This window comes from Camelus bactrianus, chromosome 9 (assembly GCF_048773025.1).
Source record: "Camelus bactrianus isolate YW-2024 breed Bactrian camel chromosome 9, ASM4877302v1, whole genome shotgun sequence".
Lineage (NCBI taxonomy): Eukaryota > Metazoa > Chordata > Mammalia > Artiodactyla > Camelidae > Camelus > Camelus bactrianus.
The window spans coordinates 4,650,889-4,895,576 of record NC_133547.1 but is presented as its reverse complement, the minus strand read 5'-3'; the positions used below and the strand labels follow the sequence as shown (position 1 = coordinate 4,895,576).

The following is a 244,688-nucleotide window of genomic DNA, read 5'->3' as shown; positions in this document are numbered from 1 at the left end:
CTGATGTGGATGGATACCTGGTCCTGGAAAGAACAGTAACCTTGTCCCAAGGAATTAATAAGCTTGTTTGTTTTGACCTGTCTATGGATTCCCTGAAAGACCGATGAGAGGCCAGTATATAAAAGACACACCGAGAAGCACTCTCTGGTGGATCAGCAGGAGCAGGAAGAGAAGCCTAAGGCAGTGTCATAAATGGCCTGGCTAAGTTTGAAGGAGTGACCCCCAGTCAATAAGCAAAAAACTTAAAAAATTACTTTTTTTTTTTTTAAAACTCAAAGACTTCTACACGAAGACACGAAGTTCAAACTGATGGAGACAGAATCTTTAAAGCAGTAAAAGAGAACCATCTGTCAGATGCAATGAATGTAAGAGGGAAAATTATTAAACTCCTTAGATGAAAACATAGGCATAAATCCACCTGACCTCAGACTTGGCAACAGAGCCTTAGATATGACACCAAAAAATACAGAGATCAAAGAAAATAAGATTTCATCAAAATTAAAAACTACTCTGCATCAATAGGACATTACCTGAGAGTGAAAAGGAAACCCACAGAATGGGAGAAAATATTTGCAAATCATGTAACTGATAAAGGTCTAGTGACAGAATATATAAAGAACTCTTACAATTAAATAACAAAAAGACAACAATGGGCAAAAAGACTTGAACAGACATTTCTCCAAAGAACAAATAAGGATGGCATATAAGAAGATGCTCAGTGCCATTTGTCATTAGAGAAATATAAATCAAAACCACAATGAGATACCACTTTACCACTTCACACCCATCAGCATGGCTATAAAAATAAATAAATAAAATCATAAGTGTTGGTGAGGATGTGGAGAAACTAGAATCCTCATATACTGCTGGTAGCAACATAAAATGGTGCAGCTGCTATGGAGAATGGCTTGGCAGTTACCCAAAAAGTTAGACACAGAATTACTTTATGACTTACCAGTTCTACATCTAGGTATATACCCAGCAGAATTGGAAACAGGGATTCAAACACAACTTGTAATCAAATATTCAGAGCTGCTTTGTTCATGATAGCCAAAAGGTGGGAACACCCAAATGTCTATCAACAGATGAATGAATAAACAAAATGGGAGGGTATCCATAAAATGAAATATTGCTCAGCCGTAAAAAGGAATAAAGTACCGATAGATGATTGAGCCTTGAAAACAGCAGGCTAACTGAAAGAAGTCAGGAATAGGCCACATGTTGTATGATTCCATTAATATGAAATGTCCAGAATAGGCAAATCCATAGAGACAAAAAGGCAGTTAGTGGTTGCCAGGGACTGGGGGGAGACAGGAATGGGAAGTGAGTACTTAATGGAGGCACAGTTTCCATCTGGGATGATTAAAACAGCTCTACAACTAGACAGTGGTGATGTTTGTACAATGCTGTGAGTGTACTCAATGTCACTGAATTATACACTTTAAAATGGTTAAAATGATAAATCTTACGTTAAGTGTATTTTACCACAGTAAAGAAATGGATAGAATTGTGTAAAAGAAAACTGATGTCTGTGACATGGCAGACCATTTTAGTGGAATATTTTAACACTGTGTACTAATAAAGTTCAACATAGGCATTACTGGTAACCAAAAATTTTACTTCTAGAAGCTTCTGCAAAGGAAATAATGGCACAAACATGCAAAGATATATATACACACATACATATATGTATTTATATAGCTACAGATGTATGTATATGCACATATATACATAAATGTATACATACACATAAAGATACAGATCTAGTAATAGAGGATTAATTGATTAGTATAAACTTTCAATGGAATACTATGCAGCTATTTAAAAACATTTTATATTTAGTGAAAAAAACATGTAGCTCTAAGTTATATATAGCATAATTGTTTTCTGCTGTAATATAAAATGTGGCGAGTTATGTTTTGTTTGGGGACCTCACTGAGAACTACAGCCTGGGAGACAGCTTCTCAGCTAGCTCTGAGGAACTGCTCTCAAAAGGTAAGGGGCGGGGGAGGTAAGGGAGGAGCCAGGATATATATGAGTTTTTGCTGAAAAAGAAACATGTAGTTGAACATCAAAAGATTACTGCTCATCACAAAAAAAAGACATTTCAAATTAATGATTTTAGCGCTTTTCTAAGTATGGGAAGACACAAGAGTCTGGGCTCACTGAAATTATTCCTTAGATGCACATCTTAACTATCTAGGACCAGTATCCTGAATTCCCCTCGGTGCACTGTGGGGCAGGGCGGTGGTGGGTGTGTGTGTGCACTGGCTGGTGGCTTGACGGCAGGCCACATTCGCTGTTTACTGAAATGACAGGCAACAGTTTTGGTCCACATATGTTTATACACAGACAAACGAAAAAATATCAATACCAAAAAGTTAATGTGATTATACTTAGATATTAGGTCATTTTATTTTCTTAATTACATTTTCATAAGTATGTAAAATACTTGTAATAGAAAATAAAATTATAGTTGCCTAATTATTACTCTAAGTTTATGGGTCTTTTAAGTGTTCATTACCCCCACCAAATGACTAAATGAACCTAAGTGATAAATTTCACAAAGTATAAAAGTACAAGTACAGGTAATAGCAGGTATTATTTATTTATACCATGTATGTGCCACTAACCACAATTTTATAGACTTCATTCCCTTAATTCACAGCAAGCTTGAGAGGGACTTCACTTTTATTTGCAAAAAGGAAGAAATAAGACTCTGGTTTAGTAACTAAATGAATGCTCTGGACCCATTTCCAACTTATGCCGGGATAGGGACTCCCCCTACACCACCAAACAATTCTCCAGACACCTGCTGGGTGTCCTACAATTCAACATAATCTTCACACTATCCACCCAGACACAGTGATAGGATCCCACAAGTTAAGGGTTCAGTCCTACAAGCCTGCCTCCTCCTCCCCACCACTTCAGATGCCAGTCCCAAGTCCAGGACTTCTGTACTTCTGACCAACTGGTTATAAATCATGGTTCCCATGACCACCTCCTCAGGTTCAATTTATTTACTAGTGCGGCTCAAGAACTCAGAGAAACTTTTTGCTCACTAAAGCACTGGCTTATTATAAAAGAATATAAATCAGGAACAACCTGATGGAAGAGATGCATTAGCAAGGTATGGGGAAAGGGCACAGAGCTGCGCCATCCCCAAGAGAGCCACACTCCCAGCACCTGCTGTTCACCAAACCCAAAGCTCTAGGAATCCCATTCTATTGGGGTTTTGCAGAGGCTTCATTACATAGGTATGACTGATTAACTCACTGGCCATTGGTGATTGATTCAACCTCCAGCCCCACTCCTCCCAGAATGCCAGGGGTTAGGACTGAAAGTTCCCACCCTCTAATCAGGAGGTTGGCTGCACTGGTAACCACTCCCCACCCTTAGGTGCATTCCAAAAGTGACCTCATTAACATAAAAAGTAATACCTTAAGGGCTCTCCATACTTAGAACAGCCCCAGGGTTTTAGCTCAGTGCCAGAAACAGAGATGAAGACCAAATATTTATCTTATTTTAAACCACAATATCACAGTAACTCACCCAAGTCATCAGTAAGAGCAAGAACCCAGATTTAAAAGCCAGATCATTTCATCCCCAAACCCACACACTTGTCACTGGGCCAATATTATTTTATTATTCACCGGAAAGTATACTGATGGCTGGAGTTTACTTTGAAATACACTGTTTTAAAAAGTGAATTTAAAAAATGGAGGGATGGATGGATACCTTATAGTGCAAATACAGTAAAGTGTTAATGGTACAATCTAAGTGGTCAGTAAATGTTCACTGTAAAATTCATTCAACTTTGCTGTGCTTGGGATTTTTTCATAATAAAATGGTAAGAGGGGAAAAGCTATTAGTAAAAGTTTAGTGAAGTAACCAAAACAAAATAAATATTTAATAATTTAAAAAATTGCTTTACTGTGTTAAAGAAAATTAGAAGAAAATGAGATTAAAAGGTAGGGGGCAGGGGAAAGACCCAATTAACAATTGTAACAAAGGCAGAAAGAACAAAAACAAAAACAGGAAGGAGATGAGGGTTAAGGAAACACCCTCTGGCAAATGCCAAGTCCTAATATAATCCTAACAGTAATAACTAATGTTTTAAATATTCCAATGCAATCCAAATAGATGCGTGTATTTAATCCGATTCTAATCAATGTTGTTCTCTGTCCTCTTTATGTATTAGTGTAGCCATTTTGAAAAATCTTAATAAGAGAACTTGTATTATTTAAATGTTTAGAATATGAAACAAAAGAAAGAAAATTACACCAATGTTTCCACAGTTTATCTGAAATATGAAAATTGAACGGAGAAAGTAAAAGAAGTTGAAATATGCTAACATGGAAGAGTTGAGGGACAGAACTGGAGGGGTTAGAAGTGTTATTTTACTGGTGTCAAAAAGAATCTGAAAGGAAATACCCAAGTAAACTTGCAGTAAGAAAGAAAGAAACAACTCTAATAGGAAGTTTACCACTTTAGATTCGCTGTATCTTTGATGTTCCTAAACTTCATGTGGGGAGGAAAGCGGAGGGTGATGTAGAGCCCCAAGGGGACTACCAAAATGGTCCTTGGACGTGTACTTCAAGGACTGAAGAGAACTGTAGTGCCTCACGCCCAGCTCCTCCATCGCCCAGCTCCTCCATCGCCCAGCCCCAAATTAAACCCAGACACCGCTTTCACTGACACACACCAGCCCCCTCCCACCTCTCAATCACTGAGCCCTACTACAGCCGCAATGGCCCCAAACACAGTCCTTGCTCTCGACAGACCATTACTCCACGCCCGCGAGAGCGCCTCCACGCCCGCCAGCAAAGGCATCCCAACCGCAGCCCCACCATCCCGGACCACCAGCTCTCCCCGCCGACTCTGCGGCTCCTCCCGGCACGGACGCCCCCAGAGCCGCTCACCCCTTAACGCGTCCCGCGGAGAGACCCACACACTGACCTGAATTCCCCCCGATCCCACTGCGACCTCCTAGCGGCTGCACTTACCTCGCGCCTTCTTTCATTTCAGGCTCCCTGAGCCCCGCCCCGGAACCGGCCTACGGCGGCCCGCCGGGCTGGGCCTTTTCCCCGCAGCGCGGGCAGCCGGACTTCCGGCGTCGCCTTAGACGCTAACAGGCCCGCGCCGGCGCCGCGGCTCCCTGGGGGCAGCCATCTTTGAATAGCTGCGCGGAGCAGGGACGGCTGGAGAGAGGGGCTCGAGGCCAGGTAAAAAGCCCCTCAGCTGTTCCCTCACCTGATGCCTTGGCCTTTTTGCGGGGAGGCTGAAACGGTTGCAAACAGCGCTACACAAACTGCATAGATTTCAGAGGCTCGGGTGTACACAAGGCAAACATGGCGCCGGCGACGTTCGCCTCAACGGTCGGGAAAGAAACGGCCAGTGAGCGCTGCCATGTTGGAGGAATATCAGGTGTCCGTACGGCGGAGAGCTTTCCCCCAGGGAAGGCGAAAAGCTTAGACCACTAAAGCTTGGGTAATGAGAGGGCCCGTGACAAGTCCCTTCGTCTCAGCCGGTGACGTTAGATTTAGAAGGTGTGAATGACCGTCGAAGTATGAATTCATAGTCAAGGTTGCCTTTTGTTTCAGGCCTGTTTGGAAAACACCAAGTGTTGAAATTTGAAATGGTGGTCTGTGAAATAAGTGGACATAAAAGCCACGATGGTGCTGCCCTACCAGCAGCAATGCGGTGCCGACGTTTTGCAAATAAATCATTGTTGAAGGCAAGTTCATGTGCGTGACCCTGGGGGAGGCCAAGCAAACTGAAGTGGAGCAGAGAAAGGTTCAGGGCCAAGCGGGGAGAACTGGTGACGCGTAAGACCCAACTTGCAGATGGTCTTCGGGGAAGGATTTTTAAGGGCAAAATTTGGGGTGAGGGCTGCAAGGATTTGACTTTCTTCTGATTGGTTGGTGGTGAGGTTAACAATCAGTGCTCCAGGAATCTTGGGCTCAGCCTGAAGTTGCCATCCTCTGCTTGGATGGAGGCCTTAGTTCCTGCAGGAGAACTCAAAAGATAATGGTGTGTGTATTCCTTGAGGAACCAGGATCTAGCTTCATCTCTTTATCATGTTTCTTGACTGCTTTTCCTTTGTTTCTGCATTCCCTTCCCTGATTAGAAACCGTTTGAATCTGCCCTTTGGAACTCAAGAAAGGTCTAGGAGGCTTTCTCCTTTGAACAAGAAAAGGGGCACATGGAAAGGCTTTTGTACCTGTGAAACAGAGCAGGACCCTATGGGGTGGTCCTTGGTATAACAATCCTTTCTGTGCCCCCCATTTCTTGTTTGTAGGAAATAGACTTCATTCAGCCTCCTTGACCCTCCCTGAGTTCCAAAGTGCAGATTCAAACAGTTGCTAATCAGGGAAGGGACTGAAAGAAGAGGAACAGACTAGAAACAATAGTGTGGCCTTGGGGCAGGGTCCTGGTTCCTCCCCAAGGAATATATGTAACAGTATCTTTGAGTTCTGCTGGAACTAGGTGGATGGCAGCTTCAGGTCCAGCAAAAGATTCCTGGAACACTGCCCTGTTAACATCACCACCAGCCAATCAGAAGAAAGTCACACTTTCTGCAGCCCTCACCCCAAATTTTGTCTATAAAATCTTTTCCCCAGAAACTGTCAGGGAGTTGAGGTTTTTTGAGTTTGAGCCCCCCATCCTTCCTTGGCCCTGCAATAAACCTTCCTTTGCTCCAAACTCAGAAGCCTCTGTTTGGCCTCAGGGTGCACAAGGCATAAGAACTTTTGTTAGGTAACACCTGAGAAGGCCCACAGGGCCCTGCTTTGTTTCCAAATCACACATAACCATTCTTTCCAGGATAGTGTCATAAAGGTCTTAGAACTTCTGCTTGACACTAAGATTGTTGGGAGATGCTTCTGGAGCATCTATGAGCTGTTCTGTCACTTTCTTATGTCCAACCTTCTCTCTCTGATCACTGCTTGCCCTGTCTCTGCACCTTAATCCAAGCTCCTTCCAGCTGTAGCAGCAGTGAGCTATGGCAGAGACAAGTCAAATATTCCTTACAAACTTTTAAGACCACATAAATCTGTCAACTATAACTTTTTAGATTGGTCCCCAAAAGGTATTAAAAGTGTCTCATCCAATAAGAGCCTGGAGGGAGCAGGCTTTACTAATTCTTGGTTGTTATCTGACAGCAGTTACTTTCCTGCAAACAGGGTTTGAGGGTGAATGTCAGACACAGAGTGCGTAAGGATGAGGAAAGATGAATCAGGTATTTTGCATCTTTCTAGAGGAAAGGTTCTTCCTCTACTGGAACGCCTTTTAGTATTTTGAACATGTCAAGAAAAAGTTAGGAAGTCCTTCTCCCACATTTAAGTACAGCGATTCTCTTGTTGGAGAGTAATTTGCCAGTGGGAGCTGGTGAGGAGCAAGGTGTATGAAGACTCCTGATTCACTATAACCATTTTGCTGCTCACAGGTTAGAATCTTTGTCTTCAAAAGGACAGAGCCCTGTCAACTTCCAGGGCTTTACAATCAGGACAGTTGAGAGCTCCTAGTCTTTCGTGAACAAATCCTTTGGAAATGCAGACAATAGAATAGTGGTATTTGTTTTGTTAGCCAACATCTATTGTACTTGAGATTTCATCATCACCCCTCACACCCCCGAAATTCTCAAAGCTTCCTCTTGTGCAAGACTGTTGGTTCCCGGGTTTGGAACAGAAAGGCTGTCAGTGTCCCTGGGATTAGTGTCAGCCCTTCTTCTTCCTCTCTCTCTGTCATGCTGTACTGTGATGCTTAAGGTACATATGCCGGCCTGTCTACATTGCTTATGAAAATATGGAGCCGGGTGAGTCACACAGCCCTAGGAAAGGCTAGTTTTCAGTATGTGACCAGTGCCATTAAAAGGCCTCGCAGCCAGCTTGTGCCTTGGATCCCCTGAAGCTGATATTCTTCACATCTATTTTGGCAGCTTGTGATTTGGATATGAATAGTGTTCTTTGTGACTGAAAAAGGCTCCTGGATTCTGTGCCTGAATGTTGCAGAATACCTGTGTTTTATTTTACGGGTTTTTTCCTCATGCTGTACTGTAGTTTTGTCTTTGTTGGAATCTTACGAAGTGTAACTTGTGACGTCTCGAGTCCGTTCAACACCTTAAATTGTTCTAGTTGCACTTTCTCCATTTTAATGTAAAATGCGGTGCTTGAAAAGGAAACCAATTTTTGTAAAATTAAAGTCAGGTTCACTGTATGTTAGCACTTAATCCCCACCTAAGAAAATAATGTATGAGACTTTGCAGTTACATTCTAGAAAATATCTCTAAAGTTTGGATTCTGCTCTTTGAAGGGAAGTATATCTTGCGCCATATGGGGGAAACAGAAGCATATTTTTTTTGACCACAGGAACAAGTCATATTATCCAGTCAAGCAATTCCAGGACTAACACTCATATTTAATTTCCATCTTCTGATACCAGGGACTATCTCTCAAACTGTTTAGAATTCAAAGGGGTATAAAGCCTGTGAGTCATAATAATCTTCAAACCCTAAATATTTGTCTGGCTTAGAAGAAAGGAAATTATAAAGATGATGACTTCCACTGTGTTTCATCCAATCTTAAGATACCTTTTGTTGTATAAGGTACCATTATTTTATGTACCAAGTTCTCCGTTTAAATATGCCAAGCCATCAACTCTATGCTGCCTTTTAACTTCAGCACTGTTAATATGTGGGAAGTTTTTTCCATCTTATAATTGATGAAAAAAAAGCTTTACTCAAGAGAGACTCAAAAATTTCCAGGCCCACTTACTAATACTAGCAAATAGTGGGGCACGGTGGAGGGGGGAGATATTTAGTATTATTAAAATTTCTTATTAAAATAACAAACCATGTAGTTCAGTTATGATTTATGTAGCACTGTAATGATACAAAGACTCAGTGGGATAGTCTATGGTAAAGTTTTATGTACATTTAAGGACATGGACTAGAGTCACAATCTTTATGCTAACACATGCAATTCCTAAATATGAACAATTATTTTTATAATAAAAATAGGTACAAAACACTTACATATTCTTACATAGTTATAACATAATTTTGCTTTGCTTCCTTACTGTATTTATTTAGATATTTAATACTTTCTATAATGCTATTATGTCACAGTTACCGAAAATGACTTCCCTTATAAAACAATACCCATGAAAGCATGATTCTCCAGATTCTTTAAAGTATAGAATTTTTCCCTCCGTGTCAATTCTCTGATACCAGTGTAGTTGAATTTCACACCAACAACATCCCCACAGTTAATACTTAACACAGATATTCCTTCCTATCTCTTCTTTCTGGGCCACATTCAATTGAATTCATTGGGAAAGGTGTTTCCTCCTGTCTGGCATTCTATGCAGTTTCATTCTCAGCTAAGTAATAAGGTGGTGACTCTGGAAAGAAAGTGTGTCCCCATCTGCTGTAGTCTTAAGGTTTTACTCCCATGTACACTCTGGCGTGTAATGAACTATTCCTTCACAATGACGACTTTTGGATATTTACTTCGTTCATGATTTCTCTCCTCTATGAGTTTTCTGATGTAAAAGGAGGCTGAATTTGTGGGAGAAGGTTTTCCAACACTCACCGCATCCGTAAGGTTTCTCACCTGAGTGAGTCCTTTGATGTATAATAAGATGTGACTTCTGGGCAAAAGACTTGTGGCATTCGCTGCATTCGTGGGGTTTCTCTCCTGTATGTGTTTTCTGATGTAAAACAAGGCTAAATTTGATAGGAAAAGTTTTCCCACATTCAGGGCATCCGTAGGGTTTCTCTCCACTATGGATTCTCTGATGAATGAGGAGACTAAACTTGTGAGAGAAGGTTTTCCCACATTCGTGGCATTCATAAGGTTTCTCTCCTGAGTGAATTCTCTGATGAATAAGGAGATACGACTTCCGGCTGAAGGCTTTGTGGCATTCACTGCACTCGTAAGGCTTCTCTCCGGTGTGAGACCTCAGATGAATAGTGAGGTGTGACCTCTGGGTGAAAGCTTTCTGACACTGACCGCACTCATAGGGTTTCTCACCGGTATGAGTTCTTTGGTGCAGAATGAGACTAAACTTGATGGAGAACGTTTTACCACATTCCTTGCATCCATAGGGTCTCTCTCCTGTGTGAGTTCTCCAGTGTGTATTGAGGAGCGACTTGACACTAAAGCCTTTCCCACACTCGCTGCAATTATAAGGCTTCTCGCCCGTGTGAGTTCTCTGATGTCTAATGAGCTCCGACCTCTGGATGAAGGCTTTCCCACATTCATTGCATCCATAAGGTTTTTCCCCTGTATGCGTTTTTTGGTGTAAAATGAGGCTAAACTTAAGGGGAAATGTTTTCCCACATTCACTGCAGCCATAAGGCTTCTCTCCTGTGTGAGACCGCTGATGAATACGGAGCTGTGACTTACTGCTGAAGCTTTTGTGACATTCACCACACCTGTAGGGTTTCTCTCCCGTATGAGTTCTTTGATGTAAAGTAAGCTGTGACTTATCACTGAAGCCTTTCTGACACATCCGACACTCAAACCGTTTCCCTCCTGTGTGAGTTCTTTGATGTTTATTAAGGCATGACTTATCGGTAAAAGCTTTTCCGCATTTATGACACTCATATGGTTTCTCTCCTGTATGGGTTCTCTGGTGTAAAATGAGATGGGACTTCCGGCCGAAGGCTTTCTGACATCTACTGCATCCAAAGGGTTTCTCTCCTGTGTGCGTTCTCTGATGCTTAATAAGGTCTGACCTCTGGGAAAAGGCTTTCCCATAGTCACTGCAGTTACAGTGTTTCTCTGCTGTTTGAGTTTCCCAGTGTTTGATAAGCTGTGACTTATGGCTGAAAGCTTTTACACGTTCATTATAGTCATTGTATTTTTGCCCAGCATGAGTTTTCTCATGCTTAGTATAAAGAAATAATTTGTCATACTGATCAAATTCAACCTCATTTCTTGCATAGCTTTTGTTCTGAATAATATACTCTAGGTTAGGTTTCAAATATTTTCCAAGTATGTCAAGTGTATGAGATCTTTGTACTAAAGAAACATCAAGGTTTAAGCTCAGAGAAGGTATTTTTCCAAATGTATTATCTTCATGGTGACTCCCCATAGTTTCCAGGTTGCCTTGGTTTTCTTCGTGCCAGTCTCTATGACTGTCAGCTTGCCAGGTGTCTTCTAGAAACAGAACAACAAATCCACAATGACCATGTAATAGAAGCAGCAGAATCTCAGCAAAGGCCAAGGAGAGAAGAGGAAATGAGACTGGGGGGCGGTGGGGGGGTACACAACCGAAGTCTGAGACATTTATAAATGGAAAGAGAAAAATGTGAAGAAAAGAAAAGGAATAGACTACAGAGGTATGGGAGACACAAAATGAAGAGGGGAGAATTTATGAATGCTTGATTATATAAGAAAAGAGAGCTATAACCATGGATGAGGGAGAGGGAGACAAGATTAAGGCAGGTGAGCTGAGGATGCCAGGGAGAAAGAGTAGTTAGGAGGGCAAGTTCCAAGATGAACTTGAGAGGGATCAGATCAGAATATGTAAAACAAGGAAATGTATTTTTTTTTAAACCAAGCAAAAGAGACCTAATATGGAGAGATTAAGTGCAGTCGATGTTAGTGTATGTGGGAGCACACAACATTTGTTCCGAGTCACATTCAGGCTTAGAAACGTCAAGAAGATTTCTCCAAGCAACGTTTCAGAAGAGCCGCCCTCTTCCAGACCAGCTGGGATTTCACCTTCCTTTCATCCCCTGCGACTGGTTTCCACTCACCTGGATGAATCTGACTGTGGGTCTCTTCCTCTGCTATCCACGGTTTTCCTTGCTCCAACTGGCAGAATGCATCTGCTCTGGTATCTTGATACCCTACTCAAGGAAAATTACAGAGGACCTGTGGACCCAGATACCTGGACTACGAGGCCTCTGAAAAATGGGGAAAGATGACATTAAAGGGGCTGAACAATTTGCATCTTGGCCAAGTAAAGGCCTTTTTCTTTGGAAGTGAGAGAAAAACACTGTGTGAGAGGTCAGGAAGTACTAAAATCTGTGATGTATGAAACTCAACTCTAAAACCGTAAGGCACTTGTAAGGCTCCATGCCTTTCACCCCTGAGAAAGGAAAGGCAGTGGACTGCTTCCACTACCCAGGGACAGCTCTGCTTACCCACTGATACCAAGTTGCTGTAATTTTCCAACATCACATCTTGGTACAGGTTCTTCTGAACAAGGTCCAGTAGCTGCCACTCCTCCCAGGTGAAAACCACAGCCACGTCCCTGAATGATAGTGAGCCCTGTAACGGAACATTCATATTCTTTCTAAAAGGATTATCGCTGGTTAATACTATGAAGATAAATGGGACTTTCTTAATAATAACTTTTCCCATGCGAAGCTGTTTCACTGCTTTCTGTACAATTATTTTGCATTATACTTTCTAGGAGAAGCCAATTTTTTATTTAAAATATCCTGTTTTTGTGCTTCCCTCCAGTCATTCACTGACCCACATGTTCATCTATGCAGAAAAGAGGATTAGAATTGAGAGCATCCTAGATCCTTTCATCTAGAAACCACCTACAACCTCTGTGCATGCACCTATGTGTCAGACACTCCTTTATTAATAAGCCTTGCTCCTTCCCTGGAGGAGCACACTGGCTTGCAAGGAGAAATGGAAATGTATGGGAGTACAATACATTTATATATGGCAAGTAAGAAATATATGCCATGTGGGCACCATTAGGTAGGAGAAAAATTAGAAAGGTTAAACCTCATATAGCTGAATCTGGAACTAATTCTTATGAGATCAATTCTGTTTTACAGCAAGTTCCAGAGGGAAGAGGGGGCATGGCCTTCCAGAAAGAAGTAACATGAATGACAGCAAAACACTGAGACTACATTTCCTAAGCTGTGAAATTAAAGGACTGAATTTAGAGCAGGTGGAGCACTCAAGACATTTTTCACTTACTATTATTTGCTACTTATATGCTGATATGGAGAGACTTCCAAGTAAGTGGTTAAGTGCATATAATATATTAAAGGAAGGTACGTAAACCATAACTGTCATTATGACCATGTGTATATTTAGGTGCTGTGCAGGAAAGGGTTAACTTAGCAGGCCTGGGTTGCCCAACCCTAAACATTACAAAGGAAGGCCTATCCTTGACTTGCTCCTGGGAGATGACCTCTGGACCCCTGAAATATCCAGCCTGGTGAATGTTTTCACATTCCCAAGGCCTTCAGCTTCGCTGTATCATTTTGACTTCTGGGGGCTGGAGACAGAGCAGCTAAGGCCAGTTGTGTACGCCGGATGTCTACGCTGACTGACTCTCAGTAAAAGCCCCGGACATCAAGGTGCACATGGGCATCCCTGGCTGGCAGCACATCACACCTGTTGTCGTAGGTCATTGCGGGGAGACTTAAGCGCTGTTCATGCTGCTCCACTGGGCAAGGACAACTGGGACCTCGGGCCTGGTCTTTCCTGGACTCTGTGTGTATTTTGCCTTTGCTGGTTTTAATCTGTATTTTTTCACTGTAGTAATCCATAGCTGTGAGTGTAACAGCTTTCTTGAGTCCTGTGAGTTCTAGAGAATCATCAAACTTGAGGGTGAGCTAGAGACCCTCAACTCAAATTCATACAAATTCGCATTTATGTATGTAAATGCTGACATGGGAGGTCAGAAGAATACACAAAAGTTTTCAGATTATTTGAGAGTGGAGAAAAAGGACTGATGGGAGACTTAAGGGTTTAGCTCTGTAAACTTCTGGACTATTTGAAACTTTGACATTAAGAACATTTTAAGCTTCACTAATATTATTAGAAATGTTCTAAAATAAAAGATGTAAGTAGTAACTACAAGCTGAGAGTTGATGCTGCATTTTTGGATGTGAAGAGATTATGAAGGGAATATTCTAAGACTTTGCTAGTTAGTACATGTACTTTAGGACTGTTAGTCTATAAACTGGGGTTTCTTTTTTTTAATTTAAAATTTTTTTAATGAAATGTAATTGATTTACAATGTTGTGTTAGTTTCTGGTATGCAGTATAGTGACTCAGTTATACACATATATATTCTTTTTCATAATAGGTTATTACAAGATACTGAATATAATTCCCTGTGCTATATAGTAGGACTTTGTTATTTATCTATTTTATATATAGTAGTTTGTATCTGCTAATCCCAAACTCCTAATTTATCCCTCCCTCCCCCTTTTCCCCTTTGGTAACCATAAGTTTGTTTTCTATGTCTGTGAGTCTGTTTGTTTTATAAATAAGTTCATTTGTATCATTTTTTAGATTCCATATATAATAAGTGATATCATATGATATTTGTTTTCCTCTATCTGACTTACTTCACTTAGTATGATAAGCTCTAGGTCCCTCCATGTTGTTGCAAATGGCATTACTTCATTCTTTTTGATGGCTGAGTAGTATTCCATTATATATATATACATATATATATATATATATACATACACACACACACACACACACTACATTTTCTTTATCCAGTCATCTGTCAATGGATATTTAGGTTGCTTCCATGTCTTGGCTATTGTAAATAGTGCTGCTATAAACATTGGGGTGCATATGTCTTTTCGAATTAGAGTTTTCTCCAGATATATGCCCAGGGGTGGGATTGTTGAATCATTTGGTAACTCTATTTTTAGTTTTTTAAGGAACCTCCATACTGTTTTCCATAGTGGCTGCACCAAGTTACATTCCCACCAACATTAACTGGGGTTTCTTAACCTTGGCACTGTTGACATTTTGGGCTGGATAATTCTTTCTTGTGGAGGCCTTTACTATGTATTGTAGGATGTTCAGCAGCATCCCTGGCCTCTATGCACTATTTATAAAAATAAATGTGTATCATTAGGTTTTGAGGTGGCTTGTTATGCAGAAATAGATAACTGGGAGATAGTAGAGACAAGTTGGCACTCCATTTTATTACACATTTAGAGCCTCACAGGCTATTATCTATGCTCCAACTTTAAATAATTTGTATAAATGTATGACTTACATATTCTGATTGCAACCTGACTGTGAATTTGATTTTCAGTCTCAGTATTTTTTACTGAATTCTGATATTTATCTTTTCATGCTGTATCTGGTAGAGAGTAGTCTTCATAAATATTGAATAAACATATTTTTTAATATATGTATTATTTAATCTCCTAAAAACTACTGGAAATCCAAATGGAAAATAAATATACAAAAAAAAAAACAACTCACTTGAGACTTGGACATTTTCTGGAGCCCTGGGTCACAGATAGCAACTTTAATATCTGCTTTACTGTTGGTTCTGGGCTCTTCTCTGAAGCTCTAATACAAGGTCTCTGGTCAAGGATGTAGTGCTGATCTTGGTACCTTCAGTTCCTTCCCTCATGGGAACTGTTTTATCCCAGGAAGCCAGAACCTGGAGGATTACCGAAATTCCCTGCTGTAATAAACTATAATTGGGAGTATGACATTTTTCTGAGTTGTGTGAGTCCTTATTTGTATGTGTGTATGTATTTTAGATATACACACACATATCAATATCTAAAATTTAACTTGTTTTCTTCAGGTGGTAGGCTAACATGATAATCTAAAGAAAAAAGTAACATATTACCCGATGGTTTATTTTACAATAAACATGTAACTATTTTATAATAAACACAAACAACAAAGATATCTTTATTAAATTATGTAATGTTGCCAAAATTGTATTCAAAACTATATCTATATTTAGAGGACTATTATAAATAAATTTTTTTTAAAGAGAGAAAAATTTTAAAGCCTAAAAAATCCAGAGAAACAAGTATGTGTGTGTGTGTGTGTGTGTGTGTGTGTGTACTGCTTGCTAACCTGTCAGGTACTTAATATATGCAAGGTACTCTAACTATATTAGTAGTTAGTAGTGATTTTTTTTAACAGTGGGAAAAGAATCTCAGGTTTAAAAATCTGTCCAAGTTCACACAGTAAGTGGCAGGATATGGATAAAAGCCTAGATCTGCCCAAATCCAAAATCCATATTCTTTTCTCTGAGTTAAACTTACCCGTAGGTGCTCTGACTGCTTACCTGGGAAACCTACAAGAATCAATTTAAGCACATGAGTAATAATTTCAGTAAAGAAATGAAAGAGAAAATGTTTATTTTTAATAATCTGCTTTTATACCTATAAAATACAATAAAATAAAAAATAATTTAAAAATTTAAGAGAAAGAGAAGCTATTTGCAATGGCAGCAAGCATAGACAAGATGTAGGAATAAACTTAACAAGCAATGTCCAGATCTATATGAGTATTTTAATGTCATGTCTATACAAAGTATTGCAAAGATTTAATATAACTTCAGTCAACATTGCAAGGAGAGCCACATTATACAGTACTATGCAGCTATCAATAAGACTTTGTACCAAAAATCAGTAATCTGAAACAATTTTATCATTAGGTTAAGTTTCTTTTAGAAAGTAAACTATAAACTACTTATGCAGTCTTATCACATCTTTGTAATAAAATGCATGATGAAAAAGTTTGGGGAAGGAAATATATAAAGAATTTTAACCATGTGTATCTCTGACTACCAAGATTTTGGATGTAGGAATGTTCTCTCATGTATCAGAAGTACCAAACAGGAAGGCTCCCCGAGAAACACACAGTAAATTTGAAAGCTAGAGGGCCAGGTACTACATCTTTCATAATAAGCATTTAACCTTAGGTTTATTTAGATCTTGATCATTTCAAAGGAGTTTTCATTGTTTTGGAGACATTGTTTTGGAGAAGAGGTAATTTAGAGGACAGAGGGAGTTGGAAAGCAGGTTTTGAAGAAGGCACTGATGTATGAGAAGTCAATGGGCTTTAAAACCCCACAGCCTTTCAAAACGCAGAGACCTCTAGCTCCAACTCTCATAAATCTTTCTGGTATCAGTCCCCAACAACATCATACCCAAAATATGGGCTACATGGCTAGGTCAGTTCATAGTTCGAGACTTCTAACAGGTTACCATTGGCCTATCCAGACTCAAACGCCCAGATCTTCATGATTCTCAATGACCACTGGAGACCCTCAAAGACAAAAAAAAAAAAAAAAAAAAAGCTGCCTCAAGCACTAAGCTCCCCACAAGACCACCCCATTCACTGACCACCCAGAAGGATGCCCTAGTCACTGACACCCCCCCCCGCCCCCAAGTACGTTCCAGACACGGAAGCTAAGAACAGGAAAAACACTGAACTACCTACTAAGAATATCTCAATCACTGACCTCCCCTCATGGCCACTCCCATTAGTAAACCTTCCAAAAGACGTCCCAGTCACTGACTTATGCCCCAAGGATTCCCCAGACATTGACCTTCCTCCAAAGATGCGCCAATCGCTGACATCTTCCCGAGGCTATCCAAAGAACTGATCTTCCTCCAGAAGACTTTTCAGGTTCTGAGGCACCCCAATTCCTGATTCCCTTCAAGAACAACCGGATCACTGACCTGTCATTCATCCCCAATCACTAACCTTCCCTGAAAGATGCCCCAATTCCTGACCTATCCCCCAAGTGCATCCCAATCACTGACCCACCCCCTAGGTCACGGATTTACCTCAAGACCGTCCAGTCCCCCCGAAAGGCTAGCCCCAAGCCACTTAAATCTTTCTCCATGCTTCTCCGATACCCTAACCATCCCCAAGCCTGCCCCATTTTTGACCATCCCGCTCCCTCAATCACGGAATGCACCCCTTGCCCCACAACAGCTTGCTCCTCATACAGACTCCCCATAGCCCTCCCCTACCTCAAAGCTCGTATCTCCATAAAGCTCACCTCGTTCTGCTCCTGGAACGCGAAACTGGGACCCCTTACTAGATCGTTCGCGCACCAGCTGGGTGGGTAAAAACAGGCACAGTCCATCACTTTCTTCAGATTCACAAATCCAGCTGTTCCACCTCGCAGCTCTAGTTTAGCGTCTGTGGCACGCGAGTCTGCAGGATACCAACCATCACTCCGGGGCTTCCTTCCACCGACGAAGATTCCGTTACACTTCGGCGTCTTTTAGACAAAGACACTATGACAGGGTATGGCGGCGCCCGTTAGCTGATTTATGTGGGGCCCGCCATCTTGGAAGACCGGCAGTACAACCACTTTTCCTGCCCCCCCCACCCCCCAACTTGTCTGCGTTACGCCGGTCGCTAGTCTCGCAAAGGGCAATGCGCATGTCCTCCTCCGCAGACCGGAGTCTCATCCCAGTAAGACGCACGGAGCCCAAAGGTGTCCGCCTCCGCTTTGCCGCTGGTAGGTACGAAGCGGCCCAGCGTCGCCGCGGGCGCGGCCATCTTGGAAAGGGTGTGCGTGTCCGTACAGAACAGGAGTCGCCCTTTAGGGAGCCGGGGGCAGGTGGAGCGACTTCCGGGAAGGCTTCTGGAGAACCGCGTGTGGTTTGGAGAAGCCCAGGTGATAAAGGAAGGTAGCATGCATCCCTGTGGGCACAGAGTAAACAAATTTAGCTGAAGGAGAAGATCTCTTTCAGCCAGAACTGGTGGTGGAAGTTTGGTGACATCTCCAGGGTGAAAGGTGAGAGCTCTACTGGGAGGGTAGAGCTAACAGTGAGGGAGGGGTTATCTTTCTGACCAAAGTGGAAGGTAGTGAAATGGAGAGGAAGAGAAGACTAGAAATTGTTGGTAGAAATTTCTGTGGTGGCTTTATCTTAATTCAGATATTTTCACAAAATTTTTCTAGTGAAGAAATTATTAGAGTTGGACTTGTTGCATCGAAGAGAATGAAAAATTTTAATTGGATAGATTATTCTCGATTGTTGTCAAAAAATGATCTATTAATGAATATACCTTACTGGCTGCTATCCGTCCTCCCCCAAGAACTCCAACTGAAAAGGAATAGTTAATTTTTATTAAGTGTATACATTTTTTGAGTAGGAGGCTATTTCAAGCATAATTTTATTATCTTAATTTTCTAAAAGCAATCAACGGTGGATATAAATATTATTTATTTTAGTTATAGGAAAGAAAGGGCTAATTCTATCAAAGTGCCTATTTCCTAACTGCTTTATCAATCTTTTAGTTTTTGTCCATCCTAAGGGTTGTGGACTGAAATAAATGCACAACCTAAAAGTTGAGAGGTACGTTTTATTTGGTGGACAATACTGAGGACTCAGCCCAGGATGACAGCCTCTCAGATTGCTCTGAGGGACTGCCCAGAAGAGATAGGGTAGGAGCCAGGATATATAGTTTTACAACAAAGACCAGGTAGTTGAACGTTAAAAGATTATTTGTTAACTAAAGATAACCAGGACATCTCAAGTTAAAGAATTTAGTGCTTTTCTTTGTATGGGAGTGAACAAACATTTGGGTTCATTGAATTCATTCCTATGACTAGCACCTAGCTCTCTAGGGCCAGTATCCTGTCCTTTCTTTTTGAAGTCACCTCAGAGTGCACCATTGTGAGTGGCTGCAGAGGCTGGGCTGCAGGCTTGTCTTCACTGGGGGTGTTGGCAGTGGCTGATGACTTGATTGCTTCAGTATTCTTTGTTTACTGATAAGGTTTGCAGTATTTTTTGTTCACAGGTGAAAAAAAATACTGTTAATTTTTTTTTTTTTTTGTAAATTGTTTACTTATGTTTTTCCTGTTTTAGGTTGGTTATCTTTTTCTTAATCATGTTGTGGATATTTATAACTATCATTTCTACCTCCATTCTCCCCACATCTAAGCAACCACTTACTTTCTGTCTATAGATTTGCCTATTCAGGACATTTTATAAGTCCAATCAAATAATATGTAGTCCTTGTAACTTGCTTCTTTCGCTTAGCGTAATGCTTTCAAGGTTCATCATGTTGTGGCATGTTTCTGTACTTCATTCCTTATTATACCTGAATAATATTCCATTGTGTGGCTATAGCACATTTTATTTTTCCCTTCATCAGTTGATGGATATTTGAGTTGTTTTCACTTACGGCTGTTATAAATAATGCTGCTGTAAACATTTGTGTATAAGTTTTTGTGTGGATATATGCTTTCATTTCTCTTGGTATAAACCTAGGAGTGAAATTGCTGGGTCATACAGTAAATAAGTTTACTGTTTGGGGAAATATGAGACTGTTTTCCAAAGTAGCTGCATAAAATGAATATCAACTGAATGAAAACTGTTTCTTCTACCCTAGAATACTTCTGACATCAAATGTGTGGATTTTCCCCCCACACCAAGCAAGTCTCCAGTTATCTGTGGACACCAACTGGGTGTACTACAATTCAGTTCTGAGACTATCCACCTGGTGTTAGTGCTGACCCCATAGGTTAAGGCTCCAGTCCCACAATACTGCTTCTGACTTCAGATAACAATTTCAAGAAGGTGCTTTCTGTATTTCTGACTGATTGGCTCTAAATCAGGGATTTCCATGACCTTCTCAGATTTGATAATTTGCTAGACTGTCTCACACAACTTGGGAAAACAGTTTACTTCCTGCGTTACCAGTTTATTATAAAAGGATAAATTCAGGAACAGCTAAATGGAAAACATGCATAGGGCAAGTTATGGGAGAAGGGGAATGGAACTTCCATGCTCTCTCTCAGTGCCATCCCAACACCTCAGCGTTTTCAGCAGTCAGGAAGCTCTCCCAATCTCTTTGATTATGTTTTTTTATAGAGACTTCATTATGTAGGCATGATTGATTATATAATTTGCTATTAGTAATTAACTCAACCTCCAGCTCCTTTCCCCTCCCAGCAGGGTGAATTCCCTGGCAATCAGCCCCTATCCTGAGGGGTTTCCAAAGTCACCTCATTAATATGAACTCAGACGTGGTTGAAGCAGGCTTGTTACGAATAACAAAAGACACTTTCACCTTTATTAATCCTGAGTTGTTTCAGAAGGTGGGAACTAAATCCAAATATTTTAACAAAATATATTCCTATTACTTTAATCCCTTAAGACATTACAAGGGTTTTAGGCGCTCTGGCTAGGAGCCAGGATGAAGACCAAAATATGTATTTCTCGTTTCACAATATCACACTGCACCCTTTTACATTCCACGAGCAGTTTATGAGGTTTCCATTTCTTCCACATTCTCACCAACACCTGGATTATTTATCGTTTGCAGCTATTATGAATAAAGGTGCTATTAACATTCTTGTATAAGTCTTTGGACATATTTCAGAGTATTCTTGAATAAATATCTAGGAATGGAACTGCTGCCTCCGAGGATTCTCAGTTTTATTTTGTAATTCTTTTAAATTTAGGAGTTAGTTTCGTAAGGCTTTTTACCCTTTTAAAGATTTTGACATTTTAACATGTACATATTTATTGTTGACCTAAAACAATATAACAGCTTGGAGGTTGGATTCCCTCTTCCCATCGGCTCGTGACTACTCTCCACCCATTTACTGGGAGGTAACTATGTCCCACCCCCAAAGGTATGCCAGGTTTCTTGCAGTTGCGGGTTTTTTGTTTGTTTTTTTGACATCCTGTGACGGCATTATGGTGTCCGCTTTGCCGTGAGTACTTCTCCAAGACTCCTCTCTGTCCTCAAAATCATCCTTTCATGTTCCACATTCAATCAGAAGCGTTCTCGGGATATCTCCTTTTTGGCTTACCCGTTTGCTCTTTTTTCCTCCCCTGGAAAGGCGTTTTTTGTTTCGTATTGTGTTTGTATGGACACCTTACTTCGAAGATGGCTGCGCCCACTGTGTCATTTCCCAAAGTGGACTACTTTTCTCCCCAGCCCGCTGAGGCGGATAGATGCTACCCGATGTTTGTCTTGCGTCAGCTCGAGTTTCTGAAAACCAGTTTGTGGCGCATGGTTTACGGTGCCGAGAAATGGGACGGTATTTCCGTGGCTTTTCACCGTTCGGAGCTTTCCCTGGCTGCTCGGGCCTTAACGGCCACTTCGCTTTCTGTACGTTAAGTCCTGAAAGATGGCGGCCCCGGAATCTGTGGCGAGTTGGACGCCGACATGTTACTTCCGTGAAAAGCCGGAAATAGGGGTGTCAGTGCTCCGTTCAAACGCCGCAGACCCTCAACGGCCGCCGTAGCCCAGCGCGGAGGCTGGGCGAGGGCGCTGCTAGAAGAGAGTTCACGGAAGTGCAGGTTCTGGGAGGTCGCCGTGGGGTCAGGAGAAAATCAAGTCCGCGTGTGGATCTCTGCGTGGAGCAGGATGAGAGGACCGAGGTGTCTGTGCGTGTCCGGGTAGGGTGGAGCCGTGGGGTGCCCAGGGGAGAGGAACCATGTGGGAGTCTGTGACTGTGGTATCTGTGGTTGGGGTGCCGTTGGAGTCAGTCGCGAAGGATACTGGTTGTCAGTGATAAAGGCCAGGCGAGGTACGCGATCGAAAGAACGTGGTCAGAGGTTGGTGTTTGTCTGCAGGGCTTAGTGATTGAGGCCTGCGGAAAGAAGTGATTTGTGTCAGCATAAGCGGCGTCTGCTGTGGATTCGGGATTTAACGGGCGGCTCACTGACAGAAGCTGGGGACTCCTGGCCAGCGAGCCCGGGTTTCTCGTCCAGGTTTTGGGATTATTCCTAATGGGTGTGACCAGTGTTTCGGGGGGTGATCCAGGTATCTGTCGTTCAGAGGTTTGGGACGGCTGAATCTGGCTGGTGGGTGGGCTGACGTTCAAACGTTCCTTTCCCCGGCAGTTCCTCAAGTCCAAGCTCCTCTCCTACGCCTTGTTTGCAAATCTACTTTGGATTTCGACATCTCTTTTCGATCCTGTAGAAATGAAAGCTTTGGAGATCTAAAATGAAACACATCTAAATAGGTAAGGTTTCTACTGAAAAGGACGATTTTGCCCTTCCTGCAGGTTTACTCTGTGTGGGTGTGTGCGTGTGTGGATGTGTGCGGGCGCGCACACACTTGTAAATATTTTCTTTCAGTTGTTCTAACCCAAGTAAAATAACGTCTCTTTTACCCCAATTTTGTTCTTCAGTGATAACGTTCATCTGTTTCCTTTATCGTCTTCATTTTTCTATGCTTGATTTTCACAATTCCAGTATACTGACGAAATATTGATATAATTTGCCTCATCGTTTAATTTTATATTATAAATATTCATAACACACATATAAAATTCTTTCTTTGTGAATTGTCTTGTAAATATTTCTGTTAACAGTATACCAAGAGGCAAACCTATGCCCTTAATGATCGGAATCACTCAATATGTACATTCATTTCTATAGAATTTAAAAGCTTAAATATTCAGTTATCCCTTTTGAGAACAGTTTATGAATCTGCATTTACCAAAGGGAGAGGTTCCCTGTACCTCATCTTCACTTTGATTTTTAATTTTTTTACCATTATGAATGGTGTCTTTTTACTTTTGACCTTTTTATTCACTCTTAATTTACTATTACATAGAAGACCAATTACATTGAGAATATTTGTTTTGCTCACTCCACCAGTTTCATTATTACAAGCTTCTCCACCCCCCCCCCATGATTTTATCATGAACAGTTTCAAACATAGCAAGGTTTAAAGAATTATACATTTGAAGTCCTGTATTTTATCATCATGATTTTATTATGTTTCCTTTATCATTTATCTATCCATAGATCACTCCTCTACTCATCATTAATCCACTTTTTCACATTTTTCTAGTGTATTTCAGTGTAAGTTGCAGACATTTACAAATTTCACCGTAAGTATTTTAGTGAGCATGTGATTAGAGTTCTACTCGTAGCGTTTTTCTAATAACAGCTTTTTTATTCACGTACCGTACAGTTCATCCACTTAAAGCATGTAATTCAGTGGTTTTTAGTATATCACAATTATGTGCAACCATCAGTGCAGTCAATTTTAGAACATTTTCATCACCTCTAAATGAAACCCCGTATCCTTAGCTACCACCCCTTATCCATCCATTCCCCCCTCTAAGCGACCACTAATCTACTATCTCTGTCTGTAGATTTGCCCGTCCTGGACGTTTCATATAAATACCGTCATATAACATGCAGCCTTTTATTATTTTATTTTAGGGGGGTGGTAATTTGGTTTATTAATTATTATTATTGTTGTTGTTATTTTTAACGAAGGTACTGGGGATTGAACCCAGGACTTCATGCACGCTAAGCACCTGCTCTGCCACTGATAATATGCAGTCTTTTGTGACTTGACTTCTTTCACTTGGCATAACGTTTTCAAGGTTTAGCCAGGTAGTAGCAGGCACGAGTCCTTCATTCCTTTTTATACCTGAATAATATTCCGTTGTGTAGATACAGCACATGTTGTTTATCCTTTCACAGCTGATAGATATTTGGGTTGTTTCCACATTTTCACTATTATGAATACTGCTGCCGTAAGCATTTGAACAAGCTTTTGTGTGGACATGCTTTTACTTCTCTTGGATATAAATCTAGAGTGGACTTGCAGGATCATATGGTAAATACGTTTAACCGTTTGAGGAATTAGCACACTGTTTTCCCAAGTGGCTGCACCATTTTGCATTCTGACCAGCAGCGTCTGAGGGTTCTGGTTCTTCCACGTACTCACCAACACTTGTTATTTCTTATTTTTCTTATAGCCATCCCAGTGGGTGTGAAGTGGTATCTCGGTTGTTTTTATTTTATTTTCTCTGAAGACTAATAATGTTGAGCATCTTTTCATGTGCTTGTACTGTACATAACTTTGAAGTATGTGTCTTTTCACTGAATATAGATTGTTAGTATTTTTAATTGCTGCATAGTATTTCACTGGATATGTGTATTTTTACTTATTCAATTAATCCTCTGTTAGTAGACCTCAATAATACTTTTACATCAACTTTGCGTGTGTGTGCCATTATTTTGCAAAAATGCCTAGAAGTAGATTTTTTGATTCTGGTAATCTCTATTGAAAGTATTCAATACGTGTTAAGCTATTCCCCCAAAATACTCAGTCATGTAACACTGCTATAAGAGGTGTTTTGGACTGCTGTCAATTATATAAATTCTGTAATCAGCCATCTGACTAAAAACTTCTCATTATTATTACTTTTTAGGGTTTTTTTAGGGGGGGGATTAGGTATATATGTATGTATGTATGTATGTATGTATTTATTTAAACAGAATTACTGGAGATCGAACCCAGGGCCTTGTGCATGCTAAGCACCTGCTCTACCACTGAATTATCTCCTCCCCACTAAAAGCTTATTTTTTTATATGTATGTTCTCTGGAATCTCTGAAACTCTGACTCTTGCATAATCATATTGGGGAACTTCTTATAAATTGTTTCCTTTTCTCTGATATGGATTATCCTTACTTGACTCTTTATCAAACTAACCAAGTAGCATTTCCAGAATACTTATAAATAATGGTGGTAATATCATTCATCGTTGTCTTGTTCTTTCCTTTAGAGAAACTACTTATGTTGTTGCACTGAGCATATAGAGGATGTATTTGATTTTTTTTCTTCTTTGAGATGAAATTCACAAAAGAAAATCAACCGTTTTAAAGCCAACAATTCAACGGCTTTTAGTATATTCATAAAGTTGTGCAACCAGCACGTCTATCTAGTTCCAGAACATTTTTATCACCCCGAAAGGAAATCCTGTGAAAACAGTCATTCCTCATGTTCTCATTCCCCTGATCCTGGCAGCCATCAATCTCCATGGATTTACCTATTCTGGGTATTTCATATAAATGGAGTCATACAGAATATGACTTTTATGTCTGCCTTCTTTCACTTAATATAATATTCTTGTGGTTGTGTGTTGTGTCTTCTCTGTAGCCTTCACTTCCTGCTTGCACTAAAAGTAGAGATCAGCCAGAGGGAAAGCTTCAGGTCTTACCTGGTCTTTCTGAGCAGGTGTTCTGCCCTGTGTATGTACGTGGCTTTATAAACTCCCTAGTATCCACTTTTTTTTTTTTCAAGTTCTTTTTAAAACCTTTTTTCTTAATTTTTTTTTATTTTGTTGGGGGAGGTAATTAGATTTATGTATTTAATTAATTAATTAATTTTAAATTGAAGTATAGTCAGTTACAATGTGTCCCTTTCTGGTGTACAGCATAATGTCCCAGTCATGCATCTATATGCATATATTCATTTTCATATTCTCTTTAATTAAAAGTTATTACAAGATATTGAATTTAGTTCTCTGTGCTATACAGAAGAAATTTGTCTTTTTATCTATTTTTATATATAGGGGTTAACATTTGCAGGTCTTAAACTCCCAAATTTAACCCCGCCCACCCCCCTCCCCTGGTAAGCATAATGTTTTATATTTTAATGGAGGTTCTCGGGTATGAACCCAGGACCTCGTGCATGCTAGGCATGTGCTCTACCCTCCCCATCACTGTTGCTTTTGAATGGCTTAATTTCATAAAGAAACTCTCTTTCCAGCTTTTTAAAAAATATTTTTCTAAATTTTATTTATTTTTAAAATACGTTTTATTGTTTTGTTTATTTTTAAAGAAAGCTTTGGGGGGTAATTATGTTTGTTTATTGTTTACCAGAGGTACCAGGGATTGAACCCAGGACATTGCACATGCTAAGCGTGCACTCTACCACTGAGCCATACCCTCCTCTCTGCTTCCCAGCTTTTCCTCCCAATGTTTCAGCTGTGCCTCCACAGTATCTTTCACTCCAGGCAGCTGCACAATGTTTTTGAGAAATGCCCTCTGCTTCTCCACCCTAAGAGAGTTGCAAATGAGATGAAATAGGGTCGGGCACGTTGCATCAGCCCTTCATGTAGACCCCAGACAGAACAGAACAAAATAGAACAGACACACGCAATTCTTTGGCTAGTAAAGTCTACTCTGCTCCCGCCAGGACCAGGAACCGGGGTCCCACCCTGGGGATGCTGCCTGCCCCCTTCAAGACCACCACCATACTGGGGAGGTGGAGAAGCAAGAGCAAAGAAAACTGACACAGAGCTTGCCTACGATTTTTCAGTTGCCTTTATCTTGATTCAGTGTTAACTCTGTTGCGGTAAAGCTTTGACGGTTTCTCAGAGTTCTGACAGTTCTTGTCTTGTTTTTTATCCTGTTTTTACTTGGTTTTTTGATGTTTCTTTGGCAGGACAGGCCCTTGGTGCTGTCTATGCTGCCATTTCCACTCACTGGGATTTTCTTCCAATGATGTACATGATTTTTGGGGGGGGGTCACTGATGCTTTTTTAAAGAAATAAACTGATGCAGAGGCAACTTAAGTCATATCTTCTAGTCCATCCTGCTTTCCTGCCCCAGAAATTATGGGTTTGTTTGTCTGTTTGTTTATCTTTGGGGGGGGAGGGGGAGGTAACTAGGCTTGTTTATTTCTTAGCTTTCTGGAACTCATTTCTATCATGTGTGTTTTTGTGCTTTCACTAAATGTGTATATATCCACAAATAATAACCTTGTTTTCTATGCTTTACTTTTTTTCTCTTGGTTTGCCTTTGTTTGCTTCTTTCACATAATGATGATTAGTGAAGATGGTTCAAAGGCTTTTGAGCAGGTACATGGGCACTCATGGTTTTCAAGCAGTAGATTTCAAGGTCCTCACTTTTTAGATATTCTCTTTCCCAAAACTGGTCTGTGATCATTCCCCTGCTGCGGGGACATCGGGTTGTGCTGGTTCTCGCTTCCCATCCCCCCTTTCATAGTCACCCCACTTCCACGTCACAGAAGGAAGAAATACAACCCCCAAGTTCACAATCTTATGTTTTATTGCTCCAGAGTATAATGGCCCCTGGGGCATCAGAGAAAGGGACAGATGGCCATGAAATCAGGTGAGTGACAGTGGCGGTGACATCTGGGTCCAGAGGAGATGTACACTCAAAGTGAAATTACTTTTCAGCCTGCAGGTCCTGGCTCCCTGAGCAAGATACATCAGATGACGTGAGAAAGTTCCAGGACTCGGATATCATCATTAGTGGGAGCACCATTGACCAGAGACTAAGATTTCTAACCAGAAGTTTAGGGCAGTTTAAGAAGAGACCCAAGAGACATCTTCATCTTTGGCCATTGCCCAAAAACAGAAGAAGATGATCAAGGACCAGGTGACTTTTGCTTTGTTCTAGTCCTTCATTCTGTGATTGATTTCTGTAAGACTTTCAAAGACCATTGAATTAAGTAGAAATTAAGAAACTGGTAAATTAAGATTTGCGCAGAAATAAATTTAGATCTAACTTCAACATCACTGCAAAGTAGCACAGGGAATAGATTGTTCATGGGATCTACACTAAATGACTCATGGTGGGACATCATGTGGTGGGGGAGGGTAAAGCTCAGTGGTAGAGTGCGTGCTTAGCATGCACGAGGTCCTGGGTTCAATCCCCAGTACCTCCATTAAATGAATAAATAAACCCAATTACTTCCCCTGAAAGAAAGAAACAAACAAACAAGAAAGGGGCATCATGTGTGACTGGAGCATCCTGTGGGTTATGTCTGCCGTCATCTTCTGTCTAGTATCTGACAGCCCTCATGGCCAGGGCATCCTGGTGATCACAGAAGGCAGACCTGTTCCTCAGGGGAGGTCACTGTTGCCTGGCACTACACTCAGGCCTGAGGACTTTTTTTCTTTTTTTAATATATACATTTGTGGGGGGGTTGTTTTTTGTTTTTTCTCCTTGGGTGGGAGTAATTAGGTTTATATATGTACATATTTATTTATTTATTTTGTACTGGAGATTGAACCCAGGATCTTGTGCATGCTAAGCACATGCTTCACTGCTGAACTGTCCCCTTTCCCCACATCCTTTTTTTTTTTTTAATTTTTAAATTGATTTAATTAAATTTTTTTTTTTTTTACAAGGGAAGGTAGTTAGGTTTATTTATTTACTTTAATGGCGGTTCTGGGGACTGAACGCAGGCCCTCGTAATGCTGAGCATGTGCTCTACCACTGAGCTCTACCCTCCCCTTCTCAAGACTTTTTAAAACGGTTCTTCCTAGAGATAGTATGATAAACAGTGACCTTAACTCTAGCCCTCTCACAAATGCAAAAGCTGGTTCCTCAGAGACCCCTTTGGGACTAGATGAGGAAAACTCAGCAGGCACAGTTCTTTACGCCCCGTGGACCCAGCTTTGCAGCGTGCTGTCTGGGTCATCTAGGGATAAAATGCAGGTGATGTAAGAAAATGGAAAGATTGCATGACTTTCAGAGGTCCTTTATGAACAGGGGACTGAACTGGTGTTTGAGTACAGATTTGGAAGGAGAGAGCTGCAGGTACCATCTGATAACGTTGTTGGGATCCCGAGGGCTTGCTTTAGAATTTCCCGCTGTCCAAGGTAGTCCACTCTCCTTCCCTGTGTTCAAAGCCAAGTCCTACTGCCTCATCTTGTATGACCTTTCAAAGATGTAATAATACAAATGGGCATGAGTCCATTTTAAAAACGCCATTGATTACAAAACACATAGAGTGAAAAAGTAAGCTTCCTCATCTCCTGGTGTTGCTTAACAAGCAGGCAGGAGCGTGTACTTCCTGTCCCTGTGCCGTGTGTGTACCTGTGTCTATACAGATGTTCGCAGGTGGATCTAGCTCAGGTCTTAGGTCTTTGGATATTGCCTTCCCTTTACCGTAATTATGCGTTGGGAATCGGAATTGGGGAAGGTTAGATCTCACTGTAGCCTCTTTATTTGTATTATTACTTTATATATTCCATCGTTTTGTCCTTTGCTGCATTTTGAGTAATACCTTCAGATCTACCTTCCAGTTTATTATCTCTGCAGTGTATCTGATACGCTGTGAACCTGACTAGTAACATAAGTATAAGTAATGTACATACATGTGTATGTATTTGTGTGTTTTGTGAAGGATGCTGTTTATTTTCTTAGTTTGCATAATGTTCTTTAATAATCTCTGGTTCTTTGGACATGCTTTATTTTTAATTTTTATATTTAAAGCTTTTTTTGGTGGGGTGTGGGGAGGGGAGTAATTGGGTTTATTTATTTATTTTCAGTGGAGGCACTGGGGATTGAACCCAGGACCTCATGCATGCTAAGCATGTGTTCTCCCACTGAGCTGTTTCCCTCCCCCCAGACATGTTTTAGAAAGATGTTTTTATTTTTCCTAACCTATAAAACATACTTATTTAATATGTAGTACCTTGTAATTATAGCCTGGGGTTTCTTCATGGTTGACTCTGATAATGGTTATGAATTTCATGCTCCATGTAGGAATGTGTTTTATTTCTTCTGATGTCACTAGAATATATTTAATACCTGGCAAATAGGTAGTTGCTTCAAAAAAATAAATATACAGCAAATGCTTCAAATATTTATTACAGATGCTTCTAGTTTAGCAAGAGGATTTAATGACTACTTATTACAGAAACTTCTGATTGGTTGAATGATGGTCGACTGCACAGTTACAAAATATTTTCTTGACATAGATTTGAAGATGGGTAGATTTTGCTTCTAGACAACATAGTTTAAAAAAACTGTTGAACCACCTGTGTATATAGATGTAGCCTAAATGGTGAAAAGGTGCAGAGCAACTTCCTACACATTCCTTCCTCTTCGATAGCTAGAGAAACACTCAATTAAACAGACTGTGTTGTTACAGGGATCGCTGACCCTAGAGGATGTGGCCGTGGACTTCACGTGGGAGGAATGGCAGCTCCTGGCACCTGCCCAGAAGGCCCTGTACCGGGACGTGATGCTGGAGAACTACAGCCATCTGGTGTCCGTGGGTGAGGACCGCTCCCGGTTACTCAGAGGGTCCCCAGTCAGTGGCCTTTCCTTTCTCAGCTTCTGAGAGCTCTTTAGCATCTGTGATGCTCTGAAGTGACCTGTGAGTCTCAGTTCCCTCTCTGGTCCCAGACTACAGAGTGTGATGTGCCCTCTCCTGGGAGAAAAGCCTTTCCTTTGCTGACTTGCAAATTGCATCGTTCCTAGAATATAACCTTCTCCCACGCTGGCCAGTTCACGGTCCTGTCTCTTCTGTCGTTTCCTATAAACAGGATATCAGGCCAGCAAGACAGATGTGCTCTCCATGTTGGGACGAGGAGAACTCTGGACGGTAGAAGATGAAATCTGTGGTCAGATTTGTCCAGGTGGGTGAGAGAGAGCTGGCGAGGGGGCAGCCGGGGGAACCACTTTGTAGTCTTTCAGAGATGTCACAGTGTGAGGGTCTGAGGACAGACAGACACTCCATGAATCTCACAGAAGACCTCTTTTTTCTTTTAGGTTTGTAGAGGAATATTTCTTGGTAGTTGACCTCTTTATTTCACCCAGGTCTTGATTTTTTATTTTTCCCTCTAGGTTTCTTAGAATTCTCAAATCTTACCATCTTTCTTCCCCTACCATTGTATTACTACCTGTTTTTGTTTGTTTGTTTGTTTCTTTTTCCAGTGGAGGGACTGGGGAGTGAACCCAGGACCTCATGCATGCTAAGCACGCGCTCTACCACTGAGCTGTACCCTCCCCTCCCCCTTTACTACCTGTTCCTTCTCCTTTTCTTGCTATGAAGTTCACCTTCCATGCCCCTCTCTCGAGAGATGTTTGATTTTAACACTGTCTTCTGGCTCCTGAACCTTTTTGTTCCTTTGGGTAGCGTGGATTTCACTTCCTAACTTCCATCCCACCTTTGATGGGGGGTTAGGAGTTTTGTTTTTGTTTTCAATTTTTTAACGAAGTGTAGTTGATTCACAATGTTAGTTCCAGGCATACAGCAAAGCAATTCAGTTATACATATACATGTATATATTTTTTCTTTTCAGGTTCTTTTTCATTATAGGTTATTACAAGAAATTAAATATAATTTCCTGTGCTCTACAGTAGGTCCTTGTTGTTTATCTATTTTATATATAGTAATGTATGTCTGTTAATCCCCAACCCCCAATTTATCCCTCCCTGCCCTTTCCTCTTTGGTAACCATAGTTTGTTTTCTATGTCCATGAGTCTGTTTTCGGTTTGAAATTAGAATTTGTATCTTTTTTTTTTTAGATTCCACATATAAGTGATATCATACAATATTTGTCTTTGTCTTTGTCTAACTTCACTCAATATGATCATCTCTAAGTCCATCCATGTTACTGCAATTCTTACTACTTCTTAAAATTTCTCATTCTCTGTTCCCAGCCCAAACCACATTAAACCATATGCTTGCTTTGGTTTAACTTCTTTGTATGATCATTCCTTCTGATCATTATAATACTGTTAAATCCCCAAGGGGATTAGGATTTCAGTGTATGAATTCTGGGGGGAGGATAGACATTCAGTCTACGGCACCTTCTGTTATTCACATCGTATATCCTGGCTCTGCTGGAAGAGCCTCGGTCCTCCTCTTGGGTCTGTCCTTGGCCCTCACACCACTACCACACTCACAACTGACTCCAGATGTGTGGGAGTTTTCCCCCACAACAAGCAATTCTCTGCCACACCAGCTGGCTGTCCTACAGTTTAACTCAATTCTGACACTGTCTGCCTGGAGAAACATCAGACCCCCCAGGTTAAGGGCTCAGTCCCACAGGGCTGCCCCCACCTCCACTTCAGATGCCAAACACGAGTCCAGGTTGTTGCCTGTGCTTCTGACCAACTGGGCATAGATCGGAGGTTTTCAAGGCTCCCTGCTCAGGTTCCATTAATTTGCTAGAGTGGCCGCCAGAACTCAGAGAAACATTTTGCTTATTAGATCACCAGCTTATTATAAAAGGGTGTCACTCAGGAACAGCCTGATGGAAGAGACGCCCAGGGCGAGGTGTGCAGACAGGGGCTCGGAGCTTCCGTGCCTCTCCTGGTGCCCCCACCCCCACACCTCCGTGTGTTCAGCCACCCGGAAGCTCTCTGAACCCCCTACTTTTGTCATTTTTATGGCGGCTTCATCACCATAGGCACCACTGATCATGAACTTCATTTCCAGCCCTTCCCTCTTCCTGGAGAGCGGGGGCTGGGGCTGAAAGTTCCAAGCTGCTCTTTTTTTTTTAAATTTTTATTTCTGAAGTTACTATCTCCAGTTCTCTTTATTCAAAGTCTTTTGTTTGAGTTTTTTTTTTGGTGGTGGGGTAATTAGGTTTTTAAAATTTATTTAATGGAGGTACTGGGGACTGAACCCAGGACCTTGTGCATGCTGGGCACGTGCTCTACCACTGAGCTACACCCTCCCTGCCTTATATTTATATACAGATGATTCCCACATTGTTATCTCCAGTTCTGACCTTTCTAAAGATCTTTCTATCCAGTTGAAATCTTCACATACCTGAAACCCACCTGAAGGTTGATGTGCTTGGAAATGCACCCTGATTTTCCCGCATGGTGACCCTCAGTAATAGTCCCCCATCACATCCGAAACCCCTCCTCACCCATCCAGCAGCCGAGCTCAGAGAATTAGGAATAATTCCTGGTTCCTCACTTATCGTAGAAACCACGACAGAGCCTTGTCTTTTCTGTGTCTAGACTATATCCCGATTTCCCCCACTTTGCTCGCCATTGCTCCCTCAAACCGCTTGTCACAATTTGTGTCTGCCTTCTTTATCATTGCTTTCATGTTCAGTTTTTCCCTGACTGGACTTTAAACACATATTTATATGTTTCTCTATCCTCATCACCAGTACATTGCTTGGTACATAGCCATAATTTAATTTAATAAGGATTTGTGGCTGTGTGAATGTGTCCTACATCATTTTGAAACAGATACCCCTCTCTCTTCTGTGGTCTAGTGCTAATTATAATTGATTTTTTTTAATTGAAGTGTGATCAGTTTACAATGTTATGTTAATTTCTGATGTACAGCGTAATATTTTAGTCTTCCGTATACACATATATTCCTTTTCATATTCTTTTTCATTATAGGTTATTACAAGATACTGAATATAGTTCCCTGTGCTCTTCAGTAGAAACTTGTTCTTTATGTGTTTTATAGAGAGTAGTTAGTATCTGCAAACCTCAAACCGCCAGTTTATCCCTTCCCACCCCTTTCCCCTCTGGTGACCGTAAGTTTGGTAACTTGGTTTTATTTTACTATCTCAGCATAATCTGTAAGGCCACAATGACAAAGCATTGCTCATTTTGAATGCTCTAACCCTGTGTATGCCCTGACTATTTTTACCTTGTATTTCCTTTGTTTATGTTATTGTGTTTTACCTTGTCCAAGTGAAAACAAGGATATATTTATGTGGAACTTTTTAAAACTGAGGTCATGGTGTTGTCCATGAAGAGCCAGCTTACACAAAGGCATTTGTTAAATAGTTTCACTCTGTATCAAGCTCATGGGAAGATTCATTCTTCTCTTCTTTCCTAGAAATGAGGAAAGGTGACTGTCATCTCCAGGAGCACCTGCAAAATCAAAGATGTCCAAGGGGAATGGAACGATGTCACAAACAAAATGCACTTGGCAACATCGTTCACTGGAGCAAAAATAACTTTCCTTTAAGGCAAAATCATGATGTATTTGACTTACATGGGAAAACACTGAAATCAGATTTAAGTGTGGTCAACCAGAACAGAAGCTGTGAAGTCAGGAACCCTGTGGAGGTTAATGGAGATATGAAGTCCTTCCTCCATGCAAAGCATGAACAATTCCATCCTGAAATTAAATCTCCTGAAGGTGGACGTTCTGTGAAGACAAATTCACAATGTATTAGGCACCTAGGAACTCCAAAAATCAGTAAAGCCCACGTATGCACTGAATGTGGGAAAGCCTTCGTCAAGAAGTCCCGCCTCACCTATCATCAGAGAGTTCACACAGGAGAGAAACCTCACGGGTGCAGTGTATGTGGGAAAGCCTTCTCCAGGAAGTCCAGGCTCACTGAACATCAGAAGACTCATATCAGAGAGAAACAGTATGCATGCAGCGAGTGTGACAGAGCTTTCCCCAAGGTATCACGGCTACTTATCCATCAGAAGACTCATACAGGAGAGAAACCCTACGTATGCGATGAATGTGGGAAAGGCTTCATCAAGAAGTCTCGGCTTGTTAACCATCAGAGAGTTCATACAGGGGAGAAACCTCACGGGTGCAGCCTGTGCGACAAGGCCTTCTCCAGGAAGTCCAGGCTCGTCGAGCATCAGAGAACTCACACAGGAGAGAAACCCTACGAATGTACCGAATGTGATAAAGCCTTCCGCTGGAAATCACAGCTCAACTCGCACCAGAAAACTCATACAGGAGAGAAGTCTTATATATGCAGTGACTGTGGCAAAGGCTTCATCCAGAAGGGCAATTTCATCGTACATCAGCGAACTCACACAGGAGAGAGACCCTACGTATGCAGTGAATGTGGCAAAGGCTTCATCCAGAAGGGCAATCTCCTTATACATCAGCGAACTCACACTGGAGAGAAACCTTACGTATGCACTGAATGTGGGAAAGGCTTCAGCCAGAAAACGTGCCTTATCTCACATCAGAGATTTCACACTGGAAAGACTCCCTTTGTATGCACTGAATGTGGAAAATCCTGTTCACACAGGTCTGGTCTCATTCACCATCGGAGAATTCACACAGGCGAGAAGCCCTACATGTGCAGCGACTGTGGGAAAGCCTTCAGGGACAAGTCATGCCTCAACAGACACCGAAGAACTCACACAGGAGAGAGACCCTATCGCTGCGCTGACTGTAGGAAAGCCTTCTCCCACTTGTCCTGCCTTGTTTATCACAAGAGGATGCTGCATGCGAGAGAGAAACGGGGAGCTTCAGTCAAGTTGGAGAATCCTTTCTCAAAGAGTCCCGGCTCATCACATTCGAGGGATATTGTACAGGGGGAAGCCGCTGTTACCGTGGTGACCCTGCAGGCGCCTTCCGTGGCAGCTCAGACTCCATCCCACATCAGTGGGTTCCTGGCAGATAGGCGCGTAGCCCTGGGGGGACAGCCAGGTGCCAGTTACACAGCATCCGCGGGTCATGTTTGCACAGAATAGAAACCTAATGAATGCGGTGAATGTGGCAGCACCTTCAGTGACCAGTTACATGATGTTTTATGTCACAAAAAACACACAGGGATAAACTGAAACAATCCAGCTGGAAACCCTTGAATAAAACCTCGCTCACTGTGTGCGGGTGAGTATATACCGAGACAAATATGAGCAGGGACTGGGAAAGCCTCTTGTGGAAAGACAGACCCTCTCAGAGCTTCATGGGTCACGTACCATCAATGAGGTCATAGTTGGTAGAAATATAATGACTGGAAAAGCCCTTCCCCAGAAAAAAGACTTCAGTAGGTATCAGAGTTCACACAGGAGAGAAACTGTCGGACACTTGAAGGCAGTACGTGTAGCAGGGTTGTCAGTGGCACGTTCTGCCTCGTCAGTTGGCAGAGGGAATAGTGGAGAAATGAAATTCTGGACTTACCAGCTGTGGAACATCTTCAGCAAAATATCAGAATGTGCACAAAGCGAATAAACCCTGTGAAAATGAAGAAAATTTTAGAGATGTCTCTAACCATTCTAACAACAGTACGTCAGGTAAAATACATAGTGTACATTTTAGGACAACAGACCTTGAAGCAACTCCTGGTTGGTATGTCAGCGGCTCCTTACTTGAAAGGAGGTTGGCTCTGGTGTACGTCGTTGGTTAAAGTTCTAATGCAGTGCACCCCCCTCTTTTGGGAGGAGGGGTGCATGAAATTCCTTTTCCCACCCAGGATCATTACGTGGCTAGCTCTGAGATTCCTTCAGTTCTAAATTTATTCAATTTATTATTTCAGACTCCCCAAATCCTTCAGAAGGAAATGGAATACATTCCATTCAGTAATGTAATAGAGCATGTTTGACAGAGCATGTTTGCATGCTTAACTTTATAAATCACACCTGGAGGCACACAGCTCAAAATTTGCAGACAACCTATCAGCCGAGCTCTTGCCCTAGGAGACAGTTTCCAGCCTGTGCACACACCACTCAGAACAACTTCAACAACTATTTCCTTTACCTGGTGCTGTTCTAGGACCTATAGATGATGACAGTGATGAACTTAACAGAAATTCCTTGCCACCTTTGAGCTGGCAATTTTTTAAAAGCTAGGTTTCAAGCCTGTAGCAGTTTTACCCTCCAGCAAAGATAATCAAAGGCTGTGTACACCTACATTCGTTGAAAAGGATGTATAATATAAAGAACAAAATACCCTGATAACTTCCTGTTCAAGGGACATATTGGATGGGAAACAGGAAAGAATTCACTTAATTTTACATAAAATAGGGTATGGATACTTATTTTTTAAATGTCCACATCTCATCACTTCACCTCGATGATAAATTCCTTGACTGTTTATAGATAATTGAATATTCCCCAGCACATGGAAAAATTGAGAATTCATTATATGTAGATTCGAAAATAAATGAAGGTGAGTGAGTGATGTAAGGGACTAATCAATCAAAATTATTTTTGTCAAAGAAGGAAAGAAGCTTCTGGAAAGAAATTCCAAGGATCACAATTACTCCAAGAAACATTTATTTTAAAAATAAGCCTGAACAGAGGCTCCTGCTGGAATGTGAAAGAGCAGAGCAGAGGAGGAGGAGGGTCCGTAGAATAAAACCAATCAATGGACGAAAATAACTTTCAAAATAGAGGATGGTACGCGAGGATGTGGGGAGGTGAGATCCCTTTGGATGTCTTGGAGGAAAAACGCTTAGATTTGTCCGCAGGCCCGTCACCTTGTAGAGCTGCCAGCATCTCAAAGATCTAAGCTCTGTAACCTGAGAAATTGAGACATGTGGTTTAGCCTCATCATTTTCATTGTCCTGGGAAGGGGGCCCTTGTCCTCTCTTCTATACTCAGGGTTTTTCTCTTGATCCAATAAAGATCTATCCAGTTTAAAAACAGTGAGTCCTGCTTATAAGGGAAAAAAATGTAGAAACTGACCATGGAGTGGCTGTCTCATAATTGAATTCCAAACTATGAGTTTGAGTCATTCACTACAGCAATATTCTTTTGAGCATCTGCACTGTGCTGGGCACTGTCCTAAACACAGGATACACCGGTGAACAAAACGTGCAAAGTATTGGCCTCTCACAGGATGGATTCAGGACAGATGCTCTTCAGCAAAGGATCAGAAGTGAATTCTTCAACTCAGACTGCAGATCCCCTCCACCTCTTGTCTTGTGAATCTGCACATCCTGTCGGGGCAGTCATGGCATCTTGAAATCATCACTCAGGCTTCCAGAATTGGCTGCCTGGAGCCCTGAGGACCAGGTGCTGAAGTCAGGTGTTGGCATCCCGGCTAAATAAAAACGTCAGTGGGTAACCTAATTAGGTAACTGACTCCTTCAAAACCAAGAGTTTTCAGATTAAAAAATTACCACCTCCAGATTCAGATCCCAGAGTCCCAGCAAAGTCTCGTTTTCCTCTGTCTGCTAGTACTCAGCATACCGCCTGACTCATAGAAATATTCTGCCGGCGCAGCTGGTCTAACATTGTTTTGTACGCCCATGCAGTTCAACAGGTCTAAATAAAATAAAATATATTTTAAATACAAAAAACAAATTAATGGGATAGATGGTTCCAGTTTGCCCTCTCAAAGAAGGCTGAACCAACGTATATATTCTACTGTTCCACCCCCTCGTATTCATAAAAACTATAGCTAACCGGGCTGGGGGAGGTATAGCTCAGTGGCAGAGTGCGTGCTTAGCACGCCCGAGGTCCTGGGATCAATCCCCAGTACCTCCATTTTTAAAAAACACACAACAACAGCTAGCAGTTATGAAGTGTGCTGGTTTCCAAACAGTAACTAGTATTTAGTTGTTTAGTGAGTACTCTGATGCTCTGCTTCCATCTTCATGCATTTTAGGGAAACATTTGTATACATTTGAATGCTCATTCCTTTCTCCTGAGTACAGGTGACCGCTGGCTGCAGTTGTACGTGTCCAGCCACAGAGCAGCGAGATCAGGGTTCGGGGAGGTGGTGGGTCACTCCCGTGTGGCTCACTGATGGAGAACTGGAGTTGGAGGTGTGCAGATTAGTTTGCTGGGGCTGCCATAACAAAGTGCCACAGACCTTTTTTTCCCCTCAATTCTGGAGGCTGGAAGTCTGAGACCAAGCCGTCAGCAGGGTTGGTTCCTTCTGTGGTCTCCGTGGCCTGTAGGTGGCTGCCTTCTCCCTGTGTCCTCACAGGGTCTTCCCTCTCTGTGTCCACGTTTCCTCTTCTGCTGAGGACAGCCCAGTTCTATTGGATTAAGGCCTACCCTAATGACTTCATTTTAACTCAGTTACCTCTTGGAAGACCCTATCTCCAAATCCAGTCCCTTTTTGAGACACTGGATGTTACGACTTTAACATGTGGATTTGGGGAGCACACAGTTAAGCAGGTAACAGTGGTATTTGCCAGTGAGCATCATGCAAGTTTGGAAGTGTATACTGCGCTAACGACGGAGCTGTCAGGTGAGTACAGGGCAGTGTCTTTCCCAGGTCTGATGACTAAGACAGGGTCATGTGGTCAGCACCTGGGGAGGCCCATGTGTATCTGTGGCTGAGGGGCTGGAGCTTTGGAAGCCCAGGATTCCAGGGCTGCTGGGCAGACAGCGAGCGTCACTTTCCCCTCAGTCCTTCAAGTAAGTCTGAGTCCCGCTTCAAGGGTCAGTGCACATACACACACGTGTCTTCTGCTAAAGCACTGGTCCCTTGGGGACAGTGATGAGACAACGGCCACTGTAGGTAAGAGGAGAGATTCCATTGTATGGAAAGTGCTTTAGGCTGAAGGAGGGTTTATAAAATAAATTGTAAAAGATGGAGCCATTAACATCTGGAGTTGCTGATCAAGCAAAATAACTAAGGGACAGATTTGTGATTTAATATTTTCTTCCCATTCATATCATACACTGTGTCTATATATGTGTGTGTATATATATATATATATATATATGTATATTTTTTTTTAAATTCTATTTTCATGAAATAGTTTTTGACCACTCCAGAATACCCTAGTATCTCCCTTCTCTGAATTCTCGTTCTGCTCTGTGTCCAGGTCATTGAGACCCAGCCTTGCAAACACTGTGTCCGTCTATTTATGAAACATATTTTCAATGCAAGGTTTTTGTTGGAGAGTGTGTGCGTAATACATGAAGCAAGGCCTCCCACAGAGAGTCTGGTTGGATTCAGTTTTGTGCACCAGTCTGGGCTTATTGATATTTAAAGTTCTCTCGAGGATGCTGTGCTGGTAGCACACTTGGTGACTCACAGCTCCAACACTGAATTTCATGAGAAGCAAAGGAATATCCAGTAGCAAAGATTTCTGTGGTGAATATATGACAAATCTGTGCACACAGGTTTTGAACTCAAGGGTTTTTTTGAGGGGGATGGGGCTGGTAATTAGGTTTATTCATTTATTTAATTTTTAAAGTAAAAAAAATTTCTCCCCCAACGGAGGTACTGGCAGTTGAACCCAGGACCTCGTGCCTGCTAAGCACGTGCTCTACCACTGAGCTGCACCCTCCGCCAGAGAACACAAGGTGGTGTTGCTAGACCTGCAGCTTGTGTACAGCCACATGGCAAAGTGATTAGCAAGGTGGGATACTGTGAACATTTAGAAGAAACTTACTTAGCCACTTGGTTTTTGTGCACTGTATTTTTAACCAGTGTATCAGAAATAAGGAGCCTTATTAAAGATTCTCTCATACTGAGATCATCCAGTCAGCACTAAAGAGCCAGTCCACCCCTAAGCATTCCCTGTTCCCCTCTTCCCTGGACATCAGGAAGTTGATGATCATCTGCCAGGACCGTTGCATAAACCAAGATGGTTAAAGAGAATGGAAAAATGCAGTGAACATTTTGTTCATCCTGACCAACATTGTTTTCCTTTAAGATACAATCCTGGACAAACACTGCAATCCAATTTAAGTTTAGTCGATCAGAATAGAAGCTATGAAATAAAGAACCCTGTTGAATGTAATGGAGACGGGAAATCCTTTCTCCTGACAAAGCACGAGCAGACGCCACTAAAACTGCCTGAAATCAGAAACTCATCAGCACTAAGGCTCAAGTTGTTAAGCATCAGAGAGCTCACAAAGTTGAGAAATCCCATATATGCCGTCAACATAGGGAATCCGTCATCAGCAAGCCTCAGCTCACTAAACGTCAGAGAATTCACCTGGGAGAGAAACCCCATGGATGCAGTATGTGTGGGAAAGCACATAGCACCAAGTCAAGGCTCACTGAACACCAGAAAATTCAACAGCAGAGCAACCTTATGTAATACATGCTGAAGGTGGCAAAGCCTTTCTCATTGAATCAGTCTCATTTTACATCAGAAAACTCATCCTGGAGAGAACCCGTCTATATGTAATGACTGTGGAAATGGCTTCACCCAGCAGGTCAGTTTCACTGTATGTTGGTGAACTCATACTGAAGAGAAACCTCATGTCTGCAGAGAATGTGGACAGGGCCTCACCCAGAAGACAGGCCACACGTCACATCAGGGAGTTCATACAGGCAAGACTCCTTTTGGATTCTTTTTTTAAAGGGGGTGCTAATTAGGTTTATTTATTTATATTTATTTTTTAATGGAGGTACCAGGGACTGAACCCAGAGCCTCGTGCATGCTAAGCACGCACTCTACCACTGAGCTCTATGCTCCCCCAAGACTCCTTTTCTATGTAGTGACTGGAAAATCCTGTTCTCAGAATAAATATCACAGAATTCACTGAGGAGAGAAACCTCATGACAGTAGTGAACATGGGAAAGGCTTCATCACAAAGCAAAGTCTTGCCTCATTAAGATAAACACAAGAGAGAAATGTGTAGATACAGCAAGGTGGAAAATCCTTCCACAGAGTCCTGGCTCTTAACATTCAAGCGAAACCCTGTAAACACCCAAAAAAATGATCTTGTTGATTTGGTGATCGTGCAAATGCCTTCTGTAACCCCTCAGACATCATGAAGTATCAGTAGGCTCCTAGCAGATAGGAACGGAGTCCTTTTGGAACAGCCCTTTGCAGGGGGTAAGGGGTATAGCTCAGTGGTAGAATCATGCTTGGTATGCATGAGGTCCTGGGTTCAACTCCCAGTGCCTCCTTTAAGGGAAAAGAATTTTAAAAAATTAAAATTAAAGAAAAACAGCCTTTTGCTAGATGTGCACCCTCAAGAGATAGCAGAGAATTCACACATGGGGGAAAAACCTTATAAACACAGCAAATGTGGTAGTGCTTTTTGATCAACTGTGTCACATTTTATATCTCAACCCATAGGAAAGAAACGCAATTACAGTCAATGTGGGAAAAGACTGAGCAAAAAAAATTCTGGCTTATTACATAGCTAATAAGTGTATTAAGAAATCATATGGATGCAGACACAGGGAAAGCCTGGTAAATTCATCCTACATTAAATATGTGTGTTAATACAGAGACATAATCAGATGTTAACCCCAGGACCCATACACACCGGTTGCCTAATTTTGCCAGCTAAATCTGGAATGTTTGATATCATTTAAGTGAAGCAAAATACTGTGACTATTAAAAAAAGACGATTGGTATCTGGATGTTGCTAGAAATGAAAACTTTGATCAGAATTGTTTGGTGGGAAAAAGCAGTATTTGATTAGTGAGTTTGGGACATCTATATCTACGTCTATATACTATTGGTTCACTTCCCCAAGGACAGTGTGAAGGATTAATCGAGATCCGGTACTTTTAGTGTTAATTTTCAGGACTTTGTATTATGCATAGGCACCTGAGAAACAATAGCCTTATATTGAACCTGTTTGTTTGTTCAGTGAATACTTATCAAGCACCTCCTCTATACCTGGTACTGTTCTACCAGCTGAGTGAAGACGTGGTGAAAGGAACAGAAACGTCATTGCCCTCCTGAAATGAGCACTGAGTCAGCCCAGTTACTAGGTGGTACTTTCATGCTCCATCTGATGTACTCAGAGTATGTAAATTCTGCATTAGGAGAAATGGACACGGAGTAAGTGGATCAAGGTGTTTGTATTTAGAATGAGGTAGAGTTAGAAAAAAAATCCTAAAATAAAATTTTCCTCAAGGAGAGTATCATTTATCTGAAGGGGGGGGGAGAGAGGAGGACTATTAACAGTGTGTAAGTAACGCAGGATACAAATGCTTTTTTCAAAAGATGTCCCTGTTTTATCTGCCTACCTCAGTCACTACTCTGACGTGCCTGTGTTCTCAAGATCCTGTGTTTCCCCAGGGTGAGTGAACATTCTAGCTCAGAGCTAGGGTGAAGGGTGTAAGAGATTATAACCTGTAGCAGGGCTAGAAACGGGTAGTAGGCCTATACACGGCTAGCAAAGACTTCTTGCTGACGTGATGAAGAGGCATAGAACCAGGAAAACCAGTTCTTTGAGGTCACTGTAGTTTTTGCACACTAATGTTCACTGAAGTTCCATTTGCAGTATTGAAAAAACTGGAAACAACCCAAAGCTCCACCAACTGGTGAATGATTGAATACATTTTCGAACATCCATGGAATATGAAGGAACGAAAAGGAATGAACTGTTGATGCTTTACAATGATGAATTTCAAAACAATTATACTACGTTAAAGAAGCCAGCACATACACAACTTAATTTTATGACAAGAATGCGGACTAATTATCAATTTAAACCCATTTTAGTCAGTTTTTCCCCGAAAAATACTGCCAGAGGCTGATGCTCGGTGTAATTTGTCTGTTCAGTTACAGAAAGTGGTGCCCAGTCGTAGAATGTATACCTTTCACCGCCTGATGTTTACATCCCGTGTAACAGAAAAGGCAACAATAAAACAGCAGTCCTACAGAAAGAATATGGCAGAAAAAGAAAAAAGAACTCAGACTAATTTATGGTGACGGAAGGCAGTTCAGTGCTGCCTAGGATGTAGCATGTTTTGCATTGGGGCGGGGTTAAGGAGGACAGTTGGGAAGCGGCTCACAACGTCCACTAGCTTCTGCTCACTTTGCGATCGCGGCATCCCCTGGTACTACCCGCGTTTCTCAACCTTTGTCTTCCTCAAACGCGTCCACCTGCCGGTTCCACGCGGAGCTCCCGGGAAAGCATCCTTTGGGCCAAACGGACACCGAACTGCCTCCAAGACGGCCGCGCCCACGGTGCTCCTGCCCTAAGGCGCCAACCCTAAAAGGACCGCGCGCCGCCTGTCTTGCTGCCAAGCATTCTGAAGTTTCCGTGGGACCGCTAAACCTTTGCACCATCAGTCCAGTGACTGAGGTGTCCAGAAGCAATTTTAATCTCCCACGGAGCTGAGACCTCACAGCCACTCAGGATGTACGCGCGCCCTTTCGTTCGTGATGGGCTCCAGCCTTACAAAAACGTGCGCGCTTCACCGCTACAACTAGCGGACCCTGTTCGTTCAAATGAATTTACACCCGCATCAAGTTTGCCTTGTGTGAGCTCGAGCCTCCCCGTTTTCCTTCAAGGGCTGAGGTGCCAGGAAGTAAGCGATTCAAAAGCGGTCTCTCAGCGCCGAGTCCAGCGGTCACCGACGCCTAAGCGGCCGCCACGCCTCCTTTACGTCAGCTGTGCCAAGATGGCGGCCCCCAGGGCGCCGAGGCGGCGGCGACGGCGGCGGCGCGGATGTATTACCTCATAAGGGAAAGCCGGAAGCCCCCAATCCATTCACCATAGAAACGCGGTTAGAAACGCAGCCGATCGTTGTCTGTTGGTCTCGGGAGAGGGGGCGGGGGGGGGTGCTGGGCGAGGGGGACCAGAAGTGGAAGAAGTTTAGCGAAGTACGTTAGGCCCTGAAGAGGTCGCTGCGGGCTCAGGAGAAAATCAGGTCAGTGTGTGGGCCTGTCTGTAGAAAAGGTGGGGGCGGTCTGTCGGCCTCCAGGTTGGTTGTGGCTCCTCTGAGTCGGTGAAGGTAGAGCTGGGGCGGTTGGCTTTTCTTCTTCTTTTCTTTCTTTTTTTTTGAGGGAACGAACATGGAGGAGTCTGTACCGGATGTCTGATCGAGGTGTTTTTAGGGTCATTCATGGAGGCTCTTGTGGTCAGTGATTAAATGTTTGAACAGATCAACCACCGAGAGTCCTGAAATCAGGGTTTAAGAGTGTTTGCGGGTCACCCTGCCTGTAGGTGTTTGACAACTGGTGGGGTGGTGCTTGTCAGTGAATGCGACGTCTTCGGGTTCTGAGATAATTTGAAGCTCAAAGGTTGAGGAACCGATAAGGCAGGTAAGTGTACGAGTGTATTTGATCTGATTTGGTATCAATCCGGTGGGGTGGTGTCAGTGGCTTTTGTGCAGAGATGTGTGACAACAGAAGGCTTGGAGGCTCAGAAGCCCTGGTAGGTGCGTATATTGAGCTCAGACTTTGGCTGCTGGGACAGACTTGAACGTTAGTTCACATTCCCCAAAAGCTTCAAGTCCACGTCCCTGCCCCACCACTAATTTTCTAATCCCTTTGGCTCCCTTCATCACTCCAACCTTTTGAACGGAAGAAATGAAAGTTTGGGGGAAGATGAACGATTCAACATATTTAAAATTAATAAGCTTTTATTTGAATTCTGTTTTTATGTAAAGGCTTCTTTTCCCCCAGTGTTTATATTTTTGAATTGTGTGTTAAGTTTGTATTTATAGCTCATATTCCTTTTCTATCTCTCCTTTTTTTGAGGGGAATATTGTTCATTGTTCCTCATGTTGAAGTGTGTATATAAGCAGGGTATATGAAGCCTTTTATTTATTTTCATTCAGCTAGTCATTGAATATTTATTAATCATATTTTTTCAAATTTATTTTTATTGAGGTATAGTTGATTTACAGTGTTGTGTTAGTTTCAGGTGTACAGCAAGATGATTTAGTTATACGTATACATATATAAATATATATTCTTTTCCATTATAGGTTATTACAAGATACTGAATATAGTTCCCTGTGCTATACAGTAGGTCCTTGTTGTTTATCTATTTTATATCTAGTAGTGTGTATATGTTAATCTCAAACTCCTAATTTATCCCTCCCCACCTATATGAAGACTTTTAAAGAGGTGTGAGGGCAACAAAGTTGAAAGGAAAATTTTGCACTTCCTCCCTGTACATATGGCCTCATTTCTATAATTGTTCTGAAAATGACCTGCCACTGCACTATATTTCATATAGTATTGGGCTGATTCTCCTTTGCCAGTTTCTCTTTCAAATTCATGCTACTTACACATATCCAGAGATTTATGTTTCGTTGGCCCTGCATGTGAAATCCTCTGTGGAACCAAATAAAGAGACAGAAATATCGGGGACCATGTGTTAAGGTGAGTCCACAGCAACAAGTAAGGTAAGCCTAAACGTAGTTTTGTTCTTCAGCCCACAGGTCCTAGCAAGAGACAAGACATGAAGGAAGGAAGAGGAGGTTCCAGGACCTAGATATTGTTATTTCTGGGGTCACCTTGACTGGTGACCGTGACATCTAACTGGAAATTTAGGATATATCTGGAAGAGACAAAGAGAAGAGAGGAGAATGCTTCAAGCCCAGGTGACTCTTGTCTTGTTTTGCTGTCTCCCTTATTCCCTAATGGATTTGCAGAGGCCTGTAAAAAATCAGTTCAATATCTAGAGAGAAACAATCTCTGAATCTAACCTAGCATCATGGCAAAGTAGGATCAAGAATACAGAGTTCATGGGGAGGGTATAACTTAGTGGTAGAATGCGTGCTTAGCATGCACGAGGTCCGGGGTCTCCACCACCTCTGTTTTTAAAAGAAAAGAATATAGAGTTCAGCTTGGCAAATCATAGAGGCTTAATAAATAATAGTTGCTGTTATTCTTACTGTAAAGTTCATTTCAATTATGGCTTAGTTTCTTTCTCAGATTATTAAAAAAGGTAGAAGATTTAGAGAATTTTTATGATTATAGGAAAATAAATAACCATTGACTATAAATTAAAACCATTGAAATTCAATATATATTAAAAAAAAGAATATAGCATTCATAGGATTTCTGGTAAATGACCAATGTTGGAACATAGTGTGTCACTGTCACTGAACCTGTGTGTGCACCTGTATATCTGTGTCTATTTATAAATGGATGGCGGTTCCTGTACATATCTGTGGACATAAACACATCTGTTGTGACGTTTTGAGTGTCTATGGAATTATACCATAAAGAATGACCTGTTGGTCTAAGATGGTATAATTTAAATATTTAAAAGAATAACGACTGCAACTGTTTGATGACTGTTAGCTATATACGATTCCATTTGTCTACAATCATACTCAAAAAAATGAGTCAGGGGGTGGGTATAGCTCAATGGTAGAGTGTGTGCTTAGCATGTATGAGGTCCTGTGTTTAATCCCCAGTATTTCCATTAAATAATAAACCTAATTACCTCCGACCCCTCAAAAAACCAGAACAAAAATGAGTCAAACCTATGTAAAGCATTTAGTTGAGTGCCTGCTACAAGGTGATGGCTGAAACCATCCATGCCTTAAATCTCTGCCAGTACTTAGTAATAGACATTATCAAATTGTATAATTTCTGTCAATCTGAATGATCCAGTGTTTATTCTTTTGCCTTGTTTTGCATTTACCTCATCACAGGTGAGCTTGAAATCCTCCTTGTATGTTTATTGACCAGTTGGACTTTTTTCTCTTGTGAAATGCCTGTCCTTATCATTTTTACATTAACAAAATGATTTTTTCCTTTCTGATTAATAGTTGTTCACATCCACTATATATTGACTTTTTTTTGCTTATAAGAAATATTTTTCCAGCTTTTCACTTTTCTTTTAGCTTTGTCCTTGATATCTCTTTCAATGCAGACATTTTAATTTTTCCCCTTAGAAAATTTATGGGGGACGGGTTATAGCTGTGGTAGACCATGTGCTTAGCACACATGAGGTCCTCAGTTCAATCCCCAGTACCTCCATTAGAAAAAAAATTTTTTAATTATTTATTTATTTACCTTTTTTTTTTAATGGAGGTACTGGGGATTGAACCCAGGGCCTTATGCATACTAGGCATGCACTCTACCACTGAGCTATTCCCCACCCCAGAAAAAAAAGGTTTTAAAGAAAATTTATTACTTATTTTCTTTTATGGTTTTGGTTTGTGACATGGACATACTTCCTATTTATCTCAGTTGCTTTCATAGACTCTTTTGTTTTTCGGCTAGGACTCTAGACAGGAAAAAAAAAAAACAACCCTGTTTTTGAGTGTGAAATTAGGTAGGAACCCAAGTTTTCGTTTCTCTAGGTGGATCTACATCTCATGTGAAAAATTTCAGAACGTGGTAAGATCAGCGGTGTTAAGAATTTGCTGCCTCTACCAGGTCTGCTCCCTCGTCTAGGAAGTAATCGCTGCATAACGCGGGGATACGTTATCCCATCAGATGTTCCCTCATCTGGTGCTTTAGTTGACAAGCAGGTCTCATTTCATTCCACGGTGGCGTTCGGGCCAAGGCTGCGTGCCCGCAGGATCAGGACATTAAGATATTCCGCACTTCTGAACTGATTTATTCACAGCACTTCTGATGCCAAATGGTGGGTGGGTGTTTCCCTCACACCTACCAATTCTAGGACTCTCCAGGCACCAACTGGGTGACCTATAATTCAACTCAGTTGTGCCAATAATACGTGGAGTGAGCGGCAGATCCCACGAGGTGAGCGCTCAGTCCCACGAGACAGCCCCCACTTTAGGTGCCAGTCAGAAGTCCCAGGTTGTTACTGACGCTTCTGATGACCAGCTCTAAACCTGGGGGTTCCCACAACCCCCGTCTCAGGTTTGACAGTTTACTAGAATGACTCACGGAACTTAGGAGTGCGCTTACATGTGCTGGTTTATTCTGTGGCTGTGAACTTCCCTCTTAGGACTGCTTTTGCTGAATTCCATAGATTTCATGTGGTGGTATTTTCATTATCATTTGTCTCAGGGTATTTTTTTAATTTCCTCTTTGATTTCATCGTTGACCCATTGGTGTTTTAGTAGCATTTTGTTTAGTCTCCGTGCAATTGTTTTTTTCTTATTTCTCTGCTGGTTTATTCCAAAGGCGACAACTCGGGAATAGCCAAATGGAAGAGATGCATAGGGCGAGGTTTGGGGGAAGGGGCGCCGAGGTCCTCCCCAGTAGCACCACCCTGCCAGCACCTCAGTGTTGTTCTCCAACCCGGAAGCTCTCTGCACCTGTTGTTTAGGGAGTTTTATTGTGGTTTCATGATGCAGGCATGATTGATTAACTCACTGGCTATTGGCGACTGAACTCAACCTTCAGTCCCAATTCCCTCCCTGGAGGTTGGGGGTCTTTCTGGCGACCAGACCCCATCCTGAATCTCTACAGACCCCCAGCCACCAGTCATCTCAGTAGCACACTGAACACACTCTTATCACTCAGGACATTCCAAGGGGTTTAGGATCTGTGTACCAGCAACCAGAGGCAATGATCAAATGTCATCACAATGTTTTTCTGGTTTCTATTGTTTTTATTTCGGTAAATGTTGTCTTTCTGTTGATAGCAATGAGTCTGTTCGTTCTTCTCATGATCTGACTCTGGCTAGTGATGCTCTGCAGTTCCAGCCTGGCACGTCTAGGTACAGATTTCCTGCGTGGCTTTGCTGGCTGGCTAAGTCTGAGTTCCAGGATGTTTAATCAGTTCTGGAATTTTCTTATTCCTGAGATCCTCACATTGCTTTTCTCTTTCTCTATAATCTCTTATCTCTTTACAAAACTATGTAGAGGCATATATTAGACTTCACTCTTTCCTTTATTTTTTTGAGATTCTTTTTTTTTGTTCACCTTTTTTTTCCTTTGGTGAGGGAGGTAATTAGGTTTATATATATTTTAAGGGAAGTGCTGGTGGTTGAATTCAGGAGGACCTCATGCATGCTAAGCACACACTCTACCACTGAGCTATGCACCCCCTCCATCGTCTGTATTAAACCCTCCTTTGTATTTTCTCTTTTTGTGTCTGCTTCATTTTTCAGTTATTTTTTAAAATGCATATTCCAGTTCACTCATTATCTCTTCAGTATATCTAATATGATGTTAGCCTTTTGTGAAATAATAAGAAATATATACACTGGTCTCTGCCCCTAGTTCCTGACATAGGGCTCTTAAAACCCTAATAAATAGGAGTGCTATGAGAATCTTCTGGTCTTTGACCTCAGATCCTGGCACAGAGCTCCTAAAATCCTTATAATTCCTAAGTGATAAGAGCACCAGGAGCATCTTTTGTTCTAATATCTGGTCTTTGACCCCGATTCCTGACACAGACTTCCTAAATTCCTTGGAATTTCCTGGGTGGTCGGACTGTCTTTTGTTCTCATGAGGCAATGCTTGGTGGGCTCTGGGTGGGGAACTGGTCACCAGCAAGACCAAGCCTTGATCAGAAGCTTGGAGCCTTCCACACCCCATTCTCCGGGGTGGGGAGGGGCTGGAAATAGAGTTGATGATCAATCATGCCTGTGAGATGAAGCCTCCATAAAAGTTCCAAAGGGGTGGGGTTTAGAGAGCTTCCGGGTGGGTGAGCACCAGGAGAGGGCACGGGAGCTCCGAGCCTCTGTCCGTGTACCTTGCCCTGGGCACCCCTTGCGTCTGGATGAAATCTGTATCCTTTCTCATATCCTTTTATAATAAACTGGTAAACAGTACGTGAACTGTCTTCCTGAGCTCTCTGGGCTGCTCTGGCAAATTAATCGAACCCAAGGCGGGGGTCATTGGAACCTCCAGTCAATAGCTGGTTAGTCAGGAGCACAGCTGACAATCTGGGTTTGCAGTTGGTGTCTGAAGTGGCATGGGGACAAGTCTTATAGGACTGAGCCCTTAACCTGTGGATCTGATGCTGTCAGAACTGAGCTTCAGGACACACAGCTGGTGTCAGAGAATTGCTTGGTGGTGTGTTTAAAAAAACTGACACATCAGAATTGGTGTCAAAATCATACTTGATGTGAGCAGGACACCTTCATTTATATTCCTTATGAATCAGTAAAAGAGAAACATTCAAATTAAACAGGACTCCGTTATTACAGGAAACCCTGTCATTCAAGGATGTGGCCGTGGACTTCACGTGGGAGGAGTGGCAGCTCCTGGCGCCTGCCCAGAAGGCCCTGTACCGGGACGTGATGCTGGAGAACTACAGCCACCTGCTGTCCGTGGGTGAGGACTTCTCCCCTGGGTCACTCAGAGGGGCCCCAGTCAGTGGCCTTTCCTTTCTCAGCTGTTTACACTCGAAGTCACACCAGTGACCTGAGTGGCAGATTGTTTAGTGCCTCCTCTGGCTCTGATCAAAGGGTATATAATGGGCTGTGAACTGTTTTTACCACCAGGTGTGTGGGGTTTTCCTGTACCAATGACCAGTTCTGCTCCCCAGGTACCGACAGGGTCTCCACTTCAATCCTGTCCTGACACTAGCCCTGCAAAGTCCGCGTCAGACCCCACAGGCTTACGGGCTCAGTGCCCCGGGACTGCTCTCCCTTCAGATGCCAGACAAAAGTGTGGGGCGCCCCGATCCCTGCACTTCTGTCCGACCTGACTATAAATCGGGCTTGATAATTTGCTAGAATGGCCCCCAGAACTCAGGGCAGCGCCTTACTCACCATTGCCAGTTTATTCTAAAGGATAAAAGTCAGGCACAGCCACAGGGCAGAGGTGCACGGGGCAAGGTTTGGGGGAAGGAGCGTGGGCCTCCCATGCCCGCCCCAAGTGTGTCACCACGACGTGTTCACCACCCTGGAAGCTCTCCCGACCTGGTTGTCTGGGGGTCTTTACGTTGATATCACGGTGTAGGCGTGACTGCTTAAATCATTGGCCATTGGTGATTAGCTCAGGCTCAAGCCCTGTCCCTCCCCGTGGAGGGGGGCGGGGGTGAGAGCTGAAGTTTCCACCCTTCTACTCCTGCCTTGGTCTTTCTGGCCCCCAGCCTCTACCCCGGAGCCACCTAGGCCCCCCAGCCACCAGGCATCTCCTTACCACTCCGGAGAGCCCAGGGTGTTAGAAGTTCTGGCATCTGGAAGCAGAGCTTAACCAAATACTGGAGCAAAAGGTGTTCCTGGTGTGCCTGTGGCACGGGAAATTCCAAGGGCTTTCGAATCTCTGCCAGGAACGGGGGGCAGACACCAAATATACATGATTATATTGCAACCTCTCATGTGTGCCCTGAGTGAAGAGCCTCCACTTTGCAGACGTGAAATCCGTCTGGTCCCTCAAAGGACCATCCTACCGTCGTGACAGACCCCAGCCCCGTTCAGCGGGCCTGAGTCTTATATCGTTTCCCATGAACAGGGTATCAAGTCCGCAGACCGGACGCGCTGGCTGAGTTGGAACGAGGGGAAGACCCGTGGGCCAGAGAAGAGGAAACCGGCAGTGGTCCGTGTCCCGGTGAGGGAGGACCGCAGGCGGGTAACCGCGGAGTCCGGGCCTGGTGGGCGGCGGGAGGCGGGCAGGGCGCCCGAGGATGCGGAGACCGTGTCTTTAGAGGGAAACATATCCCTTTTTTGTCTTCTGAGGTCCGATCCTCGCTGACCTTATTCTACACCCTGATTTTTGTTTGCCTAGGCCGCTTCTTCCTTGTTCTGTAACCCATTGCTTCTTGGTGCCTGTCACAAATCCCTTCCGCCTCCCTCGCTGTGAAATCCCACCTCCCAGGCCTCGCTCCAGAAGCAGATCTGTGAATTCCTGGCTGTTTTCTGACGGTCGCACTTCGCTGCCCTGTTGAGAAATACTGCTTTCCCTCCCCACGGCCAGCCCCGCCTGCGCGGCGCCCTCCCAGGAGCCCAGTCCCTTGCTGTGCTTCAGCCCCTCTCCTTGGTTTCCTACCCCTCCCGCCCGTCCCGAGGTTCCCCAGTGGTTTTGTTCTCCATTTTCTCTGCTGTACTCCCAGTCCTTAAAATTCTCCTTCAGTCTCATGAATTAAGCTCTTTCTGTTCGCTGGATGAGACTCCAAAGGTCCCTGCTGTTCCTTTTCACTGTCTCGTCAGAAAAGACTGTTTTACGTCTCCATCGCTTCCAGCCTAAATCACAGCTTATGTGAGCTTCACTTTACTTCCTTCCTACACTTGGTGTTTCTCATTGTCCTTTGGTTCATCTTAGGTGTCAGCATTGTGTTCATTTCCCTAAATCATTTGGTTTTCCTATTATATTCTTGTGGGGTTTTTAAAAACAGCTTTGAGATAATTTCACATGTTACAATTTGCCAGCTTAAAGCATACACTTCAGTGTTTTGTAGTATGTTAACAGTTATATAACCACCAGCAGCAGCAATTTTGGAAGATTTTCATCACCTTAAAAAAGTTTCCTCCCAAGCCCCCAGCCTTAGGCAAGCACCAGTCTGCTTTCTATCTGTACTGATTTGCCTGTTCTGGATATTTCCTATAAATAGAATCACAAAATGTGGTCTATTATGTTTGGCTTCTTTTATTTATCATGTTTTTGAAATCCTTCCATAAAAGATTTTTATCAGTACTTCCTTCTTTTTATTGCCAATTAATATTACATCGTATGGATAGACCACATTTAATTTTTTTACAAAACAGTGATTTATTAAATCATTTTTTGACTCATAAAGGGAACTCAGTACATATTCCTGTTTTATCCAGTTCACCCATGGTTATCATTTGTGTATGCTGGTTTCCAAGAAAATGTTACAGGCAAGTTTGAAAACTGCTGACATATTTATGACACAAACTTTGATTTTACATTTCCTTCTAACTATGTATTATATATATATATTTTCTTTTTTTACTGAAGTATAGTTGGTTTACAATGTGTTAGTTTCTGGTGTACAGCATAGTGTTTCAGTTACACATATATGTATTCCTTTTCATATTATTTCTCATTATAGGCTATTACAAGTTATTAAATATAGTTCCCGTGCTATACAGTGGGATCTTGTTGTTTATCTATTTTATATATAGTAGTTAGTATCTGCAAATCCCAAACTTCGTATTTATTCCTCCACCCCCGGACTTTCCTTCCTGGTAACCACAAGTTTGTTTTCTGTGTCTGTGAGTCTGTTTCTCTTTTGTAAATAAGTTCATGTGTCTCATTTCTTAAGATTCCACGTATAAGTGATGTTATATGGTATTTGTCTTTTTCTTTCTGGCTTACCTCACTTAGTATGACAACCTCCAGTTCCATCCATGTTGCTGCAAATGTCATTATTTTATTATCTTTTATGGATGAGTAGTATTCCAGGGTATATTTTATATTATTATTTAAAAAAACATATTGAGAAAGTTTTATTAATTAATTCACAAGTGGTGGATCACAAGTTTTCTCAAATTCTAGTTTTCACTTGGAAGTTTAAATTTTATCATCTGCAACAAATATCATCAGTTGTTTTCCTTGAAAAGAAAGCTTCCTTTCTTTAATTAAAAATTTTTTTATTATTATTATTTTGGGGGGAGGAGGTAATTAGGTTTATTTTTAGAGGAGGTACTGGGGATTGAACCCAGGACCTTGTGCATGCTAAGCATGCACTCTACCCCTTGAGCTATACACTCCCCCTATTTTTTATATTACTTTTATTTTAAAAAATATTAAGGAGAGGATCATAGCCTTTGCATCTAAAGCAATAGCCAGTATCATATTTATTTTAATGCTGCAGGCCCATGGTGTTGTGGTCCTTTATAATACATTGCTTTATTTAATATACCACATTTTATTTACTCATTTATCTACTGATGGACATTTGGGTTGTATCCACTTTTCCGCTCTTAGGAATTATGCTGCTATGAACATTCATGTACAACTTTTTGGTAAACATATGTTTCCATTTTTCTTGGCTGTGTATTCCACCTAGGAGTGGAATTCTTAGGTCATGTGGAGTCCAGGAAGGGCCCTAATATGGTGCTTCCTCCCAGACGTGATGTGTGATAGTACCCAAAGTATTGCCAGCCAAGGAGGCTCATTTGAGCTTTGGTGTCCAGAGTTGTCATGGGCTCAATCACATATTTCCCACATTTCCCACTTCTGGAATGGGAAGTCAGGCTAACGCCTGCACTTTCCATTTCCTCCAAAGTTCATCACTTATATGGTATGGCCCAAAGCCCATATCATAAATCACATTGTTAGACTGATGGCCAAAGCCACCAGGCAAGCAAAGACACTCCTATCAGACAAGACAGTCCAGGGCAGATCTACTGGGAAGATCACCTCCCAGTAGCCAAGGGCAAGGGCCAGACCTCTCTCTGGGTGAGGTTCAATCTTCACTGAAGGTGAAAGTGAACAAGAAAGGGATTCATTTAGAAAGATAGAGGAAGCAGAGTGTATGGTAATACAGTCAGAGTGGGAATGACAGCATGATAAGTACAAGGTATGTCTACATTTTGAATTGGGAAGAGGACGCCATGAGTTAGGGTGAAGTTATGAAGGAGGAAATGTACAAGGCCAAGGGGTTGACCACAAAGAGAGTGCCTGACGTCGGGCAAATGAAAGCCAGCGTCAGAAGGTCTCTGTAGGAGAAGTAATGGCGTGGAAACAGGGGTCCATGCAATATTCCTGCACTATTCTTGCCAAGACAGCTGTTTGGGTTTGCTGTGTGAGTGACTGAGGCAGCATGGTGGCGAGTTGGTTGGTTTTTATGCTTTTGTGGCTGTTTTCCCTTTCAACTGGGTGGCAGTATTACAGCAATAATAGGGAACAGCCGGATGTTCTAAGAAAAACTGAATGTAACGCCGACACAACCTTGGTCTTCAAGGAGGAACTTGGTCCTTTAGTTACAACTTAACTGTTGCCAATCTAGACGCAAACGTAGAGTTGCTGAAGTAGACGCTGCTGGTGGCAAGGGAGGGGAGAGTATATTAGGAGCGCTGAAGTGGGGAGAATTGGGATATGACTTCGCTCCTGAATGCAGAATGCGATTGGAAAAGGGGACAGTTTTCCATATCCCACGCAGTAGCACATGAGCTTCTGAAGGAGACTGCGTGGCACACTGGCCAGATGTAGGATTTCCTGCCAATCACTGTTGTCCTGTTTCACCACGAATGGAACATAGGATAACATGACACAGCTAGACTAAAGGTTGGAATGTTGATTTATGAGTTGTTCACGGATATGATTGATGTTTTGGGAACATTAGTTTGATGGGGGTCTGCAGAAGCAAATTTAGGAACAGAATTACAATGCAAGAGTCTCAGTTTACATTTCTGAGGACCATACATTCTTACTGGCCAGGTAACAAACATATTTATTTTATATACTCCAGTGTGCATATTTCCTTGATCTATCTAGTCAGAATTTGGATCCTCTTAAGTGGGCTTAAAGAATCCGAAAATGCTAAGTGTTGGAATATCTAAAACCTTGGTCCTGTACCTTCAGCATCTCTCATTCTACATGTCCTCCCAACATATCCCGTCCTTTCTGAATAATATGCACATATTGATTATTTCCACGTTGTTATCTCCACTTATACCTCCAACCTGATTCTTGATTTCTGTACTATGCCTTTAATATCAAGTCAGTTTAGGTTCCACAATGCATATGTTTTTTTCCCCTGCATATGGATTTCAGTCATCTTCTTCATCTCAGTTGGAGATGCTTTACCAACCCATTGGCTAAGGCCATACAGTTAGCAGAGTACTTCTGGCTTCCTCACCTTCAGTGACCACCCTCCTCTCTGAACCCATCAGTGAACCTTGCCTCTTCTTTATGCAAGTGTATCCTAATTTCCTCCACCTTCCACCATGTCCATTGCTCCTTCAAACCACATTTAACAATCCTGAACTCCCTACTTTTTTTCTTTCCTCGTTCTTTATTTGGGTTTCCCTAACAGGAATTTATGAGGAGTGAAAATGAGGCATATTTATACATCCCAACAACAACACAGTGCCTTGTACACAGGAGCCACTCAGTACATCATGTTGGAGTGAACAGATGTGACCTTCCTCATTTTGGATCAGTTGTCTCCTCCACTCTGTGGTCTTGTCTCTTTCCAGGTTCTGGGTAATGACACTCCTCCACACCCTGTCGTTTGCTGCTGCTGGTGACTTGCTTGTATTTTACTGTCTCTGCATGTTTTGCAATTTTCAGTTTTGAAAGCAGCCAAATCTACATAGATTGTCAACTGCCTAACCTTATGGTACCCTAACTGCTTTTTTCCTTTTTGGTTTGTTTTTACCAATATGTAAGAAATAATGTGTCACTTATCCATGACATTTTATACTGTTATCATAGGGTTGTCACTAACATGTCATTTTTTTTAACACCAAGGAATTTTTTAAAACAATTTTGTTCCAAACAAGATCATGAAAGGATTCATTGTTCTCTTCCTTCCTAGAAATTGGCAATGTTCATAATCACCTGCAGGGTCACTGGGAAAATCAAAGAATGCTGAAAGATATAGAACAATACCAGGAATATAATGCTTTTGGAAATCCTGTTCCTCGAAGCAAAAGTCATTTCCCTTTCAGGCAAAATCAGGATATGTTTGTGTTTGATACAAAAACTTTGAAGCCAAATTTAAGTTCAGTCAACCAGAGCAAAAGCTATGAAATTAAGAACTCTACCAAATGTAATGGAGATGGGAAATCATTTCTGAATGGCAAGCACGAAGAATTTCATTGTGCAGTTAAATTCCCTGTGACTGCAAAAGCCGTCAGCAGTAAGCCTCAAGTCATTAAGCACCCAGGAACTCCCAGTGCAGAGAAAGCCCATGTATGCAGTGAATGTGGGAAAGCCTTCATTAAGAAGTCTCAGCTCACTGATCATCAGAGAGTTCACACAGGAGAGAAACCTTATGGATGCAGTCTGTGTGCAAAAGTATTCTCCAGAAAGTCCAGGCTCAATGAACATCAGAGAATTCACAAGAGGGAGAAATCGTTTATATGCAGTGGGTGTGGAAAAGTCTTCACCATGAAGAGCCGTCTGATTGAACACCAGAGAACTCACACTGGAGAGAAGCCCTTCGTATGCAGTGAATGTGGAAAAGGCTTCCCAGGGAAGCGTAATCTCATAGTACATCAGCGAAACCACACTGGAGAGAAATGCTACGTGTGTAGTGAATGCGGAAAAGGTTTCACTGGGAAGAGCATGCTTACCATACACCAGCGAACTCACACGGGAGAGAAACCCTTCACCTGCAGTGAGTGTGGGAAAGGCTTCACCACAAAGCACTATGTCATCATACACCAGCGGAATCACACAGGAGAGAAGCCGTACACGTGCAATGAATGTGGGAAAGGTTTCACCATGAAGAGTCGTCTGACTGAACATCAGCGAACTCACACGGGAGAGAAACCCTATGTGTGCGGTGAGTGTGGAAAAGGCTTTCCCAGGAAGAGCAATCTCATTGTACATCAGAGAAATCACACAGTAGAGAAATCCTACGTGTGTAGTGAATGTGGAAAAGGCTTCACCGTGAAGAGCATGCTTATCATACATCAGCGAACTCACACGGGAGAGAAACCCTACATCTGCAGTGAGTGTGGGAAGGGCTTCCCCTTGAAGAGTCGCCTGGTCGTGCACCAGCGAACGCATACTGGGGAGAAGCCTTACAGATGTGGCGAATGTGGGAAAGGTTTCATCGTGAACAGCGGACTGATGCTACATCAGCGAACTCACACGGGGGAGAAACCCTACATATGCAATAAATGTGGCAAAGGTTTTGCCTTTAAGAGCAATCTTGTGGTACATCAGCGAACTCACACTGGAGAGAAGCCCTTTATGTGCAGTGAATGCGGAAAAGGTTTCACCATGAAACGCTATCTCGTTGTACATCAGCAGATTCATACAGGAGAGAAGTCCTTTATATGCAGTGAATGTGGGAAAGGTTTTGTCTTGGAAATGGAGCTCCTTTTACACCAGCAAGTTCATACTGGAGAGAAACCTTATGCATGTGATGAATGTGGGAAAGGCTTCACTGTGAAAAGCCGTCTTGTTGTTCATCAGCGAACCCATACGGGAGAGAAACCTTTTGTATGCAGTGAATGTGGAAAAGGTTTCTCCTCAAAGAGGAATCTCATTGTACATCAGAGAACTCATAGTGGAAACAAACCTTAACAAAGCAATGAATGTGGCCACACCTATGGGAAGGAAATATGCCTTGTCTAACATCAGAGATTTCACACGGGGTAGACTTCCTTTATATGTACTGAGTGTGGAAGATCCTATTCATAAAATCTTGGTTTCATCACCCACCAGAAAATATACACAGGAGACAAACCGTTTGTATGCAATTAATGTGAGAAGGCCTTCAGCACGAATTCAGCCCCCACTGTACATTGAATAACTCATAAAAGAGAGACTCTGTGGATTCAGCAATTGGGTGTAACCTTTCTCTCATTTGTCGAGCCTTGTTCATACACACCAGGAACATAAAGGTCAAGGTACATAATCCTTTGCAGAGAATCTGCACTCATTAGAGACAAGCGAACTCATTCAGGGTACAGACCATGATAGTTCACTGAACTCATTAAACATCAGTGTGTTCCTAGAGTCCTGGAATACAGTCAGTGTAGATTCGTCTGTTGCTAGATTTCACACTTGGGAGACTGTGGAATTTGCATAGGAGTGAAATCTAATGAATGCAGAGAATGTGCTAGTGCCTTCAGTGATATTACCTCACATTGTACGTCAGAGTTAACATGCAGGAAAAAGCTCTGATGCAGTTAATGCAGAAAAGGCTTGAGAAAACATTTCTAGGTAATTATTTGTCTGAAAGGTCTATGCTAAGATAAATCTTACGAATGGAGAGACTAGGAAAGCCTTCTGTGGGAATGAAGACCCTGTCTCATCAGTGATCATAATAGATCATCAGTGAGGGGCTGGTGGGTAGAGCTCAGTGGCAGAGCACGTGCTTGGCATGCACAAGGTCCTGGGTTCAATCTCCAGTGCCTCCATCAAGGAAAAAAAAACCAAATCACCAGTGAGCTCATATATAGTAGCAATACGATGATCGTGGGAAAGCCTTTGCCTGGAAATAAAACCTCAGTAGTTGTCCAGTATTCATGCTGGAGATGAATTTTCAGTTGGCAATGAATATGGCAGGATTTCAGTGATATATTCCATCTCATCACTTCTCATGAAGTCAGAGAAATAAAACTTAAGAACATACTAAATATGGAGTAACTTTAGCAAATTTTCAGAGAATTCTGAAGGAAAGAAGCCTCATGAAAATGACATGTACTTAAGTTTTCTATCACAAGCCTAACCTTATACACCCGATGTTCATTTTGGGACAAGATATCTTGAATCATATGATCCACGATTCCATAATTTTAAAGTACGCTGTTCTCAACGCTGGTTAAATTTTAATGTTACACACAATGCAGTCGTGTTCTGTGGCCATCTCATACCATTATATGATCCACTCTCGCATTTCTTAGGCTCTAAATCCATCTCTTTCAGTCTACTGTGTACTTCAAAAGAAAAAGGAGTATATTCGTAAGTGTAATTCAACATATTTGGATCTATTTATCCAAGTTTATAAGTAGCATTAAGTAGTTTACAAAAACACCTTAAATATGACTTTCCTAAAATTTGTTTTCAAGTAGTTTTAGACTTGGCAGAAATTACAAAATATACCAAGTTCCTAAATAACCTTTACTTGGCTTCTTCAGTGGTATTATCTCACATAACCATAATACATCATCAAAACCAATAAAATGACGTTGCTACAAAGCTGTTAAGTAAGCTATAGGCCTTATTTGGATTTCACAGTTTTTGCATGCACTAATTTGTGTGAGGTTTGTTTTGTTTTGTTTTTTTGGTATACATTTCTAAGGAGTTTTATCTCATAGGCAGATTTCTGTAAATCCCACCACAATCAAGATGCAGAATTGTGCCAACACAAAGAAACATCCACCTGCTACCCCTTTCTAGTTACACTGTCCCTGACCCATGGTGACCACGGATCAGTACTCCATCTGTCTAATTTTGTTATTTCAAGAATGCTATGAAAATGGAATCATACAGTGTGTAACCTTTGAGATCAGCTTTATTTCACTTAGCACATTGCTCTGAAGATCCATCCAATTTGTTGGGTGTATAAATAGTTTTACTTTTTGTTACTAAGTAGTTCTGTTGTATGGATGTACCATGGTTTATCTCTTCACTGTTGATGGATGTCTGGGTTGTTTCTGGTGTTTCACTCTTATGAATAAAAACCTTCAAACATTTGTGTACCCAGTTTTATGTGAACATAGGTCTTTGTTTCTTTTGGATAAATACCCAGGAGTCATATGTTATGTTTGTGTTTAACTTTTTAAGAAACTGGCAAACTTTTCTAGAGTGGCTGTACTAATTTACATTCCCACCAGCAGTGTATGAATGCTCCAGCTGTTCCGTGTCCTTTCTGGGACTTGGCAGTGTCATATTTGATTCCAGCTGTCCTATCAGGTGTGTGGTGGTATATAATGATGGCCTTAACTTACAGTTCCCTGGTAGCGAATGATGTCCAACACCTCTATGTTACACTGAGAACTGTTGCAGGTAAGGTTGTCACGTTTGCTTTCAACCATCCAAAGGAGACTGATCTTTATAATTGAAGATATATTTACCCTTTCCATTCCATTTTCTTCATTCCTGATGTTTCCTTCTGTTAAATTTCCTTCTTGTTAGAACTCCTAATTTACCCCTCTCCCCTTCCCATTTGGTAACTATAAGTTTGTTTTCTATGTCTGTTTTGTAAATAACTTCATTTGTATCATTCTTTTAGATTCCACATATAAATGATATCATATGGTATTTTTCTTTCTCTTTCTGGCTTACTTCACTTAGTATGATAATCTCTAGGTCCATCCATGTTGCTGCCAATGGCATTATTTCACCTTTTTATGGCTGAGTAGTATTCCATTGTGTATGTATACCACATCTTCTTTATCCAGTCATCTGTGAATGGACTAAAATGTAAAATGAGCTTTCTGATCTACATTTAAATTTGAACATCTTTGCCCTAAATCTTGGATTAGTGCTTCTACCCCTACACTAACAGGATGGATTCTGGGCATTCTACAGCAAAGAATCAGATACAAGTGCCCCACTAACCAGGCCCTCAGACCCTTTCTACCTGTCCTTCTGCGAGCCTACGCGTGTAGCCATGTCAAAGTTGGAGCAGCTCATTCCTGAAACTGACTGCTCAGGGTCCCCATATGGGCTGCCCAGGCTGCCCTGAGCTCTCTGGACCGTATATTTAACTCACCTTTCAGAGCTTGACATCCCAGGTGAATAGGGCTGAAATTTAATCCCTGAAGGGAATGTAATATTAAGAAATTATGTCTCCTTTAAAATGGCACCCAAAGTAATAAAATATATGGGAATAAATCTAACCAAGGAGGTGAAAGAATTATACACAGAAAACTATAAACCATTGATGAAGGAAATTAAAGAAGACTTTAAAAAATGGAAAGATATTCCATGCTCTTGGATTGGAAGAATCAATATTGTTAAAATGGTCACACTGCCCAAGGCAATCTACAGATTTAATGCAATCCCTATCCAATTACCCAGGACATATTTCACAGAACTAGAAAAAATCATAATAAAATTCATATGGAACCATCAAAGACCTAGAATTGCCAAAGCATTACTGAAGAGAAAGAAAGAGGCTGGAGGAATAACTCTCCCAGACTTCAGACAATACTATAGAGCTACAGTCATCAAGACAGCATGGTATTGGTACCAAAACAGACATATAGACCAATGGAACAGAATAGAGAGCCCAGAAATGAACCCACAAACTTTTGGTCAACTCATCTTTGACAAAGGAGGCAAGAATATACATTGGAATAAAGACAGTCTCTTCAGCAAATGGTGCTGGGAAAACTGGACAGCAGCATGTAAAACAATGAAGCTAGAACACTCCCTTACACCATATACAAAAATCAACTCAAAATGGATTAAAGACTTAAACATAAGACAAGATACAATAAACCTCCTAGAGGAAAACATAGGCAAAACATTATCTGACATACATTTAAAAAATTTTCTCCTAGAAGAAATAAAAGCAAGAATAAACAAATGGGACCTAATGAAACTTACAAGCTTCTGCACAGCAAAGGAAACCAGAAATAAAACAAGAAGAAAACCTACGGAATGGGAGAAAATTTTTGCAAGTGAAACCGACAAAGGCTTGATCTCCAGAATATATAAGCAGCTCATACAACTCAATAAGAAAAAAATAAACAACCCAATCCAAAAATGGGCAGAAGACCTGAACAAGCAATTCTCCAAAGAAGACATACAAATGATCAAAAAGCACATGAAAAAATGCTCAATATCACTAATTATCAGAGAAATGCAAATCAAAACTACAATGAGGTATCACCTCACACCAGTCAGAATGGCCAGCATTCAAAAATCCACAAATGACAAATACTGGAGAGGCTGTGGAGAAAAGGGAACCCTCCTACACTGCTGGTGGGAATGCAGTTTGGTGCAGCCACTATGGAAAACAGTGTGGAGATTCCTCAAAAGACTAGGAATAGACTTACCATATGACCCAGGAATCCCACTCCTGGGCTTGTATCCAGAAGGAAATCTACTTCAGGATGACACCTGCACCCCAATGTTCATAGCAGCACTATTTACAATAGCCAAAACATGGAAACAGCCTAAATGTCCATCAACAGGTGACTGGATAAAGAAGAAGTGGTATATTTATACAATGGAATACTACTCAGCCATAAAAACCGACAACATAATGCCATTTGCAGCAACATGGATGCTCCTGGAGAATGTCATTCTAAGTGAAGCCAGAAAGAGAAAGAAAAATACCATATGAGATCGCTCATATGTGGAATCTAAAAAACAAAAACAAAAACAAACAAACAAACAAAAACAAAGCGTAAATAAAGGACAGAAATAGACTCACAGACAGAGAATACAGACTTGTGGTTACCAGGGGGGTGGAGGGTGGGAAGGGATAGACTGGGATTTCAAAATTGTAGAATAGACTACACTGTATAGCACAGGGAAATATACACAAAATGTTATGATAACTCACAGAGAAAAAAATGTGACAATGAGTGTGTATATGTCCATGAATAACTGAAAAATTGTGCTGAACACTGGAATTTGACACAACATTGTAAAATGATTATAAATCAATAAAAAATGTTAAAAAAAGAAATTATGAAGACAATAAATTCTTAATATATAGAAATTAGAAAACATATATACAAATGAAGAAATTTTTAATCACCCACATTGTACCTAAGAGTCAAACACTGTTAACAATATATTCTCTAAATTTTAAATACAGGTTAAGTATTTTTTTATGAAAGAAAAATGAGACTGTCTCTTTATAGTTACTATAGCGTGAACGTTACATCATTCAGTATTCTAAAACTTTTCTAAAACCGACATGATTTTGTAATACTAAAGTAATACATAATTATTATACAAAGGTATATTAACAGCGGAGAATTGCAAAACTTGGGAATGCAAAAACTTCCGACCTTCTCTACCCATAAGCCAAATTGTAAAATAGTCTGAGCTAAATATTTTATTCAACCAGTCACAATTTTCAAAAAGACAAACGTTTATGGATTTTTCCCATAAAAAGGATCATAATATCAATACTGCAGGTATTTTCATCCTCTGAAGAATACTCATCTTTCCTCATTTATGTGGACAATTGTAGTATATTCTTTTTAATCGTATATATACTATTACATTGAATGGATATTCCATAAATTTACCAATGTATTCATTTATCATTGTACATTTAGGTTTTTCCTTTTTTTTGTTTTTAAATTACAAAAGCCACTGTGGTTAATATTAAGAAAACCTTTTTACCAAATAAACTATTGGAATTAGAATTGCTGGGTTGGTGCAGCCATTATGGAAAACAGTATGGAGATTCCTTAGAAAACTGAACATAGACTTACCCTATGATCTAGCAATCCCATTCATGAGCATGTATCTGGAGGAAACTCTAATTCGAAAAGATGCATGCATTGAAACTGATTATACTTCAGTAAAAGATAGATGCACTCCAATGTTCACAGCGGCAGTATTTACAATAGCCAAGACATGGATGGAAATTAAACATCCGACAGATGGAGAAAGAAGTTGTGATACATACACACACACACACACACACACACACACACACACACACACACACACACACACACACACAAATACTACTCAGCCATGAAAAAAATAAATGCCATTTGCAGCAACATGGGTGGACCTGTAGATTATCATACCAAGTAAAGTAAGCCAGACAGAGAAAGAAAAATACCATATAACACTTCTATGTGGAATCTAAAAAAAAAGGACAAAAATGAACATTTACAAAATAGAAACAGATGCACAGACATAGAAAACAAACTTATGGTTGGGGGAGGGATAAATTAGGAGCTTGTGCATACCACTATATTTAAAGGAGATAAATAGGTCCTATTGTATAGCACAGGGAACTACATTCAATACATTGTAATAGTCTATAATGAAAAAGAATACGAAAAGGAATATAAAACTGAATCACTATGCTGTACACTAGAAATTAACAGAACATTGTAAATCAACTACAGTTCAACTAAAAATTTTAACTAAAATACATTAAAATAACAAAAAAAGAATTGCATGGTCAAAGAGAATGAAAAATTTAAATTGTATCCAGGTTACCTTCTAAAAAGCGAGTATCCTCTTAAATTCTCTACAATTAAACCTCCCTTGCCTGCATAAAAATAACATTTTAAGGTGTAGTCTTTTTAAAATTTGTGAACTAGGCCAAATGATAACTGCGTTATCTCATAATTTCATATTCTCAAATGCCCACTGTCCTATATTTTTGGAGGGAACATGCAGTAAATATATTTGTACCTTTACTTCATCCTCTTACCCACGTGGGTATTAGTTGTTTTTTTTTTTTTACCGAGCTCCCCCTTTTTAGCTGCGCCTCTTCATCGGCTGTCTTCCTTCTAAGTTGCAAAGGCCTTACCCACTCCACACACAAGCGCACTCTCCCCAAACCTAAGACTTTAAGTGGCCACTGCTTTTGTCAGCTCTGTGGCTGCCGCCTCTGACGCGACGTCTGGGTTTCTATCCGTTTTAATCCTCCCAAGACGCCCGTGGTGAGCCCCTCTCTGCCGTACGGACGCCTGCCTTCTTCCAAGATGGCCGCGCCCATCGTCCTCTTCAGTAACGCCTCGCTCTAAATCGCACGAAGGGTGCCGCCATCTTTCTTTGCTGCCCAGCCGGCTGAACGCATCATGTTGGCCCTAGAGAGTCACCGGCCTCTGAAATCTTAGGCGGTTAGCGCAGCACTGCTAACGGTCCCTCGCAACCAGGAGGTAAAAGCATGGGGGTGGCCGGGAACGATTTCGATTTCTTCCCGCAGCCGTTATGGCCCCGCCCGTCAGAAACGCCGAGGTGGGCGGGGCCACGCTGCGTCACAGAGCGGAGCCCGCAGTCGGAACCCGGAAGTCCGGCAACGCTCCGAGGTCTTGTACGGATTCCCTGGTCCTAGCCGGTCTGCGTCCCTAGGGACCGCGGAGGAACGCTTCCGAATAGAAAGCGGTTTTGGTCGTGGGCTCAGTCTTTTGTCACTGCCAGTGGTGCCCGGAGAGTTTTGGGATCAGGTGAGTCGGGTTCCGGGCTTGGATTCACGGCCTGTGGGGTCCGTGAAACGTCAGCGCGTGTGAAGGACCGTAGTCGGATCTCTTACTGAGAGAGATTCAGTCCCTGAGGAGTCCTGGCGTTAGTGATGGGGCCTTCGGCAGTCAGTGATTAAGGGTGTGAAGAAATCATCGACCGCAAGTCCCACTCTGTCAGAGCTTGAGGTCTACTTGGATTTGCCAGCTTGTGGGACTCGGTGGTTGAGAACTGCCGTAGAAAGTTTGTATCAGTGAACGCAGTTCCCGCCCGGTTCGCGATTTACCGTGAGACTCAGAGAAGCCCGGGCTGGAGGGATGTTTCTGTTGGTTTCGGGTGTGTTTGGAGTTTAATATGGTATTTAATAGAGGACTCGGTCATAGACACGCCTGGTAAGGACTGTCAGTATTTGAGACGGTCCAGGGCTCCTGGAGAATCGGCAGGTTCAAGTTCAAACCTTGAATGCTGGAAACACATTTGAGGTCTGCCTTTATCCAGTTCATTCAAATACAGTTCACTCCTTCAAGTCTGTCCTCACGGACCTTACTAAAAACTTTTTTTTGTCTCTCCACATCATAACTCTTCTCACTGTCCTCAAAAAATTCAGTGTGGTTCAGAGTGATTTAGTGATAAGTTCACTATTAAAGATGGAGTTTTCGTTCTTCTTGTCTCCAAGTTTACTACTTTTGGATATTTCCTTTTAGGGTCATTCTTACTCAAGTGAAAGCATCTGCTTTACCCTATATTCCGTTCCGCAGTGAGAACTTTTCTGGGAGGGTTAAGTTGGTTTATTTACTTATTTTATTCAATTTTTAAAATGGAGGTGCTGGAGATTGAACCCGGAACCTCGTGCATGCTAAGCACGCATTCAACTACTGACCTATATACACCCCCCAGAACTTTTTTTTTAATAGTTTTTTTTTTAACATTTGGGATAATTTGTATAAACATAAGGACAATTGCTTGTATTAATTCCTTGTTCTCAACATATTTGCATATGAGATATTTATACCTTTTAAAAAATTGTTGCAGTATTATCGACATAGGTTGGTGAACCAGCGGCATGGTGTCTGGAATCAAATGTATTTATTAATGTAAGTAGTATTGACATACAATCAGTATTCAAAATAATTCAGTTATAATTTCAGTAACCCATTTTGCCTTTATGATTACACAGATTTTACCACTCCACTTGAAAATTTATTGTGCCTTTTTTGTTTGTTCGTTTGGTTTTGGTCCCAAAGATTTCTGTCTACCTTAATTTCTTGGTAAACTTTCTCCTGGACATTTTTCTTTCTTTCTTTCTTTCTTTTTTTTTTTTTCTTTTTTTTTTTTTTTGCAATTACAGTTTTTCTTTTGTACTGTAGGAAAGGGAGCCTTTTTTGTTATAGTTTTATTTGGGTTTAATTTACCATTAAATTCACCAATATAAGTGTACATTTCAGGAATTTTAACTGATTTCTAGAGTTGTGCAACCATCAGCACAATCCAATTTGAAAACATTTCCATCGCCCCCGAAAGTTTTCTTGGTCCTCTATGCACTCAGTCTCCACTCCTACCCCTGGCCATGAACAACCACTGATCATCTTCCTGCCTTATTAATTTTGCAGTTTCTGGACATTTCATACGAACAGAATCATAAATATGTTGTCTTTTGGGGCTGCCTTTTTTTTCATTTAGTATAATATTTTTGAGCTCTATCTATAAGTATCACTAAGTTTTTCCTTTTTTGGGGAAGGGTGTAGCTCAAGTGGTAGAGCGCATGCTTAGCATGCCTGAGGTCCTGGGTTCAATCCCCAGTACCTCCTCTAAAAATAAATAAACCTAATTACCTCCCCTCACCAAGATGAAATAAAATAAAATGATACAATGGTAAGTTTTTCCTTTTTTGCCAAGTGATTTACTGAGGCAAAATTGACATACAGTAAACTACACATACAGATTGGTAAGTTTGACACATATATTTATGAAACTGTCACCACAGTGAACATAGCCATCACCTCCAGAAGCTTCTTTGTGTCCCTTTTAATTTATCTTGTATTTTAAAAATTTTCTGTGTCTCTTTTCATGTACCTGTAAGCCATTTGTATGTCTTCATTGGAGAATTGCTTGTTTAGGTCAAGTCTATATTTACATACATTTTTCTTTCTCTTGGGTAAATCACCAGTTGTTGAGTGGCCAAATCATGAGGTAGGTGTGTGTTTAATTTTTTAAGAAACCGCCAAACTATTTCCCAAAGTGGTTGTACTTTGTATTCCCAGGAGAAGCAGTTGGATGGTTGAGGGCCTCCACATTTTGTATCTTTTCTTTTTAATTTTAGGCATTCTGATAGGTGTGGAGCAGTAGCTTGTGGTTTTAGTTTATATTTATCTAATGATGGCTAATGATGTTGAGCATCTTTTCATGGACTTAATTGCCGTCCATACATCTTCCTTGCTGAAGTATTTGTTCAAGTATATCGCAATTTTCTGTTGTGTTTTCTTGCTGATTTTTGAGAATTCTTTATACAATCTGGATACAAGTCCTTCCTTTACCAGTTATATGCTTTACAAGGATTTTTCTCCTAGTCTTAGGCCTTTCAACAGTCTCTTAACGATGTGTGTGTGGTTTTTTTAAATTTATATATTTTGGGGGGGGGAGGTAATGAGGTTTATTTATTTATTTATTTGTAGAAGAGGTACTGGGGGCTGAACCCAGGACCTTGCTGCATGCTAACTAAGCATGTGCTTTAGTGCTTGAGCTATACCCTCCCCTCCCTTAGCAATGTGTTTTGAAGAGCAGATGGATTTAGTTTCTGTGACGTCCAGTGTAGGAACTCTTTTAAAACAAATTATTCTTTTGGTGTTGTATCTAAGAACTCTTTGCCTAACTACAGGATCAGAGGACATTCTCCATTTTTTTCTTCTAGAAGTTTTAGAGTTTATTTTTGTTGTTTTTTTTTAAACGTTTTTCATTTAGTTTTATTATCCATTTTGAGTTATGGGTATGGTACAATGTATGGATCTAAGTTCTTTTTTTTTTTCTTTTTTCTTTTCCATATGCGTATCTACTTGTTCCAGCAACATTTGTTGAAAATACTTTCCTTTCTCCACTGTATTGCCTTTGAGCCTTTGTAAAAGGTCAGTTGACCATATAGATGTGAGCCTTATTCTGAACTCTCTTCTGTTCCATTCATTTGTCTGTATTGGCATGAATACCATCCTGTCTTGATTACTGTAGCTTAGTAAAAATTCTTGAGATCAGGTAGTGTCAACCCACCAGCTTTGTTCTTTTTCACAGTTGTTTTGCCTATTCTAGACCCTTTGCATCTCTATCCGAATTTAAGAACCAGGCTATCAGTTTCTACAGAAAAGCCTTCCTGGGATTACGATTGACATTTTATGACTCTATGGACCAATTCTGGAGTGTGGTCTGTTTGATTCATTTCAGAAAATGACCAAGGTGTATCTCTCCATTTATTAAAATCTTTAAAAATTTCTCAGTGATACAGTTTTCAAAAGGCCTTTTACATTTTTGTCATTTTTTTTCCTGTAAGTAATCCACATTTGTTTTATGGCATTATAGATAGTATTGTATTTTTTAAAACTAAATGGCCTCAGAGAATGAATTGAGAAATAGTCTCTTCAGTTCTATTCCTGAATGATCCATTGGATGTGTATAAATGCATTTTGTTTATCAAATCACAGTTACTGGAATTGTTTTCAGTTTAAGACTTATGAATAATATTGCTACATACATTCAGCTACAAATTGGACATGTTTTCATTTCTTTGTTAAATTCCTGAGTGGAATGACTGGTTCTTAAGATAAGTGTATGTTTTACAAAATTTCCAAAGTGCCTGTACCAGTTTACTATTATTGTATGAGATTTGCAGTTTCTCCCCATTCTCATCAACATTTGGAATTAATAGTCTTTTTGATTATCATCTTTCTAGTTGGTGTATAGTAGAATTTATCATCATTATCTTAATTTCCCTAATGACAATATTGATCATCTTTTCATGTGTATATTTATAGACATTTGTGGCTTCTGTTTTTTAATTGAAGTATAGTTGATTTACAATGTGTTAATTTCTGGGCTACAGCATAGTGATTCATTTATACATGTATATATTCCTTTTCATTATAGGTCATTACAAGGTCCTGAATATAGTTTCTTGTGCTATACAGTAGGACCTTGTTGTTTATCTGTTTTATATATAGTAGTTAGTATCTGCAAATCTTGACCTCCCAATTTATCCCTTCCCACTCTCTTTCTCTCTTGGTAACTGTAAGTTTGTTTTCTATGTCTGTGAATCTGTCTCTGTTCATTTGTGTCTTTTTTTTTTATTTCACATGTAAGTGATATCATATGGTATTTTTCTTTTTCTTTCTGGCTTACTTAGTATGATGATCTCCTGGTCCATGCATGTTGCTGCAAATGGCATTATTTCATTCTTTTTTATGGCTAAGTAGTATTCCATCATATATGTATGTATGTATGTATGTATGTATGTATATGTGTGTGTGTGTATATATATATATACCACAACATTTTTTCCATTCATCTGTTGATGCACATTTAGGTGGCTTTCTTGGCAATTTCTTGGCTATTGTAAATAGAGCTGCTTCATGTCTTCTTTAGGGTAATATCTATTCAAGTCTTTTCTCATTTTCTAAATGGATTGTTTGTCTTCTTAGTAAGTTACCGAGTTTTTAGGGTTATTTCTATATTCTGCATAGAAGTTGTTTATCAGATATATGATTTGCAAAGTTTTCTCCCCATTTGTGGCTTACCTTTTCCTTTTGCTTGATAGTATCTTTTGATGTGCAAAACTTAATACAAGTCCAATTTACCAGTTTTCTTATTTTATGGTTTGCTGGTTTGTTGACATGCTTAAGACTTCTCTGCCTAACCTGAGGTCATGACAAATGTCTCATGTTTTCTGCAAGATTGTGTTTGTGTGTAGCTATAGACAGGCATATATATGACTTAATTTTTTAGAGCAGGTTTACATTACAGCCACATTGAGTGGGAAGTGGGTAGAGATCCCATGTACTCTTGTTTTCCAACACGCACAACCGTCTCCATTGTCAGCTTCCTGCACCAGAGTGGTGGATTTGTTACAATCAGTTAACATGTTGACACATTATCACCCAAAATGCATAATTTGCATTAGGGTTCACTCTTGGAGTTGTATGTTCTTTGAGTTTTGACAAATGTTAATGACTTGTATCCACCATTGAGTATCATATAGAATAGTTCCACTGCTCTAAAAATCCTCTGGATTCTGTCTGTTCATCTTGTTCTCCCCCAAGCTCTTGGCAACCACTGACCTTTTTACTGCTTCCTTAACTTTGTCTGTCCCAGAATGTCATATAGTTGGAATCATAGTATGTACCCTTTTTAGATTGGCTTCTTTCACTTAATAATACGCATTTAAGATTCCTCCTTGTCTTTTCATGGCTTGATAGCACATTTCTTTTTAGTGCTGAATAATATTCCACTGTCTGGATGGATAGAGCTGCTATAAACACTAGGTTCCTGTGTGGACATAAATTTTCAACTGATTTTGGTAAATAGCAAGGAATGTGATTGCTAGATTGTATGTTAAGAGTTTATACATAGTTTTGTGGAGGGGAGGGAATAGCTTAGTGGTAGATCACATGATTAGCATGCACGAGGTTCTGGGTTCAATCCCTAGTATCTCCATAAATAAATAAATAGATAGATCAATCAATCAATCTAATTACCCTCCCCCACAAAAAGCAGTATCTATCTATCTATATATATATCTATATATAGATAGATATATATATAGTTTTGTAAGAAGCTGCCAAAATGTCTTCCAAAGTGTCTGTACCATTTTGCCTTTCCATCAGCAATAAATTAGAGTTCCTGTTGCCTCTTATCCTCTACAGCATTTGGTGTTGTCAGGGTTTTGAATTTTGGCTATTGTAATAGGTGGGTAATGGTATCTCGTTGTTTTAATTTGTAATTTCCCAGTTACATATGATATGAAACAACTTTTCATTTGCTCATTTGCTATCTGTATATCTTCTTTGGTAAGGTGTCAGTTCAGATCTTTTTCAATTGGGTCATATTTTCTTTTTCTTGAGTTTTTAAGAGTTCTTTGTGTAGTTTGTATTAACAGTCCTATATCAGATAAGTCTTTTGCAAATATTTTCTCCCAGTCTGTGGCTTGTCTTCTCAGTTTCTTGAGATAGTTTGTATTTTTAGCTGTTACATTTAAATTTATCACCTATTGTAATTTAATTTTTCAATATATGGTGTGAGGTAAGGATCTAGGTTCATTTTTTTTTATTGGAAATGGATATTCAGTTGTTCCAGTTTATTTGTTGAAAAGGCCATCCTTTCCTGCATTGCTTTGTCTTGCACCTTTGTTCAAAATCAGTTAACTATACTTGTATTTATTTCTTGACTCTCAATTCTGTTACACTGAATTATGTATCTATCATTATGTCAACACAGTACCTATCATATTACTGTGGCTTTAAGATAAATTTTGAAATAGATTAGTATAAGCACTCACCAACTTTATAATCTTATTTTACAATTATTTGGCTGTTCTAGATTCTTTGCCTTTTAATGCAGATTTTAGAATCAGCTTCTCAATATTTATAAAATCACTGGTGTACCTTTAATAGTGATTGCATTGATTTGATATCAATCTGAGGAGAATTGCCATCACACCATATTGAATCTTCCAATCCATGGGCTTGGAATTTCTTCCTTCCTTCCTTCCTTGCTTCCTTCCTACCTTTCTTTCTTCCTTCCTTCCTGTTTAATTTTTAGACTTTATATTTTTATTTGTTTCATTTTTTAAAAAAGTATATTGTTTTATTTTTTTCCCTTTATTTACTTATTTTTTTAAGGGGGAGGTAATTAGTTTATTTATTTTTTTAAGGGAGGTACTGGGGATTGAACCCAGGACCTCGTGCATGCTAAGCTCACACTCTACCACTGAGCTGCACCCTCCCCCTCTCCATTTAGTTATATCTTACTAAATTTGTCTCAAAAATGTTTTATAATTTTCAGTATACAAGTCTTGCATTAGGCTTAATTTATTCTTAAAGTTTTGTTGTTGTTTTTTTCTTTGATGCCATCGAGTGTGGAATTGCTTCCTTAGTTTGCTTTTTGGCTGGATCATTGCTAGTACAGAGATATGCAATTTACTTTAATATATTGATATCATATCCTGTAACCTTGCTAAGCTTATTAGTTCTAACAGGTTTTGGTTTTTTTTTTTTTTTGCATGCACTTCTTAGGATTTTCTATATACAAGATCATGTTGTCTATGAACAAGGACAGTTGTACTCTGCATTTCCCATATGGATGCCTTTAATTTTTAAAAATGTATTTATTTGTTTGTTACTTTTTGAACTGGCTAGACCCATCTTTGCCTTGTTCTCAATTCTAGGAGAAAAACATTCAGAATTTATTCAGAATTTTACTGTTAAGTAAGATGTTGGTTTTGGTTTTTCATAGATGCCCTTTATTCATTTGAATAAGTTCCCTTCTGATCCTAGTTTTTTTTGAAAGTTTTAATCATGATAGGATATTCGATGTGGTCACAAACCTTTTGTGTGTCTTTTGAGAACACCTGGGTTTTATCCTTTATTGTATGAATTTGGAATATTCCATTAATTTATTTTCCCATGGCCAACCAACATAGCATTCTTGTGATAACTCCTCCATAGTTGCTTTCTATGACCCTTTTTCTATTGTGCTGCATGTGTTTTGCTAATACACTGTTAACAAGTTTTCACCTGTATTCATGAAGGAGATTGGTCTGTAGTTTTTCTCTGATGCCTTTGTCTGGCTTTGGTATCTTGGTAATACTGTCTTTATAGAGTGAAGTGATCTGAGAGTAGCCTTTTCTTTGATGACTTTTAATTACTAATCTGTTTCTTTACTTGTTGTATATCTATTCAAATTAAAAAAAAATTCTTTCAGTTTTGTCTTTTTGTAGGCATTTGTCCATTTCATCTGAGTAATATATGTATATATTATTTTTCAACCTACAGTTATTCAGAAGTGTGCTGTTTACTTTCCAAGTGTCTGGGTATTTTCTAAGTTTCATTCTGAAGTTGATATCTAATTCAGTTCTCTTGTGATTGGAAAGTATGTCTTGAATTTATTGACTGTTGTTTTATATCCTGATGTGTGGTCTTTCCTGAAGAACAGTCCACGTGCTTTTGGAAAAAATGTGTATTTTGTTTCTGTTGAGTGTAATGTTAAATAAATGTCACTTAGCTGATTGATTATAGTGTTCAAACCTTTCATGTCCTTGTTAGTTTCATTTGTGTTTTTGTTTTTATCGTTATTGCAGACCAGGGAAAACTCATCCAACCCTCAATGTCCAGAGTTTGTATTGAGGTTCAGTGAACATAGACATGACTGGCTACCTGTATGGCTGAACTTAGTCACCAGCCCCTCTAGAGGTTGAGCTGATACCATGAGGTCCCAGGCCTTTCACCGTAAATCACATTATTAGCATAGACCATCTTGTATGACCCAAGCCTCCCAGGGAAGCAAAGCCACTCGTATCAGACAGCACATTCCCAGGGCTTAGTGGTTCCCTCCCAGAAACTGAGGGCAATGCCAAACCTCTCTTGGGCAAGGTTAATCCCTCAGTACACAAAGAGAAGACAGTCTTAACTGTGTGCTTAATAGGATGGTCTTCAAACTGAGAGGTGTTTACCCATTGAGTATATGATGACTTTTGAAGTAGTACATGGGCACACATGCTTTTTAAAGACAGTGTCCGGATCCTTGGAACCTTCTGTATGTCCTCTTGACGGAACTTGACCTCCCCAAGCATTCACCAGCCTCTGAGGCGTGGTGCTCTGCTGCTTCTGCTTTCCCGCCTCCTTTTCTTCCCCCCTGTAACGGAGGTACTGCGGACTGAACCCAGGACCTCATGTGTGCTAAGCACACACTCTGCGACTGAGTTATACTCCTCCCCTCTCCTTCCTCCCTTTTAATAGTCATGCCACTTCCTCTTCACAAAAGAAAGGCATACTTTTCACACGTTTAAAGTCTTGTTTTGTTGCCCCAGAGTTAGGAAAGCCCATGGGGCACCAAATGAAGGAATGGTTGGAAATATTGAGTCCCTTAATTTTGGTAAGTGCCTACCACCGGTGACAATATCCAGGCCCTGAGGGGGCATACGCTTAGAAGTCAGTCTGCTCTTTGGGCCACAGGTCCTGGCTCCTCTGGAGAAAGGGCAGTCGAGTGAAGGGATTAAGGGAAGAGGGAGGGGGTTCTTGGAGTTGGATGTCATCATTTCTGGGGGCAGGTTTAACTGAGCACCAATATTTCTGTCTCTAAGAACTACATGGCCCATGCAGAAGAGAAGAAAGACATAGACTCCATGTTACTCACTATTTCCTGAGCACAGAAGAAGATGATCGAGGCGCAGGTGATTTTTGGTTTGTTCTCTCTTTCCTTTGTCTTCTAATGGATTTGTGACGACCTGAGAAAAATCAATTCAAGTCTTTATAAAAAGTAGAAATTTGGGATAATTGGGTTCTGGGGAGAAATCAACTTAGATTCTGAATTCAAAATCAGGACAAAGAGGGATCAAGAATATATTGTTCATGGGGGTGACACCAAATGACAAATACTGGAACATGATGTGTGACTGTGGTGGGTCCTGGGGGATACGTTAGTTTTCATGTTCCGTTATCTCTGATGGACATCACAACCAGAGAAGCACAGAAAGCTACATGATACGCACTGATTGTGAGGAGAAGGCAGACCAGTTCCTCAGGGGATTTACTAGTTTATGTCACTTAGGTGAATGGAAGGATACTGCTAACAACATCAGCAAGTCTGCGGGGCTCCCTGCTAGCCAAAGTATCACTGGCCTGGTGGCAACTGAGCATCTAAAAGACAGATGAGTGCAGTTTCTTGAAGAACATTACCTATATAGCTATATACAACACCACGAGGTGGGGAAGGGTGTAGCCCAGTGGTAGAGCACATGCTTAGCACGCACAAGGTCCTGGGTTCAATCCCCAGGACTGCCATTAAAAAAAAAAAGTTCTTGAGTGCATAATCATACTCAAAAAACTCGTAAGATAAAGAAGTACTAGGGACGTAATGTACAGTATGATGACTATAGCTAACACTGCTGTCTGACATATAGGAAAGTTGTTAAGAGTAAATCCTTAGAGCTCTCATCACAGGGAGAAATTTTTTTCCCCTCTTTTTCTCTCCTTTTTATTGTTTCTATGTGAGAGAAGATGGATGTTAGCTGTATCTGTTGTAATCATTTCACAATATACATAAATCATACCATCAGGCCATACACCTTAAACTTACACAGTGGTATATGTCTATTTCTCAGTAAAACTAGGGGGAGAAAGAGCTGTTGGCGGTTGATAGAAATCAGATATTTAATCCTTGAAATGATAAGATAACATAATCAAACCCATAAATTTGGGAGAACTGGTGGAGATTTACTCTGAGTTCAAAAAATAGATTTGGCTGGGGGTAGGGGTATAACTCAGTGGTAGAACACATGTGTGGTGTGCATGAAGTCCTGGGTTCAATCCCCAGTGCCTCCGTTAAAGGGGAAAAAATAAAAATTAGAAAGAAATTTTTAAAATGTGCACAGAGTTTTAAAAAATTAAAAAACAAAAACCAAAACAGATTTGGTGTGAAATTCCAGCTTCATCGATAACAGCTCAGTACTCCTGGACCATTAATTACACTCATATCTGAACCACCTCTGCAGAGTGAGCCACAATGGTCATTTTCATGACATCCCCCAGACTGTTTTCACTGAATTGGCATTGTTTACACATTAGTCCCCACAGGCCAACTTTCTTCTTTTCCACCCGATGGCAGCGGACACCAAAGGATGTAGTATTCCATTTTTTCTGAATTCAATTGTTTCTGTCGTAGGTAATCTATCTTCTGTCTCTGGATGCTTTCATACTTTCCCTTTGTGTTTGTCATATTATAATTTTAATCTGATGTGTCTAGATATAGACCCCCTCCTTGGGATTTGTTGGGATTCCTGAATCTGAGGTTCGGAGTGTTTAATCAAGTCTTGACATTTCTCCCCTTTTAGGTCCTTGGATACTGCTTCTCCATTACTTTATTTTCTCCTTGTTTTTGTTTTCAAATCTTCCTAATCAACTTTAGTGGCCTTTTTTTGCTATCGACATATCTTGTATAATTTCTTCTGTTTTTTTACATTTATTAAAAACACTATCTTGTAAATTCTGGATGTGGGATCTGTTCATGGTTGATTCTCCTATTGAAATTATGAAGTTTCATGGTAATGTAGAAATATTTTATTTGGCCTAATTTTATTTGCATATTTTTAGAATGGAAATGGAAATAGATGCTAAAATATATAGGTAGAAAAATAGGGTTTTGCTTCTACTTAAAGCAAATACTAAATACTTTAGCAAATGCCAAAATGTATTTGAGAGAAGTATATAGATGCAGGCCATGTGGTAAAAACTTGAACAACTTCCCTCATGCTGCTTCTATACTAATAAAAGGAATTCACATCATGTTAAGTGAGACTGTGTTATTATAGGAGTTACTGACATTGGAGGATGTGGCCGTGGACTTCACCTGGGACGAGTGGCAGCTCCTGGGCCCCACTCAGAGAGACCTGTACCGGGATGTGATGTTGGAGAACTACAACAACTTGGTGTCACTGGGTAAGGATGGCTTCCTGTGCCACTTGGAGGTGCCCAGTCACTGGTGTTTCCTCTACCACCTGATGAAAGCTTTACAGTCACTGTGGTCTTCTGAAGAGTTAGATTTTCACTTTGCTGTTACCTGAAACTAACATTGTGCATCGACCACACTTCAATAAAAACAATAATTAAAAAAAAAAGTTAGATTTTCAGTCCCACATCTGGCCCCAAACAAAGGGGAATAATCTCCTGTACCCTGAAAAGAGAACTTTTACTTTGCATACAAGTAACTGTTTTGTCTCTGAAATGTAATATTTTCCCATCTTGACATCCTGTACCCCAGTCACTGTATCAGAGTCTATCATCTTTCATGAATAGGGTATCAAGCTCCCAATCCAGATACACTCTCCAAGCTGAAACATGGAGCAGAACCATGGATAATAGAGGATGGAATTCACAGTGGATCCTGTCCAGGTGAGTGAGTGAGAAACCAGCAAGGGGAGTGGTCAGGGAGGTCTAGGATCTTTAAGAGAAGGGGGCACAGCTGTGAGGATGTCAGAGCCCCCCCCCAACAGCTACTCCACGTATTCATCTCACCAGATAAGAAGTTTTTTTTTTTCCTTTTAGAACTTATTTTAGGGGGGTGGGGAGGTAATTATGTGTATGTATGTATGTATGTATTCTATCTACCTATCTATCTATCTAATGGAGGCACTGGGGCTTGAACCCAGAACCTCATGCAGGCTGAGTATGTGCTCTACTGCTGAGCTAGACCCTCCCCGCCGAGAACTCTTTCTTTGTGGGTGTTTAGCTTTAAATACACTCTTTGTCTCTTCTTGGATCTGATATTACTTTATGTCATCTTATACCTTTATAATTTTAATATTGGGATCATATGGTAAACAATAAGGAGCCAGCCCCCCACTACGTCATTTTTTAAGCACTTTCATTCCATACCATTTCTCATGAAATAATTTGTTGTTCGCTTTTTTCCTAGGAAACAGGAAAGTTGGCAGTCATCTACTAGAGCACTCCCCAAACCAAAGGTTTCTGAAGAGCAGGCAACAATGCAGTGAACAGCATGCATTTAGAAATAGTGTTCATCTGAGCAAAACACTTTTTGCTCTAATGCAAAATCATTTGTTTGACTTACGCAGAAAAGCTTTTAAATCAGGTTTAAATGTAGTTAACCAGAAGGGAAGATACAAAATGGAAAACCCTGTTGAATGTAATGGAGATGAGATATCCTTTCTACATGGTAATCATGAGCAGTCCTACTCTGGAAGTGAATTTCCCGAAAGTGCAAAACACAGCAGCACTAAATTCCAACTCCTTGAACATCAGAGGACTCACAAAATAGAGAAGCCCCAAGCCTGCAGTGAAGGTGAGAAAACCTGCATCAGAAAGTCTTGGCTCATTTACCACGAGAGCATTCATACAGGAAAGAAACCCCGTGGGTGTGATCCACGTGGGACATCCTTCTCCAGAAATGTCACGTTCACTAAACATCAGAAAACTCATACACGAGACAAACCCCATTTAACCATCAAACGCAGAAAAGGCTCTGCTGTGAAGAGCGGTCCCGCTGTCCATCAGCAAACCCCAGCAGGAGAGAAATCCTATATATGTAGTGAGTGTGGGAAAGGCTTCACGATGAAGCGCTATCTGATTGCACATCAGCGAACTCATAGTGGAGAGAAACCTTATGTCTGTGGGGAATGTGGGAAAGGCTTCACCGTGAAGAGCAATCTCGTCGTGCACCAGCGAACTCACACTGGAGAGAAACCCTATGTGTGCAGTGAGTGTGGGAAAGGCTTCACAATGAAGCGCTATCTTGTAGTGCATCAGCGAACCCATACTGGAGAGAAGCCCTATTTATGCAGTGACTGTGGGAAAGGCTTCACCGTGAAGAGCAATCTCATCGTGCATCAGCGATCTCACACGGGGGAGAAATCATATATATGCAGTGAATGTGGGAAAGGCTTCACCGTGAAACGCACCCTCATCATCCATCAGCGAACTCACACAGGAGAGAAATCTTACTTATGTAACGAATGTGGAAAGGGCTTCACCACAAAGCGCACTCTCGTCATACACCAGCGAACTCATACGGGAGAGAAACCCTATGAATGCAGTGAATGTGGAAAAGCCTTCAGCCAGAAGATATGCCTCATACAACATGAGAGGTGTCATACCGGGAAGACACCCTTTGTGTGTACTGAGTGTGGAAAGGCCTACTCCCATAAGTATGGTCTCATTACCCATCAGAGAATTCACACCGGAGAGAAACCCTACGAGTGCAGTGACTGTGGGAAAGCCTTCACCACGAAGTCAGTACTCAATGTCCATCAAAGAACTCACACAGGAGAGAGGCCCTACGGATGCTGCGATTGTAAGAAAGCCTTCTCCCACTTGTCAAACCTTGTTAAACATAAGAAAATGCATGTAAGGGAAATGGGTAGATTGAGTCAAGGTGGAAGTTCCTTTAACAGAGAGTCACAGCTCATTACATGAGTGAACTCATGCAGAACAAGAGCCCTGTTAATGGGGAAGTGCCTCCTGTGGCAGCTTAGACTTCATGGAAACACCGCTGTTTCTAGCAGATCAGAGCGTGATCGTGGTACTGCGTGTTACCCGACGTGCGCCCTGAGGAGGTGGAAGAATTCGCCCAGGAGACAAGCCTGGTGAACACAGTGGATGTGGGAGTGTCTTTAGCGAGCTGACCTCGTTTTCTGCCAGTGAAAACAGGTTGGAAAACCGATACCTTCAATGCGGAGATGCCTTGAGCAAAACTTTCTAGATTCATTCTATGTCTGAGAAGTAGACACAGAGACCGGTTCTGTGAATGCAAAGACTGGGAAATTCTTCAGTGGGAAGATAGACTTTATTATCAGGGATCATCAGTGATCATTGGTGAGCTCATTGTTCATAGAAATGTGATTTAAAAAAAAATGACTGTGGGCAAGTTTTTACCCACGAAGAAGACCTCAGTGAATTTCACGGTTCACACTGGAGAAAAACTTAGAAGAGGACAATACATATGGCAAGATTCAGTGGTACTTTCTTTGTTATTTGTCAGGAAATCATAGAAATTAAAACTTAAGTAAATAAATAAATCTAGTTACCCCCAAAAAAAGCTTTAAAAGATTAAGAGGAGGGAGGGTATAGCTCAGTGGTAGAGCACGTGCTTAGCATGCATAAGGTTCCATTAAAAAATAATTAAAATAATAAACTTAATTATCTACCCCTGCAAAAAAAAAAAAAAAAAGCAGCAGTTTGCTTTTATCAGCACTGATTAGTTTTTATTGCTGTATACAACGCAGGAGTGTTCTGTGCCTACCCCCATATGTGATTAGCTTTTAGTTTTCTTTGGCTCTGAACACAGTTGTAAATTCAGCCTACTGAACTACTTTAAAAGGAAACTCAAAATGAACACATATTTGCACTTGCTTAGTTTATAAATGTGACAAAATATTTTACAAAACCACTTTCAAAGTTATTTTTATAAAATGTATAATTTGAAATCAGTTTATCTTACAAGAAAATGCAGTAGTCCAGAAACTTCCCCTAGTATCCTTTACCCAACTTTTCCCAGTAAAAACATTTTATGTAAGCATATAATATTACTGAATCCAGGAAAGTGACATTGGTAGTATACTAAGTCCCTAACCTCTGGAATTTGGATTTCAATAGATTTTACATGAATTTTTTTCTAAGTTTATAATTCTAAGATCCTTTATTACATGTATAGATTTCATGTAACCACCACCCCCCAGGACATAAAACTGTTAATAATCAACACAGACACCCTCAGGGGTGGGTGTAGCTCAGGGGTAGAGGGCATGCCTAGCATGCAAGGGGTCCGGCGTTCAATCCCCAGGACCTACATTAAAAATAAATAAATAAGCCTAATTATCTCCCCCCCAAAACAAAACAGAAACCCCACAGACATCCTCATCCTACCTTTTTGTGCTCATACCCTCTATCCAAACCTACCTCTGGCAACCACGTATCTGTTTTCCATCAATATAATCTTGTCACTTTATGAATGTTATCAAAATAATTTTTATAACTGGGTTTTATACATTTTATATAAGTAAGCTGTATTTATTCAAATTTATAATTTTTATTAATAAGGAACATGTAAGCCTTTTATGTTTTTGTCACTCAACGGATTGCTCTTAAGATTTATTTGAGTTGAATTGCTTTATCAGTATTAGTGAGTAGTATACGTACTGGATGTAACTTTATCCATTCACTCTTTGAAGAAATTGGTGTTTCCTGGTTTCAGCTGCTATAAATAAAGATGCTATAAATCTTCATCCAAGATTTTGTGTGAGCATAAGTTTTTTTTTTTAATTTTGATCACTTTTTTTAAAATCATTTTTTATTGATTTATAATCATTTTACAATGTTGTGTCAAATTCCAGTGTAGAGCACAATTTTTGAACATGTTTTAATTCCTCTATAATAAATATTCAAGTGTGAGATTATTGAGACGTATGGTAAGTTGTGTTTAGCTTTATAAGAAACTACCGAACTCTCTTCCAGAGTGGTTACACCATTTTACATTCCCACCAGCAATGTATGACATATACCTGTTCCACATCCTCTCTAGCACTTGGTATTTTCAGTATATTTTATTTTAGCCATTCTCAGACTCTGAATATTATTCATAATTAAGTCTTTTTTTTTCCTGAAGTATAGTTAATTTACAGTGTGTTAGTTTCTGGTGTACAGCATAGTAATTCAGTTATACATACATGTTCTTTTTCATTATAGGTTATTACAAGCTATTGAATATAGTTCCCTGTGCTATACAGTAGAACCTCATTTCAGTATTCAACCTTCATGAAACTTAAGGGTTAAAACATTTTAGTTTCATATTTACTTTACAATTACTTGAATATTAGTAAGACTGACATTTTAAAAATTGAGTATTTGTGTTTTTTAAAAATAAGTGGCCAGTATATTTAGCTATGAAAAATTTTAGGTCACTGTTTTCTTATTTTTTTTTTTTTTTTCTTATTCTAAGATCTCTACAATAAATGCTACTGAGGAAGCAGAGAAAGTGGATCTCATATATTCACGGTGGGAATGTGAAATGGTACATTAACTCTGGAAAAGTAGTTTGACAATTTCTCTCTATATATACACTTACATCTAAGTCACACACACACACACACACATTTTCTTTTCCTCTATCATTCTTACAGCAGGTTTAGTTGGATCCACATTTACGGTTTTACATTACTATGACTTGTAATGCTATTCGCAGTTGACATCCATAGAACATGGTTACTTTCTTTATTTACACAACTTTTCTTCTCCTTGAAGTTGTCGTATTTCCCTAATTTTTGGCCCTTGGTCTTCAGAGCCTTGCCTTCTTCTTTGGAGCCCAAAGGGAAAACTCCAACTCTGTCATAGGTTCTACTCTTTGCATTGGGCAACTGGCCTTTTCTGAGTTACTGGGTTTTAGTGGCCTTTCCCCCACACATGAAAATAACTTCGGCGTGTTCCAGCTGCTTTTCATAGTCTGTAGCTGCTATCCCTTCAACGTCAGTTTCCCCGAGTCTTTTCTCTGTTCAAAAGTCCCATCAAGCCAATTTCGGCGGAAAACTCGGCCCAGGTATCCTTCCTCCGCGGGTCGCCTGGTTCAAGGGGCGAGCCCTGTGCGGTACGGATTCTTCCACTTCCTCTAAGATGGCTGCGCCCATCAGGCCGTTCCCTCACTTTTGTACAAAAGTGGGTAAATGTCGCTGCCATTTTAATGTTCTTGTAGCTCGCTGAAAAGGATTTACTCCATGCCATTTTTGTTTTGTGTAAGCTGAGTTTATGCACATGAGTCCGTTTTTATTGAGGGCTGAGGTGCAGAAAAATAGAGTTTCCGGTGACCTATCCGCCCAGTCACCCCTGCGCACCCGCATAAAACGGCTGCTTGGCTTCCCGGTCGCCCGATGCTCAAAGATGGCGGCGCCCACTGGGCCACGCGAGAGGGCGCGGCCATGTTACCTTTGAAGACAAGCCGGAAACCCAGTGGTCTTTTCGCCGCAGAAACGGTTCGGACCCTCGTTGGCCACCGTAGGGCGGTGATGGGGGAAGCGGACCAAGTTCAGCGAAGTAAGTTCAGGCGCCGGCCGGTAGCGAAGGTCCCTGGAAGTAGTCAGGTCAGTAGTCAGGTCAGGACGTCTTCGTGGACAGTGGGGAGGGCCTGTCGGCGTCCGCGTTGGGTGATGCGTGTGGAATTCCAGCGGGAGAATCGCGCGGCTGGGCGTTCTTTTCCAGGGGAGCCCTGACGGGGGGATGGGGTGGGTAATAGGGAGTGTTGGGGTGCCTGAGTCAGAACGTTCTCTTGTGGTTGGTGGTTAAAGATCCCTGGAGATCAACGACTTAGTCCCGAGGCACGTTTTGGGATCTTTATTGTTTACTCTCCGTTGGGATCAGTGTTTGTAAACTGGAGGGTGGTGTTTGTCAGTGAATGCTGTATGGGGCTCGGGGTTTGTTTGGGGCTCAGTGATGGAGGAACTGTTCGGGGTTAATGTACGGGGGTCTCTGGGATTAACCAGGTTGGTGGTAGTAACCGTCTGGGGTACAGATGTGTGTATGGGCGGGTACTTTGGAGGCCCGGGTACCTTGGCCGCTGCGTGTGTATTGAGCTCCATCTTCAGCTGCTGGAAACAGATGTGATGTGCGTTAAAGTTCCCCTTTTGCCTTTTGGGTGTGAGTCCCTTGTTCATCACTAGTTTTAAAATCCTCTTTGACACCCAACGTCACCCCTTACTCTTAAGCTCTCAGAAATGAAAGTTTTTGGCGAGATAAATGATCCAGCGATCTATCAGATAAATATCTAATAGTAGTATGTTATATATTTAAGATCAGTTTTTATCTTTTGTCCTGCAAGACTCCTGCACATTCCTCTTGCATATTTCTTTCCAGATTCTGTCTAAAACAAGTAAAATAACATCTCTGTCACTATAAGTTCTGTTCCCAAAGAGTAAATCCTTGTCAAAATTTTAGAATATTTCAGTTTTAGCTTTTATATTTTGTGCTTAGTATTCATAATTCAGATAAATTGTGTAAAGTACTATGATTTTCTCTTTCACTTTATTTCGTGTAATATAGATTTACAAATTATTTTAAATGTGTGAACTAGTGGTATTGTAAGTGGATTTATATTAAGTGTTTGCATACATTTATATAGAGGTGAAGTTTTGAAACTATTTAAGTGTCTTAGGATGTAGACCTTTTAGGGGCCATAAAAAATTTAAGTATCATTTCTGGTAACATTTTATGGTTATGCGTATTTACCCAGGGACTTGTTACCCTGCCTTTCATCTCCAGTGTAGTCTGTTTATTTTTATTGCAGTCGTAAATGTGTTATTATTTTCTGACTCTCTTTTCCTTATAATTTTCTACAACATAAAAGAGCAATTAATTTAAATAGTTATTTTTGGTCACCTTACTAAATTCTTAATATTACAGTATCTGTCTCCACTCGACATTTTGGTGTGCAAATTGTCAAACATACAGAATATTGAAAGAATTTGATAGTAACCACCTATATTCTGACCACCTGGATTTTACTACTAATATTACTAGGCTTAACTGTACCAGTTATCTGCCCCTCTATCCATCCTTCTGTTCATGATGTTGGTGCATTTCAGTGTAAGTTGCAGACCTCTGCCATCACTCTAAATACTTACGAAATCACATGGCTAATTACAGTTCTACCAATAGCCTTTTGTTTCCTTTGTTTGCCTAATGAACAGAGCTCTCATTTACAAAAAACCTTGGCCGGATGTGAAGTGGGTTGAAAATGCATTTCAGAATAAGATGAATCTGGTTTTTCAATTGAAATTCTGCCTCCTGGTCATTGTGCAGTTTGCGTGACCTGTGTCTGTTTCCTTCTTAGCAAAAAGAGCAGTGAAATCTCTCCCTCAGATTTATTTGGAAGATTCAGTGAAGTAAAATACCTTAAGTAATGAACTGTGATGGCAGGAATATGACATAGTTGAGTAAAAAAAAGCTACTCATTTCCTCATATATGTGGATTTGTATTTTGTGAAATTTGTATTTATAACTCATTTTCTCTCTCCCTGCTTTCCTCCTTGTTCCCCCCTCTTTTTTTTAAGTAATGAAAACTTTGAAAGCCATGAACTTACATTAATAACCAAGCAACAGCAATTTTACTGAAAACGTAGAATGCTGACATTCCCCTGATTTAAAGAGCACATCTGTGCTCTTATGAAAAATATAGTGAAGAAAGTATAGATGAGCAGTCAAATGTCACTTTTTTGCCAATGTTTCCCTTTCAGAAATTCTTAGGAATGGATTTTTAGGTTACCAGTGATAGTTTTATTGGCCTTTTTCAATTAAATGTTTAATTATTCCCATGAAATGTTCTGTTCTTTAACACTGACACGTGCCCTGTAAGTGCTTTAGAATTGTATAGCATTTTTCTATTTAAATTTTGTAACCAGCCACCATAGATAAAGAGATATACAGACATATGAGGCAAATACAGATAATTTGCCTCTTCTTACATGTAAAAGTCATCTTTGATTATATTTTCCAACTGTGTTGCCTTGGGTAATGTTTCCAAACCCAGATTTTCTCAACCCTGCTGTGGTCGGGTACAAACAGCCTAACTGAGCCAGTAGTCAGCAAATGGGTCTGGCTGTGTTCCCATAAAACTTTATTTATAAAAACAAGTGATCCAGGCCCTGGACACTCTGTTACTGATTTTTTTTTTAATTGATGTGTTGTTGATTGACAATGTTAGTTTCAGGTGTACAGCAAACCAATTCAGTGTATGTGTGTGTATATACACACACATTTCAGATCTCTTTCCATTATAGCTTATTAAAAGAAATTGAATATAGTTCCCTATGCTGTACAGTAGTAATGTTTCAGTCATATGTATGCATACATATATTCCTTTTCATATTCTTTTTCATTATAGGTCACTAGAAGATGTGGAATATAGTTTTCTGTGCTGTACAGTAGAAACCTGTCATTTATCCCACACATAATCGTTAGCATCTGCAGATCTCCAACTCCCCCATTTTGGAGGTCTCCCGGTTTGCAGCCATTTCCCAAAGTTGGAAGAAAATGATCCAAGCCCAGGTGACTCTTGATTTCTTTTTCTATTTACTTATGTATATATTTATTTATTTAACTGAAGTATAGTTGATTGACAGTGTTGTGTCTTGGTTTCTTTTATTCTTTTATTCTCCAATGGCTTTGCTTCTAAAAAATCCATGCAATTAAGTTGAAAAGTTTCAATTGATCCAAGCAGGATCTGGAGAAATCTGGGCAAAGTAGGATCAGGACTATATTATTCATGGGATTCATCCTACTCATGTGACTCATGTGTTGGGATATCATATGTGTGTGCAGGACCCTGTGGGTTACACTAGCTGTCAATTCACATCTGACATATGGTTGTGATAAGTTACAGGTAGGCATGACTGTGATCTGTATCTACTCCCAGCACTTCTGACACCAGATGTGTGTGTCTTTCCACGCCGACAGCCAGTTCTTCACCTCTCTGGTGACCAGCTGAGTATCTGTAGTTTAATTCAGTTCTGACAGTAGCTACATGGAGTTGCCTCAGTCCCGCAGGACAGCCCTCTCTTTCGATGCCAAGGGTTGGGTGCCTAGGGTACCCGTACTTCTGACTTGGCTGCAGATCAAGGGTTGCCCAAATCTCTTCCTCGGGTTTGATACTTTACTACCACAGCTCACATAACTCAGGAAAACACTTGGCTTACTATACGGGTTTATTATAAAGGATACAACTTGGGACCAGTCACATAGAAGCAAACGATACTTAGGGCAAGGCATGAGGGAAGGGACAAGGACCTTCCATGCTCTCCCCAGGAGGGTCACCCTCCCAGCACCTAGATGCGTTCACCAGCCTGGAAGCTCTCTGAGCCCTGTAGTTTAGGGTTTTCTATGGGGGATCCTGTTGGGTGTGTGTGGTTGATTAACTCAACGGCCGTTGGTTGGTTTGGTCTCATCCCTTCTTGGAGTGCTGGGGAGGGGCTGAAAGTTCCAACCCTCTAATCACAAAGTGGGTTCCCCTGGCAACCAGCCCCCATCCTGAAGCTCTCTGGGGGCCCACCAAGACTCACCGTGCCAGCATAAACTCAGGTGTGGCTGAAATGGACTTGTTATGAGTAACACAGGACACCCCCTTAACTCTGTCACTTAGGAAATTCCAAAGGTTTTAGGAGCTCTTGTGTTAGAAGCTGGGGCTGAAGACTCAATATATGTTTCTTATCATGTCACATCTCATAGGCGTCAGCTAGGAGGGTAAGGCCGACCAGCTCCTCGTGGGATGTTAATGTTTCATGGCACCTGGGTCTGAAGTTCACAAAGGTCTTTGATGGTTCTCCGTAGAGGTGATGATGGTGGTGTCATTAACTGCAGTCCTTAACTGTCCTTCCTTCTCATAAATTTTTCCTGTTTCCTGTTTCCTGCAGCTGCTTCTTCGTTTTATTTAATGTGGTGTTAATCCTGCCTAATGAGACACATAACGTACATACGTATTTGTCTGTGTCCATATACATGTTCGCTTTACAAGTTGGGTCATCTAATCATCTTCTGTGCTTTATGTATGTCCTGTACAGTTCCTCTTATTTCGTTTAGTCTGTATACCACTGAACTCAGTAGGTACTGTCTTGTGATTCTAGCATCTGGAGTCTCTTCCTTACCGGCTTTAGTGTTGGCTCAGCTGCTAACAGTGCGTTTAGGAATCTGTATTATTCCACTACTTGTGAGTAGCATGTAGTTTGGCATTAGTGAATAGATGCTTGTGAGATAATGGAAAATATATATTAGCCTCTGCCCTCTGTTGCTGGCACAGAGCTCCTGAAATCCTTGTAATTTCCTGAGTGGTAGGAGCACCAGGAGCACCTCTTGTTCTAATGTTTATGTGGTCTTTCTCCTTCATCCTGACACAGAGCTCCTGAAACTCTTGGAATTTCCTGGGAACAGGAGTGTCTTTTGTTCCAATGAGGTGACTCAGTGGGCTCCTGGATGAGGACTGGCCCCCAGAAAAACCAAGCCGTGATGAGAAGCTTGGAATTTTTAGCCTCATCCCTTAGTCTCTTGAGAAGGGCTGAAAATGGAATTAACAATCAGTCATGCCTACGTGATGAAGCCTCCATAAAATCCCCAAAGTATAGGGTTCAGAGAACTTACGGGTAGTGAACTTGTGGAGGTGCCCGGAGAGGGCGTGGAAGCTCCGCTCCCCTCCCCGCATACCTTGCCCGTCACATCTCTCCCATCTGGATGTTCATCTGTATCCTTTATCATAGTTGTTAATAAGTTGGTAGGCGCAAGTGTTTCCCTGAGTTCTGTGGATGGAGTGGGGGTTGTTGAAACCTACGATCTGTAGCTGATTGCTCAGAACCACAGGTGACAACCTGGACTTGTGATTGGTGTCTGGAGTGGGGGCAGGACAGTCTTTAAATTTTTAAAAAGTTTTTTTGGGAAGGGAGGTAATCAGGTTTATTTATTTATTTATTTAAAAATATTTATTTATTTATTTGTATTGTCCTTTTTGGAGGGGGCAATTAGGTTTATTTTTATTTATTTATTTTTAATGGATGTACTGGGGATTGAACCCAGGACCTTGTGCACGCTAAGCATGCGCTCTACCGCTGAGCTGTACCCTCCTCTCCCGGGGGGTGGACAGTCTTATGGGACCGAGCCCTTAACCTGTGGGAATTCAGCTAAATTACAGGACACCCAGCTGGTGTGGCAGAGAATTGCTCATTGTGGGGAAAGAGCTCCATGCATTTGGTGACCAGAGTGTCAGAAGTGAAGTGTTCTGTGTGGGCAGTAAGGGAGACTCAACAGGGAGGAGCCACACAGTAGGGAAGAACTGCGTTTTTCACTACACGGGAAGGAGACTGAACACGGTTTTTCCTTTTACAAGTCTCACATATAGAGAGATTGCAGGTGTTTGTTCTTATATTAGCTGGAGGATTTCACGGTACATTTCAGAAAGCCCTTAGAATTTTCATCCTTTTGTTGAGTGAGTAGAAGACCACCCCGTAACGTAATATTTTACCAGGGTTCCTATATGGCAAAAGTGAGCAGGATAATTTCCTTCACATTTTTTTCCATATCACCCAAGTTCCCTCACCATGACTGTGTTACGACAGGAATCCCTGACATATGACGATGTGGCTATGAAGTTCACATGGGAGGAGTGGCAGCTCCTGGCCCCAGATCAGAAGGCCCTGTACCGGGACGTGATGCTGGAGAACTACAGCCACCTGGTGTCCGTGGGTGAGGACCGCTCCCTGGGTCACTCGGAGGGTGCCCGTCAGTGGCCCTTCCATTCTCAGCTGCTTCACTCGAGACTAAACTGCATTACTCTAAAATGGTAGATTCTCAGATCCTTCTCTGGCCCCAGATAACGGTATAAATCCCCTCTCCTGAGAGGGGAGCCTTGATGGTACCGATGTGAAACCTGTTTCTTCCTTCCAACGTAAAACTCTCCCTTCCTGACACAGCCCAGCCCAGTTCGATGTGGCTTATGACTTCTGTCATTTTTCACAAACAGGGTATCAAGCCAGCAAACCAGACACGCTTTCCAGGTTGGAACGAGGGGAAGAATTGTGGACCATAGAAGCTGAAATCCACGGTCGAGTCCATGCAGGTAGGTGGGTGAGAAGTCGTGCTCTGGTCAGCAGAGAAGGCATCAGAGCCGTGACAGTCTCTGAGGAAACACGAACAACCCCACCACGTACCTCTCTTCCCAGGTGAGAGCTCTTTGTAGAAATCTAGAGAATCATATATTCCTTGTTCTCTTCTGAGATCTGATCCTGTTTATTTTATTTTACTTATTTTGGTGGGGGAGGCAGGAGATAGTTAAGTTTATTCATATATTTTTTAATGGGGGTACAGGGGATTGAACTCAGGACCTTGTGCATGCAAAGCATGCGCTCTACCACTGAGCTATCCCCTCCCACTCTCATCCTGTTTATTTTATGTGCATCTTGTCTTTGCTCGTTTGTGTAGTTATGGTCTTCCCAGGATTTTCACATCTTCCTCGTCTTTGTCCACCGTCACAGGGTCTCTGCTTGTGTCCCCACCTCTCTTGCTATGAAATTCCCCTTTCCTGGCTTCTCTGGAAAGAGAGAACTTTGAGTTCATCACTCTTTTCTTACTGCTATACCTTCGCTCTGAACTGTTAGGAAGTAATGGATTTGTCCGTAACATCCAGCCCCACCGTGGATGCTGTGTGCCCGGATAACCTGGTTTTCGCTGTGCATTTATGTGGTTCTTTGGTCCCCACCCCCTTCCCAGGTTCTCCATGCCTTCATTCCCATTTTCTTCTCAGTTCTCGTAACTTAAGTTTCTTCCCTTCCCATGAATTAAGCTCTTTCTGTCCTCTGCAAGAGACTCCCCAGCTGACTTCTCCCTTGATATTGTCTAATGTACGATTTCTTTCTAAGTGTTTCACTCTTCTTCACAGCAGCTGGCCCGTGACTTCCCATTTTGTGTGTGAGAAAGGAATCTTCTTCCCTCCATCCTTTTTAAAATTCAGGTTCTCTTTCAGTACCACACGTTTCAAATTCTGTCTCCCTGCCGTTCCCTTGACTGTATCTTGCGTGCCGAGCTCTCCTGTAAAACGTCTCTACGGTTGCATTTGATTAACTAGGACAATTAAAGCAGCTAATGGAATAGTGGGTGGTGGGGCTTGGAACTGCGCTTTTAGTAGCAGGAATGGCTCTCTGATAAGGTGCTTTTGAGCACATGATGAGGGATGTGAGTAAGCTTTTCTTGGCCAAGGAGTTGTTCAAATGTGAGACCGTGGGAAGCTGAAAGACCTGAATCCGGGATGTGTTTGAGGAGCTTCTGAGAAGCTTCTGTGGGTAGAAGGGAGTGAGCAAGAAGGAAGATGCCTGGAGTTAAGGGGAGCAGGGGAGGAGCTGGAGGTTTTGGTGTGTAGGTCACATACTGCCTGTCCAGGGCTTGCAAGGGCTTGAGTCTATTCCAATTAAGTTGAGAAGACAGGAGTTTTGAATAGAGGATGTGCATTAATTTTTAAAAATTAATTTTTAATTATTTAGTTTTAAAAATTGAAGTATAGTTCTTTTAGAATGTTGTGTGTGGCAAAGTGATTCAGTTATACATATACATATATATTCTTTTTCAGATTCTTTTCCATTATAGGTTATTACAAGATATTGAATGTAGTTCTCTGTGCTGTACAGTAGGTCCTTGTTGTTTATCTATTTTATGTATAGTAGTGTGTATCTACAAATCCCGAGTTCCCGATTTATCCCTCCTCACCCCTTTTCTCCCTTGGTAACCATAAGTTTGTTTTCTTTGTCTGTGAGTCTGTTTCTGTTTTGTAAATAAGTTCATTTGTGTCCTTTTTTTAGATTCCACATATAAGTGACATCATATTGTATTCTTCTTTCTGTATCTAACTTACTTCACTTAATAGGATGATCTCCAGGTCCATCCATGTTGCTGCAAACGGCTTTATCTTATTCTTTCTTATGGCTGAGTAGTATTCCATTGTGTGTATATACCACAGCTTCTTTATCCAGGAGAAGACCTTTTTTTTTCTTTTTTTTTTTTTTAAAGATTTATATATTAAACCAGTTTCTTCATGTTTGTACTCAGATATGTCATAATCATCTTAAACTTTGTTTCACGATGCACACTAGATTTTTCCTCTCACTCTGGACCTCAGTAATATTCCTCATTTATTCAGAGGCATTCCACCTACCCAGTGGCTGAAACCACATAATTCTTGGCATAATCCTTGAGTCCTTTCATTAACCTCTTACCTGCTTCTCCCATTGAGCCCATCAGTGACCCTTGTCTTTTCTTTAACTGTATCCTGATTTCCTCCACCTCTTGCACATCCACTGCTCCTTTAACCACGATTCACACACTTCAGCTGCCTTCTTTTTCCATTGCTTCACTTGTCCCTGCCGAGAATTAAACCTGGTGTCCTATAGATTTAATGCATTTCTGACACTACCTGGAAATAGTGTCAGATCCTACAAGTTAATAAGAATTCAGTCCCACAAGATTATCCACAGGTCACATGTCAATTGCAAGTCCAGATTGTTATCTCTGCTTCTGACCAACTGGCTATCAATCAGTGGATCCCGTGACCCCCTTTTTGTTTTCAGTTAATTTGCGAGGATGGCTCACAGAACTTGGAGAAACATTTACTTATGTTTGCTAGTTTATTATAAAGGCTGTTATAAAAGATGCAGGTGAACAACCAGATGAAGAGGTACACAGGGCAAGGTGTGAAGGATTCCTGAATGCAGGAGCTTCTGTCCCCATGGTCCTGGGGTGCACCACCCTCCTGGTACATGGATGTGTTCACCAATCTAAAAGTTGATCAGCATTGTTGCTTAAGAGTTTTTGTAGAGTTTTTGTTTAATTGAGGTATAATTAATTTATAATGTTGCGCTAGTTTCTGGTGTACAGCGTAGTGATTCAATCATAAATATGTATGTGTTCTTTTCATATTCTCTTTCATTATAGGTCATTACAAGGTATTGAATACAGTTCCCTGGGCTTCATCGGAGGGCCTTGTTGTATTATAGAGCTTGAATCTCTAGCTCCCTTTTCTCCCAGAGGTCAGTGGATGGGGCTGAGAATTCCAACCTTCTAATCACTGAGTCTCCCTGGTGACCAACCCCATCCTGAAGTTACGTAGGAATCCTGTGCTGAGTCACCCCATTAGCATAAGCTCAGGTGTGACTGAAAGGACTTTTTGTGACTAACCAGATACTGCTCTCACTTAGGAAATTATAAGGGTTTTAGGGGCGCTGTGCCCAGAACCATGGAGGAAGACCAAGTTTTCTTCTTACAGCACGCATAGGATTGTCACTAAATAGAACTTCACATGAAGGCATTTTTGGAAACAGTTTTTCTCCCCCCATACTGAGATTATGAGAGATCATGGAATGATTCATTGTTCTCTTCTTTCCCAGAAATCAGGAACGTGGATGACTCTCCACAGCCTCACTTGCAAAATCAAAGCACTCAAAAGAGTGGGGAACTCGGCTGTGAACTTAAGACGCCTGCAGATGTTGTTGATCAGAGCAAAAGTCATTTACTGCTAAAGCAAAATCATGATGTGTTTGACCTAAGGGAAACACTTTTAAAATCAAATTCAAATTTTGAAAACCAGAACAGAAGCTGTCAATTAAAGAACTCTGCTGAGTTTAATAGAGACAGGAAATCCCTTCTCCATGCTAACCATGAACAGTCTTGTCCTGAAACTAAATTTTCCATAAGTGCCAAACCCACTGACAATACATCCCAGGCCACTAAGCAACAGAGAATTCACAACACAGAGAAGGCTCACATGTGCAGTGAATGTGGGCGGGCCTCACTCAAGACGTCTCAGCTCTTTGATCATCAGAGACTACATCCTGGAGAGAAACCTCACGGATGCAGCCTGTGTGGGATAGCCTTCTCCAGGGAGTCCAGGCTCCCTGAACAGCAGAGAACGCATGCAGGACCGAAGCATTATGAGTGCACTGAGTGTGAGAAGACCTTCTTCACGAAATCACAGTTCAGCGTACATCAGAAAACTCATGTGGGAGAGAAACCTTACACCTGTAGTGACTGTGGGAAAGCCTTCATCAAGAAGTGCCGGCTCATTTATCACCAGCGAACTCACACAGGAGAGAAGCCCCACGGGTGCAATCTGTGCGGGAAAGCCTTCTCCACAAAGTTCAGTCTCACCACACATCTGAAAACGCACACGGGAGAGAAGCCTTACATATGCAGCGAGTGTGGAAAGGGCTTCATTGAGAAGCGGCGTCTTACGGCACATCATCGAACGCACACAGGTGAGAAACCCTTTAAATGCAGTGAATGTGGGAAAAGTTTCACCTTGAAGAACAGTCTTCTCACCCATCAGCACACCCACAGAGAAGAGAAGCTGTATACGTGCAGTGAATGTGGGAAAGGCTTTTCCATGAAGCACTGTCTTGTCATCCATCAGCGAACTCACAGTGGAGAGAAACCCTATACATGCAGCGAGTGTGGAAAAGGCTTCCCCTTGAAGAGCCCTCTCATCAGGCACCAGCGGACCCACACAGGAGAGAAGCCGTATGTGTGTAGTGAATGCGGAAAAGGCTTCACCATGAAGAGCGACCTCATCGTACATCAGCGGACGCACACGGCCGAGAAGCCCTACGCGTGCGGTGACTGTGGGAAAGGCTTCACCGTGAAGAGCCGCCTGATTGTGCACCAGCGAACCCACACGGGCGAGAAACCCTACGTGTGCAGCGAATGTGGAAAAGGCTTCCCGGCAAAGATCCGGCTGATCGGACACCAGCGAACTCACACAGGAGAGAAACCCTACATATGCAGTGAGTGTGGGAAAGGCTTCACGGAGAAGAGCCATCTCAACGTACATCGGCGCACTCACACTGGAGAGAGACCCTACGTGTGCAATGAATGTGGCAAAGGCTTAACTGGGAAAAGCATGCTGATTGCACATCTGCGAACTCATACAGGAGAGAAACCATATATATGTAACGAATGTGGGAAGGGCTTCACCATGAAGAGCACCCTAGGTATCCATCAGCAAACTCACACTGGAGAGGAGCCATACAAGTGCGACGCATGCAGTAAAGCCTTTAGGAAGAAGACATGCCTCATACAGCATCAGAGGTTCCACACGGGAAGGACTTCCTTCGCATGCACTGAATGTGGGAAATTCTCTTTGCGCAAAAATGACCTCATTACCCATCAGAGGATTCACACAGGAGAGAAGCCATATGAGTGCAGTGCGTGTGGGAAAGCCTTCACTACAAAGTCGGGGCTCAACGTTCATCATAGGAAACACACAGGAGAGAGGCCCTACGGATGCAGCGAATGTGGGAAAGCTTTTGCCCACCTGTCAGTCCTTGTTAAACATAAGAGGACTCACAGGTAGTCAGGAAGCCTGTGGCCAGTTGTAGACCCTCAAGATAATAGTATTCAGTGGAGAAGAGCAATGTGGTATTTATCTTTAGTGATCAATTACCTCGTATTTTATGTTGATGAGAGAATTTACAATATGACTCAGATACAGTCGGCCTTGAAAGTATTTTTAGGACATTCTTATGTCTAAAAAGTGTATTCTAAGCTAAAGCCTGTGAATGTGAAAGACTTAGGAAAGCCTTCGGTGGGAATAGACCCTTTTGTACGTGATCATCATAGATCATGAATGAATGAGTATTTCTAATTGGCAGAAATATAATCGTGGGAATGCCTTTGCCCGGAAGTGAGACCTCAACAGGCGTCAGTTAACTGTAGCAAAATACCTTCCTTGGGTGATAACTCTGGCAGGGTTTGCAGTAATATATTTTGCCTCATTCGTTGCCAGGAAATCCAAACAAAAGTAACTTACAAACACATTCAATATGGTGGACTTTAACAAAATATCAGACAACTCAGTGAAGGAAAGAGGCCTTGGGGAAATGATGAATGAGAGCATTCTGTCACAAGTCTCAACTCGAGGTAATCCACCTCACAAGCAACTGGGGACAGGACCCCTTCCACCATATTTCTAGCTGCCTTGTCATTGATCTTACAAATTTTAAATAGTGGCAGACATACTCCTCATGGATTAAATTTTAATATATACAACGTAGGGGTGTTCAAAGCCTGTTGCATTATTTTATTAACTTTCGTAATTTTTTTGGTTTCAAGTTTATTTCAGAATATTTAAAGTACTTCAGAATGAAACAATATATTCATTTCGTGAGTATAACTCATCATATTTGGATGCATTTAACTAAATTTATAAGTCACATCAGGTGGTTTATAGAATTAATAGAAATGTGATGTGTTTATAACTTTTAATTTTGAAGTAAGTGTGGAATCACAAAAACTGAAATATTCCAGAGATTTCCTAAATGCCCTTCAGCCCACTACTCCCAAAGGTAAAACCTTGCACAACCACAGCTCATCAAATAGAGGAAAGTGAAATTGTTGCAGTGCTGTTAACCGGCACTTACGTGAGTTCCTGTAACCAACACGACAGTAAAAATTCGGGATACTCTTGTCAACACAAACTCCCTCATGCTGCCCTTTCATGGTCACACCGTAACCTGACCCTAGCCCTTGGCATCACAGAGCTCTTTGTGTCTACAATTTTGTCATTTATAGAATATTAGAAAAGTAGAATCGTTCGACATGTACCCTTTTGAGATTGACTATTTGACCTTGTGAAATAATAGAAAGTGTATATATTAGTCTCTGCTCCTGGTTCCTGGCACAGAGCTCCTGAAACTTGTAAATTCCTAAGTCATAAGAGCACTAGGAGCATCTCTTATTCTAGTGAGGGGACTCTGGGTGGGCTTCTGGATCGGGGCTGGTCACCCGAAAGACCAAGCCATGATTAGAAGGTTGGAATTTTCAGTCCCTCTCCCCATCCTCCATACAGGGACGAGGGGCTAGAAGTGGAGATACTAATTAATCATGCTTGTGTGAACGGGCAAGCATATCTAAAATCCCAGTCGAAGGGGCTTTGGAGCGCTTCCAGCTAGGTGAACACATTCAAGCGCGGGGAGAGCAATACGGGGACAGAAGCTCCTGGGCTGGGGACACTCCCACACCTCTAGGTGTCTCTGCACCTGACCGTTCATCTCTGTCCTTTGTCATATCCTTTAATAAACTGGTAAACAAAAGTCAGTGTTTTCCTGCATTCTGTGAGCCCCTCTGGCAAATTAATTGAACCCAGTGAGGGGCTCATGGGAACCTCCAATTTGGAGCCAAGTCAGACAAACGGTAGGCAACTCTGGGACCTGCCATTTGTGATTGGAATCTGAAGTGGGGTGGGAGCAGTTTGTGGGACTAAACCCTTAAGCTGTGGGATATGACACTGTCTCCAGGTAGATTTTTTTAAAATATATTTTTGTTTTTATTTGGGTTTTTTGGGGGGCGGAGGAAAGGTAATTAGGTTTGTTTGTTTGTTTGTTTGTTTGTTTATTTGATGGAGGGACTGGGGGCTGAACCCAGGACCTCGTGCATGCTAAGCATGTGCTCCACCAATGAGCTATACCTGCAGGCCCCTCACCGTCTCCCTGTAGATTTGAGTTAAATTGTAGGACCCAGCTGATACCATGAATTGTTTGATGTGGGAAAACCCACACATTTGGTGACCAGAAGCATCAAAAGGGTGTGTGTGGCAGTAGTGTGAAAGTCAAGGAGAGACACGGGAGCAAGACTGAACTGTAGATATTTTCCAATACAGACCTTGAGTAAATTCAACCCAAGATCCAGCCAGAAGCTCTCTGGGGGGTCCTCTCAGCCGCAAGAATATCAGACTGCATGCAAACTTGGCCATACCTGAGGTGTTCCGGCCTAATGGCCCAAGGGCACCATCAACGTGCCGGTTTTTCCCAAACTGATGACTAGAATGCGTCCCACACCACGTTGGCCCTGGATGGGTACCCGCCTCTGAGAAGAAGTTTGCTCTGTGCCTGTGACCATCTGCAAAGAGAGGAAGGTATTGGGGTGCCTGGAAGATACTTCCATTTCTTCCCATCGAGCAGAGTTGTAAGAGCCTGTTTGTCAGGGCCACTCCAATTGGAAAGGCCAGAACCTCTATGAGGTCACGGTGTCACGTGACCTCATGGAACCCTTAGGAGGCCAGAACGCAGACTTGGAAACTGACCCAGAGCCCTGGCCAGACGCCAAGGAGGTACTGCGGGGAGAGGGCGCTGGGGTCGGAAGTGGTTTCCGAAGGGGTTCAACGTTTGGCAGCTGCCAGAAGAGTCTTCAGAGGCTTAAGATCAGGTGAGCCTGATTCTGGGTGAGGATTTCCCAGTGAGGGGCCTGTGGGATCGGTGAAGTGGGAATGTGTGTGAATGTCCGTATTTGGGATTTTCTTTGGGTTCAGTCACTGGGGAATCTGGGCGTTAAGTGTGGAGCCTTTGGTTGAAGCTTGAGTGTGAAGAGATGAACAACTGAAGAAGGTTCGATGGTCAGAGCTTAGGATTTACGTGTTTGTGTGGTTCCTGTTTTTGTTTTGGGGGGAGGTAATTAGGTTTATATTTATTTTTATGGAGGTACTGGGGATTGAACCCAGGACCTTGCATGTGCTCTACCACTGAGCTATACCCTCCCCTCCGGGGTCTGTATGTTAACTGTGTAAGACTGGGTACTTAAAAACTGGACGGAAGAGGTGAAGCCAACCAGCACTGCTTCTCACCAAGATTAGTGACATTTATCAGGCTCATGACATGGAGAAGACTGGGACTGGGGGAGGAATTAGCAGTGGGCAAGAGCTTGTGTGGTAAATTTCAGGTTGAATGTGAGGTTAGTGTTGGCAGAGTGCAGGGTTTGTCTGTGTTTGAGAGCACAGGAGTCTGGAAGTTTTGAGACTCAGCCCCAGGCTAGTGGGTGTTTTGAGGGTCAACTTTGGATGCTGGAAACATTTCTATTAAGGCTTTCACATCTCAGTCCTTTCTCAAGTTTCTGATTAAAATTCTTTCTCCTACACTCACTCTTCTCGTGACCCTCACAAAAGGCAGAGTAACTCACTGTGGTGAAGTGGTGTGTATACAAATAAAGGTAGGATTTTTTGTTCATCTTAAACATCCGTGACGTTTATTCTTGGATATTTCCTTTCAGGTTTCTTTGACACAAGTGAAAACAACCATTTTCCTAAGTTCTGCTCCTCAGTGAGAACCATTTCATTAAAAACATTTTTCAGGCTACTTTTCTAAAAATTGGGATTATCTGTATAAACATATATTCAAGAATCTGCCTGTCTTCTAACATGGCTGGTTTGTTTGTTTGTTTTTGCATTGTCTCTGGCAAATAAAAGTTCCTGTTACTCCACTTTATCACCAGTTTCTCATATTTTCAGTTTTTTTGGATTTCAGCAAGTCTAATAGATGGGTACTCGTATTACACCGCTGTTTTAATTTGCAGTTCTCTAATAAATGATGTAGACCATCTCTTCAAATGCTTGTTTGCCGTCTGTTATCTTTGATTTTGTCTGTTCAACGTCTTTACCAATTTTTAAAATGGGGTTTTCTTATTGTTGACTTTTAAGAATTCTTTCTATGTTCTGGGTGAAAGGCCAGTCCTTTATCAGATATATGACTTATGAATGTGTTGAGATTCTTTTTTTTTTTTCTTAAAAAAAATCCTTTTTTTTTTTTTTTTGCCTCTGATCTCTTAAGTGTTCCAACATCATTTGCTGAAAAGTCTATCTTTCTCCAGTAACCTTTGTACCTCTGTTAAACAGTTGAGTATATTGATTTATGTGGGTCTTTTCTGGGATTTCTGTTCTGTTCCATTGATTTGTGTGTTTAGCCTTCCACCATTACTACTAAGCGTTTATAAGCCTTGAAATCTGTTGATGTGATGGTTCTTTCTCGTCAGAAACCATTTTGCTATTTTCAGTGGAGAAACCTAGCAAAAATTCCCTCTACCAGGAGATCAGCATTGTCATTTTCATATTCTGTACCCCTAGATATGATGTTATTAGAAAGGGACTTCAATTCTGAGGTGTCTTTTTCCAAAATGCATGACCTCTGTTTAATGAGGAAAACTTAGACCAACCTAAAAGATGGACAGTATACAAAATACCTGATGAGGACGCCTCCAAATAATTGAGTACATGAAAAAGAAAAGACTGAAGAATGGTCACGGAACAGAGAAATTCAAGGAAACATGATGTCTAAATGCAGTATTGTACCCTGGGTTGAATCCCGGGATAGAAAAGGACAGTAGTGGAAAAACCTGTGAAATTCAAATAGAATCTGTGATTTAGTTGAGTGTTACACCAATGTTGATTTCTCAGTTTGACAAATGTACCATAAAATATGCACATGAAAGCACGTTGAATGAAGGTATAAGTACACTCTCTGTAGTACCTTGTGACTTTTGTGTAAATCTAAAATTTCCCCCAAATAAAACGTTTATTTAAAATAGGTTTAATCTATGCCAAGTATATCTCAATAAAAGTGTAAAAAAAAGTGTAATCTAATTTTATCACTAAATTTCTCATTATAAACATATTTCCATATTATACAATGTTTTTGTATATCTATTATAATTAAAAATAAGTGGCTGTAATAATCTCATGGGTGAACTGGTCGGATGGTAACTTGAGTCACATAAATAGTATGCGTTAGAGTAGGTATACTCGAAAAACATAAAATAGTCAATTCTGTTCAGTTTATATTATGATGCTCTCATCCAAATTCTTACATTCTCACTCCAAGTTTGTTGTACCATTTTTCTTGTATGTCCTAGACATCTCCGTTTACTTTTAATCCTAGGTGTGGTTTGTAATTTTGCAATTATCCTTGATGTCTTCTAAAAATTCATACCCTATAAATTTTGTAGTACAGAAAAACAATTCATTTTAACAGCTTCATGGTTATAATTTACATGTAACATTTACCAGTTGTAAGTGTGCAACTCAATGACATTTAGCAAGTTTATAGAGTTGTGCCACCTTCACCACGGTCCAGTATTTAGAAATTTTCGTAACTCCCAAAAGTAACTGGATGGTTGTTTTGTTATTATTGAATTTTGAGAATTCTTTGTATGTTCTGAATCCCAAGTCCTTTATCAGATGTCAAATGCGTAAATATTTTCTCCCAGTCTCTGGTTCTACACATTACTTTCTTAAAGTTGTGCTTAGAACTACAAAAGTTTTTAATATTAATTAAGTCCAATGTATTATTTTTCCTTTTATGGCTCATCCTTTACTGTCTTATCTTAGAACTCTCTGGCTAACTTACATTCGTGGAGGTTGCCTCCCGTTTGCTTCTCTAAGTTTGATACTTTTACCTCTTATGTTTAGGTCTGTGATGTATGTTGAGTTAATCTTTGTGCATGGTTAAAGGTCTCTATTTTCTGCAAATAGATATACCGTTATCCCAGCATCGTTTGTTGAAAAAATTAACCCCATGGAATTTAAATATTTTTGGACTCAATTCTAGGTGTGCATTTCTCATTGGCTCCAGACCTTGACTGTCCTCATTTTTAGTGGCCTTTTCCCGAGGCTCCAATCCGAATCAGAACTCGGCCTCCTCCCAGCCGCTCTTTTCCTCTTGAACGTGATGGACGGTCGCCTCATAGGGTGCCAGTGTCTTGAAATCTTATTCTCTCTGTAAAAGCCGCTTCCTGCAAGAAAATTTCCTCCGAAGCTTTCTGGGATGTCCCTTTACCGGTTGTATTTATTGCCTTTTCTTTTCAGGAGTTCATTCTCTGCTGCTATACGGACACCTGGACTCCGTCGCTTTCCAAACCCGCCCCCTCCCACCCTTTTAAAAAAAATAGAGTAATATGAAGGCCGCGCAATATTACTTTTCTGCCCAGTCCGCCGAAAGCGGTTTAGGTAGCTCCATATTTGCCTCGCAAATCTCGAGTCTCTGAGAATCTGCTAGTTTTCTCAACAGTCGAAGTGCCAGGGAATGAGATAACTTCAGGGGCTTCTCACCTGCCCGGCCATCGCTGGCTCCCGGCGCCCAGACCGCCCTCTTTGCTTTCTGTACGTCAGGTGTTCCAACATGGCCGCCCCCAGGCCGCGGCGACCTGGGTGCGGACATATTGCCGCTCAAAGAAACGCAGGAAATGGGGTCTCCGCGTTTCTTCAAATGCTTAAGGCCCTCGTCGGCCGCCGTAGGTAGACGAAAAATCCAGGCGACGGATCCAGAAGTAGAAACAGTTCGCGAAAGTGTTCCTTACAGGCTGGAGAACGTCAGGTCAGTGTGTGCGTTTGTTCCTTGAAGTTTTGTGTGTTTTGTCCCCGGGGAGGTTTGTCTCACAGGGTGACGTGACGTCCACAAGGTGAAATTGGTGCCCTGTGGACCTGGGGAATTATCGGGGGTCTGGTGCCGGAGCGCCCAGGTGGAGGCTTTTGAAGGGAACCAGGGGAGAGTCTGTGACTCGTCTCTCTGTGGTTGGGGTACCTTGGAAGGGCGAGTCGTTAAAACGATTAAGAATTTGTAGAGATCATCGGGCGTGTCTCGACTGGCAGGGTCTTTGCGCATCACTTTGTAAAGCTTGTAGGTGGTATTTTCGGTCATCATAGGTTCAGGTTCAGGAATTAATATGGGGCTCAGTGATGTTAGGGATGGAATGGACAGTTACCATATGGGATGTCTGGTCCAGGCCTCTTTGGGTCAATAAGGAAGTGTTGTACTCAGCGTCTGTGGTACAGAAAGGCTTGTGAGGGCTGAAGCTTTGGACACCCAGGACCCCTGGCTGGTGGTTGGGTCCAGGTTCCAGCCTCGGCCGCTGGGAAGGAAGGCGTTACAGCCCAGGGGAGTAGTGTGACACCTTCTATTTTTTTAGCCTTTTATTCAGGAGTTGAGTAACTGCAGACCGAGGGACTACTCCAGCCATGCCCATCTGTTATACGTCGTCTATGGCTGCTTTCATCCTGCAAAGGCAGGATTGAGTCCTTGTGACACATCTTAACCCTCCAAGTAGAAATGTATAATATCTGTCGCTTTGCAGAAAACGTTTGCCAACGCTTGCCTTCACCACTTACTATATAGCAACGGACACTGTTGCTTGTTTGCCTGACGTGCATTCACACTTCTTTGCTAACAATCTCCATTTTGTTTAGTATCCATCCTTCTGGCAGGGCGACCCATATCCCAATATTGGTTGGTCTCAGTTAATCATGGCGGTTCCAGTTCCCATTGCTAGGGATCGCATTAGTATGAAATGAGCTTAGGTATATGGTTCTGGTCTAGCCAGCCATATATGTGAAATTTTGCTTGGGGGTTTTCTGGGGGAACATTTTGTTTTTTTAATAAGTAATTCCTTGAGTCTCTTTTTCCACGTCGATGATGATATTATCTGAGTATAACCTTTTCTGTTCAGTTTCTATTGTTTATAATTCATTCTTATTTCAATACATTGCTTCTACTCTTCAATACAAAGTAGGAAAGTAAGTAGGGTGGTAGTGGACATCTGGGTCCTGTTGTCTACTCGAAAATTAACCTGCTACATTGCCTTAAGTAAACATGTTTCCAGAAGGATAGGATCATAAAATTATGAGTTCATCCAGGATTTTAAATTTAATAACATAAAAACGTTCATAGTGCTCTTTCAAGACTAAAAAATTGTCTATTTTATCTAAGTTATGTCTCCCATTAATCCTTTACGTTCTTTATTGGCAGCAAGTCTCTGTCTCTTTCACTACAAACGTGTATGTCTTGTTAGTCTGTTTTAAAGAACAGGCTTTTGTATTGTTGAATTCTTCCATTTATTTGTTAATTGAAAAGATCTATAAGTTAATCAGTATAAAATTAATTTATATATATAAAATGGTCATTACCCGGGTCGAGAAACAGAACCTTACTAGCCCCTCAGTGGTGTTCTGTGAGCCTCTATCCGATTGTATTACCTCCTCGCACCCAAAGGTAAATACCAAGTTGTCAGAGGCTCTTCTTCATAGTTTTATTATATGAAAAAATTAATCTCTCCTAATCATATTTTATTTAGTTGTGCCTATTTTTAATTGTGTGTTAGTGTAATTATAATCTTTTTTTAATGTCAGTCTTTTTTTGTTTTTAAATTATTTTTTGTTTTTTAATGGAGTTACTGGAGGTTGAACCCAGGACCCTCCTGCATGCTAAGCATGCCCTCAACCGCTGATCTATACCCTCTTTCCTGGATGAATTTCTTCTTGTTACGTTTCCGCTTTCCTTTAGGATGGAAATTATGTAAAGACAACTGTTAGTTTTCATCATGACTCTAGATGTTACTTACAGCATGGAACGTTTCTTGGCAAATGTTCACGTGAATTAGTACTTTTACATCCTTCTTTGAAAATACAGGGGTCTGAGAGCACCTCAGCTTCCTTTACCATTTTCCAATTTATTGTGTACAATATTGTGTACTTTTAAAGGATGTCTTTAAAACTCCCTAAGATATTATCATCATTGCTCAGAAGACAACGCCTCTGGTTTGCCCAGTACATTGGTTTTCAAACTGAAGTGTGTGTACCTGCAGGGCATACACAAACGTTTAAAGAGGTACCTGAGCGCATAGGGTTTAAAGGAAAACAGCGCCCAGCTCCCCTCCTTCCAGATGGTCCCTTTGTGTGACTGAGCTGCCTGAGGTTCTCCTGCTCCCGAGGCTGCTGGGATGGGTCTCAGTTACCCCATGTCCTTTGACAGCCACCCCACTTCAGCTTCACGGAGTAAAGGAACACCCCCACCGCGGTCAGAGTCTTAGGCTTTTTGGCCGGAGGTATAAAATCTTCTGGGACACCAAGGTAAGGGACACTTAGTGATGCTGTGGGCATTGGGTTCAGGTGAGTTTCAGGAGCAGCGGTAGCATCTGGGCCCAGAGGAAATGTATGTGCAGCTTGAATTTTCTCCTCAACCCACAGGTCCTGCCTCCCCAGGAGCAAAAGCATCAGTTGAAGGAGGAAGTTACAGGATTTAGTATCAGCATTTCGGAGGACACGCTTGACTGAAGACGTTTCAAAACAGAAATTCAGAGCAGATCCAGAAGACACAAGGACAGAGCCTGCCCATTGCCAGGTATTTTCGGAGAACGGAAGAAAATGATCCAGGCCCAGGTGACTTGTGGTTTGTTTTCTTCTTCCCTTTGTTCCCTAGTGGATTTGTTAGTTGTCTGAGGCATTCTAGCTAATTATTGTGTCTGAGGGTGTTTGGGACCCTGGAGTTTGTAGCCTGCTCTTCTGAAGTGAGGGTGAGCCAAGGGACCCCTGAGCCTGCCGCTGGTGTCTGAAGCGAGAGCACTTCTGTGGGGACTGTTTTCTCGGGCTCTGCATTTTGACTCTCTCTTGGCTTCCATGTTCAAAGCCAAATTCTTAATCCACTTTTTCTTATGTTGCCTTTATTTTTGTTAATTACACAACTGACTTAAGGATATATTTGAAGACAGATCACAACAAAGTACACATACCAGAAAATAAGTTTCTTCATACACCTTAAACAGGCTTATTAAACATGTAGTTTCTTGTAATTCTGGCATCTTGAGTCTTTTCACAAAAGATTTTGATTGGTTGGCTATAAATGCTCAGTCATCCTGATGCCATCAGCATGTACGTCTGTCCTGTATACATGAGTGTAGTGTTTCTAGGTTAACAAGATTTAACTTCTACGCGTTATAGAAAGGTCTAACGGTAAATGGATGGTTGACTGAATACACAATTACAATTAGTTTGATCCTAATATTTTATTATGCTTTCTTCTTCCATTTGCATTAAAAATACAAGATAAACAACAGAGTCTTACTTATATTCAGCATCTTGTAATAACCTATAATGGAAAAGAATCTGAAAAAGAATATATATATTATGTATATATAAGAATCTGAAATAAATATATTATATATAAAACTGAATCACTATGCTGGCCACCTGAAATTAACACAATATTGTAAATCAGCTATACTTCAGTTAAAAAAAAGATTAAAAAAAACAAAGCAAGAAAACAAATAAACCCCTAGATATATAGATCCCACCTTTAAAGTAGAAATGAGAAGAAAAACTTGAACATTTCTTCCATCTCGTCAAAAGGACATCACTTCATTAAACACCACTGTTGTTGTAGGAATCCCTGACATTTGGTGATGTGGCCGTGGACTTCACGTGGGAGGAGTGGCAGCTCCTGGTTCCTGCCCAGAAGGCCCTGTACCGGGACGTGATGCTGGAGAACTACAGCCACCTGGTGTCCGTGGGTGAGGACGCTCCCTGGGTCACTCGGAGGGGCCCCAGTCAGTGGCCTTTCCTTTCTCAGCGTCTGAGAGCTCTGGAGTGTCTGACTTGGTAGATTTTCTCAGTCCCCTCGAGACTGAGAAAGTGGGCATAGTCTCCCTTCTCCTGAGAGAAAAGGCTTTACTTTGTAGCTATGTGCAATATTATGATTTATATCAAGAAATATGCTTATTTGGTCTTTACCCCCAATTCTGGCACAGAGCTCCTAAAATAAGTTATAAGAGGGTAAAGGAGAAGTGGGTGTCTTTTGTTACTCATAAAGCAAGATCCTTTGAACCAGATCTGAGTTTACATTATTGAGGTGATTTCTGGAAAGCCACCCCATAACCTGCATTTGGGGGCTGGTTGCCAGGGGAATCAACCACAATTAGAGGGTTGGATCTTTCGGTCCCATTCCCACTCACCTCTGGGGAGGGCAGGCGGGCTGGAGATTAAACCAATCACCAAAGGCTAATGATGTAATCAGTAGCACATGCTTCATTAGAAGGACCCCAGAAGGAGAGCTTTCGGGCTGATGGACACCTGGAGGTGCCCGGAGAAGGGTGCGCTCAGAAAGAGCACAGAGGTGGGGAGGGTACAGCTCAGTGGTAGAGCGCATGCTCAGCATGCATGAGGTCCTGGGTTCAATCCCCAGTACCTCCATTAAACAAATAAATAAACCTAATTACCCCATTCCTCACCCCACCAAAAAAGCCTAAAGAAAAAACAAAAAATTAAAAAGAAAGAGCACAGAAGCTCTGTCCCTTCCGACACACCTTGTACTGTGTATCTCCCACCTGGCTGTTCCTGAGTTGCATCCTTTTATAATACACCAGGGACCTAGTAAGGAAACTCTGTTTCTGAGTTCTGTCTGCCACTCTAGTGACCAAGAAGGGAGTCTTGGGAACCATTGATCTACTCACAGTCAATCAGAAACTCAGGAAGCAACCTGAATTTACAATGGGTGCCAGGAATGAAGGGGCAGAGGGGTGGTCTTGCGGGAGTGACCCCCTAACCTGTGTTATCTGACGCCATCACCAGGCAGATAGAGTCAGAGTTGAGTTAAATTGTAGGACACCCAGCCAGTGTCTCTTGGTGTCGAGGAATTTCTTGATGTGGTGAAAAGTGACATGTCTGGTGTGGGAAGTGAAGCAGCACTGACAGTGGAGGAGACACCTAGAGGGGTGTGTTTTCTTCTGTCACGTCCTCAAGTGTGACATTCTGTGCTCTTCACAGACCCCAGGCCCAGTTCAGTGGGTCTAAATCTTGTATCATTCTCCATGCACAGGTTATCAAGCCAGCGCCCCAGGTGTACTTTCCAAGTTGGACCAAGTACGACCATGGATGATGGAAGACGAAGTCCACTGCCGAGCCAGTTCAGGTGAGTGTGAGGCCAGCAGGGGGGCAGGCCGTGGAAATGACATTCCAGCTGGTCAGGGAGGAGTCGCCACTGTGACGGGGTTTGGGGCTCTGTCCGCCCCGCCTCCGTGCATCTCTCTGGATGTCACACCTCTTTTTCTTTGTCATTTAGAGAGAACTATGTCCCTTCTGAGAGACAACACTATCTCTTCTGGGATCTGTTTCTTCTTTATTTTACCCACCTCCTGATTTCTTGTTTGCACAGTTTTCTTTTCCCAGGGTCCTCAATCCCTCCCTTCTGTGTACTCTCCCCTCCCTTGCTATGAAATTGCACCTGCCGAGGCCTCTCTCCAAAGACAAAACTGAATTCCTCCCTGTCCTCTGATGCCTGTACCTTCCCCTCCAGTGGTAATGTTGCTTTCCCTCCTGACATCCACCCCCTCTTGGATGCTGTGCCCCAAAGACACTGGTCTTCACTGCGCCGTATCCCCACACTGAGATACCTTCTCCAAAGGTTTTCTTTTCTATTTTCTCAAATGACCTCCTAACCTTCAAGGTTTTCTTCATTCGAATAAGCTAATAAGCTCCTTCACTGGTTCACTGGAGAAGCCACCTGAACTGACATCTCCCCAGTGTGATCCCCCATAGGTGTGGCTTCTGCATAAGTGACTCATCTTGTGGCAGCTCTCCTGAGTTCCTGGTGACTGTCGGGGCCTCGGATCATCTTCCCTCCCGGGAAACCCATAATCATAACTTTTTCCTGCTTCAAATTAATTCCTTGGTGTATTTGCTGATTTTGAACTTTCTTCTCTTTTGTTGTAGACATTACCATTGTATTCACATCCTTAAAATTCTCATTTTTCTTCCTGTTGTATTCTGATGACATTTAGCCCCAGCTAACCATGTTACCTTTCAATTAAAGTTCTTGTTTCCATGACTTCTATGATGTGATATGGTCTTGCTCACCAAGATATGGATTTCCATTTTATTTCCTAAATTCTCCCCACTGTGTTCCATACATGTAATTGTTTCTTTGATTCATTCCTTACATTGTTTGATAGCCTGGTATATGCTGGAGTAAGGACAGTCAAAAAAAAGCATACAGACTGATCATGAGCTTTCAGTCTAACAGAAGAGAGTCAAGAAATTAATCAACAGACTCACAGACATAGAAAACAAACTTACAGTAATTAATATGGAAAGGGAGGGGTGGGGAGGCATAAACTGGGAGTTTAGGATTAGCAGATACTGTTCTGTGTAAAATAGATAAACAACAAAGTCCTACTGTAAAGCACAGCGAACTATATTCAGTATCTTACAATAGCCTAGAATGAGAAAGAATATGAAAAGGAATATATATGTGTGTAACTGAATCACTGTGTTGTACACCAGAAACTAGCACAACATTGTAAACCAGCTATACTTCAATTCAAAAGAGAGAAACAAATTTAAAAAAAAGAAATTAATCAACATAAAAATACATCACGGGGGTGAAAAGTGCTGTGATAAAAAAAAAATGTAGTCATGCTGGGGCTCCTCTTTTAGGACCCTCTTGGATGAGATGCCTTTGAACCAAAAAATGCAGGAAGTCAGGTGCTGCTGAGTTAGGAGTTCTCCGCATAGAGATGGCAAGTTTAAGAGCCCAAGCCAGGAATGTGTTTGAGAAACAGGAAGGAGCCCGTGGGGACGGAGCAGAGCGAGCTTCCAGAAACATGACGGGAAAAGGCCAAAGAGGCAGGAACAGCTGGGGGCGGGGAGAGTGAGGCTGGTCCTGTTCTCCATTCCAGGGAACTGCAGTTTTACTCCTCATGAGATGAAGCATGAGGAGTTCCAGAGTCCTGGGATGACGTGAAATGATTTACATTTGCAAATGACCCCTTTGGGCACTGTGTAGACGGTAGCGGGCGGGGGTGCAGGCAGGAGGGCCACGTGGGAGGCTGTTGCACAACACAGAGACGGGGAGAATGGCTGGGTGCGTCATGGGTGAAGGGTGAGTGCTGGTCAGATTCTGGATACGCTGCCTGTAGAAGGCAAAATGAGATTAAGAAAAAAATTATCATTTAATTTTTTTTTAACATACATACATACAATGATGTGTATCTTTTTTTAGGGGAAATAGGTGATTGGATTGAATGATTGATTGAAGGTGTTGGAGATAAAGCCCAGGACCTCGTGTATGCTAAGCAGGTGCTCTGCCACTGAGCTCCACCCTCCCACTGTGAGATTTTTTTTTTTAATTGAAGTATAATTGATTTATTTTTTATTTTCCCTTAGAAGTTTTTTTTTCCAATTCATATTTTTTATTGAAGCATAGTTGATTTACAAAGTTAGTTTCAGGTGTACAGCAAAGTGATTCAGTTATACATATACATATATATATATATATATGTATATATATATGTATACTTTCTTTTTAGATTCTTTCCATTTTATGTTTTGACAAGAAATTGAATATAGTTCCCTGTGGTATACAGTAGGTCCTTGTTGTTTGTCTGTTTTAGATATAGTAATGTGTATCTGTTAATCCCAAACTCCTATTTTATCCCTTCCCCCCTTTCCCCTTTGGTAACCATAAGTTTGTTTTCTATGTCTGTGAGTGTCTATTTCTGTTTCATAAATAAGTTCATTTGTGTGTTTTTTTTTAAGATTCCACATATGAGTGATATCACATGGTATTTTTCTTTTGATTTTTGGCTTACTTCACTTAGAATGACTATCTTCTGGACGATCCATGTTGCTGCCAATGGCATTATTTTCTTCTTTTTTGTGGCTGAGTAATATTCCACTGTGTGTATGTATATGTCTGTATATAGACACACACACACACACCCCTTCTTCATCCAGTCATCTGTCGATGGACATCTAGGTCAAGACCTTGATTTTATTCCTAATGAGATGGGAAAAGATTTGGGAGTTTTGAGCAGAGGAGGCTTGATGTGATATAACTGATGCTGGAAGGATCCAATTGGCTAATGTGTAGAAAACAGACAGAAGCCTGCAGGAGGGGAACAGGAAAGCCCGGTGGGAGGCTACTGCTGCAGTGCAAGAGAGAGCGATTGGCTTCACAAGGGTGGAAGGGGCAGATGTCGGTCCGAGTCTGGGTGTATCTATAAAGGAGAGCAAGTGGGATTGATCACTGAGGTGGAGATGGTGTGTGAGCGAGAGAAACAGATGAAGGGTGATGCTGAGAAGTTGTGTGGTGGTTAAAGAGCAGAGCAGAGCTGTTGTTTACTGGGGTGGAGATGCCAGGTGGAGAAGGAAATTGGGCTGGGAAACCAGGTCTGTTGTGGAGAGGGCAGGTTAGGGGTGCTCAGAGTTCTGTGCTGAATCATTACCTCTACTCCCCTCACGCCAGCCACAGCAGTGCATCCGTGGGGAGGCCTGTCTTCCTGCAGAATCAACCCCGATCTCCCTCCACCTCACTCCCACCCACCGGTGTTCACAACCTTCAGCTGTTTTCCTTGTGTCTGTCTCTGTCCTCTGAAATGCTTTTACCCAACTATAGCGAAGATTCCGTGAACAGGAGGAACGTGATTGTGTACCTCCGACTCTGGCACCATTCCTGGTACACAAAAGTCATCAGTAAGGATCTGTGGAATGAATGAGTCTGTCCCTCACCAGTTTGGGTGAGGCGGTCCTCCAACCTGTGGTTTGCTGCTCACAGGAAATATCTTGCATTTTTAATCTCTGCATGATTTGCAAAGCCAATATTTAGAAAGTAGCCAAATCTGTATTTATTCATTGTGAATGACATAAACTTGCTTTTTAAAAAAAAAATTTTTTTAATGGACGTAACAGGCATTGAAGCCAGGACCTCATGCATGCTAAGCATGCGCTCTACCACTGAGCTATTTCTTTCCCTTTCAACTTGCCCCAACCTTGTTTTTTACACTAACTATTTTTCTTTTGCCTTGATTGTATTGTTTTTTCCAATGTGCAAGGGACATTTAAACATGAGTTCTATTTATACTCATAACATAAGGTTGTCACTAGAAAGACACCTTATATCAAGGTATTAAAAAAATTTATGCTTCTTTTCTTTCGTAGAAATCTGGAAAGTTGATGATCACCTGCTGGAGCACTTACAAAATGAGAGCATGGAGAAGAGACCAGAACAATGGCACGAACACCGTCCACTGGAAAATTCTGTTCTTCAGAGCGGAACTCATTTTCTGTTCAGGCAAAATCAAATGTTTGATTTACACAGAAAAAGTCTGAAATCACATTTAACTTTACTTCACCAGAGAAGGAGCTATGAGATGAACCCAGCTGAGGTTAGTGGAGATGGGAAATCCTGTCTCCATGCCAACAGTGAACAGTTTCATACTGAAATTCAGTTTCCCAAAAGCCAGAAACTTATCAGCACTAAATCCCAATTCATCAGGAATCAGAAAACTCAAAAAATAGAGAGGCCTCACGTGTGCGGTGAATGTGGGAAAGCTTTCATCAAGAAGTCCTGGCTCACTGATCATCAGATAATTCATACTGGAGAGAAGCCCCATCGATGTAACCTGTGTGGGAAAGCCTTCTCCAGAAAGTTCATGCTCACCGAACATCAAAGAACCCACACAGGAGAAAAACCTTATGAATGCACGGAGTGTGGCAAAGCCTTTCTCAAGAAATCAAGGCTCAATATCCATCAGAAAACCCACACGGGAGAGAAACCATATGTATGCAGTGACTGTGGGAAAGGCTTCATCCAGAAGGGCAATCTCATTGTACATCAGCGGATTCACACAGGTGAGAAACCTTACATATGCACTGAATGTGGAAAAGGCTTCATCCAGAAGACATGCCTCATAGCCCATCAGAGATTTCACACAGGAAAGACTCCTTTTGTTTGTAGTCAATGTGGAAAATCCTGTTCCCAGAAGTCAGGTCTCATTAAACATCAAAGAATTCACACAGGAGAGAAACCCTTTGAATGCAGCGACTGTGGGAAAGCCTTCACAACAAAGCAAAAGCTCATTGTCCATCAAAGAACTCACACGGGAGAGAGACCCTATATCTGCAGTGAGTGTGGGAAAGCTTTTGCCTACATGTCTTGCCTGGTTAAACATAAGAGAATACACACAAGAGAGAAACGTGGAGATACAGTCAAGGTGGAAAGTCCTTCCACAGAGAGTCCCAGCTCCTCACAGACTAGTGAGCCCATGCAGGAGAAAAACGTTAATACGGTGACAGTGCAGGTGCCTTCTGCGGCCCCTCAGACACCCGTAAACCTCAGCGAGCTCCTGGCAAACAGGAACATGGTCATAGTTGGACAGCCTGTGGCCAGATGTGCACCCGCAGGAGATAACAGAGGGTTTGCCCCGGACAGAAGCCTTATGAATGCAGTGAATGTGGTCGTGCCTTCAGTCGTCAATTATGTCTTATTTTATGTCACAGAAAACCAGTAGGAAGAGAAACTCAGAGCCCTACTATGTGTAAAAGATATAAATTATTGAGCAAACATTTCTAGCTCATATCATGGCTGGAAAGTCTATACTGAGAGACACTGTATAAATCTTGAGACTGGGAATCGTGCTAAATAAAAGGCATTGATGCAAAGGCATAATCTGAGGGCCAAGCCAGCACACACACAGCAGTCGCTTTTTTGTGTCCGTTAAATGAAGGAAGCCTGAGTTCAACTAAGTGGAGGAAATAAGTAGGTGAAGTTTTTAAACATATAAACGTGGAAGGTTGTATGGACAAAAAGCCACAACAGGGCTCATATTGGATCAGCAGGATATGGGGCATGTATATATCACTTCAATTTCCCCAGGCCAAGGTGAAGGATCCATTGAAAACTGGGATGTCTTCCTTAAACTTTTAGAAATGTAGGTTATGCAAAGGGACTTAGGTGGAGCCAGTTTGGGTCTTAGATCGAGTCAGTTTGTTGAGGTACTGAGTATCTGTGGAATGCTTCTTTTTCACTGGGTCCTGTTCTAGGAGTGAGGACACCGTAGTGACCAAGCCCATGGTCTCCTGGAGAGAGCTTTGAGGTAACTGGATTATCTTTCCACACCAGCTAATCTGGTAAGAGGATGTCAGTATGTACACCAGGTGAAACAGGTATTTTCTTAGTTTCTGGTTGCGGTAAAATAATACCATAGCCGAGGTAGCTTATAAAAACAAATTTATTTCTCACAGTCCTGGAAACTACAAAGTCCGAGATTAAGGTGCCAGCAGATTCAGTGTGTAACGCAGGCTGTTCACAGAAGATAGTCATTTTCATTGTGACCTCACACGGGAAAGGGCAGAGGTGCTCCTTCAGATGCCTTTTATAAAGGCACTAATCCCTTTCACGAGGACTCCATCCTCATCAGCCAGTCACCCCTCAAAGGCCTCACTTCTCAACCCCTTCATATTTTGGGTAAGGCTTCCAAGTACGAGTTTTGGGGGGCGTAAACATTCAGTCCATAGCAAATATGGAGTATTGGTTCAAGGGGGTACAAAAGTTTCTTGTTTAAGTGGTATATTATTTTGAGGGATGGCATGGACCACTCTTAATGGGCTTTAAGCACTTGAAGATACAAGTAAGTTTTTTTTTTAAATGCCCGTGTCTTATCTCCCCAAGTAGATTAAAAATTCCTTGATGAATTTTTTTTTTTTTTTTTGCTATTTAAATGTTAAAGCTTAGAAACAATTAGTTCCTTACTTGCACTAAATCATGTTTCAAGTGGTCAGCAGCCGTAGGTGACTAGAGGCTGCCACATCGGACAGCCCAGATAATGGAGCAGAACTCTGTAGCTAAGTACATGGCTGAAAAGTATCTCCTGAGAGAAATCGGTCCTTTCCATAATCCTAGAAAGTTACGTTGGCGAGCCCTGGTTTACATGATTTTAATATTTCCCAGCATGGAAAAATTAAGACATCATATATTGATTTCGAAGATGAATGAGCTAATGGGCTTATCAGAATATTCTGTCATTGAAGGCCGTGAGTCTTTGGAAGGCCATCCTGAAGAACACGGCTGTCTTCCCCAAACCATGTGTGGTTAGAGACGCGGTAACAGTATCAACTGGGCAGAGCAAAGCAAAAGGAGCCTCAGAATAAACAGAACAAGAATCTTAGTCTCTAAGAATGGAGAATACAGGAGATAGGAGGTGACATTCTTAAACGATGCAGTGGATTCAAAAATTCCAGCTTCTCTGTTACCTGCTGAATTGACCCATATGGTTTTTCCTCATTATTCCTTCTCCGTCCTGGGAGCTGGGCTCTTGGCCTCTCCCTCTCCAGAGTCCTTTCCTAACTATCCCGTAGTTATCCACCTACCCAAGTTATAAACAGTGAGTCCAGCTCGTAGGGAAGGAAATGGAAGTTTGACACTCTGTAGCCGTCTCAGAATTCAACCTTAAAAGCTGGGTTATTGGGCAATTCACTCCAGGTATATTTTAAAGCAGCAACACTGTGTTACACACTGAAGATAACATCAGTGAACAAAACAGGCAAAGGAAAAGGCTTTCTGGATGTTACAGGATAGCAAGGGAGGGAGATAGTAAAGGGATTATGTCAGGAAGTGATAAGTCCTTTGAAGAAAAATAAAGCCCAGTAACAGTAATTTATAATAATTTACTGGTAATAATGGGGGAAGTGCCCCCATACCGCTTCTCTGGATATAGTCTAAGCCAAGACTGAAGTGCTGAGGGGAGGCCCCCAATCATAGTATTTGTAACTAGAGAAATTCCAGCACTGTTTCCAATGACTGTATATGACAGGCTTCCTGCCTCGGATTTTCTGAGAAACTTAATGCAAATTTCCCAGTCCCATCCCACATCTCCTAAAGCAGAACCTCTGGGGCTGGAATCCAGCACTCAGCGTTTTTAACAATGGCCTGATGCACACCCAATTTTGACATTCTTTGCCCTAAATCCTGGATTACTGTATCCATCATCACCCTTGCGTTATGAGGATGGATTCAGGTTGTGCTTTTCCCACTGACTCCAGACCTTTACTGGACTCGCTTTTAGTGACCTATTCCAGTCACAACTTAGGCTCGCCCCGGCAGCCCTTTTCCCTAGTTGATGGCCAGCCCCACAGTGTACCAGTTTCTGGAAATCTTTTTGTTTTACAAAAGCACTATTTTATTTATTTATTTTTTTAAAATTTAAGTACAGTTACAATGTGTCAGTCTCTGGTGTACAGCACAATGTCCCAGTCATGCAGATATAAACATATATTTGATTTTCATATTTTTCCTATTAAAGGTTATTACAAGATATTGAACATAGTTCCCTGTGCTATATACAAAGGAAACTTTTTAAAATCTATTTTCATATATAGTGGCTAACATTTGTAAATCTCAAACTCCCAAATTTATCCCTTCCCATCGCCTTTCCCTAGTAACCATAAGGTTGTTTACTAAGTCGGCGAGTCTCTTTGTTTTAAAAACAGCTTCCTGCAGCCTATTTTCCGGCAGGAATCTTTCCGTGGTGTCGTTTACCAGGTGTATTATATTTTCTCTTTCTAGGAGTGCGTTCTCCAGTGCCTACCGACACCTGAACTGCTTCCCCGTTTGGAAACTGTTTTTTTGTTTGTTTGTTTGTTTGTTTTAATACAAAGCGGATAATGTACGCCGCGGCCATGTTACTTCTCTGTTTAGCCCACCGAAAGCATCTTACTCTGCACCATGTTTGCCTTGCGAGGCTTGAGACTGAAATTTTACCTGTTTTCTGCAAGAGTCCCAGCGCCAGCAAATGAGATAACTTCAGGGGCTTCTCACCTGCCCGGCCATCTCTGGCTCCTGGTCCCCAAACCCGCCCTCTTTGCCTTCTGTACGTCAGGTGTCTCAACATGGCCGCCCCCAGGTAGCAGCGACCTGGGCGCGGACATATTGCCTCCCCAAGGACACACCGGAAATCCGGTCTCCGCGTTTCCTCAAACACCGCAGGTCCACTTCGGCCGCCGTAGACAGAGGTGGACTGGTCTAGAAATCCAAGCAGTTCACGGAAGTACGACGTTTAGGGTTCTAGTCGGTCTGGGGAAAATTAGGTCAGTGTGTGGTTTTGTCTCTGGATTTTTTTTTTTCTTTGGTCCCACTGGTGGTTTTGTTCTACCCAGGGTGCCGAGTGGACGTGGAGCAATCTGGACCCGTGGGATTATTGCCGGGGGCGGAGGGAGAGGGTAGAACCGTCTAGACGAAGGTATTTAACGGGAAACCAGGTGGGAACCGGATATGAGGGATTTGAGGGAAACCAGCCGCGGGTTTTGTCTGTGGTTGGGACGTGGGGTGTCTTGGGAGTCAGTACGATGAAGTCTCAAGTTCAGTGCCCTTGTCACAGTTGTCAGGGTGTGGGCTTCTGCAGGTCGCGCCGCTTGGAGGGCTTGCAGGTGGCATTTACGATGATCGCAGTGTATGGTTCAGGTTGGGGGTTTCATTTGGGACTCAGTGGTTTGGGGACCGGGGTGGTCACATGTGAGTGTCTGGGCCGGGTTTCGGATTAATAAGGAAGTGTGTACTTGGTGTCTGCCGTATAAAGAGGCTTCTGAGGGCTGAAGCTTTGTACGCCCAGGACCCCTGGCTGGAGGTTGGGATAAAGTTCCAACTTCGGCTGCTGGAACAGAAGGCGGTACAGCCCAGGGCAGGAGTTCAAAACCATCTGATTTTTAGCTTTTAATCAAAGATTTGGCTCGACTGAGAGACTAAACCAGCAACACCTATCTGTTTTGTATCGTCTGTGCCGCTTTCGCGCTACAAAGGCAGAATATAGTCGTGACGGAGACACTTTGGTCCCCAGAGTCGAAAGTCTATGTCTGTTCTCTTTGCAGGAAATGTTTGCCACTCACTTACTAATATGTAGAAACGAGCACTGTTAACTTACTTCCCTGACCTATTTGAACACTTTGTTCTTTGCTGACAGAATCTCCATTTGGTTTAATTATCTATCCGTCTGGCAAGTTGACCCATATCCCAGTTTATTAGTAAGTCCTGGTTGGTCTTAGACAATCATGTGATTCGAGTTCCCGTTGCTAGTGATTGAATTAGTGCTAAGAAATGAGCCTAGGTGCCTGGGCCGTTTTAGCCAGCTCTATATGTAAAAATCTGCTTTGGGGTTTCTGGTGCAGTCTTAGCCTTCTCTCTTTTAAATAAGCAATTCCTTGAATCTCTTTTTCCATATTGATAGTGGTATTGATGAAAATGTTCGGTCCTTGTATATGCATGTATAACTGAATCACTCTATGCTGTATATCATAAACTAACATAACATTGTAAATCAACTATTCATCTATTTAAAAATGTGTAAAACAAAAACAAAGAAGAAAATGTTCGATCCTACTTTCTAGTGTTTATAACTCATTCTTATTTTAGTGCATTGGCTCAACTCTGCAGTACAAAGTTGAAAAGTAGGGATGATATTGAACATCTTTGTCTTGTTGCCTGCTCATAAATTCACCTGCTATCTTGTCTGAAATTGACATGTTTTCAGGAGGATAAATCTAGGATTTCAGATTTAAGGACATAAAGATATTCATGGTGCTGTTTCAGATCAAAAAAGCCCATATTTTATCTGAGTCATGTCTCCCATTAATTCCTTATATCCTTTATTTGAACCTTCTCCTTTGACTCTAAATATGTATGCTTATTGGCCTTTTCAAATAACAGCTTTTAGTATTTTTGAGCTCTTCCATTTCTTTGTTAATTTAAAAGATCTGCAAATTAGTATAAAAGAAATATGTTCATTTATATAGACAGTCCCCAGGTCAAGATACAGAACACTGCCAGCACCCCAGTGGTGTTCTGTAAGCCTCTTCCCAGTTATATTACATCCTCACTCCCAGAGGTAAATACTATCCTGTCTGAATAGCAAGCACTTTCGGGCTTTTCTTTATGGTTTTATAATATAATTAATCATTTTCTGATCATTATAGTTTATTTAGTTTTGCCTGTTTTCAGTTGTGCATCAGTGTAACTTTACATCATGCATTTTTTAATGTCAGACTTCTTTTGCCCAGTATTTGTGAAACTCATTCATGCTTTTGCACATAGGTGTATTTTTTTCCCTCTGTAACAAGGGTCGGGCACATGTATTATGTAAATATTCGCACAGTAAATAGTTTGGGATTTGCAAGCCACAGACATTTGCTCACATACACTGCTGCTTTTTTGGTTTTTTTGCCTGATAGAGTCCCAGATCTGTTTTACCTTTATTTTATTTACTTATTTATTTTTAAAACTGAGTACAATCCTTTAAAGTGTAGTTGGTTTATGATGTGTTAATTTCTGGTGTACACTATAGTGATTCAGATATGCATATATATACACATATATACGTATATTCTTTTTTATGTTCTTTTCCATTATAAGTTATTACAAAGTACTGAACATAGTCCCTGTGCTGTGCAGTAGGACCTTGTTGTTTATTCACATATATTTCTTTTTGTTTATTTATTTACTTGGTTTACACTCTTTAAAAAAATTTTTTTTGGGGGTGGGTAATTAGGTCTGTTTATTTATTTATTAATAATGAGGTACCGGGGATTGAACTCAGGACCTCATGCATACTAAGCAGGCGCTCTGCCACTGAGCTATAACCTCCCTCCATATACTTCTTTATTTGTTTTACAATCCCTTTATTTTTAGGAGAGTTGCTTTTATTTGTTTTTTATTTTGCAATTTAAAAGTATTTTCCTTTTTTTTGATTTACAATGTATTCATTTCTGGTGTACAGCATAGTGATTCAGTTGTGTGTATACACACACACACACACACACACACACATTCTTTTTCATTCCAGGTTACTACAAGCCATTGAATATAGTTCCCTGGGCTGTGCAGTAGAACCTTGTTGTTTACCTATCCACATATACTTCTTTATTTTTTACAATCCTCCCAAAATGTAAAAAGCCTTCTTAACGTGCAAGCTGAGCAAAGACTGTAATTTTTCCATAGCATTCCATTGTTTGAGTATATGGTTTTTATACTGTTTATTAAACTTGTATTGTTTGCAGTTTGGTTAATTGTGAATAATACTGCTGTGAAAATTTGTGTCCACGTCCTCTTGTCCAAATATGCTCGTATTTTTTAAGGTGTGTATATCTCAGATGCATGCTTCAGAGTGGAGTGGCTCCTGAGTTTGTAGACGTGTGGCTGTAAAGGGAGAGTGGCGCTCCCGTTCAGGGCGTGGAGGCTCCTCCATGCTTCACACACACCCTGTCCCAGGCATCTCTTCCATCTGGCTGTTCCTGAGTTATAATAAGTAAATATAGTCAGGAAAATGTTTCTCTGAGTTCTTTGAGCTGCTCTGGTAAATTAATCAGTCCAAGGATTTAGGGGGGAGTCATTGGAACCTGTGATCCGTGGCCAGTAGGTCAGAAGCACAAGTGACAAGCTGGACTTATGTTCGCACAGGAAGTAGGAGGTGGGGACCAGTCTTGGAGGATGGAGCGGTTAACTTGCGGGATCTGGTTTTATCTCCAGGTAGGTAGTGTCAGAGCTGAGAACTGCAGGACACCCAGCTGGGGGTGTAGAATTGTTTGGTGGTGTGTTAAAAACACACACACACATATTCCAACTCAGAATCATACCTTCTTTTGGATGAGTTTCTTATTATCACATTTCCCTCTTCTGGTAACACCACAAATAATGTACTTTTAAGAAAATTACTAGCACCTCATTTTCATTTGCCACCTACTAATTTATGTACTATTAATTTGTATTTTAATTTTTTATGTATTTAAAACCTCCTAAGATATTATCATCATTGCTCAGAAGACAACGCCTCTGGTTTGCCCAGTACATTGGTTTTCAAACTGAAGTGTGTGTACCTGCAGGGCATACACAAACGTTTAAAGAGGTACCTGAGCGCATAGGGTTTAAAGGAAAACAGCGCCCAGCTCCCCTCCTTCCAGATGGTCCCTTTGTGTGACTGAGCTGCCTGAGGTTCTCCTGCTCCCGAGGCTGCTGGGATGGGTCTCAGTTACCCCATGTCCTTTGACAGCCACCCCACTTCAGCTTCACGGAGTAAAGGAACACCCCCACCGCGGTCAGAGTCTTAGGCTTTTTGGCCGGAGGTATAAAATCTTCTGGGACACCAAGGTAAGGGACACTTAGTGATGCTGTGGGCATTGGGTTCAGGTGAGTTTCAGGAGCAGCGGTAGCATCTGGGCCCAGAGGAAATGTATGTGCAGCTTGAATTTTCTCCTCAACCCACAGGTCCTGCCTCCCCAGGAGCAAAAGCATCAGTGGAAGAGGAAGACTGTATAGCATTTCTGGGGACATGCTCAATTAAAGACAGATTTCAGAACAGAAATTCAGAGCAGATCCAGGAGACACAAGGACAGAGTCCCCCTGTCGCCAGCCATTTCGGAGAACTGAAGGAAATGATCCAGGCCCAGGTGACCTGTGGTTTGTTTTCTTCTCCCCTTTGTTCCCTGATGCATTTGTAGGTGCCTATACAAATCACTTCCATTAATCTGCAAGTATAAATGTGTGTATCTTTTGTCTGTTGTGTGTATATGTGAATGTTGTGTTTCTAGATTAACAAGATTTAACTTCTACACATTATAGAAACTTCTAACTGGACAAATGGATGGATGGGTGACTCACCATTAGAGAATATTTTGCTAGACATTTGCTTCTTCAATGATATATTGAAATCAAAACCCTACTAGAGGTGGAGGGTACAGCTCAGTGGTAGAGTGCCTGTTTAGCATGCATGAGGTCCTGGGTTCAGTCCCTAGTACCTCCATTAAAAATGAGTAAATAAACCTAATTACCTCCCCCCAAAAATAAAATAAAAAAAAATTATTCCTAACCACGAAAAAAACCCAAAAATAAAATTTAAAAAATACCTACTAGATATCTTGATGCAGCCTATAAAGTGGAAATGAGCTGAAACACGTGAACATTTCTTCCATATCATGAAAAGGGCATCACTGCATTAAATTCCACTGCTATTACAGGAATCCCTGACATTTGACGATGTGGCCGTGGACTTCACGTGGGAGGAGTGGCAGCTCCTGTCCCCGGACCAGAAGGCCCTATACCGGGACGTGATGCTGGAGAACTACAGCCACCTGGTGTCCGTGGGTGAGGACGCTCCCCGGGTCACTCGGAGGGGCCGCAGTCAGTCGCCTTTCCTTTCTCAGCGTCTGGGAGCTCTGGAGCGTCTGGTGCTCCGACGCGGTAGATTCTCGGGCCCACAAGAAGTGTGTGTATTCTCCCTTCTCCTGAGAGAAGAGCCTGTACTTTGCAGGCTGTGGCATCGTTCAGTCCTCACAGGTCGCGTTCTGCTGTCTTCACAGACCCCACGTCCAACTCAGTGGGTCTGCGTCTTCTCTCATTTTCCATGAACAGGGTATGAAGCCAGCACGCCAGATGTACTCTCCAGGTTGGGTCAAGGAGAAGCCTGGACAATAGAAGATGAAGTCCCCTGTGGAACCCGTTCAGGTGAGTGTGAGACCAGCCAGGCGACAAGCCGTGGAAAGGACACTCTGGTTGGTCCGAGCAGAGTCACAGTTGTCAGGGAGGTTGGGACGGGTAAGCAGGGCCTCCATGCATCTCTCCTGTTGTAAGACCTCTTTTTTTAAAAGCTTTTTTTGCAGGGGAGGCAATTTGATTGATTGATTGATTTTTAACAGAGGTCCTGGACCTCGTGCATGCTAAGCACAGGCCCTGCCACTGAGCCATGCCCTCCCCCTCCCAAGACCTCTTTCTCTTTGTAGGCTTTTAGAGAGACATATGTCCCTTCTTAGAGAAGACACTGTCTCTTCTGGGATCTGTTTTTTCTTTATTTTACCCACCTCCTGATTTCTTGTTTGCACAGTTTTCTTTTCCCTGGGTCCTCAAATCCCTCCCTTCTGTATACTCTCCCCTCCCTTGCTGTGAAATTGCACCTGCCGAGGCCTCTCTCCAGAGACAAAACTGAGTTCCTCCCTGTCCTCTAAGCACTGCACCTTTCCACTCTCAGTTCCAGCCTACACCTCATCATAACTCTTGCTAAGTTCGAATTCATTCCTTTGTATATTTACTAATTTTGAACTTTTTTCTCATTCATTATAGACAGTACCGTTGTATTTACTTCTGGAAAGCTTTCTCCCCCCTCCCCGCCCCCCATATTCTGATATCATTAAGTCCCAGTTAACTGCGTTACCTGTCACATGACAGGAAATTCTTCTTTCCGTAATCTCTGTGATACGTCCTCTTGCTCAGAGGGATTCCTACCTTCTTGCCTAAACCTCCCAGTCTGTTCCATACGTGTGATTGCGTCCTTGATTCATTCCTCTAGGAATTATTTTTTCGGTAGTCTAGTGTATGCTGGATGGTAACAGCAGTTGGAAAAACAAATAGACCAAGAACTTTCATTCTAAGAGGAAGAGACATAAAATTAATCAAAATAAAAAAAACAAAAAACGTGTAGCGGGTGAAAAGTGCTGTGGTGAAATTAAGTTGCATAAGGGAACAGTAGGGGCTGAGGCACCTCTTTTAGGAAAGGGAACGTCTCCAAGGTGTCGTTTGAAAGTTAGAGGTGCTCGGGGTTCTCTGCTGTGTCCTTTTCCTAATGTCCCTTGCGTCACCCACAGCAGTGCATCCGTGGGGAGGCCTGTCTTCCTCCAGAATGAACCCCAATTCGTCCACCTCTCTCCCTTTCCATCGCTCCCTCCCACCAGTGCTCACAGCTTCCAGCTGTTTTCCCTGCATCTGTCCCTGCCCTTTCAACTGGGTTTTAAAAAAGAATGAAATAATGCCATTTACAGCAACATAGATGGACCTAGAGGTGGTCATACTAAGTGAAGTAAGTCAGACAGAGGAAGACAGATATCATCTCTCTTATATGTGGAATCTAAGAAAACTAAAGAAGTGAACTTACATACAAAATGGAAACAGACTCACAGATACAGAGAACAAATTTACGGCTACCTAACGGGGAAAGGAGGGAGGGATTAATTAGAAGTTTGGGATAAGCAGATACAAACTACTATGTATGAAATAGATAAACAGCAAGGACTTACTGCAGAGCACAGGGAACTGTATTCACTATCTTGTAATAACCTATAATGGAAAAGAATCTGAAAAAGTAGAACTGAATCACTATGCTGTACACGTGAGACTAACACAACATTGTGCATCAGGTATACTTCAATAAAAAATCAATCAGTGGTTTTAGCAAACCATAGTGCAGGCTGCAGGCGCTGGGGGAGTGTGTTTGTGAGTTCCCAAGACTAGCATCATTCCGGGAAAGGAAGTCATCTGTAAGGGTTTGGGGAATGAGTGGGTCTGTCCCTTACCAGTTCGGGTGAGGCAGTCCTGCAAGCTGTGCTCTGCTGCTCACAGGAAATCGTATTTAGAAAGTAGCCAGATATGTATTTATTCATTATGACTGTTTTTCTCTGATGTACAAAGAACATCAAACATGGAGTTTTATTTACACTCATACCATAAGGTCGTCACTAGAAAGACACCTCACATCAAAGTGTTTTTAAAGATAAACCTTTATTCCAAATCAGGATGTTGGAAGAATTCACTCTTCTTTTCTTTCCTAGGAACCTGGAAAGTTGACGATCACCTGTGGGAGCACTTGCAAAATGAGAGCACGGAGAAGAGACCAGAACAGTGGCATGAACACCGTCCACTGGAAAATTCTGTTCTTCAGAGCGGAACTCATTTTCTGTTCAGGCAAAATCAAATGTTTGATTTACACAGAAAAAGTCTGAAATCACATTTAACTTTTCTTCACCAGAGCAGGAGCTACGAGATAAAGAACCCAGCTGAGGTTACTGGAGATGGGAAATCCTGTCTCCATGCCAACAGTGAACAGTTTCATACTGAAATTCAGTTCCCCAAAAGCCAGAAACTTATCAGCGCTAAGCCCCAGTGCATCAGGCATCAGGAAACTCAAAAAATCAAGAAGCCTCACGTGTGTGGTGAATGTGGGAAAGCTTTCATCAAGAAGTCCTGGCTCACTGATCACCAGAATCTCCATACGGGAGAGAAGCCCCATCGATGTAACCTGTGTGGGAAAGCCTTCTTCAGAAAGTTCAAGCTCACCGAACATCAAAGAACCCACACAGGAGAAAAGCCTTATGAATGCACGGAGTGTGGCAAAGCCTTTCTCAAGAAATCAGGGCTCAATGTACATCAGAAAACCCACACGGGAGAGAAACCATTTATATGCAGTGAGTGTGGAAAGGGCTTCATCCAGAAGGGCAATCTCATGGTACACCTGCGGATTCACACGGGCGAGAAACCTTACACATGCACTGAATGTGGAAAAGGCTTCAGCCAGAAGACATGCCTCACAGCCCATCAGAGATTTCACACGGGAACAACCCCCTTCGTGTGCGGTGAATGCGGGAAGACGCTCTCTCAGAAGACAGGTCTCATTAAGCATCAGCGGACTCACACAGGAGAGAAACCCTTTGAATGCAGCGACTGCGGGAAAGCCTTTATCGAGAAGCCCCAGCTCGTTATACATCAGAGAATTCACACGGGGGAGAAACCCTATAGCTGCAGTGAGTGTGGGAAATCGTTCAGAGGGAAGTCAGTCCTCAACAAACATCAGAAAACGCACACAGTCAAGGTGGGACACCCTCCCTCGGAGAGTCACAGGTCATCCCAGAGCAGTGTGGTGCTCCAAGAGAAAAACCTTAATACGGTGACAGTGCAGGTGCCTTCTGTGGCCGCTCAGACACCCGTAAACCTCAGCGAGCTCCTGGCGAACAGGAATGTAGTCATAGTGGGACAGCCTGTGGCCAGATGTGCACCCACAGGAGATAACAGAGGGTTTGCCCCGGAGAGAAGCCTTATGAATGCAGTGAATGTGGTGGTGCCTTCAGTCGTCAATTATATTTTATTTTATGTCACCGAAAACCAGTAGGAAAAAAGTCAGACAGTCTAGAGGAAAAGCGTTGAGTGAAAATTTCTAGCTCTTATCGTGGCTGAGGAGTGTGTACTGAGAGAGGCTGTGTAAATGCTGGGACTGGGAACGTGTGACACATGCATCCTTTTAAATGTGTGCATTGATACAGAGGCGTAATCTGATGTTAACCCCAACACACACAACATCAATTGCTCTGTTGTGTCAAATAAATGAAGCCTGCGTTCAACTAAGTAGAGGAAACAAATAGGTGAAGTTTTTAAACGTATAAATATGTGGAAGGTTGTTATGAACAAAAAGCCACAACAGGGCTAATACGGGACCAGTGGGCTCCGGGGCGTGTATGTGTCACTTCCATTTCCCCAGGCCAGGTGAAGGGTTTGTTGAAAACTGGGATGTCTTCCTTTAACTGTTAGAAGTTTGTATTATTGCAGAGGGACTTAGGAAATAACAGCCTTAGACGGAGTCGGTTTGTTCACTTACGGTGTTTGTCAAATCCTTCCTCTGTACTTGGTTCTGTCCTAGAAGCTAAGGATATTGTGATGATCACACAGAAAAAGCCCACGGTGTCCCAGAAAGACCACTGAGGGAGTCGGATTATCTTTAAGTGTGAGCCCTACACTCAGGCTAATTTAGCGAGAGGACGTAAATACCTGTTTCAAGTGAAATGGACAGTCATTGGTTCAGGGGAATATGACCATTTATTATTGAAGGAGCATATTATCTTGGGGGTTGGGGACGGACTTTTTTTTAAAATAACAGTAGCTTTATTAAAATTTATTTTGTTTTCATTTTAATTTTGGAGGGGAGGTAATTAGGTTTACTTATTTATTCATTCTTAGGGGAGGTACTGGGGATTGAACACAGGACCTCGTGCATGCTAAGCATGTGCTCTACCACTGAGCTACACCCTCCCCTTGGGGAAGGACTCTTAATAATGGTACTTAAGCACCATGAACACGAATAAGTTATTATTTTTTAAATGGAGGCACTGGGGATTGAACCCAGGACGTGTTGCATGCTAAGCATGTGCGGCACCACTGAGCTATGCCTGTTTGTTACCTCCACAAGGAGGTTATAAGTTCCTTAATTTTCGTGGCTTTACTCAAACTTTAATGTTTAAAAAAATTGCAAACCAGTAAGATGAAAAATCAGTTCCTCAGTTGCACCAGCTGCATTTCAGGTGCTCAGCAGACACGTGTGACTGGTGGCTGTCGAGCTGGACAGCACAGACAAGGAGCAAAATGGTGACACAATGGAAAAACTCTCTAGCATCATTTCCATTGTTCCAAAAAGTTATGTTGGTGAGTGCTGGTTTCCATGGCTTTTTATTTCTCAGCACCAAAGCCCTTACCGTACATAGATTTGGAAACTGAAAGAATAAATGAATGGGCTAATCAAAAAGTATTCTGTCACTGAAGGGAATGACGGTTCTGAAGAACAAAACTGACACCCCAGACTGGGATCAGAGAGACATAACTGACTTTAAAGGGACAAAGCAGAAAAGGAAAATGATTCCTGGAATAAACAGAACAAAAGGTGAAGTAAGAGCCGTCGTCTTTAAGAGCGGTGTCGGGCGTAGGGAATGGGGGGAAGGTGAGGTCTTTTTGGAATGTCTTGGAGACGGAGCCTTAGATTTGTCCTCAGGCGTATCACCTGTGAAGAAGTGCCATTTACAGATCCCGGCTTGGTGGGGAGGATATAGCTCAGTGGTAGAGCGCATGCTCAGCATGCATGGGGTCCTGGGTTCAATCCCCAGTACCTCCATTAAAAAAAAAAAAAAAAAAAAGGATCTCGGCTTATCTGCTTATCTGGGACCTGCTGAACTGAGACAGGTGACTTCTATCCCCCTCATTCTTTCCCGCTGTCCTGAGAGTCGGGTCTTTGCTTACTCCTTTATGCAGAATTCTTTCCCATGATCCCATAAAAACAGAAGATACCAGTTACAAACACTGAGTCCTGCTCATAGGAAAAGAAATGGAAATGTGCCACGCTGTGGTCGACTCAGAAGTCAGTTGAAATCCTGGGTTTGGGTAGTTTACTCCAGAAATATTTTAAGAGCACCATCACTGTGCAAGTCACTGTTTTACCCCTCAGGAAACATCAGTGAACCAAACAGGCAAGGGAACAGCCTTCATGGTGGACCGTCCAATCTAGTGAAGGAGAGAGGCGGTAAATGGATTTTAAAATGTCAGGAAATGATAAATCCTACGAGGTGAAATAAAGTCTAGTAATAGATAGTAATTTATAGTAATCTGTAGGTCACAGTGAGGGAGACTTCCCCTTCCCCAGGGAAAGGCTTTTCTGGATATAATCTGAGCCAAGATTTAAGTACTGAGCGGAATCACCCGTCATATTTGTAGCCAGAGAACATTCCAGGACTGTTTCTGACAACTGTCTCTGACGAGCTTCCTGCCTCGGATTCTCCGAGAAACTTAATGCCAATTCCTGAATCTCACCCCACATCTCCTAAACCAGAACCTCGGGCTGGAGCCCAAGAGCTTGCATTTTCAAGAAGGGCCTGATGCACACCTCATTTTGAACGTATTTGTCCTAAATCCTGGATTACTGTCCCTGTCACCACTGTCACGTTATAATGGGATGGGTTCAGGGCAGAGAGTCTCCAGCAAAGAATGTCATGAGCGCTCCGGCGACCAGACCCTCTGCTCCCCTCCACTTCCTGGCCTGTGAACCTCCACTTCCGGCCGAGGCAGGGCCAGGCCAGCTCACTGCTGAACTGATCAGTCAGGGCCCCTGTATCTTCCCATCTTCTGGGTCTTCATCCTTCATTCTCTGCAATGATCACTTCTTCAGTGAAGCTTGCCCTCACTCGGCCAGGTGCCCCAATTTCTAGCCCTCCGCAGAACTGTGTCCTCTCCTTACCAGCACTTCATAGACATGGGCAGTTGTACGTTTCCTGGATTTAGATGTGTATTCCCCATCAGGATTGGACTGAAATTGAGTAGGTCATATTGTCACGTGGTTCAAAACTTAAACTATGTAAAAAAGGTGCATTTATGAGACTCACTTTTACCCTCTCGGTTTTCCCTTGATCTTCTGCCTCCTACAGGTAAGTTTGTTTATTGTGAATCCTTTCAGCGGTTTTTTGTTTTTTTGTTTTTTTTGGCAGTGCAAGCAAGTAGATGTTATTTTTTTGTCCCTTTTCTTTTCAAAAAGCAGCACATTATGTACATTCTCTTGCACTCCTGCTGTATTTAATTATTACTGAGGAGAACGGCACCTTGCATGGAACTGAGGAAGGGAAGACTATCCTGTAAGCCAAATTCAGTTACTCATTTAATAGTCCGTTGTGGGAGCCTCTGTTCAGTTTTTGTTCTGAGCACTGGGGATACAAAAATATTACAGAGTTTCTGTCTGAGGATCTCACAGTCCTTTTTGGAGGACAGTCAAGTCAGTATATTATGATGGTCTAGAAAGAGAAATGATCTTCAATCACCCCTTGTATAGAGATGTTTTCTCTATTCTCTGTTGCTGATTTCTGTACTTCTTGTCCTTAGCAACACAACATGGTTGCAGTTTTACATTTGATAATTGTATTACTGTAATTGAGATTGACCTGGAAAGGGGTCCCCTCCTGCTATCTGAAGAAGTGACATCTAAGATGACTCAGGAAAGGACAACCAGAGTAACTAATACTCTTTCACTACTTCCCGTGTGCCTGGCACTTCCAGGAAGGGAAAGCGTTTGCAAATTCCTGGTAGCATGAGACCACAAGGCATTGGGAACAGGCAGAATAATGTAGGAACTAAGTATAAGGCAAGGAGTAATGGACGATGATAATGGAGAATCTGGTATTTGCTTGTATACAGCCTTAGAAGCATTTTCTTGAGATCTTCCTTTAGTCTGTAATCCATAAATTAATTCAGGGTTTCATGGAGGGTATGGTAATAAAGATGGTTGTGGTATGGGAAAAAAAGGTGGTTAGAAAGCTGCGTACTTGTAAGGACCAGGGAGGTGGCAAATTCAGTAGTAATTCAGATAAATGGACTAAAGCAATGATGGAGAGTACAGGGAGTGATTCAGGAATTATTATTTTATAAAAGTTTTTATTTATTTACTTTTTTTCCCTTAAATGGAGGCGCTGAGGATTGAACCAAGGACCTTGTGCACTCCAAGCACGTGCTCTACCACTAAGCTATACCTCCCAGCCCCTGGGAATTATTTCTGAGACAGCATTACTAGGAATTGGTGGCCAGTGTGATGATGACATATAGGTTATGTTTTGGCTTCATCCTACATCAGCCTACAATCCAGGTAATTCTCACATCTCCATTCTTGATTTATTGTGTAATAGTGATTGCTGGATGAGAAACAGAATAAGGAAAAAGTCAGTCTGGAAGGATTCCCATTTTATTTTTAAATTTATGTTTATTTAAAAAAATTTTGGGGGGGGGAGGTAATTAGGTTTATTTATATATTTTTAGAGGAGGTACTGGGGATTGAACCCAGGACCTCATGCATATTAAGCACATGCTCTGCCACTTGAGCTATACCCTTTTCCCTACTTTATTTTTAATGGAGGTAATGGGGATTGAACCCAGGACCTCGGGCATGCTAAGCATGCACTCTACCACTGAGCTCTACTCTCCCACTCTCCCCTCAAGGATTCCTATTAGAGTTGCTAGTTTGAGGAGGCAGTATGTCTTGATGTTCTGTTAATAAACTCTTTTAGAATTTAGTGGGTACTTGGAGAAGATTCCAACTCCAAGCCCAAACCCCAAATATAATCAAAACTGTCAGTTGCACTTAATCCATTGAAAATTCTAAAGTGAATATGTTTATTAAATTTTGCCGTATGAGGATGATGTTATAAATACTGTTCTGGACATCAGTAATATTTCATCCTATCAATTAGTCATTTAAAAAAATACTGGTAATTCTATAATTGGCTTTTTAATGGCTATAGACTCACCTTGAAGGGATGAATTAATTTACTGAACTATTCACCTGCTGATTGTACATTCAGATTATTACTAGTTTAAAATTTTTTTTACCAAAACTTTTTTAAAAAGTTAAAAAAAAACTTTCTGTGGTTAATATAAAAAGAATTTTTAACAAAGATTCTTAGCATTGGAATTTCTAGATCAACGAGAATGAAAAATTTTATTGTATAGATAATTCCAAATTACCCTCTAAAAAGGATGTACAGATTATCTCCTTAACTACCCCTCCACCTGCATAACATAATGGCTAATATTTCTTAAGTGTGTTTATTTGGGAATGATGCCCCAAAATGTAATAGCATACCTCATCATTTAATGGCTCTCAAATGCCCTTCGTTTTTTTAGGAAATGTTTGTATATATTTGAAGCCTTACCCCTCTCCCTTCCCTAGGAGCGGTAACCACACCCCCAGGCCCCTGAGGGCAGCGATGTTCCGTCAGCCCGCCCCTTCAACAGGTCCCTGACCAACCTCATCCAGACCGGCCTTCCTCATTCCCATCCCCGCTCGACGTCATTCCCTACTTTCACCAGGGCTCGAAGTCGTGTTTCGCCCACGGTTTGACCGCCGCCTCTCTAACACTTCTCGGCTCCTACAAACGTCCGAAGGCTCCTTATAGCATTATTAGCTCTGGGTCTCAGTGCCGTACGGGACTGCACTTCCTGCAAGATGGCCGCTCCCATGCCGCTCCACCCGTGTGACTCATGGGCGCCGCCATCTCTCCGTCTTGTACGAAAGGATCCAGCCTCGCCGCCGCAGCCTTAGATAGGCTTCAGATTTTGAAGAGTTATTCAGTACAGTGCTTCCGACCGACAACGGGGAGGGAAAGGCAGGGAAGTGTCCCAAAGTGGCTTCAATTCTCTGAGCTCTGAGCCGCAGCCTCCATGGTGACCACTTCCGGCCCATCGCCGGGGTGGGCGTGGCCACGTTGCGTCATAGAGCTGGGCTAGAGGCCAGAACTCCAACACCCCCAAAACCCGCTGAGGTCCGACCAGGTCAGAAGCGTCCCTAGCGACAGCCAGAGAGGGGACTAGGGCGCGAGAGTACGACTGGGGATCATTCTGGAAGAGAGTTCAGTCTTTGGTAGCTGCCAGGAGCCTTGAGAACCTCAGCATCAGGTGGGTCCGCGTCTTCACGTGGGTCCGTGGGTCCGGACTGAGGGGCCTGTGAGTCCAGTTAAAGGCCTTCTGGGGCTTTCTTTAGGTCCAGTCGCTGGGTACTCTTGGCTATAGTAATGGGCCCTTGGCAGTCGGTGTTTTTAAGTGTCTGAAGAGATAAATAACCGAAGGTCATGTTGGTGAGGGTTTGTGTTGGGGAGGGTGTGTATCCGCGTGGGTGTTTTGAAACCCAGCCCCCCTAAAACCAAGTTCCCCTGCCGAGTTCATGATTAACCTCTATATTCAAAACTTACTCTTTTTCATATCCTTCTTCTGTTGGCCGCAGAATTGAGGAGCATCAAAGAAAAGGGGATATTGAAACTGACCGGGTCCCGGGTAAGGAAGCCCGGCTGTGTCCCCTGTTTCTGGTTTGTAGAAAAAGGCTTTGGTCTCCTAGGTCTTCCCTGTATTCCAAAGAGCAGACTAGTTAGGGAAGTGAGGGAGTGCAGAAACACAGGGAAAGCTGTTAGGAAACAATAGTTCACGGAATCCTAGTTCGCGGGATTACACAACTGATGCATATCTTTGAGTTGTTATAAGATGCCAGTTGTGGGCAGGATGCTTACTACTTGCTGACCACAGCAGGTAGACCTCAGACTGGCTGCAGCCAGAAGGTTGATGATTAAGACTTCTGAAACACCTCCCTGTTACTTCACCACCAACCAGTTGGAAGAAAGCCATGGCCCTTGCTGCCCTCACCACAAATGTTGCCTTAAAAGACCCTTCCCTGCATTCATGTCGCATTCATGTCCTCCTCCCCATGAACAGTCCTTAGTTTTACAGCTACAGTTTTATAGCCTTTAATAGTCCTATAAATAGTTTTATATCCTTTCTTTTGTCCAGATCTCTAGTCCTGGTGCTGAGAGTAACGTGATGCTAGTTGGAGACCGAGGGAGAATGAATGTACCCAGAGGTCAAAGAAGAGTTGCTGTAGGGGTCTGTGGCTTTGGGGGTTTAGAAAAGCTACTGGAAAATAAGAAGTTTGTGGCTAGAAGGAAATCCATGGTAACTCCACTGAATTAACGACCTTATAATGTGAGTCTTTCTGACTCCTTGTCTCTCTTTGATTTGCTGCTTTGGAATGAGTGTTGGGACATACTCCTTTTCCATTTCTCTGTGGAATAAGAGTGCTTGTGTGTGTGTGTGTGTGCGTGCGTGTGTGTGTGTGCGCATGCATGCATTGAGTGTTCTGAGAGCTGTTTCAGAAGTCCAACAAATGGACTATGTCTATATGTTACCTTCTGATGTGAATTTATGGGTAGTAAACTTTTTAGGAAATCCTACATGGAACTAAACTTTAGAGATTGTTTGATTAAGAAAGCACAGTAGTTAAGGTCATGAGCTTTGGAGAGAAAAAGACCTGGGTTTTAATTCCAGCACTGCCTCTTAGAACGTATGCAATTCTGGACAAAGGACTATCTCTAGGTTTTAAGCCTTGACTCTCTTCATGTATACATGGATCTAGTGATTTGATACTTCTAGACTGGCGGTGAGGGTGAAATTTTTAAAAAGCTTATGATTTGCCTAGCACGTTAATCTTTAATGTTTGCATTGCCTTTGAAGTCTAGATGTTTTGGTTTCCTAAACAAAAGAAAACTTTTAAGCATTGGGATTTTATGTTAGAGGGCAAGTGGACACCTATATTAGTTTTCTGTTGGTTCTGTAAGTTTACATAAGAATTAGTGGCTTAAACAGCACAAGTCTATTACCTTACAGTTCTATAGGTTAGAATTTCAACAAGAATCTTATGGGCTAAAATCAAGATCTCAGTAGGAGTGTGTCTTTCCTGGAGGCTCTAGGGGGAGAATCTGTTTGTCTTTTCCACCTTCTAAAGGCTGCCCACGCTACTTGGCTCCTGGTTCCCTTTCCCCTCATTTCCAAAGCCAACAATGGTCTGTGGAGTTCTTGTCAAATCATCTCTCTCTGGTCTCTTCTGCTTTCTTCCACGTATAAGGACCCTTGTGATTGTGTTGGGCCCACCGAAACAATCCAGGAAATCTGTTTTTAGGTCATCTTATTAGCAACCTCAGTTCCCCTTTGCTATGTGATATAACATAGTCACAGGTTCCGCAGATTAGAATGTGGATATCTTCGTGGGAACTATGGTTCCGCACCTATAGCAACACTGACAAGGTGTGAGGCCCAAGGGAATGTACCACTAACAGTAACTTTGCTTTTAAGTCCTTAGAATCAAGTGAAGTAAGGAGAAGGAAGTTCCAGGACCAGGAGAGCATCACTTGTGGGGATATCATTAACTTGAGATGTGAGATCTACGACCAGAATTTGAATGACAGTCTAGAAGTGTATAGAAACCAAGAGATCCCCATTCCTGGCCATCTTCTAAGAGCAGAAGAAAATGACCAAGGTCCAGGTGAGTTTTAATGTTTCTTTATTCCCCCCACTTTTTTTCTTCTTCTTGTATTTGTAGAGGCTTATAAAAATGGATTTGATTCACTGGTAAAATTACATATTGATAAGAGCCTGAATCTGAAGAAAAAGAAACACTAACTTTAATGTCAATGTCAAGGCAAACCTGGAATGGTGGAACTGTAGGTCAGAGAATCTGCTCAGAACTTTTCTTGACTCCTTTTTTTCCATTTCTAGAGTTGGAATTGGGTCTGTTTGATATTTTCCATGTTACTCCATATGTTCATTCTTTCCTCTACCTTCTTAAATATATGAATGTATAATATGTGTTTCAACATCCTTGTCTACTAATTCTACTATATATGTCATTTTTGGTTTTGTTTCCATTGATGATCCTTTGTCTTTGTATGAGTCTATTTTCTCTTTGCATATCTGGTAATTTGGATGGGCTGCCTGGCACTGTAAATTTTTTATTGTTGAGTGATGGATTTTTATTCCTTTAAATATTTTTGAGTTTTATTCTGGGATACAACATAACTTACTATACTTATGCTTTTCAGTGGGAGGGAGGCTGTGGGTACTATTGACATCTTGAGCTTCACAGTTAGTCCTGTTATGGGACTGTCATTTGCTTTACAAGATATATAGCACCCTCGGTCCCCGACCATTAAATACCATAGGGCCCTAGTCAGTTTGATAATGTGAAACATCCTCAGAAACTTTCATACCCCCTTTGATCTGTTACCTAAAATTGGAACAAGACAAAGATGTCCACCAACACCACATTATTTAGAAATACTAGTCAAGAAAAGAGGTAAAAGAGAAATAAATTTGGAAAAGAGGATTTAAAACTTTCCTTACTTACAGATAATTTGGCTGCATAAATGGAAAAAGCTGAGAATCACCACAAGCTTATTAGAAACAATAGGAGAAATCCATATATCATATTAAGATATACTAATAAGTGTAACATCCTTGGTTGGAAGTTATTTCACTCAGCACTTTGAAAGTACTATTCCATTCTTTTTTTGGGGAGAGGTAGTTAGGTTTCTTTATGTATTTGTTTTTAACATTTTTTATTGATTTATAATCATTTTACAATGTTGTGTCAAATTCCAGTGTTCAGCACAATTTTTCAGTTATACATGAGCATATATATATTCATTGTCACATTTTTTTCTCTGTGAGCTACCATAACATTTTGTGTATATTTCCCTGTGCTATACAGTATAATCTTGTTTATCTATTCTACAGTTTTGAAATCCCAGTCTATCCCTTCCCACCCCCTGCCCCCTTGGCAACCAGAAGTTTGTATTCTATGTCTATGAGTCTATTTCTGTTTTGTATTTATGCTTTGTTTGTTTGTTGTTTTTTTTTAGATTCCACATATGAGCAATCTCATATGGTATTTTTCTTTCTCTTTCTGGCTTACTTCACTTAGAATGACATTCTCCAGGAGCATCCATGTTGCTGCAAATGGCGTTATGTTGTCGGTTCTTATGGCTGAATAGTATTCCATTGTATAAATATACCACTACTTCTTTATCCAGTCATCTGTTGATGGACATTTAGGCTGTTTTCATGTCTTGGCTATTGTAAATAGTGCTGCTATGAACATGGGGTGCAGGTGTCATTTTGAAGTAAGGTTGCTTCTGGATATATGCCCAGGAGCGGGATTCCTGGATCATACGGCCCACACAAAAACTACTAGAGCTGATCGAAGAATTCAGCAAGGTAGCAGGTTACAAGATTAATGTCCAAAAATCAGTTGCATTTCTTTACACTAACAATGAATCAACAGAAAAAGAAAGTAAAGAAACAATCCCCTTTAAAATAGCACCCAAAGTAATAAAATACCTAGAAATAAATCTAACCAAGGAGGTGAAAGAATTATACACAGAAAACTATAAACCATTGATGAAGGAAATTAAAGATGACTTTAAAAAATGGGAAGGTATCCCATGCTCTTGGATTGGAAGAGTCAATATTGATAAAATGATCACACTGCCCAAGGCAATCTACAGATTTAATGCAATCCCTTCTTCATGTATTTTTAATTGATTTTTTATTTTATTTTATTTTATTTTTTAGTGGAGGTACTGGGGATTGAACCCAGGACCTTGTGCATGCTAAGCACGTACTCTGCCACTGAGCTATACCCTCCCCCTACTATTCCATTCTTTTTCTGACTCTGTCATTGCTTAGTGGCGTTAAATCGTATTTGTTATTCTTTTGTTAGGTATATGTGTTCTCCTGGAGAGTTTGGAATTTTCCCTTTGAGTTTGATGATTTGCAGTTTTACTTCTGTGTGTCTAGGAATGGATCTGTTTTCCCTGATCTTACTTGGAATTGTTGGGTTCCCTCACCCCAAGGTTTGGGGTCATTTACCAGTTCTAAAATATTCTCCACCCTTACATCTTTGGTTATTACCTTCCGTCAAATTTCCTGTTCTTCCCTCACGCTCAGAATCGGTGTAAATTCAACATTCTCACTCGTCCCTTCATCTCTCTCAGCCTCGCTGTTGTGTTTTCCATTGTTGTCTTTCATACTTCAGATCTGCTGTCTAGTTCCCTCTTGGTTATATCTAATTTGTAGTCAGGAGATAGGTTGAATTTCTCATTTAAGTGATTGTATTTCTTGTTTCGAGAATTCGTCTGTTTCAAGTTAGCTCATTCATCTTTAATAGTCTCTATTTTGCCTTTCTACATATTAAACAGTGTTTATACCCAGGGTCTTACATTTCCAGCATCTTCAGGTTTTTCATGTTTAATTCTAGAACTTACTGTTTCTATTTAACTCACGCAAAGTGAAGGCTCCTTGAAGGCAAGAACACGAGTGTTCATTTTGATGCCATCCACATGTAGTTCAGGGCATGCACGTACACACACAGACGGCAGATCTTGTCAAGGTTAACAAGAGGCTCTAATGACCACATTCCAGAAAACCTTCTGAATTAGTGAGTGAATGGATGGCTGAAATAAAGCAGCAGGATGTCTGTAGAAGAATTCCCATTCTTCCCCAGTATATGATGTAAACTGCATATATAGATACAGTCTATAGCGTAGAAATGATTAGAATAAATTTCTGTACATCTCTTCCAAATCATTAAATAATCACAGATCATGGGAGGGAGAGTATAATTCAGTGGTAGTGTGCGTGCTTAGCGTGCACAAGGTCCTGGGTTCAATCCCCAGTACCCCCATTAAAATAAATAGATAAACAAACCCAATTACCTACCCCCTAAAAAACAAACCAGAAAAAAACTACTGAAAAAAGAATTATTAAAGAAAATAAGAATCACTTACATTAAAGAAGAATTTGTTACTACAGGGATCATTATTATTTGAAGATGTGGCCGTGGACTTCACGTGGGAGGAGTGGCAGCTCCTGGCCCCTGACCAGAAGGCCCTGTACCGGGACGTGATGCTAGAGAACTACAGCCACCTGGTGTCCGTGGGTGAGGACCGCCCCCCTGTGCCGCGTCAGCAGTCTTCCTCAGTTGTGGAATGCTTTGGAGGGTATCTGAAGTGTTGAATAATGTAACAGAAAGTCGGACCTTTTTGGTGAAGGGCCAGATAGTAAACATTGCAGGCCATGTGAGCTACCTTCTGTCTCTGTAACGCTTTTTTTTTTTTTTTTTGATATTTCTCTATATCTTTATTCATTCTTCATAATTTTAATTTTAATGTTTGGTGTTTAACTGCACTGCTTTAATATAACTTGTACAATTTTAAGCTGAATTATCTAGGTTTTTCTCTGCAAATATAATGGTCTAATAATAATGAATATTTGTGTCTACATTTATTGTGTTGAACTTTCTCTTTAGGTTAAAGAGATGTGGTAGCTTCTGAGTCTAAAAGTTAAGTGTGGCTTTGAAAGAGGAAGTGAATTTGTTACTAATACATCTAGGGAATTGTACTGATTGGATATTAGAAGATTTGATGTTAACTCTAAATCATAATAGTGTTATCTTGTAATAATAGTATTAATTTTTTTGTTTATTTAAAAAATCTTATAACTTTTTAAATGAAGTATAGTTAATTTACAGTGTATTAGTTTCAGACGTATAGCAAAGTGATGCAGTTACACACACACAGATATATATATTCTTTTCCAGATCCTTTTCCATTATAGGCTATTACAAGATACTGAGTATAGTTCCCTGTGCTATACAGTAGGTCCCTGTTGTTTATCTGTTTTATACATGGTAGTGTGTATCTGTTAACCCCAAACTCCTAACGTATCCCTCCCCTCCTTTTTTTAAATAACACTTTTAAAATGTAAAAATGTAATGTCTTAGTTACAGCCACAGACCATAGTTTGCTGACTCCTACAGAAAACTTGGATTTTATAAGTGGTAGTCTCAGTTTCCTCTTGGGCCTCAGACAGAGGGGTATGCTTCCCCTACTCCTAGGGGAAAGATCTTCTCCAAGGTGCTGTTGCACAATCTGTAAAAGGTATCATTTCACAATGTTTAGATAGCATGTCCAAAGGTGTTTTCATAAATATCCTGTTATTTTTCATGAACAGGGTTGCAAAGTTCCAAACCAGCTGAAATCTTCAAATTGAAGCAAGGAGACCAGCCATGGTTAGAAGAGGAAAACACCCCTGGTCAGAACTCACCAGGTGAGTGAATGAGAAACATTCAGGTAGAAAAGAGTGGAAGTAAATTCATAGATTTGTGAAGGCCTCACGCATTTTAAATAGCGTTGAGGTGGCTCATCTTCTTGCTTCTAAACTTTTGACAATATCTAAACAGAGCCTCTGAGTATCACCCTCCTGTGTTACCATGCGTTGCTTACACATTTAGAGGAAAGTACTTCTGTGTTCGCACCTCTGGATGTTATACTGATTAAATCATCTCAGATCTTGATTTGATTTGCTTAGATTTTTTTCTTTCTGAGGATTCTCAAGTTTTTCCCTTCCTCACTGACTGCCGTGGTACCACTGCTTGTTCCTTCCTCTTCCCTTGCTTTGGAAATTTCAGTCTTCCATGCCCCTCTGCAAAGAGAGAACTTCAGGTTCACCATTGCCTTCTGAGTAGTGAACCTCAGGTAGTATTGATTTCCCTTCCTAACGTTCAACCCATCCTTGGATGCTGTGTTCCCATGGCAACTCTGTCTTTTAATGTGCATCTGTCTATCTCCTCATTCTGGATGGGCAAATAGGAGATAAAGCAAATGTAACAAAATGTTAACTCTAGAATCAAAGAGGTGGGTATATGACTGTTCACTGTATAAGTCCTTCAATTTGCATGTTTGAAAATTTTTATAATGGTAAGTGAAGAACTGTAAGTATTGTAATTTTCATAATAAATTATACCTCCCAAATACACTGAAATCAAGGAGTTCACTCCAATAAAAAAACAAAACCAAAAACTTCACTGTCGTAGGTTCTGCCTGAAGTCAAACCATAACCTCACGCCTGCTTTGCTGACTCCACATTGATTTGCTGGAGCACGTATTTCTCTTGATTCCTCTTAGTTGTTGCTCTCGGTTTAATTTCCCTGGTCTAAAACGTTCTGGTTATAACCCTGCTACCAACTATGTAATGTTTAAATCCCTCTGCGATCAAGGCTCACATAGAATTTTCTCTCCATTCCCTAAATTCCAAGTCAGCTTCATTTAAACCAGTCTCTGCAGTGCTTTACATACATATGATTGTTTCATTGATTCATTCCCTCAACAAGTATTTTTAGTGCCTCATATGTGCTGCTGTATAGTGTGCTTTATCTCAGGTGGTTACAGCAGAGAATGGAAGAGTTGACGTTCTTATTCTGATAGAGCTTGCGTTCTAACTGGGGGAGGTACACAATAAATATGGTAACTTTTCTGATGGTAATTAGAACCATGAAGAACAACACGGGGGAAATGAGTGTCAAGCAGTGGGAAGGCTGATGTGTCATACACAAGGGACAGGGAATGCCTCTCTGCTCTGCTAAGGTGGTGAGTGGGGTGAGGCATGAGCCCCGGGTGGGTCTGGGGAAAGCGTCCCAACAGTGGCCGCCCTGAGGCCTGTGTACGCGGCACGTTTGAGGACTGTGGGTCCAGCAGAGTGACCCGGAGCAGAAGTGATAGGACCTGAGGTGAGAAAGGGGCCCACTCCAGGCAGGGCATTGCAGGCCATTTTAAGGGCTTAGGATTTTTCTTCCCACAGTGATGGAGTTATTGAATGGTTTGGGGCAGAAGAGTGACATGGTGTGGCTTATGTTTTTAAAAGATTGTTTAACCTTAGACTGAAGGATAAATGTAAGTGGACATTTGTTTTTGTCATTTCTGTGTTTAATGGAGGTACCGGGGATTGAACCCAGGACCCTGTGCATGCTGAGCATGGGTTCTACCACTGGGCTATGTCCTCCTGCTAAGAAGGGCCCTTTAGGAAGATTTAACGTGGTGGCAGCATGCTGAGTTAATAAGAGACTAGATTGAGAAGCAGGATGGCCACCAAAAGACATTTTGCCTTCTGACCTGCCTCTATCAGAATTTGCTTCAAGTTCATACCTCTAGCTGCTCATTTCCCTGGTCGTGAGCCACTGTCTGTTCCCTCTGGAAGGACCTTCCTTGTTCTCTGTGCATTTCCACTCATAAAGCCCCAAAAGTTGGAATGCATAAAGACTTGAGTGTGGGCCATCATTTTTCTGTTTTTTATTTTAATTCTTTGTAAGAGACCTTATCTAGTCTTTTCTGTTTAGGTAGTATTTCGATACAGACACACCTCATTTTCTGTGCTTTGCTCTATTGTACTTTGCAGAGAGTGTGTGTTTTTTTGTTTTTGTTTTTGTTTTTTGTTTTTTGTTTTTTTACAAATTGAAGGTTTGTGGCAACCCTGTGTCAAGCAAGTCTATCAGTACCATTTGCTGATTTCGTGTCTCTGTGTTGTCACATTTGGTAGTTCTTGCAATATTTCTAACTTTTCCTGATATTATTATATTTGTTATGTTGATTTGTAATGCGTGATCTTTGATGTTACTTCAGCACCTCGCTGAAGGCTCAGATGATGGTTAGCATTTTTTAGTGAGAAAGTATTTTTAATTAAGGCACGTACACTGTTTTAGACATAATGCTATTGCACACTTAATAGGCCGTGGTATAGTGTAAATATAAATCTTATGTGCACACAGGAAACAAAAAAATTTGCATGACTAGCCATATTGTGATGTTTGGTTTATTGTGGTGGTCTGGACCCGAACCTGGGATATCTTTGAGTTAAGCCTGTGCAGGTAACCCCCAAGTTTGTCCCCTAGCCAAAATTGTCTCTAGATTCCTGTCTCCAATTGAGTTCTTCATGTCTGCAGTTAGATATCCAATAGCTGTCTCAAAATGTTTATGTCAAAATACACACTCAAATTTTCCACATTCAAAATTTGTCATGTGAAAAGATGCTCAATATCGCTAATTGTCAGAGAAATGCAAATAAAACTACAGTGAGGTGCCACCTCACACCTGTCAGAATGGCCATCATTAAAAACTCCACAAACAGTAAATGCTGGAGAGGGTGTGGAGAAAAGGGAACTCTCCTATACTGTTGGTAGGAATGTTAACTGGTGCAGCCACTATGAGGGACAGTACAGAGGTTCCTTAAAAAGCTAAAAATAGAGTTACCTTATGATCCAGCCATCGCACTCCTAGACATATATCCAGAGAAAACTTTAACTTGAAAAATACACTCACCCCAGTGTTCATAGCAGCACTGTTTTACACTAGCCAAGACCTGGAAGCAACCTAAGTGTCCATTGACAGATGAATGGGTAAAGAAGCTGTCCATTATGTATTTATTATATATATATATAATGGAATACTACTCAGCCATAAGAAAGAATGAAATAATGCCATTTGCAGCAACATGGATGGATTTGGAGATCCTCATATAAAGTGAAGTAAGCCAGAAGGAGAAAAGAAAAATACTGTATGATATCACTTATATGTGGAATCTAAGAAAATGACATAAATGGACTTATTTTCAAAACAGAAACAGAATCAAGACGTAGCAAAAGAACTTGTGATTACTGGGGAGAAGGGGTGGGGGAAGGGTAAATTGGAAGTTTGGGATTTGCAGATACTAGCTACTATGTATAAAATAGGTAAACAAGAAGGTCCTACTGCATAGCATGGGAAACTATACTCAATACCTTGTAATAGTCCATCATGAAAAATAATATGAAAAGGAATATAGGTATGCGTAACTGAATCACTGTGCTGTACATCAGAAATTAACACAACATGGTGAAGTGCCTGTACTTCAATTAAAAAAGAGATGATACAAATGAACTTATTTACAAAGCCGAAATAGACTCACAGACATAGAAAACAAACTATGGTTACCAAGGGGGAAAGGGGGAGAGGGATAAATTATGAGTTTGGGATTAACATACACATTACTATATATAAAATAAATAAACAACAAGGACCTACTGTACAGTGCAGGGAACTATATTCAGTATTTAGTAATGGACGTATAACGGAAAAAAATCTGAGAAAGAGGGTGTATTTTATATATATATATATATAGTCATCACTTTGCTGAACACCTGAAACTAACGCAACATTTTAAGTCAACTATACTTCAATAAAAAACCAACCACCCCCCACCCCCAGTCTGTCTCCCTAATGTTCCTCAACAACATAGCTGGTACTACTAGTCATTTAAGCCAAAGACCAGGAAGAACCCTCGATTCCTCCCTCTTACGTGTAGCCCACATTGAATTCAGCATTGACTGTTGTCATTTCCTCCTCCTAGATGTGCCTTGAGTCCAACCACTTCTCCACATCTGCACTGTTGTTGCTCCAGACCAAGCCACCGTCATCTCTTGCCTGGATCACTTCATTAACTGCCTGTTTCCTCCCTTCTCCACTCCTTCCTGTCCCATCACTATCCACGTGACAGGCAGGAATCTTTTGGAAACGTAAATCAGAACTGACACTCGACCTTCCCAGAACTTCCAGTGGCTTGCCACCAGTCTTAGCATCAAATTCAGATTCTCCCTACCAGATCTACCTGATAGGACTTCAGTCTACCTTTTGAATGTCAACTCTTCCTTCTCTATATATAGTTATTCCACTATTCTATTTCTTTTTTTAAAAAAATTTATTGAAGTAGATTAGAGCCAGTTACAATCTGTCAGTTCCTGATGTACAGCATAATGTCCCAGTCATGCATATATATATACATAAATTTGTTTTCATATTTCCACTATTCTGTTTCTTGATCTAGCCACGAATCTTTTCTGTCTCAGGGCCCTTGCACTGCTGTTCTATCTGAATGAAAACTTATAATTCTTTATATGAGGTTGCTAAATCTTTATTCTTGGTGTCTTGGCTGACCTTTTCTTTCTCACAGGTGATTACCTGTTTAAAATTGAACAGCTCCCATTGTTCCTCACATCTGTGAACCACTTTTCAGGCTGCAGTGTCTTATTCCTCTGCTTCCATTTTGTTCTCTTTTGCCCAGTGAGATGCAGAAAATGTGTTTTTCTTTTATTTGTATTCAAATGCTATTACAGTGCATGATATATAATAGACATTTGATAAATATTGGTGGAATGAATGGATATATTCCATCATGCTAGATCAAATGTCTCCCTGACTTACTTTATCTTGTGATAATGAGACACATTTCTACTTCATCCTCTTTGTCTGTTTTGCAAGGATCTCTTTGGAGAGTGGCAAAAATTTTCCTAATTGGAAACTATCTACCTTTGTGTATCAGCTTTTTTTTTTTTTGGATGTTAATTGCTTTATTTATTTCATTGTGTTTACCTTCACATTCAAGAAGTAAATTTACACTGAATGATTTCTTTCATATGGTAGTAGAATTGTCACAAAGAGCCAGCCCAAACCATGGCATTTAGAAGGAGTTTATTACATAACCTGATTGTGAGAGAATTAATTTTCTTTCTAGAAGTTGGAGAAGTTGGTGATCATATGCAGTGGTACTTGGAAATCCAAAACAAGCTTAAAAATGTGGAAAGAGGCCATGAACATAGTTCATCGGGAAATATTTTTCATCTGCACAGAAATCTTGTTACATTAAGGCAAAGCCATGATAACATACTGAACTCTAGTTTAGATTTAATTAACCAGAATAAAAACTGTGTTGTGAAGAAATCTGGTAAGATTAATAGACATGAGAAATCATTTCTTCATACTAAGCATGAAAAAAGTAACACTGGGATTAAACGCAGTAAGTATGGAAACAGGACCAGAACAAATCCAGAACTCATGATCCATCAAACAGAAAAAGGAAAGAAACATCATGAATGTGTTGAATGTGGGAAATCCTTCATCAAAAAGTCTCAACTCACCGTACATCAGAGAACTCATACGGGAGAAAAGCCGTATAAATGCCTTAAGTGTGGTAAAGCCTTCTGTCGGAAAGCAGAGCTCAACATACATGTGCAAGTTGAAAGAGGAATTAAACCCCACGGATGCAGTGAGTGTGGGAAAGCTTTCTTCAGGAAGTCTCAGCTCCTCGTTCATCAGAAAACCCACACAGGAGAGAAACCCTATGCATGCAGCGAGTGTGGGAAAGGCTTCATCCAGAAGGGAAATTTCCTCATACATCAGCGGACTCACACTGGAGAGAAGCCCTACAGGTGCAGTGACTGTGGGAAGGCCTTCAGTCATAAGCCATGTCTCGTCGCACACCAGGTGTTTCACACCGGAAATCCTCCCTATGTGTGTGGTGAATGTGGAAAAGCCTACTTTCAGAAGTCAAGTCTCATTAGACATCAGAGAGGCCACACAGAAGAGAAACTCTATAAATGTGGTGACTGTGGGAAAGGTTACTCCACGAAGGCAATCCTCAGTAGACATCAGAGAATCCATACGGGAGAGAAACCGCATGGATGCAGCAACTGTGGGAAAGCCTTCTTCCACAAGTCCTCCCTCACGAAACATAAGAAAACTCATGTGAAAGAGAAAGGCGTAGACTCAGTCAAGGTGGAAGGTGATCCCTTTGGGAATCAGAGCCCACGTACCACAGAATCCACACAGGAGAAAAAGTCTGTTAAAACAGTGACAGTGGACGTGCCTTCCACGGCAGTCCCGACGTCAGTAAACATCAGTGGGTTCCTAGCCCAAGGGAACGTGGTCCTGGTGGGACAGCCTGTGGACAGATGTGCACCCTCAGGAGATAACAGAGGATTTGCCCAGGAGAGAAACCTAATGAACGCAGTAAATGTTGTAGTGCCTTCGGTTACCAGTTACATCTTATTTTATGTCCCAGGAAACATGTAGGGAAGATTTGATACATTCAATGTGGAAAAGCCTTTTGATCAAAGTTTCAGCTCTTTATGTGGTTGAAAACTTTCACAGAGAGGATGCCAATGAATGTAATGGTAATGGAAAGATAGACTTCATTAAGTATCAGTGGCTCTTAGTAGGTTGAATTGTAGTAAGCTTGGCTTAAAAGTCATCAATAAATTCACATCAGAAAGAGGTTTTAGGAAGGTTGTTGTGTTGGGTCCTTAAGACCAGCCTCACTTCTGATTATTCTCTAAAAGCACTCATTAAACTCATAAAAGCTGCTCTACCTATGGTTACAGTTGATCATAGTGAAAAGCTACAAATAAAAAGTAGCAAATGCAAAAGGAGCATAAGGCAGAATTTAGGAGACACCAGGTCCATACTTTCCGTTGTCCTCTCAGTGGAGTTGTATGGACCGTGCTTAGTTCTTCCAGCAATAACATGACAACACTCAGGGGTTATTGGCAACCAGGGAAACTCACCTCAGCTTTAGCGGCCAGGGTTTTTACTGGGGGTGAGTTATGTCGGCATGGAGAGACCACGTGACTGATCTTAACCTCTCAAATGTCAGCCCCCTAAAGGTCAGAATGACACAGCGTGGTCCAGAGCCCCAGGCAGACAGGAAGGGGTGTTCGACCAAAATCGTATTGCTAGCATACACATACAACTTGGCCCAAACCCCAGGTATACCCAGACAGTCTGGTCAGGCAGGATGAGAACCTTTAAGGGCTCAGAGGGTCCTTTCCAGGTGCCAGTGAAGTTTCCTTCCTTTCTGTGGAATGTGCAGGGTCCAAACACCCCAAACCTGCCAGGTCAGCCCTTCGCTGCGTGGCAGTGCATAGGACAAGGGTTTCCGTAACGTTGTTCCCCATCACGTGTCAGAAATAAATGTGGATATGCTCAGTATGTAGACCCTTTAGCAAAACCTCAGGGATCTTACAAAGGAGATAAGCCCATGACTGCAATAGAAATTTGGACACTTGTCCTAAGTCTACCCTCATTTTTCATCAGATTAACACCGTTGACGTGTATTTTGAGATCATATGCCTTGAGCTCTTCCTCACTGCTGTGTGGAACACCCCATAACTCAACGAAGGTGGTTTCTGGACCATATTGCATTGTTATGTCTGCATCTTCCAGCACCTTTGCTGAATTCTTTTAAAGGCTAGTTGCTAGGCCAGTCCACCCACAAGGGGGGAGTTGGGACTCTTTGAGGGCCTTGTGAGAGTCAGAATGACAGAATAATGATTTTCAAGAAAAAAAGACATCCTTTGCCGAGAGTTGCCATGATTTCCTGCTTAGAAGGTGCTTGAAGGGAACCTGGTGTGTGGCCTCTCGTGCCCAGCCTGGCCTGCAGAGCCAGCCTTTTGCCCTGGCACGAGTATCCCAGTATAATCTAGTTCCCCAGTCGTCTCACTGGGGAGCTGGCCGCGAGTGTCAGCAGGCGGGAGTGTGGCCGTGGAGTCCCGCGGAGGGATGGAGGGGAGGGGTGAGCCCCCGAGGGACCCTGCGGATTGGAAGGAAGGCAGGTGGGCGTGCTTCACCAGGGCGCCATTGGGTCGGTTCAGGAAATCCAGTCAACCGCTTCACGTGAAGCCGCTCCCAGTCAGGCAGGAGGCTCCCTGCTGCCCTGTCATTTGCCTTTTTGACTTGTGTGATTCAGGCCGGTCGCTTACCCCCTCTGACGCTTGTTTTCGTAGGCTCTCTCAGCACGGTGAGCAGGCTTGTTCCAATACAGGAGTGTCACCGGAAGGAACGTGGGAAAGTGTATCCCCCGACTTCCACTGCCCCTCTTTGGGCTTCTGAGGCTGGTGTTTCCCGATCTTGTCGCCGGGAGCCCCACCTCTGCCAAAGGCCCCGCCCATAAAAATGGGGAGGCCTGCCCTCAAAACTGACCCCCCTCGGTCACAGGGACATTCCTCCTACTTCATGTTTCTTGGTCCAGCCCTCTCCGCTCGCCCTACAGAGACTGTGCCATTTCCTCTCCACATCTCCATCCTCTGTCCCGCTAACCCAGCAAGGGCTTCTGTGCGCACGGTGCAGAAAGCGGGCGTTTGCAGCAGAGTAATGGCTATTTGCAGGGCGCCAAGCAGAGGAGTGAGAGACAAGTCTCAGATCCACTTCATCTTGGTCTTTGAGTTAGGGATGTTTTAAGAGGGGGGAAAAAAAGAGGCTGGGATTAATCACCGTTTTGTGACGTTTGTTAATCGTGGTTTCAGGAGTCAGGACGTCTCCGGTTTAAGATCTTTCTGGCCGGGTGGTTATGGCTTGGGGCCTGAAAGCTCATCTTGCCCTGGAGAAACAACCTGAGTCTGTGTGTTAATGATGCTGTTTACAGCAGCAATTCTGTTACATTAAGGATGTTATCGACAACAGCTGTCAGTCATCAGACTGGTGTTTAGCTGGCACAGGACTGAGGTCACAGGGCACAAGAAAGGGGATAAAGTTTTGGATAGAGCGATTCATTATAAACTCAGGGTGGGAAGAGATAGACTGGGATTTCAAAATTGTAGAATAGATAAACAAGATTATACTGTATAGCACAGGGAAATACATACAAGATCTTATGGTAGTTCACAGAGAAAGGAATGTGACAGTGAATATATGTATGTTCATGTATAATTGAAAAATTGTGCTCTACACTGGAATTTGACACAACATTGTAAAATGATTATAAATCAATAAAAAATGTTAAAAAATACATGCTTCAAAAAATAAAGTTACCAAATTATAAAGAATAAAAAAAATATATATAAACTCAGTAAGAGAACTCGGTTTTAGGGGGACTTGGTTTCAACCCCCACTCCTGTTTAAACTTGCCCCATGTCTTTGAGGGAACAGGTGACGACTGCTCTGGCTACTTTCTGCCTCAGTCTGGGGACTGGAAATGTTGCCTACTGAGCTGGACATATTCCCGAGTTCCAGGTCTTGGACCAGAGTCTTACATGAGTAAAATCTTAGTCCCCTGGTCCATTGTTTTGGTGCAGGAGACCCAATTAGAAGTAGGAGGTGGAGTGACAACCTAAACTTTAGTAAACCTTGGGAAAGAGTTCTTATTCCTGAGGAATTCAAGAGAATAAGCCTGAAAATCAGTCAGAACCTGGTACTTCTGGGGAGATTTATTGTAGCCAGGTAGCCAGTTGCCTAATTTTATCTAAGCAGGTTTTAACTTCAGGTGTGATATATATAGATGCATATATAGATATGTAGATATATATCAGGAGCTTCTGGCTACTACACATAAAATTTGATCTAAAGCAGTTTTATTGTCTAGTACTATTCTAGCTAAAGAATCGAGTGCCTCACGCCTGTCAGGATGGCTGTTATCAAAAGTCTACAAATAACACACGTTGGAGAGGATGTGGAGAAGTGGGAACCCTTGTACGCTGTTGGTGGGGATGTAAACTGGTGCAGCCACTATAGAAAACTATGGAGAGTCTTCAGAATCTAAAAATAGAACTACCATGTGAGCCAGCACTTCCACTCCTGAGTATATATCTGGAAAAAATGAAAACACTAATTTGAAAAGATACATTCATCCCAATGTTCACAGCAGCACTATTTACAATAGACGAGACATGGATCAACCCAAGTGCCATCAACAGACAAGTGGAGAAAGATGTGGAATATATATACAATGGAATATTACTCAGCCATAAAATGGATGGAATTCTGCCATTTGCAGCAATGTGAATGGGCCTAGAGATTATTATGCTTAGTAAATTAAGACAGAGAAAGACAAATACTGTATATTACTTATATGTGGAATCTAAAAAATAAATGAATGCAAATGCAAAACAGAAACAGGTTCAGACTCGCAGGAAAACAAACTCATGGTTACCAAAGAAGAGGGAAGGGGGAGGGATAAATTAGGGATGTGGGATTAAGAGATAAACTGTATAAAATAGATAAGCAACAAGGATATATTGTACACCACAGGGGATTATAGCCATGATTTTGTAATAAATTTTTAAGGAGTATAATCTGTAAAAGTACTGAATCACTATGCTGTATACTTGAAACTAATACAATATAGTAAACCAACTATACTTCAATTTTTAAAATAAAAAATAAGTGAAAAATGGTGCTTTGAGGTTTTAACTTAGATTTCTTTAATTACCAGCACAAATTTAAATGTTTTTACTGAATGTTTATGTGTTTCAACTTACTGCTTTCTCTTTAAAAAAATTACCTTCAATGAGTTGCCTAATGTGCTGAGACTCTATCTGTAAAGTGCAGATAATATCACATACAGCACGCTGTTGCTGTGCAAGCAACGACAGGCATACCTCATTGTATTTGCAGAAATTACTTGGTTTTTTTTTTTTTTTCCACAAATGAAGGTTTGTGGCAACCTTGTGTTGAACGAGTCTATTGGCACCATTTTCCCATTAGCATTTGCTCACTTGGTGTCCATCACATTTTGGTAATTCTGGCGATATTTCAAACCCTCCACCAGCAGAAAGATTACAACTTGCTGAAAGCTCAGATGATGGTTATGTTTTTTAAGCAATAACTTATTTTTAATTAAAAATAAAAAGACATGTCTGTATTAACCCAACAAGCTTAAACTAACTTTAATACCAGATACTAATTTACTATTGAACATTTCCCAGATCATGTGAACCAGAAATTCATTTGGGTTGATTTGTTTTATATTTCTGAGAATTTATAAAAGTGTTTAACTTCCTTTAAGCCAATTAAATAGAGCCCATTTATAAATTAACTTTGGTAAGACTATCAAAGGGTAAAGACATATAATTCACATGTTACATACATACATCCAGACAGAGATTCTCATAGCTTCATTTTAAAACTTAGTTGTGAATCAGGTATTAAAATATAAAACTCACTAGTTTATAACTAACAATTGGAATAAATTAAAATGAAAAGGCCTCTCCCCCCTCCCCCCAGTCTCAAGAATTAGAGTTGGTCTAGATAAGGTATGAGTTCCTGAGAGCCCTGGTAGAGCATTTACATCTCCAGGCACAGGGAAAGAAAAGCAAGGTCTAGAAGGACTTGTTCCCGTGGGGTCAGAATTCTAAAGAAAATGTTTTATCAAGTTGGCAAAACCAGTTTCGGATTGTCAAATGAGCCTTGTTGTGGGCATTTTTCTTCAGAGTCTCAAGAATATTGTGGCCAAGCAGTGTTACCAAAAAAACAAAAAAAAACTTTTTCCCTTTAGTCAGAGAACCAGAACTAAAGGTAGTCCAGTATTGTAGGATGCATCTGAAAGGGGTGTTTTTAGGAGCCTGAACTTTCCCCCCATGTTCACCAACTAAAATAGTGCATCTTCTCTAACACAAATATACACTCACATCACACAAGACAAAAGTCAAATCAATTCCAAGAGCAACCTTAGGCTCTTATTAAATCCAATCCTTTCTCCAATACCCAGCAATGGGCCTTGGAGGGCACCAGTATTGCCAAATGGAAACCCAGCTGTGTGCCCGAGGTGCCGAAAGCCAAACTCTTAACAGCAGGTGTTTGCAGCAAAGTAATTGTTTATTTGTAGGGTACCAAGCAAGGGAGTGGGAGGCAAGTCACAGATCCACTTCATCTTGGTGTTTGAGTTAGGGATGTTTTAAGAGTGAAGAACAAAGAAACTGAGATTAATCATCATTTTGTAACATTTCTTAATTGTAGTTTTAGGAGTCAGACTGTGTTTTTAACATTCTCTGGTTAGATGGTCTATGGCTCAAGGGTCTGTGAGTTCATCGTGCCCTGGAGAAACAACTTGAGTTTATTTGTTAATAATATCTACAACAGCAATTTTATTACTGTTTACCTTTTTAAGGATGTTACCTTTATTACCTTTAATAACGATGTTGTCCACAACAGCAACCTCAGTCATCTGACTCTGATTAGTGCTCAGTTAGCCCAGGATTTAGGTCAGAGAGGTATTGAAAAAAATAATCAATAAACTAATAAGAATAGAAAAGAGTTTTATTTAAGCCACACCGAGGACTAGCCTGTAAGCCCACTTTCCAGATTACTCTTGAGAAACGGCTTCGGAGAAACAGGATTTTCAGCACAGTTTTATATCTTGTCAGAACAAAGAACATTAAACCAATCAGGATTACATTTATTCAAGGTTTAAAAAAACAAACAGCACATATCCAGTGAGTCAGCATGGCCTTGGCACCTGGGAAAAGAGTCATATCATCGAAGGAGGACCAGGATTGGCATCCTTGGGAAGACAGGCATTTAATCTTTATTTTAACATCAACATTCTTTACTTATGGTCAGTGTGTTTTTTTCTATAAAAACTAAAGCAGGTGTACAGTGTATGTCTGATAGGCCATAAACAGGCTGTTTTAATTAGCATCAAGTTCAAGTTAACACATGTATAAGCCAGAATGACTTCTTTATATCTCAGTATATGAAAATATCTTTTATCAGGAGACAAGAAAGGGAATAAAGTTGTGGACAGAGAGACTGATCATAAACCCAGTAGGGGAACTCAGTTTTAGGGAGACTGGGTTTCACCCCCTCAGCTCCTCCAAACACTATTTTTTTCTCTAAAGCTTTTTCCGCCAAAAACATTCCTAAAGTCTGCCCCTTGACCTCTGCTAAGGATAAAAGTGCTCAGTGAACATGACCCACACCCTCTTGTGACAGGAGACGCAGCGGACACGGCCACCTGAGTCTTTGTCCCACACCATTGACAGGGAAGAAGATGGCTCTGCATTGTCAGAGTTGGCACGTGTAACGCACTGTTGATGGCACCTGGGGAGATGGAGGTTTCAGAGCTGAGAGGTCCAGCAGAAGAGGCTTCCTTCCCTGGACCGCACACTTTCAAACACGGCTGCGCCACAGGTGCCGCCATATTGCCCCTGGAGGCGCCAACGCCCAGCGTCTGGGTCCCTGGAGCCTCGTCACGTGACCGGGAACGCCTCAGGGCCCAAAGGTGTCACTGAGCCTGCGCAGTGGGTGCGCGGCCGCTGCGGCGTTGCCAGGCGACCCGCTTCGGAAAGTAGCTTGTGGAAGCCGGCGGTGGTTCCAGCCGCGCTGTGAGAAGCCCAGGTAAGCCGGGGACACTTCTGTGGGGGTCAGAGTTGGATCAGTGATAGGGCCCGTGGGGGTCCGCGGAGAGAGTGTGAGGGTCCAGGGAGTAGGTGTGCTGGACGTAGGCGGTTTGTGTGGTCAGCAGTCGCGAAGTCTGTTGAAATGGGATGAGGGAAGTCTGCGTGAAGTTGCTAACTGGGCGAATCTATACTTAAGTGATGAACGGAGTGTGGGGTCAGCGATGGCGTGAGGGACCTGTGGGTTCCAGTCTCAGGGCCTGGGGAGCTGTGATGGAGGTTTGTGAGGCTGCTGACTGGGAAGTCAGTGACAGCTGGTACCTGGGGCAGTCTGCGTGGCCTTTGCTAGGACTGGACTGTAGGGTTAGTGACTGGGAAGTCTGGAGGCCAGCTCTGGGAGAGTCTGTGGGTTATTAATAATGTGGAGGTTTGGGGAACCAAGGATGAGATATTAGGGGGCAGTGACTGAGTCATTGAGGGGATATTAGGAGCTTGAAGGAGTCACTGCTGGGTACTCGAGTCAACGTTTATGACTATCACTGGGGCAGGTCATTGAATAGAGTTCCGTGAACAGAATTGGCAGCACGATATGCTCAGGACTGGGGAGCCGTGTGTACTGGTGTCTGTGACTGGTGAGCTAGTGGGAGTTGTTGCTTTGGGAGATCTGTAGAGTTACTGATTGGGGAGGGGCTCCCTTCGAATCCTTGATTTGTGTTTCCTACCTGTATAACTGGAAGGAGCTTCATATTGAGGCGGAAGCCCCATAAAAAGACCGGCAGGGCCGCTGCTCTCCTCTTAGCACCGTCAGGTTCCCTGGCCCAGAGGCTCTATCTCACTGTGCCTCTAAAGCGGCTAACTTACACCTAGAATTCTATTGGTTTCCTGAGCTAACTTCTGATTGGTTATTACTCTCACTTCTGATTGGCCCACTTCTCTAACTTCTGATTGGTCCATTGGTATTACTTCATTTGCATGGAGCTCACTCCTGATTGGTCTATTTCTACAAAGCTTGTTCCTGGTTGGTCAACTTCTGTTGCACTTTAGTTGCATATGATGTTGCAAAGTGTAAAACTGGCAGCCTATAAAAGGCCTGTATAAACCTGCGGCCGGGATCCCGAACTTGAAGTGTTGACTCCTCTGGGCTCCCTGGCGAGTGCTGCTTGGTCTTTCGCCTGGATCCAGGTTGCTGTCACAACTGAGCTGTAACACCTTTTCTGCAACAATATTGTGACACTCCCCACCCCCACTCCCAGTTCCTCAATAGCTTACCTGCTGTTCCCATCAATCCACTTTGCAAACCTCTTCTGTTCAGGCTGTCCCTTCTCTTGAGTGGCCCTACAAAAGTTGAGTGAGTGAGAACCAGCCCGGTGAGACAGAATTGATGTAAAATTTCAGATAGTGAAAGATTGGCGTCTTTGAAATGTCTTGAGAGCTTTCCTTGAAGTTCTTACATGTTTGGAGGTGATTCAGAACAGTTGATACAGTTTGTTGCCCTGTATCTTAAAGGTGTATCTAGTTACAGCTCTACCCCTAGTGAGGTCTTTCTTTTAATTGGCTTTTAATTTTTTATTTTTAAAATATTTGTTTTACATTGTCTTTTTGTGGGGAGGGAGGTAATTAGTTTTATTTTTATTTATTTACTTTTTAAAAAATGTAAAATTTATTTATTGTCTTTTTGTGGGGAGGGAGGTAATTAGGTTTATTTACTTTTTTAACGGCGGTACCCTAGATTAAACCCAGGACTTCATGTGTGCTAAGCAGGCAGTCTACACTGAGCTATATCCTCCCCTGGTTGGCTTTTAAAGATTTGTCTCTTCACCTGTCCTGGATATGATTCCTGCCTTATCTATTTTTGTTTTTGTTCTTAAATTTAAGTACTATGATTTTAGAGACCATCAAGAAAAACAATTGTACCATAACATTTGTTGAGAAAATACAAATAAATACGCTAAAGCATGGCAAACTCCTGACAACTCAGTAGCCATTTGAACAGTCATGCAATTTCGGAATACACCCACTGTAACCTGACGTACAGATTTGTCACCTCCCATACATACACACCATTATTAAAAAAAAAAAAGCCAATTCTAGTGTCTGTGTCAGATACATAGCCTCTGATCCACCTGTACTTGAGTAAAGCTAAAATAATACCTCATTCTAGACAGCTTATCTGAGAGTTATAGGAACAGTAGAATCTCCCTGTTAAACCATCCGATCCTGGTGCTTTTATTTGCAAGGGACTCTCTCAGAACCTTCCCTCTTTCTTCTACTGATATTAGTCTCCTTATGTTTCCTATCACTAGTGAGGGTCAGTATCAGTAAAGTTTATTCTCCTAACACGTTTACATATTGATTTATACTGAGTTGTGCAGATGAGTGCAGTGATATCTAATACAGATTATTGGCATCATGTTTTTCTTGTTACTTGTATCTCTTTTTTTAAAACTGAAGTATAGTTGACTTACAATGTTGTGTTGATTTCTGGTGTAGAGCATAGTGATTCAGTTATGCATACATATATACATAATCTTTTTCATATTCTTTTCATTACAAGTTACTGCAAGCTATTGAATATAGTTCCCTGTGCTGTACAGTAGGATCTTGTTGTTTATCTATTCTGTACATGGTAGTTTGTATCCACTAATCCCAAATTCCCAATTTATTTGTTCCCCAGCCCCGTGTCTCTTTTGAAATCTTCCTCACATACTTGGACAAATTCCATTTCTTTGCTTTTAACTTAATTGATGGTGCAGCTCAGCTGTATGAAATTAGAGAAGAACTCTCTTGGGTAGAATTTCTCAGGAGCGGAACATCCAATGAGACACATACTTGCTCCCAGTCCCTTACGTGTCAAACCTAAGTACTTCCTGCTCCCTCCGTGTGAGCCAGTGTCTGCCTCCAGGGGTCGTGAAAAAGCAAGAGGCTGTCACAAACACTTCGGTAGTCTCTTGAGGTATATTAGCTAGAAACTTATAATCATCCTTTGTAATTAGCAACTGGAAAAAAAGTTTTCAAAAGTAATCACCTCTCCCAAGCCCATTCCTGCGAGGGCTGCTATAGGTGATGTGATAATTGCAGCTCTGAGGGGAGGGGAGGTCACAGGATCACCAGCTCATATCTCAGGGTCTAGCTGCCCCTCTTGTACACATACTGATGGCTTTGATCATCACACTGAGACCACCATCCAGGCAGCAGAAAATTCACTGAGTTTTCTTGGTATTCATCATAGAGGCAGAGTCTATAAAGGAAGGATTCATATCAGGAGTCTGAGTAAGTGAATATTGGACAAAGGGACTCTCCTATGTGTGAACAAGGTCTATGACCAAAGCCATGCAGGAAGGTGGAGTAAATCCCGAGGCGTGAAGTGAGATAGTGAAGAGGGCTGTGGTCCTAGACCTCTCACCACCCCGATGGCTCCTAATGTCATGTGTGTAATCCTTGCTGACAGTGATTGCTGTGGTTTAATGCAAGTCATAGTGAAATCTGATTTTTAATATTCTTAAAGTCTGTAGTTCCTAGGTCAGTCTGGTGTTCAGTCTACTTTACAGAAACCATAGACATAATTTTCAGGTGTCAGAGGTGTGCCCGTGATACCTCCATACTTGTAACACAGAGTAGGATGCGTGTACAGGGGTCGTCTGATCCTGGGCAGAAAAAGCGTGTCTGGCAGCCATTGCTGGAATAGAAATGTTGTCTCTAACGCTGGGTGTATGAAGTGCTTAATAGGTTTAATTGTTATGTCTCAGTTTATCATGGAGAAACTCTTCCTACTTAAAGTTAGGGAAGCAGCATTTAGGAAAAATAGAGCTTTATGCATTTCAGGTACCATTTTTAGGCTCAAATGCATCTTGTGATATTTCTGCTGCTTTGAAATATTATAATGCCAATGCAAATATTATCTGTCTTATACCATACACAAGTTGCTTGCCTTAGCATTCCATTTTGTATGTTTGTTGTATTTTCATATCTTTCATAAATATTGCCTTACTACTAATACTCTTATTTAAATCAGATATTAATAAATACATGTGTACAATGATCTGCAATTATTAATAATTTTGTTTCTACCATGCACTATTCGTCAGGCATCCGTGTTTCCTCTCCCATAGTTTTTTTTTAATGTTATTTTTTATTGAAGTGTGGTTGATTTCCAATGTCAGTTTCAGGTGTATAGCAGAGTGATTCAGTTATATATATATTACATATTTTTATAAATTAGTAATATGATTTTAATTACAAAATTTATATAAATTTATTATATATACTATGTATTTTTTCAGATTTTTTCCATTATATGTTATTATAAGAAATTGAATGTAGTTCCCTGTGCTATACAGCTGGGCCTAGTTTTTCATCTATTTTATATAGTAATGTCTGTCTGTCAGTCCCAAACTCATAATTTATCCCCCCCACCTTTCCCCTTTGGTAACCATAGTTTGTTTTCTATGTTTGTGAGTCTATTTGTGGTTTATAAATAAAATTTGTATCATTTGTTTAGATTGTACATATAAGTGATATCATATGATAATTTGGCTTTTCTCTGGCTGAATACTTCACAAAATATAATCATCTCTAGGTCCTTCCATTTTGCTGCAAATTCCTGTCCCAGAGTTCCTGTGACTTGTGCCATTGTACTTTTATTCCTGGAATGTGAGTAAATGAGTATTTCTGTTGCCGTCCTCATGTTGAGCCATTCTTGCATTCATTAAGTGCATGTTGTCATGGGGCAGGTGCCTGCTGTTTTGTGCTGCGGTTGGTGCATCTGCATTTTATGACTATCTCTACAGCTTGATTCAAAGTTTATCTTTGCCTGGGAGAAGGGTATAGCTCAGTGGTGGAGTGTGGGCTTTGCATGCCAGAGGTCCATGGTTCAATCCCTAGTGCCTCCATTTAATTATAAATAAATAAATCTAAATTACCTCACCCCCCCGAAAAAGAAGCTGGAAAAAAAAAAAAGAATTAGGCTCTCCAAGTAAAAAGAAAAATAAATAACAAAAGAAAAACAGTTTATAATTGCCCATAGAATAAATCTCATAAATAAGTTAAAACTTGTCATTACCTAAATTTTAAAATAAATAACACAATCTAAATTGAAATTACACGGTTTGAAAGCAAAACTAAATTTGCATCTGGTTTATCTGAGGAACTGAGGTAGCTAGTATTGTAGTATATTCTGGATGAAATACACATCATTGTTACCAGCCCAACCAGCTTCAGATCCCCACTAACCATCTGCCCCTACCCTGTGAGGGAATTTAGATGAAAATCTCAACCTCTCTGCCTCTGCTGTCCTCTCTTTGTAAGGAATGTCATAGTGTCTGTCTCATGAATAATAGGTGGGGAAGAAAGAAGTCACTGTTTGTGTGGCTTTCACAGCAGTGATTCATACATTACAAGTGTTCTTTAATGGTTGTACATTCAAACCTTGGACACATTGACATGACAGGCAAATGTTAAATAATTATTTCAAAGTAGGAACTATTGGTGAGTGGAGAATGTTGGACTTCACCTGGTGAGGTACATGTGGTCCATGCCTCCTATTCCCACTCAAGATTCTCTAACTCAGAAGACAACTCTCAGTCGTTGAGACCTGACAGGATGGATGCCAGGGATTTGGCACTAAGAACAAGCTTCTTATTACTGACTGTAACGGGACTCCTGGGGAATTTCTCTCTTCTTTACCTTTATCTCTTCCTTTATTGCACTGGCTATAGGTTGAGGACCATAGATTTGATTGTCAAGAACCTGCTTGTAGGCAACATCTTGGTTCTGTTCTCTAGTGGATTCCACAATACAATGACAAATTTTGGGTGGCATCACCTCAGTGGTGATTTTGTATGCAGATTTTTCCCGTATGTTCGTGTAGTGGGCAGAGGAGTTTCTACTGGCACCACCTGCCTGTTGAGTGTCTTCCAGGTCATCACGATCAGTCCCATGAACTCCAGGTCAGCAGAGCTTAAAGTGAAGGCTCTCAAGTTGGTTGTCCCTTCAGTTATCCTGTGCTGGATCATGAACATGTTGATCAATGTCATTTATCCTGTGTATATGAGTGGTAATTTGAGCAACACAAACATCACAAACAGAAAAAGTTTTGGACACTGTTCTGCTGTTCGTCATGATGAAACTGCAGACTCATTATATGCAGCATTGATATCCTTCCCTGATGTGTTATGTTTTGTCCTCATGGTGTTGGCCAGTGGCTGCACAATTTTCATCCTGTACAGGCACAAGAAGAGGGTGCAAAACATCCTTAAGGTCAACATCTCCTCCACATCCTCCCCTGAGATCAGAGCCACCAAAACCATCCTTCTCCTGGTGAGCACCTTTATCTTCTTTAACACCCTTTCCTTCATCAGTAATGTCATTTTGGCTGTTTTTAATAGTCTTAGTTTGTTTTTCTTGAAAACCTCTGCAATAATCATTGCGTGTTTCCCAACTGTCAGCCCCTTTCTGCTCATGTTTCGTAACTCCAGGATGTCCATGCTGTGCTTCGGCCGGATAAAGCATGCAGAATCCCCTAAGCTTGTGAGAAGGATGTAAATTGTACTTATTTGCACTACATTTGTTTGGTAATTCACTCAATTCACTCAGAGTCCTACATAAAATTATAAGTTGCTTACTGGACAATGGTAAACGGAACACATAGAGCACCTTCTTTGAAGTAAGGCAGGTTATGATAGTAAATGTAATGAAATATTGCATAATTTCCATATTTCTCGTGTGATACTTACGTAATGGCCTTTTTTTTTTTTACTAGTGCTTGCAATGAAGGAGTTCAAAATTCATGCAATAATAAACACCAGGTCCTGAAAAAATCTGGATTTTATGGCAAAGTATATAAGTGTGTAACTGAATTCTATCACAGCAAATTTATCAGAAATGAAGTAGGCACAGAATATTAAGAAAATGTAGTTTAAAATGGAACAGTCTGTATCAGGTCATTGTGGAACTGAAGACAGTGGTGCTGGAGGGGAAATTCAGTCATTGAGGAAAGCTTTTGGGAGTCAGTCTTGCATTTGATAAAGTTCTATACTTAGAGAGACGGCAGTGATTTGTGTGACACATGATGTTGTGTAGCGAGATGAGCGTGTGTATACATTTTCAGGTAGAAATGGCCAGAGTGAACTGAAGTGGGGCAAAGAAGAGCATAAAATTACATTTTAGCATAGTTTTCAACAGCATCAGCTGATAGTGACAATTGAAAACGTTGTGGGTAACATGGAATGGCATCTGCAGAAGGCAGACTTCTCTCTCTTTTGTGAAGATGACTTGGGCATATTGTCCCGAAAGAGGTTTAGAGGTGCACACTCGTGTTTCCAATGTGATGAAATTCTCTAGTAATGGAGACATTCATTAAATTCAGATCACTGCAGGCAGTGCCATATGAAAGGGAAACATGAATCCAGTCTTTCTTGTGGGAACATGGCTTCATGATCTTCAAGGAGCAAAGTGGACATTATCTCAATTCTAAGAGAGTTCTATATGCTTTTCCTATATTTACCTTCTGAAGCCAATGCCAAGGATTGAAAATTCAATAGCTGAAAAAGAAAAATTTCTTTTGACTCAATGGATATTTAGATTGACTCTTGTAACACAAAGAGAAACCAATACTTTCAGTTCACATGAGACACTTGAATATTTACCACAAACTAGATCACTAAGCAAGAAGATGAAATTATAGACAGACACATACCTACAAATGTGTGTGTATGCCTCTCAGTGATCTGTGTGTATGTAAATGTATCCATATTCACATAACATATAAAATCAATCATATTCATTATACAGCTTTGAATATATTTGAATGTTTGACATTATGAAAAATTTTAAATAGCTCTAATTATAGTGTTGACACATCTTAATGTGAATATTACTTGAAGAGTATATTTCTTAGCTAGTTGTCTGTTAAAATTCCATAACATATTTTTTCATTTTCTTAATTCAAGTGTATTATTTAGCTATCTCTCTTGAAATAATATTCAATGAACATCATAAAAAATTTTGGTTAAAACTATGTCTATTTCCATTTAATATAAAAATGGATACATTTCGGTATCCAGGGAGTTTTTTAAAAATTTTTTATTGATTTATAATCATTTTACAATGTTGTGTCAAATTCCAGTGTTGTGTCAAATTCCACAAATTTTCAGTTATACATGAACATATATATATTCATTGTCACATTTTTTTCTCTCTGAGCTACCATAAGATCTTGTATATATTTCCCTGTGCTATACAGTATAATCTTGTTTATCTATTCTACAATTTTGAAATCCCAGTCTATCCCTTCCCACCCTCCGCCCCCTTGGCAACCACAAGTTTGTATTCTATGTCTATGAGTCTATTTCTGTTTTGAATTTATGCTTTGTTTGTGTGTTTTTTGTTTGTTTGTTTGTTTCAGGTATGTTTATTTTAAGGAAAGATTCTTTTTTTTAAACATTTTTTAGTGATTTATAATCATTTTACAATGTTGTGTCAAATTCCAGTGTTCAGCAGTTTTTCAGTCATACATGGACATATACACACTCATTATCACATTTTTTCCTCTGTGATTCCCTGTGCTATACAGTATAATCTTGTTCATCTCTTCTACAATTTTGAAATCCCAGTCTATCCCTTCCCACCCTCCGCCCCCCTGGCAACCAGAAGTCTGTATTCTATGTCTATGAGTCTATGTCTGTCCTGTATTTATGCTTTGTTTTTTTGTTTTTTTGTTTGTTTGTTTTTGTTTTTGTTTTTGTTTTTTAGATTCCACATATGAGCGATCTCATATGGTATTTTTCTTTCTCCTTCTGGCTTACTTCACTTAGAATGACATTCTCCAACAGCATACATGTTGCTGCAAATGGTGTTATGTTGTCAGTTTTTATGGCTGAGTATATTCCATTGTATAAATATACCACTTCTTCTTTATCCAGTCACCTGTTGATGGACATTTAGGCTGTTTCCATGTCTTGGCTATTGTAAATAGTGCTGCTATGAACACTGGGGTACAGGTGTCATTTTGAAGTAGGGTTCCTTCTGGATATATGCCCAGGAGCGGGATTCCTGGGTCATACGGTATGTCTATTCCTAGTCTTTTGAGGAATCTCCATACTGTTTTCCACAGTGGCTGCACCAAACTGCATTCCCAGCAGCAGTGAAGGAGGGCTCCCTTTTCTCCACAGCCTCTCCAGCACTTGTCATTTGTGGATTTTTGAATGCTGGCCATTCTGACTGGTGTGAGGTGATACCTCATTGTAGTTTTGATTTGCACTTCTCTGATAATTAGTGATATTGAGCATTTTTTCATGTGCCTTTTGATCATTTGTATGTCTTCCTTGGAGAATTGCTTGTTTAGGTCTTCTGCCCATTTTTGGATTGGGTTGTTTATTTTTTTCTTATTGAGTCATATGAGCTGCTTATATATTCTGGAGATCAAGCCTTTGTCGGTTTCATTTGCAAACATTTTCTCCCAGTCCCTAGGTTGTCTTTTTGTTTTACTCATGGTTTCCTTTGCTGTGCAGAAGCTTGTAAGTTTCATTAGGTCCCATTTGTTTCTTCTTGCTTTTATTTCTATTGCTTGGGTAGACTGTTCTAGGAGAACATTTTTGAGATGTATGACAGATAGTGTTTTGCCTCTATTTTCTTCCAGGAGGAAATTTTTTGTATCTTGTCTATGTTTAAGTCTTTGATCCATTTTGAGTTTATTTTTGTGTATGGTGTAAGGGAGTGTTGTAGCTTCATTGTTTTACATGCTGCTGTCCAGTTTTCCCAACACCATTTGCTGAAGAGACTGTCTTTATTCCCTTGTATATTCTTGCCTCCTTTGTTGAAGATGAGTTGACCAAAAGTTTGTGGGTTCATTTCTGGACTCTCTATTCAAAACTACAATGAGGTATCACCTCACACCAGTCAGAATGGCCAGCATTCAAAAATCCACAAATGACAGGTGCTGGAGAGGCTGTGGAGAAAAGGGAGCGAGCCCTCCTTCACTGCTGCTGGGAATGCAGTTTGGTGCAGCCACTGTGGAAAACAGTATGGAGATTCCTCAAAAGACTAGGAATAGACTTACCATATGACTCAGGAATCCCACTCCTGGGCATATATCCAGGAGGAACCCTACTTCAAAAAGACACCTGCACCTCAATGTTCACAGCAGCACTGTTTACAATAGCCAAGACATGGAAACAGCCTAAATGTCCATCAACAGGTGACTGGATAAAGAAGAAGTGGTATATTTATACAATGGAATATACTCAGCCATAAAAACTGACAACATAACACCATTTGCAGCAACATGTATGCTGTTGGAGAATGTCATTCTAAGTGAAGTAAGCCAGAAGGAGAAAGAAAAATACCATATGAGATCGCTCATATGTGGAATCTAAAAAACAAAAACAAAAACAAACAAACAAAAAAACAAAAAAACAAAGCATAAATACAGGACAGACATAGACTCATAGACATAGAATACAGACTTCTGGTTGCCAGGGGGGCGGAGGGTGGGAAGGGATAGACTGGGATTTCAAAATTGTAGAAGAGATGAACAAGATTATACTGTATAGCACAGGGAAATATATACAAGATCTTATAGTAGCTCACAGAGAAAAAAATGTGACAATGAATATATACATGTTCATGTATAACTGAAAAACTGTGCTGAACACTGGAATTTGACACAACATTGTAAAATGATTATAAATTAATAAAAAATGTTTTAAAAAAACCAAACAAAAAAAAGAAAAGAAGAAAAAAATTTTGGATGGCATCATATCAACAGTGAGTTCACATGGAGATTTTTCCCATATGTTTGGGGAGTGGACAGGGGTATGTCCATTGGCATCACCTGCCTGTTGAGTGTCTTCCAGGTCATCACGATCAGTCTCGTGAAATCCAGGTGGGCAGAGGTTAAAGTGAAGGCTCTGAAATTGGTTGTCCCTTCAGTTATCCTGTGCTGGATCATGAATATTTTGATCAATGTCATTTTTCCTATGTATATGACTGCAAATTTGAGCCACACAAACATCACACACAGAATAAATTTTGGACACTCTTCTGCTGTTCATCATCATCAAACCGCAGACTCATTTCATGCAATGTTGCTTTCCTTTCCTTACGTCTTATGTTTCGTGCTCATGATCTTGGCTAGTGGCTGCATGGTTTTTATCCTGTACAGGCATAAGCAGAGGGTCCAAAATATTAATAGGATCAATGTCTCCTCCACATCCTCCCCTTGAGTACAGAGCCTCCAAAACCATCCTTCTCCTGGTGAGCACCTTTGTCTTTTTTAACACCCTGTCCTCCACCTCTTATGTTGTTTTGGGTATTTTGAACATCCTCATTTGCTCAACCTGAACATCTTTGCAAGCATCACTTCACGTTTCCCAACTATCGGCCCCTTTCTGCTCCTCAGCCATGACTCCAGGATATCCAGGCTCTGCTTTGCTGGGAAGAGGAATACAGATTCCCCTAATCTTATGAAGAAGATGTAAATTGTATTTATTTGTACTACATTTGTTTGGTAATTCACGCAGTTAACTCAGAGTCCTAATTAGAATTGAGTGGCTTACCAGACCATGGTAAACAGGACACATGGAGCATCTTCTTTGAAGTAAGGCAGGTTATAATAGTTACTGTAATGAAATATTTAATAATTTCCATGTTTCTCATATAATACTTATGTAATGGCTTTTTTTTTTACTAGTGATTGCAGTCAAGGAGTTCAGAGTTAATGCGATAAAAAACAACAGATCCTTAAAGAGTCAGAATGTTATAGAGAAGTATATGAGTGTGTAACTGAATTCTATCACAGTAAATTTGTCAGACATGAAGTAGGCATGAAATATTGAGAAAAAAGTACATTAAAATGGAACACTCTGTGTCAGGTCATCATGGAACTGAAGACAGCAGTGTTGGAGGGGAAATTAAGTCACCAAGGAAAGTTTTGGGGGGTCAGTCTTGAGTTTGGTAATGTTCTCTCCTTACAGAGATGGCAGTGATTTGTTTGAAATATGATTCTGTGTAGGGAGATGAGCATGTTTAAACATTTTCAGGTAGAAATGGCCAGACTGAGCTGAAGTGGGGCAAAGAAGAGCATAAAATTACATTTTAGCATATTTTTTCAACAACATCAGCTGATTGTGACAATTGCAAAAGGTGTGAGTGGCATGGAATGGCATCTGCAGAAGGCAGATTTTCTCTCTTTTGTGAAGATGACTTGGGCATATTGTCACAAAAGAGGTTTAGAGGTGCACACTCATGTCTCTAGTGTGATGAAATTATTTTGTGATGGAGATGTCCATGAAATCTGGAGCAATGCATACAGCACCATATGAAAGGGAAACATGAATCCATTCTTTCTTGTGGCAACATGACTTCATGATCTTCAAGGAGCAAAGTGGACATTGCTTCAATTCTAAGAGAGATTTTTATATTTTTTTTTCTATATTTACATTCTGAAGCCGATGCCAAGGATTGAAAATTCAATAGCTGAAAAAGAAAAATTTCTTTTACCCAAAGGATATTTAGATTGATTCTTGTAACACGAAGAGAAACCAATTTTTTTAGCTCACATGAGACACTTGAATATTTACCACAAACTAGATCACTAAGCAAGAAGAAATTATAGACACACACATACCTACAAATGTGTGTGTATGCCTCTCAGTGATCTGTGTGCATAAAAATGTATACATATTCACATATAGATATAAAATCAGTCATGTCCATTATACAGCTATGAATATATTTGAATGTTTGAAATTAAGAAATATTTACAATAGCTCTAATTATAGTGTTGACACATCTTAATGTGAATATTATTTGAGGAGTATATTTCTTTGCTAGTTGTCTGTTAAATTCCATAACATATTTTTTCATTTTCCTACTTCAAGTTTATTATTGGCCATCTCTCTTGGAATAACATTCAATGAACATCTTTAAAAGTTTTTGGTTAAAAATTTGTCTACTTAAATTTAATATAAAAATGGATACATTTTGGTACCCATGGAGTTCATTTTCTTACTTGACCCATGTCAGTTTTTCTATTAATTTTTAAATATAATTTTACATTATAGTTGATATCTTTTCTTTGAAAGTTGTGTACTCATTATTTGTTAGCTTTTACCTAGAAATTCCATGATACATTTAGAAGTGAATGACAGTATCATCTCCTAATACTGTTAAACCCCTTTTTTCAATATAAGGAATGGTGACAATAATTTACTCACTGTATCCCATCTTTTTTCCCCAGAATGCTACACAGAGGAATTTATTTATTTACCTATTGTTTATTTTTTATTTACTTTTGTGTTCAGTTTTAGTTTTTATTTTAATTTTAAGTTTTAAAACATATGATGTATTTAATTTACAATATTATATATATTTCAGGTATAGAACCTAGTGATGCCCAATTTTAAAAGGTTATACTCCATTTATACTTATTGTAAAATATATGACTATATTTCCTGTGCTGTACAGTATATCCCTGTAGTTTATTTCTTTTATACATAGTAGTTTGTTTTCTATATCTGTTACTCTGTTTATTTTTGTTTATATTCACTAGGTTTTTCTGTTTTATATTCCATCTATAAGTGATATCATACAGTATTTATTTCTCTGTAATCACATTTCATTGTGTGTGTGTATATATACACATTTAATATATACAATATGTATTTTATATACACACACATATATATACATACATGTATATGTGTGTGTGTGTGTGTGTGTGTATATATAAACGTATTCTTTATCCATTCATCTTTCGGTAACTCAGTTCATTGTCCATATGTTGGCTACAAAGAGTTACAAGGGAAGCCCCATAAGCTTTTAGCTGCTTTCTCAACACAAACATTACAGACCATAAGGGAGTAGCAAGATATATTCAAAGTTCTGAATACGAAAAAGCTGCAACAGAGGATACTCCATTCAGCAACTCTATCCTTTGGGATAGAAGCAGAGAGAAAGAATTTCACAGACAAGCAAAAAATAAAGAATTCAGCAATACTAAACCTATGCTAAAAGAAATTTTGAAAAGTTTACTCTAAAGAGCAAACAAAGAGAACTCTATAGGAAGGAGAAAACCTTAATTGGAAATGAGATAACTAGAATGAGTTACAACAGAAGATGTAAAAGAGGACATCAAAATTATTAATGATGGGAGAGGGCAGCAAGGATATAAATATATTTTTTCTTTTTCTGGTTCTTTTTAGGATATGTTTGAGCTTATATGACTATAATTTTAAAGCAAGCAGATAGAGTAATGGGTTAATATACTTTAAAAACAGGGTAACCACAAATCAAATGCATAAAACTGAGTCACAAAAACCAAAAAGAAACCAAGCTGATACAAAAGAAAATTATCAAACCATAAAAAAGAGAAACAAAAAGGAAATACCTAATCAACTGAAAAACCAAGTTCAAAATAGCAATAAGCACACTTTTATCAATAATTCCTGTAAATGTCACAGGACTAAATGCTCCAATCAAAAGACATAGAGTGGAAGTTTGGATAATAATAATACAAGAGCCTACAAAATGCTGCATAGAAGAAACCCACTTTAGAGGGAGAGAAACATAGATTGAAAGTGAAGGGATGGGAAAAGATATTTCATGCAAATGGAAATTGCAAGGAAGTGGGAGTAGCAATACTGACATTGCACAAAACGGTCTGTAAAACAAAGTCCATAGACATAAGGGAGGACACCATATAATGATTGAAGGAGCATTAACATATATGCACCCAATATAGAAGCACCTAAATTCATAAAGCAAATACTAACAGACATAAAGAGAAATTGATGGGAACACAATCACACTAGGGGGCATTAACACCCCATTAACATCATTGGACATATCTTCCAGACAGAAAATCAATCAGGCAACAAAGATGTTAATTGGCACAATAGAACAGTTGGACTTAGTTGATATTTCTAGGACATCACATCCCCTCAAATACAGACTATACATTCAAGAATATGTGGAACATTCTCTAGGATAAATCATATACTCGGACAAAAAAGAAGCCTCAACAAATTTTCAGGGGATAGGAATTCTTTCAAGCATCTTTTCTCACCACAATGGCATGAAACTAGAAATCAACCACATTAAAACAAAATGAATAGAAACAACCACACAAAATCTGTGGGATGCAGCAAAAGTGGTCCTAAGAGGGAAGCTGATAATGATACAGGCCTTCCTCAAAAAACAAGAACAATCTAAGAAAATAACCTAACATATTAAGTAAAAGAATTGTAAAGAGAAGAGCAAAGAAAATGCAAAGTCAGCAGAATGAATGAAATAATAAAGATCTGGGAGGAAATAAAACAGATCCTTAAAAAGTAGGAAAAATCAATCAAACTAAGAGTTTTTTTTTTTAAAGAGTAGATAAAATTGACAAGCCTCTGGCCAGGCTTACCAAGAATAAAAGACAGAGATTACAAATAAACAAAATAAGAAAGGAAAATGGAGAAATTATAACCAACTCCCCAGAAATAAAAAAAAAAAACAAACCCACAAGAGAATACTATGAACAACTATGTGGAAACAAATTAGACAACCTAGAAGAAATGGACAAGTTTAAAGAAACATACAATCCATCAAGACTGAATGAAGACGAAATAGACCACTTGAACAGACCGATCACTAGAAATGAAATAGAATCAGCAATAAAAAACCTCCTTACAAACGCCCAGGTCCAGGTGACTTCACTGGGGATTTTTACCAGACATACAGACAAGAACTCGTGCCAGTCCTTCTCAAACTCTTCCAAAAGATTGAACAGGAGGGAGTACTCCCAAACTCATTCTATGAAGCCATCATCACCCTGATACCAAAACCATACAAACACATTACCAAAAAAGAAAATTACAAGCCAATATGATTGATGAATGTACATGCAGATATTCTCAACAAAGTCATAGTAAACAGAAACAACAGCACATAAAAAAGATCATACATTATGATCAAGTTGGATTCATCGCAGGGACACAAGAATGGTTCAATATATGCAAATCATTCGATGTGATACACCATATCAACAAAAGAAAGACAAAAATCACACGGTCATCTCAATAGATGCAGAAAAAGCATTGGAGAAAATTCAACACCCATTTATGATAAAACTCTTACCAAAGTTAGTATAGAAGGAACATTATCTCAACATAATAAAAGCTATTTATGACAAACCCACAGCCAGCATAATAGTCTATGGTGAAAAACTGAAAGTTTTCCCACTAAAATCTGGAACAAGGCAAGGATACTCAAAGGATACTCATCTCACTACTTTTATTCATCATAGTCTTGGAAGTCCTAGCCATAGCAATCAAGTAAGCGAAAGAAATAAAAGGGATCCAAATTAGAACAGAAGAGGTAAAATTGTACATGGAGAACTACAAAACGTTGTCTAAGGATTTCAAGATGACTTAAAGAAATGGAAAGCTATGCGATGTCTTTGGGTTAGAAAAATCAGTAATGTTAAAATGGTCATACTACACAATGCAATCTACATATTTAATGCAACCCCTATCAAATTAGCCAGGACATTTTTCACAGAATTAGAAGAAATAATCCAAAAATTTATATGGAGTCACAAAAGACCCAGAATTTCCAAAGTAATAACAAAGAAAAAGTTCGAACCAGGAAGTAAATCCCTCCCAAACTTCAGAAAATACTAGAGAGCTACAGTAATCAAAACATCATGGCACTGGCATAAAAACAGACATATTGATCAATGGATCAGAATAGAGAGCCCAGAAATAAGCCCACAAGCCCACGGTCAATTCATCTTTGACAAAGTAGGCAGGAATATACAATGGAGAAAAGACAGGCTCTTCAGGAAGTGGTGTTGGGAAAACTGGATAGCAGCGTGTAAGTCAATGAAGTTAGAATGCTCCCTCACACCATACACAAAAATAAACTCAAAATGGCTTAAAGAGTTAAATATAAGACACGACATGTTCAAACCTCTAAAAGAAAACATAGGCAAAACATTCTCTAACATACATCTTAGCAATGTTCTCCTAAGGCAGTCTACCCAGGTAATAGAAATAAGAGCAAAAACAAACAAATGGCACCTAGTTAAACTTAAAAGCTTTTGCACAGCGAAGAAAACCATGAGCAAAACAAAAAGGCAGTCTATGGAATTGGAGAAAATATTTGGAAATGATGGTACTGACAAAGGTTTAATTTCCAGAGTTTTTAAACACCCCATACAGTGTAACAACAAAAAAGAAATAACCCAATCCAAAAATGGGCAGAAGACCTAAACAAGCAATTCTTCAATGTAGACCAACAAATGGCTACTAGGCAAATGAAAAAATACTCAGTATCACTAATTATCAAAGAAATGGTAATCAAAACTACAATGAGTTGTCACCTCACAACAGTCAGAATGGCCATCATTCAAAAGTCCACAAATGATAAATACTGTAGAGGGTGTGGAGAAAAGGGAACCCTCCTATACTGTTGGTGGCTATGTAGTTTGGTACAGCCATGATGGAAAACACTATGGAGATTCCTCAAAAACGTAAAAATACACTTACCATTTGATCCAGCAACCCCATTTCTGGGTATATATCCAGAGGGAGCTCTAATTGCAAAAGATACATGCACCCCAGTGTTCATAGCAGCACTATTTATAATAGCCAAGACATGGAAGCAACCTAATTTTCCTCTACAAACGACTGGATTAAGAAGTAGTGGTATATTTATACAATGGAATACTACTCAGCCATAAAAAGAATAAATAACGCCATTTGCAGCAACATGGTTGGACATAGAAATTATCATTTGAAGTGTAGTAAGCCAGAAAGAGAAAGACAAATACCATGTGGTGTCACTCATATATGGAATCTTAAATGAAAAAGAAGACACTGATGAACTCATCTACAACACAGAGACAGACGAGCAGACATAGTAAACAATCTTATGGTTACTGGGGGAAAGGGAGTTGGAAAGGATAAGTTTGGGAGTTTGAGATTTGCAGATGTTAGCCACTATATATAAGAATAGATAAAAAGAACATTTCTTCTGTATAGCATAGGGAACTTTATTCAACATCTGGTAATAACCTTTAATGAAAAAGAATATGAAAATGAATATATGTATGGATATGCATGACTGGGAAGTTGTGCTGTATACCAGGAATTGACATATTGTAACTGATTTACTTCAGTAATAATAAAAAAAAATTCAGATGGCCAACAGGCATATGAAAAGATTCTCAATATTGCTAATTATTAGAGAAATGTAGATCAAAATTACAATGAATTATCTCCTCAAACCAGTAAGAATGGCCATCATATAAAAATCAATAAATAATAAATGCTTGAAATGTTTGGAGGAAAGGTAACCCTCCTACACCGTTAATGAGAATGTAATTTGGTGCAACCCGTATAGAGAATAGTATGGAAGTTACTCAAGAAACTATATGATCCAGCAATCCCACTCCTCAGCACATATCCAGAGAAGCTCTAATTTGAAAAGATCAAAGCACCAGATTGCAGCAGCACCACTCACAGTAGCCAAGTCATGGAAGCAATGAAAATGGCCATGGACAGTGAATGGATAAAGAAGAGCTGGTGTATTTACACAGTGGAATATTATTTAGCAGTCAACTCGAATGAAATAATGCCATTTGCAGCAACATGGATAGGCCTAGAGATTACTATGTTAGATGAAGTATGTGAGACAGAGAAGGACAAATGTTCTATGATATCACTTATAAGTGGAATCTAAAACAGAGATTCACATCAACTTATTTAAAACAAAACAAAAATATACTCACAGACAGAAAATTTATGGTTGCTGAAGGGGAATGGCGGTAATGAGGTGATATATCTGAGGAATTTGGGGTTAACATATATACACTCCTTTGTATAAAATAGGTAAACAACTAAGACATTCTGTAAAGCACGGGGAAATTACATTCAAAATCTTGTAGTCACCTATAATGGAAAAGAATTTGGAAAAGAATATATATATAAATCACTTTGCTGTACACCTGAAACTAACACATGTAAATTAACTATACTTTAATCTAAACATTGTTTTAAAAAAAGGCAAAAGGTAAAAGCTCACTTTCTATGAGAAATGAGGGTCAGTATCAGTAAGGTTTATTTTCGTAACAGTTTACATATTCCTTGCTATTGCAGACGAATGTAAGGATATATAACAGTTAAGTGGCATCAAGTTCTTGTTACTTGTGTCTCTTTTGAAATCCTCAGATACTTGGTCAAATTCCATTTCTTTACTCATAACATAATTGATGGTGCAGTTCAGTTGTGTGAAATTAGGAAAAAACCCTCTTGGGTAGAATTTCTCAAGTAGAACATCCGAGACACATACTTGTGGCCAGTCCCTTATGTGTCAAACATATCTCAGTAATTCCTGCTCCCTACGTGTGATTGTGGAAAAGTAAGAGTCTCTCAAAACACTCCAATAGTCTCTTAAGGTATGTTAGCTAGAAACTTGTAATTGTCCAACTGGTAATTCACAACTGGGAAAGAACTTCTCAAAATTAATCACCTCTCCTAAGCCCAGTCCTGCCAGGGCTGCTGCAGGTGACGTGATAATTGCAGCTCTGAGGAGAGGTGAGGTCACAGAATCACCAGCTCATATCTCAGGGTCTCGCTGCCCTTCTTACACTTGTACTATGGCTTTGATCTTGACATTCCCACTGAGCCCGCCGTCCATGCAGCAGGAAACAGCCTGTGGCTTTTCTCTGTATTCATCAAGAGGCAAAGTCTATATAGGAAGGCTTCATATCAGGGATTGGGTAAGTGAATATTGGACAAAGGGAATCTCCCATGTATTACCCGCATCCAGGACCAAAGCCATGCAGGAAGGTGGAATAAATCCTGAGGCGTGAAGTGAGATAGTGAAGAGAGCAGAGGTCCTAGACCTCTCACCACCCCGACGGCTCCTCATGTCGTGTGTGTAATGCTTATTTACACCGATCACTGTGATTTACTGCATTTGATGATGAAATTGGATTTGTAATGTGTCTAAGATCTGTTTTTCTTGAATCAATTTGATGTACAGTGTACTTTACAGGAATCATAGACATAATTTTCAGGTGTCAGAGGAATGCCCTTAATATTCCATACTTGTAACACAGAGTAGGATGCATGTACAGGATTCAGGTGGTCCTGGGCAGAAAGAGTGTGTCTAGCAGCCAATGCAGGAATAGAAATGTTGTCTCTGACCCTGGATGTATGAAGTGATTAATAGATTTAAAATTTTGTTGCTATTGATTATGGAGAGACTCTTCACACATAAAGTTAGGGAAGCAAAATTTAAGAAAAGGAGAAGTTCATGTGTTTCAGGTACCATTTTAAGGCTGAAATGTATCCTGTGATATTTCTGCTAGTTTGAAATATTATCATATCAATGCAACAAATGTGTGTCATTTATCCCGTACACACGTTGCTTGCCTTAACGTTCAGTTTTGCATGTGTCTGTATTTTTTTCTTTTTCACCTGTCTTGTGTTACTGCTAATAGTTTTGTTTAACTCAGGAATTAATAAATTGATATGCATATGATCTGTAATTAGTAATAATTTTCTTTCTACCGTGCACTATTCAACAGGCATCAGTGTTTCCTATCCCATAGTTAGTTTGACTTGTGCCATTGTATATTTGTTCCTGGAATGAGAGTAAATGTATCTTTCTGTTCTGACCAAAATTGAACAATTCTTAGGGGTAGGATAGAGCTCAGTGTTACAATGCATGCTTATCATGCATGAGGTCCTGGGTTTAATCCCAAGTACCTCAATGAAACTTAATATGTAAATAAATAAACCTAATTAACTCTCCTCCACCAAAGCAAACAAACAAATAACCCAAGAACAATAAAAACTGAGCCATTCTTCTGGTCCTAGAACCCATCTTGTCAGGGGCCGCTGCCTGCGGTTTTCTATTGCAGTTGGTGCATCTACTTTTTATGAATATCTCTAAAGCTTTCTTCAGTGTTTATATTTGCCTGTAGAATAAGTCTTCATAAATAACTGGAATCTTGTCACAACCTAAATTTTAAAATAGAAGACCACAACCTAAATTGAAATGGCAAGGTGCAAAAGTAAAACTAAATCTAGATCTGGTTTATCTAAACCAGAACTGAGGTAGCTAGCACTTTAGTACATTCTGGATTAAATGCACTATCATCATTAGCAGCTGAGAGATGTTCGGATCCCCACTAACCAACTTCCCTTAACAGTGAGTGAATTTACACGAAACACTCAACCTCTCCGTGCCTCTGTTGTCTTCATCTTTGTAAGGAATCTAGTAGTGTCTACTTCATGAATTTGTGAGGAAGAAAGAAGTTACAGCATGCATGCGTTCACAGCAGTGATTCATCCATTGCAAAGAACATTCATGCAGTGGTTGTACATTCAACCCTTGGATGCATTGACGTGACTGGGAAATGTTAAGTAAGTGATTCAAAGTAGGAACTATTGATGGGAGAATATTGGATTTCAGCTGACAGGATACATGTGATCCACGCCTCCCACTCAGGATCCTCTAGCTCAGAAGACAACTCTAAACATTGAGACCTGACAAGATGGATGCCAGTGATTTGGCAATAAGGTCAAGCTTCTTATTAGTGACTATAATCGGACTCTTTGGGAATTTTTCTCTTCTTTACCATTATGTCTTCCTTTTTTGCACTGGCTATAAGTTGAGGACTGTAGATTTGATTGTCAACAACCTCCTTGTAGGCAACATCTTGGTTCTTTTCTCTAGTGGATTCCACTATACAGTGACAAATTTTGCGTGGCATGTCAACAGTGAATTTCAATGCAAATTTTCCCCTTATGTCCGTGTAGTAGGCAGGGGAGTGTCCATTGGCACCACCTGCCTGTTGAGTGTCTTCCAGGTCATCACGATCAGTCCCAGGAACTCTAGGTGCATAGAGCTTAAAGTGAAGGCTCCCAAGTTGGTCGTTGCTTCAATTATTCTGTGCTGGATCATGAACATGTTGATCAATGTCATTTATCCTGTGTATATGACTGGAAACTTGAACACAAGCATCACAAACAGAAAAAATTTTGGATACTGTTCTGCTGTTTGTCATGACCAAACCATAGACTCATTATTTATAGCATTGATATCCTTCCCTGATATCTTAAGTTTTGTCCTCATGGTGATAGCCAGTGGCTGCACAGTTTTCATCCTGTACAGGCACAAGAAGAGGGTCCAAAACATCCATAGGATCAATGTCTCCTCCACATCCTCCCCTGAGACCAGAGCCACCAAAACCATCCTTCTCCTGGTGAGCACCTTTATCTTCTTTAACATCTTTTCCCTCATTAGTAATATTCTTTTCATTTTTTTTAACAGTCTTAATTTGTTCTTTTTAAAAACTTCTGAAATAATCGTTGCATGTTTCCCAGCTATCAGCCCGTTTCTTCTCATCATTTGTGACTCCAGGATATCCAGGCTCTGCTTTGTCCAGATAAGGTGTACCAGAATCCCCTAACTTTATGAGAAAGATATAAATTGTACAAACATGCACTATACATGTTTGGTAATTGATTCAGTTCACTGAGTCGTAAGTAGAATTATGAGTGGCTTACTACACAATGGTAAACAGAATACACAGAGATTCTTCAAAGTAAGGCAAGTTATAATAGTAATTATAATGAAATTTTATATAAGTTACCATATTTCTCATGTAATACTAATGTAATGGCCTTTTTTACTAGTGCTTGCAGTGAAGGAATTTAGAATTTATGCAATAATCAACATAATCAACACACGGTCCTGAAACAATCTGGATGTTATGGAGACATGAGTATGTAACTGAATTCTGTCACAGTAAATTTCCCAGAAATGAGTAGGCATGGAATGTTAAGAAAAGGTGTGTTAAAATGGAACAGCCTATGTCAGATCATTGTGGAACTTAAGACCATGGTGCTGAAGGAAAAATCCAGTCATCAGGAAAGCTTTTGGGAGTCAGTGTTGAGCCTGGTAACGATCTATCCTTAGAGAGGCTCCAGTGATGTTTCTTTTGGGATGTTATGTTGTGTGGGAGATGAGCATGTTTAAACATTTTCAGGTAGAAATGAAGAAACTGAACTGAATTCGGCAAAGAAGAGCATAAAATTACATTTTTAGCATATTTTTCAAAAATATCCAGTGATTATGACAATTGCAAAAGTTGTGAATGGCATGGAATGGCATCTGCAGAAGGCAGATTTTTCTCTCTTTTGTGAAGATGACTTGGGCATATTGTTACAAAACTGGTTTTGAGGTGCACGGTCATGTCTCCAGTTCATTGAAATTCTTTTGTGATGGAGTGTCCATTAAACTTGGAGCACTGCAGAAAGAGCCACATGGAAAGGAAACATGAATCCATTCTTAAGATCCCGGGGCAGTGTGGCTTCTTGATTTTCAAGGAGCAGAGTGAACATTGCCTCAAATCTAGGAGAGAATTTTATATGGTTTTTCTCTATGTTTACATCCCGAAGCCAAAGCAAAGGATTGTGAAATCAATAGCTGAAAGAGAAAACTTTATTTTGACCCAAAGGATATTTAGATTGAAGTTTGTAAACCAAAGAGAAACCAATATTGTTTACTCACGTGAGGTACTTAAATATTTACCACTAATGAGGTCACAAAGCAAGAAAAAGAAGTTATAGACACACATACCTGCAAATATGTATGTATGTCTCTTGGTGATCTTGTGTATATATGTATATATATTCACATATACATAAAAAATCAGTCATGTTTATTGTGCATCTATGAATATATTTGAATGCTGTATATTAAGAAAAACTGAAAATAAAACTAATTACAATATTGACAAATATTCAGATGTCTGATACCTGAAATGTATAATTCCATGCTAGTTCTTTGTAAAAAATCCTAACGTATTCTTTCATTTTCTTGCTTTAATTCTATTAATTGGCCATCTCTCTTGAAATAACATTCAATGAACATGGTAAACAATTTTTGGTTAATATATGTGTCTACTTAAATTTAATATAAAAGCATTTGGGTATCAATGTAATTTTAAAATTGGTCTATGTTAATTTTTCTATCAATTTTAAATATAATTCTACATTATAATTGATGTGTTCTCTTTGAAAGTTGTGTACTTGTTGTTTGTTAGTTTTTATGTTTACATTTCATCATATATTTAAAAGTGAATCATAGTGTCATTTATCTAATATTATTAAACCCCATTTATTGTATAAGGACATTGCAACAATAATTTACTCACCATATCCCATCTTTTTTCTCCCAAGAAAGCTCCGCAGGGGAATTTATTTACTTAATTCTTTGTTTATTTATTTATTTACTTTCATATGCATGTTTTTTTTAACCTTTTTCATTGATTTATAATCATTTTACAATGTTGTGTCAAATTACAGTGTAGAGCACAATTTTTCAGTTATACATGAACATATATTCATTGTCACATTTTTTTCGTCTGTGAGCTGCCATAAGATCTTGTGTATATTTCCCTGTGCTGTACAGTATAATCTTGTTTATCTATTCTACAATTTTGAAATCCCACCTATCCCTTCCCACCCTCTGCCCCTTTGGCAACCACAAGATTGTATTCTATGTCTACGAGTCTTTCTATTTTGTATTTATGCTTTTTTTGTTTTTGTTTTTGTTTTTGTTTTTGTTTCTGTTTTTGTTTTTGTTTTTCAGATTCCACATATGAGCGATCTCATATGGTATTTTTCTTTCTCTTTCTGGCTTACTTCACTTAGAATGACATTCTCCAGGAACATCCATGTTGCTGCAAATGGCATTATGTTGTCGGTTTTTATGGCTGAGCAGTATTCCATTGTATAAATATACCACTTCTTCTTTATCCAGTCACCTGTTGATGGACATTTAGGCTGTTTCCATGTCTTGGCTATTGTAAATAGTGCTGCTATCAACATTGGGACGCAGGTGTCATCCTGAAGTAGGGTTCCTTCTGGATATATGCCCAGGAGCGGGATTCCTGGGTCATACGGTAAGTCTATTCCTAGTCTTTTGAGGAATCTCCATACTGTTTTCCATAGTGGCTGCACCAAACTGCATTCCCACCAGCAGTGTAAGAGGGTTCCCCTTTCTCCACAGCCTCTCCAGCATTTGTCATTTGTGGATTTTTGAATGATGGCCATTCTGACTGGTGTGAGGTGATACCTCATTGTAGTTTTCATTTGCATTTCTCTGGTAATTAGTGATATTGAGCAATTTCTCATGTGCTTATTGATCATTTGTATATCTTCCTTGGAGAATTGCTTGTTTAGGTCTTTTGCCCATCTTTGGACTGGGTTGTTCGGTTGTTTCTTATTAAGTTGTATGAGCTGCTTATATATTCTGGAGATCAAGCCTTTGTCGGTTTCATTTGAAAAAATTTTCTCCGATTCCGTAGGTTGTCTTTTTGTTTACTTATAGTTTCCTTTGCTGTGCAGAAGCTTGTAAGTTTCATTAGATCCCATTGGTTTATTCTTGCTTTTATTTCTTCTAGGAGAAAATTTTTGAGATGTATGTCAGATAATGTTTTGTCTATATTTTCCTCTAGGAGATTTATTGTATCTTGTTTTATGTTTAAGTCTTTGATCCATTTTCAGTTGATTTTTGTGTGTGGTGTAAGGGAGTGTTCTAGCTTCATTGATTTACATGCTGCTGTCCAGTTTTCCCAACACCATTTGCTGAAGAGACTGTCTTTGTTTCATTGTATATTCTTGCCTCCTTTGTCAAAGATTAGTTGACCAAAAGTTTGTGGGTTCATTTCTGGGCTCTCTATTCCGTTCCACTGGTCTATATATCTGTTTTTGTACCAATACCATGCTGTCTTGATGACTTTAGCTCTATAGTATTGTCTGAAGTCTGGGAGAGTTATTCCTCCAGCCTCTTTCTTTCTCTTCAGTAATGCTTTGGCAATTCTAGGTCTTTGATTGTTACATATGAATTTTATTATGATTTTTTCTAGTTCTGTGCAATATGTCCTGGGTAATTTGATAGGGATTGCATTAAATCTGTAGATTACCTTGGGCAGTGTGACCATTTTAACAATATTGATTCTTCCAATCCAAGAGCATGGGATACCTTTCCATTTTTGAAAGTCCTCTTTAATTTCCTTCATCAATGGTTTATAGTTTTCTGTGTATAATCTTTCATCTCCTTTGTTAGATTTATTCCTAGGTATTTTATAACTTTGGGTGCTATTTTAAAGGGGATTGTTTCTTTACTTTCTTTTTCTGTTGATTCATCATTAGTGTAAAGAAATGCAAGTGATTTTTGAACATTAATCTTGTAACCTGCTACCTTGCTGAATTCTTCAATCAGCTCTAGTAGTTTTTGTGTGGACCTTTTAGAGTTTTCTATATATAGTAACATGTCGTCAGCATATAGTGACACTTTCACTTCCTTTTCCAATTTGGATCCCTTTCATTTCTCTCTCTTGCCTGATTGCTGTGGCTAGAACTTCCAAGACTATGTTGAATAGGAGTGGTGATAGTGAGCATCCTTGTCTTGTCCCAGATTTTAGTGGGAAGCTTTTGAGTTTTTCACTGTTGAGTACTATGCTGGCTGTAGGTTTGTCATATACAGCTTTTATTATGTTGAGGTATGTTTCCTCTATACCCGCTTTGGTGAGAGTTTTTATCATAAATGGGTGTTGAATTTTATCAAATACTTTTTCTTCATTGATTGAGATGATCATGTGGTTTTTGTCCTTTCTCTTGTTGATCTAATGTATTACTTGATTGATTTGCGTATGTTGAACCACCTTTGTGTCCCTTGGATGAACCCCACTTGGTCAAGATGTATAATCTTTTTTATGTGTTGTTGGATTCTATTCGCTAATATTTTGGCGAGGATTTTGGCATCTATGTTCATCAGTGATATTGGCCTATAATTCTCTTTTTTTGTAGTGTCTTTGCCTGGTTTTGGTATCAGGGTGATGGTGGCTTCATAGAATGAGTTTGGGAGTAATCCCTCCTTTTCAATCGTCTGGAAGAGTTTGAGAAGGACTGGTATGAGTTCTTCTTTGTATGTTTGGTAGAATTCCCCGGTGAAGCCGTCCGGTCCTGGACTTTTATTTGTAGGGAGGTTTTTTATTGCTAGTTCGATTTCATTTCTCGTGATCCGTTTGTTCAAGTGGTCAGTTTCTTCCTGATTCAGTCTTGGTGGAAACAGTATGTTTCCAGAAACTTGTCCATCTCCTCTAGGTTATCCAGTTTGGTTCCATATAGTTTTTCATAATATTCTTGTATGATATTCTCTATTTCTATTTTATTTGTTGTAATTTCTCCATTATCCTTTCTTATTTTGCTAATTTGTGCTCTCTCTTTTTTTTCTTTGTGAGTTTGGCCAGAGGTTTACCGATTTTATTTACTTTTTCAAAAAACCAGCTTTTGGTTTGATTGATTTTTTTCTATGACACGTGTTTTTAATCTGTATTTGATTTATTTCCTTCCTAATCTTAATAATTTCCTTCCTTCTGCTGCCTTTTGGAGTTTTCTGTTCTTCTTTTTCTAGTTCTTTCAGCTGGTGGGGTAAATTGTTTATTTGAGATTGTTCTTTTTTGAGGAAGGCCTGTATCGCTATAAACATCCCTCTTTGCACTGCCTTTGCTGTTTCCCATAGATTTTGAGTGATTGTGCTTTCATTTTGATTTGTCTCAAGGTATTTTTTAATTTCAGCTTTGATTTCCTCATTGACCCATTGGTTTTTTAATAGCATATTGTTTAATCTCCATGCTTTTCTGTTTTTCTCCTTTGTTTCTCTGTGGTTGATTTCTAGTTTCATGGCATTGTGGTCAGTAAAGATGCTTGAGATAATTTCTATCCTCTTAAAATTGCTGAGGTTTCTCTTGTGCCCAAGTACATGATCAATCCTGGAAAATGTTCCATGTGCACTTGAAAAGAATGTATATCCTATTTTGGGGGTTGTAATGCTCTGAAAATATCCACCAAATCTAATTTTTCTATTGTAGTATTTAATTTCTCTGTTGCCTTGTTTATTTTTTGTCTGGAAGATCTGTCTAGTGATGTTAATGCAGTGTTAAAATCTCTGACTATGATTGTATTCCCATCAATATCCCCTTTATCTCTGTTAGTAATTGTTTTATGTACTTAGGTGCTCCTATATTGGGTGCATATATATTAACGAGTGTAATATCCTCCTCTTGTATCACTGCTTTAATCATTATAAAATGTCCTTCTTTATCTTTCTTTATGGCCTTTGTTTTAAAGTCTATTTTGTCTGAAATCAGTACTGCAGCACCTGCTTTTTTGGCTTTTCCATTTGCATGGAATGTCCTTTTCCATCCTTTCACTCTCAATCTATATGTGTCCTTCTCCCTAAAGTGGGTCTCTTGTATGCAGCATATTGAAGGTTCTTGCTTTATTATCCAGTCTGCCACTCTGTGTCTTTTGACTGGAGCATTTAGTCCATTAACATTTACAGTAATTAATGATAGATGTTCGCTTATTGCCATTTTGAACTTATCTTTGCAGTTGATTTGGTATTTCCTCTTTGTTCCTTTCTTCTTCCTTTTGTGGTTTGGTAATTTTCCTTTGTATTATCATGGATTTTATTTAGTTTTTGTGACTCCCTTGTAAGTTTCTGGCTTGTGGTTACCCTTTTCTGTAAGTCTGTTAGCCCATTACTATATCTCAAACCCATCCTACCAAAAACAAAAAATTTTTAAAAGAATGAAAGAAAAAAATACTCCATATTTTCTTGCTTCCCTCTCCCACTCTTAATGATTTAAATGTCTTCTTTTGCAATTTCATGTTTATTTTATTTGTAATTCATGAGTTATCATCTTTCCAGTTATGAGTTTCTCATTTTTGTAGCATCCTGCTTCTTTTCTATTTAGATAGACCTTTCAATATTTCTTTTAGCATGGGTTTAGTGTTGCTAAACTCTTTGAGTTTTTGCTTGTCTGTGGAATTCTTTATCTCTCCTTCTATCCTAAAGGATAGCCTTGCTGGATAAAGTATCCTAGGCTGCATCTTTTTTTTTTTTCATTCAGGACTTTGAATATATCTTGCCACTCCCTTCTGGCCTGTAGTGTTTGTGTTGAGAAATCTGCTGAAAGCTTTAAGGGAGTTCCCTTGTAACTCACTCTTTGCTTTTCTCTTCTTGCCTTTAGGATCATTTCTTTATCCTTGACCCTGGCCATCTTGATTATGATATGTCATGTTGTAGGTCTGTTTGGGTTCTTCCTGTTTGGGACCCTTTGAACTTCCTGTACTTGGATATCTGATTCCTTCTTTAAGTTTGGGAAGTTTTCAGTCATGATTTCTTCAAAAACCTTTTTAATCTCCTTTGATCTTTCTTCCCCTTCTGGGACCCCTATTATGCGAAGATTGGCATGCTTTATATTATCCCATAGCTCCCTTATGTCGCTTTCATTTGTTTTTATTTGTTTATCTTGCAGTTGTTCTGATTGGGTGCTTTCTGTTGTCCTGTCTTCTAGGTCACTAATTCGTTCCTTTGCATTAACTAGTCTGTTTTGCACAGCCTTTAGATCTGTTCTCATCTCAGCCAATGAGTTTATCAATTCTACTTGGCTCTTCTTTATAGCTTCGATTTCATTTTAGACATATTTTATATCTCTAAACACTATCTCTTTTAGTTCCTTCAATACTTTGATCACTCCTTCTTTGAAATCTTGATTTAGTAGGCTATCGATGTCTATTTCATTGATCGTTCTTTCAGGGGATTTCTCTTGTTCTTTTAATTGGGAATGGTTTCTCTGCTTCTTCGTCTTGCTCATATGTCTCTGGTACTGTGGCTTATGGAGTATCAGTATCTATTGTGGTCCTTAAAGGAGTTTATTTATTTATCTATATAATGCCTATGTAGGAATAAAACTTAAAAAATAAAAAAAGGAGAGAGAGAGAAAGAGAATTTTAAAAGAAGGGAGAAAAAAAGGTTTGAAAACAGTGTATAATCAATTATAGAATCACAATTTGAATCGGACTAGCTTTCGAGTTGAGACGTCTTTTTTTTTCTTAAACCCTTAAGGAAAAAAGGAAAAAGGATCCAAAAATGATATTTGAAACCTATTTATAATCAATAATGGGAGATCAAAACCAAAAGAAATGAAAATGAAATCAGGTGTATTTTTTAAAAAAATAATAATAACATAAATACTTTACAAGAAAAATTTAAAAAGGACTTAAAACTAGAAGCATATAAAATTGTTTAGAAAGTAGAAAGTAAAAAGGTAATAGAAAATAGAACACATTTTAAAAAAGATAAAATAAAGAGATAATTTTAAGAGAAGGGAGGGGGAAAAGGCCTGAAAATAGTGTATAGTCCATTATAGAAGAGCAGTTTGAATTAGACTAGCATTTGAGTTGACATCTTTTTTAAAACCCTCAAAAAAAAAAAAAAAGGAAAAAAAGATCAATAAATGACACCTAAAACCCATTTACAATCAACAACAGATGAAACCCAGAAGTGAAAATACAATCAAGTGGATTCCCTTTAAAAAAACAACACTATAACTACTTTAAGAGAAAAACCCAAAAGGAATCAAAACTAGAAGCACACACAATTGTCTAGAAAGGAAAATTCAAAAAGGAACCAAAACTAGAAGCATACACAACCGTCCAGAAAGTAGAAATCAAAAAGGTAATAAAAAACAGGACAAAAAAAAAAAAAAAAAAAAAAAAAAAGATATAAAGAGAGAATTCCGAAGAAGGGGAGGGAAAAAAAGGCCTGAAAACAGTGTACAATGAACAACTGAAGAGTAAGATGAAGCAGAACAGCAATCGGGTTGAGATGTCTCCCCAAAAGCTCCAAAATAGGAGAAAAGAGGAAAAAAAGATTTGAAACCTGCGTACAATCAACAAAAGGCGATCAAAAACCAAGAGAGAAAAATGACACGACGTGGATCTTTCAAAATAACAATACCATTTTAAAAGAAAAATTCAAAAGGGACCAAAACTGGGAGGATATACAACTGTTTAAAAAGCAAAAATCAAAAAGGTAACAGAAAATGCAACAGGCAAAAACAGATCAAAAAAAAAAAAAAGCGGGGGAGTGTTCTCCTGGAGACTGTGTGCTCTTAATGAGAAGTCTTTCTGTCTTCGCCCTGTTTCGCGAGCTCGGCTTGTTGTTTCCCAGGCCCTCTGTTGGCGCCTTGTCTGTGCTGCTCCCACTGCCTGTTGGCAAGCAGATCGCGCCCCCTCCCAGCACAGAGATCCTGCTGGAAAGGCGGGGGGCCACCTGCCTTCTCCCGGCGCCGATCCCTCCGCAGCTCGGCACCGCGCGCTCTGCCCCGGGTCGGCGCTCCGCAGGCTGGCCGGGGAAGACTGCGGAACACCTCCGCCGCTGCTGCGTGCGCAAACTCAGCTCCTTGTTTGTTCTGGCAGCGCGAACTTTGCCAGGCACCAGGGTGGAAGGATCCTATCTGATTAGGGCTGCAAACAAGTCACTGTCTGGCCTCCGAGGCTGCAGAGCCCCAGGCGTGGACTCAGGTTTCGCACCTCTCCTAGCACCTGGGTGCCAAGCGCCGGAGGACATGGCTGCTGCGCTTGAGCCCCGCCTCTCCTCCCCGAAAACCTTCCACGGTTTTCGGAGATGGGGGTGTGCACCCGTTCCCCCAGGGCACATCAACCGTGCTGTTTCATGGAGGACGCAGGTTGTTCTGCTCTGTGCACCCACTCATCCATGTTGTGCAGCCCCTTCAGTCCCCCGGGGCTGCCTCAGCGCAGCCGCCCCCGTCCTCTGGCCGGCTTGGGCGGCCTGGCCCGGCCCCCAGCTCGGGTCTCAGGCTGGGTGTCGCAGGGACCCTCCCTGCCCGTTCAACCCAGTTCTGTCTGTCAAGGGCTGCTCCGCACAGATCCGAGCCTCAGAGGCTCCCCCTCCGTCCCGCTGGCCCCTCCGTTGGAGAGGGGAGACCCAGCAAAGGAGCGCCAGTCCTCCTTTGCCGCTCCCTCCCCGCGGGAGCGTCCTGCACTGTTTTGCCTTTTCATCTTCCTTTTTGTTTTTTCCTTTCTCCTACCAGATTTTTGGCATCTTTGTCTTTTGAAGAGGACAGTGTTCTGTCAGAGTTCCGCAGGTGCTCTGGTTGGCTGAGTGGGTCCCTGGATGTGAGTCTTGGTGTATCTGTGGGAGAGGGTGAGCTACATGTGTCCTACTCTGCCATCTTGGCCTCCTCCTCCATGTTTAGATTTTATTTTAAATTTAAATTTTAAAACTTGTGGTATAATTGATTTATAACTATATGTATTTTAGGTATACATCATAGTGATACACAATTTTTAAAGGTTATAATCCATGTGTCGTTATAGTAAAATATTGGCTATATTTCCTTTGCTGTACAGTATATCCTTGTAGTGTATTTCTTTTTTACACAGTAGTCTCTTTTCTGTATCTGTTACTCTGTTTCTTTTTGTTTATTGTCACTAGTTTGTTCTAATTTTTATTTATATGGACAGGAGCCCCACAAGACAACATATCTCAAGGGCCTTTTTGTATCCTTCATGTATCTCTGCGTGTGTGTGTGTGTGTGTATTTTTTAATCCCCTATCATCTAGAATACTTTCACTGTTAACCTTAACCCTAACCCTAACTCTAACCTGTGACAAAATGGATAAGTGTTGTTTTAAGTAGCTAGTATCATGGAAATCTGTGACACCAACAGTTGAAATCCAGTATGTGTAGAAACACAATAATAGAATAAAAATAAAATTAAGTAATAATCCCAATTATACACTAGAACAGATGCCACCTTTGTAAATGATGTGACCTACACAGGATTATTTCCAAAATATACATACAGCTCATACAGTTTAATGATTTAATAAAAGCCCCAAGCAATTGATTCAAAAAATGGGCAGAGACCTAAATACACATTCTTCCAAAGAAAACATACATACGGCCCATGGGCAGGTGAAAATATTCTTGTTATTGCTAATTTTTAAAAAGTGCAAATCAAAACTCCAATGAAGTATCACCTCATACCAGTGAGAATGGCCAACCTTTAAAAGGCTACAAGTAATAAATGCGTGAGAAGGCTGAAGAAAAAGGAATACTCCTACACCAATGGTGAGAATGTAAATTGGTGCAGGCCCTATGGAGAATAGTATGGAGGTTGCTCAAGAAATTTAAACTAGAGTTACCCAGCAATTTCACTCCTGAGCAGATGGATGAGAGAAACTCAAATTTGAAAAGATAAAATCACCTGATTATTCACAGCAACGCCATTCACAGCAGCCAAGTCATGGAAGCAGCCTAAATGTCCATGGACAGATGAATGGATAAGGAAGATGTGGTATATCTATACAATGGAATACTATTCAGCCATGAACTTGGATGAAATAATGCCATTTGCAGCAACATGGATGGACCTAGAGATTATCATCTTAAGTGAAGTAAGTCAGACTGAGAAGGACGTATTTTCTCTATTACTTACGTGTGGAATCCAAAAACGTGATTCAAATCAACTCATTTATAAAATGGAAATAGACTCACAGACACAGAAAACAAATTTATGGTTACCAAAGGGGATAGTGGCAGTAATGGGGAGGAGGTATAACTGAGGAGTTTAGGATTAACATATACACACTCCTATACATAAAATAGATAAATTACAAGGACTGTGTATAGCACAAGGAGCTATATTCAAAATCTTGTAATAAGCTTTAGTGGAAAAGAATCTGGAAAAAAATATGAATATCTATCTATGTGTGTGTATAACTGAATCACTTTGTTGTTTACCTGAAATAAATATCTGGAAATTAAGTAAACTTCAATAAAAATATTGTTTAAAAAGCCTGGGGAAAAAAACTTGCTTTCTATCAGGAGTGAGGGTCAGCATTGGTAAATGTATTTTCCTAACAGTTTATGTATTCCTTGCTGTTGAGTTGTGCAGATGAGAGCAGTGACAGCTGATGTAGTTTACTAGCATCATATTCCTCTTGTTAGTTGTATCCCTATTGATATTCCTCTCAGGACAAATTCCATTTCTTTGCTCATAACTTAATTGATGGTGCAGCTCAGTGGTATGAAATTAGAAAATAACTGTCTTGGGTAGAATTACTCTAGGAGCAGATCATCCACTGAGACACAGTTACAGCCAGTCGTTTACGTGTCAAACCTAAGTACTTCCTGCTCCCTCCGTGTGAGCCACTGACTGCTCCAGGGGTCATGGAAAAGTAAGAAGCTCTCACAAACACTCCAATAGTCTCTTAAGGTAAATCAGCTAGCAACTTATAATCATCCCTGGTAATTAGTAACTGGAAAAAAGTTCTCAAAAATAATCAGCTCTCCTAAGCCTGTTCCTGCCAGGGCTGCTGCAGGTGACGTGGTAATTGCAGCTCTGAGGGGAGGGGAGGTCGGAGGATCACCAGCTCATATCTCAGGGTCTCGCTGCCCCTCTTGTACACATACTGATGGCTTTGATCTTCATGCTGAGCCCACCATCCAGGCAGCAGGAAGCAGTCTGTGGGTTTTCTTTGTATTCATCTGAGTGGTAGAGTCTATAAAGGAAGGATTTGTATCAAAAACAGGGTAAGTGAATATTGGATAAAGGGAATCTCCTTGTATGAATGGAGTCCAGGACCAGAGCCATGCAGGAGGGTGGAAAAAATCCTGAGGCATGAAGTGAGATAGTGAAGAGAGCTGGGGTCCTAGAACTCTCACCATCCCTGATGGCTCCTAGTGTCATGTGTGTAGTCCTTAATTACAATGATCGCTGAGGTTTAATGCAATTGATGATGAAATTTGATTTGTAATGTGCTTAGGGTCTATAGTTTCCAAGTCATTCTCCTATTCAGTGTACTTTACAGGAATCATAGACAGAATTTTCAGGTGTCAGAGGTGTGTCCTTAATACTCCATACTTGTAACACAGAGTAGGATGCATGTACAGGGGTCATCTGATTCTGGACAGAAAAAGTGTGTTTGACAGCTGTTGCTGAAATAGAAATGTTATCTCTAGCTCTTGGTGTATGAGGAGCTTAATAAGTTTAATAAGTGTGTCTCTACTGACTATGGAGAGACTCTTCCCACTTAAAGTTAAGGAAGCAGCATTTATGAAAGTAGAGCTTTGTACTTTTCAGATACCATTTTAGGCTCAGATATTTCTTGTGATATTTCTGCTGCTTTGAAATATTATAATATCAATGCAAAAATATGTGTTCTTTATCCCATACACAAGTTACTTGCCTTAACATTCCATTTTGTAAGAGTCTTGTGTTTTCATCACTTTCAGAAATCTTGCCTTACTGCTAATACATTTATTAACTCTTGTATTAATAAATAGATATGTGTATGATCTGCATAGTAATAATTTTCTATATACCGTGCTCCATTTATCAGGCATCAGGATTTCCTGTCCCATAGTCCCTGTGACTTGTGAAATTGTACTTTTTTTCCTGGAATGAAAGTAGGTGAGTCTGTTGTCATCCTAATGTTGAGTCACTGTTGCATTCATGAAATCCATCTTGTCAGGGGTACGAACTTGCATTTTTATGCTGCAGTTGATACATCTGCACTTTCTGAGTCATCTCTAAATCTTCATTCAAAGTTTATATTTACCTGTGGAATAATTTTCATAAGCAAGTGGAACATTGTGACTCTAAATTTTAAAATAGAAGGCCACAATCTAAATTGAAATGGTAAGCTGAAATAACAAAACTAAATTTGGATCTGTTTTACTTAAAGAATAGAGGTAACTAGTATGTTTGTATATTCTGGATTAAATGCACTATCACTGTTACCAGCCCAGCCAGGTTTAAATCCCCACTAATGATCTGCCCTAACCAGAGAGTGAATTTAGATGAAATATTTAGCCTCTCTGTGCCTATGTTGTCCTCACCTTTGTAAGGAATATAATGGTGTCTGCTTTATGAATTTGTGATGAAGAAAGAAGTTACTGCATGTGTGACTTTAACAGCAGTGATTCATACATTACAAGCGTCCTTTCACGGTGAAACATTCAACCCTTGGAAATGTTGACGTCACAGGCAAAGGTTAAGTAATTATTTCAGAATAGGAACTCTTGGTGAGAGGACAATGTTGCATTTCAGCTGATGAGGTACATGTGGCCCAAGCTTCCTATCCCCACTCAGGATCCTCTTGTTCAACTCGCAGTCATTGAGACCCGACAGGATGGCTGCCAGGGATTTGGCAGCAGGATCGATCTTCTTAATACAAACCATAATCGGACTTCTGGGGAATTTCTCTCTTCTTTACCTTTATCTCTTCCTTTATTGCATGGGACATAGGGTGAGGACTATAGATTTTGATTGTCAAGAACCTAATTGTAGGCAACATCTTGGTTCTGTTCTCTAGTGGATTCCACTATACAGTGACAAATTTTGCGTGGCATCATGTCAACAGACAATTTGAATGCAAATTTTTCCCTTATGTCCGCATAGTGGGCAGGGGAGTGTCCATTGGCACCACCTGCCTGTTGAGTGTCTTCCAGGTCATCACGATCAGTCCCAGGAACTCCAGGTTGGCAGAGCTTAAAGTGAAGGCTCTCAGGTTAGTTGTCCCTTCAATTACCCTGTGTTGGATCGTTAACATGCTGATCAATGTCATTTATCCTATCTATATGACTGGAAATTTGAGCAACACAAGCACCACAGACAGAAAAAGTTTTGGACTCTGTTCTTCTGTTCGTCTTGATCCAACCACGGAGTCATTATATGCAGCATTGATATCCTTCCCTGATGTCTTATGTTTTGTCCTCATGATGTTGGCCAGTGGCTGCACAGTTTTCACCCTGTACAGGCACAAGAAGAGGGTGCAGTATATCCTTAGGATCAAAGTCTCCTCCACATCCTCCCCTGAGACCAGAGCCACTAAAACCATCCTTCTCCTGGTGAGCACCTTTGTCTTCTTTAACACCCTTTCCTTCATCAGTAATATCATTTTGGCTGTTTTTAATAGTCTTAATTTGTTTATCATGAAAACCTCTGCAATAATGATTGCGTGTTTCCCAGCTGTCAGCCCCTTTCTGCTCATCAGATGTGACTCCAGGATTTTCAGGCTCTGCTTTGGCCGGATAAAGCATGCAGAATCCACTAAGCTTGTGAGAAGGATGTAAATTGTACTTAATTGCACTACATTTGTTTGGTAATTCACTCAATTCACTCAGAGTCCTATGTAAATTTATGAGTGGCTTACCAGACAATGGTAAACAGAACACAGAGAGCGTCTTCTCTGAAGTAAGGCAGGTTATAATAATAAGTGTAATGAAATATTACATAATTTCCATATTTCTCATGTGATACTTATATAATGGCCTTTTTCACTAGTGCTTGCAACGAAGGAGTCCCAAATTCATGCAATAATAAACATCAGGTCCTGAAAAAAAATCTGGATTTTATGGCAAAGTATGTAAGTGTGTAACTGAATTCTATCACAGCAAATTTGTCAGAAATGAAATAGGCACAGAATATTAAGAAAATGTAGTTTAAAATGGAACAGTCTGTATCAGGTCATTGTGGAACTGAAGACAGTGGTGCTGGAGGGGAAATTCAGTCATTGAGGAAAGCTTTTGGGAGTCAGTCTTGCATTTGATAAAGTTCTATACTTAGAGAGATGGCAGTGATTTGTGTGAAACATGATGTTGTGTAGCGAGATGAGCGTGTGTATACATTTTCAGGTAGAAATGGCCAGAGTGAACTGAAGTGGGGCAAAGAAGAGCATAAAATTACATTTTAGCATAGTTTTCAACAACATCAGCTGATTGTGACGATTGAAAACTTTGTGAATGAAATGGAATGGCATCTGCAGAAGGCAGATTTTTCTCTCTTTTGTGAAGATGACTTGGGCATATTGTCACGAAAGAGGTTTAGAGCTGCACACTTGTGTCTCCAGTGTGATGAAATTCTTTTGTGATGGAGACGTTCATTAAATTTAGAGCACTGCAGGCAGTGCCATATGAAAGGGAAACATGAATCCAGTCTTTCTTGTGGCAACGTGGCTTCATGATCTTGAAGAAGCAAAGTGGACATTATCTCAATTCTAAGAGAGTTCTATATGCTTTTCCTATATTTACCTTCTGAAGCCAATGCCAAGGATTGAAAATTCAATAGGTGAAAAAGAAAAATTTCTTTTGACTCAATGGATATTTAGATTGATTCTTGTAACACAAAGAGAAACCAATACTTTCAGCTCACATGAGACACTTGAATATTTACCACAAACTAGATCACTAAGCAAGAAGATGAAATTATAGACACACACACACACACCTAAAAATGTTTGTGTCTCTCTCTCAGTGATCTGTGTGTATGTAAATGTATCCATATTCACATATATATATACAAAATCAATCATCTTTATTATACAGAGTTGAATATATTTGAATGACATTATGAAAAATTTTAAATAGCTCTAATTATAGTGTTGACACATCTTAATGTGAATATTACTTGAAGAGTATATTTCTTTGCTAGTTGTCTGTTAAAATTCCATAACATATTTTTTCATTTTCCTAATTCAAGTATATTATTTTGCCATCCTTCTTGAAATAACATTCAATGAACATCATAAAAAATTTTGGTTAAAATTTGTGTATTTCAATATAATATAAAAATGGATACATTTTGGTATCCATGGAGTTTCTTACTTGACCCATGTCAGTTTTTCTATTAATTTTTAACTATAATTCTATATTATAATTGATATCTTTCCTTTTAAAATTTTACACTCATTATTTGTTAGCTTTTACCTATAAATTCCATGATACATTTAAAGGTGAGTCACAGTATCATTTCTTGAATACTGTTAAACCCCTTTTATAATATAAGGAATGGTGAGAATAATGTACTCACTGTATCCCACCTTCTTCTCCCAGAACTCACCACCGAGGAATTTATTTACATACTTATTTGTTAATTTTTAAATTTACTTTTGTGTTCACTTTTAGTTTTCATTTCAAATTTAATTTTTAAAATTTAGGATATAATTGACTTATAATATTGTATATATTTCAGGTATATACCATAGTGATACACAATTTTAAAACATTAAACTCCATTTGTAGTTATTGGAAAATATTGGCTATATTTCCTGTGCTGTACAATATATCTGTGTAGCTTCTTTCTTTTATACATAGTAGTGTGTTTTCTATATCTGTTACTCTGTTTCTTTTTGTTTATATTCACTAGTTTGTTGTTTTATAGTCCATGTATAAGTGATATCATATAGTGTTTGTCTTTCTCTGTCTGATTTATTTCACTAATCATAGTATCCTCCAAGTATATCTATGTTGTTATGAATGGCAACAGTTCATTCTTTTTAATGGCTTAATAGCATTTTATTGGGTGTATATATATTTCATATGTATAATATATATATATATACATACCATGTATTCTTTATCCATTCATCTTTCAATAACTAATTTTGTGTCCATATGTTGGCTACAAAGATATAGTTTGTAGGGAAGCCCCATCAGGCTTTCAGCTGATTTCTCAACACAAACATTGAGGTCATAAGGGAGTGTTAAGATATATACAAAGTCCTGAAAGTGAAAAAGCTTCAATCTAGGATATTCCATCGAGCAAGACTGTCCTTTGGAATAGAAGGAGAGATAACGAATTTCACAGATAAGCAAAAACTAAAGAATTCAGCAATACTAAACTTATGCTAAAAGAAATTGTAAAGGTTTATTCTCAATAGAAAACAAGCAGAACCCTACAAAAAGGACAATACCATAATTGGAAATGTGATAACTAGAATGAGTTGCAATAGAAGATGTAAAAGAGGACATCAAAATGATTAAAGCTGGGAGAGTCCAGCAAGGAAATATATATATTTTTTCTTTTTATGGTTCTTTTTAGGACGTGTTTGAGCTAATGTAACTATCAGTTTAAAGGAAGCAGATAGAGTAATGGGTTAAGATACTTAAAAAACAGGGTAACTACAAATCAAAAGCATACAATAGAGTCACAAAAAACAAAAAGAAACCAAGATGATACAAAAGAAAATTATCAAACCACAATAAGAGAAACAAACAAACAAACAAACAAAGGAACAAAGAAGAAATACCAAATCAACTGGAAAACTAAGTTAAAAATGGCAGTAAACACACCTCTATCAATAATTGCTGTAAACATCAGTGGACTAAATGTTTCAATCAAAAGACATAGAGTGGTAGATTGGGTAATAATACAAGAGCCTACAAAATGCTGCATAGAAGATACACACTTTAGGGGTAGGGACGCTCATAGATTGAAAGTGAAAGGAAGAAAAAAATATTTCATGAAAATGGAAATTACAAGACAGTAGGAGTAGCAATACTGATATCACACAAAATGGACTTTAAAACAAAGTCCATAACGAGAGGTACGGAAGGACACTATATAATGATTAAATGAGCAATATAAGATGACGACATTACCCTCATTAACATATATGCACCCAATATGGAAACACCTAAATTCATAAAGCAAATACTAACCCATAAAGGGAGAAATTGATGAGAACACAATCACAATAGGGGACTTTAACATCCCATTAGCATCATTGGACATATCTTCCAGACAGAAAATCAATCATCCAACAAAGATATTAATTGGCACAATAGAACAGTTGGACTTTCTAGGATATTACATCTCCCCCAAAAGAGACTATGTTCTTTTCAAGCGCATGTGGAACGTTCTATAGGATAGATTATATGCTGAGACACAAAAGAAGCCTCAACAAATGTAAGAGGATAGAAATTATTTCAAGCATCTTTTCTCACCACAATGCCATGAAAGTAGAAATCAACCATAGAGATACAAAATGGATAGAAACACAAACACAGAAAATCGATGGGATGCAGCAAAAGCGGTCCTAGGAGGGAATCTGATCATGATACAGGCCTTCCTGAAAAAACAACAACAATCTCAAAACAACCTAACCTACCAACAAAAAGAATTGTAAAGAGAAGAGCAAAGAAAACCTAAAGTCAACAGAAGGAAAGAAATAATAAAGATCTGGAAGGAAATAAATCAAATAGAGGTTAAAAAAACAATAGAAACAGTCAGTTAAACCAACAGATGGTTTTTTGGCAGAGTAAATAAAATTGACAAGCCTCTAGCCAGATTCACCAAGAGTAAATGAGAGAGAACACGAATAAACAAAATAAGAAAGGAAAATGGAGAAATTACAACCAACATGCCAGAAATACGAGATGCCAAATATACAAAGAACTCATACTGATCCTTCTCAAACTCTTCCAAGTGATTGAAAAGAAGAGAGTACTCATAAACTCATCCTGTGAAGCCATCATCAACCTGATACCAAAACAAGATACACTACCTAAAAGGAAAATGACACGCCAATATGATTGATAAACATACAAACAAATGTTCTCAACAAAGTAATAGCAAACAGAATCCAACAGAACATAAAAAAGATCATACATCATGATCAAGTTGGATTCCTCACAGGGATACAAGAATGGTTCAACATATGCAAATAAATCAATGTGATACGGCACATGAACAAAAGAAACACAAAATTAACATGATCATCTCAATAGATGCAGAAAAAGCCTTTGAGAAAATTCAACACCCATTTATGATAAAGCTCTTACCAAAGTTAGTATACAGGGACCTTATCTCAACAAAATAAAACCTAGTTATGACAAACGCACAGCCAGCATAATACTCAAAGGTAAAAAACTGAAAATCTTCCCACTAAAGTCTGGAACAAGACAAGGATGACCTCTCTCACTGCTTCTATTCAACATAGCCTTGGAAGTCCTAGCCATAGCAATCAGGCAAGAAAAAGAAATTAAAGGGATCCAAATTGGAAGAGAAGAAGTAAAATTGTCACTAAAAGTGGATGACATGATACTATATATACAAAACCCTAAAAGCTCCACAGAAACACTATTAGGGCTGATAAAAGAATTTGGCAAGGTAGCAGGATACAAGATTAACATACAGAAATCAGTTGCATTTCTTTACACTGACAATGAAATAGCAGGAAAAGAAAGGAAAGAAACTTTTACAATGGTATCCAAAACAATAAAATACTTAGGAATAAATCTGACCAAGTAGGTGAAAGACTTGTACATGGAGAACTACAAAACATTGATTAAGGATTTCAAGATGACTTAAAGAAATGGAAATATATACCATGTCTTTGGGTTAGAAAAATCAATATTTTTAAAATGGCCATACTGCACAAGGCAATCTACAGATTTAATGCAACCCTATCAAATTAGCCAGGACATTTTTCACAGAATTAGAAGAAATAATCCAAAAATTTATATGAGTCACAAAAGACCCAGAATTGCCAAAGTAATAGCAAAGGAAAAGAATGAACCAAGAGAAAAAAACCTTCCCAAACTTCAGACAATACTAGAGAGCTACAGTAATCAAAACATCATGGCACTGGCATAAAAACAGACATATTGATCAATGGATCAGAATAGAGAGCCCAGAAATAAGCCCACAAGCCCACGGTCAATTCATCTTTGACAAAGTAGGCAGGAATATACAATGGAGAAAAGACAGGCTCTTCAGGAAGTGGTGTTGGGAAAACTGGATAGCAGCGTGTAAGTCAATGAAGTTAGAATGCTCCCTCACACCATACACAAAAATAAACTCAAAATGGCTTAAAGAGTTAAATATAAGACACGACATGTTCAAACCCCTAAAAGAAAACATAGGCAAAACATTCTCTAACATACATCTTAGCAATGTTCTCCTAAGGCAGTCTACCCAGGTAATAGAAATAAGAGCAAAAACAAACAAATGGCACCTAGTTAAACTTAAAAGCTTTTGCACAGTGACGAAAACCATGAGCAAAACAAAAAGGCAACCTATGGAATATTATTTTGGCTATTTTTAATAGTCTTAATTTTTTTGTGTGTGAAAATCTCTGCAATAATCATTGTGTGTTTCCCAGCTGTCAGCCCCTTTCTGCTCATCAGTCATGACTCCAGGATTTTCAGGCTCTGCTTTGGCCGGATAAAGCAGGCAGAATCCCCTAACCTTGTGAGAAGGATGTAAATTGTATTTATTTGCACTACAATTGTTTGCTAATTCATTCAGTTCACTCAGAGTCCTAAGTATAATTATGAGTGTCTTACCAGAGGATGGGAAACAGGACACACAGAGCATCTTCTTTGAAGTAAGGCAGGTTATAATAGTAATTGTAATGAAAAATTATATAATTTACATATTTTCATGTAATAGTATTGTAATCGCCTTTTTTTTTTTAACTAGTGCTGCAGTGAAGGATTTCAGAATTTATGCAATAATCAACACCAGGTCCTGAAAAAAAATCTAGATTTTATGGCAAAGTATATGAGTGTGTAACTGAATTCTATCACAGTAAATTTTCCAGACTTGTAGTAGGCACGGAATCTTAGAAAAGCTACGTTAACATGGAACCCCCTGTGTCGGGTCATAGTGGAACTGAAGACAGTGGTGTTGGTGGGGAAATTCAGTCATGAGGAAAGCTTTTGGGAGTCAGTCTTGAGTTGGGTAACATTCTATCCTTAGAGACACAGTCATCATTTATGTGAAATATGACCTCTTGTAGGGAGAATAGCATTTTTAAAGATCTTCAGATAGAAATGGGCAGAGTAAACCGGAATGAGGTAAAGAGCATAGAATTCCATTTTAGCATATCTTTAACAACATCAGGTGATTGTGACAATTGAAAAAGATGTGAATTGCGTGGAATTTGGATCTGTAGAGAGCAGATTTTTGTGTCTTTTGTGAAGATGACTTAGGCATTTTGGCAAGAGAGAGCATTGGAGGTGTACGCTGATGTCTCCAAAGTGATGAAATTAGTTATGTTGGAAACTTCCATTAAATTCAGACCATTGCAAGAAGAGCCATTTGAACGGGAAACGCATAATCCATTCGTTTATGTGGAGTTTGTGGCCCCTTGATTTTCAAGGAGGAACATAGATGTTGACCCAATTTTAGGAGATGTTTTTATATTATTTTGTCTGTATTTACATTCAGAAGCTGATGCAAAGTATTGAGTATTCAACAGTTTGAAGAACAAAAATATAACTTTGAACCAATGTATATTTCGATTGAACCTTGTTCCACAAAGAGAAACCGATATTTTTAGCGTACACAAGACACTTGAATATTTACCAGAAATTATATCACAAAGCAAGAAGAAAACATATAGACACACACATATGTACACATGTATATGTCTTTGCAAGTTCTCTGTGTATGTATGTGTGTACATATAAATACATATACATAGAAAGTCAGCCATGTTTTTCTCTCTCAATTGGTATATTTGAATCCTTCATAGTAGCACTAATTACAATATTGACCAGTCTTAATGTGTATGTTATGAGGGATATATTTCTATGCTAGTTGTTTGTTAAAATTCCATACAATGTATTTTTCATTTTCCTACTTTAATGCTATTCTTTGGCCATCTCTCTTGTGAAAACATTCAATGAACATGGTAAAACTGCTTTAATTAAAAAATTTGTCTGCTTAAATTTAATATAGTAATTGATACATTTGGGTATCAATAGAGTTTATTTTCTTATTTTAACTGCTACCTTTTCTATTAAATTTTAAATATAATTCTGCATTATATTCAATATCTTTTCTTTGAAAGTTGTGTACTCCTTATTTGTTAGTTTTTACCTAGAAATTTCAGCATAGATTTACAAGCAAATCACAGTGTCATTTTATCTAATACTATTGAACCCCACCTTTACAATATAAATGCATTGAGACAATAACCCATTCACTGTATCCCATCATTTTTTTCCCAGAAGACTCCAAAGGGGAATTTATTTACTTACTTATTTATGTGTTTATTTATTTACTTTTATCCACTTTTTATTGTTATTTTTTGAAGTTAATTTTTTAAAATTGTGGTATTGATTATTTATGATATTATACATATTTTATGTATACAACATAGTGATTCACAATTTTTAAAGGATATGCTCCATTTATAGTTATTATAAAATATTGGCTGTATTTCCTATGTTGTACAATATATCCTTGTAGCATATTTATTTAATACATAGTAGTTTGTATTTCTTTTTAAAATTTTTTATATTGAAATATAGTTGATTTACAATATTATTTTCAGGTGTACAGCAAAGTGATTCAGTTATACATATACATACATATATTTCTTCTTTTCAGATTGTTTTCCATTAGATGTTATTACAAGAAATTGAATATAGTTCCCTGTACTATATCATAGGTCCTTATTTTTTTTATCCATTTGGTATATAGCAATGTGCATTTGTTAATCCCCAACCCCTAATTTATCCCTCCCTGCCCTTTCCCCTTTGGTAACCATAGCCTGTTTTCTATGTCTATGAGTCTGGTTTGGGTTTGTAAATAGAATTTATCCATTTTTTTCCAGATTCCACATATAAGTGATATTATATGATACTTGTCTTTCTCTTTCTTACTTACTTCACTTAGTATGATAGTCTCTAGGTCCATCCATGTTGCTGCAAATGGTGTTATTTCATTCTCTTTATGGCTGAGTACTATTCCATTGTACATATGTGTGTATATCATGTCTTCTTTATCCAGTCATCTGTTGATGGACATTTAGCTTTCCATGTCTTGGCTATTGTAAATAGCACTGCTGAGAACTCTGGGGTGCATGTATATTTTTAAAGTAGTGTTTGCATTTTCTTTAGATATATACCCAGGAGTGGAAATGTCTGGGTCATATGGTAGTATTATTTTTAGTTTTTTGAGGAACCTCCATACTGTTTTCCACAGTGTCTGCACCAATTTACATTCCCACCGACAGCGGAGAGGGTTCCCTTCTCTCCACGACCTTGCTGACATTTGTTAGTTATGGTCTTTTTGGTGATGGCCGTTCTGACAGCATATACTATCTTTCTGATTGGTGAGATGCTTTTTAAAAATTTAAAAGCAAATGCACAGTTCTTAAGTGCAGAGCTGCATGAAAGTTCAGGGTGAACCCATTTCTGTACTCAGCACCTAGATTAGTAAATCAAATATTGTCAGAGCCCCAGAAGCTCCCTCCCAGTCACTGTTCCTCAGGGTAACCACTTCTCTGACAGCTAACAGGGGAAGTCACTTTAGCCGGTTTTGCATTTTAAATAAAGGAAATAATAGAGCATTAACTTTTTCATATTTGGCTTTTGTCATTCCTCACGTCGTTTGTGAATTCATTGCTGTGTGTTGTTACTGATCATTTGTTTGCCTTGCCGTGTAGGATTCTACCATGTGAATATGAAACGCTTACTTTAATCATTCCACTGTTCAGTGACATGTGGGTGGTTTTCAGTTTGGGAGTATTAGGAATAGTGCTCAGAAAAACTGAGAACATATCCTGATGAGGCACATACCCATTTCTGCTGGCTATCTAGGTGATGACGGACTTGTTGGGTGACAGATTTGTATCTACCTTTTAGAGACAGTGCCAAAGAGGTTTGGGAAATGTACCAATTTTCACACCCACCAGCAGTGTAGGAGATTCTTGGTTTACCCACATCCTTGTCAACACTTTGACTCTTCCCCCCATTTTTAATTTAGACTTCTGATTGGTATGTGATAGTATCAAGTAGTGATTATACTTCCTCACTATGGAAGTTGAGCATATTTTCACATATTTATTTATATTTATTGTGTAACCTCTTTTTCTTTTTTTGGGGGGAAGTAATGATATATATATACACACATATATAATGTCTGTGTATGTATGTATATGTATGTATGTATAATATATATATATGTATAATTACTTCCCCACACACATTATATATATATATATTTTTTAATAGAGGTACTGGGGATTGAGCCCAGGACCTCGTGCATGCTACACACATGCTCCACTACTGAGTTATATCCTCCCCACGGGGCAACCTCTTTTTGAAGTATGTGGTAGTTTATTTTTATCAATTTTTCTATTGTGTTGTGTTTTTCTTATTGTTTTATAATAGTTCCAAATATCCATGGGATGTGATGTCTTTCTTGGTTCTCTTTATGTCATTCTCTCTCTCTCTCTCTCTCTCTCTCTTTCTCTCTCTCTCTCTCTCTGTGTGTGTGTGTGTGTGTGTGTGTGTGTTTGTCTTGATGAGGAGAGTCTTAATTTTAACGTAACTTGATCTTTCCTCCTATAAAATATTTAGTATTCTGCTTATGAAATATTTCCACGTTCTAAGACAACTGAGATGCTCTCTGTTTTATTTTTAAAACTTTATTTAGCTTTAAAACTTAGATCAGCAATCCATCCAGAACTGACTTGTTATATGTGTGCTTCATGGACTATATATATTTCTTTTCTGATAAGCTACCAAATTTCAGTTCATTCAGAATCTGTGACATTAACCTTTTTTTTTTCATTTGCTCTCCCCACTCAATGTTCACCCATGTTTTTTTAATTAAAAAATTCTTTAAAATTTTTATTTATTTATTTAGTGGGGAAGGTAATCAGTTTTGTTTGTTTGTTTATTTAATTGAGGTACTGGGGATTGAACCCAGGACCTCGTGCATGCTAAGCACGTGCTCTACCACTGAGCCGTACCCTCCCGCCTCACACAGGTTAATGTCACCTCACCCATGAAGTCTCTCGATAAATCTGTCTCTTTGTCCCTCCTTCAGGGTTTTAACAACCCCGCAGCACCACACAGCCAAGGTCAGTTATGGTATCACAAATCTTCAGTGAATCCCTTTACTCAATTATTCCCAAACTTTGAAGAAAATTGTGTACCTTAATGGGAGAATTCTCCATGAGCCTCTCAAAATTTTTTTCATGTCTTGTATTAGCTTCTGCCCTGGACCACTTTGAAAGGATTTTTTTTTAATTGTAGTATAGTCAGTTTACAATATTGTATCTCTTTCTGGTGTACAACACAATGTTTCAGTCATACATATACATATGTATATTTGTTTTCATATTCTTTTTCATTATAGGTTACTACGAGATATTGAATACAATTCCCTGTTCTATACAGTAGAAATGTGTTGTTTACCTATTTTATATATAGTAATTAGTATCTGCAAATCTCAAACTCCCAATTTATGCCTTCCCACCTCTCTTCTCCCCCTAGTAACCATAAGTTTGTTTTCTATGTCTGTGAGTCTATTTTTGTTTTGTAAATAAGTTCATTTGTGTTTTTTTTAGATTCCACGTATAAGTGATATCATATGGTATTTTTCTTAATCTTTCTGGCTTACTTCACTTAGAATGATGATCTCCAGGTCTATCCATGTTGCTGCAAATGGCATTATTTTATTATTTTTATAGCTGAGTAGTATTCCATTGTATAAATACACCACAACTTTTTTATCCAGTCATCTATCGATGGACATTTAGGTTGTTTCAATGTTTGGCTATTGTAAATAGTGCTGCTGTGAACATTGAGGTGCATGTATCTTTTTAAATTAAAGTTCCCTCTGGGCCATATGCCCAGGATGGGATTGCTGGATCATACGGTAAGTCTATTTTTAGTGTTTTGAGGAATCTCCATACTCGTTTCCACATTGGCCGCACCAAACAGCATTCCCACCAACAGCGTAGGAGGGCTTTCTTTGAAAGGATTTTTGTGTAACAGCCTCAGAAGATGGCAGTAATGTCTGTCTTGGGGGCCAGGACGGGTTCATTACCTAACAAATATAAAAACGATAATGCCTTCCTCGAAGGCAAAGGCTGGTCCGTGTACTTATAACCCACCTGAAGAGACTGGATTCCAGCATGCTGCTCTCCGGCTGTGACACGAGCCCCCCCACCCCCACCCCAGCTGCGTGCAATGTCCCCGGCCCTCTTTGCCTGGCCGCCGTGGGGCCTGTGGGGGCAATGACGGCCGATGGGAAATTCTTGCTGCCTGTTGTGCCACGGATAATCACACCTTCTGTCTCAGCCCCAGGCGGCTCACGGCTCGGGCCAGCATCCATGGAACTGGCAAGGTAACTTGGTCGGCAAATGGGGTAAAGTCTTAGGTCCTTCACATTTCTTGCCAGTCTCGGCAATAAGGACGGGGTAGTGACTGAGTATGACAAGGATCAGCCTTTGTGCGTTGTCACAATAGCAGAGGGAAGCTAACTTGATGAGGTAGTTGGGGGACTATCGCAGTTGTTTGGGCGGCTCTCACAGACTGGGTGGCTTATAAACATCAGTTGGTACCTCTGAGTTCTAGAGGCTGGAAGTCTGAGATCAGGGTGCCAGCATGGTCAGGGAGGGCTGTCTTCTGGGCTGCCGACTTCTTGCATCTTCACAAGGCAGAAGGGGGCAAGGGAGCTCCCTTAGGCCTCTATTTAAAGGTCTTTAATCCCATTCACAAGGGCTCTGCCTGCATGACCTAATCACCTCCCAAAGGCTTCACCTTCTAACACCATCACCTTGGGGGTTAGGGTTTGTTTTTTTTTTTCCCATTATCATGTTTTCTTAATGGAAGAATAGTTGATTTACAATGTTGTATTAGTTTCTTGTGTACAGCATAGTGATTCAGGTATACATATACTTTTTTCATACTCTTTTTCATTACAGGTTACTGCAAGCTATTGAATATAATTCCCTGTGCTGTACAGTAGGACCTTATTGTTTCTCTATTCTGTACATAGTAGTTTGTATCTGTCAATCCCCAACTCCCAATTTATCCCTCCCCCTCTTTCCCCCTGGAACCATAAGTTTATGGTCTATGTCTGCAAGTCTGTTTCTGCTTTATAAATAAATTCATTTGTATTTTTTTAGATTCCACATATAAGTGATATCATATGGTGTTTGTCTTTCTCTGTCTAACTTACTTCACTTAGTATGATCATCTCCAGGTCCATCCATGTTGCTGCAAATGACATTATTTCATTCTTTTTTATGGCTGAGTAGTATTCCTCTGTGTGTGTGTGTGTGTGTGTGTGTGTGTGTGTGTGTGTGTGTATGTATATGTATATAAACAGGGTTAGATTCCAATTTATGAATTTTGAGGGGATGCAGACCACAGCAGGATCCTTTGGGAAAATTCAACATCCTACATCAGAAAATAGTAGGAATTGTGTTCTCTGCTTACGCTGCCCCGTCCTACAACTGTCAGAGGTGAGAGTGCTAATAAGTGTTAGATGCATGTAGTCAAGTATTAGACAAACCACCTTTATACTTGCCACCAGAGGGTGGGCAAGGATTTAGGTAAAGGGCCACTAACCTCTGACGTACAACTTTTTCGTCACATACATGATATTCTCTTTGTTGGCAAGTCAGAGGCCTCAGTCTCCACAGTCCTAACACATCATCACATCTCTGCCAGGTGGGGTGGCTGACATATAACCTGACCAAATTCAAGTCCTGTTTCCCAGTGAAAGTTTATGGGGACTCTATGGGCAGCTGATGATGCTCAGTCCCTCCAGCAGTGAAGGGGAAACTGTCGTCTCTGACTCCCCATCACCTGAAGCAGCCCAGTCCTTACTAGACTCCCGGGACACGAGAGACAGCACAGTCCCTGTGACTGACGATTTTATCAGCTAGAGCCTCTGGCAAAGGGATGCAGCTACCACCTAAAAGACCCCATGGGTTTATGAACTCAGAGCCACCCTGACACAACTGCTTTCAAAAAGCAATGACCAGTTTGCTAGTGAGTGCTTCTCAAAACTGACCTCTGATCTATAGAAGCCTTGTGAGTCTCTGGCTTGATATTCCAATTTGTCAGTGTCGTGATACCATGTACACATACACACCGTATGCGGAGAGAGCTGATGGCTACTCTGAAGCTTTATTAAGTTACACAGTCTTATATAGCAAAGAAGAATGACAAGGGAAATGGTTAACAGGCAGCGTCTGGCTCAGGGTCAGAAGACCCTTTATGTTTTGGTAAATCATGTTCGTGTTGGCACCAGCGAGACTTACAGCTTATCAGGGCAGAATGTATGAGAAATGGCTGCTTCACAATATTCTTCTTGGACTCAGGCAGCTGTGCCTGTCTTAAGTTGCCCCCCTCTGGGGATCTTATCTGTCCTTGGCTAACCAGCGTTCTCACCTCTGAGTCTGCAGCTTTTTATAACTTGTTTACCATTCCAGCCCAAGGTTCAATCCTTTGTTCCCACAGTCGGGGGCCTACACAATTCAGGAGTGAGTCAACTTGGATTCCACTACTAACCAGGTGGGAAGGGCCCCCTAAGTCCTGTATCTGATGGAAAGCACTTACTTGAGAATGAAGCCAGACTGGCTCCAGCAACATCCTGGCTTTACGAGAATAGGTGGTACCTATTCCTTTTGGGGGAGATTTTAAGCTCTAGACTATAGCCCAAGTCACTGGCACTACGAACCCTCAATGCTCTGTGATTTCCCTAAGTGCACAGCCCTGGCTCACTGCTGGTTTAGGTAGGCTGAAACCTAGTGGTGTCCCCTGGGCCACTGTGGCTGTTTAGTGCTGGCTCTGCACCAAGTGTGTGGTTGTTCCCATTACTGGTCAGATATCGGGTCGCTGGACTGCTGCCAGTGGTCTCACTGTTTCATATGTCACTTGGGAAACTGTGGACTGTCAGATTAAGAAAATCCCTCTTTTACGATGTGAACTGTGGAAGCAAATTGCAGTGCTGAGAGAACTGTCTGGGTCATTTAGATGCTCATGGGTAGGGCCTGCTCTTTGAAGAGTCTGACCAGAATCAAGCTGCTGATTGTATCTGTGGGATTTGCTCTGCGTGACACACTTGGGAATCTTTTTTTCCCCCTTGGGGGCTAGGGGACGCTTTACTGAGGTATAATTGCCAAATAAAATTTTAAGATATTTAAGGCCCGTAGCCTCAGTGGGCTGGTCGGGTTGGGGTGAGGGGAGGACCATGGGAATAAGGAGGGCAAGGATTTAAATATGCAAAGCCATCCCTGCCCCACCCCTTTTATAGGTAGTTTCCTAAGTGGAGTGGGTAGGGGTCTTTGGGAAAGACGCTTGGGCCTGTCCAGGAGTCCTAGCTCAGCTGTGTCCTTGAAGTGGCACAATAAAGGGGGAAGGGGCATCCCAGGCTTCCCCATCCCCCATGAGATCTCAGGTGAAGGAGCTGTGTTGAGTGAGGCTAGGAACAGAGATGAGTCAGACTCAAGGGTGCTCTCACTCTATGGCAGGAGACAGACGCTAAAGCAGAGCCACAGCAGCCGCTCCAGGGACAGAAATTTTGAGAGGAGAGAAAGAGACAGAGACTGAGTGGGATTATGTAGCTCTGGGGGCTTGAGGACGGAGCCGAAAGAGGGACAGGGAAGGGGAGACATTTATGTAGAGATCAGACAATTTAACAGCAACTGCTCTCCAAATAGAAGGTATGGTTTGGGCAAAAGCTTGCTGGCATGAAGAGGCATGATGTGCTCAGGCAGATAATTTTCCTCAACTGATTTAAGAGTAACAAGGGCAGGTGGGAGACGTTCCTAGAGAGGATTCAGGAATCAGATCCACATACCAGCCTGCGGGGTTTGGGTTTTATCCAGAGAGGCAAGTCGCCACCCTTCTCTGGGCCTCCGCATGATAAGGCATAAATCAGAGACTCACTCCCTCCTCCGCCCGCCAGCGAGAGAGGTTAGTGCCTCACAAGCCAAAACCCGCAGATTGTTCTGCTCCCTACATGACCTCATGCATCCCTACCCACGCACGCGCAGAAGCTTTCTCCAGGACTCGGAGAAGGGCAGTCTTCGCCTCCTTCCAATCCTGCCCTTCATTGGCTAGGAACAACTGCTCGTCAAGACCGTCGTTAGCGGCGACGTAGGCGGGTACAATCTTGGTCGCTAAGCTACCGCGTACTTCCGTTTCCTCCTCTCCATCTCCTAAACTCGGCCAGCTTAATCTCGTCCCTTCGACCAATGGCAAATGGGCAGTGGGCGGGTCTTCATTTGTCCGGACCAAAGAAACGCAGGCTTGGCCTGGCAGAGCGCGGCCAATGACTGTAGGGCAACCCCTGTAAAGTGGTTCGGGCGCCCCCGCGCCCTCCTTTCCTCCTCCTGGCTCAGCCCCTCCCTGTCCCGTTTTTAGCACGGCGCTGGCCGCAGGCTGACAGGAACTGCACGGAGCCAAGATGGCGGCGGCCGACGGCGACGACTCGCTCTACCCCATCGCGGTGCTCATAGACGAGCTTCGCAACGAGGATGTTCAGGTCCGGAGGCTCCAGGGCACCTGGGGACGACGGGGAGGGGGACCTGGGGGCACAGGCGTCCCTCGCGGAGAAGGTTCAGTGTTCTCTGGGAGTGGCGGAAGGGACGGGCAGCCAATCAGCGCTCCTCTCTCATCTTTCCGGGTGCCTGGACTCGATGAGACGGCGCCCGGGATTGGGTGTCTCGGCACTCGGGAGGGCGGGAGCGAGGGCGAGCTTGGAGGGTCCCGATCCTTCCTGGAGCATGTGGCGGCCCGGGGCTTCGGCGGCCGCGCCCGTGGAGGGGGTCGGCCGACCGGGTTGGGGAGGCGAGGGGAGGGCTCGGTGATTGGTGGCGGCCCCTGAAGGGCCCCTTGGGGACGAGGTGGGCGCGTGCCTTGCTCCTAGTTGGGGAGGGGCCGCCAGCCAGGTTGATGGGGACCCCCGTAGGTTTTTGCCTTTCTGGGTTTCAGCGGCTGAGGCTCAGCGCTGTGGGGTAAAATCCCTGAAGGGAAGTGAAGCCTGCTTTTCCAATTCCTGTTTTCCCTCCCCTTCCAATTTTGGTGTAGACCCTCGAAGTGGGGGAGGGGCGTAAATAGTCCCCGGGACTGAGCTCAATTGAGGAGCGAATTACGAGGTGGAAAGTCGCCCCGCTCTGGGATGGCCCCGTTCGCAGTTTGCTAAGCTGGATAACATTTCTGATGAGTGGGATACGTTGGCTCAGGTGACTGGGCCCGGCTGGCGAGGGTTTTAGAAGACGTAGGACTCGAGGGTTTTCCGGCCTCAGCCCCACCTCTCACCCGCCCAGTGACCTTGTGCAGATTACTTCACGGATCTGGGCCTGTTTTCCATAAAGTGTGGGCCAGTAATAGTCCTGGCCTCTTTGGGTGGTTGTGAGGGACTGAACGAGTAAATAGTGCAAGTAATACAGAAGGGCGCCCGGCCTCTTGTAAGGGCCCAGTAAATGTTAGCTTTAATTATTGGGAGTGGTGATTGAAGAGTTCCCATCCTCCCCTTGGGCCTTAATTTCCCCGCTTACAAAATTGAGCAGCTTGCACTGGTCCAGCGTCGGAGGTTCTGGCAGTATCACTTGATCTGGAGTCAGACAGGTTGTGGCTGTACTCCTGGCTCTTCCACCTCTTGTTGGTTCAGGTGGGCAGATTAGTTGATCTTTCCAAGCCTTGGTTTCCTGTGCTCTCCAATGGAGGTGATTACCTAGTTCACTGGGCTGTTGTATGACTTCATTTGTTAAGTAAACACCTGACACATATCAGGTGTGGTGCTGAGGATATAATGGTGACACCAGTTGTTACACAAGAGACAGATGTGAGACAGAACCGAATACATTATTAACACGTGTGAGACATGGGCAGGAAACAAGATGTGATAATGAATAAGTAAATATTACTGGGCCTCTGCTCTGTGTTGGGCACTGTTCTAGGCACAGGTTTACAATAGGGATCAAGGCAGACAAAACCTTCTGGCCTTGTGGAGCTTCTGATGTAGAGACGGGAGACAGACAATAAACAAGACAAGAAGGAAAATATGAAGTGTGTTAGACGGGGATAAGTATTGTGGAGAAAAATAAAGGATGGGGGAGAGGCTGTGGTTTCAGAGTGGTCAGGGAAGGCCTTGCTGGGAAGGTGATGTTTGAACAAAGATCTGAAGGAGGCAAGGGAAGGAGCCTGAGCCTTTCTGGGCAGAGACAGCAGCAAGCACGGAGTGGGGTGGGGAAGATTCATTTTAAGTAGGTCAGTCAAGGAGGGCCCCTCTGAGGATGCAGAGTTTAACGCAAGACCAGAAGAAGTTGGGGAGGAGCCTTCCAGAAAGAGTGCAGGCAGGTAATGGCAGTAGTTCTCAACCCAGGGTGATTTTGCCTGCCAAAGGACATTGCCAATGTGTGGAAACATTTTTGGTTGTCACCACTGGGGACATGCTACTGTCATTTAGGGAGCAGAGGTCAGGGATCTGCTAAACCTACAATGCATAGGACAGCCCCCACAGCAAAGAATTATCCACCCAAAACATCCATTGTGATGAGATTGAGCAAAGCTGTCTATGGGAGAGTCCTGAGGCAAACGTGGTAGCTTAAAAGAACACAGATTTATTATCCTACAGTTCTGGAAGTCAGTAGTCTGACGTAGTCTCACTGGGCTAAAATCACAGTGAGGGCAAGGTTATATTCCTTTCTGGAGGCTCTAAAGAAGAATCCGTTTCTTTGCCTTTTCCAGGTTCTGGAGGCTGCCTGCACTTCTTGGCTTGTGGCCCCTCTGTCCGTCAAAGCCAGCAGTGTTGCATCTCTGTGACCATTCTCCTGTGGTCATATCTCCCTCTGACCAGCCAGGAAGGGGTCTCTGATTGTAAGGACCTATGTGATTTGATTGGGTCCAGCTGGGTAATCGAGGCTAATCTCTGCATCTGAGGGTTCTTAACCTTGATCACATCTGCCAAATGCCTTTTGCCATGAGAGGTGACATGCAGGTTTCAGGAGCCAGGATATGGATGTCTTTGGGAAGCTGTTATTCTGATACCATAGTCGCTGCAGTTGGAGGTGGACGTTGAGAGGGAAAGTGTTGGGAGTTTGAGGATGGGGCTGAAGTGCCATCTTTTTTTTTTTTTTTTTAATATTTTCAGGTAATTTAATTTTCTTTTTATTTGTTTGTTACTCATATTGCATTGAAGTCTGAAGGGGAACTATTCATTCAGCAAGGAGTGCCACATGTGTGTTAGGGATTGATCTGGGTGATGGGGAAACAGCAGTGGCGGGGGGGGAACCCACCAAAAACAGGCAAAAGTCTGCCCTGATTTTGTTGTGGAGGTAGACAAGAACCAAGTACAGTGCAGAGGATGATAGATAGTTTTGACCACGATGGAGAAAAGTAAAGCAGAGATGGGGAGGACAGGAGAGTGTTAAAATTTTAGGTAGAGTGGCTAGGGAGAGCCGTACTGAGAGCTGATGTTTAAGCAGAGATGTGAATAGAGGGAGCAGGCCCTGTTGATAACTGAGGAATAATATTCCAGGCAGAGGAAGCAAGTGCAGAGGTCCTGAGGCAGGTATATGCAGTGTGCTCTGGGACCAGCAGGAAGGCCAGTGTGGCTGGAGCCAAGAGAATGCCCTGTCAATATTGGGAGATGAATATGAAAAGAGCTATATTGTAAAAGGAACCTGTGAGTTGTTACTTAAACCAGGGATTGGCAAACAGCCAGAAGTGCCCCATGTCCTTTTTTTATTATTATTAATAAAGTTTTATTGAAAACACAGGTATACTCATTTGTTACATGTTGCCTATGGCTCCTTTTGTGCTACAATAGCAGAGTTGAGTAATGCAGCCATTTGACCCCATAAAGCATAAAATATTCACTACCTGGCTATTTACAAGAAAGAGATTGCCAAAACTTGACTTAAACTATCTTTGTATTCCACCCCCAGTCCCTACTACCCCTTGCCAGCCCCTTAAACCATATTACCAGGTCCAAGTGTATCTTGCTATACCTGTGTTGTCCAGTATGGTAGCCACTTGTGAGTGCCTGAAATGTGGCTAATTTACATTGAGATGTGCTTGTAAGTAAAAGACGTCAAATTTCAGAGATGGTACTATAACAGGGAGTGTAAGACATCTCAGTAAAACTTCTTATATTGATTACATGTTGAAATGATATTTTTGATGTACTGGATTAAGTAAACTAGATTAATTTCACATGCCTACATTTTTTTAATGCTACCACTGGAAAATGTAAAATTACAAATGTGGCTTGCGTTTGTGGTCTGCATTATATTTCTTTTGGAGTGTGTTGACTCTAGGTCATGCTCTATTCATATATAGAGAAAATGGGCTTTTTTTTTATGAACACTAAATATTTTGTTCTGCAGCTTGCTCTTTTCACTTAATATTTCTTACAAGTCTTCCCACGCAGGTACATATATATAGATCTGCATTTATAAGGAGTTTGAACATTTCCCCAAGAATCAAAGGTTTGTGGACTTTCTGAGGACAGGGCTTGGCTCCGATTCATCCCTAAGGAAGAAGCCAGTGCAGGCCTGTGAACAGACCAGGCTTCCAGGAGCTCAGAAAGGGCTGAGTAATAATAGTGGTAGCTGACATTTATTGGGAGCTCGCTCGTTGCTGGCCACTATAAAAGGGAAGTACATTTATGATTGTACTGAATCCTCACAGCCACCCTCTGAAGTAGGGTGCTAACCTCCATTTTCCAGGTGAGGAAACCGAGCACAGTGAAACTAAGTAACTTGGCCAAAGCTGTGCAGCTGAGAGGAGCCAGGGAAGATTCCTAAAGGAAGCGTGAGACCTGAGGGCGGACTAGAATCTAGGCTGGGGTGCTTGCTGACTGTGTAGGCCGGATGCTTCACTTGGTCTCCGTGAAACAGGCTTGGGACGGAGGCAGAACGTGGAATCTGAAGTGCTGTTGTAGTCTTGATTCATGTGTTCAGCAGATGTTTATTCACCACCTCCTGTGCCCCGGACTCTGTTTTAGATGCTGGAACACGGCAGGGAGCAGAACAGAGAAGCTGTGGCCTGTGTGGGGCTTACATTTTAGTAGAGGAGACAGACAGGCGGACTGTAATGTGATGTCAGTGGCAGGAATTGCTAAGAAGAAAAATAAGGCAGGGGCAGGGGATAGAGCAAGGTCAGGGCTGCTGTTTTAGATAGGGTGGCTAGGGCAGGCTTCTCTGACGAGATGATTCCCAGCAAGGACTTGAGCGAAATTAGGGGGAATGAAGGTGGGGTGGGGGTAGGAGTCTGGGCAAGCATCGGGGCAGTTGGTCCAAGGGCCTGGAGATGGGAGCATGCTCAGAGAGTTCGGAGAACCACAAGGCCAGTGTGGCTGAAGCAGAGTGAATGGCAAAGTGGTAGGAGGTGGGGGCTGGCCCAGGACTGGATCTCTTAAGGCCTTTGGACCAGCAGGGCAAAGGCTTTGGTGAGATGGGGGAGCCCATGCGAGGCTCTGCGTAGAGGAATGACACGTTCTGACTTCTGGCTGCCAAGTGGGGGGATTGGGATGCCGTTGCCGAGCACCCAGGACTGGTGTTGGCAGACAGGGAGGGAGGAGCGGTTAGACTCGGGGTGCCTCGAGAAGGGCAGTTGGGATTTGCTGATGGAGTGAATGTGGTGTGGTGAGTGATGGAAAAGGAGGAATCAAGGACGAATGAGGCTTGACTCCAGCTCTGCCAGTTTGCTCTGTGTGTGCCCTGGACCAATGATTTCCCTCTTTTGGGTCCGGATTCCTCATGTGTAAGGCAGGGATAGTGATGAGGAAGCAGCATCTACCCGGCTGGGAAGTTGCAGTGGAATTGGCATGTTAAGCGGCTGCCTCAGAGAAGGCGTTCAGTAAGTGAGTCCCTCATTCAGTTGTCATGGTAACTTACAGTTTTATACTTGGGAAAGCGAGGTGCAAAGAGTTTGCATCCCTTGCCTAAGGCCTCCCCAGCCAGTAGGAGGCAGTGACTGGATCGCAGTATCTCAGGGGTGTTTGAGGCACATTTCTTAAAACGTGGTCTACTGGGTGAGAGGCCAGTTTTCTGTGTTACTTGTACTCCCTCTGCCTCAATTTTCTCATCTATAAAATGGAGATAATTTTTAATTTAACAGTTCATGGGGGTGTTGCAAGGACTAAGTAGATTAGTACATGGAAAATACTTAAATCAGTGCTTGAGTTACTGGAAGTGTTCAGTAAATGTGTGCTGCTGGTGGTGGTGAAATGATAGGGCTTCATCTGTCAAAGGTGACGTGCTTCAGGCATTTTTAAAAACTATTCTTTTAATGGTTACTCTGGAGCAGTGGTTCTGGCCCAGGGACAAATGTCTGGAGATATTTTTGGTTGTCATGACTGTGGGGAGAGCAGCCAGGGATGCTGCCCGGCATCCTGCACCACACTGGCTGTTCCCCTCCCCGAAGGCGCAGCCGGCCCCACAGGCTGGTGGTGCTGAGGTTGAGAAGCCCTGCTGTGTGCCAGACAGCCTGCTAGTGCTTTGTGCGTGTTCGTTGAATCCTCACAAAAGACATGTGAGGTAGGTGTTAATTTTCTTTCCATTAAATATTTGTTGATTGTCAAATTTCAAACGTATACTGCAACAGAGAAAATAGCACCCAACCCCAATTCAGCAATTTTTTTCCAAAACTTTGCCACAGTTTTTCACCTGTTCCTCATCTTCCTCCTTTTTTTTTTTAGCTGAAGTATTTTTAAAATAAAACCCAGGCCATAGATATTTTCTCCTACGTACTTCATCCCACACTTCCAAAACAGACATTTTAATAACCGCAATGCCATTGCCATACCTAACACAGTTTTAACAGTGATTCCTTGGTATCATCTAATAGTTTGTTCATAATCAGATTTCCCTGATAGTTCCAGAAGTGGGTTTGTTTGTTTGTTTTTTTACAGTTGGCTTATTTAAAACATTCTGAATTTGACTACAAATCTTCAGTCTGATACTCTTCCCACTTACTACATAAGGATGCACCATCAATGTCACACAACCCAGTACATCCTAAGAGCAGGAGTTAGCCAGGGGCACTGGGTTTCAGAGCAGCGCTCTTCACCAAGAGCTGGGCCCCCTGTGGGGACAGAGTCTAGGCCTGGAGGTGACACAGAGGAGGCAGGGCCACCGGTGGGGGCAACCAGGGTTTCAGATCCTGGTCTGGCCACTTTATGAGTCACTCAACCCTTCTGGGCCTTGATTTTCTTGTTAAATAAGGAAAAAGGTAGAAGATACACCCAGCAGGGCTTGTGAGGTTTAAGTGAGATAAACTTAAAAGACCAGCAGGTACTCGCCACCTTCTAAGGAGATGGCGGAGCAGCATGTGCTGTACGTCTTAGAACTGCGACATCACGGGCTTCGACTTCTTTTTCTGGAGTCCATGGGGACCTGAAGTAGAACTTAGGAATAAGGTTGCCCACTGAGAGTTTGAAAAAGGAAAGTTGGTAGAGGATGATGGTGAAAAATAGGAGTTCAAGTGCCAGGCTCTGCCAGGCCTTCCCTGGGCGACCTGCATTTCCCTCTGTGCCTTCCTTCCTCGTCTTAAAGGGAGCACAAAGCTGGTATCTTGCCTGAGGTATTTTAAAAGATTTATTCATTTTATCTAAACTGAAAAAAATACCCCCCCCCAAATAAAACAGTTCATCTCTCTCCCCCTCCCCCATCTCTGGCAAGCACCGGTCTGTTCTCGGTATCTGTGTGAGCTTGTTTTATACACGCAAACACACACTAGAGTCCACGTGTAAGAGAGATCATACGGTATTTGCCTTTCTGTCTGACTGACTTAGCATAATGCACTCAGAGTTCATCCACGTTGTCTCAAACGGTAAGGTGTTACTGTGTTTTATGTCTGAGCCCTGTCCCACTCTGTGTGTGTCCCACCATTTCCCCACCTGCTCATTCATCGGTGGACACGTAGGTTGCTTCCACGCCTCCCAGTTCTGTAAGAGAGAACATGTGTAGAGGACCTAACTTTGTACATGTTACATAGTAAGCACTCTGAATGATAGTTGCAGTTTTAAAACCTTGAAAAGTCTTCATATTTATGCTTTCTGATGTGCCCGGCCCTGTACCCTGTTCGGGAATCACCGGTTGGTAACAGTTGTGTCCCCTCCTCATCCCAGAGACAAGTCACCTTCCAAATGGGGTGACGAGCACATCCATAAATAATTACAGCATCAGGCGAACTGTGGTGGGAAGTATTCGTCTGTGCTACAGTTTCCAAGGAGGTGGGGAGATTACTTTTGTTTTCTTTCTGTTTTAATTGACCTTTTCCTTTCCCTTGCTCAGGAAATACAAATATGTGAGAAATAATGACAAGTAGAACAGGTAACGGGCATGCTCGTGGCGTGCTGGCCTCCGTCTCCGTGTCTTCCTTGTGGGCAATCCCAGCAATCCTGTGAGGCAGACCTTGTAGTAACCCTCTTGCAGGGCCCTGAGCTAGTTAGTGAAGTCTGAGCGCATGCTCACTCACTACTTTAAAAACATAAATAAATTCAAGTGTTCCAGAAATAGCGTGGTGCCCATTTCAGTCTTCAGCGTCGGGTGCGTAGCCTTTGACACTCCCCTGCACACAGTATGATCACTGAGAAAGTGATCCTTCACAGAATACAGTGGAGAGCCTCAGAGGTGAAGAGACACTGTCCCTCGCTGAGCACCTCCCCAGGCCGAGGCTTGCTGTTAAAGCGCCCAAGTTGCAGACCCCGCCACCCCGCCACCCCGCTGGTTATCAGCCACCAGCTGTGCCAACGGTAACAATTTGGAGCCTGTTCCTCTGGATTCTTTTTCTTCTCTGCCCATGCTAACATAGGTATAATCTTTATTTTCGAAAATTAATCCAGCAGGTATTTACTGGACTCTCACTGTGTGCCAGGCGCAATCCTAGGATTGGGGGGCACAGTCCCTGCCCTTGTGAAGCCCACACTGCAGAGAGGAAGGAGAAACAGTGAACCAAGAAGTACAGTTGGGGTGTGACCTGTGCGGGTCCACTTACATGCAGGTGGTTCTCAGCAGTAAATACTGCGGTGCTACTATGAGGTCTATGGTTAGTTGAATCCACAGATGCAAGATTTCAGATACAGAGGGCCGACTATCCCTTTTACTCAGATTTTCAGCTGCTCGGAGGGTGGGCACCCCTAACTCCCACGTTGTTCAAGTGTCAGCTGCCTACGTCAGAAGTGATCAGAAGTGATGGGGGTTAAGATACGTAGAGGGAGGTGGGTGCGTGCTGTTTTGCCCAGGGTCGTCCTACGGTGAGGACGGAGCAGAGCCTGGATGAAGTGAGCAGGGAGGCCTGGGGGCCCGGGGGCAGGTGTCTCAGGTTGGAGGATCGGCAAGGCAGCAGGTATGAAGACCTGGGCTGCCCGCACGTTTACATTTCAGTTACTGTCAAGGAAACCACTGTGACAGGAACCCAGGGAGCAAGGGGAGGGGTGGGAAGTGAGAAGGGATCACTAGACGGGGTATGAGTTCGTGTTGGCCATGTGGCCTGTAGGCAGGCCTTCGGGTTTTACTCAGGTTGTGAAGGGGAGATGCGCTGCCTGAGGGATGACCCTGTGTGTGCTCATATCGGGGAAGGGGGGTGGACTGAGTGTGAAGTGGGTTTTAAAAAGTGAGTAGCCTTTCTGTAGGGGGATGCAGTGCTGGGAAGGGGCATTTCCTTTCTTATGTGGCCATGTACTCGGCTGTGTGCAAAGGCTGCTGGGGACACGGGTAGTCCCTGCCCGGGGTGGTGGGTGCTGTCGTGGAGCCAAATGTGTGGAATGTGGTGGGTCTTGAATGGTAGTTGCAGGACGGGACACGCTTGGGGGACAGTGCACAGTGGAGTCCTGTGGCTGTGACATGATCAAGGGGCAGTAAAGATTTCTTACTAATAGCTGCTCAGTCAGAAACATTCCAGAGAACTCACCCAGCTGTCATTTAGACAAGTAAGGATTCCTTTTCTCCTCACATCTCAAATCCAGCAGCTCGAGGATATCACAGAATTGGGTCACAGTACGGCCACAAGATTGCTGTGTCATCTGTTGTCATTACGTTCTCGTGGAACCACCCTGAAAACAGAGGCCGACCCAGGTTCTTGGTCTCCTCTCTTGTATCAAGGACAGTCTATCCTGGAAGCTCTTCAGCCGACTTGTCCTTGTGTCTTTGTGCAGAACTAGGTCATTTGCTGGGTTAGTTGGGGTTAAGGTTGGCTGTCAATAATAGGAAAGCTCCAAATAAATGAGACTTAAATGAGCTTGAGGTTTATTTCTGACTCATGATCAAAGTCTGGTGGCAGTCCAGGCTGGTGTGGCACTCTGGCATTAGGATCCCAGGCTCTTACACATTCGTGTTCGCATATCCTCTGTCCTGCTCTCCCACCCCCAGGTCACCGTAAGGCCCCAAGAAGGCTGCTGAAGCCCCAGCCATTGTAGCCCCATTCCAGATAGGAAGGAGGGAAGAAGGGTATGACCACATCTCCCCATAAGGACACTTCCCAGAAGTCACACAGACCATTCCCACTTGGATTTCATCAGCCGCATGTTAGTTTCATGGTCACATCCAAATGCAAAGGCGATTCGGAAATGTCTTTATCTGGGGTTCATTTGCACAGCTGAAAAGCAGAAGTTATGAGTGGCAGTATAGCCGGGTGCAGGAACTTTTAACTAGAGGCCCTTCTAGAATTCCGGGCAGGCCTGTGAATTTGGATGGGGAGAAAGAACATCTTTATTTCACCCATCCCTAACTCAAATGTAACTTTCCTTCTATTACGAATTATAGTATTACATTAGTGTGTAATTAGTAGTGTCAGCGATACTGGTGCGACTCTGTCACCAGTGGTAATTGTGATCATGTTCACGGCTCATTTCAGCTGTTGCAGATACTTCTAGTCTTGTTTATACGCACCCCTATTTAAAAACTGTTGTTTTTAAACCTGCTAAGGGGTCTGTGACGCGCCCCCAAATTGAGAATCCGGGAAGCAGAAATACGAATCAGTGATACTGGCTGAGAGCCAAGTAGCTGCTGTTCAAGTCCTGCTCTGCTAGGAGCTGTGTGAGGTTTTGTTTTTTCTGCTATGAAATGGGTGATCCTGTGTTTACCTTACAAAGTTGTGAGGATCAGATGAGTTAGAACATTAAAACACCTGTAGTGAGTACCCTGGAAACATTAGTAACTATTGTTGTGTCCCCATGAGAGAAGGGAAGAGAGACACTGCTGGACAGCTAGCTGCCTGGCGCCCATGTCCCTGACACCTGAACAAAATCAGCAGGCTGTCACCCGAGTGAGGTTGCCACTGATCTTCCCCTGGTGCCAGGGTGTTCCCAGTGTCACGTTACTCTGTACTCTCAGCCACCTTCTATGGATAGGTGTTATAACCCCCCATTTCACAGATGGGAAAATTGAGGCTCAGAAAGGTACAAAGAGTGTCCCAAGATCCCACAGCTAACACAGTTCAGATGGTGGAGTGGGCACTGAACCAGCTTAGCCTGGAACCCAGATAGTGCATCTAAAGCATCACCTTTCGCGAACGTCCGGGTACCATTTGTGCTGAAGAAACCAGCAGATATAGTCTTAACAAAACCAAAACTAGAATCTGCGGAGGCGGCAGTGGAAGGAAGGGGGCTCTCCACCGCAGTAGAGATGGCCCGGTTCTCTGGGGCCCGTTTCTTGGGCATCACCTCACCCCGGGCCCTTCTTGTTCTCCTTCCCGGAAGAGGATTCCCACTGGGGCCTGGCGGAGGCTTACTCATTCCCGAGGGCGTTTCCTTCCCTCTCTCACAGATGAGCTCACTGTGTTCTGGCCGCAGCCCTGGGACTGGGCGGGCCAGGCCCCGCTGTTGGGGCTGAGACGGGGCAGAGACGTGGGAGGGGAGGTTTCACAGTTGGCCAGGGCAGCTGGGCAGCTGGGCAGCTGGGTGTGGATCCCAGCCTGCACTGTGCTCACTTAGTCAGGTGTCTTCACCTCTCTGAGCCTGCTTCTCCAGTGATGAGAAGGTGGAGTTAGCCGTGCTCGTGGGGCCGGGTGGGAAGATCAGATGAGGTCCTAACACAGGGATGCTGGGCCGGAGGAAACTACAGGGGTTTTAGGAACCAGGAACGGGGGGTGGACACACACACACACACACACAAACACACATACTTTTTTCCTGTTGTTGCACAGGGCCCCACCCTGCCCCTTAATTCAGGATGATCTCATCTGAGATGCTTACTTAATTAAATCTGCATATTTTACCTTCACGAGTGCTGGGGATTAGGACTGGGACATATCTTTTTGGGGGTCACTATTCAACCCACTGTACTAGTGATATCATTACTGCTGTTTAGTCTTGTTTTTTGTAGCAGTGTTACTACATTGTCTGTTCTATTATCATCACTGTTAGGTGACAGTCCTGGGTTTCGGTGCCCTCTCCACCATCTGAACTGTGTGACCCTTGGAAGGGACTTTCGTTCCCTGAACCTGTTTCCTCTTCTGTGGAGCAGGGCTTGTAACCCTCTGCCCTTGGCTGGTGGTGAGAGTTAAATGAGACACTGTGAGTGAGTGTTTGGCTTGGGACCAGGCACGGAGTGATCTAGGATGGGCCTGGCACCGTCAGAGTCCGAGGCCCAGAATGTTAGCTGATGCTGAGTGCAAGCGGGAGGCAAAAACAGAAGGAGGGGAAGGGGTGGCTGGGGATGGGGTGCAGTTTCGGACCTAGTGGTCTTGGAAGGTGCCACCAGGGGCATGGCTCAGTAAGACCCAGTGGATGCTTGTGCTGAGGCTGCCACTCCCACTGTAATTCAGTTACTCAAGGTCACAGAGTCACTTGGTGGCTTTGCCAAGTTGTCATTCGGCAGCCCACACATGCTTAGCACAGCTTCCTGGGGCTGGCTGGGTCCAGAGCTGGCGGGCTCCCTGGGGTCTGGGCTGGGTCCAGGGCTGGCGGGCTCCCCGGGGTCTGGGCTGGGTCCAGGGCTGGCAGCCTCCCCAGGGTCTGGGCAGGCTGACGTTCTCCTTCCTTTTCTGTCCTCTCGTTAGCTTCGCCTCAACAGCATCAAGAAGCTGTCCACCATCGCCTTGGCCCTCGGCGTCGAGAGGACCCGCAGCGAGCTCCTGCCCTTCCTTACAGGTACGGTGGGCTCCTGGGGCCTGGCGAGGGGGGTACTCTCAGGGGTGGTTCCCCCCAGGTGAGAGCACAGCCTCCCTGTGGATGTAACTGGTGTGAGTGCCCTGTGCTGGGTGCCGGGGGGTGGGGCGGGGACTGGTGAAAAGGGGTCTGGAGGCAGATAGAGCCAGATTTGAATGACAGCTTCTGCAGTTAGAACTGGTGACTTCAGGTGCGTTACCTGATTTCACTGTTCCACGTAGCTTTTGTCTCTAAAGTGGATGTGATCATCATGTGCTGTAGCGTTGTTGTGAACATGAAGTAGTGGTAGCGATAACACTCATTGCTGACACTTAGTACACACTTACTGTGTGCCAGGCAGTGTTCTAAGCCCTTTCTGGTGAGGATTGAGTTTGTTCACGTAGAGCCTGTGCTCAGTAAACGTGCGTCACCACGGTTGTCCAAGTTAACCAAGCTAACAGTGGCTCCTCAAGGTCGTTAGCTCACTGCCCCCACTTTAGAGCTGAGGAAGCAGAGGCATGGAGAGGGGAGGTAACTTAGTGGGGGTGGCCCAGATGGGATGTTTTTTCAACACGCTGGCTCCAGACTTGACAGCATGCCTAATGACGATGGCGCAGCTTGGGTCCTGACTACCTGGGCTCAGATTCTAGCTCTGCCACTTTCTAGCTCGGTGACCTCGGGCTCGGTGTTTAACTCCTGCCCACCTCCGATTCTTTACATGTGAAACGGGTGTGACATTGCAGCCGACTGTGAAGGTGGGACAGGCTCCCACGGGAAGTGCTCAGCCCGGGGTGAACGCTGTGTGAGTGTGAGCCATCAGTCTGCTCCCAGGCTCTCCTGTCCACGAAGATGCACTTCGCGCACTTAGCACAACGTCTTGACGGGGACTGGATCAAATCACCACTTAACAGTGAATCCTGTTCCTGTGTTCTTACTATGACTTCCTGCCTTATGCTAACTAAAGTCACAAGTAAAGGCTCAGCGTTACGCCGCGCTTTGTCCCTGAGGAAGCTCCTTCATATCTGATCCTCTCACTTGGGCCTAGTGGCGGTGCTGGCGGGGAGGGAGGCAGAGCGTGTCACCCCCTCGTCACTTCACACTGGGGGAAGGTGAGACCTGAGGAGACTTGTAGGGACTCGGCCACAGTCACGGCTGATGACGAGGCACACGGCGTGTCTGCCTCTGAACACCACCTCAGGAAGAGGCGTCTGCACATGTCACGTTGAGCTTCCACTGGTGAACCGTTGGAGAGACTTGAAGGCTTTAGAATGCCAGGTCTGGGACAACTTCTGGGGCCAGGGGTACATGGGGTGTGGCATGGCGGTGTATAAAGTGGTTAAAAGTTTAGAGAAAGGAAAAGTTTGAGGGGGCCTGAGTTTGAAACCCAGCTGTGCCACCAGCGTGCTGGGCGCACCTGGGCCAGCCCCTCCACCTCTCCGCAGCGGGGGATCAGGTAGGACCTAGCTCAGGGTTGCTGGGAGGATTCAGTGCTCCTCACAGAGCCTGATCCATAGACGAAGCATCACATGCCCTAGGAGTTCTGTGATGAGGTCGTGGGGGAGGGAGACCGGCAGGGGGAAACGGCGAGCAGAGGCAGGATCAAACATGGTAATGTGCCGGTGAGGCCAAGAGGACAGGGAGGCTGGGAGGGCCATTCTGTAGAGGCGGGCACGGTGGAAACGCGAGGTGCTGGCAGTTCTGGGTATTGGCTTTCACGAATGGTGCTTGGCTGAGGAGTCTGGACCAGAGATTGAGTTGTTCCAGTTGAGGATATGCGTGTAAGTTCTCCGGGAGATGGACAGAACAGGCAGGTGATCTGACCCGGGTAGAGAGGGAGCCAGGGAAGCCGAGGCTGGGGAGGAGCCTGAGGGCGTGGGGTGCTGGAGCCGCGGTGGCCTGAGTTCACTAAAGCGCCAACTCTCGTGCGGGGCCCCACACTGAGCTCTTCATCGAGAGCGGCTGTTGCCCTGCAGTCTGCGAACAAATCTGAAGTGAGAACAACTCTTGTGATTTGGGACATGAGAAAATAGTCTAAGAGGTGACGTGAGTTGCCTCACAGCCAGCCAACGGCAGAGCAGGGTTTTAACCCACAGGAGGGAGAGTGTGCCTTGCTTAAGCTCAGGAAGTTGAAACGCCAGCATAGACGCCAGGGATGCTGGCATCTTCTGCTGTAGAGGTTCCCACCGCCTTGGGGAGAGAGGGCAGAGCTTGAGAAAGGCCTTTGGACTCGGGCTTTAGGACAGGAGAGTTCACCCTTCACACATTCGTTCGTTCCAGCAGCAAACCTGCGTTGAGCTCCCACTGTGCTCATCTCTGGCAGAAACTGGGGTGCAGAGAGGAGCCAGTCCTGGGCTCAGGTGGTCAGGGCCTGTGGTGAGGTCTCTGATGAAGGCGGCAGGATTGGGCAGGGAGCCCAGAGAAGGGACCTAACCTGTCTGGGAGGCAGCCTGGAAATCTTCCGGAAAGCAGTAGCTGAACTGAATGTCGAAGGGTGGAGAACTCAGGCAGAAGAGGATTTCTTGGTGGAGAGAACCTTGCTGAGGGTAGAAGCCAAAAAGCTCCCGTTTACAGGCTCTGCCCTCATCTACATGGACTTACTTGTGCCTCACTGTAACCTTCACTGAGAGGTGGAAGTGACTGGCACCATCTTACAGGCGCAGAAACAGGGATGCAGAGCGGGGCTCATTTCCCCAGCGGCGTCCTACACCTCGTAACAGGCACTCTGTCATCCGACCCTGCCTGCGCCTTCGTCTGCCTGCCCAGCTGGAGGGTGGCAGAATGGATGGAGCCTGCTCGTTCCAAGCTCAGGTTCCTGAGGGGCTGGGGTCAGACTTGGGATGGGACCATAACGCAGTCTGTCTTGTCCCGCAGACACCATCTACGATGAGGATGAGGTCCTCCTGGCCCTGGCGGAACAGCTGGGAACCTTCACCACTCTGGTCGGAGGCCCTGAGTACGTGCACTGCCTGCTGGTGAGTCTGGAAGGTGGGAAGTCCTCTGCCGGCCCCTGGTGGGGTCAGCCCTGGTCCTCCCAGCCCCGGCAGGGAGGCGAGAGTGCAGGAGAGGCCGAGGCCATCTTCTCAGAACAGACAGGCTCGGACATCAGCTGTCATCCGGCAAGTCAGCAGTGCGCTTAGTACAGCAATGTGAATATGCTGTTGTCGTCCTTGCTGTGGACTGACCTGCTCCAGCCCCACCTGGGACTTTACACATGAGGCTTTGGGTTTTGGAGTCAGGCTGGGTTCTTCCACTTATTTGCTGTGTGGCTTGTAAGTTACTTAACCTCTCTGTGCTATACGTTGCTCATCTGTAAAGGGGGAGTCATGAAAACTTGAGAGTCGACTTAAGAAGCCCTTAACACAGTATGAGCATGTAGTAGGTACTCAGAGGTGTTAGCTCTGTTGTCATTGTGACTTTTGGGGTCGTGTCCACCCTTTGGGGTGTAGACAGCCACGTGGAGCACGGAGCAGTTAAGCATCTTGTCCGAGCTTGCGCTGCTGGTCAGTGGCAGAGCTGTGATTCCAGGCGTGCCGTGTCCATTTGACTCTCCCCCAGGCCCGCCCACTTCCTGCCTGCACAGCTCTGTGCTGGGTAATGGCTGGGGACACAGATGGGTCAAATACTGACAGTAACTGCTGTTTGGGACAAGAGAAGGGAGGAGGTGCCCCAGTCTTGTGACCCGAGTCCAGAGAACCTTTGAAGTTGCTCAGTGCCTGGTTTTCACTGTTCCTCAGGGCCACGGGCCATTGCTGTCACCTTTCCCCCATTAGTTCTGTATTTCATTGTTCCTAAGGACACATTTGCGTACTTTGGCATCTGCACTTGATGGTGTTTTACAATTACAGTCAGCAGGCTTTTTTCCTTTTGGTGCTATATGAAATCATGTTCTTCTCAGAGTTGTTGGGATCTTGGATTTGAGCAAATATTGTAATTTCCTTTCTTCCAAACGTGCATTAAGCACTAAGAAGATTTGATAATTACCATGAAGTCTGGTATCCTAGCTCTCATCTGTGTCTGCATGTCTAATTTGTATCCGTACACACAGAACCTGTACGTGCGTGAGGTCACGTCACATGTTTCACACAGAGCGGGCCTGCCTAGCACAAGGAAGGTGATGCGGTCCGTGGGCCAGCCTGAAGGGGCCCCTCAGACCCCGCAGAACTGCCGCAGCCCCTGGTGCTTGTGTTTTCCGAGGAGAGCATTCATGGCTTTCAGCAGCTTCTCAGGGAACTCGGGAGCTGCAAGCGCTGCCGAGAACCCCACAGCTTCAACATGGGCCCAGGGCCTGCAGACTAAGGGCTGAGGCTTGTTGGGGAGCCGGGACTGGAACCCACGGGGCCTCCCCCTGCCAAGTCAGGGTCTTCTCACTGAGCATTCTCAGCAAGGGAAACCCCAGTCACCCTGTACGGCCTCTGGGGGAGCAGTCACAGTGACCTCTGGGCCGGGCAGTGCTGGAGCCCACAGGCAGGTCAGGTCAGGACAGCACGAGCTCGCTCAGCACCCGCCGCGTACATCCCGGTGCCTTGTGTATAGGAAGCCGTCATGGCCCCTGGCGACCCCTTGAGACTTGTGCTGGTGCCAGTTCTCAGGTGAGGAAGCTGAGGCACAGGCCCAGCTGGGGAGAGGCAGGGCCAGGGTTTGATCCAGGCCCCCAGTTCTTAACCACTAGCCCTCTTCTGTACTGTCGTCTGTACTGTCCTCAGGGCTCCTGTCTGTCCCATATGCTGATCAGAGCTGGAAAAAAGGGAAACCGGGGGCCCTGGGAACTCAGAGAAGGTGCCTGATCTGGTTTAGATGGGATGCAGAGCTGTCAAGGAGGACCTCTTGGAGGACGTGGCAGTTAACCTGGATTTTGACAAGTGACAAGAAATGGGAAATGGCTGTTTTGCAATCTGTTCATTTATGAAAGTGAGCAAGGACTGTGGCCGTGGGAACCCAGAGGTGTGTCAGACCTATTCTGGCCTCTGTTCTCTGCGTTGGTTTGTGAAGTGAAGTTAATTTCACAGAGCCTCATGTAGCTACAGTGTGAGGATTCTTTCTGTATCAGCAGCTCTTAACCCTGTTGGGAGTGGTGGATCCCTCTGAGAACCTGCTGGAAACTCATTTCCTCTCCTCATGTAGTATAGACGATGTCAGGGTTCACACCTCTCCCTCCGCAGGTTTGAGGGCCCACCTTCTGTCACACAGGCCTCACGGCAATGGGTCTCCATTGTGCAGAAGCATCACTTGAAGTTTCCTAAGCGCACACCTTCCCCAGTCTTTAGGTCTGTGCTGGGAGGGACCTCCTTCTGTGGGAACCTGCCCCCCCCCAACACAGACCTAAAGGCCCCTGGGTGACATGACGACCGCTCAGCCTCGGTCCCCGTGGAAGGTGACCACAAGTTCCATGCGCAGTCTCTCAGGGAGCACTGACAGTGCCTCCTGGGTGCCAGCCTGGGGAGGGGACAAGGAAGTGAGAAGAGCCCATCCCTGCAGTGCCCGATGACACATCACCTGCAGCCACACCCCCAGGAACCAGAACCCTCAGGCAGCACGTCCCTGTGACAGGTTGCACGCTGTGGGTCCCCAGGGAGGCATAGTGCTCCATTTTCCTTTTGACTCATGGCCAGCCTTTTAAAAATGAGATTAAGAATTTGTTTTTGATTTTTATTGTGGTAAATTATAAATAGTATTAATCATTTTAGCCATTTCGAAGTGTCCAGTTCTGTGGCATTAGGACATTCACATTGGTGTAGCCATCGCCAGCCTTTGTCTCCAGAACTTTCTCATGTTCCCCAGGCTGAAACTCTGTACTCATTAACCAGTAACTCCCTCAGCCCCCTCCCTCAGCCCCTGGCCACCAGCAGCCCACTTTCTGTCTCTGTGACCCTGACTGCAGACATCCCTCAGAGATGCTGCGGGTTCAGCTCCAGACTGCCGTAATAAACTGAATAGTCCAGTAAAATGACTCATGCATTTTTTTGTTCCCCAGTATATATAGAAGTTGTGTTTACACTTTCCTGTAGTCTATTAAGTGTACAATAGCATTCTGTCAAAAAAAGTACATACCTTCATTAAAAAATACTTTCTCGCTAAAAATTGCTAACCATCACCTGCACCTTCAGCAAGTTGTCGTCTTTTGAGTAGTAACATCAGAGGTCACTGATCACACATCATCATGACAAATTCATTAATAAGAACAAGTTTGAAATATTGCGAGAATTACCAAAATGTGACACAGACATGAAGTGAGCACGTGCTGTTGAAAAAATCATGTTGTAGACTTGCTCAGTGCACGCGGCCACAAACCTTCAGTTGGTGAAACAGCGCAGTATCTGCAGGGTGCCGTCAGATGAACGCAGTGACGCGAGGTGTGCCTGTACTCCAGGGACTGGCCATAAAGGAATCGTGCTACGTGTAGTCATTTGTGACTGGCTCATTTCATTTAGCATAATGTCTTCAAGGTTCATCCAGATTGTAGCATGTTTTAAAAGAGATTTTTCACATTAAGAACTTGGCCCTTTTGACTGCTTTTGGAGAACCAGAGATGGGCAGAGCTGGCAGGCAGCTGCACTCTCTAGACTATACGTTGTGTGGTTTGCGACCATCTCTGCCTGTCTCTTGTCCCCACTTGTCACCTTTGCTCATTGTTTCATTCTGTTACCTGCTCGAGCCCAGGAAGCATTTCCTTTTATGATTTCTTCCTCCTTTCTGTACCTGTCAGGCTAAGTTGGACTTCAGACTGTAGCCCTCCCCATCTTTATTTGAACAGATTAGGATAAATTGAGTCTCCTTGTGTTAGGTCAGTAATTACTGAGTTCCTGCCTGTGCCAGGAGGTCTGCTGGGCTCAGGGATACAGTGGTGAGCCAGTCTGTTGTCCCTAAAGGAATGCAGTCGCTCCAGGCCTCACAGGAACAAAGCAGGGAGCAATCACAAGCCCCAGGGTCCCCTAGTTTCATGAGCTTGTGATGCAGTTGCCCGTCAGCAGCCACAGCTTTGCTTTTCAGCCCTTTGGAGGGGGCCCGGCTGAGACCCTGGCTTGTAGCTGTTACTAGCTTGGTTGAGTTACCTAGCCTGTTGTGCCTCAGTTCCCTCTTTTTTATTTTTTATTAAAAAAATTTTTTTAATAGAGGTGCTGAGGATTGAGCCTAGGCCCTCATGCGTGCTAAGCACGTGCTCTACCACTGAGTTCTACCCTTCTGCCTTTCTCTTTTTTAAAACGAAGACAGTAACAGGACCTGCTTCATAGGTTTCAGTGCATTAGAACCAGTACCTCCCAGAGTTGTGAAATTCAGTAGCCCTGCTTAGAACACGTAGGAAATAGATCTTCTAGACAACATCAGTAATGACTATTGCACTCTGAGAAGCTAATGACAGCTGTGGCCCTCTTCTCAGAAAGTGACAGGTACAGCTTTGGGGTTCAGGGACCCCACTGAAGCTCCTTCAAGGACCTGTAAGTGAGGTTCTTCAGGGAAGGCACGCTGGGTGAAGGCTGGTGTGGGGTGATCAGAGAAGGCCCACTGGAGATGAGCCCACGAAGGGGAGCAGGGTGGGGCTCCTGGGGTGAGGAGTGGGGGAAGCTGTCTGGTGACCTCGTGTCCTGCCCCACAGCCGCCCCTGGAGTCGCTGGCCACGGTGGAGGAGACGGTGGTGCGGGACAAGGCGGTGGAGTCCTTGCGGGCCATCTCGCACGAGCACTCGCCCTCTGACCTGGAGGCCCACTTCGTGCCCCTCGTGAAGCGGCTGGCGGGCGGTGACTGGTTCACTTCCCGCACCTCGGCCTGCGGCCTCTTCTCCGTCTGCTATCCCCGTGTGTCCAGTGCCGTCAAGGCGGAACTTCGACAGTGAGTGCCTGGCCTCTGACCCCTAGGAAATCCCAGCCTCTCTGCCTTGGCTTGGTCCCCTCCTCTCAAACCTCAGTCTCCTTTAGGCCTCCCCAGCCCCCAGCCCCCTCTTCCCACCGCGCAGAGAGGTGGCGTCTGGACGTGGTCCACTGTAAGTCCAGATGCTGCCTCCTGCTCATCTGGGACGTGGAGGTGATGGTGGGTCCTTCCTCCCACTGCTTATCGTGAGCTACTGAGAAGGTGCTTAGAGCAGAGTCTGGCACACAGAAACACTCAGCAGGTGATGTGTGACGCTGTCAGGCCTGTCCCAGTTCCGCAGATAGTCGTCAGATAGGCCATCTCCTCCCAACACCCTCCTCCCCTTTGGCTGCATACCCCAGGAAATTCCTTGTATGGAAGACTTGGCTTCCAGAAGGATCAGTGAAAATGTATTTAATTGGATTAAAATTCCTCTTAATGTGTGTTTCTTCCCCTTCCTCTGGACTTCTGTCTATCCGCCAACTCCATGGACCATTCATTGAGTGGCAAGCCCAGGCCCTGAGCCATCACTCATGCCAGGGTGCTGTGTGCCCCAGGCATCTCTGACTGGAGGCAGTCGTGCTGGAAAGTACAATCTTTGAGCAGCCCCAGGCCAGCACCTTAGCGAAGCACTTTTATGTGGTCACGATAGTAGAATCAGCACCTTCCGTTCATTGTAGATTTTTTATGTGCAGACGGGCTGCTGGTGTCCCACACGCATTACCTCGTTTAAACTTCAGAACGGCCCTGTCGGGTAGGCACTGTTGTCAGCCCCTTTATAAAGGACTAGGAGGGCTCGGGGTCATCCCTTGGCCAGGGTCACCCAGGCAGAGCCAGGAGACGTGGTCGCAGAGCATGTGCTCGCCCCTCTGCTGTACTGCCTGAGTCCCTCAGATGCCTCCTCCTGAGCTCCCCCTCAATCCCCAGGTACTTCCGGAACCTGTGCTCAGATGACACCCCCATGGTGCGGCGGGCCGCAGCCTCCAAGCTGGGGGAGTTTGCCAAGGTGCTGGAGCTGGACAACGTCAAGAGCGAGATCATCCCCATGTTCTCCAACCTGGCATCTGACGAGCAGGTGGGGCCTGCTCCCCTCCGTCTCCTCCGCCCCGGCGGACCCTGCGGTTGATAGGGAGTCCCAGGGCTGACGGGGCCTCTGCTTCCCTCCTTTTCCCATCCCCTCCCCAGGACTCGGTGCGGCTGCTGGCGGTGGAGGCATGTGTGAACATTGCCCAACTCCTGCCCCAGGAGGACCTGGAGGCCCTGGTGATGCCCACCCTGCGCCAGGCTGCTGAGGACAAGTCCTGGCGTGTCCGATACATGGTGGCCGACAAGTTCACAGAGGTACACAAGGGGACTGCGGACAGCATCTCACAGATGGGGAGGTGGGGCCCTCGGGAAGGGCAGGGCTGCCTGCAGAAGCTGGGGTTTTTGTGAAGCCCGATGGAATCATCAGGTGTTGGAGCAGTAAGAGCTCTAATCGTCCAGTCGGGTGTCACGTCACTTGCCAGCACTGATAGTTGCATCTTGAAGTGCTGTGTTGAGGAGGGTTCTGAGGCCAGCCTCAGGTTCTGTGCGAGAGAGCCCAGGAGTAGAGAAGGGTGGCATGTGTGTGATCTGAGCTAATCGCACTCAGTGAGGAACTGAGGCTTATTTGAGGCTCCGTGATTTGGCCAGGGCCACCCCCATGGCACCGGGACTAAATCTCAGCAGCGATTCCGAGGGCTGTTCGTGCCCCAGTCCTGGTGCCTTTAACTTTGATCTTGTTCTCATTCACCTCGACTACCTGCCAAGCCCTCTTACTTCCTTGCCTTCCTTTTCTGCAGCTCCAGAAAGCAGTGGGGCCTGAGATCACCAAGACGGACCTGGTCCCTGCCTTCCAGAACCTGATGAAAGACTGTGAGGCCGAGGTGAGGGCCGCAGCCTCCCACAAGGTCAAAGGTTGGTGCTGGCGACCAGAACACAGCCGTCGGGTGGGTGTCCGAGGGGCTGAGGGCAGAACCAGGACACTGGGTCTTACCTCCTGCCTCCATTTCCCTGCCCACAGAATTCTGTGAAAACCTCTCAGCTGACTGTCGAGAGAATGTGATCATGACCCAGATTTTGCCCTGCATCAAGGTAACGGGGAGTTTGGTGGGAGGAATAGAGCAGATGTGAGCCTGCTGGAAAGGAGATGTGAAATGGGGCTTTAGGGACAGCCAGGTGCAAACTGAGCTCCCCGCCATCTAGGACCAGCAGTCTTGGGTTCGGTGTAGTTCGGAGCCTTGAGTACAGGCAGAACCTGAGGCCTGGGGCTGAGCATGGAGGTCACTGTGTCTGCTCATCCAGAGAGCTTCGGGGTTGGGCTGGGGGCTGCTGGGAGCAGGCCGGACGTGGACGGAGCTGCATTCCCCTTGTACACTCTGCCTGCCCTGGGGGTGAGTGGGCAGGAGCGGGCTGCGTCTCAGGGCTGCTTAGGAGCTGGAGTCTCCTTAGCCACTGACCCCTGTGGCTCCCCCTTCCCTCCTTCTCCCAGGAGCTGGTGTCAGACGCCAACCAGCATGTCAAGTCAGCCCTGGCCTCTGTCATCATGGGCCTCTCTCCCATCCTGGGCAAAGACAACACCATCGAGCACCTGCTGCCCCTCTTCCTGGCTCAGCTGAAAGATGAGGTAAGGGCCTCGGGAAGGCTCTGGGCGCGTGGAGGTGACGGGTGGGGCAGCTGCTTTTCCAGACTGGCCAGGAATCTCCTAGGATCTCCAACAAACACCCAGATCACCAGTGAGTTGAATGTTTGCGGGCATGATGGACTACGTGTTCACTCGTTGGTTTGTTGAGCAGTTGTCTTGCACGTTCTGACACACACACACACACACACACACACACACACACACACACACACACACACACACACACACACACACACACACACACACACACACACACACACACACACACACACACACACACACACACACACACACACACACACACACACCCGTGTAGCTGCCATAGTTGATGTTTATCAGAGTTCAGGCTCAGATGCTGTAATCGAGACCCCAGAATACAGTGGCAGTTTCCACCGTAGAAATCTTTCTGAAATCTTTCTTTAGAGAAAGAATGGGTAAACAGCTCTTATGTCAATTTAGGCTTTTAGAATCCTTGGATACAAAGTCCTTTTAGCATAAGTAAGTGGTGAAATTGAATCATTTGTGTTTACGATATTCATGTAAACACTGAGCGTAGCAGACAAGTGAAACCAACAGGCTGATTAGCACTGGGACGGTTTCTGTCCTCTCCCTGCGTATCCTTGGCTTTAGAAGAAGCTTTAACCCAGTGTAGGGAGGGACACTGTTGGTTCTGAGGTTTCTCCTTTAGGCGTCAGGCCAGCTAGCAGGAACTTGGGTGCCTTCCGTGCCTGAAGGAGGATTTTATTATTTTAGATACGGAAAAGAGGGACTTACATGCTTTTCTCAAAGGCGTTGTTGGAGGGCCTCTTGGGGAATTTCACTTTGGAGCCACCAGCTGGGGCTGTTTCGTCCTCCCAGGGGTTGTCATTACTCTTCTTCACCGCCTGCTGGGTCTTAGTCCCCACAGCCACCTTTCAGTTTACTAACTTGCCAAAACAGCCCTCAGAAGTCGGAAAAGCTGTTATACTCATGGCTGCTGTTGAGTGAAAGGACACAGGTTAACGTCAGCAAAGGGAAAAGGTGCGTGAGAGACCAGGCGCGAGTTTCCAGTTACCTCCTCTCGGTGGAGTTACACCGCCGGCCCTTAGCTCTCCCAGCAGCGACACGTGACGGCAGATGTGGAGACTGCTAGCTAAGGACGTGCGCCAGCCCTGGCTTCTGGGGTTTTCATTGGGGTTGGTCATATCGGCCTGGAATGGAGCCGCCCTGTTTCCAGCCCCAGCAGAGGTCAAGTTGATGCCATGTGACCCAAGGCCCCCACCATAAATCACATTGTTAGCATAATCTGTCAGGCATGGCCCAGGTCCCCGGGTGAACAGAGACCCTTTCCTCAGGCTGGATGTTGCAGCTGCTTAGTGATCGTCTCCCTTTGGAATGTTCCACGTTTGAGCAGCCTGGGCCTGTCGGGTTAGCCCTTCACTGCACTGGCTTACTTGCTTCATTGATTCGTCTCAGTGCTCGCTTCCTCACCCCACAACTCATGGAGGGCGGTGTAGAAAGAACTAACTGTGCTGCCTGCTGTCCAGGAATATGTGAAGTAGGACAGGGCTCCAGTGGGGATCCTGTTTTGATTAACAAGAACTAATTGTGTTCATGTGCCTTTTTTTGATACATTGCTTCATATGTTTTGTGGAAACAGATGGGGGACAGGTTACCTGGCTATCCTGAGGTAGAGTGTTCCTGTGAAACCTGTCATAAGCCGAAATGGCATGAAGCAAAGAAGCAGTCTTCTTTTTTGTAAAAGCAAAAACCTTTGGATTTCTCTTGGTTGATGAAAGCAAGGACTCGTGTCGGTCTTTCATAAGCGCAGAGTGGTGCAAAGCGAACTTCTGAAAAGTGGGGCGTACTTGTATGTATGCACATATTGTGGATCAGTTTATAATATTGGTAGTTCACTAGGGATTCAAAAATATTTCTCTATTCCTTCATTTTTTTTTTCTTTCAGCAGACATGCATTGAGCCCCTATGATGGTCTAGAAACTGCTGGGTAGTGGGAAAATAAGGGTGAATGAGACTTGCTCCTTACAGCACGCAGAGACTAGCAGAGAAAGTAAAAGTAACAGAAATGATGAAGACAGTAAACTCCCACACGTCAAGCCCTTTGTGAATCAGACACTGTTGCAGGCACTTTAATAGCCTCAGCCACCATTTGGGATTAGATGGGTGTTTCCATGTCACAGACCAATCTCCAGAAAGGTTAAGTCCCTTGTAGCAAGCAGCAGAGCCAGGGTTATTACCTTGTCTGTTTTTCCCGGGTACCGTGTTTTTGTGCTGTGGTTCCTGCAGATTCTTCAGAACGGCTGAACATTTCTTGTCTGCTGGTACGAGATGTGAAAAGTTGCTTCCCGTAGTAACAATCACGGTGCTTGCTTTGTGCGGGCCTTTAACGTGTCCCCAGAGCCGGGCGCAGGCTTGGGAGGTAGTGGTCTGCCCTCAGGTGTTTGTTTTACGAAGGTGCTGCGGTTGAACGCTGTCCCCCTGTCCCGGGTTGTTGCCTTGTGCAGTGCCTTCTCTCAGAGCCTCCTGTCCTCCCCTCAGTGCCCAGAGGTGCGGCTGAACATCATCTCCAACCTGGACTGCGTCAACGAGGTGATCGGCATCCGGCAGCTGTCCCAGTCCCTGCTCCCTGCCATCGTGGAGCTGGCTGAGGATGCCAAGTGGCGGGTGCGGCTGGCCATCATCGAGTACATGCCTCTGCTGGCTGGACAGCTGGTGAGGGCGGAGGCCTGGGACCAGGGCCATCTGGTCACCGTGCGCTGTGTCTGGGGCTGTGCCAGGGTGACGGGGGCTATAAGGGCTCAGTGGAAGATGTGAGGACTGGGGAGTTGGAGGAAGGCACGTGGGAAACGGGGCCTTATCAGATGGATAGGATTCAGTGAGCGAGAGGAGAGAAAGGAGCCCCTCAGGTGAAGGTGAGAAGTGTCCCGTCCATGTGGGGTGGGTGTGGATCTCCTGGGGTTCGCTGGAAACCAGTCTTCCTTGATCCCTTACCTCCTTGTCTTCCGCAGGGGGTGGAGTTCTTTGATGAGAAACTCAACTCCTTGTGCATGGCCTGGCTGGTGGATCATGGTGAGTACCCCAGTGTCTGGCAGGAGACCGGGGCTCTGGGAAGGATGCACGGGCGGGCTGCCTGGGGCTGGTGGGAGGAGTGGGGGAGTCTGGAGTTGAGCTCGCAGATGCTCGCGTGGACCAGCTCCCTTGCCTGTCAGGGTCCTGGAGAGGTGCAGGGTAGCAGGCTGCCGCAGAGGGTCACCAGGGCCTTCCTGGAATAGTGGGGAGGCCAAGGGCCACCGAGCAGACAGCCTGGGTTTGAATCCTACCTCCGGGCTGTCAAAGCTTAAGCAAGTCACTTGCCATCTTTCAGCCCGCACTCATTCTGTAAAACATGGGACTTCTCATCCCAGTCTTTTGGGGCCATTGTGAGAATTGCTTATTGTTTTCACTAAAGAGTAGTAAAAATAAAAGTTAACATTTGTCTGTAACAGGCTCCATACCATGTACTAAGTACTAAATCATTTGCTTGGGCAGGTCACTTCTCAGAGTCTCCATTTGTCATCTGTATCTTGGGGCTACAGAAAAGGTGCTGCGACATTTAGCATCCATTGAGCCCTTTCTTTGTCTTGGAGTTTATCGATTCAGATGTGGCCTGGATCTAGGGCTAGGTAGGCAGTAGTGAGTGTGACTGTTACTCTGCCCGCCTCAGTCCTCCACCTCGTGAGTCACCGCCCCCTCTCCCTCATCTTCTACAGTCTACGCCATCCGTGAGGCGGCCACCAGCAACCTGAAGAAGCTGGTGGAGAAGTTTGGGAAGGACTGGGCCCATGCCACCATCATCCCCAAGGTCTTGGCCATGTCCGGCGACCCCAACTACCTGCACCGCATGACTACACTCTTCTGCATCAATGTGAGCATGCCCACCTGCCCGCTGGCCTGTCCCTTGGGGGCTGGGAGCACCTGGGAGAGGAGGGATGGCAGAGGGTCCTCAAGGGGGACACCAGGTATGGGGAAGCGATGGGATCTGGGGTTGCAGGGATGAGTCCTTGGGGAGCAGCAGGCCAGAGGTTGGGGCTCCCCGGTCAGAGTCACAGGGCCCCCGGGGGTGGGGACCTGCGTGGTGGGAGACATGGCCTGTTGAAGAAGTGATTGCCAGACCTCTCTGAGCACCCTCTCCTCCACAAAATGTGTGTATATCTATTCATGGTGTAATGGCTAAATGTGCAGCTTCTCGAATCAGACCTACTTTTTTAATTCTAGCTTTGCCATGTATTAGCTGTGCACCTCGAGAGAATCACCTCACTGCTTAGTGCCTCAGTTTTCTCACCTGTAGAGGACTCATACTGTTGATTATAGCACCAGGTTCACGAGGCTGTGAGGCTCAATCTGGTCATACGCGCAGCGCGTTCAGAACAGCTCCGCAACGTGCAGAAAGCGCTCTGGTCTGGTCACTTAAACACACCGTACACGTGACTAGAAATTAAAGGCTAGGATTTAAAAACTAACATAGCCAAGTGTTCTGATGCTTGCTTCCCATGTGCTACTTCAGAGACCACTGCACTGAGGAAGGGACCCTGGGGTTAGGAATCAAGTCCTATCCCCCGAAGATGAAGGGAAATGCGAGGATGGGGAGACAGGACTGGGGCAGTGTGGGCTGGGACGCTTCCAGGGCAGGTAGACGATGGTGGTAGGAGGGCATCAGGGGAGTTGGGAACTCCATCTCTGCCATCAGGGCGGGCACACTGGGCTCCGAGTTCCCCGGGTTGCTCAGCTCCACCCTCCGGCCTGACAGTCACCACAGTGGCCTGGTCAGAGGGAGGGAGAAATGGCAGTTAGCCGTGAACTTTGGGTCATGGCTCTCTGCTCCTTACTGGCCTCCAGGTGCTGTCTGAGGTCTGTGGGCAGGACATCACCACCAAGCACATGCTGCCCACAGTGCTGCGCATGGCTGGGGACCCTGTCGCCAACGTCCGCTTCAACGTGGCCAAATCCCTACAGAAGATAGGGCCCATCCTGGACAACAGGTGAGGCCTGGACCCTCCTTCACACATGGCTGGTTTTAGGCATCTTAATCTCTGACCTTTGAATGTAGAGCCTAGAGTTTGAGGCCCAGCACTGCTCTCTGCTCACTGTGTGACTTTGAGGTCTTAGTTTCTTCAGAAGTAGAATGAGAATTCCCATGGCCTGCCTCACCTGGTGGGAGGGTGAGAGGTGCAGTTCTGTGTACGAGCAACAAATCTCTAGAAAATAAATTAACGTGTGTGTGTGTGTGTGTGTGTAACGTACAGTGGCACCAGGAACATCAAATACCAAGGAATAAATGTAATGAAAGCTGCGTAAATACCTCTACTGAGAACTGTAAAACAGGGCTTTGAGAAATGAAAGAAGACCTGCGTGATACTCACGGGTGCGATGGTTCCCAGATTCACCTATACAGTTAGTATAATCTCAGTCAGTCTCAGCAGGTTCTTTCGTGGAAAATGGACAGGTGGATTCTGGAGCTAACATGAAAATTCAAAGGCCTGGAATAAGCACGCTTGTCCTAAAGAATAACAGAGGTGGAAGGCTTACACCACTAGATACCGACTCTTAGCATGACGCCACCGGAATTAAATGGCGGGGTGTCGGCACGGCATCCAGGTAGCTCAGTGGGACAGAGTGGGGGGCACAGAAACAGACCCTCACCTACATAACAGCAGGGGCCACCGCAGTTCGGGGGGAACTGGGGCTACTTTCCATGGGTGGCTGGGTTAGAATGGCTAACCTTAAAAAGGCTCGGTGCACAGCTGGTGGTGAGGAGCAGCGGTGTGGGGGGAACAACTGGAACTCTGGTGTTGCCGGTGGGGTTGTAGATGGTAAATGGGCACAGCGACTGAAAATTGGTAAAATCAAGTGAAGCTAATCAGACGTCTGCCCGTGAGCTGGCATGTCCTCTCCTGTGTGTGCATCCAAGAGAAGTGAGTGCTTGTTTCTAATAGAATGTTCGTGAGCCTTAGTCATATTAGCCATGGGATGGAAACGGCGCAGGTGCGCGTTGACAGTCCAGTGGATCAGTTGGGGTTTGTTCATGTGGTGGGAGACTAGGCAGCGATGAAGAGACTTCTGCTGTCCGCCTCAACCCAGTGACCCATAGACGTGTGTGTGAGAAGCCAGCCCGAGAAAACTGTCCTGGGATGATTCCATTGGTATCAACTTCAAAACTAGATAAAGGGCTGTGGATGATAGAAGTGAGAAGAATGGTGTTATGTGGGGGGGGCGGTGCTGGCTGTCCGCTGGACGGGGACCCGTGAAGCCTGCATCTCTGATTTCTCCCTCTGTCCAGGACGTACACCTTTAGTTTCCCTCCAAAGTCCACCTTCACTTCCCCGAATAACTGTCAGTGCAGACACATTTCCCTGGGCCCCTTCCTGTGGGGCCCACGACCGCCTCTTGGGCACTTGCCACTCCTGATACTCGTCATCAGTTTGGTGTGTGTCTTCCTCAAGCCCAGGCTCTGGGCGAGAATCAGGAGGGCTGGATTTACCGCTGTGTTCACACCTGGTACGCAGTAGGCCTCGGGAAATGTGTCAAATGGATGAAAGGCTTCCCTTTGCTGAGGCTCAGGCTTGTGGGTTCTTGGGCCTCTGCCCTACTTTTCCAGACTGTCCAATCTCCCTGTTGTGGGCCCCAGAGACCACTGTCCTGGTTTGTCAGACATCCAACCTTCCATCATATCTCTGGCCTCAGAGACTGTTACTTCACTTGGTGTCTGCGTCTGTGCACACCTTGTGCCCCCGCCTGCCGGGCTGACCCCCTCCCTTTTCCCCTTCCAGCACCCTGCAGAGTGAAGTCAAGCCCATCCTAGAGAAGCTGACCCAGGACCAGGACGTGGACGTCAAGTACTTTGCCCAGGAGGCTCTGACTGGTAAGGCGCTGAGAACTTGGAGGGGTGGAGGGGTCGGGGCTCTGTACTAGGCCTGGGAGCAGCAGCTCCTGGGGAGGGGGAGAGGCAGGAGCAGTTGTGGGTGGAGGGCCAGCTGCAGATCTGACTCCAGCCTGTTCTGTTCCCCCAGTTCTGTCTCTCGCCTGATGCTGGAAGAGGAGCCAACGCCAGCCTCTGGTGTCTGCCCTTCCCCCACAAAGCCCCTTCCTTGGGGAGACGGTGGGGGGCCTTTGGTTGTCACTCCCTGTGCATGGTCTGACCCCAGGCCCCTTCCCCCAGCACGGTTCCTCCTCTCCCAGCCTGGGAATCTGACTTCTCACCGTCCACCTCTCAGGGGCTGGGGGGACACAGGGTGGGACAGGGCAGTGACCCTGGGAGGGAGGGGCCGCTCCCGCCTGCGCTGGGGGAGAGATTCCGAGCACCCCAGGTTGCTGGCTCCTGCGCTGTAATGGGGACCCCTCCCCCATCTACTTCACCCCCCGTCCCTTTCCCACTGTGGTTTTTTTGTGTCAACTGTGCCGTTTTTATTTTATTCCTTTTTTCCCCTTTTCACAGAGAAATAAAGGTCTAGAAGTAGCTGGTCCTCTGGTCTTAGTCACTGGCACCAGCCCAGGGCCGCAGTCTCAGCCTTTTCTCTGGGGAGGACCCAGTTACTGGGCTCGCCACACCTGTGTGTCCCGCGAGTGGGGAGGATTCTCTGAGAAGCCGCGGGAGTGCAGCTGGTCTCGGGTAGAAGGTCCATGAGGTGCCTCTGGCCGGCAGTCCTGATCTGCAGTTGAGTTTTGCAGTGGTGAAGGGCCGGTGCCTTGGAGCCAGGCTGTCTGTGTCCAAATTCTAGTTCTTTCAGTTAATTGCTATGTAGGTTGCCTAGTCTCTTTGAACTCAGTTTACAAAACTCTGTAAAACAGGGGTAACAGTGGAATCCAGGTCATGGGGCAATTGTGAAGACTGAGTAAATACATGTAAAATGAGTAACAAGTATGTGGCGTGAGACAGGAGGGTCAGGGCTAGTCATAGCTTGCCGGAGAGCCCCCTGCGGGCTGAGCCCTGGCCCTGCGGGGGTCTCGGGTAATCAGGGCTGTAGTGGGGAGCAGGCAGAGGACTGAGGTTAGACAGAACCAGTTGTCTCGCGATGTATGTTTAACCTGTTTCTTTACTAGATACAGACACTCTGAGGTTTTGCTGGGCACGTGCCTGGGTTCAAGGTATTTTCCTAGGGTCTCTTACAGTTCGGTGTGGTGTTGTGTCTACGTTCTGGCCAGTAACAAGCGGTATGTGCAGCTTCTAGGAGGTGTTCCTCCGTGGGGAGATGTGCTCCCCCTCCTTTCCTCCTTCCTGTGCTCCGGAATGTGGATCCGATGGCCAGAGTGGGAGCAGCCATCCCAGGCCGGGAAGCTGTCTTCAGCGTGTGGGCCCAGCAAGGCAGCAGAACCAGATAGGAGCAGCCTGGGTTCCTGATGCTCTGAAGATCCACACCAGTTACCAGTCCCCTGGGAAAGGTAAACTGTTGGGGCTTTCGTTACCTGCAGGTCACCCAAATTCTAACTGGTGCAGGGACCAAAGAGCCCCGGAGAGAGGAGCCCAGACGTGGTGGATGGTGGTGCGTGTAAGGTTTCACAGAGGACGTGACGCCTGAGAGAATCCTGGCTCAGCAGGGTGGAGGGGAAGTTGGCATTGGATGACAGGGCTACTTCACCAGCTCCTCAGCTGTCATGTCACTGCCTCCCTGCTGTTTGCTAGACCAGATTGAACCTGGGGGATGAGGGTGAGGGAGACCCTATTCCTCCCGTTATTAGCTTACATGAGTTTCGTAAGAGCAGGACCTGTGGTTTACACTCAGTCTCCCAACCGCCACCCGACAAAACTGTGCCTTTCCTGGGCTATGAATATTTGAAGAACTGAGGGCGTGAAGAGTGCCTGAGATTGGGAGGAGGGCAGTGTGATCGCGTTCAGTGTGACATTGTTCAAGCCTGGTCAGCAAGCTACCAGTAAATGCTGAAGGAACATTCACGTGAAGATCCCTGGGGCTCCACTTGCATTTAACTGCATAACAACCCATCCCCCAAGCTCAGTGACTTAAAACAGTGAAATGTGTGATTCCTCACAGTTCTGCGGCCTCACCTTGGCTCATTGGGAAGGTGCTTCCTCTCCATGTGGTGTCTCCTGGGGCTGCAGCGTTGACAAGGACTTCTTCGCTCCCGGGTTGGCGCCTCCGCTGAGGCCCAGTGTAGCATTTCTCACCACGTGGCCCTTCCGGGGTGGCTGGACCTCTTTATCTGATGGCTCATGGCTCCACGGCAGTTTGCCAGAGAGCAAGTCCCACTTTACAAGTGCTGCTTGAACTTAAACCTCTGCTGCACCACGAGCCAGAGCAAGTCCTGTGGCCAAGCCCAGAGCCAGCATGGGAGGGGCCCACTCGAGACGTCAGACCTACCGGTGCGGTGTGTGGAGGCTGCCAACGCAGCAGTCCTACCATACGTGGTCCTGAGACAAACTCTGAGTTCCAGCTTAGCTCCTCTGCTCACATGCAGAGGCATCAGCAGCATAAGGGGATGAGGCTGACTCCAGGGTGAATAGAGTTCCTTGGAGCAAGCTGAAGATGTGAACTTTATCCTGGAAGGCAGAAGCAGCCACAGAGGGTTTTGGCAGAGGAATGACAGCATCAGAGTTGAAGCGGGGAGACTTGAGGCTGAGACTTGCGGGAGGATTCTGGTCTAAGTGAGAAAAGAGATTGGAGCTGGAACCTGTACTGTGGAATTAGGGAGGTGGCCAGCAAGAAGGGTGACAGAAAGATAGATTCCCAAGGAGACAGATTGGGACTTGGTGACACCTGGATTCGGGGAGTAACAGGAAGGATGCAGTCACCTTGGCAACCAGGATTCAAATCTTCCCAGCCTCACTACCCACTCCTCCCTGGGATGATGGTCCATGCGGTCAAGGACAAGGCCTCAGGTGGGGCTGTGGTCCAGGACATAGGGCAGAGACATTGAGGAGGTGGACTTGATGCCACTTCCCCTTTTCAAACCCACAAGAAATTGCCCAAGGAGCAGCCGGAAGGAAGGCCCTGACTCTCTTGTCCTTGGTTCTAATCAAAATATCTGAGATCTCCCCGCATCCCTGTCATCCGCCCTCCTGTCTGCAGGAAATCAGTCCCCGCACCAGCCACTCCCTTTAGTCCTCTGTTCAGCTGTGTTTTCCAGATGAGGGAACAGACCCAGAATGTTGGGGTGTGTGATGTGGGCTCTTACAGACTGACCTGACCAGAACTCCACAGGTCTCCCAGAAGAAAAAAAATGCCTTACTTTCCTCTGGTACCTTAAGATCCTTTTTGGGACCAGCTAAGGAAGGAAGCTGGCCCTACAAACTAGACGAGGAAGAGCGAGGCATGGCTGGCTTAGTAGCACTGTGGGAGATGCGGGTCCTGCTCTCTAAGTCATGATGCTCAACGTAGAGATCCTTCTTCATGAGTCATCGGGGCAAAACCTGGTCTGACCTGAACTGCTCTGGTGACAAAACCTGACTTAAACTGCTGTTTCGAATTTTATCCCTTTTATATGGAATAAGGCACAGCAGAAATGTTCTGTGTTAGGAATATATTGAATTAGTAATGAAAAAAAAACTATGTACAAAGAAAAGCCCAGGCCCAGATGGCTTCACTAAATCCTGCCAAAACATTTAAAGAATTAATACCAGTTCTTCACAAACTCTTCCAAAAAATCGAAGGGGAGGGAACACTTGCCAGCTTATTCTATGGCCAGTATTAACCCCAGTAACTAAAACCAAACAGAAACACCAAACAAAAGAAATCTATAGGCCATTATCTCTTAGGAACATAGATGCAAAAATCCTCAAAAATACTGACAAGCTGAATCTAGTAACACATAAAAAAGAATTACACACCATGAGCAAATGGAATTTATCTCAAGCCTTCAGGGTGAGTTTAACATCAGGAAAATCAACATACTGCACCAGATGAGCAGAAGAAAATGCAACACCATCGCCACTGGTACAGAAACAAGCCTTTGACAAAATCCAACACCTTTTTGTGATAAAAGCACTCAGCAAACGGGATAGAAGGGAACTTCCTTACCCTGATAAAAGGCAACTCCAAACCCCCAAAGCTAATGTAACACTGGTGCAGGACTGAGTACTTCCCAGTAAGATCAGGGACAAGACGAGGATGTCCACTCTTGTCACTTCTGCTCAACATTGTACTGGACATTCTAGCCAGAATAGTTAGTTAAGGAAAAGAAAAGGCTTGCAGATTGGAAAGGAAGGAAGAAGGAAAACTGTTTGCAGATGACATGATCTGGTATATAGGAATTCCTAAGGAATCCACTAAAAAAAACGTTGAGCTAATAAACACATTCAGCAAGATTGCAGGATACAAGATCAACATACAAAAATCATTTCTATTACTGCAGACGATAACACGTGTTTGGTGAGAAGGTAGAGATATTGGAACCCTCAGACACTGCTGGCGAGAGTGTAAAATGTTGCCACCACTTTGGAAAACATTCTGGTAGTCCTCCTGAGTTACCGTTTTATCCAGCAATTCCGCTGCTAGGTATATACTCAAGAGAATTGAAAGCACAAGAACGTGTACACAAATGTTGATAACAGCATTGTTCACAAGAGCCAAAATGTGGATCCCACTCACATGGTTATCAGCTGATGAATGACAAATACGATGTGGCACACCCATATAGTGGACGTTGCTTAGCTGTAGATGAACAAAGTGCTGGCCTGGGCTGCAACACGGGTGGACCTGGGGAACAGGTGCTAAGTGAAAGAAGCCAGACACAGAGGGCCGTGTGTTACTGCTGGTGAGAATGTAGTTTGGTGCAGCCACTATGGAAACAGGATGGAGGTTCCTTCAAACACTAAAAATAGAATTACCATATGACCCAGCAATCCCACTCCTGGGCATATATCGGGAGAACTCAAGTTGAAAAGACATGCACCCCAATGTTCATAGTAGCATTATTTACAATAGCCAAGACACAGAAGCAACGTAAATGTCCATGGACAGATGACTGGATAAAAAAGTTGTGGTATATATACCCAATGGAATAGTACTTAGCCATAAAAAGTGAAATAATGCCACTTTCTGCAACATGGACTTAGAGATTATCCTACTAACTGAAATAGGTCAGATGGGGAAAATCAAATATATGATATCACTTATATGTGGAATCTCAAAAATGGTACAAATGAACTTACTTACAAAACAAGCAGACTCACAGACAGAATATAATAAACTTAGGTTACCTAAGGGGATGGGGTGGGGGGAGGGATTAATTAGAAGTTTGGGATTAGCAGTTATAAACTACATGTGTAAAATAGGTAAACAACAAGGTAATATTGTGTAACAGTAATAACCTATTTTGAAAAAAGTATATGAATCACTTGCTGTACACCAGAAACTAACACAACATTGTAAATCAACTAAACTACAAATTTTTTTTTTTAAAAAAAGGCTGTATATTGTATGTTTTTATTTACATGAAGTGTCCAGACGGGGCAAATCTGTAGAGACAAAGTAGACTAGCGGCTGAGACCTTGGAGGGGGGGCTACGGGCAATAAAAAGTGACCACCTAATGGGTATCAGGTTTCTTTTCTGGGTGATGAAACATCCTGGAATTAGTGGAGATGATTTCACAACGTTGTAAGTATGCTAAAACCCATGGAATTGTACACCACAGAAGGGTGACTTCTATGGTGTATGAATTACATTTCAATGAAAAGCCACCACCTCCAAGCAGGCCGGAGTTGGCCCACTGGCTGCCTCAGTCCAGGTAAGTAGGTTTGTAAGAATGAAGCAATTTTCTTCTCCCTTCTCCACAAAGTTGTTGGCCCTCTGCATCCTCAGGGTCCACACCCACAGGTCGAAAATACTTGAGAAAAAAATCCAGAAAATTCTAAACACCAAAACTTGAATTTGTGGCATGCTGACAACTATTTACATAGCATTTACGTTGTATTGGGTATTGCAAATAATCTAGACATGATTTAAAGTATACAGGAGGATGTGCATAGGTTATGTGCAAATATTAACAGCATTTTATACAAAGGGCTTGAGCATGTATGGATTTGGGTGTCTGGGGGGATTCTGGGGCCAATTCACATCTGGCGGGGTGACTTTCAAGTGCTGTTTAGAAGAGGGTTTTCTGACTCAGGTGTGCTGTCGATTTCTGTCTTCATCGCTTTATAATTAGAGAATGTATTTGGTATTTTTAAAATCCTTTGATAGCAGCTGAGACTTACAGACCCAGAATATGGTCAAATCTTGCAAATCCCTTTGTGTCACTGAGTAGGACGTGTTGTCAGCAGATCTTGTGAGCAACATCCTACATGTGTCCAAAAGACCAAGAGGCAGGGAGAAATGAGTTGGTAAAAACAGATTAAGTCATTCCACAGAGAGGCAATGAGAAGAGGAACAGAAGGGTAGAAGAAATTGGAAGCATGAAAGGGAGGTGGCAGATTTAGGCCCCAGTGTATCTGTAAGCACATTAAGTATAATTGGAACTAGTTACCAGTTAACAAAGATTGTCAGATTGGATTTTCTAAAAATATGCCATTAAATAGTAATCAGGAGCAAGGTGATGCCCCTATATCTGATGTCAGAGAAATGACTTGAAATGAGAAGGTCACGCTCGATGTAAAGAGGGTAATCTCATGATAAAAAGACTGGCTTCACCTATGAAATATAAAGTCTACATTTTATGCTTCTATAACCATGACTTCAAAATACATAAAGCAAAAGTTTACCAAATAGAAAAACAGGCAATTCTACAATGAAAGTGGGAGTTTAACAATTTCCTTAGTATTAATTTTTTTAAGCTGAATTAATTTAGAAACAAGTAGCAGGTGTGCCTACCACCAACAATAAACTTGGTCTTTTGGACGTGTACATAACTTGGCTTCCCTGAACTTCAAGTCGGGAGAATCAAATAAAACAGTGAGTGATGCTAGGTATAAGTTTAGGAGCAGCACCCAGGACGCAGGCTTTGCTTGCTCCAGCCTGACCCTTTCTGTGAGCGCTGGCGCTAGCTGCTCCAGGTCCTCCATCCTGTCGGAGGGAAGAGACCAGGCTGGAGCCGGGGTGAGCTCCGTGGCCCAGATTTGCCCTCCCCCGCAGGCCTGCACCACGGGGTTGCCGGAGCCGTCTCCAGTGGCCTCTTCTACGACGCAGTTCACGAGAACCCCCGCACTAACTTAGCTGCCTCCCTTTCTGATGATTCCACTTCTTAGGATGGATTTTCTTTCTTTTTTTTTTTTTTTTTACCACCAGCTTCTCCGTTCAATCCTTGAACTGCTTCCGCCTAGGTGACTTGGCAGTGGGTGAGTTTGAGGAGCCTTTTGGTGCCTTTGGCTGCTGTGACTTCGGTGGTCTGAGTAGAGGTTCGCGCGGAGCCCCTGAGTCCCTGTGTCCTGAGGCCCACCTGTGGGGCATGGAATGCAGGCGTCCCTGGAGAATTACCATGGCGGCCCACCAGGGGGCGCTTTGTTCCCAATGCGTAAACGGTTCATGTAAAGGAGGAGGTCCTGCGTATTGTCAAGCATGGAGGGAAGGAAGGCACCAGGTTCATCTTACCAGATGAGTGATGACAGGGCTGAGAACATCTCTCAGACGTCCTTGTGCCCAAAGACAAGTTCCGTGCACACTTCTGCAGGGGTGCACAAGTGTGGTCCAGAGTTCATCGCTGAGTCACAAGGACGTGGAACCTGGATCCGTTTTTACCTGTGTGGGTGCGTGGTGAGGATGATGATCGGGGTGTTTTCATTCATTCCCTCGAGGATGGCTGTTCATTTCCCCCTTCATTCATTTCCTACTCACTCTTCCTCAACCTCTTCCTCACTCTGTGCCTCATTTTCCCTAAGGCAGCATGTGGTTACCTCCTGACCATTCCGCCATTACTGGAGGATTCCTTTGCACTGCAATGAAGTCGTCAAGCCAGGTATGTAGTCTCCACAGGGAGGGTCTCCTCTTTCCCGTGGTGCCACCCAAGGGGAGATGTCAGTGTCAAGTTCATTTTGTTTCCCGAGTAACATGAGACAGACCCTGACATATTTATAGGCCTTGACCTGCTCTTCTGGATCAGCATTAAAAAAAGAAAAGTTTCCAGTTAGATACCTCTACCAAACAACCTCCCAGTAGTACTTCCGGGCACTGGTTATATTTTCTAACCTACGACAACAACAGTGCTGCTTTCTGCGGAAATGTTCCTGTCCCTGCTGCTGGTCCTCTTGGGAGTGGGTGCTGCCTTGTAAAGACAGGGAGTAGGGAGAACTGGCACAAGTTGGGTCAATTTTTATGTCCTTAGCTTGGAAGCCATTTCTATCCAGTGGCTGGAGAGAGACCTGGGTGCTGCTCGAAACACGAAGAGATTTCTTGCCCAGGCCTGCAAATACAATGTCTTCTTTCCCTCCCAGTTTAAGGCCTGCCCTCTGCTTAGTCTTCTGGCCAGTGCCCAACAGTTAAGTAGCCGGGGCTCCTGCAGGCATTCATGCATCACTGTCCTTCTCGCAGAACAGCTTGCCCCAACTCGGTTGAGACAGGAAGGGGAGGGCAGTAGCTTCTCAACACTTTTCATTTGGGGGTGAGTGTTGAACAAGACCCACAGCGGGGTTCCTAATAGCTCCCCGGTTTCCATCCACTTGGAGCTGGATGGTCTGTTCTCCCTACTACTCCAGAGGGTATACACACAGGGTGGGGAAACAGCAAGGTAGGAACTGCTGTACACTCCCGTTGAGGCTGATCTATGGGGTGGGGAGCAGAGTCCAGCTCCTCAGCCTCCGCTGGGAAAGTTAAGGTGCTCTTGGAAGCGGGAGGCAGCGACTCGCCATGAAGACTTTCAGGGTCACAGATGTCCCTCTACGCCTCTGAAGCCAGAGTCTAGTCCACCCAAACTTCTAGTTTCTAATTTGTGACACGTGGAGCTACTTTTCTTGGACCCTTCCTGGAGGTTGGGTGGGGAAATCTAGCTCTACGAAGCCCATAGCCCCACTCACTGCCAGGCGTGTAACGTTTAAAGCACTGAGGGAGTGGCAGGAAGCATTGCTTTAGCTCGGTCATGCGGTTGGGTCTTCCTTAGATTTTCTCATTTGGACAATTCCCTGGATTTTTCCCCAATTTTTAAATTGTAGTAAAATACACTTAAAATTTACCATCTTAACCATTTTTAAGTGTACAGTTCAGTGGAATTAAATACATCCATAATGTTGCATAGCCACCACCACCATCCAACTCCATAACTCATTTCATCTTGTAAAACTGA

General features: G+C 42.2%; 11 protein-coding genes and 1 pseudogene across 16 annotated transcripts; 11 read left to right on the top strand and 1 right to left on the bottom strand.

The window, feature by feature from the left end:
- Positions 1-8,908: 8,908 nt before the first annotated feature.
- Positions 8,909-18,232, bottom strand: LOC105080524 (uncharacterized). Its single transcript, XM_010969537.3, is given in 7 exon segments — positions 8,909-9,779; positions 9,781-11,165; positions 11,768-11,860; positions 12,158-12,284; positions 16,028-16,059; positions 17,779-17,836; positions 17,952-18,232. Coding segments are annotated over 7 exon segments (2,001 nt in total). The 5' UTR covers positions 17,955-18,232; the 3' UTR covers positions 8,909-9,476.
- Positions 18,233-21,962: 3,730 nt separating this feature from the next.
- Positions 21,963-38,027, top strand: ZNF613 (zinc finger protein 613). The gene is given in 7 exon segments (XM_010969417.3): positions 21,963-22,147; positions 22,595-22,716; positions 27,707-27,908; positions 30,415-30,541; positions 30,812-30,904; positions 34,090-35,462; positions 35,465-38,027. Coding segments are annotated over 5 exon segments (1,779 nt in total). The 5' UTR covers positions 21,963-22,147; positions 22,595-22,716; positions 27,707-27,893; the 3' UTR covers positions 35,636-38,027.
- Positions 38,028-44,355: 6,328 nt separating this feature from the next.
- ZNF432 (zinc finger protein 432) lies at positions 44,356-60,743 on the top strand. Of its 2 annotated transcripts, none has more exons than XM_074371007.1 (5): positions 44,356-44,493; positions 46,008-46,176; positions 50,661-50,787; positions 51,913-52,008; positions 56,906-60,743. In XM_074371007.1, exons 2-5 carry the CDS (start codon positions 46,162-46,164, stop codon positions 58,624-58,626), a joined length of 1,959 nt encoding a protein of 652 aa, XP_074227108.1. In that variant the 5' UTR covers positions 44,356-44,493; positions 46,008-46,161; the 3' UTR covers positions 58,627-60,743. The 2 variants fall into 2 exon arrangements, with proteins under 2 accessions (XP_074227108.1, XP_074227107.1); XM_074371006.1 differs by having other exon boundaries at positions 51,913-52,029.
- A 5,229-nt stretch (positions 60,744-65,972) lies between these two features.
- On the top strand, positions 65,973-82,161 carry ZNF614 (zinc finger protein 614). Its single transcript, XM_074371016.1, is given in 6 exon segments — positions 65,973-66,155; positions 77,729-77,855; positions 78,213-78,308; positions 78,832-80,290; positions 80,292-80,345; positions 80,347-82,161. Coding segments are annotated over 5 exon segments (1,704 nt in total). The 5' UTR covers positions 65,973-66,155; positions 77,729-77,821; the 3' UTR covers positions 80,408-82,161.
- Positions 82,162-83,853: 1,692 nt separating this feature from the next.
- Positions 83,854-100,780, top strand: LOC105080441 (uncharacterized). 4 transcript variants are annotated; one of them, XR_012509337.1, is made up of 7 exons: positions 83,854-84,001; positions 86,797-86,960; positions 90,011-90,137; positions 90,415-90,613; positions 93,372-93,466; positions 93,824-98,633; positions 99,471-99,685. XR_012509337.1 is itself a non-coding variant. In XM_045506834.2 (6 exons), exons 2-6 carry the CDS (start codon positions 86,946-86,948, stop codon positions 95,782-95,784), a joined length of 2,397 nt encoding a protein of 798 aa, XP_045362790.1. In that variant the 5' UTR covers positions 83,854-83,954; positions 86,797-86,945; the 3' UTR covers positions 95,785-100,780. The 4 variants fall into 4 exon arrangements, 3 of the variants coding, with proteins under 3 accessions (XP_045362790.1, XP_045362785.1, XP_010967728.3); XM_045506834.2 differs by having other exon boundaries at positions 83,854-83,954; positions 93,824-100,780; XM_045506829.2 differs by having other exon boundaries at positions 93,824-100,780.
- Positions 100,781-102,419: 1,639 nt separating this feature from the next.
- On the top strand, positions 102,420-125,935 carry LOC105080506 (uncharacterized). The gene is made up of 11 exons (XM_074370840.1): positions 102,420-102,565; positions 105,211-105,402; positions 106,403-106,529; positions 107,834-107,926; positions 111,952-113,301; positions 116,694-116,837; positions 120,236-120,304; positions 121,040-121,221; positions 121,789-121,915; positions 122,183-122,275; positions 124,369-125,935. The coding sequence occupies exons 2-11, from the start codon at positions 105,388-105,390 to the stop codon at positions 125,700-125,702; spliced, it is 3,534 nt and encodes a 1,177-aa protein (XP_074226941.1). The 5' UTR covers positions 102,420-102,565; positions 105,211-105,387; the 3' UTR covers positions 125,703-125,935.
- A 150-nt stretch (positions 125,936-126,085) lies between these two features.
- LOC105080428 (zinc finger protein 350) lies at positions 126,086-145,623 on the top strand. 2 transcript variants are annotated; one of them, XM_074371019.1, is made up of 7 exons: positions 126,086-129,977; positions 131,058-131,782; positions 132,665-132,856; positions 134,003-134,192; positions 137,519-137,645; positions 138,719-138,814; positions 144,086-145,623. In XM_074371019.1, exons 4-7 carry the CDS (start codon positions 134,178-134,180, stop codon positions 145,420-145,422), a joined length of 1,575 nt encoding a protein of 524 aa, XP_074227120.1. In that variant the 5' UTR covers positions 126,086-129,977; positions 131,058-131,782; positions 132,665-132,856; positions 134,003-134,177; the 3' UTR covers positions 145,423-145,623. The 2 variants fall into 2 exon arrangements, with proteins under 2 accessions (XP_074227120.1, XP_074227121.1); XM_074371020.1 differs by lacking the exon at positions 144,086-145,623 and adding an exon at positions 142,925-144,053.
- An 11,500-nt stretch (positions 145,624-157,123) lies between these two features.
- LOC141578711 (vomeronasal type-1 receptor 2-like) lies at positions 157,124-160,976 on the top strand. The gene has a single exon (XM_074371048.1). The coding sequence runs from the start codon at positions 158,055-158,057 to the stop codon at positions 158,994-158,996; it is 942 nt and encodes a 313-aa protein (XP_074227149.1). The 5' UTR covers positions 157,124-158,054; the 3' UTR covers positions 158,997-160,976.
- A 2,198-nt stretch (positions 160,977-163,174) lies between these two features.
- LOC141578665 (vomeronasal type-1 receptor 4-like) lies at positions 163,175-165,763 on the top strand (annotated as a pseudogene).
- An 8,225-nt stretch (positions 165,764-173,988) lies between these two features.
- LOC123616218 (vomeronasal type-1 receptor 2-like) lies at positions 173,989-176,439 on the top strand. The gene has a single exon (XM_045515029.2). It carries the CDS (start codon positions 174,004-174,006, stop codon positions 174,919-174,921), a length of 918 nt encoding a protein of 305 aa, XP_045370985.1. The 5' UTR covers positions 173,989-174,003; the 3' UTR covers positions 174,922-176,439.
- A 12,079-nt stretch (positions 176,440-188,518) lies between these two features.
- LOC123616217 (vomeronasal type-1 receptor 4-like) lies at positions 188,519-190,329 on the top strand. The gene is given in 2 exon segments (XM_045515028.2): positions 188,519-188,665; positions 188,667-190,329. Coding segments are annotated over 2 exon segments (942 nt in total). The 5' UTR covers positions 188,519-188,533; the 3' UTR covers positions 189,477-190,329.
- Positions 190,330-205,268: 14,939 nt separating this feature from the next.
- On the top strand, positions 205,269-235,982 carry PPP2R1A (protein phosphatase 2 scaffold subunit Aalpha). Its single transcript, XM_010952663.3, has 15 exons — positions 205,269-205,431; positions 217,896-217,986; positions 220,855-220,955; positions 225,575-225,807; positions 226,753-226,900; positions 227,011-227,166; positions 227,649-227,763; positions 227,870-227,940; positions 228,338-228,472; positions 231,029-231,202; positions 231,499-231,559; positions 232,240-232,394; positions 233,366-233,508; positions 235,297-235,388; positions 235,537-235,982. Exons 1-15 carry the CDS (start codon positions 205,354-205,356, stop codon positions 235,551-235,553), a joined length of 1,770 nt encoding a protein of 589 aa, XP_010950965.1. The 5' UTR covers positions 205,269-205,353; the 3' UTR covers positions 235,554-235,982.
- Positions 235,983-244,688: the final 8,706 nt, after the last annotated feature.

Coding starts and splice junctions, on each gene's coding strand:
- ZNF432 (XM_074371006.1), top strand. Junction 50,788..51,912: donor CAGCCACCTGCTGTCCGTGG/GTGAGGACTTCT, acceptor TCCCATGAACAG/GGTATCAAGTCCGCAGACCG. Junction 52,030..56,905: donor TGAGGGAGGACCGCAGGCGG/GTAACCGCGGAG, acceptor CTTCCTTCCTAG/AAATTGGCAATGTTCATAAT.
- LOC105080441 (XM_045506834.2), top strand. Junction 90,138..90,414: donor CAGCCACCTGGTGTCCGTGG/GTGAGGACCGCT, acceptor TTTCACAAACAG/GGTATCAAGCCAGCAAACCA. Junction 90,614..93,371: donor CCACGTACCTCTCTTCCCAG/GTGAGAGCTCTT, acceptor CTTTCATTATAG/GTCATTACAAGGTATTGAAT.
- LOC105080506 (XM_074370840.1), top strand. Junction 113,302..116,693: donor TTATGTCACAGAAAACCAGT/AGGAAGAGAAAC, acceptor GGCCGCCCCCAG/GTAGCAGCGACCTGGGCGCG. Junction 116,838..120,235: donor AATCCAAGCAGTTCACGGAA/GTACGACGTTTA, acceptor ATGTTCGCACAG/GAAGTAGGAGGTGGGGACCA.
- LOC105080428 (XM_074371019.1), top strand. Junction 137,646..138,718: donor CAGCCACCTGGTGTCCGTGG/GTGAGGACCGCC, acceptor TTTCATGAACAG/GGTTGCAAAGTTCCAAACCA. Junction 138,815..144,085: donor CCCTGGTCAGAACTCACCAG/GTGAGTGAATGA, acceptor TTTTCTTTCTAG/AAGTTGGAGAAGTTGGTGAT.
- LOC141578711 (XM_074371048.1), top strand. CDS start 158,055: ATGGATGCCAGGGATTTGGCACTAAGAACAAGCTTCTTATTACTGACT.
- LOC123616218 (XM_045515029.2), top strand. CDS start 174,004: ATGGATGCCAGTGATTTGGCAATAAGGTCAAGCTTCTTATTAGTGACT.
- PPP2R1A (XM_010952663.3), top strand. CDS start 205,354: ATGGCGGCGGCCGACGGCGACGACTCGCTCTACCCCATCGCGGTGCTC. Junction 227,764..227,869: donor AGCCTCCCACAAGGTCAAAG/GTTGGTGCTGGC, acceptor CCCTGCCCACAG/AATTCTGTGAAAACCTCTCA. Junction 232,395..233,365: donor CTACACTCTTCTGCATCAAT/GTGAGCATGCCC, acceptor ACTGGCCTCCAG/GTGCTGTCTGAGGTCTGTGG.